At 44.6% G+C, this 238,375-nt stretch overlaps 12 protein-coding genes across 33 annotated transcripts; 3 read left to right on the top strand and 9 right to left on the bottom strand.

Moving 5' to 3' along the window:
* Window positions 1–2,876: 2,876 nt before the first annotated feature.
* Window positions 2,877–4,695, bottom strand: LOC124222961 (protein sister of odd and bowel-like). Its single transcript, XM_046634550.2, has 2 exons — window positions 3,490–4,695; window positions 2,877–3,354 (listed from the first exon to the last, which is right to left on the bottom strand). Exons 1-2 carry the CDS (start codon window positions 4,434–4,436, stop codon window positions 3,009–3,011), a joined length of 1,293 nt encoding a protein of 430 aa, XP_046490506.1. The 5' UTR covers window positions 4,437–4,695; the 3' UTR covers window positions 2,877–3,008.
* A 42,790-nt stretch (window positions 4,696–47,485) lies between these two features.
* Window positions 47,486–50,413, bottom strand: odd (odd skipped). Its single transcript, XM_046631331.2, has 2 exons — window positions 49,400–50,413; window positions 47,486–48,826 (listed from the first exon to the last, which is right to left on the bottom strand). Exons 1-2 carry the CDS (start codon window positions 49,930–49,932, stop codon window positions 48,448–48,450), a joined length of 912 nt encoding a protein of 303 aa, XP_046487287.1. The 5' UTR covers window positions 49,933–50,413; the 3' UTR covers window positions 47,486–48,447.
* A 22,741-nt stretch (window positions 50,414–73,154) lies between these two features.
* On the bottom strand, window positions 73,155–77,426 carry LOC124211613 (protein bowel). The gene is made up of 3 exons (XM_046611296.2): window positions 76,778–77,426; window positions 75,282–76,038; window positions 73,155–74,731 (listed from the first exon to the last, which is right to left on the bottom strand). Exons 2-3 carry the CDS (start codon window positions 76,022–76,024, stop codon window positions 73,840–73,842), a joined length of 1,635 nt encoding a protein of 544 aa, XP_046467252.1. The 5' UTR covers window positions 76,025–76,038; window positions 76,778–77,426; the 3' UTR covers window positions 73,155–73,839.
* A 5,629-nt stretch (window positions 77,427–83,055) lies between these two features.
* Window positions 83,056–91,234, bottom strand: LOC124212238 (uncharacterized). The gene is made up of 5 exons (XM_046612484.2): window positions 90,631–91,234; window positions 87,506–87,936; window positions 86,321–86,506; window positions 84,797–85,143; window positions 83,056–84,029 (listed from the first exon to the last, which is right to left on the bottom strand). Exons 1-5 carry the CDS (start codon window positions 90,782–90,784, stop codon window positions 83,978–83,980), a joined length of 1,170 nt encoding a protein of 389 aa, XP_046468440.1. The 5' UTR covers window positions 90,785–91,234; the 3' UTR covers window positions 83,056–83,977.
* A 305-nt stretch (window positions 91,235–91,539) lies between these two features.
* On the bottom strand, window positions 91,540–102,845 carry LOC124224821 (mucin-2). Its single transcript, XM_046637024.2, has 14 exons — window positions 102,322–102,845; window positions 100,078–100,496; window positions 98,120–98,430; window positions 97,499–97,905; window positions 97,087–97,422; window positions 96,864–97,023; window positions 95,981–96,338; window positions 95,521–95,899; window positions 94,971–95,183; window positions 94,346–94,870; window positions 94,011–94,259; window positions 92,792–93,074; window positions 92,422–92,697; window positions 91,540–91,556 (listed from the first exon to the last, which is right to left on the bottom strand). The coding sequence occupies exons 1-14, from the start codon at window positions 102,544–102,546 to the stop codon at window positions 91,540–91,542; spliced, it is 4,158 nt and encodes a 1,385-aa protein (XP_046492980.2). The 5' UTR covers window positions 102,547–102,845.
* Window positions 102,846–105,119: 2,274 nt separating this feature from the next.
* On the top strand, window positions 105,120–112,096 carry LOC124210618 (potassium voltage-gated channel protein Shaw-like). 2 transcript variants are annotated; one of them, XM_046610027.2, is made up of 7 exons: window positions 105,120–106,281; window positions 108,164–108,592; window positions 108,772–109,059; window positions 110,038–110,247; window positions 110,377–110,568; window positions 111,224–111,515; window positions 111,605–112,096. In XM_046610027.2, the coding sequence occupies exons 1-6, from the start codon at window positions 106,003–106,005 to the stop codon at window positions 111,467–111,469; spliced, it is 1,644 nt and encodes a 547-aa protein (XP_046465983.1). In that variant the 5' UTR covers window positions 105,120–106,002; the 3' UTR covers window positions 111,470–111,515; window positions 111,605–112,096. The 2 variants fall into 2 exon arrangements, with proteins under 2 accessions (XP_046465983.1, XP_046465146.1); XM_046609190.2 differs by having other exon boundaries at window positions 111,224–112,096.
* Window positions 112,097–114,916: 2,820 nt separating this feature from the next.
* LOC124210617 (potassium voltage-gated channel protein Shaw) lies at window positions 114,917–123,838 on the top strand. 4 transcript variants are annotated; one of them, XM_046629654.2, is made up of 5 exons: window positions 114,917–115,230; window positions 116,170–116,528; window positions 118,406–118,600; window positions 119,939–120,938; window positions 122,407–123,838. In XM_046629654.2, the coding sequence occupies exons 2-5, from the start codon at window positions 116,202–116,204 to the stop codon at window positions 122,469–122,471; spliced, it is 1,587 nt and encodes a 528-aa protein (XP_046485610.1). In that variant the 5' UTR covers window positions 114,917–115,230; window positions 116,170–116,201; the 3' UTR covers window positions 122,472–123,838. The 4 variants fall into 4 exon arrangements, with proteins under 4 accessions (XP_046485610.1, XP_046492653.1, XP_046477212.1 ...); XM_046636697.2 differs by lacking the exon at window positions 114,917–115,230 and adding an exon at window positions 115,541–116,089; XM_046621256.2 differs by lacking the exon at window positions 114,917–115,230 and having other exon boundaries at window positions 116,148–116,528; window positions 119,954–120,938.
* Window positions 123,839–143,827: 19,989 nt separating this feature from the next.
* LOC124210690 (uncharacterized) lies at window positions 143,828–148,224 on the bottom strand. Of its 4 annotated transcripts, none has more exons than XM_046608926.2 (7): window positions 147,940–148,021; window positions 147,704–147,859; window positions 147,094–147,243; window positions 146,308–146,468; window positions 146,103–146,205; window positions 144,370–144,812; window positions 143,828–144,167 (listed from the first exon to the last, which is right to left on the bottom strand). In XM_046608926.2, exons 2-7 carry the CDS (start codon window positions 147,852–147,854, stop codon window positions 143,949–143,951), a joined length of 1,227 nt encoding a protein of 408 aa, XP_046464882.1. In that variant the 5' UTR covers window positions 147,855–147,859; window positions 147,940–148,021; the 3' UTR covers window positions 143,828–143,948. The 4 variants fall into 4 exon arrangements, with proteins under 4 accessions (XP_046464882.1, XP_046464884.1, XP_046464883.1 ...); XM_046608928.2 differs by having other exon boundaries at window positions 147,704–147,814; window positions 147,940–148,011; XM_046608927.2 differs by having other exon boundaries at window positions 147,704–147,855; window positions 147,940–148,004.
* An 850-nt stretch (window positions 148,225–149,074) lies between these two features.
* Window positions 149,075–158,317, bottom strand: chico (insulin receptor substrate 1 chico). Of its 5 annotated transcripts, none has more exons than XM_046608912.2 (10): window positions 157,153–158,317; window positions 156,918–157,063; window positions 156,466–156,760; window positions 154,803–154,919; window positions 153,473–153,739; window positions 152,139–152,548; window positions 151,534–151,955; window positions 150,992–151,400; window positions 150,622–150,856; window positions 149,075–150,406 (listed from the first exon to the last, which is right to left on the bottom strand). In XM_046608912.2, the coding sequence occupies exons 1-10, from the start codon at window positions 157,535–157,537 to the stop codon at window positions 149,424–149,426; spliced, it is 3,669 nt and encodes a 1,222-aa protein (XP_046464868.1). In that variant the 5' UTR covers window positions 157,538–158,317; the 3' UTR covers window positions 149,075–149,423. The 5 variants fall into 5 exon arrangements, with proteins under 5 accessions (XP_046464868.1, XP_046464869.1, XP_046464870.1 ...); XM_046608913.2 differs by having other exon boundaries at window positions 149,076–150,406; window positions 151,534–151,952; XM_046608914.2 differs by lacking the exon at window positions 154,803–154,919 and having other exon boundaries at window positions 149,076–150,406; window positions 157,153–158,316.
* Window positions 158,318–158,703: 386 nt separating this feature from the next.
* On the bottom strand, window positions 158,704–165,732 carry AGO3 (Argonaute 3). Of its 4 annotated transcripts, XM_046608917.2 has the most exons (13): window positions 164,530–164,819; window positions 164,273–164,361; window positions 163,805–164,171; window positions 163,503–163,658; window positions 163,162–163,360; window positions 162,769–163,082; window positions 162,389–162,668; window positions 161,883–162,230; window positions 161,332–161,582; window positions 161,056–161,206; window positions 160,743–160,943; window positions 160,369–160,560; window positions 158,704–160,225 (listed from the first exon to the last, which is right to left on the bottom strand). In XM_046608917.2, exons 2-13 carry the CDS (start codon window positions 164,313–164,315, stop codon window positions 159,896–159,898), a joined length of 2,832 nt encoding a protein of 943 aa, XP_046464873.1. In that variant the 5' UTR covers window positions 164,316–164,361; window positions 164,530–164,819; the 3' UTR covers window positions 158,704–159,895. The 4 variants fall into 4 exon arrangements, with proteins under 4 accessions (XP_046464873.1, XP_046464874.1, XP_046464876.1 ...); XM_046608918.2 differs by lacking the exons at window positions 164,273–164,361; window positions 164,530–164,819 and adding an exon at window positions 165,679–165,732; XM_046608920.2 differs by lacking the exons at window positions 164,273–164,361; window positions 164,530–164,819 and adding an exon at window positions 165,282–165,544.
* A 1,996-nt stretch (window positions 165,733–167,728) lies between these two features.
* for (cGMP-dependent protein kinase for) lies at window positions 167,729–200,627 on the bottom strand. 4 transcript variants are annotated; one of them, XM_046608922.2, is made up of 10 exons: window positions 200,138–200,627; window positions 189,198–189,364; window positions 174,800–175,019; window positions 172,996–173,059; window positions 172,606–172,778; window positions 172,280–172,426; window positions 170,993–171,439; window positions 170,578–170,877; window positions 170,329–170,391; window positions 167,729–170,242 (listed from the first exon to the last, which is right to left on the bottom strand). In XM_046608922.2, the coding sequence occupies exons 1-10, from the start codon at window positions 200,593–200,595 to the stop codon at window positions 170,077–170,079; spliced, it is 2,205 nt and encodes a 734-aa protein (XP_046464878.1). In that variant the 5' UTR covers window positions 200,596–200,627; the 3' UTR covers window positions 167,729–170,076. The 4 variants fall into 4 exon arrangements, with proteins under 4 accessions (XP_046464878.1, XP_046464880.1, XP_068992166.1 ...); XM_046608924.2 differs by lacking the exon at window positions 200,138–200,627 and adding an exon at window positions 193,893–194,455; XM_069136065.1 differs by lacking the exon at window positions 189,198–189,364 and having other exon boundaries at window positions 200,138–200,257.
* Drgx (Dorsal root ganglia homeobox) lies at window positions 190,643–238,158 on the top strand. 5 transcript variants are annotated; one of them, XM_069136099.1, is made up of 5 exons: window positions 190,643–190,662; window positions 225,634–225,865; window positions 229,815–230,020; window positions 232,769–233,109; window positions 236,652–238,158. In XM_069136099.1, the coding sequence occupies exons 2-5, from the start codon at window positions 225,763–225,765 to the stop codon at window positions 237,154–237,156; spliced, it is 1,155 nt and encodes a 384-aa protein (XP_068992200.1). In that variant the 5' UTR covers window positions 190,643–190,662; window positions 225,634–225,762; the 3' UTR covers window positions 237,157–238,158. The 5 variants fall into 5 exon arrangements, with proteins under 5 accessions (XP_068992200.1, XP_046474705.1, XP_046474688.1 ...); XM_046618749.1 differs by lacking the exon at window positions 190,643–190,662 and adding an exon at window positions 211,238–212,162 and having other exon boundaries at window positions 236,676–238,158; XM_046618732.1 differs by lacking the exon at window positions 190,643–190,662 and adding an exon at window positions 211,238–212,162.
* Window positions 238,159–238,375: the final 217 nt, after the last annotated feature.

Here is a 238,375-nt window from a genome sequence, read left to right as displayed (position 1 = left end):
GATCAGAGAGAGGCGGATAAAAGCGGCGGCGGTATCGCGTACGCGCCAACAGCCACCCATCAACCCCCTAAATCAGCGCCGGTTGTCCTCCGGTATACACACCGTAGGTATAGGTAAAGGAGTCCGCTGCAGGCGTCCGCGACGCACACCGACGTACATCCGTATCCGTAGGGATTTTTATTCCCCTCTTATTTTCGTTCGGTCATTGTTTTATTCGGTCGGAGTGAAACAGGACGTGCGCATGCAGATCACGTCGTCCTCATACCCGGCTCCGCAGTGATAGCGTATCTGTGGGCGGTACGTACGTGTGGTCCTCCGTGTCCTCTTTGTCCGCCCTCCTGTCCCATCGTTCCACCCGCCACCTTCGACGCTTCGCTCTCTCCTAGTGCGCCCCACGCTACACACGTGCATTCCACTAACATACGGCTAGGCATACACACCGTGCGTATTTTTATGTCGGTGCGTCGCAGCGCCTCGAAGGAGACCCGAAACTCGAAAACTATTCCTGGTAATGGGAACGCTCGGTCCGTGATTCGCGATGCGGGGCGCCGCTTGGAATCCCGCTTCTTCGCCTTAAACTTACATTTTCCTATTTTTTTCACACATTTTTTTAGCCTTATTCCATCGCGCTTTTCATCTGTTTTTTCGATTAACACTGCGGTGTGAATTTTACTCGTTCCGATTCCGTGCACCTTGTACTCGTCTGCTAATCCGAATATCGCGGTAAACCTGCCCAAGAGAGCGAGAGAGAGAGAGAAAGAGGAAAAAAATGAAAATTTTTCAAGAAGAATACGAAGTTCAGGACAATATTTTCGTTCAGTTGGAGAGCAACAATTTTTTTTCCATCGGTAAAGCTACATTTTTCAATCGCTTCCTTTCAAGATTACATCGTAGAGTTTACATTTTCACAGCTGAAACCCTACACGCCGGTTCTCGCATAAATAGCTGCCTCACTGCTGCATGCATATTATAAACGCAAACGTTTTTCCGCCAATAAAAGTCAACAGTTCGTAAAATTGCAATATACCCGAGTATTGCCTTAATATCCCGCGAGATGCGGAGGCATGGGATAATAAATGTCTCGGAATCGGCAAGAAGACCCGTTGCGGGTATAATAATCTGAGTTATATACAGTTGTAGAAAAAAATCTACCACACTTGTATCGCCAGGTAAATTTATACACACCTTACCGAAACGTATGATTAAGCACCGGTTTGACTGTATCACGCGGCACAGGTTAAAATTGAAACTTTAAATTCTAAACACGTCAACAAGTGTATACATTATGTATCAACGCGATGCAAAAATTCATTTCTACCAAATCTCCCGAGGACCAACCGGTTAATCGCAAGCTTTCGACGTGTGCGACCAGGTGAATCGACGCAGGTGATGTTACACCGGATTACCAGAATATTTCAAGCAATTCTTCCACCCTCGACGAGCCTCCGTTTCTCTCCTCTTTTTCACCCAGAACTCCGGGACCGAAAAGTGAAGTGGAATTTTGAGAAAAGGAAGCTCCGACTTTCCTCGCGCTGACGGCACCCCGTCGAGGGCAAAGGGACGAGGTGTTGCAGGGCATGCGAGCCTGCGGGAACGGCCCAGGCGCAAGGTTCAGCTGATGCTCCAGTGATTCGGCGTTTGGTCGGGTGTTTGAGCAGCCGAGAAAGACAAGTAACCCTAGACGTATCAAGACGTGATGTCACGCACGCACCTGGCGCAACTCCGGCGGGTGCGTCTTTGTAACACGATCCAGATTTTTTATTCGGTTATTTATAACCGAGAGCGCGGATAGAAGAGAGCCTAATTAATTAACCAGCCGCAAGATTACCTGCGTTATTGTTCACGGGTGTCGGGCCGAAGGTTTCGTCCCTCCGATAAGCGCCTTTGAATTTTCTTCACTCCCCCCCCCCCCCCCCCCCCCCCTCAATTTTGTCTTTTTTCTTTTCCTTACTTGTATTTCTATTCTCAGTATGCTTTGCTCCTCCTTCTTATTTTAATATTTTTCAGTGTTTCCCTCGAGAGCAGTTGTGGAGGCTTTTTATTTTAGACCGTGACTTTTAACGCTTAGTGTCGCCCCGAAAAAATTACTATCCTCCAGATGCGATGTGTAAAAGAGAGTCCAGAGGTTTGCCCTGCAGGTGAATTTGAATGCCACAGTTGGGCGCGAAGCGAAAGCAGGAGGCGCGCTGTCGCCGAACAAAAGCGAGAAAATAGGAGTAAATAATTCACGCAACTTGCCGTCGAGATTCGCCGACAAGTATTCGAGAGTCTCGAGTTCGCAAATATCATCGTTAGTCAACTCTCAATGCCTCGGTGACGAAATAACCTTTGCACAAGCGATTGCACGGACAAACGTACAACGGAGCTTCGGAGTTTCAAAATCGTTAATATTTCAACGCTCACGGGTTAACGGATGACTTCTTTGTTACTTCACTAGAGAATGCTTCTCTGGCCTGCAGCGTCGATAATCAACGTTTCCATTCAGTTTGAAGCAAAATTATGATACCCAATCTCGAGTCGTTGCTCCAATTTCGAGTGGAAAAAAATTATTACCACAAATGAAGATCGTGTAAACTAGCAATGAAATTTGACTGAACTTTATCAGATTATCATATGAATGTAAAAACGGTATTGAAACTTAGGTTCAAGATTGTTATTTCCCGGTAATCGCAAACGAATTTATGAACTCGGACTGTAATAAGCTTCTAGTTACCGTGAACAGGAGAAATATCTTAAGCTGATGTAATTCTGGGCAAACGGAAGGAATGCGGATAGAAAGAAAGACAGAAAGAAAAAAAGAACGAAAGAAACAGACAAATGATTAGTAAAAAATAATAATAAAAATTTATTTTACACATGCCGCAAAAAATACTAGAGAAAACTCTATATAGTCAGATTTATAATTTCAGTACATACAATCAGTATTATAGACATAATTACAGATCTAATGAGCATGGGCTTAGCTTAATTCTCGCGTAATTATTACACCGTTCGAGTCGACAGAGGGGCTAGGAGGTTTCCTGGAGCACGGCGGTGCTCGTCCCGGGTCCAGGAAGGCTGGGGGGCGGGGGCGAGGAGGCGACCCCCAAATTGTGGGTGAGCGAGTGCCTCCTGAGGTCGCAGTTCCTGCGGAATACCTTGCCGCACGAGGAGCAGTGGTAAGGCTTTATGTCCGTGTGAGTTAGAAGATGAGTCTTGAGGTTGCTCCGCTGGTTGAAGCTACGCGCGCATACGGGGCATTTGTGGGGCGATTCCTCCATGTGGAGAATTTTGTGAACGGCCAACGTCCGACTCTGGCAGAAGCCCTTGCCGCACTCCGCGCACTTGAACGGTTTTTCTTTGCTGTGGATGTACCTGAGGATGTGAGAAGAAAAACAGCGAAGCGTCAGTGAAGAAATTCTTTCGGTGTCTGTTCGCGCGGTCCTCAAGCCGGCGTTCAAGTAACACGTCTCCGAGTTATCGAAGTTAGGAATAGGCGGAAATTCTTACCTGTGATCTCGGAGGTGATCCTGCCTCCTGAACGCCTTCCCGCAAATATCACAGCTGTAGGGACGTTCGTCGGTGTGAGTCCTCTCGTGTATCAGTAGGTTGTAGCTCTTGGTGAACTGTCTGTTGCAGAACTTGCAGATGAACTGTTTCTTAGGTCTCGAGGCTCTGCAGGGCCGGGCTAGGACGGCCTCGACGGAGGTGGAGGTCGCCGTCGTCGATGGGAGCAGAGAGGTGGCCTGGAGCAGGTTAGCGTCGGGAGTTATCGCCGGGGCCGGTGTTTCGTCAGCGGCTATTCTCTGGAGAAGAGCGTCGTGGTTGTGGGTCGAGGAACCTCCCGACGAGTTGTTGTCCCGCATGAGGACTTCCTCCTCCTCGAGCAGGGCGAGGTCCTCCTCGGGATCGGTGACGAAGTCCAGATGCGAGACGTCGTCCTCGTCGAGGGTGGTAGAGCCGGGCAAAACATCGCCGAGTTGACGATGATCAGTCTTTGTTGCGGTTGAGGAGGCGGGGGAGGTGCAGTTGCTCTGGAGGAACGAGGAACTCCTCGCGAAGGTATTGTTGTTGTTGTTGTTGTTGATGCTGTTGTTGTTGTTGTTGCTGCTGGCGGAGGAGGAGGTGGAGGTGGAGACGGAGGTCGTCGTCGAGGAGACGTTCGCCGAGGCGTTGCTGCTCGCGTGGAGACGATGCAGAGTCAGGTACGTCTCGAGGGCCTGGAGATTGAGAGCTGCGGCCGCCGCGTGTCCCGGCGGCAGGAGAGCCGCGCGTTGAAGAGCGGCGAGCAGGGCGCCCTGGAGGCCAAGGGCGACGCTCTGGAGGGTGAGATTGGTGATCCCGTTGGAGGACATCTCATCGTCAACGACATCCGGAAGGGGAGTGAGTTCCTGCACTTCCGCCGAGGATATATTCTCGGGATCGGAATGTTGCTGTTGCTGCTGCTGCTGCTGCATCCTGCCGGTGAAAAAAATCGGCCCGCGACGCCGTGTGTGCGGTCGGATTAGAGGAAGGCGAGGCGAGGCGAGGAGAGGCGGGCGATCACATAAATCTCGAGGTCTCGCGGAACGGTGAAAACGGAGCCCCGCGTTATCTCTCTCCGGCGGGTTTATCGTTATCACTAGCCGGGTGACACACACTGTCAACACATTTGAAAAGGCGCGGGTTTACGAAAGTCCTCGGAATACAAACAAACGGAGATGCTCGCCGGGCAGCGGCGCTCGGGCGACTGCTCGGGCATCGCTCGCATGGGCGGTGCTGGTGGAGCCACCTGGTGGCAGGTATCTTACCTCGTCTTGGGCCGCATGGGCCCATTGCCGCCGCCGATGCGCTCCGGGACCTAACCGGGATGCTGGATGGCTGGATGCCCGCGGTCGGGGCCCCCTGCGACCCGACAGCTGCTGCGGAGCGCGATCCGGGCCCTCTCCCGTTTCACGGCCTGGCAACACGCGCCCGCCTGCTTCTCCGCTTCTCTCGTGGTGGCGGCGGCGGCGGTGGTGTATCCTAAGGATGCGCAGGGCGCACCGCATCGAGGCAGGCCGCATGTACCTACGCACCGCGCGGGGGAGACCCAACTGGCGTATTCATAAGCGGTCGCTGTCACGCGAGCCTCGATGCACGCGCGTGCAGTCTTCGCCGGTGCACAGGCACGGGGTCTTCCTTCCTCGTCGCGTCCGATCTCCGCCACAGCAGTAAGGCCCCACGAATATATCGATGGACCGCCGTTCGTTATTCGCGCATACACTTGCGGGTATCGTCCGGGTGCTGTCTGATTTACGGGGCACTGTAATTGAAGCTTCTCGCTCTGTCTGATGCACCCACTACTATACCTTGTACCTACGACCCGAAAGCGAAACGTTTTCCGCCCCGCGGGCGAATCGGAGAAACCGCAAACTACACGACGTTCCGTCCCCCTTTCACCCCGATCCTTGAAGTAACAAGAACTTGGAGAATGAAACGAGAACGGTCAGGATTTACCCCGAAGCCTCGAGTCGCGGATGAAGACTCGCTTCGCTCGGTCGCGTCCGCGCGTTCTCCAGTCCTCGCGGTTTTAAACTTAAACTCCTTCGCAAAGCCGCAACAATTTACGACGGCAATTAATGCGCTAGAGTACACCGGGTAGGTACCTACGTTCTGTACGGTAAGGTTTCGTCTCGTCCCGGCTTCTCCGACGAGGGAGAAAGAGAGAGCGCGGAGAATGAGGGTGCAACGCGATGCGCAGGTACGGGAGAGAGGCCCCTCTCTCTCTCTCTCTCTCTCTCTCTCTCTCTCTCTCTTTCTCTTTCCTCTCGACTCCTCTCCTCTTCGGCAACGCTGCCCGGCCAGGCCTCGGTCAGACTAAATAATATTATAGTTGGTGTTCTCACGGTCCAAGACGCCCGCGGGCCAAAGCGCGTCCCTCCCGCGACTCGCCCACGCCGCCTGAACGGCGCACGGCGCACGGCGCTCACCGTCGCTGAGTGCGACGCGCTTTGAGATAGCCGCGGGTGCGAGCGAGACCGCCGAGGGTCAAGGGTCACGCTTGCGCTCGCTGACCGTCACCGGGGACGGTTCCTTCTCGTTCCTCTTCTGCGCGCTTAATCACCCACTGACTGGGGCCGGTTGCCGGGGCCCCGCGAGTGTGGGGGAACGATTTATGCCGGGACAGGCGGCCGGCTTCGAACCTACGTCCGTCTATCCGACCCTCCGTCCTTCGGAACTCGGAGTACGTACGCGGATATGTTGCGGGTACTTACGTACGTACCTACGTAACCGCAGCCACCTTTGTGTCGGCAGCTGGGCCTCCTCGCTGCACGCTCAGCTGTCGCAATCCGAATGTGTTTACCGTAAACATGTCCACCGGATACGCGCTTCTACTCGGTTACAGGTATGCGTACCATCGACATTGTACATCGGGAGACGGGCTCCAGCCTAATCTCTGCATCGATATTGTGATATCGGTAAAACACCGTCAGACAGACGGACGCGCGACGCGCCGACCAACTTTCACTATTTCAAGGGATTCTCTTGTTACGCGCCTACAAATTTATGGATACATGTATACTCGAGTAGTCCGTGGTATAAGGTATCAAGTCTGTACCCGTTCCCTACTTCTTCTCTATCTTGTGCTACATAATAATGTGTACGTGGTACTATTCCTTTTTCATCTCCTCAAGTCGTTTTCAATCTACATTGACACGACGCACGTCTCACGAAGACAGGCTTAATCTCGACGAAATTACAATTTCATTCCTATGTATATATGTTTTTTTTTTTTACTCTTCAGAGAAATCTTTTACAGATAAATCGTTGTGGTGGAAGTCTTACTGAAGAGTAATCTTGGGCTATCGAAAATAATCTCCCACATTTCTGAAATTTAAATGCCTCTGAAAGGTTACTGAATTGGTGAACGACTCAATTGGTTAATACTTGAATCTTTTCATTGACACGTCGTGTAGGAATACAGTTCGTGAAACATCTGTCGGAAATTTTAGCCACACGGAAACAGAATCTGTCGGACTTACATGCGTGACGGTAATTATACTTTGATTGGGCTATTTGACAAGTTCAAAGAACATCGACATACAAATAGGTAATTTTCATTGCAATCTTTTCAAGTTCTATTACAATAATTATGTCCGCGTATAATATTTATACCGTCGCGCATGTAAATCCGACAGTTTTTATTCTTTTTTGCAGAATGCAATTTTTATTAGGTTCGATCGTAACGCAGACTTTAAACGGTGAAATTTGTAAATAAAAAATATCAAGAAAAACAAAATGACAAGTGGTCAATTTTCCAAATGAAATCTCCAATGTGATCATCGGTAAAAGGTTATCAATTTTTCTACCCGTTTCTAGAGTAGGTACAATGTATTCAATCAGCTCTCCGCATTTCGGGTAAACTTTTGCACCGATTTTTCTTATCTCAGCTGCAAGCATGTTGGTTATACGTACCTGCGGTTATCGCTCTATTCCAAAAAGCCGTACACCTGTCAACTGTGTTTGCAGGACAGATAAGGATAAGACGATAAAATAAGTCTATAACTGAAACGGGGTGAAGTCAAGAAGTCAATATATTTGTGAGGACAAATTTATTCCGGCGGGATGTACGCCAATGCATATGAAGCGCCGGAGAAGACGCTGATCATCGCGACCCAGACGACGTTTGGACTGGCGTTTAGCGTGGACGTAGGCAATCAGGTGTCAGGATTTTGCGGTGTTAATCCCGTCTGAGGGAAGGCGTGCGGCTTATTTGATATTCGGTTTAAAGTCTTTATTATCGACAGATAAATCGGTGAATTTGGCCCGTGGTCAAGGCGCGGACGAAGGAAATTACCGATCTGGAACTGAGAAAGCTAAATTTATACCTACGGAATAAACAGGTATATAGATTACGTATAATACGCGCGTGTGCGAAAGATTTTCACTCTCTACGAGAAGCTGCAAAACTCGTTTCATTCTTACACTCGCGCGGTAATTACACTCGGCGATTCGTAGACCGATCATCGGTGTAAAAGGCTGACCTTATCTTTGCGATTTCACGTTTTTTCGACACGTACCTGATGCCCTTGAACCTTACTCCCGTTAACGCAGCCGGCGTGAGCGTGGTGAGGGAAATAATTCAATCCTACTGTTTACTGCCTCATTCGAGCGAAAAAAATCTGTACAATTTCTCGTCTCTCCTCTGCGCTGGTTATTGGGACTGGATTGTTTCGGCTACTGCATGCATGACTGGAGAACATTTCCGACGTTAATGAAGTGACAAAGTAATTACGGTATCAAAAATTATCACAATAAGAAAATTTTTTAAATTATGTAAAGCTTAATCTAACTTTACGCGGTTACCTTATATCCCAAAAATTTTGATAAACCGGAATATTCACAAACAGCAATGGAAGTTGGACGGGAAAAATTGCGATTGCTTGGATGAGGATGAGGCGTGGGTTTCGGAGAGTGGTAGATTACCGCTATAGACAATAAGAACCCCTGCACGGGGACGTCACGCCGCGTAGATAATTAGGTCGCTACTAACATCCGCCTAGAAGCGTCCTCGCCTCTGAATCGAGCGCAAGGGCGGTCGGCCGCGCATCTACGAGGCATCTACGAGACACGCGGTGAACGGTTTTTTATACCTACGAACTTACGTGTGGGTGATAAATACAACCAGAGAAGAATGATCAGACCCGCCGAATACTGGGACCCCCGGGGTCAGCGATAGCGAGATTGATTCGTCCAATTACACTAAGCAATCTCAGAGGTAATTCAATCGTCGCTTCTATCATCTCGAGCCTTCCTCCAGGTATGAGCCTACATGTACTTACGCATGTGTCAAAATTTACGCGCTCCCCCGATTTCACCTGCGTTATACTTGTATGTTTGAAAACCGAACAACGACAGTTGTATAATACCTAACAACCTTCGGCGTTTTTTCAATACAAACACTATTTTCATTTCCTAAAACGACGCAAATTACACGTTGATGATAAAAAGCAGGGAATTACAAAACGGCGACCTCGGCAACAGAACTCAGGCAACGTTCGTCACCGTCGTCTAGCTGATACCTATATTGAAAAATGATAAAATTCCCCCCCCTAAAATCATGAAATACAGGGCAAAGCGTGGTACCATGGCTGGTGTAGGTATTCGCACTTCGTTTCACCGTGTATACGTACAACGTATATTATGGTACACGACTGCCGACCGCTGAGTGTTCAGTGACGTGTTAGATTACAACGAGCCCGATAACAAATGACGCGCGCCCGGTTAATCCCATTACAACGCGTTATACGAACGAAGGCTAGGTGTGTACGAGATCCAGGCTTGCCTGACGCCGGGGCCGCAAAGGGCGAGCGATCGCCCCCCGCGGGTTCTCACATTGCCTCCTCTTCGCCCCCTCCCTTCCCCCCGGCTGCTGCCGCTGCTGTTGCTGCTTCATCTGAGGGAGAGAGAAAGAGAGAGAGAGAGAGAGAGCGAGAGGAAGAAGGACGGAGGGACGGCGGGTCAGAGAGGGAGAGAGAGAGAGAGAGAGGGAGAAAAGCGTTTATTCAGAAATTTTCTGGAGCAATGTGCCCCCTAAGGACAGCAAAAATGTGCTGACCGTGTACAGTTCTCGATGAAAAGAGAAAATAAAAAAAATAAAAACATAAAAATATATATAATATTTAAATTAAATCTATGCTTATTAAAGTATAAGTTAAGAATAGACAGTGCTGATGGCCAAATATTTCCTAAGTTTTAGCTCAAAGATATTTAAGGAAGATGATTCCAGAATTGAGGTAGGCAGAGTTCCAGAGGATACAAGCAGATACAAGAAATGATCTCTCGATCGGTGTAGATGAATAAATAGACCCTTTGGGTCACCTCTAGTGACTCGGTGACGTATTGCCGACAAGTCATTTGCCAACTCATCAGAGAGATAGCTGGGTGATCCGAGACACAAAGTATTGTACAGAAAAGTTCCCGACAGGTATTTGTGCCTATCAGCCAAAGCAAGCCATCCAAGCATACGGTAATATGGGATGATGTGCTCGGATTTATGCACATCTAATATGAATCTTACGCAAGAATCGAGGCCACGCTTTAGCTTGAGCTCCAGACCAACTGTTAGATCGCGGTAAACTAATGCACAATAGTCGAAAAGATGTAAAATTAGCGAGTTTACCAACGAGGAGCGCAAGCGAGTTGGTAGAAATTCTTTATTAGATTTTAACTGCCAAAGTGTATTATGCACTCTCCGCGAGATACTCAGCACCTGCTAAGACCGAGTCAAAGTATTATTAGTTATAACACTCAGAAACAAGGAGAGAGAGAGACAGAGCGAGTGAGAGGGAAAGGGATGGACGGAGAAGTCGGAGGGACGACGGGACGGCGGGACGAAAGGACAGAAAGAGAATGTGAGAGAGAGAGAGAGCGACGGAGGGAGTGAGGGACATACGTCCCGTCGAGCCCCATAAAGTCCCGTGAATTCTTTTTTCTCCACTTCTTTTCCATGTCCCGTCAACTCCCGTGAATTCTTTTTTACCATATTTTTCTCCATTTTTGCACCATGTCCCGCGAAGCCCCGTGAAATCCCGTAAAGTCCCGTGAATGCTTGTTCTTCCATTTTTTCATTATTTGTTTCAACCTCGATTCCCGATTCCTTCGACCATTTATAACCCCCGATCATCCGGCACGAATCGATCCTCATAGATTTGAAATCAATAGCGTACCTCCTTCTCTTTCCGTCCACTTCATTGATATGCTACACCTGCGGTAATATTGGACGTCGGAAATTTTTACAAAGTCTGTGCAGTGTAATTTTCAATCGATAAAAACCGCCTCGCGCGTAACTCTTCCCATATACCCAATTCCTAAATGTTCTCGGAAATCTCAATCTTACACTATTTCCAGATTTAAATTGTCGAAGCAGGGGATCGGAATTTCTCTACTAAACCTGCAATGCCTGTTACAAGTATTTCGAAAATGTTTTATCAACAGTTGCCGTCGTTTGAAAGACAATAATAATTCCACTTCTCTTCTGAAAAATCAGCACTATTTTAACACCGCTGTGCCTAACCCCTGACAAAATAACTCACGACGCCTTTTCCTTTCAGCTTCCATCGCCTGCGCTTAGTTTCTCTCCTTATGTTACCGACCAGAAAAAGTGTTTCAAAAGACAAAGAGAGCCGGTGAATTTGGGTGGACGAACCCCCGGGCCCGCTGCCTGCACGATGAACCCTTGTATACTTTTATTCTTCGATAAAATATGGGCCCTTTTTTTCAGCCGACACTATTCCCACTGTTTTTAGGGCGACCTTTCCGATCGTCATAGTCTAACGGCTAACTCGTGCAGGCACAATATAAATGTGATACTTTCAGCACTGCTGCTTGGAGCTCCGTGAAACTGGGACGGAACGGGGGTCTTTATATTAATAATGCATGACCCTCCTCTTGCGAGTCCTCCGGGATGATGACGGTCCTGTTGTGGACCAGTCCTGATATCCTCGGCTGGGTGTTCATCCTTTCGGTAAAAATCTGCTTCCACCGGGAGGCGACGCGTCATTCCATTAGTCAATTACTCACGATTCCCGCGTCATCGCTACAAAACCGGGGTGAAGATTCGTTTACATTTGGTCCGATACCGCAAAAAGCTGCTCAATTATTCACACCGCAACCAAATTTTGTATTGCACAAACGACGTCTATGACTGATCCTGATTCTTGTCAAATTCAATCCCACGGCAGGAATCCTTTCAACATACCTATAGAGCAATTGATATTATTTTCAGTTACACGGGGTAATTTGTTTCCGTATTCGTTGCAAGCTTTCACATTATTTTCTGCTAATGCAGTATAATTGCGGAGCTTCGCCGACTCGGTAGATTTGCTGAGAAAAAATTTTGATGTCTTACTTGGAGCGCAGAGCTGTTTTGCCTGGCTCAACTGCAGGCATAACGGCAACTCGGGGAATACAACTAACCTGAGGTCATGTTCCGGTTGAATTTTTTGTTCGGATATATATATATATATATATATATATATATATATATATATATATATATATACATATAATATGCAGTATATGTATAGACTTGTACATAGCGATATCCAACTGTAGGTATAAGCGTAAAACGATGTGCCAGAATACGCAAAAACCAGTAAGGATAATCAACACCGAAATGATGACCGATAATTCCTGAGATCCGGTCGTAAGGTGTCTACTAGGATCGAGTGATAAATTCAGCGAATTGTTTATCGGGAAAATTGACTATCGAGTGCCTGTAACAAATGGGAGAGAGCCCGGCTGCGGCGTTACAACTGCGCGAGGAAAGAGGCAATTGATCATTTACTTTACGGGTAATTAATTACAGTTTCAAAATTAATTACGCTCGGACAAAATCTGCTGCAAGGCTGTATGATAATGGTGCGCGTGGAAACCGTGTCAAAAATAATATATACCGAATCCTCGCCTTGGGCCTCGCCTTCAGGAAGCAAACAGATTAATCTAAATCTTTTGTATTCCCACAAAAAATCAATATCACTTCAAGGTTCGCATACCGTCTTGATGGGCGAATGTAAAAAAATAAAATAAAATGAAAAATTAAAACAATGAAACACACCTAACGTATCGTCTTTTAGTTTATTCCCGAGGCGTTTTAGACAGCTAAAACCAGCGTACGTAGGAGAACATTGGTCTATGCTGTAACATTGCAAATAATTCTTGGAAGAATCCAGAGAGCCATTCTGACTTCTGGACATTGATAAATGGCGCGTGAGTCCCTGCTATTAACCTGCCGCTTTGTAACTGATTAGTCACGATCTGTTCTAATGACGATAAAAAATTCCGTTTTTAGAGGCAATGTCAATTCGTTGCACAAATCACGGTATTCCTGGTCGTATAACTTTATTTCTGATCTGCAGGCATATTAGCAACTGCAGTGCTTTGACATGTTTGTTTAACAACATGAAAGAAATTGTCAAATTATGCCGTAGGTTTGTTGGAAACAAGTACGTAATTTGGCTGATCTTAACGAGACCAGCCTACGAACATCCCGTTCGGATGCGTTTCGAGCCCATAAAACATTAACGAATTAAGTTTAATGTTTTTTTGTGATTTAAACAAGTCGAAAAATATACAACCGATGAAATACACAATTTAGTCATGTTGGGGTGGTAAAAATTTCAAGCGACGTCGACGGTGGTATAAATAAATCCTCTCGAGCGAATTTGGCCAACCGCAGTAAATAAAGGTGGCGCGGTACTTAACGACGGGCGTCGGGGAAAGCGACGTTATCGAGAAGATCAGGGTGGCGAGGTGCGCCGCAGTGGCGGTTTCCGTGTTTACGGTCGTAAATCGCTGGAAGGCGATCGGAAACGGATGACGGCGAAGGTGTCACCGCAGCAATCGCGGGTGGGGGAAAGGGGGGGAGGGAATGGAAGCCGTGAATATAACACAAGCGGGCGAACCGAGAGGACGGGGCAAAAAGAAGTATAAACCGATCTTTAAGAGGCAGAAGCCTGGCGGGGGGTCCCACCGGGTTCTCCTTCCTCTTTTTAAAGTAAGGACGCCTGTCACCGATAGTGATTTGTGGAGTATATTTGCATTTTAGATTTCGGCTGCCGCGGCCCCGTCTCAAGGCGTCTTCGGGCGTCCGGGGCGTCTCCTCCCCTCGCGCTCCTTCAATTTCTCGTTTTCCGAGGGGACGGGGACGGGGACGGGGGTGGACGGGCCGAGGAATGACATTATTCATATCGCATTCCCAGCTCGCTGATGCCGGTTCACCGTTCCGGTATCCCCGCGGCTCGCCGCGGTGCCAACGGTGATGACGGTGATGGTGCCGGCGGCTCCACAACCACCGTCGGTTCTGGTTCTCCCGGTGATGCCGGCGGTGGGCCGGAGCCTTGTTTATGCGCGTTTAAAGAATGATTAGGCGGCAGCGTCGCGACGGGGGGTGTTTTTCTCCCCCTCCTCGCTCCCTCGCTCTCTCTCTCTCTCTCTCTCTCCCTCCCACCCTCCTTCGCAGCTCCTCTTTCGCCCGACTCCCGACTCCCGGCTCTCCGGCCCTTCGTTCGACCGTCAGCAACGTGGCGCGGTACCCGATGACGCCGTGGCCCCGGGTGGCTCCAGTTAGCAACACCGCTTACCACCGTTCTATACGTCTACTCTTCGAGACCCGCTTCTATACCTCGTCGTTGTCGTCATTATCATCATTACCAGTATCATTAATGTCATTGTCATTGTTGTTATCATTATTATTACTATTAATTTCAGCCGTGCTTTTGTTTTTATATTACCATCCCGGCCGGTAGTTATTCCCAGATTTTACTGCTGTGAGAAACCTGGAAGCGACCCGGGAGAGCGAAATGCTGCAGAAATACTCCGCACTTTGCTCCGGTATGTACAAGGCGTTTATGCATGCAGCGGATAACGTTTTTCGCCCCGGGCACCGAGCTGCTTGTATACGCGCATACGTACGTATCGTACGCCCGTGTATAGAAGGCGAATTGCCTCGACGATGACTTCTTCCGCTTCTTCTTCATCGTCAGAAAACAATTGCCGGTCGTACCGCAACTCCTCGAGTCGCACCTTTTGCCGTCACGGATTTCACGGGGCACAAGAGTTTGTACGTATCGGTATATACTATACGTGTACTACGCACACACACACACACACACACACACACACACACACATATATATATATATATATATATATATATATATTATATACGTACATTTTACACGTATACGTTATAGATATGCAGATACGCCTAGCTGCACGGTTGTCTCGTCGATGGACGCTTCGGTCCCGGTTTAATGCCGCGAGTGAATGAACAGCCGATAAGGTGATGGAGAAAGTGAGATTCGTTGCGATCTATCGTCTATCGTTTATCGTTGATACCACCCGGCCTTTCGACGTGTAATAACGCTGTTGCGCGTACCATCGCCGCGCTAACGAGACAAACCTGACATGTGTGAGGTACCGCCTGCGTGCACTTGCATACCTGTTACAGGTACACGTGACGCCGGGCGTATGTGTTGTACGTTACACGGGTATATCGGGTGCAACCTACAGACCCACGTGTCGTGCGCTGTAAGAGCGCCGGTGGTGAATGTGCCTTGTCATTGGCCGCGGTCGCATGGTTGCTGCTTTGGATTCCGATCAGCTTGCGCCAACTCGAGGGACCGCCGGCTGCTCACGAAGCGACTGTTGACCGTCAAATCTCAATTTGAATATCTTCGGCATTTTTCGGTTGTTCCTGTTCTTTTTTCTTCATTTCCGTTTTTTGCTCGTTTTATTAAAACAGAGAAACGGACGCCGTAGGGTGGGTGCTAATTCCGAACGGGAAAACATCTCGGTCGTATATCACACTCGAGGGGCCGTTCGTTTTGAAGAAACGCGCATATCCTATAATAGTTTAACCGCCGTAAAATCTCGTCTGTGGAAATGGCAATAGGAAATTGGAGCAAATTTTCGTACTGCAAAACCGAGTCCGTGATCCTTGGACGAAGACGAAATTATACGTACCTAGGTATGCGCACGAGGAACGGAGGAGAGTGAGGATAAGATTGTGCAGGTAGGACTGCAGGAGGCAGACCCGAGGAAGACGAAGGAGGAGAAGACGAAGGAGTTCGATTCGTCGTGCATTCCTGGAGCGAGCCTGTTGAATGACAGATCGATAATTGATCATTATTATCGTATGACTGGGCCCATTGTCGTGGAGCTAGGCCCCCGCCTCTCGCCCTGCAAACCCCCCGGTGGAAACGGAGCGCCTTCGTAAACGCGGTACAGGGCCGCACCCTGTCGCGGGAGGACCCGGGGTCGGAGGTCAACCGTGCAGCGCGGACACCCGCTGCGGTGTCGCAGGGTTCCCATCTCTCCGATGGCGCGGAGCGCGACTGCACTGTTCTCCTTACTCCGTATAAAGCCTGTCTCGAGCGGTCATTTAACGGGATCAAATCATCGGGTCAAACAGCGTCTCTCGCTTCCACTCCTTCGTACCTACATCCTCTTTAATCCCGTCCGGTGTAGATAAACCGACGACGAAATATCAGCTCGCGTAGGAGGATCACAGATCGAGGGAGAGATATTACGGCCGGTCATCGCACGGGTCGTATGTATATGTATAGTCGGCTGGCTGGCTGGTCGGTTGGTTGGTTAGTTTTCTTAATTAGTGCGCACGTTCCCTACGCATCTATCGAAATGGCAATATTAGTCACAGGAATATGGCTCCGTCGATACGTCCGGCAAGTTCTCGTTAAGTGGCCCCCGTCACGGTATGCTCGAGCTGCCGTTACCTCCTCCAGAGTTATACTTCGAGGCGCCCGCTGCCGAGAAGACGCACGGTTTTACCTCGCGCTCGATAATTAGGCCCCGGATTACCGGGCTCGGGGATACCTGTGTACGTGATATGGAGGCTCGTTCGGGACGACGGGGACGTAGGATATTTACCGTGGGTGCAGGAAGCGGGGTGTAACTCGTGCGGAGCCGTATAAGACGGTCTTAAGCGGCTGGACAGGTCGACGAGGTCTCGGACCCCTTGGATCCTCCTTCTGCCGTGGTGTAAGTATGCACGGGTATGTATGACGGTCTCGGTCCGGAGAACCGTTTGAACATTGAGGCACGGGACGTATTGCTCTGTCACCCACCGCTCGCCGATCTATTAGTTATGAATATGTTGGAATACCTTGGAAATATGTTTGGGTATAACTTCCTCGCGGCGGTACACGCCCGGTCTTGCCCAAAAAGGTTAATAATATTTATACACAACGCGATGTTTGGATGCTTCGCGTGACCACTTCCACATGCCCGACAAGACACATTGTCGGAATATCGGATCGCGTTTGACTCCGGCCAACGAATATCTCGACACGGTCACCTGCGGATTGCTGACCCATCGTTACCAGTCCGACTATTGCCTTAATCACGATCGCTTGTACCGCGAGGATACCGAGGCTTTCGCCAACACCGATGATGCTCGAGATGATTTGTTTCAAATCCCAGTCCGTCAATTAGCTAACCTCGTACTCGAGTCGGTCGTAAGAGAGTAAAAAGTCGAGTATCCATACTGTCGCAAATCGAGCCGTATTACGCCGCAGTGCTTGATTTGACCTGCAAAACTTCCGCGTGTGATACAGTATCGACTTCCTTGTTGAAGGTTTGAAAAATTACACTACGGTGAACGAATCCAGCGATATTGAGCTTGAATGCCCGTTATAGGTGGGAAGTAGTTCCGTGTAAACTGCTGGGGGCAGGAATCTCTCGCGGAAGAAACGCGTATTCGATCATTCCAACGTGACAAATTCCTCGCCGCTTTATACCGAATGTCTATCGTTTAAAAGTCCGTTTGTGTCTTGTTAATTCTTTGTAAATTTAACTCCACGGACAGGCTTACATTAAATTTAATGTGGATAAGTTCCCGCAGTTTATCACCGGCCCGATATTGGGTTACGTGTATTGGTAGACGTATTAGAGCCGCGATCTCGCGATGGGCCGAAGGAGGACTCCTCCGTATAACCACCTCGGCATATATATATGTATACTTCAGCTTGCCTGACAGACGGCCCCGGGAGGAAATTGAAGAATGGGCAATCAGCGGTTGACACACGGTGGGAAACGATCGAGCTCCTTACGCTCCCGCCTCCGGGATATTGGCTACTAATTCGCCAGTTCGTGAGCCGTGATAACCGGCGTTCCGCGACTCGTTCGCCGCTCTCGTACCTCTGCAGAAATTTCTCATTAAAACGGCACGGATTTTCTGAAATCAACGCAACGTCACGCAACGGGGGATCGGAGACGATCTTACGGCCTTTTTCGCCGATCTAGTCGCGAAATGACCGTTGCAACGGATCGCGATCTGCTACCGAGGTCAACGCGTCGGGCTTATCGGAGTTCAGAGGTTTTCGGAGGGCTTCGGGGGCTCGAAGGGTTCGTAGAGGGCTCTCGGCGTCGGCGTCGGCGGAGAGGAGCGACGGGTACGGGTTGCCATTAAGCAGACCCCCTGCTGTGTCGCCTGCGGCAGCTCTTCACAAAAAACTGTAATTGGAAATACTTTTCCTCCTTTTTTCCTGAAATAATTTATGAATCTTCGGTACCGTGCTGCAGCGGCGGCCCCCGAGCGCCACTCCTCGTACGAAAAGCCTCCGCGGCTCTTTTTTCTCTCGGTATTTTTTGTTTACGTTTTTTTGTTTTTTTATTTATTTATTTTTTTGCTTCTTATTATAGTTGTGATTTTTAACCATCCTTTTTTACTCCTCCACCCTCGACTCGGCGCGACCCCCGCTGGGCCGAGGGTGGAGGTGAACCCCTTCCAGGACCCTGATTCGGGTCCACCGTGACCCTCCGAGGATCCTCGGCTCCGCGCAGCAGCACGCTTCGACGCCGTTATCAATTTGCCTGATTCTCATGATTTATAATGAAGACGCCATGAGTGGCTGCTCGTCAGAAGTCCGCGACGCTCCGGCCAATCATCGGCTCCAGGCTTGTAGTAATTATAACCCCGCCACCCAGGATGCCGCCGATGAAGAAGCGATTCCGGCGATGCGCGCCCTTCCCTTTAATTCCCCCCCTTGTTTCGTCTTCCGTCTTTTTCCACACCACCATCGACAAAGGTGGGTACGTATCAATTGACAGGCCCCGCGCGTTCCGGCGTTCCTTCGCTCCCTCCGAGCTTCGCGCTCCTGATTCGTTCGGACGATAATCACCTTCGACCAGCACGGCCACCGTCCGATTATCCCGCTACCACTCGCCCGATACCTCATCTCGGCTACGAGATATTTTGCGTGTCATGTAATCGATCGCGAGTCGATCCTGCAACCACTTTTCCAACAATTTTCTTACCTACCAAGCTCGCGGCCGGCACGCGGCGGACTCGCGACTGACCCAGATCGAAGAGTTTGAACTCGGTCGTTGATTCGTTGACGGAGCGGCGTCGCGGTCAAGGGTTAAGACCTTAAAATATGAACCGACCGCAAAGCGCTGTTCGCCGTCGAGAACGGTAGTCTACACCGGTCGCACCATCTCGGAGTCTCAACAAAAGTATCCGCCGGACGAAACGGTCAGCGGCTAACCCCGGGTTCACGCGCGGTTCCCTTTCGGCCGGCTCTTGACAAAGCTTACACACCTTGCGCCTCCGACGAGCACCCATGCCGGGCGCAACATATGCCTTTTCAAGTTGTCACTTATTAATTCCCCAAGCTCTCGGTCGGCCCGCGTTATGCCCGACCGAAATACCGAAATGAATAGCAACTCGGGGGCTGAACCGCGGGCCCCGGTATTTTCGGCCCCAGGAATTTTCGGTGAGACAGTAGGGCGGACAGGCGGATCACGGTCGAACCGAGAGCGAGAGAGAGAAAGGGGGAGAAAACCGAGCCGAGGTCAAAGGATCGCGCGCTACCTGAGGAGGAGCGCCGCTCCGCAGCCTCCGACGCTCGTCGTCCTCGGAGGAGACGATTAATAATTTGTAGGGTAGCGCGCCGAGTACCCCGGTAGAAAACCACAAATTTCCTAGTCCCGGTATTCGACCAAGGTATACGGTCGTCAAATTCGATACAGAATGTGGTTCGGCGGTCCCTCCGGGCTGCCCGTATCGGGACCCCCCGCCGACGGGCCCGAAGGATTCCGAGGGGCGGAGCACCCGTAACTGGAGACAAGACAAGACGCTCCTCGTTTAACCGCGGCTCCTTGCTCCAGGAACCGACGCGATCGAACCGAACGCCGCTCTCCCGAATCGCGAAAAATGTCGCAACGTCGATGACTCGGCTATTACAAGTATACACCTACCGTAATATACGTACGACGACGACAAGGATCAGGGTGCGGCTCGGCTGCTCAGCTATCGGCCGAACAAAAGACAGAGGGGCGGAGGGGGCGGCGTGAAATAAGCACCGGGCTTGTGTATTTAATTATTATTTTTGTCAAGGCAAAAAAATGAGGGGGTCCCGCGACATGATTGCAGTGGCTGGACCTAACCTGACCCGAGCTGACCCAAACTGGGCCCAGCCTAGATAAATGATGGTTCCCCTAGTATAATCACTGCACGCGGACCCGGACTCTCGGCCGGCGTTACAGGCAAACTTCTTCTGTGTGCTGGCCGTGCGCGTGTGCTGAAGTATAAAAGCGTTTGCGGTTGGCGGAGGCAAAAGACAATTTTACGCAGCGGGATGTCCACGGTGGCTCAGGCAAGTTTTTTGTCCATCCTTTTCTCCCCGTCTACTTCGTGATTTTTTTACATCCAAATCCCCCCGATCCCCCTTCGTCATCTTCTTCGTTCTTTGTTTCTTTCATTTTTAAATTGACAGCCCGGGCATCCGTCAGACGCGCGTCGTCCGAGAAGATCCATTAACGGACTGATTGTGAGCCGGGTAACGGGGGCCGCTATGTAAATCAGGGACGTAATTGGCACCAAACGAAAAAGCTAATTACTGAATTCTGGAGCCGAGACGAGCCCCTCTTATTCGGGCTCGGCCTAGCCTAGATGAGGCCATCAACGCACAGCGGGGAATCGCGACAGCCTCGTCTCCTACCACGGCCCGAGCCCCAAGGACCCATATTACTCACCTACTTTTGACTCTCTCGGCGCTGCTCGGCCAGGTATCGGTGCGGGCCCACCTTCCTATATTACCATCCTAATTCATAAGCCGTCATGCGTTTTATGGCGCTGGTATTAAATTCAGATTCCTTCGGGACCCGCGACGCTGACGCTTTGTGTTAATTATTGCCGTGACAGTACTCTTAAGTTTCGGTATATGCCCAACCACCCACCTCCTACACCGCTAGGATATTATATTATATGTATACCGTTTATAACAGCCGCCTGTTCAATTCTACCGCGTATAAAATCAGGATTATTTTTCAGTTGGTAAGCATTACGTATATTCTTCGAGAATGTTTTTTCACCAAGCGTACATCGGATCACCTTTCACGTTCATGCTGTTCAAAAACACGTTCGATTCGGGGACTGGATTCGTCTTCTTGGTCTTGCAATAAGAACGCACTGTTACATCGTACCGTTTGCTTATCTCTTTCCCAGTATTTTTGGTTGGAGATTGTTGGAAAATGCTAATCTAACGATTTGATAGGAATTTAACGATCCTAGTCAAAACGGCAGAATGGTTTCCGCGTATAAAATCTTGGTCACTCGCAATCGTCAATTATTCGCACTGTTACCTCGTGCAAGAGAAAAGAAAAAATGAACCGTTCAATGACTTTCGCAACAAAGTCATCTTCGATGCAAGTCCATCGGTGAGAATGTAATTACGGTAATTTGAAACGACTCGTAATCCGATCATCAACGACAAAAGAACACCTTCGTCCGTCAGTGCAAATTCGAAACTATGTATAACCCAGGTCTACGACTAGATAAATTCACCTCTCACAAAGAAGCACGTTGGGATGCAAAGGCCTGCAGACCGACCTATTAATTTCTTCTCTATTTTTCCTCCACGGACAGAAGTTTTTTTCCCTCAAAGTCCTCGACTTCCAGAAGCAATTCCGGGAACGATGCCAGGCTCGGGGCCATTTTCTGAGTTATTATATTGAGCACTCGGATCGGGGCAGTTAAATCGTTAAAGTTCATCTTTCGAGTGGGATGGGAGGGTGAGCAAAGTGCCTCTGTTTAGGAGCGGGCAGCAGCCTCGTCGCGGAGGCAGTAAACCGTAAAAAGGGATTTCCAAAATTTGCGGCACAAGGCGATTCGGAAGGTATAACATAAAATTTTGTCCGAGTTGCTCCGAGTCGGTTATTATCTCCGGCCGGTACACCACGCTGGGAGTGCAGGTGTGCACGTCTGTGCTTGTGCCGCTCCTCCGGATCGGTGCCTCGGACTTGTTCGTGTAAGTTTGGGCCAGCCAAGTAATTCCCGAGGCCCCCGCGAGCCGTTCGTGATTTGTTCTAGCTGGCGGCTGGCTCTTGGGACATGAAAGCCGGGCCCAGAGACAATGTGGAGACAAAACGGACCACTTATAGAACTTTTATGAGGATTCTCCACGCTCTCGCCTTGTCATTATTGTTATTATATTTCGGCGGACGCCGTTCCGCGTCCACGGTTTGGCTCGAAGCTCGTTTCGGGGGAGGCGAGTCAATCCTCCTCAAAGCGTCTCACTACTTATTCCCAGAAACAATCCGTTATACCATTCCCCGGGCCAGCTCGACGCTTTCACGTGAATGGCGAACGTAAAAATGGTTTTCGGTTCCCACGTGGCGGAGTCAATGGGAGGATTCGGGACCCGGACTGCGATGAGGCCGGAGGAATGGGGGCGCGCGATTCCACGTCGCCAGTTTGGCTCCGAAAGAGAAGAGAATAAGAAGAGGAAGGATTCGTCGCGCAGTGCGGTTTTCAACGGAGCCAATTATTAGACGCGACCTGGACGAGGTCCTCATGGAGTCCCCCTCGTGACCCGCGGGGCCTCCGGGTATGCCGAAATACAAAGGACGCAGCAAATGCAAAATAGAACTGCAAGGGACCATTACGAAACGCCATTATTCTTTCTAAACGCCACGCTCTTGAGAGTCGGACTGCATCGCGCCACGCATCGCGTCCCGTACAGGCATCAAACTTCGCTCTTTAATACAATTCCCGAGTAATGACTCTTATTTTACGAGAGTCCGTGATCACGAATGTCCGAACAACCGTGATGCGTAGGACAGTCCTTTTCTTCCTTCTCCATCCAACCTTTTCAGGGTATTTTTACCATTTCAACTCTTTTTATACCCACGGGTTTATTTCGGGCGACGAGAGACGGAGAAATTTTACGAGCAGACGTTAAATATACGACGACCCTGTCTGACGGACTGTTAAAAGTCTCGCCGATCATTAGACAATCAAATTAGAGCGGCACGAGTTAGGAGAGTCGTCGTCTTACTTTTGGTAACAGCATGATCGCAGTGCGACAATTCGAGGAGCGAACGGAGTTTCGGCTAAACTCGTACGGGTTCAACGTTTGTCGACGATTAAAAAACGGTCAGCTTGCAAACGGCGCGTAGACCGAAAGCTGACGGCCTCTTTGCGCAATCGAATTTTACTGTTCGTTATGCCGACCGAAGTGAACAATTGACCGACGGAACGTTCTAAGTCGATTCATGGTGCGGCAGCAGCACCGGTCTTGCATCTTTCCTGTCAGTCGGCCGGAGATGACAGCTTGATCGTAATATTTTGCCACTGAAAGGAACGGCTGTGGAGAATAAAAGCCGTTTCACTGACGTTCTGTCATTCAAAGCCTCCATCGAGACGCGTCAGTCCGTAATCCTGACGCAACTTTCGGCCTGGAAGGCTCATCAAAGCTCGCAACGATTCATCCGTCAGCTGCATACCTGAAAAAATATTTTCCGTCGGTCCCGTCTGTCATTTCTCCCGAAAAGTCCAGCCCTTGTCTCGAATCGATGCTTCCACGGGAAAAAGATGTTCACTCGCTTCGAACCGTTTAGCAAAAATTGTCGGGTATATGCCGTCACGTCGTCGTGAAAGGCGCACGCGCGTCTGCGGCGAAAATTTAAGGCCCGCGGTGTGGCAGTAAGACAGAGAGAAGGACAGCGACGATCACGACGCGGGATATGCATAAGAGAGGATCGTGGCGTTGCCGGTTTGCCCTGTTGTAAGGACATTGTCGATGCATTGTCCAGCGCGTATAAGCGGTGATTCCACGTTGTCTTTGAGGCACCGTTCGAACCGTGATGAGGCCCCAAAGTTAACGATATGCATTCCACCCCGCCCCCCATGGCTCGTCGGATGGGCCCACACCAATAGATTCGAGCAGCCGCAGCCTTCTTTACGCTTTATGCACGCCACTATACAGAGACACTGCAGGGACACTCTCTTGTGCCGGCTGACAATGGGCCATTGGGTCCATTGGGTCCATTGGGCCCATTGGTCCGCCATTGTGTCCGCGGCACATTAATTGTCTCTTTGAAGCCCGATGACCTCCGCGGCACAACACAGCGCTAACCTCTTCTGGTCCCCTTCTCTCCCTCCCTCCCTCCTCCTCCTCCTCCTCCTCCTCCTCTCTTCCCTTCTCTCTCTCTCTGTCGCCGTCTTTCGCTTCCCCCCCGCGCGTTATGAGTCCTGGAACCCCGACTCACCCTCTGCGCTCGGCGTCGTTCCTCCTGACCGAACGAACGGAAAATGAATAACAGGCACAACTCCAAAGATGGACAATAAACCTGTGTGTAAATACGTCCGCCGCACGCGTCTTATCTCTCCTTTTTCATATCACAAACCGCGGCGTGCACAAGATCGGATTCTTAACATAAATCTCGCCGGTTCAACGCGTATTCGCTAAGAAATTACGTCGTCGGTCAATTATTTTGAAACTTGCGGCTTTAGGACTGCCCGTCTCTCCTCGCAGTCTGCGTTATATGTACTCTTTTTAAACCTTCCGAATTTATTACATTACCGGCGAAATTCCGTAGGTGGAAAGCTATCGACGGTGATCGACTTTTAAATCACGCACAAGGTTACCAATATTGCAGCGGGTTAACGTTCTACGATCAGACCCACATCGATCAACGACAATACTTGCCTCCCGTTTCACCTTGCTTTGGGTGAAAGCGAAATACCTACAACGCAAGTATTTTCACCTCGGATCGGTATTTTCCGGTAGTCTACAATTGTTCTAAACGGATCTTTCGTTCGATCAAAAAAAGCGTTCTTCGACATTGCGCGGGACGTTTCGTTTCAACTTGTTTCAAATCCCAATCCATGTTAGAGGAACCTAACATAACGATGACGATGCGGACGCAGGTTAACCGTACGAATATACGTGGACTGGGGATTTTGCTAACCGATCCATGCGACACTGGACGAGGAATATATCACGGTCGACGACAATAATGATTGATCGAGCAATTAAACCCCGTTGTCGTGGACGGGGCAGAGGGAGGATGACGGGTTTGTTGGTCGTGCGGGTGGTTCTGGCGTTCCGGTCCCGGCGGGAGGGCGCCAGCCACAATTGCTGATAATGAGCCTCCTCCTGCCTCTCGGTGTCCTCCGCGTCCTGCCGACAGACGCGGAGCCCCCGCCCTTTGCCCTTGAATTTGCACCCCAGGATACGAACCGACGCAGTGTTTTCACTCTATACGACAGTATTAAATTTCTCTTACGCGTCTTCCACCTTTCCCTTTCTTTCTTTCTTTCTTTCTTTCTTTCTTCTATCCTTTCATTCTTTGTTGGCTTGGGTGCGACTGCGTGACGGGAAACTCGGCGAGTCGTCGTAAATAAACCGCGGATAAAGTCAAAATATTGTCCTCGGTGGAAGGGAGGCGACATTGGAGCAATTTCGGTAATCGAATGCCGTCGCGCGCGGCTCTGACCTGTTGAATCGACGTATTTTTCGACTAGAGCATAAACGTTATCCATCAATTACGGTGACGGAGCCGTCGGAAAACAGTCTCACACGCCGACGACGTGACGGCCACTCGCGTCTCGATTCCCGACCCTTGACCTCGTCTATCGAGAAACCCGCTACTTGCCCGCTACCAGCTTCCGATCTAATCAACGCGGCACGCGGTTAACGTGATTCGGGGGATAAGAGTACGCCGGGCAGCGTCGCGACGCCGGCGGGGAATTCTCTCGTTCGAGAAAATATTTTCGTGACGTTTTATAAGCCGGCAACGCAATGTCTAGCTCAGCACGACATTTTATTCTTGTATATTGGATCTCGCAGCGTGCGCGCGGCGAATAATATATCGATAAGATTAATCGAGCCAAAAGCCGCGTGGATACAAAGTGCGCCGCCCGCCGCGACAGCGGCTATACGGACCGGCCGAACGTTGTCCATGTTCTCTAGCGTGGCCTGTCTCCGGCGTTCCACACCCACGCCCCGCCGACCCGCTCGCTCGCCACGCAAACGATTGCTTTATCGGACCCCTCCAACTCGGGGTCCACCCATAAGAAACCCCCCGACGGGGACTTCGATCAAACCAAATTTGAAAAATGGGGAAAGGAGGAGGAAACAAGCAGCGTCGTAAATCAGGAAGGGATATGCGCGAATATCCGTAACTATACTTTTTTATATCACTGTTAAAAATCATTCTCAATTTACTACGTACCTACTTACTTTACAAGAGAGTTGTCAATTTACGAAATCAGGTTGCTGGTTCACGAATTCGGTACAGCGACGTAAATTATTACGTATTTGTCTTGAATTCAATATGACAATTTTTGATTTTACTAAAATTTATAGGAAAAACACAAAAAAGTCATTTGAAGTTACTAAGTTGTGTGGTAAATTTGTTGTATTTGTAAATCGAACAGACAGTAAATGTGGTGAATTCACTGTTCCGTATCCGAATAAAACTTCCATAGAGAAATTTTTAACAGAATACGATGCGACGTTGCGGTGCACGGGGAAGTGTGAACGATTCGATTTTTCCAATCGACGATGTCTGTCCCTGAGTCGAGTGAAAAAGTGGGTGTAATAGATCTTTTCGCGTACCTACATGCCAGATTATTCTATGATTAGAGATATACCTTAATTGGTTAGGTGGAAAATTTAATCAACCATGGCGGATGAACAAAGTCTTTTATCCAACGAGCTTCACTAGTTCAGATTCTTACAGGCATTGAAATCTCCCATTTTTAAATCTAACGGATTGCAATGCGTCGGATCGCTTGAGTCTCAAATGTTTAGATAAAAATGATCAAACGCTGAACTTGAATACAGAATTCTTGTACCGACAAAACCGGAATTTTTACTTCAACTACGATATCGCAGGAAATTCTTTTGCCGTAAAATTAGTTACGGAAAATAATACCCAAAGTGCACCGTTTCACTGTTTTGTGTTACCAAACGTAAAAATTTGGTTTTGAGAAACGAGTTAAATGTACAAGAAAATTATTCTCATTCATTTTATCTAAAATTCTAAAATGTTTGCGGACGACATTTTTGCATTAGAAAAATGTAATTTGTCCGCGACATAATTTTTTTTCTTCGTGACAATTGACATGTACGATCAGTTTTAAACAACCCGGAAACATAAGTCGAATAATAATTTTATTTTAATAATGTTTTTCTTTTCTTACAGAATTGCATTCCTTGGATGAGAAAAAATGCACGGAAGGAAAAGAAAGGAAGAAGAAACGATGGTTCCAGGGTGAGTTATATATAACACAAGATATAGAATAAGCAATTCAGCGAAAAATTTATGCAACCCATTATTGTAAGTGCAGATTTAAATTGTACGGAAAATTAACCGTACCATCGTGACAATCGGCATTGTCGCGATGTGTCATGCGATTTTTTCTAGTTTTAAAAAGCGGTACAAACATAGGGAAACGCGAATTCTGGATTTCCGATTCGGGCATCAACCAAAGTAATTGATTAAGCGTCGGACAAAAAATCGGCCCACCGTCGACAATATTTTCTCACCGGCAGAAGCGTGAAGACCTTATAAGTTATCCTCAGCCGAAGCTGAGGCACATGCGCGTTTAATACCCGGGGCGGCCTGCAGCTTGTAAAATTCACGTGCCGTCCGCGGCTGCGGAGCGCGCGGTTGAGCTCCACAAATCTTTGCGGCTTTTTCGCCCGTGCATTAATGCCCACCTCTTACGGTAATCTAATATCGGTTGATATATTGGTCAAGGCGATGGGGAGTCAATGGGGAGCCGATGGCGCGAAAGGTCGTAACACCAGGGGTCGCCGAAGATATTTACAATTTTAATCATCGTCTCTGCGTGGGACTTCGCCTCTCGGATACGGCCGACCTCCGCAGTCCTTCCCGTAACGTCCTCCGCTCCTCCAGGATCTTTATCGCGGCGCGATCAGCCGCGATCAGCCCTCTCCGATGCCCGATGAGCCGAAGAATATTTAAGTCGCCTCCTCCCCTTCTTCATCCGTTTCTTATTCTTCGTTCGCCGACCCTGCAACGAGCTGGAGTTGATGGAACGAAACCGCTCCTCGAAGCGACACTTGCGGAGGTTCCACAATTTGAGGGGAAAAAGTATCGTTCATCTATTGCCTTTTTCGTTATTCTATAACTTGACATGGAAACAACGCATGGGCATTAATAGTTTTAATCAAGCAAATCCGAGAAAATACACTTATACCGCGCTGCGGGAGATAACATATTTTCTCTTTTATTTTAACAGCAGAGAAAATAAATAAAATAAAATTACAAAAGTTTAGAGATAGTTGCTAAAAGACTAGAAACATTCGCGTTCTTTTTGCTTTCGCCGTTAATTCGCATTGTCCTTGTACGGTATACGGTTTATTGTTGAAAAGTCAAAATTTTGTCGGTTACCTCAATTACACACTGTATCAACCAATGAGAGGGTACAGTACAAATGGTAGTAAGGAGGGTGCTTTGATCAACGTTAAACACTGTAAATTTTCTGACAATAATAAATGCATAAGCCAAGTATTAAAATCTGTTGTCCAAATGTAATTGCTAAAAATCTGGTCATCGAACAATCGAAACCCTAGTTGAGGATTAAAAACATCAAATTACGCAATAATTACAGAATGTTCCGAAGGTGGCTGCACAAATAGTTATATACGGTGTCCACAAGCTGTGCTTGCTGATCAGCTAATAAAAATAATTGGCAATCAGCTTTTTCAGTACCTACAGGTGTATAATAAATTCAAAGCTAATGCCTCTAGATAAAATGCACGACAAGAAATTTCCGCAGTGTTGTGTAATTTAAAAATTCGGTGCACCCGACTGTTACTAATTTCGATGCGGTACACCCTCCTAGGTATCGACAGTCCCAGCTCTTTCCGTCCCCCGATGAGCGTCGTCTTCCTTCTCCTCTCCCTCGTTCGGCAACATCGAACATCGCATTGCCTGCGGCGTGCGTGTTGAAGTGCATATTCATACAGTTCTTTTCATCCTTCAGGCATGGCCGCGATGCGTCGGCGACGACGCCCTTCGTTGTACGGTGACAATGGATCCTCGCTGCGCGGTAGCTTTGACCACCTGTTGCTTGCTGCCCGTCGTCCCATGGGATGGGTGTGACTTCGTGACGTCCCGAACAGAAGTGGGCCATTGTTCCCGCTCCTTAGCCGGCTCCGGGAATAATATTCCAGCTTTTCGCAAACCGGTGACAGCCGCTTGATGTTCTCCATTGTTGCTGCCTTCTCGCGCCTCGATCCTCCGGCGTTTATTTTCTTTAATGCAGATTCGCAGCTCGCATCTTTTTCCGAAAAATTTACAAACCCGTTGCTGACACACGGTGAACGAAAGGTTGGCGTAAAAATACACTGTGCACACGTGACTCTGCATGCGTCCGCAACGCGATAGACGAAGCGCCGCGAGCACTGAGGAAAATTTCATGTTGCAGTCGACTCGGAGTCTGAATCATTTCCGTTTTTTGCCGTAATCAACATTTATACTTTTGGGTAAGAAATGAACATCGGATTTGTAGCTGTAACTGTTGAAAGTCTAGTACGTGTTGCTGTATTCTTTTTCATTATGGCTATTCGTTTTATATGTTCTTCTATAATTTAATGCTGATGCTGATATAAATTGACGTCAAAGCTTTATTTAACTGTAAAATTCCAGATAACTAAACGAACAGATCTAATGTTGCAATAACCAGAAATTTCAGTAGTATCGACAACTATAATTACACACTCGTACCCTATTTTCTTACTATTTCAACAATGTTTATACCGTTACTGTAACGATACCCATTTTTTATTACAACTTTGCAGTAACTGTACGAAATGAAATTCTTCTGATCGTCGGTGAAATCGCGCGTGTCACAAACGCCGCTATTACCCATCCTGGGCTGATGGGCAGACTCATACGCCGTATTTAGTGATACTTGTTACCACCTTGTAAATTGTCGGCGCCCTCCAACCTCATCCGGTAGTTTTCCTATGGATTAAATAATTTACGATACGTGGCGCCTGCTGTACACGTGCGTCGTAAATTATTCTCGAAAAAATGAATAAAGTGCTGTTAAACATCGCGCACGCGTTGTTCGGATAGTCGAAACGCACGGAATGACTGAAAACAGACGCAAACGATCCGTCTTATGTCCCATTCGATCCGTTTAAATGTACATAGATCCGGCGAAAGAGAATACAACGCATATTTTTGAAGCAGAGCTTCATTTCAAATGCTAAAATGATCTGCATATCGTTTATTTTTTGGAATTCCTTGAGGAATCGTAAACGATTTTAATTAGTGATTTCAAGCCGTTAATAATTCTTAACTTTTTTTTATGCAATACATTTTATTTGATTTCAAGTGTTTTTTTTTATTTTTTTTTTTTATTTATCGTCTCCAGGCTAAGATTGACTTGGTCAATTGTCAATTTTAAGCGATTTCAGATATTTCTGAACACGTTTACGAAAGATATTACGATTCTATAATTAGTTTCACCGATCCCGCGTCATTTCAAGTGCAATTTGCGTAGCGTAAAGAAATAATTGTTCCAAATTTTGATTCCGAAACGTTAGATCATTCCAGCGCTTTCGAAAGCGGATAGCTTCGGGACTTTAGCTTGGAATTTCCCACCCATCGAATCGGGCCATGCCCGTTCATTACAGGCATTTACGTGCCGCTGTACGAATCCGCGCGTTGAAAGCGCGACTTCTGTTTTTGCTCGTTAAACATCGCGTCCTGCATTAGGTAGACCGTGGAATCGGCCGCGGGTCGGCGGAAATCGCGGGCAACCTTGCTAACGAATTATCTTCTCCTTTTTCTCCTCTCGGCTTCTCGGTTTTTTGTTTTTTTTTTTTTTTTTTTACGTTGTCTTTATTTTACCACGACGAGGAGCAAAATTGTTTCTCGAAAACCGGTGCAGGGACGAGTATTGACGTCAACGATCGACCGGCGGTCGTTAAGCTATTTTTGTAACCGTCGTTGACCCGCTGCAGCACTTCCATTATATTACAGCTCGGCTGCGTCGATGCTTCACGGAGCTGGGCAGTGATTAGTCGTAATTAAGAAATACTACGGCATTATCCTATTTAGTCGCTGGCTTACGAGCCATTCCGCGTTTCTCGAAGGAGGCTCCGTAATGCCCTCGTCAAAGCGCGAAACCGAGGGCTCTTAACTCCGCGGGTCGTAAGTAAACTAGTAGCTCCGCCATAGCTGTCTCAATACGCTCGGACGGATGGCGGCATAAATAAGGCGAACCCCCCGCCATTCCGGGGCAGTTTGCCCGCTCGTACTTGTCGCGTTATCCCGGCAGCGCCTTAGTATTTTCATTTTATAATTATTGACTCCCGCCATGCACTCGCGTCCGCGGTGCCGACACTGCTGACATTCTCTCTGTTCCTACGGGACAACGCGCTGGGAATCGGAAAAGTTACGACGTTATGCGGCGTGGTTTCGCGCATCCCACCCATTCGCTGAATCCCACGAAGAGCACCCTCGGAGATAATTATCCCGAAGGTATAAACGTTTATTCCTTTACGGTCCCTGATATATGATTCACTTCTCAACTCTCATACACAGTGCCGCATTTATTCGACGTAAATTTAATTCAGCTGCCGCCCGTGATGCGCGATGATTAAACTGGTCTGCAACAAAAAATATAATCAACTTTCTTTTTCTCCATCTTATTGCTATGTGTAATTATAATAGATTTGATCCTCTTGAATCGAAATCTAGTAATCAAAAATATATACCACGTATAGTTTTCATGTATTGTTTGTTTAAGGGGCTGGAGGTACAGCTTGGACGGTCTAAAACATTACGTGATACCAAAAAATGGAAAGCAGATACCGATTCGGCACATTAAAACCTTCGTATCTATAATATTTTTTTTGAAGGAAGGTTTAGTTGCATACATGTGTTATCGCATGTACATTATCGTTATTCGTTTTTACCCCCGCTGTTATTTACTAATTGCTGGGGATGTGGGTTATTATTGTTATTGTTATTGTTATTATTATTGTTATTGTTATTATTATTTTGAATGTTATTATTGCGAGCTCTGTAAATTATGATTCGCGGGTCATTTCGCTTACGGTATATGTGTGTAAAAAATGTTTAAAAATGAGAACGCGACGATAGCGGTGTATGTACAAAGAATATGTGAAAAACGATTCGGTATCGATGTTCATTAATGCAAATTTGTGTATATTGGGCGAGGCAATTATATGGCGACGCAGCGCGTATATAACTAACAGCGATTGTGGATTGAATTTCCGTTCACGTTTCTCGCGTTCATGTTTAATAACAGGCGTATAGAATTCAGAAAACGTTTAACGAAAATTTATTAAACCTGTTTGACCAAATTGAATTGTAGCTACATTATATGTATGTGTGAAGAAGATCGGTGAACGCTTCTTTCATACGGCACACGAATGATTCTCATTTACTTATGTACGAATGACAGTATCCGATTCACATTACTCGACCCCCGCGTAGCTTAGTGTTTGAAGTTAATTAATTTCGAAACTTTATAACGCTGGGATAACAGAATAACCTTTTCTTTTATACAATTCGCTTTTATCGAGTGAATAAATAAACTGCTATTCAGCAGAAATAAGCAATTAATTGAAACCTTGTTTCTCGTCTTTTCAATCTAAATTCACATCAATATCTTAATTACTTTGATTTTTATTTTTCGGTTATAGGCCGAATCATCGTCGCGCTACACGACTGTTTCGGAATTTATAAATTTATAATACGCGTTATATGGGTACGTGGATGGTGTTATAATAAAAAAATCCCACGATAATTCCTGGGGAAACAAGCGCGCGCAACGGCTGTTGGTTCCGTACCGATACCTCGGTAAAATCACGTTTTTAGTCGACGAGGAAGCCGGGGCGGAGGTTGCGGCGCCCGGGGGCCCTCCCATGAGAAGGAGTGACCTTATAGTTTACTCTTGGCTTTACTCTTGGGAATCGGTGCCCTTGCTCGATCTTCCTGGCACGCGGGTGCCGGCGGGGCCAGTTTTAGCCCGAGGCCCCAACAGCAGGTTCAAAAGGAGGGAGAAGTAACCGTCGGTGATACGTACCGAATTTTACTGTCAGCCTCCTGGAGAAGCTTTGGCTCGAGACTTCCGAATGCTACCCTGGGAACACAAGCTCACAACTCCGAGCCTCTGCGATGTTTGGGGCGTCAATCAGCCGACCGAAACCCTTGGCGTATACCACCGCTGGTTAGCGGATAATTCCGGGCACGTAAAAAATTTCCTCTTTTATCTTTACGAGAGAGTGGGGCGTGTTGCCCGGGCGCGGATACCGCTGCAATCGCGATTCCGCAAGGATTTATGGATTCGGAAAAATGCCTGGTCAAAGGGTGTTGCGTTCGTACGGTAGGCTGCTAATTTTGGAAATGCAAATCAGAGATTAGTAGATGCATGAAACATTTTATCCACACGATCAATCTTTATACACCGTTGACTACGATCGAACGCGTCAATCTGTTGAGTAAGGAAACATTTTGACAATCGTGTTCACGGCAAAAAATCACCAAACTCACTGGTCGAAATGAAGATAAGATAATTATCAAGACTCAGTGACACATCTGCCAAGATTTGGTGTAAAAATGTCGACTATGCATTGCCGGTAGTCCTTACCTAATATCCGCGATAAAATTAAGGGGTGCTTTGTACCGTGATCCGTTTCCCATTCAAATAACGCGTCTAATAGTAAACTCGTTCCAGTTTCTTTGCAGACTCTTGCACGATGATCGTGTAGCCCGGTTTGACAGTTGGACCAGCTTCGTTTTAATGTAATAATAACGTATTTGTTTCCGTTAACTTTGGAACAACAAAAAGTAGATAAAGTTTTGACATTGCAAGTATCTGGTTTCTCGTTCCTCTTAAGTGAAAAAAGGGATCGTCATTTTTTTAAATAACTTAACTATTCGCACGATTACTTCCGTGCATTACGTTCACAGTAAGAACGTGCTCGTGATTATTTTGGAATGAACGTTATTCAACTAGGAAAATGTCAGGCACATAATGTGAGAAGCATTTACGTATATTAATACTTGATCCAAAAGTCGTAGGTACCTATACTTCGGGAGGATTTTTCGATACGGGCGGAGCAAATGTTTCGCGTAGAAAAAAGAAGCAGGCATTACCCTAATTAAGTACGACAGCGTTTCCGCAGGATAATCGCGGCACGCGGAACGGCTAATTGGCCGTCGGCGTTTCCCCCCCTTCGGGTCGCACGCCGTCCGCGAAGGGACCCGGGGTTGAGGATGTTCCGGTCGCGCGGTTCCCGCGTTTTAACCCCCGTCAACTCGCGCCCCTCCTTCCCTCGATCGGAGGAGGAACGGAAACCGTAGGAGGGCACCGGGAGGCGAGCGCGAAAGGGAAGGAGGGCCGACTTGGATCGAACCTGGTGCGGAGGACCCCGATACCCTCGGGGCTCGAGGTCCGCCTGCGCCCACCTGTAGGTACGTACCTACCTATATCCCTGCCGTGCAGAGATGCATACCTGGGCTGGTATACCCGCCGGAGTCAGCGTCAGTCGAGTCCCGGTACCGGGTAATGGGGGGTCAAGGGTCACCGCGCCGCCAACGCTAGAGACGAACCAATACCCATACCCGCCTCCGCCTCTGCCTCTGCCTCTGCCTTTGACTTCGATTCTGCCTCACGGGTCCGTCTCCGCGTGTGCACGGCTCTGCGCGTGCATGTGCGATATACCTGAATACATACACGTGTGTTGCGTCCCGACGTACCTACGCGTGCAAACGCGTGCATACTTGCGCATGTATCGGTATTGCGCTCGGCGCGGGCCTGAGGGGCAAGGGGTGCGGTGGTGAGGGGTGAGGGGCAGGGGGACGGGGGGAGGGGGGGAGGGAAGGAAGGGGCTATAGAAATAAGGCAGTGCGATACTCGTTGAAACCGTGGGAACGCGCGGCGAGAGGAACATGCACGCGCCCGACGGTACGGACCCCGTTCGGTTCCGTCGACGAGGACCTGCAGGAGGGGCTCGGTCGAGTCGAGGAGAAGATGAAGAAGAAGAAGAAGAAGAAGAAGACGAAGCAGAGGTTGAAGAAGAAGAGGAAGAGGGACCCCCGCGCTGCCTCCAACCTCCAGTTCGCGCGAGCGCGCCAGCCTCCAACTTGCTTCCAAGGCTTTTATCAGGCCCCGCATGGGCCCAACCCTCGCGGCAGCGTTAACGCGAGCGCTAACGTATTAATACGATTATGTCTCGCTTATGCGAGACAGGGATTACGCCCGGCTTTCTCTCCCTATGAACTCCGGCAACCATTTTACTACAGGGATCGGGATAACTCCCGCTTGAATAATACGGTCTCGAGGAGGTATGTGCGGATTTTAACTCACTTTTTCTACCGACACTCTTCCGCCGCTGCTAGCCTCACAACACACTTACCACGTTTTAATACCGCGTTTGTGGAATTTTTTCCCGCGGTATGAAGCCTCGAGTCTTCGAAATCGTTTGACGAAATTGTCTGAGAATTGTGTTATTGTTGTTAAAAATTTTTATTTTTGCGACCGAGTATGAAAGAATTGAAAGTACTTCGTTGGTGTTTTTACTACGTTTGAATTGTAGTCATTTTCTTCCCTGGTCCAGGAATTGAAGAAGAGCTGTGCAAGTAATCGATTGATCGTAGATTTCGATTTATTCGAAGGGTTGATTAATCGATTACATTAAAAAATTATTAATGGAGAGGGTGATTAATTGAGTAATAGGAAAACCGATTGATTGAAATTTCGATCATGTAATCGATTAATTGCAAGCACGGTTAAGCGAAGTCTACGATTAATCGATTAAATAGACAGATCTAGTAAAATTAGTAGCCAGCTGAAGATTTTACCACGTCGCTAGACTTTTGGTTCACAGCGGTTTTTAGAAATTCTCCAAATTACCGCATGGCTAATTTTACAAACTTCTAAAAGGAGGGTTGTGCGTAAAATATTTTCGAGTGCCGTTTCACTTCATCGTTCGGACATGTTCCGGCGATATGTTCTAAAACTATAGCAGAGTCAGCGATGTCGAACACCTGTAATATCGTATATAAGACACGAGTAAAACCGTGCAAGTATACCTGCAGTGAGCGATGGAAAAAGAAAATTCATATTGACAAGTATCGCAAGTCATCATTTATTTCGATTTACGTAGAATACAGGTATAAGCTGTCGGATACCTGAATTGCGTCCTAGTCACGTTTTGTATAGGATCGTTAAGCTCGTAGCTGCGGTTAATGTCAGCGTCTCGAGCGACTTTTAAGAATCGTTGCATTATCACCAAGATCGACAGACCGTCGATTTCTCTTCACCTGCAGCAGGTGAACTTCTCGAATATCGTTACACGCGACAATCTATTCCACGCAGTCCGCTGCACCTGTATAATGAAAGACGTCCGTGATATGCCGCGGCTTTAAGAAAGGATAAACGATGGTGATTGCAAATTTGTCGTGACTCGTGGGGAGGAGATTGTACAGAGCAATTATCGTGAAAAACTGCGAAAATCCCTGCTGTAAGCTGCGTTTCTCAAATATATTTTTACAAAGGGTGGAATTTTCTAATGATCTAGTAGTCATCCTAGAAAATAGATAAAATGAATGAGGCTGCTGCGTGAGTAAATGTTATTCTAAAAACAGTTCTGTTTCAGACTTTGAACTGTAAACACGCATTGCTATCAGAGCAGTTTTTCTTATCTTTCAATTTCGCTGCCCGTGTCTCTTCACCTCGTAAGCTCACGAACGTGTTCTTTTTATTCCGCAACGCCTAGTTCGTTACAACAAACACTGCGGGCTCGCAATTCGAACGCGCATGAAAATGCAAACCCACATGCTTGCACAGGAAGGAAACGCCTCGCTCTCATGCATCGCCCCATGTGTTTTAGGTGTATACGTATTACATACACACGTATAATGGTATCTCCGAGGCGAGATGCAGCGTACCCACAAAAAGAGGTGCGGGCCTCGGTTGAAAATGAGTAGAACCCCCGTGGTCAGCGAGCGCGTGCCTTGGGGCATCGGATCCCCGCCGTTGGAGAAGGGGAAGGTGAAAAAAGGCGAGGTTCAAAGGGCTGCAGAAGTCTCTTACATTGTTAGGACGCGCTCACGCGAGATCCGCCAATTTCTCTCTTCGTCCTCCGCTTCTTGTCACTCATCCTCGTCCTCTTCGACCCCCTCGACGAATATTCGTTTTACGACTCACGAAACATTCGCCGATAGAATTGCGGTGCATCCGTTTTCGTCCGTTTTTTGAAACTGTCGGTTTTTTCACCGATCTTCCGCATCTTACAAGCGTTCCACGTTTATTCTTCCGTAATCGACATCGTTTTACACTGTTCTGCATCCACGTGTGAAGAATCCATTGAAGCTACCGGAACTTGGCCGTTCTCAAATGAGACTTTTTGCTTTTTTATTGTTGACAAAATCAATTTGTGGATGCATTTTCAAGGAAATTTTTTCGAAGGGCTAGACTCTAGGCGTAGTTTCTTTTTTTACGACTTTTCGGGCCAAAAAACTTTTCTTCTCATAATCGATTTACAGCCACCTTTTCCGTCTAATTGGCTCCTCAGAAATTTAAAAAATATAACCAGGAAATCGTAAAATCAACCGCTAAGAAAATCTGACGAGATGTCTTCGTTTTTCGTCTGTATCTTTAAAACCATTCATCGCAACGATTCGATATTATTCTAAACGAGCCCAGCATTAACAATGGCGGAATCCTCGTAAATCGTAAATTACAAGGCAACCATTTTTTTCTGTTTTATTTTTCAATCACAACAATTGGAACGTCATTTTGCAATCTTCACTGAATCATTTTACCGCATGCAGTCCTGATTTCGCGATCGGGACGGAATCTTCCGGATTTCCTGTCAAACTTTTCGTAAGAAGGAACTGAAGTTCTTTTGATTTACCTGTAAAACAATCGGAATAATTTTTTTGATCGTGCTGACACAAGTTTTGGCGGGTGATATAATATTGATTCTGAAATTTACTCCCCTTGACGCAATTTTGGTTCTCAATGCCACAAATTTTTTTCAGCGCGATTGCAAATACCGCTTCGCGCCTTGCAGGGTTGACTCGTGGGTCTATATATGTATATATGTATACATACCGGTTGTACAAAACGTTTTGAAAATTGATCATATAACCGTAACCGATCTCTTTAACGATTCATTTTACCAATTGGCAAGTGGTCGGGCGTATAGATAACGACAGACAACTGACAATCACTGTCTTCGTCCGGTTGAATTATGGTCCCGTAATCTTCGGACTCTGGGTGGGTTCTGCAGCGTGGCTGCTAATACGAGAGAATCTCCGGCCCTACGTGTGGGTGCATTCAAGAATTTATCGTGCCGCCGTGCAGTTGTAAAGACGAAAATATCCAGATTATACCTGGCCCATGGAATCGGTTATTATTTCGGAAGGATCAGCCTTGCCGTGTCACACCTCGAAACCACGAAAGAGTCTTTCTGCGAATCGAGTGAATTGATTTGTTGCATTCTTGTCACAGGAAGTTATTAAAGAAGTAAACTTTTTACAATGTTATTAATATCCGATGTGTGGATTTTCAATAGAAGCGCCTCGTCAAGTTACTTATGCCAATATTGCAATACATCGCGGAACGTGTTTCATCGGTCTAATAATCATTAGCATAAACGATATGGTACTTGAATGGGATTAAAATGTTCACTTCTATCGCACAAGCCTATTAACATTTGTATCTCGTCGGTACGATCGTCTCATTATAATACCTACAAACAACTCAACAGACAGACGGTGTGTGCACAGTCTCTAGAATAATTGATAACTTCATCATACGGACAGAAGTATTATAATATGAATACATCGCTACGTCTTCTTCGTCGTCACTCGATTCTAGCATCGATATTTGACAGGAAAAAATCAAGCATCACTTTTGCCCGAGGCAAAATCTCACCATCACAATTATATACATCGAAGTTCGGAACTCCGTAGGACGGTAAATACGAAAGTGGTTTTTACGAGGGAACATTTCACTCAAATAATCAGTTGAAAGTCAGTCTTACAATCTCAGTCGCGCTGAAAAATATTCCGAGATCTATGAGGTTTTGGTACCGTGAACCGTAACGAAACAATGGTTTGTTTTACTATATAATTTCTTTATTTGTCGCAACGAGAGAATATTGTATCGTGTATACAGTAGACCGTATTTTATTTTTATTTTTTGTTCAAGCCACCTTTAAACATTTAAAATGGTACGCGAGTGATTTCGAAGCGAATAAACCTCGCGTGGGGAAATTCATCTCGAGGGGGAAAATCGAGGATGGCGCATTCCCATTGTGAGGTTCGGAGGGAGGAGAAGTCGAAATCGTTCCAAGTCCCGCCTTGTTGTGATATGCTAATTGTAATACGGGGAGGTTCGATGATACGTCGGCAGAGGGCAGCAGGTGGCAGAAGAGAGAGGAACCGGGGTTGCCTAGGCGAGCGTTTCACGGTGACACAGCGAGGAGCGAGAGGCGACATCGGCGAAGCGGTCGAGCGGCGCACCGTCCGTGGGAAAGCGTCCCGTGGAGCCGGTTGGCTGCTCGGTCGGTATTGCCGGACGCGAAACTCCCCCGCAATAGCGGAGCGATAACTAATCAAGAGCGAAGGCACTAATTTAACGCCGAAAAAGGGGAATTACCGCCCGGGGCCCCCGGGGGTGGCCTCCTGGCGCCGCTCGCTCCCGGGTTAACCACGAATTATCGGTGTTTAAAACCCACGACGAACGAAGGAACGAACGAACTCGCGTCTCGGTTTCCATCTCGACTCTGCTCCGCGGTCCCTCCGAGTTTAAACTATACTACTAACTAATAGCAGGTCTAGAATGTGTCTACAATGTGAACAGAGCCAGCAGACGTTTACCTAATTGCTGACCACAAAAAACCGCGCGCCGCCTTAACCACAGGCCATGAGCCGCGGGCCCGCAATCGCTTCGGGGCCCTACACTCCCGGGGCCTTGTGTGCCCCTCAACCCGCCCGACTCGGCTCTCTTGCAGACGTGTTGGAACGTTTCTCTTGTCGTTATGCACGCCCAATTGTACCTACGTATGCAAACGTGGGTTCAATTTTAACGAATCGCGGATTATCCTAATTCGACGATGAGATTTATCGCGTCCATCCGAATATGCCGATCGATTTACGCGGTTCTGGTGCATGTAGGTATAATAATAAAGCCTCGATGCTTCGCGCTCGTACATAAGACGGAATCTCGTTTTGTCCCACGGGCGATGCGATGTGCGCCGAGATTTGAGATTTTAACCCTGCGCTGCAATGATACCCGCTATTATCATTAGGGAGCGGAGAGCTAGTCTTTGGCAATTGGCCCCATGGGAGTTAACCGCAACCGCGAGCCAACCGAAGAATGTGAACCCATTATACAATAATCCCGGCGTAACATCAATCTGCAATATAATTGGTTATCCGTTCGTTCGTACCTGAGCGAGAGTTACCACTTCAAAATATCGCCAACATTTGTAACCGGATAATTAGGGCCCTTTCTCACACACGTTAATCGCCCCCGGCTTCTTTATCGGAAACCACGTAATATGTATAATATTGTGTGTATGTATGTATGCAGGAGATACTTCGCTAAACCCGTAGACGCCAAGTATGCGGTGCTCGTACCTAATACACCTACATGTATATACCTATAATATCGTTGTTTAATGCATACGCAGGCCTAAACGTGATAGTGTTTTATTTTGGCGCACGTTATTGGTGTACGAGCAGCTTGCTTTATAGGTAAAGCTGTGGGAACAGACCGCGGAATAGTTTCCAACGACTGATAATATCAACTAGCTCTTATTTTGTGATTAAAATTCGCAGAACATCCTGATTAATTAACAATCTCATCAGTCGTCGGTAGTTCCTTGATGTGGTTTCATTACCTCTTAAAACAGTCACATTCTCACTATGTTTCTACAAGTTGTCAGATATAATTCGATTGAAATGGCTGATTCAGAAAGGGAGGGTACGAAATCGCCAATTACGTAGTAAGCAAGAAAATTTGACAAACACATCACGTTTTTCCCAAGGTACGGAGAGTTGCATTCCGTATTCCTGACGAGACGATATAAATCGCCTGTCTAACTATCGTCGGGCTAATGCGCTCGTCGCAAATGAAAAATAAATAACCTCGAGTGCAAGTTCGGCGGCTGCGGTAGTAAAAAATGCAAGCTTTCACGAGACGGAGACGGTTGATTAAATAATTAATTAGCGTGATGTCGGGGGTGACTCCCGGCGGCCGGTATCCCCGGGTAATCGCTCGACTTTCCCCGGGGGAACGATCGAGCTACGGGAGAGGAAGTCATGTCAAGTCGGGTGCGCTCGATGCGGCATTGAGCCTGGGAGGAATAGAGGCTCCGGGCTCCTACGGGGGCGGAGGAGGGCGGGGGGGGGGGGGGGGGGGGGGGGGGGGAGCGGTGGGTTTGTTTTAGGGGCGGACAGAAATCTGACGTGGATTGGCGCCGCCACTTCGTTTCCCGAGGATTCGGGGGGTTCCTCTCGAGCGCATGCTTCTGCGGGCTGATGGCCACGAACTCCTGGAATTCGACCTCCTCGTCGGCGTTGGACGCGGAGTCGAGGTCGCCGCGGCCCGGTGACCCTTAGATAAAACGCACGCCCTAATAAGAGGGTAGGACCGCATAGAGCATCGATGCCACGACGCTTTCCCCCCGCTCCCCGAAACCTCCTCGATGCGCCTTTCCTGTGCACTCTCCTCTGTGGTTAACGCTCGGGGATAAGGTTGAGGTGGGCCGAGGATCGACCAAGGGCCACGCCGAAAGGGTTCACGACATTCCACAAACGGCGAACCACAATCGCATCGGTGAAAGGGGCGGGAGAACCGAGTTGCTGGTATCGATGCGGCTCGCCAATAATCGGTTATACTATTTATTTACTTTCCCAGGTGGCACACTTGTCGAAATTTTGACTAATGTTTGACCAATGGAAGCCGACGCTGTGTCGGCAGATGATCAGTTTCGCTTAGAGTTGGCAGAAAGTCGGCAAGAGGGTGACAATACGCCTGAGATGTGGTAGGTAAAGACTGAAGTCAATAAGTCAAAAGTCGAAGCTGGGTTAACCGAACGTCTTTAGAAATGTCGAGATCAAAACAACGCCGAAGCAATAATTGGGTATCGTATAGAATTTGCCAAGCAGTGAATGTAACAGGATTAAAATATTCACGCTGCACTTTGAATCGCTACAGAATAGTTAAAACTCTACATAGTAAATACGTTCGATTTCACTTTACAATGGCTTATTCCATTCGGAAGACTTTTATCGACAAATTTATTGAAATAGTTTCTTTATATTACGTTGGCAGCGTTAAATATTTGATCTTACAACGTATTTGAGCGATATTGATTACGAACAACAAATTACTGTGTTGAATTGACTGCTGGAAATAATCCGTTTAGTGGATTTGTAAAAAATAGTCTTCCGAGTTAGGTGAGCTACCGTCGCGCCGAATCAAATCGAGCCAATCTACCAAATACTCTATTGATAAAGATTTTGAAGCGATTTGAAATTAAGCATTGATTTCGAATATAATAATTTATTACTCAACGCATACGGCTATTTCGTAATAAAATAAATGACAACTGACAGTTGAATTTTAGCTCATCTTAACAACAAAGCAATTTTCGATGTAGCGCTCAAGCTAAGCGAAACGAATATTGAAGATCTGTATCATAGCAGCTCAAAATTAAATTCATATTTATAGTTTGGTATTTGGCGAGACTCTCATGACTTGAATAAATTAATCTATTCATGAGTTTCTTTTCGATGAATTGTCGTTCAAAGACGTTCGATTTGCCTTTCACTACCTCGCGCAATGCGATTCTCCGACTATACACGTACTTTGTTGTACCGTAAAACTTGCAGTAGACTCGTACGGGAGAATCGCATCGCTCGGTCAGGATGAAAAAGATCCTAAAATATGTACAGCAAAGTGCTCTGTCAGCATAAATTCAGCATTCACAATTGAAACACTGTAGTAATTAGCTAACCAAAGCGCAGAATCGAACTAATTGGTTACTAAATTTCAGCTCGAATAAGTTTAACGTGCAAGCTGCGGTGCAGAACTGCATTGGGTTTTAATTTAATCGCACGTATAATACAACCCACACACAAATGATACGGTAGGTGTGACACACTGATATCCAGCGAAGATTTATAATGATTTCAGCCAACACGTCTCAAGGTTTGTACACCGATCATATAAATGCCAAGGTGGGATGCTGACGTCGTAGCCCGAGCTTCTAGCCGAGGATGACTTTAATTGATCGTTCGCTCGAGTACGCTTCCTGGCTTTCGACCGCAATTAGCCGAGAGACCGGTCATTCCGTATTTTTTTGAGCAGCATTTTTCCTTTTCTAATACCTCGCCCTTTTTTCGTCCTAAAATACGCAACCTCTTTCCGCGGCGCATTGTTCTCCATTCGTGGCTCATTAATCCATATTTCACACTCGTCAGCGGGTAGAATGCCGGCGCATTATGACCTGGTCGTTGCCCCAGGGCTGGTATGTGCCCCCGGAGAACACGCACGCGGCGACCCCGCGTCATCGTCCGAGGAACCCGACGACGATCCATCGGCTCCGTGTGAAACTGACGAATTTTTCACCTGGCGAAATGAGCGAACGCCGGCCCATGCCTGCGGATGGATTGTCATTTTGCATTCCAACGGAATTTCCACGAATATATTTTCACCCATCTTCCGTACAGAAGATTACCGAATGCGGGGGTCCACGGAGAAATATCTACCCTCACCTGCGGTCCTTTGTTTTTTTTCATATACACCGTAAAAGGCAAGGAGATAAGGAGGCGACCTCTCCTCCTTCGCACCGTAATTAATGTGCGACCAAACCGTGCGCACTGATCTACCCTTATTACGCATACCTCCTTTATTCCTTCTCACTCGAAGAAGTAATCTCCAGCCCAGGCCTGTTTAAATTATCCCGCCGCAGCGTATGCGTGCATAAAATATGCGAATGATCCGATCCGATCCGATCCAGCGTTGATACAGCTACATTACGTACACTGTATATGTATACAGCGTGTTTTAACTTTCTCCCTCTCTCCTAGTTATTTAGATTTTATTTTCGCGAAATGCACTCAACCGAGTCCCTCGATTTATTCCGGGCCCACTTTCAGGGCCTCAGACTGTCCTCGCTCCCGCGCGCTGATTTAGGAAGCGATTACCTCGGCCTTCCCAATCCCGAAGGGAGTCATCAGCGGAGGGCCTATATACCAGGAACCGAGTCGTGCTGATTATTGTAATTAAACCGTTCCTCGAGGCTTCATGGAAGCGGGAACCCGAAGGAGGCGATACCGGCAGACTCGGCTACCTGGTGCCCAGCGGGGGATCTAGGCCCCCGAAATAGGTATCCTTTCCGTTTGGAAAATAAACTATACGAACGCTTCTTGCGTTCCAATTAACCCTCCGGCTATATTGGCAAAAGTATACGGGACGGGCCTCTCGAGTCGTGGATACCGACACCCCGTCGTCGGTGTCAATAAATTCACGCAATTTACGCGAATTTCATTTAATTCTATCCAAATCGCTTGACAACCATGAATAATAATCAAGGAGCGTATTTAGCGCTAATACTTACCGCCAAGAGCGATCAGCCGACTTTCTAATAGCGGTTGGAAAACTTGAGGATGCAAGAATTGTACAAGTTAATCGAGTTGAGGTAATATCGGATTATGGATAGGTATGCAAATTTATAGATGCCGAACTCTTTGAACCATTCTGGAGCGTTCGATTTGTTTTCTTCATTTTTATTTATTTATTGATTTTTCTTTGCATTTTTCTATAACTAGTCAAACGAGAGTAGCTTGCCGTTAATGTGAGATTTATTTTTTCAAATTGTAAATTGAAAATAAATTGTTACAATATCGTTCCAATTACGGTACACATATGTCTCGAAATAATACGCAACTTTTCTCACCGACGATTGAACAGGGGACGGCCTCAAGTCGTTGTATAATGATCATTAACTTGGGCTGTTTTGAAACTTGCAGTGCCCATCGGTTGAATGCCAATCCAGTTGGATGATCGTTTATCGTTCAAGTCTGTCCGATAGAATATATTGCACCAAAGTCAGTAACTGTTTATAATCGTCATAAAACGTGAAGACATTTGTTCTCGGGATAAAGGATATGACGCACGTTATAGAATAGAAAGCTAATTATTACACTGGTAGACAGTAATTGCAATTGCAAGAGAATGACGAATAATATATAGGTATGTATAAGGTGTAAGGTACAGACAATAAGGATTATACCTGGGAATAATAAATTGTTGGAGCTTCGTCATTCTCTACGTATACATTATTTGCCGTAGTACTAGACAATTGCTGTGAAATATATCTTGCCTGAAATCGATCATAAAAGTGAGACATTAATTATGAAATATTTTTCACGGGTTACGGAAATTATTTGCGAAATGAGCAGATGATTCTCGTAGATTTTTACCCATAGCCAGCGGCGAACATAAACTTCGTTAAACAACGATCACTGGTCAAATATATATCTCGATCGATATGCCGTCCGAATAAGACGCGTGATTAGCTTCCGCCTTGATTACTAATTACACGATTCACCTAATCCCTTTCTCTTTCGTTGCCTTTATTAGGTATTTACATAAGATACCTACCGTACGATAAATAATTGAAAGTAGAGGTACGTGAAATTCTCTATGCTAATGTTTCCAAAGCGGTTTTAAACCAATTGTACGATCCGTGTTTCTTACTTTCTAGTCTGCCGAACGGGGATTAACCATAAGAACTAACTATTCCATCCGTATAACCACCGAACGGATCGCGACCGTATTTATTTCTAGCAGGACTAGAAATAACAGGAACGGTTTCGAGAAAGCTTCGGTTTGCTCAACAATAAAAGCAGAGTGCCGCGCAGCCGATGTTTGTTCGCTTTATTCATTACTCGGGGTTCTTTTATTGTCGGAGTAAGGGTATTAATTAAAGTCAAACAGCGCAAACTGCCCTACAAACAGGTTAACGGCGGGCCATTGTGACCGGCGATACAATAGCCGAAGCTGTACATATCCTAGGAACCGCAGCGAGCCATAGACAGGCTTAGCCGGCGTTAAGAATGTCCGCTGTGTGCACGCTGCAAGTGAGATACCTATAAACGACCGAATTTCTCGGCATGCCGCACCTACGTCAAACCCATTGAACGTCCTTCCCCGCCTTCGAGATGCGCGGGGATGCATCCTGTCCGTGAATGAACACGTTTACATACGTATCCACCTTGGGCCCAGTCAGTCCGCCGCGCTGCATCTCGAGCAGCGGTTACGGGAACAAAATAATGTGGGAAGAAAGATAGCGGATAACGGTACCTGCACTACCTTTTAACGGTAATATATCGAACTTCATGCTCGAATAATTTTTTTTTTTTTTTATTCTTTTCACTTCGTTACTTTTTTCCTTGGAGGGAAAGAACAAGAAAATACGTTCGATAGTCATTCCCCTATCTTCTATTTTCATCCCGAAAGATTAGACCACGAGAATACACGCGTTGGAATCGAATTACAATACAGGATACCGTGGTGGTGTACCTTCGGAGAGAATGGTTGAGTGGAAAACGTAAGAACTTGTGAATGAAGATTATTTAAACGAGAGTATATTATGTACAGGAAAAAGGATGAACAAAATTTTTATTGATTTAATTTCCGTCTATTTCTAGCAATAACAACAAATCTTTATTACAGTCGACTAGGGCGATGTTTTGGTATTTAAGTATATCTATAGGATGGTAACATTAAACTTGTTCCTTTTTTTGTTTTTTTTAATACATAATGCCTATACAATGCAGCAAACGTATCGCACCATAGATTCGGTGACGCAGGTTCGAGAGCCGCACAGAAACTACAGTTGCACATACGCTTTTGTGCACGTATATATCATATATATACATATATCTATACATTTAAGTACTTATAAACTTATAGTTACTATATATATACATGTATACACGTGTGTCTGTGTGTATATACGTATTTGTATATATACATAAAGGCACACGCGCATACATATATATTGCCATATAATATAACACTGAGATAAGGGGTGGGTGAGGAAACAGGTATTAAGGACGATTTATAACTATACGCGGGATAAGGTCTATACTCCCGGGCCGCGTCCATCTTAAATTAGTATGGTAAAAGTTGGAGGGACAGATGACACGACGCAGTGGTGCACGCCAAGGTGAAACGCGCTGGGACTTATGTAGAGATCGGGCGTGCGGGTGGTCCGGGCCCCGAACGGCCCCTCGACTCACCCGTCGCAGTTTGGTACCCGAGAAGACGCGATATTCCGAGGTACATAGGTACGTGCTTCGTACATGCGTACACGCATACACACGTACATATATTCATGCATATACCAACCGGGACGACAAACCCGAGGCGAAGGGACACCGATGAATGTAAGTACGTTGGGCCGCGGGCGACTATTTATAGGATATATGGTAGTGAGGCCCAACGCCGTATAAGAGAACTTGACTGACTTACCGACTGACTTATACCGGCAACAGCTTGTACGGGGTGCGACTCATTTTTCACCCCGTGAAACGATATCTCTCTTTTCTTTCTATTGCATTTCCCCCTCCCCATCGCTGTTCTCCTCGCGCGAGATTCATATGTTATATCCTTTTGCATAACGTTAAACTGTGCAACGCGTGTAACGTATATTTCACACCTTCTCAAAATGGGTGTGTGTTGTTGTGTTTTTTTTTTTTTTGTTTTTAGTTTTAGACACTTCGCCAAAGACAAACGATACGATAAAGGTCAGTTTTCTATGTATATACAATTTGCGGAAAACCAAAGAAAGAAAAAGAAATATGAAAAAGAAAAAAATGGGAAAATAACACACACCGAAAATGAGAAGGAATGAAAAAAAAAAGTTTGCTTTTACGCATTTACTCGAGTCTCCCTCGGTCTGATTTTTATTTTTTCTTCGTAGCTTCACCGGCATCCATCGTTGTCGTTGTTTTTCTTTCGCCCTCATCTCCCTCTATTTCTATCTCACTTTGTACTACACAACAACGTGGTCCCTTGATGTACCCGGTATAACATTATGCGAGGCGGTACCACAATATTTTGCCTCATTAACGTCTACGAAAAAGGTACAAACATGGAATTACCCGGTATACTTGCTAAATGATATATACCCGAACATTGTTTACGAAATCGTTGAGTGCCAAAATTTCCAAACGATCTGTTATTAAATCGGCTATATACGAAATATGTATATTAATACGTATGAGAAAAAGGAAAAAAAGAGAAATAATAAATAAAAGAACTGGATTTGAACTCCGGAAGACGGTATAAAAAAATGTGCCAATTTGTAAACCGTTTTATGAAGCTCGTCCCTTGATTCGTTGCACAAAAACAATGCGAGTTGGAGAAAAAAAAAAAATTATAAAAAATGTTGAAAAATGGAAACACGGACCTGACTGCAGCTAAAATAGCACACGGGTAAATCAATGTCGAAGTATATACGTATGTAATATATATATACATATATATATATATATGTATCCTATATCAGACTTAACAGTAAAACTAAACGTACATAATGATTAGTTAATACTGTGATAGGGAACTTTGCGTGTCCTGTAAAGGACCTAGCGTCTCATGATATCCTCTATACTGAATCCTAGCTTTGGCCTAGTCGGCGACGCCGACGTCGACGTCGTCTGATTGACCTCAAGACCGTTCGTGATCCTCTCGCGTTGAGTGGCGTGCCTGATGACCGGCGCGGTTGCATTTACAGGAAGAACTGGGACGGTTTGGGGCTCGACTCTGAGGTCCTGAGGGACGTCCGTGTGAGTGAGCAGGTGGGTCTTCAGATTGCTCCTCTGGTTAAAGCTGCGAGAGCATACGGGACACTTGTGGGGCGATTCTTCCATGTGAAGGATTTTGTGAACGGCGAGGGTCCTGCTCTGGCAGAATCCCTTTCCGCACTCGCCGCACTTGAACGGCTTCTCCTTGCTGTGGATGTACCTGCGTTTAGAAAATTTTGGGAAAAAGAAGAAAAAAAAAATAAGTACACTACGAAGAATGTTCAACGATTAAAAATGATCGCGGCTTATGGGTTGGTTACACGCCGTGTCGTTAAATCGATCGGCATCGATACAACGCGCACTCTTACGTTTCGGTACGTTTCACGTGCGTTATATCGTTATTACGTGTACGTTGAAAATGAAACGAGATCGGGTGTCATGGGACTCGAACGCTGGCAGCGTGCTCGGCTGTAGTTATAAGGCTCTTTTAGGGTATCGACGATCGATTTTACGACAGTTTTGATCACGCTCTTCTAACACCGTCAACGCAGGATTATACACGCTTATCGATTTTAATTATTGAAGCCTCGGTACTCGCGAACTGCTCTCACGTATCGTACAGATACGAACACTCGCGTACCTATAGCTACGTCAAACCTCGATCATAGACAAAAAAAAAAAAAATAATCGTCGCGATCACGCCTGGCAAGCAAAAAAGGAAAAGTAACCCGCCGTTTCGTCAACGCGACTTCACGAAGATACGAGTGTGAAATGCGAAACATAAAATACCTACCGATGATCTCGGAGATGATCCTGCCTCCTGAACGCTTTCCCGCAAATATCACAGCTGTAGGGACGTTCGTCGGTGTGAGTCCTCTCGTGTATCAGTAGGTTGTAGCTCTTGGTGAATTGTCTGTTGCAAAATTTGCAGATGAATTGTTTCTTGGGCCGCTGTCCGGGCGATCTTCGTGTCATGAAGGACGCCGGGGGCGGAACCGGAAGTCCCGGATGCCTCGCGTGGCCCGACGACTGCACGTGCGGATTCGGATGCTGATGGGGATGCGGGTGAGAATGCGCGTACGGATGGGGGTGTGGGTGCGAAACCGGCTGGGGGCAGCATCCCCTGGCTGCGAGGAGGGCGGCACCCCTGAGCCAGTGGTCGAGGAAGGCCGCGTGGTACCCGGAAGGCTGCTGCGGGTGTTGGTGGAACTGCTGAGGCGAGCGGAACCACTGCGGCGGCGAGCCCCGGTGGTGATCGGCCCCCCCCGAAGACGGGGGCGTGTGGGGTGGCGTTAGCGGCTCCATCTTGGTGTCCGTCAGCTCCATCGGCTGGCGGGACGCGGTCGCAGGAGTGAACGGATTATCCTGACTCTCGTCGCCTCACTGTTAGACACTCTTTCGATATCTCTTTTTTTTTCCCGTTCTTCTTCGAAAATATCCCGACGATCCCGCGAGAAGGGGGTCGCGAAACGTGAAAAACACACTCTGCGCAGAACCTCAGCTGTCACGCTAGATTTTATTCTATAGATCGTCGCTGAAAAATGCCAACACGCAGTCCCGACCTTTTGTAACTACACGCGTTCCACGCTCGAGACTTGGAGCGATACTGAGTCGGTGGTTCGGGGATAGCCGGGTACCTCACTGTCTCCGGTAGGCGGGCCTCCCGGTTGGGAAGTCATACTCCCGTTGGCGCACGGCTTCCACAGGGGCGGGGCTTCCGACCGACGATCGGGGACGCCGCGACGCTACCCCTGACGGTATTAACGTCCATCCGACGCGAAAGACGTCACAGATACACGCTCGTCGTCGATACGCTCTCCCGACGGTACTCGCTGGTCCAGAGGTCGTCGGACGCCTATATATACCTATCGTACGTAAAACCAACATGGCGACCCGCCGGGAACGTCCTGCGTCGCTGAATATATAATATGTACACACATATCATGTACATGTATATGTGTATAATAATATGTGCGGCTGACGACCACGGTATTTACTGATCTTCGCCGATTATTACCGCAGCTATTATCTACCCTGGAGTCAGTATATAATGTCAATCTTTTATGCTGCAGCCTGTGAAGACAGAGATAATCATTGTTTTTTTTTTCTTTTTAAATTCTAAATCATGAATCGCTGCAGTTATCGGTGCGCGGAATACAGTCACTTGGATATTTGTTTGAAGTTAATATCGTACAACCGCGCAGCGGAATCGATTTATTTATTATTTTTCTTTTGGGCCTGAGAGAGGGAAAATTCGAATTTGATTTCACGATTGTGGATTTCTACCTTTATTGACTGGCTACTGCCGACTATTATATTATATTATCTAATCGAACGGACGATGTATGCTGTATCCGTAATTGTATTTAGAGACATGTATATAAAGTAATCCGTTTATCATGTGGAAGCAGTGATAATGGTCGTCGTGTGAGGATACGCTTTACACTCTACTTATAGGTAACGCTATACCCTACAGATGCAGTGGAATCACGCGAGTGCTTCACAATCGGAGCTAGGTGAAGGACGGAAGAAAAGGAAAGCGTATATTTGCTTTTTAAATCAGCTGTATAATAGAAGCTGTACCTATAATTGCACCCGCGGAACAAGAATCTACCAGAGGGATGCAGAAGGTAAGATCGGGGTAGAAAATGGATTAAAAAGCCACCGCTCGGATGGTTGGCAGGGGGGCAGATAGACAGACAGTTAGCCAGATTAGTACCTTGCAGTCGAAAAAACACCACCTCTCGCCCTGTAATTATACCAGCGGCACTTCACAGTACCTACTCTCATTACGAAGCATATACACTCGGTGAATATCCATAAACAATGATAACGACGGCGTGGCAGAAGCGCCAGTGAGTTCTGGTTTCTTGATTTACTTTTTTTCCTCCCTTTCTCCTCTATCAATTATTTCTCCACTCCTTCCCTCCCCCGCGCAGTTCCACTCTTTCTCTCTCATTCTTTTAATTTTTTTTTCTCGAAACTAAAAAGCTCGCCGCTCGCTGCTTCTCCGATAGGTAGGTACATATACATATACATATATATATATATATATATGCCGATAACGCGCATACCTACTCGAGGATGCAGAGGGGTCGGCTGGTAGCACTTCGTAATCAGAGAAACTCCCTCACGGCTCGCTTCAGACTGAATGCTGATTATAATGAGTCTGGTCTGGTTACACATGCCCTAATGTACGTCTATATACCGTATTCATCCCGTTGAGAGTTTTTATTTTATACGCGCGATGAGCTGTAAAAGTCGTGAGCTTCGTGTAAAATAGGTATCGATCCCTAATTTTGTAAGTGAAATTGGTGAGTGTACAGGAAAAATCGATTCTACATTTATTTTCTGGAAATCGAAACTAATATAATATAAACTATACGTATATGAAACAGATAGCGCATTATCCTCGATTTGATTCGTATTTTTTCCAAGAGAACACGATTGTTTTAGAAGATGCAATCTTTTCGATAGCTTGAAAAACAGCATACAATATCAGTCAATCCATAAAACCGTATCGATTCTAAAAACTACAATCATTTTATCGTTGATTGATCAGAGTAATAAGTTGTTGTACAGAATTTCCAACGTCACGATCGATCTACGGAATGAAGGTGAAATTTTCAATCGTTCGTCCTCGTTTTCTGAAGTATTTTCATCAAACTTTGTTATGCGTATAATGTATAACGCAGGTATACGTATAATTATATATCTCAATTGAATAGAAAAAGAAACGAGAAATATAGGGCGCTTCGTTTAAAATTGTTGGAAAACCGAAATAATAACACAACCTTTACATATGTACATCCAATGCTCACATGCTTATTGTAATACCTACCAATGAAAAAATAAAAACACCTCAGTTTTGGAATATACACATTATATGTATAGTACAAAAGTATAAATACGAATATCGTTCGACCGCGTGTCGCGTGGCTTATCTATAAATATTATCGCGAAGAATACTGAGAAAGTCGAAGATTCCAAGGTCCTTTTTCCCCGTCTACTGTCCAGGTACTTATGTACACATTATATTACACATGGGACTTTTGTGTATAGGATGTGTATAGGTACATAAACACGGTGGATCCAGATCCAACGTTCGAGGTGTAATCTATTTACAATTAGAAGCACGGCAGTACGAGTTTTTCACAAAGCTTAATCCAGGGACGTAAATAAAATCAACCACCGATTATCCAGGCCTGCATCGGGTTTCCGCCTAGTCGAACGATACCGATCAATCGATTAACCCTTTGACTGCCAAGCCTCTTTCCCGTTGAAAAAAATCATTTGTCTCAACCGCTTTAAATTTGTCTCGATCAAAATGTCTGAAACATTACACTTTTTAAAAATAGAGTTTTTCAATTTTCATGCCTAAATGTAAAGTTTTTCAAATGAAATTATTCAGTGAAAACTTACTTTAGAGTGCGTTACTATTTTTCAAATTATTTCAGGATTTTTCAAATCGAAATCGAAGAAGATATTTTGAGAAACAGCTGTTTCGTCATTGTAGCAAATATGCTAGAATTGTAGTCAAAGCGTTAATCGCGCACGGTAGCGAGGCGATACGGCGAGAGCGACTCTTCAACCGAGTAACATACAAATTAGCGTCTGCTGGACGCTTGATCGATTTATTAGTTATACATATATCTACAGATCCTAGCGAGAGATCTGTCGAGCTGGCGCGTGTAAATTGTTATTGAACAACCTACGTGCAGAGACCCGGCTCTGCGATACAGCGCCAGCTGTAAAACGATCGTAACTAATTACACAGATCAGCGACAAATTAATGAGGAAAAATACGGGGGAAAACAATCCGATTTCGATCGGTCTAATCGGAGCGTGAGATTGTTTCCTTTTTCTCGGTATCTTTTCCTCTCCTCGCTCCATATTTTTTTCTTGTTATTTTTTCCCCCTCGCTTTACCAACAAGCTCTTTAGACCCCCGCTGCATGACGTCGGGACTCTAATCTTACAATACTCCAACGACCTTGCTCAGCGTGATAGATATTATGCGTGCATCTCATTCTTCTCCTTCGCGCAACACGATCCTTTATAATTTCTCGCCACCTCCGCAACGAGAACTTCAACGCAACCGTCACTTCATCTCCGACCAAGAGCTACCGAAAAACAAAACAATTCGACGAGTCAGACTGTGCGGGAACAATAATAATGTTTGTCCGCGGTTCGCGCGATATTGCACCGCAAGCATAATAATGATTTATCTCTCCCCCGTCACCCCGATCGTTTTTTAGTATATAATTCCGGCGTATAAACGGCAACCGGTAAAATTACAATGTATACCTAATAGACGCCGAATTATCACGGCAGCTAATCGCGCTCGTAAGCCCTTATGGCAGTACGTTTTATGTCCAGTTATATCCAACGAAGCATGAACAGACGTACCTAATATGTAGATGGCAGTCGTGGGTTATACGCTCTGTATGAGCGACCTGCGTGGAGTTGCACGGCGTGATTATCGCTCCGCGTATACTTTGTACGTGTATAAAACGGTAGAGTGGACCTCTTATCAATTTACGACCGAACAGACAGCACGTCACCTTCTCGGCTGTAGCATAGCAGCGTTGCGTGACGTTTAGCTTTCGAAACGTGCTCTACGAGCCGATTCGACGCTCGATGAACTTGTCGGGAAGTTTTGACAAAATGGCAAGTTGCCCGAAATGTCTCCTTGGTTTCTTCGTACTCGAATATTACGCCGTGTTTCGATAGAAAACTGTGTGCCTGTATCGCATGAATAGATTTATGTACCTATAAAGCAATGCTGCAAGCTCATTGCAGGTATTCTTTTCGAATTATACTTACAGTTAGTAATAACAGGTCGATTAACGTAAAGTATAGTTGTTGGTAAAACTTGTTGTCCAAGAAAATCAGCTCGTGCCGAATGATGAAGGATCAGATATCGGGTTCGAATCTGTACAATTGCGACGATTAGCTGACTACAATCTTTTAAAATTTGATCAGATTCCGATTGGCGAAATCGCATGCGGGTTAATTTCTTCAATAAACTCAGATGAAACTGATGAGCCTATTCAGCACGCTTCTGGATGATAGCCGGTTCAATATCGTTGAAAAATTCAAATTTATTTCAGATTATTCATATCTGATTCATCTATGTCTTTGAGAAAGAAAAAAAAAACGTCGAGATGTCGCCGCTAAGCGCCCGATAAAATATCCTATAGATCACCTAATCATCGCGCCTCGACCTCCGAATTGCACTTGAGTCGATCTACGGATAATCATTATATTCATGAATATCGCTGTTTTATTTATCGTTTTGTGAATGAATTTTTTTCGAGTGTTTCTCTTCCGATAATGAGTACATGCATACTTCCTTTGTAAAGTCTGCAGGAGATTCATCTGAACCGTTGCTATTCGTGCCGCCTGGGAAAGGGGGAAAAATAAAAATAATCAGCGTCGAAAATTGTATAAATACAAAGGGTTCGTCCTCGGGTTCCCGGCCCCGGGTTAATACTTTGACGACAATATTTGGCGTTTGAAAGACGAGCGGTGATTACAGATGCTCCGATAAGACGACTCGCGCATCCGGACGAACCCGGATCGCCTCAGGCAGAGGCGGAGGCAGGATAATTCAGTTTCAAGCTCCATCAGCCCTCTACACCCCCTCGCAAAATACGCCCTTACAGATACCGCTCCGTATTTCACCCCTCAAAATCTGCCCTTCGATTTCCCAGCTAGCGGGAAATCCTCGCAAAATTGTAATATTTTAATAGCCCAACTCTAGCTCGGAAGCAAAGAACAAGACTTTGGCTCTAGTGACATAATTGTCGCTGGATAAATGTTTTTTTCTTCGCAATGAAAAAGTTCGTTAAAGGCGAAAAACGGTCTGCGACTGTTCGAATATTCGTTCCAGTGCAAAGGATAGATACACTTACAGTGTTTAGAAAAAAAAAAACAGGCACTTTGTTTCTAAAGAGGGAAAGAGCTTCTCAGTCTCATTTTCGTAGAAGCAATACTTTCTTGAGTGTCGTGTGTCGAATATCTTGCCGTATATAGCCAGGGCTGAAAGGTATATGTATAATATATTGAAGCGTCAGTTATGTACTTGTTTGGAAATTTGTCATGACGTGAAAGTGTTCGCTAGGGTAAATATCAAGACATTTATTGGAAGCTGGTGTGAGACGCTAGCAAAACAGACTACGCACGGATACACGCACACGTATTATACACATGCATATTACAAGCGAGCTACGCAGAGCAACAGCTCAGAGGATGGTATAAACCACTCAAGAATATTCAACTCTTGAAACGTGACGGGGTGGTGCTATGCGACCATCGGCAGTTCGTCTGGCAAGTAACCATTTTGACACTAATCACCCGGGCATCGCGAGAACCTGAGAAGATCAGCATATGTTGGAGAAAACATGGTCAGCTAGACTGGTCGTCTCCGTTATCCACTTGACGAGGTTCGTAAATTACATTCCACTACCCTTCCAAGTGCTTTTCGTGTGGGCGCGAGATTCCGCTGCAGACTTTTTAAAAATCTTTCATTTTCGAAGGGTTCCTGCACACGATCAGGGTGGCCGAGTTTTCTGCGTTCTTGTACGCTTCGCTTCTTGACTCGTGCGAAAATTGGTGATGTTTTTGGAATCGTGAATCTGGGCCGTCGCTGTTGAGTTTTGCAGGCCGGATGCCGGGCGAAGGTCGGGGGTTTCCTGACTTCTAGCTGGGCGAGCGAAAGGTGACGCGATTATTTGCACGTCAAATATTGATGGTTTCAATATTATGACAGTCGTGGCCATGAACGTGCGTGCAGTAAAGTCGGCACGCGAGACCCTCGCAGGAAAGAAATACTTCCCCGGTTTCGAATTTACCTGTACCAAAGTCAAATTTGCTTTACGGGCAAACGCGGACATCCTGACGTTTTGTATCGTGGCGGTGTTTTTTTATTTTTTTTTTTCTCTCTCTCTCTCTTTCTTCTTTCTAATTACGAAAAAAGAGAAAACTGACGTCGGCCAATCGACCCGACTGCGGAAAATCACCTGGCACAAGCCTCGCGCTGGAACTTCAATGCATATTTCTTTACTGCAGTCTCCTCGGCTGCTTCTGCATGCTGATTATACCCTTCCAAAGAGAAGGTGTACGCCGTTGTTGTTCCTCAAGAGGACACAAGGCTAAAAGGGTGTATTTATGCTGTATCCATAAAACTGAAGAGATTTGCACGCGGAGGGATTTTGGAATGTTATTTTTTTTTACAACGCTCAGGTAAGCTTCTTCGAAACTCTTAACTTTTTCTTCTCGCGTTTTTCTCGTAACCGATTTTATAAATATTGGACATTATTAGACATGGCGATCTTCGTTGAAATTGCAAAATATAGAATTGTCGTGGACACGAGCAGAGAAAGTGATTCGTTGAATCTGTCGGTGAAAAAAACCATTCGGTTTGAATATTTTCCATTGGATTCTAGCGAAGATCGTTGAAGCCGGAAAAGTACGGCCCGCGGTCGACTTTTTTTTTCATACTAAGAAAAAACTCGTTCCGTAATATTTGTCCAAGTCAAATAAATATCGGTAATTACTTCGACAAATTTCAAAATCTTCTCTCCGTTCAGCCTTGGCGAAATATCAGGTAACGTACCTCGGTAAAATTAAAGCGAAAGGAAGAAACCTTATGTCTATGACAGCTGCAGCGGAAAATGCAGAAGGAAAGTACCTACAGGGAAGTCAAATTGAGAATTCGAGTTCAGTAGGTACAACCACCTAACGTTTCGCTTCGCGCAGCTACTGCACAATCATAAAAACAATAAACATAAACGCATAAACATAAAGTTGGTACGTACTGTGTGCGGATTAAGATGTAAAAACCCATCCGTTCGACCTGGCAGCCCGTCCATTTTACCCGGTCAGGGTCTCCGGGTCGACTCTGCTTCAAATATTGCTTCAGTATGCCTAGTTATATTATTATTGGGATCCAGTACGGCTTTAAAGGAGTCGTTCACACAGTTTTCTGCCAGCCTTTTCCGCCAGGATAGTCTAGATTAGTTTAGATCGTACACGGAAAGTGTCGATTAGATCCACTTACGCTACAAATTATCCGAAGATGTGAACATAAAAGGTCGGGAAAAATATATCTTCATCCCGATCGAATCCAGTAAACAATTGTTACGGTGTCAATTTGCGGAAGGACACCCAAGCGATAATTATCACGCCACGGTGTGAGGGGACCTTTATAAGATCCACTCCTTCGTATACCTGCAGGTCAAGCGTACCACTGGCACAATTTTTCAATTTGACGAATATTCCTCCCGAAATTTGCAGTATACCTGGAAGAAAAATTGGGTCAACCGTTATGAATTTCTCTCTGTGGGGTTATTAAGCTTTAAACCGTACGTATATAATATCCGAGAGACATTGTGTCAGGGTTTTGAACCGATTCGACACGCGGCGCAGTTACTCGGATTTGCGTTAATCCTCAAATGAATATTGTGTTCGCAGCCGAAAATCGGTTGCTAGCTAAGTTTACAACTAAGTCTTGACACAATATACCTATGAATAAACACAGGTTATCTACGATGAATCAGCAAGTTTAAGGGGTCATACCTAGTCGGGATATTGAAAAAATGTTGACACAGGCTTTATGAATACATTTTTCAGCCCCTGATCGAAGGTTTTTTCTCGCTGATGAATATTTTCCATTTTATAAACTAATTAAGGCGAAAATTTTGATGGAAAATCATATTTTTCTCCGGAAGCCGCCGTTTCGTTGAAAATTAAAATTTTGCTTATTCCCTAGATCAAAGACTAGATAATACCTTACATTAACTAAATCATTTTTGTTTTTTTCGTTTCGGATGATCCGATCCAGAGATATCTTGCTCTCCATAAGGCCCCTTTTTTTAGAGGTGCTTCCGGAGATCGGCTGTAGCAGCTTTAAAAATCAATATTTTTACAAATAAAAAATACCAGAATAAAGTTCAATGTTACCCCAATAGGCATATAAATTTTTATTTCAACAAATTGAAATGTCTTTTTATGAAAAATTCTTGATAAATCGTTTTTTTTCGACCACCTGACTGGGTATAACCCCTTGAAAGAGGCTTGCGGTGCTCCTCGATGCTTGCGCGCAGACGTCGGTCTCTAACGTATATCTCTAGCGTGACTCGGTTGTAAACCTGATAAATTAATTACCGTGTATTTGATTGCTATTTTAAGTGGTACCGTATCATTTGCGTCACATCGGCATAACATTGGTTACAGGTATACAAGCAGTGACAGAAACACCTCACTATATTCTTATCGATTATACCTACTTTTACAAATCTTTCCACGACCAATACGAACACCCGATTATACATCATTAATTACCCCTGTCACGCCAGATTACCCAGGATTAGCTGTGTAATCCGTGAATCAATTGCGGCAACCGCTTTAATTGAGCCAATCCTTTATTATACGGTACGATCGTTTACTCCTACGCGTTCGGCAAAGATCCTTTCGATCCAGCGATCTTCCTTATGCAACGGTGAAAATCGCCGAGGGGACCCAAAAGGCGACACGCCACACAGATGTTCCCAATTCCTCCGCGTCGGAGACCTACAGCGGCGCAGGTTCAGGGTTTTCTAAACATTTAAAAACGGTGAAAGAAGGCACTCGAAGGCTGTCGAGTCGAGATATTGCCCGATTTAAGGAGGCTACCCGAGGGGCGAGGCCGGGTCCATCGGTCCCCGCAGCAGCGCCGCAGGACGCAAGATCTGCTTTGTCTCAACCGGGCAACAGATGCCCGCCGCTTCTGCTGCTGCAGGCCACGATGATCCGCTGGTACCGCTTCTGGTGGAGCAAAGTGCCAGCTTAGAGGGTCCGGAGCCTAGTCGCCACGCATCGGGAGCCTCACTCTCTCACAACAGATAAAGAACTACGCCTCCCTGTGAAGCCTGGAGCTCGACGCGCGGCGTTTTCACCCACGACGCGATCTCGAGATTCCGGAATCCTCGTCTCTGAGTGTCTGCGAGGCGTGTTAAAGAGTCGGCGCTGCGGAGGTTATTTAGATTATTTTAACGCTCCGCGACTCGCCTCTAGGTGACGAATGCCTCGCTCTCGTATCACGCCGTTGCGTTACAGGGCCCACTTTTATATACTCCCGAAGGTCCCTGGTGCGGAGATGCTTTGCCGAGTTTACCACCCGAGATACGCTGGAGCGCCGCATGCGTGTCGAACAATTATCGCTTCCTGCGGGGCAACTGACACTCCGATCCTTTCATCTCGACTTGCCAAAGCTAACCCGACGCGGTATCGTATACGTATAACAAATTATACGATCCCGTCTCGCTCCCCGTGAGTCACGATTTCGAAGATGTTTATATTTCTTCGGCTACTCGCTCAGCACACTCTGGACCCGTTCTAAGTATCCGTGATATTTACTATAGACTCTTTCTCTCCGTGCACACTGCGCTTCGAACGCTCTGCAGCAGCGACGTTTACTAATTAGGGACCCCACTGAGGGAGGAACGAGCGTAAAACGATACACAACACCGCTTCAGGCTTACATACCCTTCGTACACCCTGCGAAGAGATGCAATACCAGATTCCCAAAACAAATCGTCCGATACGATCGACTTCTGCAGTCAATCGATACTGTTGCGTAACGGTCGAGGCCTGGAGTATTATTGTACACGCGGATTCACAGAAAGAATGATATATTTTCGCATTCTGAATAATACAAGAAAAAAGAATCAATCTGTTACTATAAATAAAAAGAGTCTTAACCGTGACGTTTTCTTCTTTCTAAAATCATTCGGAAAAATTTTATGCCAAAACAATCCGTTGTGTAGATAGATATATGTCGCGTTGTCCTTTCCGGCTCTCATTTCCGTCTTCCACGATGCAACGTTTTTACTTGGACCAAAAAGTCGTTCGTACTTTACACATTTTATACGATCCAATATCAAGCAACATTATATATCATGGAACTGGAGCACAGGATGGGACGCGTATATAAAACGGCTTACGTGGCGTGCGATAGCGGCGCTTTTGATCTCGTCTATCCCCCTCCCTTCGATCCCCCTCCGACACCCTGATGGGCACGACCGTCCGAACCGTTCTACTTCCGACGTGCCACCTCGACGTGTGTCATTCGCATCGCGGAAAGCCGCGTAGAAGTCGGAAAAGCTTGTAAAAATTCCGTCCGCACGGGACGAGTTTCCGGAATTTGAAAACGCGGGAGAATTAACGTTTGCCAATTTTCTTCACCGATCTTTGTTCGAATGCCGCATTCGCACGCTCGTGAGACAGAAAAAAACGTCAGAACAAAGATCGATATTTATGCCCCTGCGGATCCGGGGCGATTTTTCTTCGTTTATACTCAACCGGCGACCACCGGGCAGCTCGCGGCCTCAACTCGATGCATGTTGCGCGCGGTGCAGCTGCGGCGGTGTATTAATACATCCAGAGATAGATATGTAGGTACAACTCCTTTGTCCTTTCCGCGAATGCGCGGATCGTTCGTTTTGCAAACTCGCAATCGGTTACACAGCGTTGCGTTCGCCGCAACAGACGTCCGTGTATCACGGCCTGTGTACGGTGTACGTGTTTAACCTGGAGCTCAGGGCCTGGGCAGTAAACGATAGTGAGACCTTAGACTATAACACATCAGTCGGGCCGCCGCTCGGCGAGTCCGGGAAGGCAGCGGCGGGCAACCGGCCGTAGCTACAAGTTAAGCCCTATTGACAAGACGCGGAGACACACGGTGAAATACCGGTGAACATATTAGAAGTATGTACGTTAATGCCGGGACGTAGGTATAAGGCGGGAACGGGTATGCCGCGCCATACACACCCATAACCCGAGGAATCTTATCGCTGTGCAAACCTGCATCGATGCACATATCGTTATACCCGTAACCACCTTACAGCCGTCGCTTTGAAGGCTCGCGAATACCCGGAGTATCTTGGTATTATATATGTCCGTGCAAGTCGCGTTTCTCCGAATCAAGCCGAACGAGTCAGAGTTGACATTAGAGAGGCGTGGGGCGTCTTTCCGCGTGTGTGACGCTACGCCGATCCAGCACACCCACGAATCCGTCACGCACGTCGACAAGTGGTTATCGGAACTACGTCGGGAACCGTAATCAGCTGGCTTCCGTTTTACCATTGAGGTTAGCCGCCCTGATTACGTACTCTCCAATTTCGCAATTACATAGATTTCAGGCACGGGACGCACCTTGGGAAAATTAAATTCTCGAGCATTTTTATCGCACGTGTCAAATTAACGGTATGCAAATGTTTCTTTGAAAGGTGATCCTGCGGTCCGTTGGATATACCTTATGCTGATGTTATTACTTTCATTGCATGAAGAATTTTTTTGAAGCAAGTTCATGAAGGATTCATTCGCAACGATAAGGTTCAAACGACTTTTTCTATAAATTCGAGAATACGTTTCTCTCGTCAACTTTCGACGAGACTGAAAATTAGGACAAGAAACAGCGAGTAGAAAATAGCTAACAAATGCCTGTCGGAAGAGATTTTTATTTTCTACATATTTTGTGAAATCTTTGCTCAGGTGGTCAGTGCACGTATTCCGAATGAATATTCACTTCTTTCATGTACTTTTTGTTCATTGTAATAATATCTCGTAGTATTTCATTATTTAATTGAAATACACCCACACACGCGACGCGGACAAGGTTTAATAACTATGCAACATAGGCATATTGGAAGAATCCACGATTTTTCCCCAGTCTGTAATATTTACCAGACAGGTTATTGAGTTAGAAGAATTATGCTTGGTGAAATCTATGTTTAATTACCACCTCTAGAACACGAGCCCATTATGAAGAGGCTTACCAGCGGATATACGCTTCCACACACGAAGGAGTAATAATTGAGTTGCTGGCGGTCGTTCGGCGGTGTTGATTCGTTGAAAAGAATGTGTGATTTATCGAATACATTAGCGGGAGCACCGAGAGAAGAATCGTCGGTATTTTTTTTCGAACGTTCCGAATCGCATAAAGTTTGTTACTGGTGGCAGGCGTGCCCATTGCCCATGCCATGCGGTTGCGGACACCGACGCATGATCGCATGTGGTCTCGCGGCCAGCCGACGATTGACACACCGCAGACCTCCTCAACCACCCACGCTTGCATCTTCCGATGTTGCCGTGAGTATACGTAGATCCAAGGACCGAAAAACGCTGCACGACATCTCGCCTAATTAACCTCGAACCACGCCAGTTTATTTCACCCTCCGCTTCGTACACGCGGACATTAAAGACCCTTAATGCTAAGCCCTAGCTTTTTGAACGTGCATTTTTTCGTTCACGATTTTCTGTATTCGTCCTATGTAAGTTCGTACCGTTACATATGCCGAGGTGCATATTTCCGGAGGGAAAATCGTTTTTTGGCGTTAGTACGGAAGCTGTAAAAAGGTGCGGGGAGGCAGCGAGCTTCTTGGTCACATGATAGCAGTTGCAGTTGATACGAATAGACGCTGGAAGGAGTAACCGAGGATATCGTAGGCAAACGGCGATCCTCGGATCCTCGGGATTGAATGGAACCGGCGGCACGCTTAAACCGAAGACCTCGGAGCCACCCGCTGCTGGCAGTTTTAATTAAAATAAGTAATTTTGAAAACAGGAATTGTACCATCGTAAACGGTCGCAAAATGCGGTCGTAAATATGAAAGTTGAAGCCTATAGATCACGAGGGCCTCGACATGGAGGAATATGGCAATGGTGAATGCGCCTGCGTACCCTTGGGTATACCTGGTTCCATCCGGATTGGACGGGATAGGCGAGGGTTCGCTATAACCTGAACTAAGCAACGCGTGAGTACGGAGGGACGGCATTGTGGGCCCATTACGGGGCCCATAAAACACCTCCCATTGCTGCGGACGCGTGGCCCCAAGGCCGAGGCGGCCCTCTTGGTCTTTCGCTTCGCGCTGCCGTCCCCACGCCAAGGAATTACGAGCTGATCTCTTCTTTCTCTTCAATTTCTTCTATTTCTTATTTTCCTTTCGTACGTCGTGCAGCCGAGGAAAGGAAAATTTTCGCCAGCAATATTTTTGTTTATCTAATTCGCGATCTTAAGCTCAAGTATCTCTGATGCAAGCCTTTCAATCAGGAATATCCTCCTGAAAATAGAACCGTACATAACCAAACGGAGTATAGACTATTATTCATCGGGTGGTGCGAAAAAATTCACGAAGGAAGTTCCAACTAGAATTCTTCTTCTTCTTTCTCTTCTTCCGTATGACTCTACCCCCGAAGAGGATGTGCCAAGACACGCTTATTAGTTTACTCCTGAGTTGCCTCAAAAGTTGCAAAAACTATGATGCTTCCGTGATATTTGCTATCTTCTTCTTTTTCTTTAATGGCTAATATCACCTTCAGGCGATTTGGCCAATGTACTCTTCGCATTAAATTTTAATTATTTGTTTCAATTCCACTTATTCCCCCTTCAATTGATATTAAATAAAGTATTTTGCACCTGCAATCGTCGTACACGTGGTCTCCAAGTTTTCATTTCAAGTCGCATTTGTCAAACAAAAATTCTAGTTGGCCTAATGGACGTCCCGACTATCAGGACACGTCATTATTAGATCCGCCAATACCTCGGGGTTTCGACCTATACATATAGGCCGAGGATTGAACGGATCTAATAATGGCGTGTCTCGATAGTCGGGACGTTCATTAGGCCAACTAGAATTCTTCTTTGACAAATGCGACTTGAAATGAAAACGTGGAGACCACGTGTACGACGATTGCAGTCGACGTACGACTCGTATCGGTCAAATCAAAATTCTGCGTAAACGTGAAATGAGTAATCGGTTTTACATTGGCAATTGCAGGAGAACATATCTGGTAATGTTAAATTTAATTTTTTTCTCCTACCAAAACGTTTCTTCGCTACTGTCGTATCGGAGTATATGTATTTTTTTTTACTCAGAACTAGATAGATTTAGTCAGCATACGTACGTATCACGTATATGGCTCCTTATACTCATGCGTCACTCACGCGATACAAAGAATTTGAAATAACCTATTGCTCGATCTATCGATGACTGCTCATTACTTATCTTTAAGATTCGGAATAAAAAAAAAGTATCGTCCGAAATCTACGCGTCACCCACACTTCGCCCGATCTGTGAATTGTCTGTATTCTGGAAAACTCGACCAATAATCATGTTACGTGAAAAAGAGAACGGCAAGTTTATAAAATAGTATAGCTACGTTACGGAATGATTGGTGCTGGTAATCGAGCTAGGTATTTTCTCAATCTCCTTTTCTTTTCCAAAAATCTCTGCGAGGCAGAAATCCCCATGAAGCGGCTTGAATTTTTTATCTTCTAAAATTCTTTGTAAATCCCCACGGTCGTTTAGCAAAGAGACGTAATATCGTTGGAATTACGAACTCATAGTACCGGGCTGAGTGATAGTACAAATAGATACGATCTACGTGTATTTACCCGCCGCGCAATGTCTACTGGGAAAAGCAATTAATAGGTGATGCTTATTTTCATGTAGGAAGAAAAAACCGTGAATCATCCGAATAACTTCTACGTACCGCTTCGTACATTATTGACACACGTCGTCAGTTATAAGTATGAAAATTAACCTGATACCGAAGCCTACTGAATATTATGTCATTCATAATGAATTTACTGAATGTCACTTTTCCGTAGCTCACGTATACGATGTACAATTAAATAATCGTGAGCCATCGACCAGATGTCAAACCAATTATCGTTTACCGAAATGGTATTAATCGCGTTGACAATTTGTAAATCGTGGTCGGTGAGTTGTAACTATTATCACTCACAGATCGATCTCGATTGCGATATCTAATACGTGCAAAGATTCCTTCCACGTTTTCACTGATATTTCTGGATCTCAGTGGAATGAGTTAAGAGAGTGCTGGGGAACCCCGATAAGAATTACGTGAGATATTTCGATCAGAATAGATATCACCGGTGGATGCCTTGCTTCTGCTCGAATTAAAATACAAAATCTGGGAATATGGGATAGAAAATTTACGAATCATTGGGAGTAACAGAGGAGTGGAAAATGGCAAATTCCAAGGATTGACGTGGATACACACTGATTTTCCGCGGCTCATCAATCGCGGCACGGAGCAAGTAATTGCAGGAATTGTCGAAGGTCGACCCTGAAGTGAAAACAAGGTCCACCTTCAAGCTGCTCGTAAAACTGTACGCGTGGCGCATGGAAGCCTTGGTGCCTCGTAAACTGGCTTCGAGCCAGTACTAGCAGCGAAGTCTGGAGCAGGCAAGGGGGCATAATAGACGTCCGACTACTTGCCCGGTAGTCTTGAGACCAACGGAAGGAGCCCCAGACTCTGGTCTTCGACTCGGGCGCATGAAGATCTCAAGGGAAGAGATGAATACATCGCGAGGAGCCAAGCTGGAACAAAGATTCCTCCGCGGCAAGGACTCTGCAGGTTCTCTGAAACGCGGCCCTAAAGACATCCGTCACCGCCACGCGCCACTCCGCAGGACCATTCAAGGTCATACGGGATTCCTAAGGTCAAAAATTCTTTCAGCGACGCGTGGCGGTACAGACCTTCGGTGTCTTATAGGTATAAAGACGTTTCAAGGTGCACGCGGAGTTGTTATGGACCGGAGAAAATCGGGTGGTATACACAATGGCAGGAACGTCAAACGCTCGGTCCATCCGCCATTACGTCTCAGCTTGAAATCCTTTTCCTCGCTTTACAAAGAGAGGAGCAAATCGATGCGAGGGTCGCGTTCACGTCGGAAACTTGAAAAGACTTCTCGAAGTCATCGCACACGCTACTGCACTTCCAGTAGATCATGATTTACTTCGAATGGAAGACTTCACGTACTCAATTCGACGTCTGTTTAACCTCGCGGTTCTTAAGTAATCATAATGTTACAAGATGGCGTTCGTTTGGCATTATTATGAGTATTATAACCGAACGACGACGACGACGCCGACGACGACGAAATTTGAGGGAAGAGCAAGGGAGAGAGGAGGATTTGTTATAGAGGGAAAGTGAGGTGGGATCGATCTCCGAAGGCCTGGTCGTTTCATCTCGCTCTGGGCGTCGTCGCGCTCCGTCGTTCTTCTCGCTCCGCCGTCGCCGAGTTCTGTGATCTCGGGGATTTCATCACCAGCAAGGCTGGCAGGGAGGCGAAACGGGACCCGGGAAGCACGAGAGGAACACGAGAAACACGGTACGCCAACGGGGCCGGGACCGGCGGACGGATAAAAGCCAATTGAATTTAAATCATGAATACAAACGAAGCGCGGGCGAGGCGGTGCTGCGAACGCCAAAGGCAATCTGGTGGCAGCTTTGTCCCGGTAATGGCTTCATCGGGGGAGGAGTACTTCGGGAATACCAGCCTTCTGCCTCTGGCCTCCCTCACCTCGTCGTTCTCTGAACCTCCGCGCTTCCATCTTTCGCTCATACCAGGAAGGCGCTTCCACCCTGTAACGGAGGTCGCTTGCCTGCAGTACTGCAACCAACGAACAACAACCTACCAATCAGGATCTACAAAATCCTTTGCCAATTACTTTTGCCCGGAGATTTGTGACTTTGCTGGCTGGCCCTACGCCGTCATTTCAGCGATCACATTCGTGCATTCTTCCAATACAGCAACCGAGTGTAGTGAGGATATCCCCTTCTGATGCTTTTTAATATCATAATATCACGACAGCTAACGATGGATATCCATCACCACCATTGCGCACTATTCTTCTTTACAGACCTGCCTCATGACTCGAGGCGAAAACAATCCGGATTCAGTTGAAGGTCAAACCTCGGTTCTTCACGAGGTGCCAGGGAGTCGAGCGTCGCGACGCCACCCCTCAGGACTCATACGTATCGCACGTCGGTTCTATACATATACGTCGTTACTACGGATGGGCAGAGAGGTGAAGGGGCAACATGTTCGGCAAACACTGTAAACTCGGCGCTTCTTAATCAGCCCTTATTAAGGACCGGCCCATGTTTACTCGGTGTCTACTCCAGGGGCGAAGTCGCAGGTCTTATTTGCCGGGCGACGCTCTCCGACCGGAATAGTACTTTTCATCAACAATTCATCCACATATTCCAGGTCTGTTACTTTGTTGCACAGTATCGTATCGCGGTCATCCACACCAACACCCGTTTCCGCGTACTTTTCTACTTTCAATGCGAATGTTAGATTCACGAAGACAACAGAATCAGCGATAGTTACAGGCCTAGATATAATTCGTTCAGACCGATTGTCGCCGGGTGCCAAGGAATCCTTCGTTCGTCCCTGAACCCCGACGTCCACTTACGTTGTACATGTCAGCCTGCCTACCTATCCTGAAACGGAAATAGGGATGAGCTTCTCGCAATATGCGGCTCAACTTGATTACCACCAGTGATTTATTTTATGTCGCCGATAAAAATCGAACACTTTCATCCGAGCTGCTACGATTTCGAGGATGTGGATGTGGTAGTCACTCTGCAACCTCAAAAAAAAAAACAAACAAAAAAACAAAAGCTGTAATGTTGAGCACAGATGTAAAACTGAATCAGACTCTAAACACGGACATAAACCCCAAAGTAAAGTCGTCCGGATTTAACAACACGAGTAGGTGTCCGGCGGACGGACCGATTTCAATCTATGAATAACGATTTTGTTTGCATTGCCGTATACATGCAGAGCGGAAATTACCGGTTATACCTAGATAACATCTCGTCCGGGCATTCTGCTACCTAACTGTACATCGTCAGTCTTGGGGCCAATATTGAGCCCTGGTAATCTAATAAAACGTGCTTTACTGCGGGTGCACTTCGGAAGTCGAAATTCGTACTGACCCAGAATTGCAAACAAATGGTTTGCAGCAACGCCGACTGAACCGGACAATGGCCATGACGGTGGAGTCTAGCGTCCGCATGATTTAGGGGTTGTTTACCTGGAGTTAAGTACCTTGACGTGTCAGTCACGCACAATATAACCAATTCAAGGCGAATATGAGGCACCCAAGGGACCGTAGCAGGGGAGTCTTTACTAAGAATGCTCAAGTTTAACAACGATCTAAACGAAGTCGTTACACTTTTTGTAAACACTCTTACCTCCTTTTCTTGGGTCGCCGCTCCAGCACGGTGGGCTTGGAATTTCATCGTTTGGTCTAAGTGAAAGTTTCTGATTTAACTGCCTTCTCGGTAAAACGTATTCGCGATAATTTTGTCTACGTCATAAATTTCGCCCTCTTCACCTGCGCGTACGATTTGCAGCATTTGTAAATTCTTAGTCAATTTAGCGTCGTTCTTTATTGCAGGAATCAAACAATCAGTCAGACACTTCGTACCTCATCCCTTTTACTAAATTCTAAAATCTATTTGCTACAATTATTTCTTCATCTCTCCGAATTTTGAAATTGATCCAAAATCCAAGCGTAGGTGTCGTACTGTCTACTATTCATCAAACAGTTATCGGATAACTGAATATTGTGTTAACGTTACAGCCGACGGTGGAACAGAGACTCGGCTGCCCGGCAAGCAGGGCATAGCGTGGATCGTCAGCCGGTATTTGGAAGCAGTGCCAGGTCCGTGCCATCGAGGATCAACAGACTGACCATCCGTCGATAACGAGTACCAACGCGATCGTAGATCACCTGTAAGTAACTCTTCCTTGTAACCAAGTAGAATTTGGATACCAAAATGTTCAACGGTAATCCAACCACTGTTGGTACCGGTAACTCATCATTTACAAAGCTCGTTTTCGAATTACCGTGAACGTGTGATTTTACATGGTCTCAGTTTCGAATGACGGTGATTTTCTATGCAAATTGGAATCAACCTGCTTCAATTTTCATTGGAATCGTACGAGGCAAATAATTTTTGGCAATACCTGAAGTACAGTTGTTGACTTTATATTTTTAAACTGAAATGACAACGTGATATCAGAGGCTTGTACCTTAAAACGACCGTTCCCACCGGCTATTTCAAGACAGATGCAGGTATCTCTCCAATAAATAAAAAATCCTCAAGTCGGTGAGATTAACGACTATGCACAGGTTCATTCTGCAAGAATGCTCAATCACGTGTGAGAGCGCAGGTATATCAAAAATACAATACTGAGAATGACCGAACGTTTCCGTCAGGCGAAGTACATTACAGCGATTGGTGAGTAGGTGGATAGGCAAGACTTTTGGAAATGTGATCGTTGTCACGTTGAACGTTCACCGCCGGCACCTGGGTACGTGACTGACATAAATTTTAACCAGACAGACTCCAGAGACGTGGATTTATTAGAGGTTAAAGGAAATCTTATACAGCACGGCAGCAAAGTCAGTGCCACGGTTTCGAAAGGCGCCATTGGGTCTGATGAGTCTCGTATCGTCTTACTGTTTCAAACCAAAAGCCTCGAACGACGGACGCATGCGGTGTGTGAACGTCAACGACAATCATACATCGAATCGTTAAGTTGACCGTGAAACGGCGATTCTCTTTCCGACGATCAGCTCGCGGAGAACACGCGACGCGTCTACTTTACACCGTCGCTACTCCGTTTGCCCGGTCGTATCGAGCATCAAGCGGCGTGGAATAAGGGGATAGGAGAACACCGTCGGGCTCGACTGTTTTCGAAGACATTCCAAGCGCCGAAGGGTCTTCGGTCCTCCGCCCTGCCGCTGCACCACTCTGCATCGTCAGCTCGACCTGCTCCCTGGAAACGGTGCAGTAGGCTATCGTCGACGGCGTGGACCTCTCGCAAGGCAAATACCGCGGCGTGACTGCAGCCAAAGTCGAAGAGGGGGATCGGCAACGCGGTCCAACGATCTGCCGAATCACTTTTTCTCCCTTGCCCCCTTATCTTGCGTTGTATTTTTTCATTAGCTAGGTATTTCGAGTAGTATTATCGCAGCTGAAGAATCGTTCAACGCGGAGAAACGAGACGGCGGATTTTTCGTCTTATGCAGCGTCGGTGATGCTGCACTCGTGAAACGGGATCGGTTACCTGAATAACGCGCATCGCCGGTAATCTTTATGGGATCGCCCGGAGAAAATGTTGCAGCGATGGACCGTAACTGGTTCTATATATATAATAAAACCTGCATCGATCCTGTTCTTGAAAGATAAACGGAACGGCTGTATGGCAATCTTGGTAAATCATCTGTTTCGGACGAATAGTTATAGACCTTCGATATTGTACACCTAGTGGCACTGGTACCTTTGCCGACCTAGGAGCCCTTGGTAACCGGGAAGAATAACCGGCGGTGCCAAGCCCGTGCGATCCAATAAGATGAAACGGGTTTAAAAAAGAAAGTTCGTATATGCAGCCAGGAGGGCGTCTACGGTCGGCTGAAATTAATTACAGGGGAGAGAAAACGATTTTGTCAATATATACGACGTCGATCTGGTTTCTGTGCACAGAGCTATTGTGCAGCACGGAAAACTTGCGGACGGTGCTGGGTATATAATAGACACATTTAACGTTGCGGCGTTGCGTTACGTGAAAGAATTCGACGGTGCGTTATTTTTTTATTTTCATTTTTTATTTGATTTTTCTTTTCATTTATTCCATCTTTCTTAATATATAATTTACAAATTTTCTTAATCAATTTTATCCTTTATTTTACTTCATTTTTTTTTTTTTTTGTTTTTTTGCTTACTTTGTTTTCATAGGTTTTTATTAATTACTTTTTTGCTCTTTATAATAAATCTAAAAATATAATAATAGTTCATACTTAATCGTATAATAAACTTACACATGTCGTAAGAAATAACAGGAAATCGGGGACTCGGTGACAGAATTTTTAATTATTATAATTCTTTCTTATTTACCATGTAATGTACGCCTCGTCCCCTTGTACGTAGATATCACTATACGTATATGTACGCTTCTGTATCAAACTTTGAGGTCGAATATACGTTCACTTCTAGCTTGGTTTTTTGTCCTTCTTTGTTTCGTTACTTTTGTCTTTCTATTTGTTTTTTTTTTTTTTTAATTTCACTAATATAGTCTGTTGCAGTAGTTTGAAAACTTATATATCCCCCATGTAACTTTATACTTCTATTATAATCGGCGACCAGAGCAGTTCGATTTCGCGGTTCGGCGTACGTTTGTAACGCACGGTTTTTTATACAAGAAAATTCAAGTCCGCATGTCCGTAACTTTTTCACTCCCATCTATACGGAAGACATCGATTTATCGACCACGATATTATATCACACTTACCATTACAATTGTACATCCGCAGGGTGTTCGCAATAGTGCAATCATTCACCTGTGTTGTACATGTTATTTCATGGGTACAATTAACTTTCAATTTCTCTTTAGTCGGAATTTACTTTCTCCTTAGTTCGTTTGAAAACTGCAGATTTCCTTATCAGAATTTTGCATATCTATAAAATTGTAAACTTAATTATATGATATTACGATCTTATTTCATATATTGACTTTGCGTTGTTATAAATTTGTCTTTTAAAACTGGATCACTCATTTGATGATGAAATATCGAAACCTAATAATCAAACTTGAGTGGCTGACATGGTAAAATGGTATGAAAAATTTCTTCGTTTTCTTCGTAGAAATAAAAAACATAAAAAAACACGTGACATATGAAACATCTAAACTATTTTTCCTTACAAATTAGGCAACAAGCAGTTATACGCGAAAAGATGGCCGATTTACGTACCTATAGCCATGTCATGAGTCCCGGTAGCCATCGCGAGGTAAAATACGTATATGGTTGTAATTTTTGAACGTGAGGTATAGCTACATGAAAGCCAGTTTCATACATGGATCTCGTCGCGCGTAGCGCTGCGAACGGACATCAATATGCGGGTGCTTCGCAGAGGCTACAAAGAACGTTAATAGCCCCCCCCCCCCCCCTCTGCCAGCAAGTAACCTGACGTTGAAAAAAAAATTCTGCCATCGTTGAGAAGGGTCGGGCGCATATATATACATATATATATATATATATATATGTATATATTTATTTTTAGACGAAAGGAGGACTCTGCAGGATCTCTGGAAAACGGTGAGCAGGGGAGCAGGGAACGAGAGGACCATGTGGGGAGGCTGGAAGGCGGCAGGTAGGGTAACCTCGAGCCTCCGAAGCGGGGACCTGTATTGCACCTGTTGGTTGCCACCGTAACGGTGGCACAGGTATACCACGTGACCATAAAATTTGCATCAAACACAACACGGAGCCGAGACAAGTCGCTTATACATTCCCAATTCCGGTTAGAGCGTCAAGGCAACAAAGAGTCGAAGGAACTCTTAGCGCGAGCCTGCATCTACGTCATCGACCCGCTTCTTCTTATCCCGGCTTCTCTTTGACCCACAGAGTTGATACCAACTCGGCTGTGTGCATTCGTACAAGGCATAGTGTTATAATATGGTGAAAAACGAGGCTGCGGAACCGAACTGCAATGCGCGTGGTCGTCGTGTACAGCACTTCTCTTATATATATCACTTCGGAAATTAACGTTATTAATATTCTTACTCTTATTAAAATTACTATTATTTTTCTCATTATTATATTTACACGAAAATAGTATAGGCCTGCAAATTATATAGCTATAGTTTATGTTTTATCTTTATGACACAGAAATGGCTGGTTTCTGAGAGGGACGGTTGAAAGAGTTTCAGTTTCCCTCGTTTATTATTATCATAACTCGTCGAAGTTACACTTTTCTTATATATACCCGTTGGACGATTATCCATTGCAGTTGCACGACGAAAGGCACGTTTAAAAACGTATATAGGTACGGATTATAATTATGATACTGCGCACAAACTCTCAATATAATTTTCCTCTTCTTTTGTCGCTAACCAACTGTGTAAACTGCGAGGTTCAAAACACTATACCCACTGCGTTGACGGATTGTCGAGAACTTTTCCTAACGGGTGACGTTGTTCTGTAAATTCTTTTCCTGCCAACAGAATCGCTCCAGGGCTCGCTGAGGCTGACCGTACCGTATTTTCACCACTGACACGGTGCTTTGAACGACTAAACCAAGCTACAGATAGTAGTAAAAACGGTATTCGTCAGCCTCGGTAGTTGTCTCATCGTCAACAATCGGAAGCGCGGGTATTCTTGATTATTTCATATCCGCGCGTTGATTATCCTGAGTCATACCGCTGCGCTCAAGATAAACATTTTTGCAATCAATTCCTTGACTCGAAAAGGGTTCCTTCGTTCGACCGTTCCGACATGGTCCGGCGTCCCGTTTCTCATTATCCTGCTGCAGAGAGTTCCGTCCTCGATGAACCTCCTACCGGACCCCATAAAGGAAAATCCTACCGGCGCATTATGTCGGCGATTGTGAATCCCTGCCTGACTGGCGCTGGTCTCGGAGGCGGCGGTTGCTGCGGGGTCGGTGCCCTGGGGGGTCGGTTCTCCTCTTCGCGTTCCCGTTCCCGTTCCCGTTCCCGTTCCCTCTGCCTCTCCCGTTCCCTTTCCCGTTCCCTCTCGCGCTCCCGTTCCCTCTCGAGTTCCCTCTCGATTCCGCGCTCCCGTTCCCGTTCCCGTTCCTGGAGTTCTAGGAGGACCCGCGACGGTCCCGGAGAGCCTAGCCGCCGTCGGTAAGAGGTCAGGATTAACGGTGGAGGCGGGGGAAGCGGCGGCGGTGGATTTTGCAGCGTTGAGAGGCCCCCGCCGCTCGTCATCGTCGACGGTTTCACCTGGAGCAGGTCCCGCCGTATCTGGAGCTGCGGTCTGCCCTGCATCGGGGGCTGGGGCGATGGCGGGGGGTAGCTAGTGGCGCCGTTGCCCGTCGAAGACGCCGACGCCGAGGAGGATGAGGAGGGACCCGGCAAGGAGGAGCAGCCCGAGGACGAGGGTCCAGGCTCGGGGCCGCAATCCTCCTCGGGGCTGTCGTCGTCCCTCATCGCCTCCTCGAGGGCCTCGGGGGGAACGTCGCCGACGGCGTGGGTCAGGGCGTGTCTCCTGAGGTCGCAGTTCCGCCGGAACACCTTGCCGCAGGACGTGCACTCGTACGGCTTGTGATCCGTGTGCGTAAGTAGGTGAGTCTTGAGATTGCTCCGCTGGTTGAAACTGCGGGCGCATACGGGACACTTGTGCGGCGATTCCTCCATGTGAAGGATCTTGTGGACCGCGAGGGTCCGGCTCTGGCAGAAGCCCTTGCCGCACTCACCGCATTTGAATGGCTTCTCCTTGCTGTGGATGTACCTGCGAATGGGAGAAAAACATGCAAGGTTAATTCGAGTCGGTGCATAGCAACTAAACGGCCGCCAAACAGGTAAAGTAAACTTCGGTAGGCTGTAGATATCGATTTTATTTTCTTTCCCCCGCAACTCCACCGAAAGTAATTGTACACTAGGATAAAAACTAAGCCCCGATAGCCGGTTGTAAAACGACACTTGAAGTGGACCCGGTTATTACTCGCAGCAGGCTGCGCGCAACGTGCGCGTTCACGCGTACATTACGCCTAATTTCTTGCCTGCCAGCGTAAGCCCGGACTATCGACTGATCGGCTTGCGAGCGCGCGCTAACGAGGTTGTAAGGCTTGAAGGGAAAAGCACACTTTTCGTCGAATTTTAAGTCGAAGTAAGCTCTAAAACAGAATCTGATCGTCGAAATTGAACGGAGCGAACTCGCGTGCAATCTTACGATACGAAACCGTTTGTTATCAGATTAACTTGACGGTTGATTTGATCCCCGCGTAATCGAGAGAAGAATTGCGTCACAATCGAGCACCCGCAGCAGCGCTTGAACTCACCGATGATCCCTGAGATGGTCCTGCCGGCGAAACGCCTTGCCGCATATGTCGCAGCTGTAGGGTCTCTCGTCGGTGTGAGTTCTCTCGTGTATCAGTAGATTGTAGGACTTGGTGAACTGCCGATTGCAGAATTTGCATATGAACTGTTTCTTCGGTCTGGAGGCCCTCCCGGGCGCCCTGAGGAGCCGCCTGTCGAGATGCTGATGACCCAGGGGTCCGCCGGGAGGATAGAGAGCCGAGCTCCCCGGAAAGGGGCCCGCGAAGACGGGGTACCCGGGGGGCGGTTCGAGGAGGGGCGGGGGCGGGAGGAGGAGGGCCCTCGCCGCGAGTTCCTTCCGCTTGTCGGCCATCATGGCCATGATTTCGTAGCTCGAGGACGACTTCCTAGCGGTGTTCTCGGCACCGTCGTGCTCGCCGCTCGACGACGTCGACGATGACGGGGGTCCCGACAGGTGGGAGTGCATCTCTCCCGGGTACGGGGCCAGGTGGAGACGCGACGGAACGACCGGGACGAACGCCGAGGACTCGCGGTGGTGCGGATGACCCAGGCCGGCGACCAGGCTGTGGTGGTGATGGTGGTACGCCGCCAGCGCACCGGAGGGGTCGAAGTTCCTCGATGACGAGGGTCCGGCCCCGGACGACGAGCCGGACGAGCCGGGGCCCGACCGGGCCGAAGGTCCCAGGATGTCGCGACCTCGGCCAGCGTCCTCCGACGCCGAGGAGACGACGAGGTCGGTCGGCATTCTGCGGGAGGTACCTGAAACCGACAAGATAAAACTGAGGGTGACATGACGGTGCGATTGGAAGCGGTAGGCGAGGGCGATCGATTTCGGATCGCGAGGATACCCGCACGCGCGGATATAACATTACAACAGGTAATATCGTGCAATTGCGGTGCTGAATTGAGATTCCAGTTAATCGTGCCGCCGATTCGCGTACCGCGGATTACGATCAAGTGTATTATAGCCCCCGTGACGAAAGATTTACGGGCATATTTCGACGGTTTTATTGCCTTTGAAAGTAGGTGTATGTGTATATGTATCGTGGTTCTGGATACTTCTTTGTACGGAATTGCGGTCGTCTTATCATCGCGGCGCGATAATTGTCGTCTGTGAAAATAGATAAATAACAATCAACCGCGTAACGCCTGCGGCGTTGATCGTCGACGATATTATACCTACTCTTCGACCATAACAAAATTGAATCGCGATATTGGTCAGGAAGGCAAAGAATCGAAGCCGCGATCTCCGCATCGGCGTTTCGCCTTGGAAGTCTTAGACGAACAGCAGAAGCGGGTTGACCGGAAACTTCAGTATCTCGAATTTCTCGGAACGTCGGTGTAGCCGCGGTTATCTCAACAAACACACCTGCCAACATGGCTTCCGCAGACATCATGGCTGATTGCGGCAGCCATGTTGGATCGGTTGGATACGAATCCCGCATAACGCGGGGTGCGCGGACCGACCGGATGAAAGGGTTGACCGCGCGGCACTCACCTTCTGGCTATATTTCGTTTGCGAAACTTCCAGGGAGCCGCGCTCGCATTTCCAGGTCTCTGTTTGGGACTCCTCGATCCTCCTGGATGAATTGAGGGCAGGAAGCTGGGCCCGCTGGGGAGCAGGCAGTGGAACGCGGAACACGCACTACCGAAACCACTCTATCAAGATCACTCACACAAGATCGGTTCACTGGTCCAGCCTAGGAGCAATGCACCAAGAGGAGGTTCGGTCTGGCACATTCTACCCACTTCCACTTCGAGTACTCCGAATGGCCAGTCGTCCGACACTCGTTTATCACCGCGGCTTCATGTCGCCGTTTTCGGAATGAAAAATAATATCGTCAAAACAAACAAACTAGAAAAATACTTTGAGAGTCGAAAAAACTATATCCGCGGACCGACGGTATACCGTGCGAGATAGAAGAGCTCGAACTGCGTGTCGGACGCCGTCAGGTAGGCTCATCTACGCACACCCACGCAGGTGGGTCTCACACACGTAATCACGCATGCCACACGAGCCAAGGCACGGGGAGTCGATCAGCGGCCGCTAGTAGCGCTGCTGCTGGATGCTGCGGCGTCGCTCTGGCTCTCTCGGGCCTTTCTCTCTGCCGAGAGAGCGACGAAGACGAGGTTCCTTGCCTGCCTGCCAACCTGCCTGCCCGCCCGCCTTCGTTGTGAGCCAGAAGTACTCGGCAGGGGGAGAGTGGCCAAGGGGTGGCGCGGGGGGGAGGGTGCGGTGCTTCAGGTATAACACAGACGATGCCGCGCAGGTTGAACGCAGGAGGTATACCTTTAAGCTGGTAGGATAGGTATGGGAGCCGCAGGTGCGCACCTGAGCGTCTCCGGGCCCCGTGCACTCCCCCTGCTACTTCCCCCCCCCCCTACCCTCCCTCTCCTACTCTAAATGAACTTGTACCCATTAATTCGCACTCGTCTCGGCTTGGTACAAGACGTAACGTCCAGGCTCAATTACGCCTAATTAAAATCGTTGAATATACATAACGGTCTCGGTTCGCGAGCGAGGAATTATTCACCCGATGCACGTCGCTCGCCTTCGGCCGATCCGCTGAACCCGGCGAAGATGTAGCGTAAAGTCGAGTAATAATTCGTCGAAGCTCTAACGGCAGGCTGTTCTATGCTCCGTAACGGCGGAATTCAATTTTCCGCACGGTGGCTGCAGAGCGCAGATGCGGTGGCTTGACTAATTTTAATGCCGTTCCGCGCCGACGGACAAAGAAAAGAAGAGCCGTAACAGAGGCCCGATGCGATTTACGAAAGACGCATCACCGTGTTTGGAGGAAATTCTTCTCGCCTACAACCCGTCCACGCGGATAAAAAAAAATTACGTCGGTTACCTAAGCGAGCCGACTGGATCGGAAGGATCGGAGAAAGCCCATCCGCGACTGCCGATCAAGGGGCAATGGGCTCCTCGAAACCCCTTCGCAGTTTGCAGCCGCCCCCCGCGGCGCGGTATTAACCGCAGGAGCGGAATAGACCCGGTGGCAAAAATATACAAAGACAGGTTGTAAATGCACCTGCGGTAAGCTTGTTTTGGGCCCGGCACTGGGCCTGGAAAGACTCCGAGGAGGTGGGGGACGGTCGCTGCACCCCGCCGATGGCCACCGGCGCTGAGCGCCCGCGTCTCGACGCCGGTCGTCGACGCCCAGGCCAGACTCGCGCAGGAAAACCCGATCCACCGCGTAAGAAGCCGGTGCACGGGCTGATTCACCTCTGTACTTGCGCTGCCGTGCGGCTCCCAGTTTTTTGCGAACGGTGGGACAAAAAACGGGGAGCCGTTCGGTCGCCCGTCGTCCCCGGCCCTCCGGTCCTCGGAGAAAAGCTTTCCTTCCCCCGATACGAACGGGAAATCGCATCGATAGCGAAGCAGGAAAATTAGAGCTTCGGCTTAAGATGATAGGTACGTGAAAAGGCGGCGGTTTTGCGCCTTGCATTTCTTATCTGTATAAATTCCTTCCGCTGCACTTAGAATTGCCGGGCGTGCTCTGCTGCCGCGGTGCATGCAACCGAGTCTCTGAGGTCGTTTTGCTCACTGAACTAGTTCCCTTTCCTCCTTCCTCTCCGCTCCTCCTCCTCCTCCTCCTCGTCATCCTCCGACAGACGGACGGATGGACGGGCGAGAGGGCAGACGGACGTGCCTCTTATCCCCTGTGTACATACAGATACGTGTTCCTCTGTGTGCAGACTGTTACTTACGGCGTGCAGGGGGAGTAGACGGGAAGAACGAGTCCGGCACGGCACGGCGCATACCGTCCGACGCGTAATGAGAACGTACCGGCTATCTACGGCGTATCAAAGACGCGCGGTGCTCTTCGCAACTGACCGTAGGTATACGTGTACAATATACATACTTGTACCTCTGGTGCCTCGACCGTGCAGGACTTTCAGCCTCAGCCTCTGAAGCCTGAATCGAGCCACCGCGTCCCGTTCTAATGTTCCGTAATCGGTTCGTTTCGTTTCCCCTCCGCTGTTTCTTTTCCTTTCTCTTTTTCTTTTTCTTTCTTTCATCTTCTTTTTATTTCTTCTTACTTTTAGTCTTTCGTCCCACTCGCCCTCAGCGACCGGCAACTGCTCTGAACCGAATATTCCAGGTCGCGGAAATTAACGGCCAATTCCGCTGGGTCGTACTGTTGTTGTACGAATTTTCATCGGGTATCGGTTTGCACTCAGTTTGTATATAGAGTGTGGATAAAAACTTCCAACAGCACGAATCGATCGTTCGATCTTATCGAGGCGGGGACGAAAAAAAATATTGTCCGCCGACTGCGGCGATAAGAGGGCTGGAAACAATTTGTTTACACGCTGAAAACGTCGTGTACGATCCGTGTTATAGGTGCGCACAAATGCGAAGAGTCCGAAACTTATGCTTACCTTGTGACTCATCGCTGAGGTGTACAATCGAATTTTTCTATCTATCGCAATAATCTGTGTTTAGTGATGAACTTGTAAGAAAAATGCTCGGTGAATTTAAATGCGTGGTAACGATAGCCCTCCGAATAATGTATATGTTAATGCGAGTCGAGGGAATTAATTGCGCGACTCTATCTTCGAGGGGGGATCACTTCGAGTTACAAGGGACTCGCGGAAGATTTAATAACGCACAAAACGTTGGAATACCTCTTAAGATTCACGAACATTAGTAGTTTTCATACCCGTGTCGTGTAAACGCGACTCGACGAATCAGTCACCGATTTTTTCCCCTCTTCCAAGGTCTCTGTATTGTAATTATTATAGGCGTGTACAGTAAATGGATTGGCATTAACGAAAACTTTGGTGCATCATTTTATTCTAAACACAGAAGTTTGACGGCTGGCTTGAAGCCTCTTGTCGACGAGAAGATTCTCCTGAAAATAATCGGAGACGAGCAGACGGTCGCGAAGAGGCCGGAACCACTTGGCCGTTTGCTGTATCTCATTACTCCAGTCGGGATCAAAATTGCCTTTAGCTAATTTTATACGAATTACGATACACAGTATAGAATGATTTCTGTTCACACCGAATACAATTAATTCATAATTTCAAATATTGCCAGTTCACCGTAAAGATTCCTTCTTAAAATCTTTACATCTCCGTCCAATAAATTTAAGTGACAAAAAATTTTGATGCAAAAACCGGGGCTGTACTGATTTAGTTTTGAAATATGTTACACACCTTCGGCGGCTTGAAATTCGACGAAGGTATTCTTTGCGGCATATAATATTCATAATACGATAAGTCCGAGCTGAGGATTGTTGTTCTCGCTCATTGCTGACGTCGAATAATTCTTGGAGCGCGAGTAAATTAATATTACAAGTTTCGTACGTACGCCGCTTTTAGCAGCGTCTAAATATATAGGGAAACGGGAATAATTTCTTCCAACACATACTTGGAAAGTTAAATTTTCAAAGCCCGTAGAGCGTGCGTCAAGTGTCCCATTTTCTGAACAGTGCGGTAAAACGACGCTGGCACATGCGCTTCACTGTAATTCTCAATTTTAAGTACCAGGGCTTTCTCGGTGCATGCGCACTTTCCGATAACTTAATTTCACCCACCGCCAATAACATCTTTGGCCTGGGTTTAACCTGAAGTTTGCATTGCCTTTGAATTACTTATATTGAATTATTATATTACATTTGATTCCTTCTCGAATCAAACTTTCCTTCGCAGGTGTTGGAAAAGTCTGCGTGTGTCACACGTGCAGATGGACGATGTCTGACTTGTGTGTTTAGAGCTCTCGCCTTGGTTAATGCTGCAAACTTGACACTTGTCGGAAATCGCCGACTTTCCGCTCTTGTAACACAATATACTATTTTTCTCTGCTCTTGACGACGTCAGTATTTTTCACTTATCATTTCTCGAATACCATCTCCTCGAATGGGAATTTATGTACAATATAATATACCTTTTTTCTATCAGTCGGTGCGTTAAATACGCACAATACATCGGGCTAAAAGTAATCTTTACGGCAAGCAAACAATATATCGACGGGTCCTATGGAAACAGACGTATTTCGGCGGGCCAGATAGATCGACTACGGACGTATTTCACCGGGCAATCTAGAACGGACGTATCTCAAAAGATGCTACAAGTTGTGTATAGAGCTCTGTATACACTTGCTGCAGCATCTTTTGAGACACGTTGGTTCTAAATTGCTCGGCGAAATACGACCGTTTTATCTGGCCCGCCGAAATACGTCTGTTTCCATAGGACCCGTCGATACGAGCCTCGAAAATTGTATTTGACAAATCTAAGAGTATGTTATAGAGGGATTCTAAGGAATGGGAACACCGTGAAGCACATCTGTGTACGTATATAATAATCCGTGCGTGTATAAGTGTAGGAATGCCGTACTGCTACGTGTATATTACGTACATTACTATACCTCAGCCTCGAAACTAAGATGAGTAATTATACATATGCCTATAGACGTCAATATACGTGTACACATGGACGAACCTAACACATACGTACATGCATGATCGTAGATACCTACTACAAATATGTATATATAAGGTGTACAAATTATTAAAGCTCAATATCATTACTTCGTTAAATCGTAACTGCGTTGATACAAACAGCGTGTAAACCGCGAGTAAAATCCGCGTTGTAAATTAATAGTGAATTTTGATTACACGTATGCGTATCGAATTTCGAATTTATGTTATTGTCTGCATTGGTTCTGGCTGCACCTCGGTATGACATATGCCGGTCGTTGTTTGCGCTCGGTTTTTCGTCCCGAGAATCCCCCCCAGCATCCCTCGGCTAGTCTTTCTGCGGGAAGAAAATAGATTTTTAGACCCTCCATCGGTTCCCGCGCCGAAAGAATCGACATGCCGCGGTTAGGGAAAGGGCCCAAAAAACCTCTTAGACACCGATGCAAACAGCGACCGAGGGGATCGGAGATATCCAACAACCGGAGCTCGCCGAACAAATCCGAACATTGAATGGACACGGGCGTTCGCCTAGCTGAACCGGACCCTCCTAGTCTCTCCACACGAACTGACACGAACTGCGCCCGGACAGAGTACAGAGCACAGAGCACATTATAAACGGCTCCAGTAGCAGCATCCCGATTTTTCGAGATCCGATCTCTCGTGCCATTTGGCTTTTCAGTATAACTCTCTCTCTCTCTCTTTCTCTTTCTCTCTCTCTCTCTCTCTTTCTCTCCCTCTGTCAAGCAGCAGCGTGTTTGAATTTGTCTTATGGGTAAACGCGCGAGAGTCCAGGACAAACGCCGATGTCGGTATGTAATGAAAAGGTGGTAATCGAATGGATGGATCGGTGTGTGTGTATGTATCTTTCTATATGCAATGTAAATGCAATGTGCAATTCGACGAAATTAATTGCACCCACATATACACACACACACGCACACACACACGTGTTAGTTGGAGAAGTAAAAATTTTGGGGTGCGTTTCGCGTGTGAGGGTGTAAATATATTAATAGATACGTGTATAATATACCCATAGCTATAGCTAGGTATATGTATAATGTACATGTATAATGTATATGCTTAGCGATGGACGACGAGAGAGCTGCGGGAGATAAGGATAGGTGAAGTGATTTTGGCATATGCCGTTATGTAACTGGTATTAAAGTCTTTATTATTATCTGAATGTTTGAGCGAATGACTTATGTTTCTTTTGGCATTTGCGTCTGGCAAACGGGTTAAGTACCTTTATGGTATACATACACCCGAGCCGTATGGCGCATTCATTCCGTATCGGAACTCCTTGCTATCAACACGTAAATATGTTTATAACTGTTCGTGATTATAGTTTTCTCTTTTATAGGTAAAGTTTTATAAACGTTAGTTTTAAATGCGGCCCTCTGGGTTGTTTTCCTGTTTTTCTTTTTTGTTCCTTTGCTGAAGGGGAGGGAGGGGGCGTGCTCGTTATATATGTATTACAATTATAAATTCTTATATTCAACGTCAATAAGGAGGAAACAAATGACAAAAAAGACGACAAAAAAGCATTCATTATTCAATTACACTCGCGCATACTTCGAACGTCCCACAAAGCATTTGCACCTCTACTTTTTCTCTCTCTCTCTCTCTCTCTCTGTCGCTCTCTCGCTCTTTCTCTCTTTTTCTCTCCCTCTCTCTCTCCCTTTCATGTTCCCATTTACAACATCAACATTACACGCATTCACGCATACGTCGTGAGATATTCGCTCAATGCATGCCACGTTTCAACTACTCACGCATTCTTACACCGCACACGCACGCAAGGCTCTATACAATATCGTATTTATGTTTATACGCCTTCGTAATAACAGCAATAATAATCGTAATGATAATAATAATAATAATAATAATAATAATAATAATAATAATAATAATAATAATAATAATGATAATAACAACGTTAACAGTAATGGCAATGATAATAATAATAATAATAATAATCATTGTGAGAATAATCTCGGATGATGTTGAGGATAATGATAATAATAATGACGAATAATGCATTTTTAAACAAAAATCGATGCATAAGTAAAATAATAACGTCAAGAACACGACAAGAGAACGAAGTAAAAGTGAAAAGAAAGAAAGGTAAATATTATAGTCGCATTTGACGATCGTTGATGAAGTTTTGTGCTGGGTAAATTCGTCGCTGCTGGGACAAAGATATTTCGTTACATCGGGTCGGCTCGCCGCGGAGGAACAAGCCGAGCCAGGCTAGACTAGTTGTCTCGTCAACCTATCTTTATCCACCGGTCAATCGAGTATTCGAGCGCTGCTATCCACCTGCAAGACAAAACACGTAGAAATCACTTCTGGACGCTGGAGTTAGAATTTGCACAGGTATACGTTCGAGTTGCCCACCTTTCCAATGAGATTGGCAAAATGAATATCGCACCTCTTTAAACGTTACCAATGAGTTGTATATTTCTCGGATGACAGTCGGTGCTAAAGATTCTTAATTTTCGTGCAATCTCTGTCGAGAATTATTCAACTTCGTGGCTTCGGGTTAACAAATTAATACAACCGTTATAAGCATGATAGGCACACAATACGCAGGTGCGGTTAAAATTTTTCCGAACTGCAGGCGCGGTCCTTTTGAGCGAGATGAGAATGCAGAGGATTTACTTGCCGAAGGTCTGATTGTTAGTCATGGCCGATTGCAGGGGCTTGGCAATTACAGTCGAGAATGAATTGAATCGGCGATTTGGGAAATAAGGTCTTCACTCATTAGTCACCGAAACCCTTTCGTTTGTTATAGAGTCCGACTCGTGCCGAGGCTATAGACTTATATGTGTACTCGGGCGACCGGAATCTAGGAACGTGATGCGACTGCTTACGGGCAGTGATATCCTTTCAATGCACCTCTAATCAACGGACCCGAATACACCGATACAATTGGTTGAATTTCCAGTGATTTCGGTATTCTCAAACATGAACGGGATGTCGCTTTGAGAGGATCGATTATGGTCTCTAATGGTATGAAAAAGGAAAAGAACACCGGAAACAAATAACTTGAAGCGATTTCTTGTCCTTATCATCTCGGAGCTCACCTCTTTTTGTCCATTTCGGATTCGGTCGCAAAAATGTGACTCTTTTGGGTAGAATCTGGCGGCTGTAGTTCGAAGGCGTGTTTCCTGCCCTCCGCGGAACCGGATGCACCCCAGTGAACGGAAAAGCCGCGAACACAGGCGATGCCGAAGGCGCGTTCGGCGTTGGCGTCGTCGTAGAAGTAGAGGACGGCGTCCTTGAGGACGCAGTATCTGCGAGACCAGCTCGAGCCGAATTCCCTGGTATGAGCGCCCTGCTGCTTACTGAGGTAGCCGAAACAGTCCGGCCTCTGAATCGTGCAGGGAGGCATCTGCTGTAGCCTCAACGATGCGTTCAACCAGGTGTCGCCCTGCCGGATAGACGTCAAACAAAACTTCATTTGACAGCGGTTCGATCCGCCGGCCTCACTCTTGCATCGTATACGGCGAGCGTGTTCTCCGCACGGTCGAGTGACCGCCGCTTCGCCACCGCTGAACGATTAATCTCACCGTAAGATCTACGCGACGCGTCTCGGCGATCAAGACGTTTCCTTACTTTCCTACTTGCACATCGGTGCGTTACAAGTTTTAATCGACTCGATCCGTCACGACGTCGCGTACCGTAGTAGCTTCGATTAAAAGTGTTTTAGTCTTACGCTACCTATTTCATTTTCATTAATCTAACGTGACGTTGAAAAAATTCTGTATCAACTTTTTCTTATATATATATGTACATATAAAATTTAGAAAATTATTACCTTTCGGTTGACTTTAAATGGTTATACCTACACACCTCTGGGGAGACACGCGGGAGTAATATGATATTCAATCGAACGGGGATAGCGTTCAAAAGTCAAAGATCCTCGATCGTTTAGAAGTGTATGGACTGGATTAGCCCGAGTGAGATAAAAACGATGAAAACCCTTGAAAAAATGTTAAATCCTGGCTGATAAACAGAAGTAATAGACAAGCCAGTACGCCTCTTCGATCCGGGGCCATAATCCTGAACTGAGCCAGAGGGCCACACACTAAAAATCCGAGACCCCGGGTAGTCAGATTAGGTTAAAGTCGTCTGGACGGAGTAAAACCTATCTACGAAAGATTGATGCAAGGATATAATCTTGGAATATACGTCGAAGTGGAACCTCGTTATAAATTTGTCCTGGCCACCAGGTTTCGTATCACCTAATAGAAGTAGTAAAATTTACTCCCTAGAGGTAAATCCTCCTTCTCGATCCGCTACGCGGGATATAAGTGTCAGCGAACTACCCGCGTTCCGAAAAAGATATTGAAGAATAAAATTCGTCGTTCATAGTCGGTTTAAAAGCCTCTAATGAATCTTTTAAATTTTGTTTGCTATAACTTGATATCGAACCAGCATCCTCGAGTGGTCGAATGGCGTAAGAATCTGTGCGCGGGGGAAACCGTCGATAAGGCCCAGGGTAACCTGATATAAGGATCCGTATCGAGATTAGAATCACCAATTAAAGCAGAGTCCGCTCGGTCGGTCCGTCGTTCGCCCTGGAACCGTTCCTCGGAGGTACTTACCTGGTTGTTCTTTTCGACAGCTTCTTTTATGACCGTCGCCCAACGGCTGGCCGCTTCCTCGGCGTCGGCTCCTAAGTGCAACGTTGGTGCTCCGGGTTTCGTTATGACGAAGCTGTGGGGTCTGACGTCGGGGGTTGGCGTTACCGCGTACTTTAGGAGCATCACTGCTCCTACCGGCTGTGAATCCTGCGGGAAACAAGGAGCGTGTAAGGGTAATGAGTTTCATACCGTGCCGGGATATCGGTAGGTATAATCGGTAAAGCTGGTTACTGGTGAGCGCCAATTTCGTCAGAGAGACGTCATTCCTCATGTTTAGTTAAAAGCCACCAGCTCAAAGTTTGTCTCTATGTTTAGATATAGAATTCTTTTGATCGTGGACTTTTGCCAGTTCAGTTTATTTCAAGGCCACACATTGACAGTGGACAGCCACCAAAACTACCGAAATGTTTTACGTTTGCGCTAGGCTCGTTAGCGCAGAAAAATACTCGATCATTTAAACAACCTCGCGTTTTTTTTTTCCTTTTTTATTCTCTTTTGTTGATTACGTTGGCTCACTCCAGTCACAAATGAAACTAAAAATATGTTCTGTGAATTAGAAGAACTTTTATCCTTGCACGTATAGTCCGTTACGTTACGAATAACCGTTCTTTCATCGCCGCCTGTGGTATAACGAAAGGCAACGTGTAATCTTTGCGTACAGTCTTGATCAAGATATTGGCTAGTGCTGGTGGTATATCTGTGCAGCTGATAAGTCAACGATCGTTCAAATACCGTGAATTGAATCGATAACGAATAATCGGAAAATTTCTCTCTATACCCTTATTTATTTTATTTTCGCCCGTGTACGCTGTCGTAGGTATTTTCGTCACGCACAAAACGTAAGCGGGCAACTCATCTGACATTCGGTTTCTCATTTTGTTGGGTCGTAAGAAAGGTTTATGATTATAGTCACTTTACACCCCAGTGGGTTAATAAATATTTATATCCTGCAGCACGGGCAGGAGGAGGAGTAGGACCGCGGCGAAACCTCGGCAACTATACGAATGCGAACGGTCTGTTTTTAACTCCGCGGTGCTCTCATGAATTTTTCACCAACGCCTTCGCCGCGGACCCGACAAATCGAGTGTAAAACAACTCGCAACTCTCAGGGACATCCCCTGCTGGTGCAGCAGGCTCTCCGCTCACCGCATCAGTCTTGTAGCAATAAAGGCAGTTGTCGCGGCGTAACGCGAACCATCTCCTGACCCATTTGTCCGACGTCGAAGACGTCGAAGTCGTCGACCTCCTCCACAGGTACCCGGAGCAGAGAGGCGCCTCGGCTGGCCCGTCCTTCGAGCCGCTCCTCGGGACCTGGGGCGCCAGGATGTTGCAGGTTCGCACGACCTCGAGCTCCAGGATGTCGGTTCCCGAATGCGCGAGCCTTACGACTTCCGAGTGAACCGCGTCCATGACGCTTCTTCCGTTTACGGATATGATGATGTCGCCCACCTCGAGGCCGGAGCTCTCAGCCGGCATATCCGGCTCAATTACCGATACCACGACGGGCTTCGAGCCGTGAATCCGGAACCCGAACTCGCCCCCAGGCTCCCTTTTTACGATCACTCTTTTGTCGCTTTCTGAAAATATCGACACACATATTACATCAGTCATAGCTGGCGGTGTTCGACCGCGGCGAATCAATCCGAGCGATTCTTCGAACAGGACCGCGTGAATAAATTTTTGTTACACAAAAGTAAAGCCTCCCCCGCCCCCTCCCCCTTCCTCTTTCGTACACCCTGTACAACGCAGCTGCTTCCGGGGCGCATTCGCACGCCACGGCTCCTGACTGATTGATTTTCCCTCTTGTTTTCTTAACGCGGTTAACGGGGTGAACGGCTCTAACACAAAACGAGGAAACCTTCCAGCAGCTCTGACCCAAATTCAACGAGTCGATCTTATCAAGCGAATTACTTGGCCGGGCAGTCTGCCCATTCATAAGTCACGTTCACCTCTCAGATTGATCTTTAGCCTCCGGTATTCCCTCGGAAGCTTGACGCTCTTCCGGAGGACCGGCTCTCACGCGATTCGATGATGAGGGATGACACGCGACTCCGCGCCGTATTTCGGACCCTGTTTCGCCGTTTACGCGACTTTTCTCGAGTCCCGCGTAGCAGGAATTCGATCGGCGAGCCGTAAACCGTACCTACTTATGCAATCCCTCGGACGCGTACCTTACGCGCCGCCCGTATAATGCCGACGTCAGAAAAAGTTATTTAACAAAATCGTAATGGATGGTAGCGCTTTTGAAACGGCGGGCCGTTTGTTATGTCACATCGTGTATACACGTAAGGTGTACACAGAGACCCCGAGCAAATAGCAAAGCTGTTACGTCACCGTCGCCTGCCAAGCCGGCAAGTGGTGGTCATCATTTACCCCCGCATCGTCTTCGCCGCTGCAGCGCGGTTACTTTGTCAGCTTATTCTTACAAATACCGGTCATTCATCTTCCATTCTGTGAAGCTTGACGATGGAACCATCCGGTAAATTCCAAAAGAATATTACACCTTAAGAACGACGCAATTTAAAGTCTACATCTTTTCCAGGTCCGTTTGAATTTCAAAAAGAATCAATCATGTATAACCCGAGAGAAATATTCTTTCAAATAGTGCTAATGTACTACAGTCTTTCAGTCAAATGAATCACCTAGAAAATCATTACTGTAATAATTATTTCCTTTCTTTAGTTTTCTCAGTCGAGATGGCTCGGTGTCGATCGATTTATCTGAGACGAGTATCAGCCAATCCTGATCGAAACGTAATGCGGTGAGTAAAAGTTATCCGCCTTCATCCGACCAAACGTCGAAGCTTATACACCGTTATTCGCGACAGCAACACCGCAATATCCATTCGGGAAGGTAAGTTTTTCGATCAGAAGGCTGAGACGTAAAAAGTAATACCGTCTTTCATGAGCGGGAAAACATGAGCTTTTCAGAGAGTCGCTTATGACATATCTCTGGCTGTAGGTATACACGTACTTATGTTGTACTATCGCTGAACGCGACACTATATTATAATGTGCAGACGAAGAGGAAAAACGATTTCAGACTTATTTTTATTCACACGTCCGAGGCGTATTCCTCACGATTCGAGCACAAGGACACGCGTGTCTATCACTTCATTTTGAGACGATGGCGACTTTTTTGCCGGCGATCGCGTCGCGTCCATAGATAACAATTTACCGAGGTATTTTTATAAGAATTTACGATAACGGTGGAAGCCGTTCCTCTCTTTCTCCGTCTCTTTTCACTGATTCCATATTTTCAGAACAATATTCACGGTCGCGAGTTTCGCTGACAGTTCAGAAATGTTACGAATCATTAAAATAGAATTTATCTTCGATTAATGATTTTTCAACAGCAAAATATTACTGAGGACTCGACTCCATTAATCATTTTTTTCAACGTCCCGCTCGTTGCAGGAATTTTTTGCGGAATAAATCCACGCTTCCAAATCGTGAAAAATAGATATTTTCTTTTCACGCAGTGTTACGATAGTAAAAAAAAAATGTTCGCAGTCGTACTACGGTTGTGTGGAGCGCTCGTTAAATTATTTTTAGATATATACACATATCCACGGAGTTTTACGCTGGAACGTATATAAAACGTGTTCTGGTCTAAAATTGATAAGACCTTCTGCCTGCCGCGATGGTTTTTCGCCTCGTGGAATTTCTTATTTATTTCATCCCGTGCTATAATTTGACGCAAAGAATCAGGTCATCTTCGCGATAAAATTATGCCGTGGATTGTATTTGACGGCTTCAGTTGCGTGTATCATATCCGTCTCAACATAAAGCATCCAGGAAAAATAAAAACACGATCATTCTCGTGACGAGATATTCAATATACAGAATTTTACAGCCATTGTAATGTACACATCAGAGGATTTTTGAAACTTTTCACGTGCACTGGAGATTAGCTGGAAACAGCAAAATGGAAAATACCATCGAGGGTGGGTAATAATAAAATTTTCTGTTCACACAAATTAACGAACGGGAAATCTTCAAGCAATTGAGAACTAGGAAAATTCAGCTATCGAACAGTACACGGCGATGTAGACACATACGTGAAAGTAAGCAAATAAAATAATGTTATTAGAAAGCCAGCAATTGTAACAGAACGATAAATATCATCACGCGGACTGAATCGGGCAACGTTGTGCAGTTATCGGACGCCGTTATTTGAGGTTATATACTCGAGTCGGATTATGCAGCCAGAGGGATAATTTGTTAGTAATAATGGCGCTTTGTGCAGCGTAACGAAATATGCAAATATACCGGGTGGCGGGACGCCGAGCGTGGTCAATGCTTGGCCTTCCTTGCACCAGACCCTGAGCATACATTTGAAAAGATCTTCAAGGGCGCGCCTCAAGGAGACGTCTTCTTCTCCGATCTCGGGCGGGCACCCGGAACCCGCGGCGTCGCACACCATTTTTTGTTGTACGGGAACCGCTTTGTTCCGTCGCGAAGACACCTCCACTTGTACTTGCAATCACGCACCACTTTTTGGAGGGATCAACGACGGGAGAAGGTAGAAAGAAGAAATGCCGAATCGGTTCGAAGTGACGGAAGGAACGGCGATATCGTTGAAAATACGCGCGGCGAGTTGAAGCGGTCTTTGTCCGATGGAGATTTTAGGTAGTACCCTGGTGGAATGCGACTTGACGCCCTGACCCACTGACTGTAGCCAAAAGTTCTTCTTCTCGGATCTCCCCTACTCTCTCTTTACTCCATCTCTCTTTCTCTCGGTCTCTCCTTTTCTCTCCACTGCCGCAAGCTCATCTCGTGAAGATTTCGCTCAGCGGCAGCGCCGCGACGCCGGGGTTTATATTTAGCCACCGCAGTATTACGCGACGCTTATTTAAAGAATTGTGAAGAACCGGATGACAATCCCATCTGCACGTCATTCCGATCGTAGCCGCACAAGTCCAGCTTGATCAGTCGCCAATTGACACTAATTGTCATCGATCGGAACACACCTCGCAGGCTTCAGCGTCCCGACCATACGAGACTCGGCTGTTGCATGCGCTGCACCGACTATTCCAACCCCCCGATAAATTTCTTAAACGAAGTATTTTTCGAACCGATTATTGGTACCGCGCGTCTCGAGCCAAGACAAATAACCGGACGGCTGTCTATTTTGATCCTGTCTTAAACTGCATCGGTTAACAAATTTCCTGCCGCAGTTTATCGGCCTGCCGGAGCTGTAAACAACCCATTTGAATTTAGAAACACGGGGGACGATTTAAAGCGGACGTCACCGTTGTTCTAGCCACGGCAAAGCAATACCCTGGTCAAGATGCAACGACGTACCCACGTCAGGGAAATGGTCGTGCATTAAGTAGAGTCTGGCGGGAGAAGACGTGGCGCAGTGACCATCTGGTCCGTTCCCTGGAGAGAATGCGGCATCGCGTCGCGTCGGGAGGAACGGCGTAGGACGCTGCAAGCTGCAGTGCGGAGTGCCAAGTAAAAATGGAGCATCAGCGTATGGAGTGTGTGCGTCGCAACAAAGGAGACGGGGGAGAAAAGAAAGAAGAAAATTACGGACAAACGAACGAAACCGAAGGAAAGCGACGGGGAGTGGGAGGGGAAAATGGGAGATAAAAAGAAGCCGAATGGAACGCCGGAATGTCACGTTCTTGGACCATGAGCTATACATAGATGTGCCATCGACACTTTGGTCTTTCGGAGCGACGTCTTCGCGCCCAAGTTTTTGTTATGGCAGTTGGCGCGAACGGTCCGGGGCTTGACGCGTTACGCAACTCCGACGCCTACGATCGTCACTTCAGTCTCGCGAGACGTGCGTCGAGGCGATTACCTCCGAGTGTCGTGGTCAGGACACGCGTGCCGCGGAGCGGGATCCCCAGGCGCCAGCAGATCCATCCAAGCACTAGCCACGTGCAAAAATAGCCGTTCCTAATCTGCGGCGAACGCGACAAAGAACCGAAAGAAAGCTGCGTTCTTCGTATTCAAAAGAGTTTATTTCCCTCGAAACGTCTATTCGTGTATTATAATGAGAAGAAAATAAAACAAGCGTGCCAAGCGGAGGAGCAGATGGAGGAGACTCACTCAAGCTCTTCATGTGGATCCTTTTTTGCATCTCTCCGCTGATCTTGGCGTGAATCATCCTTCGTCTCGCCGCGTGGTACTTTCGAGCAAAACACTTCTCGCTCTCGGTTGAACCCTGCGAATCTCGACGCTCCCTTCCCGCTCCGTCGGTGCCTGCGTCGTCTTCGTCGCCGCGGCTTTCCGGCTTTCGCCAAACGTGACTGCCGCGAAAATCTTCTATGCATATCCAGTCACCGGTTGCGTACGCCTCGAGTTGTCTGGCATCATTTTCTCGACCTGAAATTCAAGAAGATTTCGTTCATTTTCAAGATCGAAACAACGCCGAGCTGTATAACGGAGACGATACTGATGCGCGGAACAAGAAGCTTACCAGTGAGAACCTCCATGCTGGCGTCGGTACTGCGAGCCTGAAGTCTCCTTCGACTGCATTCTTCCCGGGGGCTGTTGGACCTCGCGTTTCTCTCCTCGGATTTTGCCCGGACCTCGGAACGACTCCCGTTGCTCCAGAGATGTCTACGTTCGCTTCTATCCTCGGAGCGGAATCGTTTGTCGAATTTTTTATACAATCGATGTCCGGAGTGCTTGGTAGTCGCCTTGTGGCCCTCGGGGGAATCGGCAAACCCGGCTGGCGGTTGGACGATTTCCTCCTGGACCTTAAACGAGGAATAAAAATGGTTCTAAAGAATAAATTCGGGTGGCGAATTGGACAGAACCAAATCCCGTATCGTGTATTCGAGCCCTAATAATTTTCTCACGTATCTCTTCACCAAATCTCCAAATCCCAGACGCAGTAGTGCATTAAATATACAGCTGTATACGGTTTCTTCCTTACACTTGGAAACGGCGTTCGATAAATTATTTCTCGGCATGGTAAAACCACAGACCGAATAAATTAACCTGTAAATCCTGCAAGAGAGCTAATACCTCGGATACGGAGACCGGCTACTTTTCCCGAAACTCCTCTGTACGTTTCTTTGAATAATGCAATAGCTAGTGGTATACCTTTTTATTAAAACTCTATACAGCACAACCTCTGCCGACTCGGGCCGACTAATTGGCGCTTTCAGTTTATTATTCTAATTGTCGCTGTGTTATACTACTCTGCATATGCTTTTGCCCCGCACAGTCGGAATGAGATACGAGGTAAATACATACTCTTGAAAAAAGTACTCCTTTATTCGCAGCTTTTCTCCGTTCTAGCCATGCTTTCAAATGTAATTCGCTTCTTCCGCCGCTTTTGCACGCGCTGCTCTTACAGTGTTCTCATATCCCCATATACTAGTGATCACTGTAGGCGTACACATACAAAAACACGAAGTATACGTAACGAAAGACGATACGGGGAATATAAAAGCTAGTTCGTGTATACAGAGATGAAGAAGCTTTCATCTGGCGCGAAAAGCCGGAAGTCGATAATGGAGCTGTCGACGTATAACTTGCTCTGCTATGTATGTCTCCGTTAAAAGTTTATTTATTTCGAATATTCAGCTCAAGAGAATCGCAGACCACAAAAGTTCACGCTAAGCCGAGATAGTTTTTATAGGGATACACAATACCTACGTGGCGATATTTAATTTTTGTAGAATTACCTCACGACCACAATGGTGACAATGCGGTGCGTCCAGAGGTTCTAAACTAGCAGTAACACAGGACGAGTGGTCCGCACCTTCGCTGTAAAAGACGCTGTCACTTCCGGGACTAACTGACCTCAGGGACTCGGCTGACAGTGCCTTTAGTCGCGCTTCTGGACTCGGCGACTTCACGATTATCGTCGCGTGTCCGTTGTGCCCAGGACTTCGTTGATAGTGTCCACCAGGACTCAGTCGACTCGAACAAATCTCCTCCACGGGCCTGGATCTTCTTCTGGGAAGACTTCCTGTCAACGCGGCGTTTTTGTCCTGAATTGAAATTGAAAATCAATTGCATGAAGGTGAGTGTTCTCGTGAAAATGATTTACCTCGTTGCTCTTTCGTCGCGACGAAATATAGCCTCCCGTTTTTCTTCTCGGACTCTCCCGCATTCTCCTGTGTCTTCCTCCTTCAATACTTTCCCTATGATGATGGTGATGATGATGATGAAGGTGGTGACGATGGCTACAGCTCGAATCATCCGACGTAGGGACGTGGGTTCCGTCTTCGAGTGGTTCTCGCCAGTCGTCTTTCTGTGGGCTTCTGATGATCTGCTGCTGCTGAGCCGAATCCCTCCTCTTATTGTTCCGGTGAGGACTTCGCGTGTTCAGCGGTTTGCCTCTCAGTCTGTGCCTGTGACTTGGAGTCGGACTCACGTCCCGATTCTCCAAATATCCGTCGACGCGTCCATTTTCCACCTCAGTGCCTGGCTGAAAGTCCAAGGTGAACGTTTTTCGGCGTCTACGTCTCTCCTCTTCCGACCACAGGTGAGTATCTGGTGGTGACTCTGCGTAACCGCCAGAACTGGATCGGTGCTCTTCCTGTACAGATAAAACCATCGTGAAAAAAGTTGGCTAGGTGTGACGACTATAAAAAAGTCAGAAAAAGTGATTTTCGATCATCACGTAGTGCTTCTCTTACATCGTGGTCTGGTTCAGTTTCAGAGGCAGCACCACTGAGAGGTGCAGTTGGGTAAGAATCTTGAAGAGGTTCCGGCATCGCGTCCTCGAGATCGTAGCTACCGGAGCTACTGCTCGACGTCGATCTAGCCGGAGATGGGGGCGGTTCGATTCCGGGAGAAGCTTCGGATTCTTCGATGATAGCCGGTGGACTGCAAGGCTCTTCGACGACGGCCTGAAACAGATATAATGATTCTCACCCGATATACTTTTATCGGAGAAAGCTTATCGAAGCGAAAAAAAGTTTTGTATATTTTTAGCACGCTCGCGGAAAGCGGAGGGTGAGAATTTTATTGGAAAAAAGTTTAGGATCGAGACAAAGTATTGATGAAGAGCCCGCCTTCTGTGTTCGTAAATAAGATTCAAGACTTTACGAGCGAAGTATCTTGCCCCTTCGCTATCTCCTATACACCCGGAATAGAAACTCCTATAAAATGTCCATAAAAGTAGAGGGCCCGCCCGATCGAACCACCCCGACACCTGATCGAATAGCTTATCAGGGTTTCTCTTACCTCACTTCGCGCTAGACTGTAAATGGAACTAGCGCTCTCGAAGGAACTCCCATCGGCCGCAGTGGCCGTAGCTGAGGCTGGTGCTGACGGTGCCGCACCGGAGTGAAGCTGAGGGTGTCGAGACCGGGAACTTGTGGTCCCAGAGTTTCCCGTCGTCGTACCTGTCCCCGTAGAAGTGTTTGCCGTCACATAATCTTCAGTCGTTGACGTCTCCGAGACGTCTGTATTCGTTCGACCCGAGTCCGTCCTGACCAGACTCAGTCCGAATTCACTGGATGACTGGGACTGCGGTTGAGACAAGGGTGGTGGTATCGGACTTCGTCTTCGAAGACCGCTTCGTGGTCTGCCGTTCCGTGTGGACGACGGGAAATTATCGATGCTAACGAACAAAAATAACCTCGTAAGTCTCGTCACCCTTTGGCTCTTACATCTTGTTGCATTGCAGGCTGATGTCACACACCTTGGGACGGGGCTGACTGGGGTGGCTGGTTCTAAACGAATCCTGGGACTTGGTGGGCCCACTTCCATTTCATCTTCGGCGTCCAGCGCCTCGGTGTCCATGGAAGATCGTTGTTGGTGTTGGAGGATCAAAAGGTGTCTTCTTCTGGAGGAAGGCGTAAGAAGGGCCAATGAGTCAGCCTGCAACACTGTAGCCTGAGATTCGTTCCATATACCGTCACTGTGGTCTCTGGTTACATCGTTCGCCAAAGAGTCACTCGACGCAAATGGCGAACCCATTACGCCGACTGGTAGTTTCGCATGAAGGAGGTGTCGGTTCGATGACACGCTACCGGGACTTTGCACCGCCCTCTGAGGTCCTGAAATATTGCGATAAAGCAGTTACAGTTGATTACTCGGATGATTGCACAGAAATTTCTGGGCGTTGATGGAGTATACCGAAGCAAATTGGACCCGAACAACGACTCAAAAACTGTCAGTTACGGTGTTTAGAATGTGCAAAAAGCAATCCGATCAGTTGGTTTATTTCGCAACCATAGAAACGCGTATTTTGAGAGTAATACAAAAATTATGATTTGTTTGGACCCAGATCGAAGATGACTCAGCATCAAGTTTATTTACGACCTGACATTAATCTCCAGCTGTGCTTGAAATGCTATTCATCATCATGCACGGGGAGAGGAGCGGAGTTTATTTACAATTAGTCTAATAATAAATTTTCTCGGATATTAAAGCCTGGCTGAAGCGCTTATTGCTCCACCTAAGAAGCTTATATAATATGGAGACATCACCGTGTCCCCCAAGTCTGGCCTGTCCTCAAAGACAAGCTGCGTCTAATCACAGTCGGATTTTCAAAGTATGAAAACGCAAGTATATTTACAGACCTGATACCAAAGTGGGTGTCGTAGGTGAAGTGGGAAGTGATCTGGGTAGTATGGGCTCACCCGTGACCGTTGGCCCTGTACCTAGATTTTGAACTCCATCCTCAAGAGACACGCTCCTCTTTCGGAAGAGCCCTCGTTTGATTAAATTCTCGTGAAATTCCTGAAACAAAAGCGTTTAACACACTGCGCAACGCTTCGCCGACTTTCTGAGCAACACAAGTACCTCATCGTGATTTTCTTCTCCAGGTGGTGTAGCCCTCAAAAGTGCAAGGTCGTCGGGGGTTGATGAAAACAGGATGGGAGTTCGAGTTGACTTGCTCCAAGGATCGTGATGATTTCTTCTACACGTGTGGGGGTAGCTTGGCTCGCTCGTCTCCCCTATCAGCTCTCGCCGTTCAACCTGGATCTCACCGTCGGAAAGGGTCTTTTGCAGCGGCACTATCCTCCTGCATGGCCGCGGCGTTTGACTGAGGCTGCTCCGGGTGCGAGGGGAAATCGGGGCCGGTTTAAAGTCGATCAAAATTTCCTCGTTGTCGGAGTCAACGAGTCTCTGATCAGCCTAAAGTCCAGAAATCGGAAGATGTTTAGTCTTAGGGTTGGTGGGTCAAAATGAAAACTATCATTCGGTTCCTCACCTGTTCCATCGCGTTGTCCGATTCTCCGTTCACCCGGTCGTCTGTCAAGGGGCGAGGGATCGGCGTCAGAGAAGTCGGTGGAGTGTTGACCAAAAACGGTGACCTCGGAGGTTCCTCCGACTGCGTCCTTTGGAGGGGTTCATGCTCGACATCTGTGTTGCCATTGATGGGAGTACCGCCGGGTGAAGTTGCTCCCAAGGGCGTTCCTAACTGACCGGCCTCCGAGTAGCTCTTTGTCAGTTTACGTCCATTCAGAATTCCGTTCGTCTGAGCACCCTGAGAGACCATCTTCACCCGATGAATCGTCCTTGGGCTAAGTGTTATGGGAGCCACTCGCCCTCGTAGACTTTGAGGAACTTCAGTCTGTGTGGCCTGAGTCTTCATTACTCCACGTTTCGGTGGTTTTTCTTTCAAGGGGCAACAAAAACGGTTAGATTAAGATCACCCCCCGAGCAACACTAACGCCCACCAAACAATGCAGAGTCGCAAAAAAAGTGACTTCTTACGCGGTTCGTGAAAGAACAGGCAAAAAATCGATGAAATTGTGCCACTTTTTTTTTGTACTATTTCTTGTTCCGCTTTTATCGAACTACCAACCAAAGCCATTGGTCCTTGACTTACCGAGTACCAGAACACGAGGGTCTCCAGAGTTAGCGTAGGTGTGCGTCAAGGGTAGCACGGCGGAAAGGGATCCTTGCATAGTCGGCTGAGAGTCAATGAGACGTTCGTGAGACCTCGGGGGGCTTCTGGATCGTGGTACCTCGAAAGACGTCAGAGTATGGGACCTCGCGAAGCTGACGTGCTTCGGTCGTGGTGGCTGCTGGGGTGCGGGGCGAGGGTTGATCGAAGTTGGCGCGGTAAGAGTGGGCGGTAAGACGGGTCGAGGACCCTCCAGTCGCGTCGACTCCTCGTCCTCGGGTACCCACGTGTACCTTCAATAATTGATCGCAATTCATCCCCGTGGATCCGATCCGATACATGGACCTTCTTAAAATTAGTCCCCGGTCACTTGACCCGCGACATCGGTATGTAGGGCACGACTCGCGGACACCGCGGGAAGTGCAGGACTCTCGACTCGCGTAATTAATAATTAAAACTAATTGTGAGCACACGCGTCCAACAGGTAGCTTCACCCTTCGTGGTGTAGCTCAGCCTTCCCAGTGTGGCATTACAGCATCTTTCGGATGTAGAGATGGAGTTACGACCCGTCCTGACCTCCCGACGCTTCGCCCTCATCCGATACTCCAATCACTCGGAGCAATAAGTCTTGGTTAAGTTTATTGGAAGCTAAGGGAGCACTGGGACGTGGTTGGTGCTAGCGTTAAATTCTAGTTAAGAGTAGACGTAGCTTAGGTATACGGTTAACCCGCGTACGTTGCTTGCCGAGAAAATACCCAGCAACCTCACTCAGCTTTTACCCAATTCCTCTTTAGACTCAGGGAATAAAAGCTCCGTGGAAGTAAACATCTTTGCTTGATTCCAAAGCACATACCCAACAGAAGCGGCTCTTCAATCCCACAGATGCTAATGCTGCCTATAATACACATCGACGTGGCGGCTGCTCGTGTGTAAAGAATCGAGCGTGGGTATAAACCTGCATACGAATGTGATTCGGCGAGACCGCGTTATAACCGGGACATTCTCTTCTCTAGCATCACGGCCAAACTCGCGATGAGGTCCGTTTCCGAAACCGCTACGTGACCTCGATCTCACACCAAGACGCAAAGATATCGAGGCCTCACTTTGGACGAAATTTCATATCAAGGTCAACCGTGGACCTTTACCGCCATTCATTGTAAGACAAATTAGAAACGAACACTGGGCAGGGATGTGATCGGCATGCGCGACAGCCAGCGATGCGAGTTGCCAAATAGAGCTACAAGTTGGTGTATAAAACTGGCGATAAAGGGATGCAGGGTGAAAATGTAGAGCACTCGATAAATTTATTGCGGCTGCGAGAATCTGGGCATAAATACGAACGTCGAGTGAGTGCCAACTTTCGCTGTAATTGCAGGCTGTACCCACTCTGCCGATGCACGGCGGTGCTTTTTGAGCTGCGCTGCTGTTGCAGTCTGAATGATCTGTAGGTACGATACTGGCTATGATTTATTGCCCGTTCACAGCGCGGCGTGAGGTTCATGCAAATGTGCTATGAGTGGCTGCAGTGTCCGCCGAATTGTGAAATAATTTTCAGCAAAAACTGGAGCATTCCATTGAGGGAGAGCGTAGCCGCATGCCATCAGGAATGATAAATTCGTCCGGTTAGCAAGCGTCGCGTCTCCGTAGTTGGAAACAATTTTTCGATCGATGAATAGAAAGGGGACTCTCGGGAAAATGCGGGTTGTTTACGAAATCGAGACGCGTCGAGTCTGCAGAGTATAATGACCGTTTCAATCGCCATTTGGTAGCGACTCAACGAACGTTAACTCTTGCGCAGGGGCCTCCTAAACGACCGTATTTCGCGAGGGCGTCGGGAGTCGTTGCAACACATCGTTTTAACCATGGGACACCGGAGGCCTGCCACAGCGTGACGACACTAAGGGAGGCTTAAACTCCTCGGGAAACGCTTCGTCGCTTACCTTTTAGGGTCAGGAGTCGTGCAAAAGGAAGTCGGTCGTCGGCGGAAGTAGGAATTGTCCGGGTAGTCCTCCTCGTCCGTATCGTACCTGCCCTGCTGGCCCCTCGCCTGCCCCGGATGGGGCTGATGGTAAAACGTCCTCGGGTACGGCGCGTCGAAGAGGTTCTCCTCGCTCGGAGCCCCCCGGACGCAAGCCGATAGAAGGGACGTCCTCGCCGAGGCGCAAGGCGACGGGCCCCGCGAAGAGAGGCACCCGAATATCCCGCCCCCGGACCTCTCGACGGCGTCCAACTGCCGATTCGTTATGCAGTACTGCTCCTTGATGTCCTCACGTGAATAAAGCGGCGTCGCCCGACGCTCTCCCCAATCCCCGTGCAGCCCTCCGACGCCGTGGAGGTCGGCCTGCGTCGAGACGTCCACCTACAGGCCCACCGTCGCGATTCAAATTACTATTTTTCTTCATTCATTTGTTGACGGGGAGGGTGGATGTTACATTTACGAAGCAAGTGTCTTGACTATTCTCGCAAACGACTTGTTTGGCTGAAATTAATCTTTTAACGACGCCGTCTTATTGCGCCGGCTTGCTGGTCGTTTAAAGCCTAATCGAGGATAAGGCAGATCTTCGAACCTTGGTTTTTATGATTTCAGGCAGCTGAGATAAAAGCTGTGGTGTCAAGGGGTACTGAATGAAATATGTTGCGTGAATAGTCAGCATAGTTTTTCTCGCAGTCTCTCAATCCTAATCTGTCGTTCGTCTCACCCCAAGTAAGATTTTCCTCTTTCCAACCCTTCGTACTTTCTTTGAGTCGACGAATTACACCGCAAATTGAAAGCATTTCCAAATAACGTACTGATTAGCCCACAGTGCAATATTATATTAGAATTAACATTCTTTACAGAAAAGATTTACCATATTTACCAAAAAGAAATAAGAAATTCATGGTATTTCACTGTGCGTGGGTAAATTTGGACTTCCTGTAAATGATTCGATAGTGTTATCGGAGAATATTTGTATCAGATTTCCAAGAGCTTCGATTTCAAAACAAAATTGGATCTCGTGAAAGTCGCCCGTAGTTACTCGTCCGATCCTTGACAAAATTCACCATTGAAAAAATACACAAATTCCTTCAGCGAAAGTGGAGAAAAAAATAATAGATCGGAGACGAATGTAAAGCTTCAAAGAAATAATGTGGCGAAATGGTTTTCCTTGACAATGTTGCTGAAATTTTTTCAACTACCGTGGTATTAAGTAAGTAGTTGACTCCGTTTGACTAGAAGAAATTGATGTCAATTATTTCCCATTACGACGCGCTTATCTATCTGCAAATTGAAGCTGAAGCTATTTAAGAGGACAAATGTGAACCACGGGTAATAATTGGCGAGAGTTCTATTAATCGAAGCTACATTGGTTCTATTGTCACGCATATCGCGCTCCTCTGCATTCAAGGGGTGATTGTATTTGAACATATGGTAATTAAAGAAGCCTGCAGGCACATAGACTCCACGGGCCGGCGTATAATCGGTTTGAAACTTGCGCATAATACCTATTGCAGAGCGGTGATGCAGCGATCTCACGTAAAGGCATTAAAGCTCTAGGGTGAATGGCGCGGTAGGTATCGGACATGCACGCCGCGTCTGCGGATTAAAGTAATCAGTGAATGCCCGCGGCGATTCTGTCAACCGCATGATAGACGGAGATCAGAAGCTGAGTTGCAGGTAAATGGCTGAATCCAGAGACAAAAGCGCCCGTGGGCTTTGTTATTCGAGGTACGTCAAGTAAATCGTGGTTTTCGTGAAATAAGTATATATCTGCGTATACCCGGTGCATTTAATTTTGTGGTGAAAAAACAAAGAAAAAGAAATACACCATATTAATTTTCCTAAGAACCGCAAGCTCCCGCAGACGCGCGATAATTAAATCGGAGAGCAGCTACATCATACATCTTGAATTTAATTATTAAAGTTAGTACGTGTGCGAAGTGCTCAGAGTCAGATTAACCAGGCAGTAACTTAAGGCGTCGGGTCTTATTAAGCTGCACCCCTTTCGCCCCGTGTAGGTAGATATTTTCTCGCCCACTCTTTGAGAGGGTGCGAGGACACGGGGCCTTAAACTTTGGTGGGCAAATCGCCGAGATGGAAAGGCGCGAGACGTAAAGAGAGACGGATCTGCGGGGTCGAGGAGCGCCTCGGGTAATTGACCGTAATTAAAGTAGGGGGTGGCGGAGGGGGCGGCGGTGTGCCTGACCTGGGGATGAAGGGTGCCGGCGGGACTCGGCCTCGGGAGAGTGGAAGACGGCGGCAGGAGCGTCGTCGTCGTCGTCATCGTCGTCGTCGTCGTCGGCGGCGGCAGGGCGGTGGCGTTGCCGGAAACCGCGAGAGCGCGGGGGTTCATGGCGATTTCCTGGTGCCGCGTGACGGGCCCAGGGTGACCCCGCGTCCCTAAGGGCCCAGGCCTCGGGGTCCCCGACATACCGCGTGGCTGCCTCGCCCGTGGGGCGATATCGATCGAGTGTGTGTGTACGTGAAGCCGATGGCTCGAGGATCCTCGCGTCGTCGGCTCGACGCGACGGCCGTCCGTCGAGAGGCGATCACTACCTGTCCGAACCCGGTGCTATGCCCGTCATCGTCGGCACTCGCGAGCTGCACTCCTTTCCCGGGACAACGAGACGGACTGCACGCGACACGACGCGAGACAACTGCACCAGGAGGTGAGGCACGACGGGCGGCGTCCTCACCGCAGTGTCTGCCTCTCCGGAGGCACTCCGAAGCGCCACCGTCGAGCCGCGTCGCGGCGCTTGCGTCTCTGGTCCAGTGTCGACGGCCGACGGCCGACGGCGTCGTCATGGAAACCCCTCTTCCCTGCAGCCGTCGTCGCCGCTCCCGATAACTCGGCCCGATTCACGGCCCTTCCGACGACGCCGGCAAAGTAGATTCTTACACCGGGGAGGATTAGAGGGTACGTACGCCGCTCTACCCGCACCGAGCGTGGGTACCTAAGGATGGATATACAGCCTAATCGCCCGTACCCAACAGATATCGCTATTTATCTCCCATAAATGCGGCCCGATGTACCAGCCGCATGTACCTGCTCGTCACAAATATTTCCCAATCTCGCTCCTTTCCCCCTATAGATTGTTATTTATCCGCCCTCTCTCGTGTTTACCGAGTGATCAACGAGATTGCGGACTATCCACCCCGCAGCCGACCTTCTCATTTCGCCGGCATGTACATTATTAATATTCTCCGATGAAAATCAATAAAGTTTCCAAATTATATCTATACGTGAATTGTTGTACAAATTCATACCAGTTTTTTCTTTTCTTTTTTTTTTCACCAAAACTTTAGCACCCATTCATATGTCATACCGATCGGAATCGTTTACTACGTTCAAACCGTTCTTATAGATATAAGATAAATTTAAATAAAATTTGCCAAATTTGCTATTATAGCCCCTTCATTCCAATTTAATTTTATACGCGTTTTATATCCTTACTTTAAGGGCTAGGCTGTTAATTCTCCGTTCTCTTTATCGTTATTCAGTTCATAATTTTGATACCAATATTTTCGTTTGAATCGTTAATGCATTTATTATTACAAAACTTAAAATAAACACCAGGTTTTTTTTTTGCGGAATTTATGGTTCAGAGAAACTGTGCCGTTCAAGTTGTAATCACCCGCAACACCTCTTCTCGTTAGCACGAAAAAAGTAAGGAAGAGAAACAAACAGAGAAAAACTCGTTGGCTCACCCGCGTCCTAGAAGGATTGTGAGTAAAATTTTCCTTCACAAATCACGTCCTTCGGCCCTAGGTAAGTTCTAGCTTCTTCAAAATCGTAACGGAGCGATGACTCGTGCAAAGGACACGGTATGCCCACGAGGCTTTATAAATAGAAGAGGCAAATGGAAGAAAGATGAAATTCGAGGAAAGAAAAAAAGTTATAACGGTATTAAAATTGTTTACCCGAGTGAATCTAACGAATGCGATATGCCCAGTGTTGACCTATCGTCTAAATATTATTGCTGTACCAAATTTTCCATTCCAATGGATCTATAAAAATTGTATAACGAATTTTTTTTCAAGCTTTACTGCATAGTGAATTATAAAACCACAGCCGACCTACTTTCAGGACGTTTCTTGCATTGGAAATCTTTCTATCTTGGGAAAAAAGTCTTCGGACTATTCCAAAAGTGCTACAACCACCGCCCAGAATAGGGAAACGCTTTTAAAGTCACTCTGCAACCTAGGTAGGTACATTCTGAGCACGGCTTCCGCATAGGCGAGAAACATTTCGTCCATTCTCCGGATTCATTCGTCAACTTTACACGTTTATCTACCCCTGTAGAAGCTCCAACGCCCACCTCGAGTTGACGAACAAGTATTCTGTGCCATTGTTTCTGCAGATGGCGAACCACGTTGACAGATCTATTCAATTCAGGTACATTTTATAAATATTTGTTCAGCACTGTTTCAACGAACGTGCGCGTCCCACGCAGCATTATAACATGCGGAGATCCTGAGAAAACTCTGCAAGCCTGAGCGTGATGAGCTCTGAAGAAGTTGAAAATTTCGCAATATTGATTCGCGCAATGGCAAGCGGCTGCTGGAGCGCGAGCACTAATTCGTCAAGTGATAACGGCGTTATTCCACCTTGGGTTAAATAGAGTGCAGATTTGATTGAATCGCTGCAGCAACATTTGCACGCCTGATTTCCACCGTGGAAAGTTTAGCGAATTCTCGTCTTAGGCCGGAAACACGGGAAATCGGCTCCGGGGATGACGTAGAGATATCGCGATTGGAATGCCGAGAGACGCGATAAGGACACTTGCCGAACGAGAAAGCGAGAGATGCGCAGACCGAGCAAGAGGAGGAAAAAACTTATTAATCGTAAACCAGTGGCATGCCCACCATCTGCTTTAGCTGGCCAAATAAACATGGTCGAATTTATAGAACTGAAAGGCGGCGAGGGCGAAGCCGGGGGCGGGGGAGGATGGGGACCGACGCTCTTGCGGATCTGCCACCGTTTAGTGCGGTTTTCAAACGCAGCCCATCCAGCATGCGTTCGCAAGACGGTAAAATAACCGCACTTTAGTGATCTTCAGTCGGGTTTTGACAGTCGGTGTCTCGGCGGTGATTTAGAACGAGCTGACGGGTCGCTCGCAGCACCGACGACTACGGTTGAATTGAAGTAAAATGGGAAGGGATAGAGATAAATCTAAATCAATTTTCTAGCACCGCTTGTTCGATAGATATATCCGCTTCTTACACTGCAGCAAAGATATAATCATTCGTTGCCTCAGCGGTGCCCTTTTAGCAGCATAGATATAATAATACTCAAACGGAAACTTGAACCTGAACTTTGTACATACATAGAGATTGCGTAACTTTATAGCCGACTTCTTGTTTTGCGAAACTTCAAGTAGAAGACGAAGAGAGAAGAGAAGAAAAAAAATCGCCGACACTTGATCCTATTCATGCTTTCAACCCATCGCGACTAACTTTCCCCCGAGAGTAATAAAAAAAGTTACTTCAAATTTCTACTGGATTCGCGAAGCTGATATATTATCACCATATAGGATCGTATTGGGCGAGAATCGTGATCGCGTTTCTTCACTCGTTCAACACGGAATAAATTTATTAAATATTATTCCCTTTTTACTTGAAAATTATTTTCCATCCGACAAGTCTGCAGAGATTTTACAACGGTCAAGATATAATCGTACATTGTCAGCTGGACATGAACGCTACCCGTCAACTAATTACGAAGTAAAACAAAAAAATTGACCCGGACAATACAGACTTTTTAACCAACCGTAAAACATAACGAATAAAAATGTGCCACCGCGTTTTATCGGTGTGTCGGAATTGTGAGCAATTTTTTTAAATACGTTGACTGTTCGTTGAATGCTTGGTGAAAACACTTGACGCAATGGATGCGGTGAATCGCGTCGTGCTCAACGTCGGAGGGATTCGTCATGAAACTTATAAAACTACCTTGAAGAAAATCCCGGCGACCCGGCTGTCGCGGCTAACGGAAGCTCTGGCAAACTACGACCCCATCCTCAACGAATACTTCTTCGACCGACACCCAGGCGTCTTTGCTCAGGTCCTGAACTACTATCGTACAGGGAAGCTGCACTATCCTACCGACGTATGCGGTCCCCTTTTCGAGGAGGAATTAGAATTCTGGGGCCTCGACTCTAACCAGGTTCGTCTTCGTTAATCGGCTCAATTTATACCACGCAGCGTTAAATCCTCCAACGTTTATCAGATCTACTTTAATTCGAGTAATCGGAGAAAATGATGGAGAAGTAAGAAAATTGAATTCGCCAATAAACGATCAGGGTTATCTACGGTTAATGCATAGTCGCGTTACATTTTTGTTCGTCTAATTCTCGAGGCAACGAACGTTTGTTTACGGTGACTTTTTGTATATCACGATAGTGTAAATTCAGGGTGTAATAAAACGACCGCACTATTGCGTGCGAAGAACAGAAGCAGGTTTTTTATTATTGAAATAAGATGATCGTCGAGCTATATACACGGTGTACAAAATATTATTATAACGTTGTCTTCTTTTTTCATTCGTTTTACATTTACATTGAAGCTAGCTAACTTTGGCCGTACAATAGCGTGGGGATCATTAAAAACCTTGGTTCAGCTTTTAATGCCGTCATAAAAAGTTGTTGTATCGACGCAGATGTATTTTAAACTGACATAAATTCCGGTGCAGTATATAACCACTGCATGAATCCAACCTCATCCGCGAGCATGTTGCACAGGGTGCAGGCACAGTCTCTGATTACTTGCACGCTGGAGGCTGCTGGCGACTGCGAGAGATGCCTGATTAATGTCAAACAGCGTGAACAGCTTAACAACCTTCGACGGGTCTTCGTTTCATGTCCGTTTTGCCCCGTAAGCGCTAAACGATCGTGTAATAGTCGTTAATGCTACCGCGGCCCGCGCCTTTTTCTCTTCATCTTTCACCTCAGCCACGCAAAACGCAGAACCTTCAAAACCAGTTGCCTTGGCATATAACTGTCCGCTTCGCAGTAGTGGGGCACTTTAACTGGATACAGATAACTTTTCGTTCTGAGTTAAATATAGGTAATCCTCAAATACGAGTAAGCCCATTTAATCTGATCTAGTACTATTTAATCCAGTATCAAAGTTGCATAATAGGTAATGGCGATGGTTGGTAGAAACTTTTCCTCGAGTCGTGTAGAATCCTGTTTTGTTACGCAAATTACCCCGCGACTGCTTTACCCTTGGCTGTACGAACGGGAAAAGGAAAGTCGCTGCTACTACACAACTGACTGAACTTCAGTTCGCCAAAAAAAACCCCGTTACTCATTGTCGCGTCGTCATACGTCATTCGAACCGCGAATAGGCCCCGCAGATTCTGCAGCTTTGGATCGTCTTGAAATGGTCTTCGTCAATCCAGAAATAGATCGATCATAATAGCCTTGAATATGAAAACAAGTGGAATCCCTAGCCACTTCCATAACCCTAGCTATAGAGCTGCCGATTCAGTGTCTTCATATTGAAAATATGCGCGCAATTGTCTGCTTAGTACGTTTGTTCATAATGCTTACGTAATTGACTTTCCGGCTTTTCATTCCACTCTCTTTCTTCTCGTCCGTAAATTGTCCATCCATTAAAATAATGGCGTTCACTTATATCTCAAGTCTCCTGTTACACCACAATATGTGGTCGATAATTGTGACTCAAATATCTTTCGACCATACTCTGTAATTTTCGCCAATTACTTCATGCGGAAATAATACCGAGTTAATAATATTTCGGTACTTGTAAGATTACTCCTTTGAGCTAACGAGGGGCTGGCATCCGTAATTATCAATCAGTGGACGGTTACTTGATTTAGCGTTGTTAAGGGTAACCATTTCCAGTCATATGGTATGTTTCTTTACTATAAATATTATGATAGTGCAACAATTATCATAGCACCAAAAACAGTGTTGTATCATTGTACCACTAGTCGTGATTTACTTACAATCAAATTCCACCTCGTTCAAGTTAATAGAACAGTAATATCTCGTGTTGTTGGGTCGATACCGATCGTCGCACAGGTAGAACCGTGCTGCTGGAGCACATACAGCATCCATAGAGACACGCAGGCGACCCTGGCCATCCTGGACAAGCTGGACATCGACACGGACCGTCCAAGCGAAGAGGAAGTAGCGCGCCTCTTCGGGTACGAGGAAGCTTACTACTCCGGGCGACTAACCAAGTGGCAATGCCTCCGTCCTCGTATCTGGGCCATCTTCGACGAGCCCTATTCCTCGCCGCTAGCCAAGGGGATCGCCTGTGCGTCGATTCTGTTCATCTGCCTTTCCATCATCACGTTTTGCTTGAAAACACACGAAAACATGAGAGTATCACGTGACACGACAAGAACCGACAACCACCGTGACCCGACAGAACCCCATTGGGCTTTCTTCTACCTGGAATTGGCCTGCAACGGCTGGTTTACGGTCGAGCTAGTGCTTCGTTGTCTGGTTCGTATAACCGCCGTCTCCTTACAAATGACCAGATGTTTCTTTTTCCGCGTCATTTTACGAAAACTAATCGAAGATCAGAGTCGCACTCTTTTCTCAAATCATGTCACATGATCGTTCGTCCGTACTGGAACAATCACAGCGGACAAGCGGCGTTAATTCTTATCTTTATTTCTCAGGTCAGTCCAAGCTTGAAACAGTTTGCTATGTCTCCGGTGAACCTTATCGACCTCGCAGCAACCCTGAGCTTCTACACGGAGTTTATGATCGATCAAGTTCAATTTTTGGAAGCCTTCTCAGTCGTACGAGTTCTTAGACTGTTCAAGCTCACTCGGCACTCCCCAGGTCTTCGCATTCTGATTCACACCTTCAAGGCGTCCGCCAGAGAACTCGTCCTCCTGGTCTTTTTTCTGCTGCTAGGCATCGTACTGTTTGCCAGCCTGGTCTACTACGCCGAACGATTTCAGGTACGTATCACCAAATTGAGGACAAGGAAATATCAATTTAGAAGATCTAACTAAAATTACGACATAGTTGTCGAACCAAACACATAGAACAAGTGAATTTTATGACAAGACTAGGACTCTACCGCCCTTCCGGTATAATGTTAGGTACATACAAAGTAGGAAAATACAAGCGATAACTCTTCCGGACATAATGTAGCTTTATGAGTGAAGGTATCCGCAAAATTTGTAAGCTCTTAAAAATTTCCGCAAGATGAACAACCGCATTTTTAGCTTGACCTCGAAGCACTTTCTCAGTGCCGCGAAATGTGAGGAATTCCTTTGTTTACCAAAAACTGTAGTCTCCGTACCGACGCTCGAAGAAATCCCCGAATTTTAAGCTGCTCCGTAACCTGCAACCAGAGTTTGTCGCATGAAACTTTTATCGTGAAATGGAGCTTTTCTTTCGCCACGTACTTCTCTGCGTATCTTCTTCTACTTTAACTGAGAGTAATTCCTCGGAGTCTACTTGTACTAGTTTCCACTTCCAGTCTACCGCGTTATTCTCTTCATTCAACTACCTCTACATTCCGCGTGTGATCCGCACGTTTTACTCGTGGAGTTGATACGCCCTGAATAGTCGGAAAGTTGCGACTCCCCTTCGAGTATAGAGAACCGTTTCACCGCGTACCCCAAGCCATGCGTCTCCGACAACGGTGTTCAACAGTCCGTAAACACCGCACTGCGTCACTTCGTGCTTGAATCTGAAAGTCACAAATCTCTGCGATTCCTCCGAAATTTCGAAATGAACGCACGCGATACTCTGTGCTTTCTGAACCTGACAGCGCGTTACCCCTCAACTGTGTTTGGGTTCCGAAAACGCCTGGCGGCTGAATCGAACCCGAATTCAAACATTTCTATTGACTTCGAGATAAGCCCTTTCTCGATCTATTACCGAGTATCACCCAGATCAAAGTCGAACTCTCGTGCCTCATTTTCCAGCATAATCCAGGAAACAACTTTGAAAGCATTCCCGAGGGTCTCTGGTGGGCTTTGGTAACGATGACCACGGTTGGTTACGGCGACATGGCGCCCAAAACATTTCCTGGAAAATTTGTCGGCGCTCTTTGCGCCCTGGCTGGAGTATTAACCATCGCTTTACCAGTACCGGTAATCGTCAGCAACTTCTCGATGTTCTATTCCCACACGCAGGTGAGCTTCGGTGGCACTGCACTCTATGCCATAATCACGATATATATAACTATCGTTTCGTATGAAATTGCATGCAGTTTCAAAGTTACTTTTATTTTTACGCCGAAAATGCTCATGCTTCCTCCTTAGGCTCGCAGCAAATTACCGAAGCAAAGACGAAGAGTTTTGCCAGCAGAAGCACCGCGCAGAAACAGACATCACAAGCCTCATCAAAATACCACCATTCAAAATCAAGACTTCGTGAACACATTGCCGAGGTTCACGGCTCCCCTAATGCCTCGACCGGCCACCATCGGGATCGATACTTTCCTGCAACTGCAGGTAAATTGTTTTTATACACATTGGTTTATCAGCTCGTTACTCTGTCGCCGTGATGCAAGATTGAAATTGGTGTCAAAATTACTCGGCCAACGTAGTAGCCGTTACGATAAGTGTGGATCGCAACATGACCGACGATGGAAGTACGATTAACGGCAGCAGACGTCTCCTGGAGTGAAATTGACTCGGTCATAAAACGGGTCACTGCGCATACAGCGATGAAATTGTTTAACGACGAATACGCACAAGGGGCGAGGGAATAAGCTGTATAAAACGTTGACGACTATATAGCGATCAGCGCCGCTCGACAACGTCGCATTAATTTGCCCTTACCGGTGCCTTGAACACCCTCTAACATCTTGCGACCCTCGCTGAATTTTCGCAATAAATTTTTCATATGTGAAAAAGATTAGAACGCTAGTGCTCACACAATGAAGAGATAACAGACGGAGGGTTAGTCTAAGAGGATAATAGAAACCTCTAGAAGGATTCGTTCACTCTCGTCTCGACACAGTTTCGATGGCTATTCCATTCGATCGTGTGCGAATAATGACTTTCGTAATTTTACAAGAGATTCTATTGCGAAATATTATAAATTATTTTTCGTGTAATTATCGAATTATGGAAAATCATTCAGTTGTGCTTTTGGAATTTTCAGCCACAGATTTTGGCGAATCTAGCAGAGATTCGGCCAAGAGCTACGACGATGCCATCTGAGCAGAAGGAATTCACAGCGATCCAGATCACGAACAACAATTCCAAGGACTGTTCACCCGAAGAGTTGAATCTAGAAAAGGGGAAGACTGCAGAGACCGTAGAAACATTTGACATTGAACCTCAAAAATCAGCCTCCCATTCATCCGCAGTTCGTTCGGATGCATGCGACCCTACTTTATCATTGTAACCAGCTAGATGACGGCGATTTTGATTCATTAGCACACAAGAGAAATGTTAGTAAGACAGATTTGCTTGTGCGAAACGTGACGTTCGCGTTTCAGGATTCAGATGAATTTTCATCAATGTTTAGTTTTTCTTTCAGTTATTTTCATTGAATGAGTAGACATGTATGCCTGAAGTTACGGATGCGTTGTACTATAAACAGGAGAGATGAGAGCCCAGAGAAGTAACACACGTGGTTTGAAAGTCAAGGATATATGGTGATGAAAAATTGACAAGTAATCCCAAACAGTTCGTGTTATCGTTTAATGTATAAATGAATGTCTTGATGTAATTCAACTTCCCTGACTACCGTGCCAGAGTTTGAATGGTAAAAAAAACATCGCGGACCAACTCGGTGCCACAGGATTGAACGTAAAAGCTGCAGAGACGTCAGAACTCTGGTCACGTGCGTATAATCCGCCAGTATCATTTCACCGACGATCGAGAGTGGTGAAAACGTCGCGACTGAAAGCCACGTAAATGGGCTGTTTTGTCAATTGATACGCAATCATGTGGCTGTAACTCGATTCCCTTCGCTTCTGGCTGCTGTGTAGTCATAAACTCGCTACCAAAGGTAATTATTACGACGAATTTCCATCGCATACATGTTTCGCCTACCAATTTCAACTTATACACATAACTATCCCGATTCCCCGTAGCTCTATATTTACGCCTCTTGTTATGCTTCCTCTTCGTTTCTAGAACCGCGAACGACTAGGTTTCAAAAGCGTTTGTTAAACATCCGCTTTGAAGCGAGTTGACTGTTGGCGTAGTCCCACGTACCGTTCTTACGTAAAATTTAAATTCCAAAATCAGAACAGGTTTTGGGGGAAATATAAAGTTCAATGTTTTGCGTAACCTGCAGAAAAACTAATTCAGTTAATGTATTATGGTAGTGTTTTATTGTTCGGAAAAAATTCCGTCGCTCTGTAAGATCGCATTCTTTTCCGAAAGACTTCGAGCGTGAAATATTAAAAAAGAAATATTTTACTGGACTAGAAACAAACCGAAAAACCGAAGGAATTCGACTGCAGTACGTACGGTCCTAAAAGCAAATGCGACTCCGGAGTACATATGCACCTTTATCAAAATATTAATTAAGCACAACAAATTCTGTTCCACTGCCGAACTTTTGAATGAAAAATGTTGCAATCCTGCCTGATGGTGTTTACCGAACTGTGCTGAGGAAACCGGTGTCGCCTATAGGTATATCAATTTTTAATACGTAGCTTGCAGCCGGTTGTCCAGGTCACTGCACCTGAATGAAGATTGTAGTTTATTAAACAGAGCCTTTTTCACTCTCGCACAGGTAGGTACACCGAGCGCGCATATTATCTCCGTGCCAGAATCAGACGGTAAATAATAACATCTTATGCGCGGGGGTGATTAATGACCTCATTACTGATTAATGCTCTGTCGCTTCTGGCGCGGCCGTGTCACTCGGCAAAGCGGTAATTACACCCACCACGTTTAAGGAAGCCGATAACATTGTCGGAAAATCAATAATAATAATAATTTCAGTCAGCGTACATCCGGTATATAAGTACTGGAATAAAGTGACGATAATTGTTAATAAGATCAAGCTATTTCGGAGTCGAAATCTCGAGGAACGAACTTGACGTTCTGGATTAGTATGATAAAATCGAGCTTGAATAACATTTCGGTTCGGCAATAATCTACAGTGCGGTGCTCCGCGCCCACTCACGGGCGGGATCTCAGCCTATACCGACACTTTTATGTTGCAGCAGCTAGTCTACGGTATATGGTTATAGGTATAGACGGTTAAAAGCTGCGGCATATAGGCAGAGTTTCCTCGCGTGCGAAGGGCGCAAGCGTCCTATCGACCGGCGGAACATTTGCTCGAGGCAACTGTCCCCACCAGGATACCGTGAGCCACCTCACCCTCGGGTATTTTCTTTGAAATTTACCTGACGTCACCGGGGCGCGTGGCTTCTTCGTAGCTGACTTCGCGTCGGGCAAAGGGAAATCCTGAGAGGAAGTCGTCGCAGAGACTCGGGGAATCCGCGTCGAGATGCGAGTTTCCTGCGAGTTCCCCGACTATTCCCTGATGGCCCGACGACGCCGCGTGCCGACACGTCGCCAGGTTGATCACGTATATTCATCGGCTTCACTCGGCGTCGACCGGCCTTAGTTTCACCCGGCAATCGGGCTCCTGCTGCCTGCTTCGTTTCTTCACCAGCTCCCTTCTCGCCGAGCTGCTTTCTTTCTTCCAGCGTAACGGAGGATGTAATTTTCGCCCCCGGTGCAGGTTACGAGCTCCGAACTAATTTTCGCCCTCGCGCAACGCTAATGTGCAGAAATTCATAAAACGCCGGAGCTATAAGCGGCGAGCTCCACATATTCATATTTTATTACCCAGTGAACAAAATCAGGTGCCGCTGTAATATTTAGCGAGGACACTCGGTAGTCGATATACCGCTGCAACCGCACATGTACGAGTCACCTATACTTATCGAGGATAAAACCATCTTATACGGAAAGCTGTGACGAGTCTTGTTCCGTGTCGAAACCTGTAATGTTGGAAAAATGTCCATCGAAAGGGTTGTAAAACGTCAGATAAAACGGGTTATCCCCTACGATCCTACGGCACAAGGGTCAGAGGGTGAACGGTAAGAATAGCAAGCGAAGGGCGAGTGGCCAAGAACGAATCGGAGGAAGTAAAATCTGACCTCTGATCTTATAATTTCGTCAACTTTCCCAACCATGGACGTATAGACTCGTGAAGCACATCGTTATCTCGGCCGTTTGCCTACCCCTTACGGTTACGAGTCATTTATCTCCGCGTTGAAAGCCTGCCCACTTGATGCGTATCGGATAGGTAGGCTATCGACGTATTTTTGATCGTATGCATCGTGCCGGTTGATTGATTACATCGAGGCTAGGGCGCGGGTGACTCGGGGTACCTAATACTCGAAATGAAAATCTCCCTCAGCGAAATTTAACGTATTCCGCAGCCCCGCCAACACTGCGTGCGGCCAGCTCCCACACGTTTCTACATATTATAACTATGCGCCATGTCAGAGAAGAGCACACTCGGGCCGGCTGGCTTTGGTTACAGATATTGCTGTTTTCATAGCGTGCGGGGGTGGCGTAGGCGCGACTTATAGAGGGTACGCCATTTATGGCAGGCACACAGCCCCTCGTGTACATAAAACGCGACGCGGTGCAGGGTGTGTAACACCATGGGGCGGAAGGGTGGGAAGTCGAGGGGGCAGTGGGTCAGCGATGCGGTCGTCGACGGAAGTGGCGGTGGAGTGAGCGGCAACGGCGACGGCGACGTCGGACCACGACGTCGACGTCGAGTTTGCGCGTCGAGACGCCCTCCTTCGTCCCCCGGACCCCGCGGCGCCGTCGCTCACCGTCGGGGTCAGTTTAGTCTGCGCTCGACCGGAGGCCGTTTGGGACTAGACCGACTATGAACCGCGCGTCGTTGTCGTTGCCGAGTAACCAGCGGTGAGCCGCGGAGTTAATATTTCGGCACACGACGAGTTGTTGAAGAGCGGAAGGCTTTGGAAATCCGCGTCCATTCAGTGAAGTGAATCGCGGAATAAATTCGCCGACGGAATCCCTACGTTGGGGACAAACGAGGCTAGCTGCCGTGCCGGTGCCGCACCGGTGCCGTGCCGGCGCCAGGTGCTTGTCATGAGAAGAGGACGGAGCCGCTGAGATGTCGCGGAGGATATGCTGGTCATGAAAGAGCTAAGGGTGCGTAGAGAAAGGTGCCGAGGCGAATCGCTGCGGCAACTTTCCGGATTTCACCGTGCCCTTTTCAGCCTCGTACCGGGTATATTTGCCCGCCATTTCGTCCCTGCGTAGATGGAACTCGAATCGCGCTTTCGCCCGGTAGTACCGAGTCGTGCGCTACGTGCAGGGTGATTAGGGTGACCAAGGCAGATTAGGGTTATCGGTTGGCTCGCGTGCGTGCACGCACGATATCGATTCCGCGCGCGCTGCCTCGGCACGGCGAGAGTGTGACGTCACGGGTGAAGGAGGAGGTTTCGATCGCTCGCTGTCAGGCGCGCTCGCCCTGGAACGGGGGTCACACCGCGCACCGCGGGAACGTGGTGAGCCTTCCACGAGAATTGACCGTCCGTTAAGGCGTCCGACCTGCAGACGCGACGTCGAAGGCCGCGACATCTCTCCCACCCAGCTTCCAAACTCTCTGCATGGCCGTTTTTGTCTGAGATGACACGCGCACGCAACCCTCAATTATGTTTTCAGGTGTGCCCGTTAGCGTGAAATCGTTCGGTTAAGTCTGCTGCAGGCTTAGAAACAAAATCGGGAAAAGCGATCGAAGACGGAGCAAAAAGAGGAGGAGCGTGACATCGCGGACCGAGTTTTATAATCCTTTTATCTCTATTCAGTTCGATTGACGAGTCCCGCCTCGCCGCGTCCCTCGATTTCAATCAGATTTCAAGCCCAATCAACGGGAGGCGCGGACTTCGCTCGGTATGAAAATTATTCAGCGGGTATTTCCGCGTGACCTGTTCGAAGAAGAGCCCGAGCCACGGTGTGGGGAACAATTTATAGACAAAGGGTGGCTAGACTCGTGTGTTATATTTAGGTATGCACGTTATACGCTCGTCAGTGTGATATATGGCTGATGAAATACGTGAGTATAGAGATACGGATTGGTTGTTGCAGGTGGGATCGGCGCTACCAGAGCCGTGATCAGTATGAACCTGATCAACATGGACGCGGAGAACCGCGTGGTTCTCAATGTGGGGGGCATCCGCCACGAGACGTACAAGGCGACCCTTAAGAAGATCCCAGCAACCCGACTCTCCCGGTTGACCGAGGCACTGGCTAACTACGACCCCATCCTGAACGAGTACTTCTTCGATCGACATCCCGGTGTCTTCGCCCAGGTCCTCAACTATTACCGGACCGGGAAGCTGCACTATCCGACCGATGTGTGCGGGCCCCTCTTCGAGGAGGAACTCGAATTCTGGGGCCTCGATTCGAACCAGGTTGAGCCCTGCTGTTGGATGACGTACACGCAGGTATAATCTACGCGGGCCTCTTTCGGAGATCCGTCTTCCTCCTCGTTATCCTTCGTCGCAATTACACATCAAGAGGCATTTGCATGACTCGATTTGACTCCGTTGTGCAAATGAACGTCAAAGGATTGCCCGCCAATTTCAACAGCGATGAATTTTTCATTAACTCTTAGCGAAGAACGGAAGAAAGATAAAAAAAAAATATATCAAATTCCGCACGACAGAGCTTTCGAGAATCGACCGGCCCGTTATTTCGGTGTTCACTTGTTTGCTTAGGGTAGATAGGTTTGATTTTGCACTCACCGACTCAATCGTTATACTTCGAGTCGACGCTCCCTGAAACCCTAAATCCACGAACCCGTAAGGACAATTACATGTTCCTTCTGTGATTTCGCGACTGTCTAAAACCCACACCACTCTATTCTGGGAAGCGTCGATGTCAAACTTGACCCTTGCCGCTCTTCCACGCCAGATAACTTTTGCGGAAATTTCAACACCTTCACCATTACTGCAAGCGACAGCTTTAAAGAGAACTTTTCAAAAACTTTTTACGACCCTCCAGCGTTTTCGATGCAAATTTCATTGTTTGATCATTAGTGAACCGCGTCTGCTATTGTCGATGAAAGTTTACTCATTAATTGACGTTATTATGGTTTCACCAGAGTAAGATGCTATTCGGATTAACTCGTAGACCGAAGCCATGTTTCAAATATGCTAATCTTAGACGGATTTTTTACAGACGTCGATTAAGTGAGTCGAGTAAAAAAAGAGTGAAGAGATAAAATCTTATGTCTGAGAATCGGAACTACATTTCTGCAATATTTATTGCTAGCAGCATAAATAGTTTCAATTACAGTCGGCGTTCTGCGAGTTTACATTCTGATACGGACTTAAGCATGCTCGATTATCTTACTATTGGTTTCGGAAACTTTCCTGGAACTTGGATCCCACAACAGCTGACGTGGCGAACCAAAACGTCAGTTAATTCTGTTTTGGTGAAAACTTTATCTTGTCTAGAGGACTTGCAGATCGTCCAGATTTTTGCATCGTACATACTTGAGCGAGACCCGCAAATTCCGCAATCATGGTCTTGTTGCGTTTCACGGCGGTATTTAACCGTTACACAGCTACTCTCTGGCGTATTTAACGGTTTTCCTCAAACTGAGCTTGATCTAACTCTCGGCTAACGTGCACAGGTGATGTACATACATACACCTGTAGTATATTTCAACGCCAGCGGCGGACTCCGCAACGTTGTACCGTCCCAGGTATCGATTGACCGCGCTAGAAAGAAAATAGATCAGGGACCAGAAAGTTATTCTGTACTGCACGCAAAGCGGTTCTTATTGTTAAAAAAATGTTAGCCGCGTGAGACGGTCTATTTACAACCCATCCGACTCGGTATAACACTTTTTTCTCTCGACACGAGAGATATAGGGGTACGATACGATGCATAACCAGGCCATAAATCAGAACGAATGTTAGATCAGGACTATCTTTAAAGAGCATATTCGTAACAAGGGAATTGCCACCTTACTATGCCAGGAGCATAAAAACAGCGATTACATTGTTCGAGAAATTCGCAAAGACGTTAGCGCAGGTATGCTCCAAGTACTTTTCCCGATAATGCAGTGATTCATGATCTTCGGTTTACTGGTAACGTCAGCTCAAATGGAGCAAAAGAAACTGCTTTCACGCTTAGTGCGGACGATGGTGTACGTATAAAATAAAGTTTACTTTGTAGACGTAAGAAAGCCCGCGAACACCCAATCTGCATTGTATAACAGGTATAAAAATGGCAAAAGAAAGTTATTTGCATCTTTTGCCATCCCCTTGAGATTGTTTAATAGCTTTTTTTGAACAGCTCTTTCCGATTTTAGCATCGGGATACTCAGGAGACACTAGCCGTCCTGGACCGATTGGACCTTGACACAGATAAACCGAGCGACGAAGAACTCGCAAGGAAGTTTGGCTTCGAGGAAGACTACTACGAGGGAACACTTTCATGGTGGCAGAGGCTCAAACCGAAGATGTGGTCCCTCTTTGACGAGCCCTACTCCTCAAACGCTGCGAAGGTAGGTAGGTTGGGCTGAGTTGTATTGATGCGAAGATGCCGGTCTCGCTAAACGGAACTTTGTCAATATACTCTGAAAGCTCTTGAAATTAACATAGTTTGCTGGTCCAATTACACATAATGTCCCGATATTAGCTGTCGTCAACCCAGTAATTACATACAATACGTAATTACGCATTTCCCAAAGTAACCCTTTGCAGCAGCTACTTGACGGTGAAAATTTTTCGTTGTTCTTTCTTTCGTTACAATTTATACCTATCCATACAATCGATCGTTTTTGATCTCTTGAAACTATAGGCTGCATGTAAATCGCAGGTGCAATTAGCTAAGAAAGACTACTGTGAGATTAATATTTGGTGCCTTTGAACGTATTTGTCACTGACATGACGTAAAATTTTGGCAGCTACGTTCGTTTTCATCTTCGGACGGCACGTTCGTAGCCTTCAACTCAATTCGTAAACGAATGTAAACCGTTTGAAACAGCGTTAGTGAAACATCTTGAAGATGATTGCAGTCAGATGATACGAGAATTGTACCCATGGGTTGAAATTTTCGGATCCTCATCGTGGTCTGGTTTTTTAGTAAAAGGTAAAGAACTAGTAACTATTTTGCAAATTGGTGAACAGACGTGATGAAGATACGTGAAAAAAGGTGAACCAAAGAAGGATCGCAGAATTAGAAGCATCAGGTGAATTATAATCTTACTTCTTAGAACTGTCGTAAGGCAATTTTCAAGTAGCTTGTGGTTAAGGGGAACGAGACTCATCAATAAAAAAGTGATACCGATGTTAGTAACTCAGTCTTTATTTATAATATTTGTCTAACCTAGTATAAAATTACAGTTTCTTTCTTCTCGCTTCTGACTTGTTTAACGTTTCTCTCTGTGTGATGTAACGAGTTTTTAACGGGCATTTCTTGCAATAATTTTTTCAATAAGCTGACGCAGCATATTATTAAATGAATACACTGTTTGTAAATTGAGGAGTCAAACATATTCAAGTCCCGGTTCAGTGAAAATCGAGCTCTGCTCCACAAGCCTCCCATTTCCATGATATTCTCGCGTGATTTGAATAACAACCGTCCGCAAATAGATATGCATTTGTCGTCTTTGAGTCGGCGGCATCTCACGGCTCACCGCCCTTGAGGGGTCGTTCATTGCGAATCAAATAACCTTGTCTCCCTAGAGAATCTAACTGGCGACAGGCGCGCACTCTCAGATGTTCAGCTTCAGCTTGGTCTCGATCCACTCAAGGACAATAGCTGATGATGTTAAAAGTTTTCACCCCATTGAGCAGAGTAGGCACTCAACTCTGAAGATACATGAGGAAATACAATTTAGTCTCCCGTGTTGCAGATCATCGGTGTGATTTCCGTATTCTTCATATGCGTGTCGATACTGTCGTTCTGCCTGAAAACTCACCCGGACATGCGGGTGCCAGTGATAGTAAACAATACGGTGTACATCGGGAACAAGACGTCCTGGGCGTTGGAAAAGACGCAAACGAATGCCCACGACGCGTTTTTCTACATCGAGTGCGTATGCAACGCGTGGTTCACCCTAGAGTTCGTGATACGCATTGTGGCGAGCCCCAACAGATGCGAGTTCATAAAAAGTTCGGTGAACCTAATCGACATGATAGCAACTCTGAGCTTCTACATAGACCTCGCCCTCCAGAAGTTCGCCGCGCATCTGGAGAACGCGGACATCCTCGAGTTTTTCAGTATTATCAGAATCATGAGACTGTTCAAATTGACGAGGCACTCCTCGGGGCTCAAGATCCTGATCCAAACCTTCCGGGCGTCCGCGAAGGAGCTGACCCTCCTGGTCTTCTTCCTTGTTCTCGGCATTGTTATATTCGCAAGCCTCGTCTACTACGCTGAGAGGATTCAGTACAACCCGAAGAACGACTTCAAGAGCATACCGCTTGGGTTGTGGTGGGCTCTGGTCACCATGACCACCGTCGGTTACGGAGACATGGTGCCGAAGACGTACGTCGGGATGTTCGTTGGCGCTCTTTGCGCCCTCGCCGGTGTGCTAACGATCGCTCTCCCGGTCCCCGTCATCGTCAGCAACTTCGCAATGTACTACAGCCACACGCAAGCCCGTGCAAAGCTCCCGAAAAAGAGACGCCGTGTGCTTCCCGTCGAGCAGCCGCGGGTCAGAGCGCCCGGCGCCCCGCCGACCGGAGGTCCGGGAGGAGGTGTTCCTGGATGTGGTCAACAGGCTGCCCTGCTTCCCCCGGGGGGCTGCGGCGGCGGGGGGCCACCCGGGGTGCAAAACAGACGGATGAACGCTATCAAGACGAATCATCCAAAGGACCCGTTCGCCACTAAAGCAGGTAAGAGCATGCTGGAGGAGTGAGTGCTCCGTGCGAATTCGCGTTACCTTTTGTCGAACTTTGCGCGAGCCAAAATTCACTTTGTGTTCTACCGGCCACGGAACTGCAGCTTCTATTTAATAGTTACACCGCACAAATGAAAGTTATTGCACGGATTCGTGGCGTTTAGTCAATAGAGCTTGTAACCCTAGAAAGTGAACTAAGTTAGACTTTTCGTCCGTAAAAACTGTTCTACTTACAATTAACGTTAAATATGCAGAGAGGGAATCACACGTGGCGTGATCACATGCGTAACGTTTGTATTCTATAGATAATTATCTTACAGATTGAAGTCGATTTATTACACGTACATTAGACACTCCGGGCTTTATTCACTTGTATACTTTTCCTCAAACTTCACTACCTGACGGGAACGAGAAATACGAAATTACTGTTAAATAGAACTCATCACCAAATCGTTGGCCTTTACACATGAAGTCGTCGGCTGAATTGCAGATATAAAATTCAAGTATAAAATCCCTCAAATGATATGCAATTTGCCCATCTACTTCAATCAGTTTTTGGGTTTTGTAAGCTGGGGCAAATAGACATAAGTAAGTACAATTCACCGAGTCGAATAATCTTTGTATCTCAATTAGTTCGTACTCGTGTACCTTCATTCATATACTACACATGAATGCTTCCGTGTGTGCGGCCTGTTCGAGAATTATTATAAAAAATGTATCATCAGTGGTAAGGCATAAAGCAAAGCTGACTGCGAACGCCACGAGATATTGTGAATTTCGAATAAACTAAATTCCCACATCACTGAAAGTCCGTGGATTATGGATATTTCAGAACCTTCCAACCAATTAGTCGCAGAGCTAAGGGGCTCGCGGTAACAGCATCATCTTCGAAAGATGGCATTTTGTTAATTGGGTTTGACGCGCTTCGTCCGCAAGTTTGCACTCAATTTATACAAAGTGATCTACGACGTTAGCCCTGTGTTTGGAGTTACTTCCAATATTCATAATCGAAGGTCAAGCAGGTAATCGGAGCCACTGCGGGATAACCGCGTTACTTATTGACATCTCCCGCGACTGGCTAATTAATATCGTACTAATAGAGCATCGCCAGGCCGCACACTACAGTGTGCATATAGGTATACCTGGGTAACACGCGGAATTATGGCATGTTGGATACTCTATCCTCATGCGGCAACGGTCAAGGTATACGTGATGTATGTGGATAGGTAGACAGTTACACGTACCGAAGCAATGTCAATAGAATCACAAGATTCCCGGGGCGTTTAAACATAAACACTGTCGAAATATGCAGGTGCAAATTGCAAAAATATACATACATGGATACGTATGATAAAAGGGTAAAGTTGGGCGTTGACGAGGGTGTTTCAAGGGTGCAAGGTGAGCGGGGAAGGTTAAAGGGCTGCTATAGATTGTTTTCTTTTTTTTTCTCTCGTGGGTTCTAGACGAAGGCCGAAGGAACTCGAATCTGCGAACCAACGGGACCAAGACATCCGGAGATTTGGGTTAACGTTGACGAGGAGTCGAGTATCTGCTGCTGAGACCTCGAACGCGAGTCCTCTTCTTGTAGAACTGGGGGCTGGACAGGGCGCAGAATTTGGTATAACAGGGATGGCAAGAGAGATTTCGAGAGTGTGTGTGTGTTTCCGTGCGGGTGAGTGTGCGTCTGTGAAGATGAGAGAAAGAGTGAGAAATGAAGATGGCCTGTATTACACGTATGCGTCTGCGTTGAGAATAGCTAGAATACGAGGGACAGGGTAAGGACGAAATTCCTTCGTCCCGATCAGCCACGACGAGTTTAAAAATAGTTACAATTGTGTATAACGAAAGATTCGATCGGTCAATGCGGAATCTATATCAATCGTCGATCGACCAGTGAATCAATCACGACCACGTAGCGTGTAGCACCCTCTGCCCCTCACCTGCCCCCGCCCCACCACCTTGACCTCGACCACTCTTCGCCCCACGCAATCGACCCTTTTTAACGCCTTTCACGCGGCTGCGTTCGAAAACTCGTCAGAGCGCCGTTTTCAAAACCTTTTGCCGGAAGGTAAACGCCGAAGGAGCGTAAATGCATAACAAGAAATTCCAAGAAAAATATACGCAATGATTTCCGCAACGCAGTCGCGGCTATATCACTTTGCGCACCCTGATGCCGCCGGGACCAATTCAAATGCCCCCCCCCCCCCCAGAACACTCCTTGTATCCGCCCCTGTCCCGCTGCAATTAACATTTTTCATTACGTCTTAATATAATCCTTGAAACCTGCAACCTGCACCATGGAAGAACGGGAATTCCGTTGATCGTTTTGAGTCGAGTTATGACCGGAAGAGAGATAGGCCGTTGCTGTACATAAACACACATATTATACATATAGCTCTGCGCGACAATTAAGGCGTGCACGTAAAGCTAGAGAGAGAAAGAGAAAGAAAGAGAGAGAGAGAGAGAGAGAGAGAGAGAGAGAGAGAGAGAGAGAGAGAGAGAGAGAGAGAGAGAGAGAGAGAGAGAGAGAGAGAGAGAGAGAGAGAGAGAGAGAGAGAGAGAGAGAGAAAGAGAGATGGTACGTAGAAGAATGCGAAGAAAGAAGTACCTATCGTGAAATTGTTATAAGGCGAACAGTCCGATGTTTTTTTATATTTGTATTTATACTGATTGAATGTTAAATTATACATATATAATATTGCTGGTTGGCGAGTGCATTTTAAATAAAGGGAACAATGAATAAAGGGAACAATGGAATATTCGGGTAAGAAATATAACACAGAAAAAACGTCGAAAAAAATGACAAAAAATTAAAAGAAATCAAAAAAAGAAAAAAAAAAAACCAAGCAAACAGTAACATACAAAAAAAAGCAAATAACAAACAAAATGAGAAAATGCACCGATTGGAATTTAGTCAAGTATATAACGTTAAATCTATTCTATAGTAATATACTTCCAATTTTTATCAAATTTTATCAAAATTATACCGAACCGTATAATAGAATCCGGGCTCGATTTATAACAAACATCGTACCCTACACGTGTATGCACGTGTTTATACATCCATATATACGTACATATTATGTATATGACAAAATATCCGCGTAAATTGACGATCGCACCGCGATCATAGACGTCGTTAAATCATATAATAACCATCGTCCGACGTCACGGTCTACGCGGTCAGATCACGTAACGTGTGTAATATATGTATAAAACGCGTGGTTCGCGCGTAACGTAATGATATAAACACATGTAATGTGTAACACGGTATAATAATACATACAATATAGCACCCGATAAAATCGGCGTATGTTAAATTTGTTCATTAAAACTTGCGATCCTGCCGCCCAATTCAACATATCCTCCCCCGTTGCTCGTTTATACATATACCTATTATTATACATATACACATTATACACAGAAATCAACACGTGTAAACATGAAGATACACAAAAATCCCGGACACAGAGACACAGATATCTAGATATTCTAGTTTATAAAATATACATATAAATAAACATTCTGCATAGCACGTATGCTATAACGTAATATGATAGGTACTCGTATACCAAAAATTTATACATTGCGCACACACACCTACGTTTCTATAGGTTATACTACTGTCACACTCACGTTGTATCATAGGTATACGCGTATGTATAAATAATGTCATATGTACGTATATTTATAAATCGCATTAGAAGCGAAAAATCAACCCTTCCACGATTCCCACCTCCTACATACTCACTCACTCACTCACTCACTCACTCACTAACCCCCTTCGCGCCCTCCTAGAAGGGAACAATCGGTGCCAGGACCCCGTTCTTCCATAGGATTTCCTTCCCCTCCCGCCACGACGTTCGCGAGTCACGTAAGTCCTGCCGACTTCATTTAGGTACGTCGATTCATGTATCGCCCCTTCTCCCCCACCCCCCGCCCCGTTCGAAACCCTGACGCTCGCCACCGTCACGTTGCATATAATCACATTATACGCATATACAATGTGTACACATTGTACTTACATAAATATGTATATTAACCGCACAGTTCGCAATCTCTACGAACATACCGACACATATACACTACGCACAAATTGCGAGACCCATTCGCCATCAGTGACGAGTTAAAGCACGCGCGCACCAACGACAACCACTTTGCATCCTTCTGCGACCAGATTAAAAAACACTGCAGAAATGAAGCGTTGGGGGAAAAAAGCTCTGTACCCACTTTCACGGAGTTTATACTGTGTATTTATATAAGTGCTGAAGGTAAATTCAACGTCAAGTCTCGAAAACTTTGTTCAGCCGATTCAATAAGGCACTTGATTTTCCAATGCAATTTATGTCGAATACTGATTTTCAAATATCTATTCGATCACAGTCTTCGCTGAAACCTTGTACTAATTGTATAAGACTATGATTGGAATTTGCTTACCTGGTGTGGTCTTTCCCTCAACGCTACAGTGCTGCTGATTCTTTGTGCGCGGGTAGATAAGACATCAATATCTATTGCGTGAGCACATACGAACAAAATGACATGCAATACATAAAGCACTCTCAGAAATTCACGCAAACTCTTTTAATTCTGACTACGAAGCTATAGATTACTTTCTCACAATGACGCGCTCAGTGATTCTATTATAACATCATATTGTTGTTACTGTTATTATCATTATTATAATTATTAGCGTCGATCAAAAGACTAGAGATGCGATAATTTTTTATTATAGTATTGTTGTTATTATTTATTTACTTAATATTATGATAATGAGTATGATTATTATTATGATTATTACTATTGCCAATTTTCTAAAATAAGAGTTGAAAATAAACAATTATTATTAACGCTTATTATGCGTAATAATGAATGAAATGAATTATATATTGTATCGACAGCACCGTGCTGCGTTTAGTGATAACCAGCTGGTTTGTAAATAAATAGTTTGACTCTTTGAATTCCTGGTGATCATTACAACATGCCTTGCAATCATTTTCCCTCCATAGATAGATTATATCACAGTTCAGATTTGCCAATGCAGTAGCTGCCGAATGCATTGGATTAGTTGCCATTTTGACGACGTGCATTTTAGACCTCGGTAACTACGGAGTCAAGATGCAGAGATCGTAGGATCAACCGTTTCGTGAATAATCGCAGGTGAGTAATGAATACACCGTGCTCTTTAGGTAGGTAACAAATGAGTCTAATATTGTACTCATAGTCATTAATGTGAGGCGGTAAATCTGAGGGGCTTGATGCAGACCAAATTAGTGCCACAAAGAATTTATTCCAGCGCTTTTAAATATTGCAAAAGTTTTCGAAAAAAATGCAAAGGCGTTAGCCCTACTTTTTTCTCATTTTTCGACCAAAAAATTTTTAGGTCTCAGATTCGATTTGTATGACCCTTTCCTGACTAATTGGACCACCAGGAACTCAGAAAACGCAGCGAAAAGAGCGTGAGATCAACAGGTGAGAAAAGGCAAGCGAAAAAGCACCTGCTGAAAAATGTCGAAAACACCGGTTTTCGTTTTTTGGCTGTAACTTTCGATCCGTTGCTCGCATCGTATCCGGACTGCGCCCAATCGATTTTTCTCGCAAAATGTCGTCGGAATAGTGCCACAAAGATCTCATCTCAGCACTTTTCAAAATCGCTTAGATTTTCGAGAAAAATGCAAAGGGGTTAGCCTTACTTTTTTTTCGGCCGAAAAATTTTAGGTCTCAGATTCGATTTGTATGACCCTTACCTGACTAATTGGACCACCAGGAGCTCAGAAAACGCAGCGAAAAGAGCGTGAGATCAACAGGAGAGAAAAGGCAAGCGAAAAAGCACCTGCTGAAAAATGTCGAAAACACTGGTTCTTGTTTTTTGGCTGTAACTTTCGATCCGTTGCTCGCATCGTATCCGGACTGCGCCCAATCGATTTCTCTCGCAAAATAACGTCGGAATAGTGCCACGAAGATCTCATCTCGACACTTTTCAAAAACGCTTGAATTTTCGAGAAAAATGCAAAGGGGTTAGCCTTACTTTTTTTTTGGCCGAAAAATTTTAGGTCTCAGATTCGATTTGTATGACCCTTTCCTGACTCATTGGACCACCAGGAACTCAGCAAACGCAGCGGAAAGAGCGTGAGATCAACAGGAGAGAAAAGGCAAGCGAAAAAGCACCTGCTGAAAAATGTCGAAAACACAGGTTTTCGTTTTTTAGCTGTAACTTTCGATCCGTTGCTCGCATCGTATCCGGACTGCGCACAATCGATTTCTCTCGCAAAATATCGTCGGAATAGTGCCACAAAGATTTCATTTTAGCACTTTTCAAAATCACTCAAATTTTCGAGAAAAATGCAAAGGGGTTAGCCTCACTTTTTTTTCGGCCGAAAAATTTTAGGTTTCAGATTCGATTTGTATAACCCTTTTCTGACTAATTGGATCACCAGGAACACAGAAAACGCAGCGAAAAGAGCGTAAGATCAACAGGAGAGAAAAGGCAAGCGAAAAAGCACCTGCTGAAAAATGTCGAAAACACGGGTTTTCGTTTTTTGGCTGTAACTTTCGATCCGTTGCTCGCATCGTATCCGGACTGCGCCCAATCTATTTTTCTCGCAAAATATCGTCGCAATAGTGCCACAAAGATCTCATCTCAGCACTTTTCAAAATCGCTCAAATTTTCGAGAAAAATGCAAAGGGGTTAGCCTTACTTTTTTTTCGGCCGAAAAATTTTAGGTCTTAGATTCGATTTGTATGACCCTTTCCTGACTCATTGGACCACCAGGAACTCAGAAAACGCAGCGAAAAGAGCGTGAGATCAACAGGAGAGAAAAGGCAAGCGAAAAAGCACCTGCTGAAAAATGTCGAAAACACCGGTTTTCATTTTTTGGCTGTAACTTTCGATCCGTTGCTCGCATCGTATCCGGACTGCGCCCAATCGATTTTTCTCGCAAAATATCGTCGGAATAGTGCCACAAAGATCTCATCTCAGCACTTTTCAAAATCGCTTAGATTTTCGAGAAAAATGCAAAGGGGTTAGCCTTACTTTTTTTTCGGCCGAAAAATTTTAGGTCTCAGATTCGATTTGTATGACCCTTACCTGACTAATTGGACCACCAGGAGCTCAGAAAACGCAGCGAAAAGAGCGTAAGATCAACAGGAGAGAAAAGGCAAGCGAAAAAGCACCTGCTGAAAAATGTCGAAAACACTGGTTCTTGTTTTTTGGCTGTAACTTTCGATCCGTTGCTCGCATCGTATCCGGACTGCGCCCGATCGATTTTTCTCGCAAAATAACGTCGGAATAGTGCCACGAAGATCTCATTTCAGCACTTTTCAAAATCGCTCAAATTTTCGAGAAAAATGCAAAGGGGTTAGCCTTACTTTTTTTTCGGCCGAAAAATTTTAGGTCTCAGATTCGATTTTTATGACCCTTTTCTGACTAATTGGACGACCAGGAACTCAGAAAACGCAGCGAAAAGAGCGTGAGATCAACAGGAGAGAAAAGGCAAGCGAAAAAGCACCTGCTGAAAAATGTCGAAAACACAGGTTTTCGTTTTTTGGCTGTAACTTTCGATCCGTTGCTCGCATCGTATCCGCACTGCGCCCAATCGATTTCTCTCGCAAAATATCGTCGGGATAGTGCCACAAAGATCTCATTTCAGCACTTTTCCAAATCGCTTAAATTTTCGAGAAAAATGCAAAGGGGTTAGCCTTACTTTTTTTTCGGCCGAAAAATTTTAGGTCTCGGATTCGATTTGTATGACCCTTTCCTGACTAATTGGACCACCGAGAACTCAGAAAACGCAGCGAAAAGAGCGTGAGATCAACAGGAGAGAAAAGGCTAGCGAAAAAGCACCTGCTGAAAAATGTCGAAAACACAGGTTTTCGTATTTTTGGCTGTAACTTTCGATCCGTTGCTCGCATCGTATCTGGACTGCGCCCAATCGATTTCTCTCGCAAAATATCGTCGGAATAGTGCCACAAAGATCTCATCTCAGCACTTTTCAAAATCGCTTAAATTCTCGAGTAAAATGCAAAGGGGTTAGCCTTACTTTTTTTTCGGCCGAAAAATTTTAGGTCTCAGATTCGATTTGTATGACCCTTTCCTGACTCATTGGACCACCAGGAACTCAGAAAACGCAGCAAAAAGAGCGTGAGATCAACAGGAGAGGAAAGGCAAGCGAAAAAGCACCTGCTGAAAAATGTCGAAAACACAGGTTTTCGTTTTTTGGCTGTAACTTTCGATCCGTTGCTCGCATCGTATCCGCACTGCGCCCAATCGATTTTTCTCGCAAAATAACGTCGGAATAGTGCCACGAAGATCTCATTTCAGCACTTTTCAAAATCGCTCAAATTTTCGAGAAAAATGCAAAGGGGTTAGCCTTACTTTTTTTTCAGCCGAAAAATTTTAGGTCTCAGATTCGATTTGTATGACCCTTTTCTGACTAATTGGACGACCAGGAACTCAGCAAACGCAGCAAAAAGAGCGTGAGATCAACAGGAGAGAAAAGGCAAGCGAAAAAGCCCCTGCTGAAAAATGTCGAAAACACTGGTTCTTGTTTTTTGGCTGTAACTTTCGATCCGTTGCTCGCATCGTATCCGCGCTGCGCCCAATCGATTTCTCTCGCAAAATAACGTCGGAATAGTGCCACGAAGATCTCATTTCAGCACTTTTCAAAATCGCTTAAATTTTCGAGAAAAATGCAAAGGGGTTAGCCTTACTTTTTTTTCGGCCGAAAAATTTTAGGTCTCAGATTCGATTTGTATGACCCTTTCCTGACTAATTCGACCACCTGGAACTCAGAAAACGCAGCAAAAAGAGCGTGAGATCAACAGGAGAGAAAAGGCAAGCGAAAAAGCACCTGCTGAAAAATGTCGAAAACACGGGTTTTCGTTTTTTGGCTGTAACTTTCGATCCGTTGCTCGCATCGTATCCGCGCTGCGCCCAATCGATTTCTCTCGCAAAATAACGTCGGAATAGTGCCACGAAGATCTCATCTCGGCACTTTTCAAAAACGCTTGAATTTTCGAGAAAAATGCAAAGGGGTTAGCCTTACTTTTTTTTCGGCCGAAAAATTTTAGGTTTCAGATTCGATTTGTATAACCCTTTTCTGACTAATTGGATCACCAGGAACACAGAAAACGCAGCGAAAAGAGCGTAAGATCAACAGGAGAGAAAAGGCAAGCGAAAAAGCACCTGCTGAAAAATGTCGAAAACACGGGTTTTCGTTTTTTGGCTGTAACTTTCGATCCGTTGCTCGCATCGTATCCGGACTGCGCCCAATCGATTTTTCTCGCAAAATATCGTCGGAATAGTGCCACAAAGATCTCATCTCAGCACTTTTCAAAATCGCTCAAATTTTCGAGAAAAATGCAAAGGGGTTAGCCTTACTTTTTTTTCGGCCGAAAAATTTTAGGTCTTAGATTCGATTTGTATGACCCTTTCCTGACTCATTGGACCACCAGGAACTCAGAAAACGCAGCGAAAAGAGCGTGAGATCAACAGGAGAGAAAAGGCAAGCGAAAAAGCACCTGCTGAAAAATGTCGAAAACACAGGTTTTCGTTTTTTGGCTGTAACTTTCGATCCGTTGCTTGCATCGTATCCGCACTGCGCCCGATCGATTTTTCTCGCAAAATAACGTCGGAATAGTGCCACGAAGATCTCATTTCAGCACTTTTCAAAATCGCTCAAATTTTCGAGAAAAATGCAAAGGGGTTAGCCTTACTTTTTTTTCGGCCGAAAAATTTTAGGTCTCAGATTCGATTTTTATGACCCTTTTCTGACTAATTGGACGACCAGGAACTCAGAAAACGCAGCGAAAAGAGCGTGAGATCAACAGGAGAGAAAAGGCTAGCGAAAAAGCACCTGCTGAAAAATGTCGAAAACACAGGTTTTCGTATTTTTGGCTGTAACTTTCGATCCGTTGCTCGCATCGTATCTGGACTGCGCCCAATCGATTTCTCTCGCAAAATATCGTCGGAATAGTGCCACAAAGATCTCATCTCAGCACTTTTCAAAATCGCTCAAATTTTCGAGAAAAATGCAAAGGGGTTAGCCTTACTTTTTTTTCGGCCGAAAAATTTTAGGTCTTAGATTCGATTTGTATGACCCTTTCCTGACTCATTGGACCACCAGGAACTCAGAAAACGCAGCGAAAAGAGCGTGAGATCAACAGGAGAGAAAAGGCAAGCGAAAAAAAAACCTGCTGAAAAATGTCGAAAACACAGGTTTTCGTTTTTTGGCTGTAACTTTCGATCCGTTGCTTGCATCGTATCCGCACTGCGCCCGATCGATTTTTCTCGCAAAATAACGTCGGAATAGTGCCACGAAGATCTCATTTCAGCACTTTTCAAAATCGCTCAAATTTTCGAGAAAAATGCAAAGGGGTTAGCCTTACTTTTTTTTCGGCCGAAAAATTTTAGGTCTCAGATTCGATTTTTATGACCCTTTTCTGACTAATTGGACGACCAGGAACTCAGAAAACGCAGCGAAAAGAGCGTGAGATCAACAGGAGAGAAAAGGCTAGCGAAAAAGCACCTGCTGAAAAATGTCGAAAACACAGGTTTTCGTATTTTTGGCTGTAACTTTCGATCCGTTGCTCGCATCGTATCTGGACTGCGCCCAATCGATTTCTCTCGCAAAATATCGTCGGAATAGTGCCACAAAGATCTCATCTTAGCACTTTTCAAAATCGCTTAAATTCTCGAGTAAAATGCAAAGGGGTTAGCCTTACTTTTTTTTCGGCCGAAAAATTTCAGGTCTCAGATTCGATTTGTATGACCCTTACCTGACTAATTGGACCACCAGGAACTCAGAAAACGCAGCGAAAAGAGCGTGAGATCAACAGGAGAGAACAGGCAAGCGAAAAAGCACCAGCTGAAAAATGTCGAAAACACAGGTTTTCGTTTTTTGGCTGTGACTTTCGATCCGTTGCTCGCATCGTATCCGGACTGCGCACAATCGATTTCTCTCGCAAAATATTGTCGGAATAGTGCCACAAAGATCTCATCTCGGCACTCTTCAAAAACGCTTAAATTTTAGAGAAAAATGCAAAGGGGTTAGCCTTACTTTTTTTTCGGCCGAAAAATTTCAGGTCTCAGATTCGATTTGTATGACCCTTACCTGACTAATTGGACCACCAGGAACTCAGAAAACGCAGCGAAAAGAGCGTGAGATCAACAGGAGAGAAAAGGCAAGCGAAAAAGCACCTGCTGAAAAATGTCGAAAACACAGGTTTTCGTTTTTTGGCTGTAACTTTCGATCCGTTGCTCGCATCGTATCCGCACTGCGCCCAATCGATTTTTCTCGCAAAATCACGTCGGAATAGTGCCACGAAGATCTCATTTCAGCACTTTTCAAAATCGCTTAAATTTTCGTGAAAAATGCAAAGGGGTTAGCCTTACTTTTTTTTCGGCCGAAAAATTTTAGGTCTCAGATTCGATCTGTATAACCCTTTTCTGACTAATTGGACCACCAGGAACTCAGAAAACGCAGCGAAAAGAGCGTGAGATCAACAGGAGAGAAAAGGCAAGCGAAAAAGCACCTGCTGAAAAATGTCGAAAACACAGGTTTTCGTTTTTTGGCTGTAACTTTCGATCCGTTGCTTGCATCGTATCCGCACTGCGCCCAATCGATTTTTCTCGCAAAATATCGTCGGAATAGTGCCACAAAGATCTCATCTCAGCACTTTTCAAAATCGCTCAAATTTTCGAGAAAAATGCAAAGGGGTTAGCCTTACTTTTTTTTCGGCCGAAAAATTTTAGGTCTTAGATTCGATTTGTATGACCCTTTCCTGACTCATTGGACCACCAGGAACTCAGAAAACGCAGCGAAAAGAGCGTGAGATCAACAGGAGAGAAAAGGCAAGCGAAAAAGCACCTGCTGAAAAATGTCGAAAACACAGGTTTTCGTTTTTTGGCTGTAACTTTCGATCCGTTGCTTGCATCGTATCCGCACTGCGCCCGATCGATTTTTCTCGCAAAATAACGTCGGAATAGTGCCACGAAGATCTCATTTCAGCACTTTTCAAAATCGCTCAAATTTTCGAGAAAAATGCAAAGGGGTTAGCCTTACTTTTTTTTCGGCCGAAAAATTTTAGGTCTCAGATTCGATTTTTATGACCCTTTTCTGACTAATTGGACGACCAGGAACTCAGAAAACGCAGCGAAAAGAGCGTGAGATCAACAGGAGAGAAAAGGCTAGCGAAAAAGCACCTGCTGAAAAATGTCGAAAACACAGGTTTTCGTATTTTTGGCTGTAACTTTCGATCCGTTGCTCGCATCGTATCTGGACTGCGCCCAATCGATTTCTCTCGCAAAATATCGTCGGAATAGTGCCACAAAGATCTCATCTCAGCACTTTTCAAAATCGCTCAAATTTTCGAGAAAAATGCAAAGGGGTTAGCCTTACTTTTTTTTCGGCCGAAAAATTTTAGGTCTCAGATTCGATTTGTATGACCCTTTCCTGACTCATTGGACCACCAGGAACTCAGAAAACGCAGCGAAAAGAGCGTGAGATCAACAGGAGAGAAAAGGCTAGCGAAAAAGCACCTGCTGAAAAATGTCGAAAACACAGGTTTTCGTATTTTTGGCTGTAACTTTCGATCCGTTGCTCGCATCGTATCTGGACTGCGCCCAATCGATTTCTCTCGCAAAATATCGTCGGAATAGTGCCACAAAGATCTCATCTTAGCACTTTTCAAAATCGCTTAAATTCTCGAGTAAAATGCAAAGGGGTTAGCCTTACTTTTTTTTCGGCCGAAAAATTTTAGGTCTCAGATTCGATTTGTATGACCCTATCCTGACTCATTGGACCACCAGGAACTCAGAAAACGCAGCGAAAAGAGCGTGAGATCAACAGGAGAGGAAAGGCAAGCGAAAAAGCACCTGCTGAAAAATGTCGAAAACACAGGTTTTCGTTTTTTGGCTGTAACTTTCGATCCGTTGCTCGCATCGTATCCGGACTGCGCACAATCGATTTCTCTCGCAAAATATTGTCGGAATAGTGCCACAAAGATTTCATTTTAGCACTTTTCAAAATCGCTCAAATTTTCGAGAAAAATGCAAAGGGGTTAGCCTTACTTTTTTTTCGGCCGAAAAATTTTAGGTCTCAGATTCGATTTGTATAACCCTTTTCTGACTAATTGGACCACCAGGAACTCAGAAAACGCAGCGAAAAGAGCGTGAGATCAACAGGAGAGAACAGGCAAGCGAAAAAGCACCAGCTGAAAAATGTCGAAAACACAGGTTTTCGTTTTTTGGCTGTGACTTTCGATCCGTTGCTCGCATCGTATCCGGACTGCGCACAATCGATTTCTCTCGCAAAATATTGTCGGAATAGTGCCACAAAGATCTCATCTCGGCACTCTTCAAAAACGCTTAAATTTTAGAGAAAAATGCAAAGGGGTTAGCCTTACTTTTTTTTCGGCCGAAAAATTTCAGGTCTCAGATTCGATTTGTATGACCCTTACCTGACTAATTGGACCACCAGGAACTCAGAAAACGCAGCGAAAAGAGCGTGAGATAAACAGGAGAGAAAAGGCAAGCGAAAAAGCACCTGCTGAAAAATGTCGAAAACACAGGTTTTCGTTTTTTGGCTGTAACTTTCGATCCGTTGCTCGCATCGTATCCGCACTGCGCCCAATCGATTTTTCTCGCAAAATCACGTCGGAATAGTGCCACGAAGATCTCATTTCAGCACTTTTCAAAATCGCTTAAATTTTCGTGAAAAATGCAAAGGGGTTAGCCTTACTTTTTTTTCGGCCGAAAAATTTTAGGTCTCAGATTCGATCTGTATAACCCTTTTCTGACTAATTGGACCACCAGGAACTCAGAAAACGCAGCGAAAAGAGCGTGAGATCAACAGGAGAGAAAAGGCAAGCGAAAAAGCACCTGCTGAAAAATGTCGAAAACACAGGTTTTCGTTTTTTGGCTGTGACTTTCGATCCGTTGCTCGCATCGTATCCGGACTGCGCACAATCGATTTCTCTCGCAAAATATTGTCGGAATAGTGCCACAAAGATCTCATCTCGGCACTCTTCAAAAACGCTTAAATTTTAGAGAAAAATGCAAAGGGGTTAGCCTTACTTTTTTTTCGGCCGAAAAATTTTAGGTCTCAGATTCAATTTGTATGACCCTTTCCAGACTAATTGGACCACCAGGAACTCAGAAAACGCAGCGAAACGAGCGTGAGATCAACAGGAGAGAAAAGGCAAGCGAAAAAGCACCTGCTGAAAAATGTCGAAAACACAGGTTTTCGTTTTTTGGCTGTAACTTTCGATCCGTTGCTCGCATCGTATCCGGACTGCGCACAATCGATTTCCCTCGCAAAATATCGTCGGAATAGTGCTACAAAGATCTCATTACAGCACTTTTCAAAATCGCTCAAATTTTCGAGAAAAATGCAAAGGGGTTAGCCTTACTTTTTTTTCGGCCGAAAAATTTTAGGTCTTAGATTCGATTTGTATGACCCTTTCCTGACTCATTGGACCACCAGGAACTCAGAAAACGCAGCGAAAAGAGCGTGAGATCAACAGGAGAGAAAAGGCAAGCGAAAAAGCACCTGCTGAAAAATGTCGAAAACACAGGTTTTCGTTTTTTGGCTGTAACTTTCGATCCGTTGCTCGCATCGTATCCGCACTGCGCCCAATCGATTTTTCTCGCAAAATAACTTCGGAATAGTGCCACGAAGATCTCATCTCAGCACTTTTCAAAATCGCCCAAATTTTCGAGAAAAATGCAAAGGCGTTAGCCTTACTTTTTTTTCGGCCGAAAAATTTTAGGTCTCAGATTCGATTTGTATAACCCTTTCCTGACTAATTGGACCACCAGGAACTCAGAAAACGCAGCGAAAAGAGCGTGAGATCAACAGGAGAGAAAAGGCAAGCGAAAAAGCACCTGCTGAAAAATGTCGAAAACACTGGTTCTCGTTTTTTGGCTGTAACTTTCGATCCGTTGCTCGCATCGTATCCGCACTGCGCCTAATCGATTTCTCTCGCAAAATAACGTCGGAATAGTGCCACGAAGATCTCATTTCAGCACTTTTCAAAATCGCTTAAATTTTCGAGAAAAATGCAAAGAGGTTAGCCTTACTTTTTTTTCGGCCGAAAAATTTTAGGTCTCAGATTCGATCTGTATAACCCTTTTCTGACTAATTGGACCACCAGGAACTCAGAAAACGCAGCGAAAAGAGCGTGAGATCAACAGGAGAGAAAAGGCAAGCGAAAAAGCACCTGCTGAAAAATGTCGAAAACACAGGTTTTCGTTTTTTGGCTGTGACTTTCGATCCGTTGCTCGCATCGTATCCGGACTGCGCACAATCGATTTCTCTCGCAAAATATTGTCGGAATAGTGCCACAAAGATCTCATCTCGGCACTCTTCAAAAACGCTTAAATTTTAGAGAAAAATGCAAAGGGGTTAGCCTTACTTTTTTTTCGGCCGAAAAATTTTAGGTCTCAGATTCGATTTGTATAACCCTTTTCTGACTAATTGGACCACCAGGAACTCAGAAAACGCAGCGAAAAGAGCGTGAGATCAACAGGAGAGAAAAGGCAAGCGAAAAAGCACCTGCTGAAAAATGTCGAAAACACGGGTTTTCGTTTTTTGGCTGTAACTTTCGATCCGTTGCTCGCATCGTATCCGGACTGCGCCCAATCGATTTTTCTCGCAAAATATCGTCGGAATAGTGCCACAAAGATCTCATCTCAGCACTTTTCAAAATCGCTTAAATTTTCGAGAAAAATGCAAAGGGGTTAGCCTTGCTTTTTTTTCGGCCGAAAAATTTTAGGTCTCAGATTCGATTTGTATGACCCTTACCTGACTAATTGGACCACCAAGAACTCAGAAAACGCAGCGAAAAGAGCGTGAGATCAACAGGAGAGAAAAGGCAAGCGAAAAAGCACCTGCTGAAAAATGTCGAAAACACAGGTTTTCGTTTTTTGGCTGTAACTTTCGATCCGTTGCTCGCATCGTATCCGCACTGCGCCCAATCGATTTTTCTCGCAAAATCACGTCGGAATAGTGCCACGAAGATCTCATTTCAGCACTTTTCAAAATCGCTTAAATTTTCGAGAAAAATGCAAAGGGGTTAGCCTTACTTTTTTTTCGGCCGAAAAATTTTAGGTCTCAGATTCGATTTGTATGACCCTTACCTGACTAATTGGACCACCAGGAACTCAGAAAACGCAGCGAAAAGAGCGTGAGATCAACAGGAGAGAAAAGGCAAGCGAAAAAGCACCTGCTGAAAAATGTCGAAAACACAGGTTTTCGTTTTTTGGCTGTAACTTCCGATCCGTTGCTCGCATCGTATCCGCACTGCGCCCAATCGATTTTTCTCGCAAAATAACTTCGGAATAGTGCCACGAAGATCTCATTTCAGCACTTTTCAAAATCGCCCAAATTTTCGAGAAAAATGCAAAGGGGTTAGCCTTACTTTTTTTTCGGCCGAAAAATTTTAGGTCTCAGATTCGATTTGTATAACCCTTTCCTGACTAATTGGACCACCAGGAACTCAGAAAACGCAGCGAAAAGAGCGTGAGATCAACAGGAGAGAAAAGGCAAGCGAAAAAGCACCTGCTGAAAAATGTCGAAAACACTGGTTCTCGTTTTTTGGCTGTAACTTTCGATCCGTTGCTCGCATCGTATCCGCACTGCGCCTAATCGATTTCTCTCGCAAAATAACGTCGGAATAGTGCCACGAAGATCTCATTTCAGCACTTTTCAAAATCGCTTAAATTTTCGAGAAAAATGCAAAGGGGTTAGCCTTACTTTTTTTTCGGCCGAAAAATTTTAGGTCTTAGATTCGATTTGTATGACCCTTTCCTGACTCATTGGACCACCAGGAACTCAGAAAACGCAGCGAAAAGAGCGTGAGATCAACAGGAGAGAAAAGGCAAGCGAAAAAGCACCTGCTGAAAAATGTCGAAAACACAGGTTTTCGTTTTTTGGCTGTAACTTTCGATCCGTTGCTTGCATCGTATCCGCACTGCGCCCGATCGATTTTTCTCGCCAAATAACGTCGGAATAGTGCCACGAAGATCTCATTTCAGCACTTTTCAAAATCGCTCAAATTTTCGAGAAAAATGCAAAGGGGTTAGCCTTACTTTTTTTTCGGCCGAAAAATTTTAGGTCTCAGATTCGATTTTTATGACCCTTTTCTGACTAATTGGACGACCAGGAACTCAGAAAACGCAGCGAAAAGAGCGTGAGATCAACAGGAGAGAAAAGGCTAGCGAAAAAGCACCTGCTGAAAAATGTCGAAAACACAGGTTTTCGTATTTTTGGCTGTAACTTTCGATCCGTTGCTCGCATCGTATCTGGACTGCGCCCAATCGATTTCTCTCGCAAAATATCGTCGGAATAGTGCCACAAAGATCTCATCTCAGCACTTTTCAAAATCGCTCAAATTTTCGAGAAAAATGCAAAGGGGTTAGCCTTACTTTTTTTTCGGCCGAAAAATTTTAGGTCTTAGATTCGATTTGTATGACCCTTTCCTGACTCATTGGACCACCAGGAACTCAGAAAACGCAGCGAAAAGAGCGTGAGATCAACAGGAGAGAAAAGGCAAGCGAAAAAGCACCTGCTGAAAAATGTCGAAAACACAGGTTTTCGTTTTTTGGCTGTAACTTTCGATCCGTTGCTTGCATCGTATCCGCACTGCGCCCGATCGATTTTTCTCGCAAAATAACGTCGGAATAGTGCCACGAAGATCTCATTTCAGCACTTTTCAAAATCGCTCAAATTTTCGAGAAAAATGCAAAGGGGTTAGCCTTACTTTTTTTTCGGCCGAAAAATTTTAGGTCTCAGATTCGATTTTTATGACCCTTTTCTGACTAATTGGACGACCAGGAACTCAGAAAACGCAGCGAAAAGAGCGTGAGATCAACAGGAGAGAAAAGGCTAGCGAAAAAGCACCTGCTGAAAAATGTCGAAAACACAGGTTTTCGTATTTTTGGCTGTAACTTTCGATCCGTTGCTCGCATCGTATCTGGACTGCGCCCAATCGATTTCTCTCGCAAAATATCGTCGGAATAGTGCCACAAAGATCTCATCTTAGCACTTTTCAAAATCGCTTAAATTCTCGAGTAAAATGCAAAGGGGTTAGCCTTACTTTTTTTTCGGCCGAAAAATTTTAGGTCTCAGATTCGATTTGTATGACCCTATCCTGACTCATTGGACCACCAGGAACTCAGAAAACGCAGCGAAAAGAGCGTGAGATCAACAGGAGAGGAAAGGCAAGCGAAAAAGCACCTGCTGAAAAATGTCGAAAACACAGGTTTTCGTTTTTTGGCTGTAACTTTCGATCCGTTGCTCGCATCGTATCCGGACTGCGCACAATCGATTTCTCTCGCAAAATATTGTCGGAATAGTGCCACAAAGATTTCATTTTAGCACTTTTCAAAATCGCTCAAATTTTCGAGAAAAATGCAAAGGGGTTAGCCTTACTTTTTTTTCGGCCGAAAAATTTTAGGTCTCAGATTCGATTTGTATAACCCTTTTCTGACTAATTGGACCACCAGGAACTCAGAAAACGCAGCGAAAAGAGCGTGAGATCAACAGGAGAGAACAGGCAAGCGAAAAAGCACCAGCTGAAAAATGTCGAAAACACAGGTTTTCGTTTTTTGGCTGTGACTTTCGATCCGTTGCTCGCATCGTATCCGGACTGCGCACAATCGATTTCTCTCGCAAAATATTGTCGGAATAGTGCCACAAAGATCTCATCTCGGCACTCTTCAAAAACGCTTAAATTTTAGAGAAAAATGCAAAGGGGTTAGCCTTACTTTTTTTTCGGCCGAAAAATTTCAGGTCTCAGATTCGATTTGTATGACCCTTACCTGACTAATTGGACCACCAGGAACTCAGAAAACGCAGCGAAAAGAGCGTGAGATCAACAGGAGAGAAAAGGCAAGCGAAAAAGCACCTGCTGAAAAATGTCGAAAACACAGGTTTTCGTTTTTTGGCTGTAACTTTCGATCCGTTGCTCGCATCGTATCCGCACTGCGCCCAATCGATTTTTCTCGCAAAATCACGTCGGAATAGTGCCACGAAGATCTCATTTCAGCACTTTTCAAAATCGCTTAAATTTTCGTGAAAAATGCAAAGGGGTTAGCCTTACTTTTTTTTCGGCCGAAAAATTTTAGGTCTCAGATTCGATCTGTATAACCCTTTTCTGACTAATTGGACCACCAGGAACTCAGAAAACGCAGCGAAAAGAGCGTGAGATCAACAGGAGAGAAAAGGCAAGCGAAAAAGCACCTGCTGAAAAATGTCGAAAACACAGGTTTTCGTTTTTTGGCTGTAACTTTCGATCCGTTGCTCGCATCGTATCCGGACTGCGCACAATCGATTTCCCTCGCAAAATATCGTCGGAATAGTGCTACAAAGATCTCATTACAGCACTTTTCAAAATCGCTCAAATTTTCGAGAAAAATGCAAAGGGGTTAGCCTTACTTTTTTTTCGGCCGAAAAATTTTAGGTCTTAGATTCGATTTGTATGACCCTTTCCTGACTCATTGGACCACCAGGAACTCAGAAAACGCAGCGAAAAGAGCGTGAGATCAACAGGAGAGAAAAGGCAAGCGAAAAAGCACCTGCTGAAAAATGTCGAAAACACAGGTTTTCGTTTTTTGGCTGTAACTTTCGATCCGTTGCTCGCATCGTATCCGCACTGCGCCCAATCGATTTTTCTCGCAAAATAACTTCGGAATAGTGCCACGAAGATCTCATCTCAGCACTTTTCAAAATCGCCCAAATTTTCGAGAAAAATGCAAAGGCGTTAGCCTTACTTTTTTTTCGGCCGAAAAATTTTAGGTCTCAGATTCGATTTGTATAACCCTTTCCTGACTAATTGGACCACCAGGAACTCAGAAAACGCAGCGAAAAGAGCGTGAGATCAACAGGAGAGAAAAGGCAAGCGAAAAAGCACCTGCTGAAAAATGTCGAAAACACTGGTTCTCGTTTTTTGGCTGTAACTTTCGATCCGTTGCTCGCATCGTATCCGCACTGCGCCTAATCGATTTCTCTCGCAAAATAACGTCGGAATAGTGCCACGAAGATCTCATTTCAGCACTTTTCAAAATCGCTTAAATTTTCGAGAAAAATGCAAAGAGGTTAGCCTTACTTTTTTTTCGGCCGAAAAATTTTAGGTCTCAGATTCGATCTGTATAACCCTTTTCTGACTAATTGGACCACCAGGAACTCAGAAAACGCAGCGAAAAGAGCGTGAGATCAACAGGAGAGAAAAGGCAAGCAAAAAAGCACCTGCTGAAAAATGTCGAAAACACAGGTTTTCGTTTTTTGGCTGTGACTTTCGATCCGTTGCTCGCATCGTATCCGGACTGCGCACAATCGATTTCTCTCGCAAAATATTGTCGGAATAGTGCCACAAAGATCTCATCTCGGCACTCTTCAAAAACGCTTAAATTTTAGAGAAAAATGCAAAGGGGTTAGCCTTACTTTTTTTTCGGCCGAAAAATTTTAGGTCTCAGATTCGATTTGTATAACCCTTTTCTGACTAATTGGACCACCAGGAACTCAGAAAACGCAGCGAAAAGAGCGTGAGATCAACAGGAGAGAAAAGGCAAGCGAAAAAGCACCTGCTGAAAAATGTCGAAAACACGGGTTTTCGTTTTTTGGCTGTAACTTTCGATCCGTTGCTCGCATCGTATCCGGACTGCGCCCAATCGATTTTTCTCGCAAAATATCGTCGGAATAGTGCCACAAAGATCTCATCTCAGCACTTTTCAAAATCGCTTAAATTTTCGAGAAAAATGCAAAGGGGTTAGCGTTGCTTTTTTTTCGGCCGAAAAATTTTAGGTCTCAGATTCGATTTGTATGACCCTTACCTGACTAATTGGACCACCAAGAACTCAGAAAACGCAGCGAAAAGAGCGTGAGATCAACAGGAGAGAAAAGGCAAGCGAAAAAGCACCTGCTGAAAAATGTCGAAAACACAGGTTTTCGTTTTTTGGCTGTAACTTTCGATCCGTTGCTCGCATCGTATCCGCACTGCGCCCAATCGATTTTTCTCGCAAAATCACGTCGGAATAGTGCCACGAAGATCTCATTTCAGCACTTTTCAAAATCGCTTAAATTTTCGAGAAAAATGCAAAGGGGTTAGCCTTACTTTTTTTTCGGCCGAAAAATTTTAGGTCTCAGATTCGATTTGTATGACCCTTACCTGACTAATTGGACCACCAGGAACTCAGAAAACGCAGCGAAAAGAGCGTGAGATCAACAGGAGAGAAAAGGCAAGCGAAAAAGCACCTGCTGAAAAATGTCGAAAACACAGGTTTTCGTTTTTAGGCTGTAACTTCCGATCCGTTGCTCGCATCGTATCCGCACTGCGCCCAATCGATTTTTCTCGCAAAATAACTTCGGAATAGTGCCACGAAGATCTCATTTCAGCACTTTTCAAAATCGCCCAAATTTTCGAGAAAAATGCAAAGGGGTTAGCCTTACTTTTTTTTCGGCCGAAAAATTTTAGGTCTCAGATTCGATTTGTATAACCCTTTCCTGACTAATTGGACCACCAGGAACTCAGAAAACGCAGCGAAAAGAGCGTGAGATCAACAGGAGAGAAAAGGCAAGCGAAAAAGCACCTGCTGAAAAATGTCGAAAACACTGGTTCTCGTTTTTTGGCTGTAACTTTCGATCCGTTGCTCGCATCGTATCCGCACTGCGTCTAATCGATTTCTCTCGCAAAATAACGTCGGAATAGTGCCACGAAGATCTCATTTCAGCACTTTTCAAAATCGCTTAAATTTTCGAGAAAAATGCAAAGGGGTTAGCCTTACTTTTTTTTCGGCCGAAAAATTTTAGGTCTCAGATTCGATCTGTATAACCCCTTTCTGACTAATTGGACCACCAGGAACTCAGAAAACGCAGCGAAAAGAGCGTGAGATCAACAGGAGAGAAAAGGCAAGCGAAAAAGCACCTGCTGAAAAATGTCGAAAACACAGGTTTTCGTTTTTTGGCTGTGACTTTCGATCCGTTGCTCGCATCGTATCCGGACTGCGCACAATCGATTTCTCTCGCAAAATATTGTCGGAATAGTGCCACAAAGATCTCATCTCGGCACTCTTCAAAAACGCTTAAATTTTAGAGAAAAATGCAAAGGGGTTAGCCTTACTTTTTTTTCGGCCGAAAAATTTTAGGTCTCAGATTCGATTTGTATGACCCTTTCCTGACTAATTGGACCACCAGGAACTCAGAAAACGCAGCGAAAAGAGCGTGAGATCAACAGGAGAGAAAAGGCAAGCGAAAAAGCACCTGCTGAAAAATGTCGAAAACACAGGTTTTCGTTTTTTGGCTGTAACTTTCGATCCGTTGCTCGCATCGTATCCGGACTGCGCACAATCGATTTCTCTCGCAAAATATCGTCGGAATAGTGCCACAAAGATTTCATTTTAGCACTTTTCAAAATCGCTCAAATTTTCGAGAAAAATGCAAAGGGGTTAGCCTTACTTTTTTTTCGGCCGAAAAATTTTAGGTCTCAGATTCGATTTGTATGACCCTTACCTGACTAATTGGACCACCAGGAGCTCAGAAAACGCAGCGAAAAGAGCGTGAGATCAACAGGAGAGAAAAGGCAAGCGAAAAAGCACCTGCTGAAAAATGTCGAAAACACAGGTTTTCGTTCTTTGGCTGTAACTTTCGATCCGTTGCTCGCATCGTATTCGGACAGCGCCCAATAGATTTCTCTTCCAAAATTACGTCGGAATAGTGCGCTAATAAATCCACTCACTGCTAGAGACTCTAACGTTTCCCTCAGAAATCTGTCAATGCGATTTTGTATAGATATTGTCGTGCCTAAAATTATCGACAATCGAATACTCGTTTCCAATTCGAACGCTGTGGATGTCGCGAGAAATCAAAGTATGTATCTTCAAGAATCAGTAAATTAATAAATAAATAAATATTTTTATTTATACATAGAAAGTACGCGATTATCAGTCAATAGCGTCGAATTTAGATGCCTCCACACGTTGCGATGTGCATCTCTTCTGACTTCATTTGGTTTATCAAGGCCCACATGGCAGCTGCTCGTAACTTAGACACATGCCCACGTTGTTTTCGGATGAGAGACCGTTGTCCTCGCCGGGACCAAAAGCTACTCGAATGTGAAATGGTGTCGCTGATGTTTCCACTCGACAGTTTCCCTCGTCGTCCAACTCGCTCTGGTTGCACAACGAATTTCCACAGTGTTCCAGATCACAAATACCGGCACCGTCGTTTCCAGGCTGAAAAATGAAACAAGCTGAACGTACGAACGTAGAAGTCATCTTCAGCTTCTACCGAAAAGAGTAGAAGACAAGATATGTTCCTCCTTAGGAGGTGATAAGTGTAAGGTAATTGTCGCAGCCATAATATCGAATTCACTAATTCCATTCAGAAAGTTCAATTCAGATCTTGACTAAAAGATGATTGCTCAATGGAGCTCACCGTGATGAATTCTTCGAAGTCGCAAGGAATCAATACGCGATCTCTGCATCGCGATGCGCTTTCAAAAACGGGAGCACCAGTTCCGGAGCCTTCGCCTTGCACCACCTGACCCTCCAGTCCCCCCATATTTGATGCTGGTCCGGTTGATCGGGGAGGACCGATGCGGAAAGAGTCCGTTGCGCAGGGAGCATAGGAAATGCTGCACATGCCTCGCTCCTGACGGACACACAGAAGATGATCTTGGCTAGCCAGGTACCGCCCGTTAGGTAGGTAGTTTAGGGTGCGTAACGTCCCTCTGGGAGTAACGTGGTACTGGAGACATCCGGCGGGAGCCCTTTGCTCGAAACCGACCTGCGTGATCCGCATCTCCCACATCCTTGACTCCAACGAAGATGGTAGCCGGAAGTTCAACGTTATCGGACCATCGTCGACGTCGACGTAAACTTAGAAGGGTGAATAATTGTTAGGAGAGAGCTGTACACATGTTCGCACTACGGGTATTCGAATAGCATAGTTGAAAGTCATTGCAGCAAGGTTCTGACCTCTTCAAATCCAGTCAAGTAAAAATCGTCGCTGCTCAAACGGCCATTCGGAAATGTCAGGCTTATGGCTTTTTTCTTTGGTCTAACCAGCAGTTAACTTTTTTCCAAAACACTCAATTCTCCGATGCTGGAATCGTATTCAATCTCCTCAACACGATTTTTCAACTAAGTGACAAGAAATATCAAACTAATGACTTTTTCCCTGGGGAATGAGACGGTTACTTGGTGTCGACTAGCTTGTATATATATTATAGGTCACGGAGAGCACGCGAAACGTTGAATGTGAAATATTGAATGTTAAATCTGACACGGTTACGGCTCGTCAATGGAACACGGCACCATACCGTCTAAAAATAATTTTCTTTACAGCGGTGAATTCGATGCACACCAAAGTTAACCAATTTCAATTGGCCATTGCAGTGTGCAGCGTTACAAGTTCGTTAATTATTATTTCGTGAATTTAGTCGGATATTTTCACGGGAAGACGGCTAAGCAATCTAAACGGTGAATAAAAATCTCGAAGCACTGGATATTGTTTCTACATTACAAAATCTGATGACTTTTAATTGCAAAATAAATCTTAAGTACGAGGAGGCCGTACTACACGTAGTGTAATCAGTAAGACTTTAAATAAAAAAATCTGCCGACTTATGTAATCAAGATGCAGCAGGTTTTGTTGGTTTGACAAAGAAGTGAAAAAAATTGTCCAGAACATTAGAAAACGGGTCGATTAAGTTTCAATTGTTTGCGATATTATCACATGCATCTGGTAATATAACCAAGGAATATACCAATGTCCCGATTGAATTTCATTCACGTCGAGTTTTACATGTAGGATTGAGAGGGGAGGACAACCGAATAAATTCCCGATGGGCTGGTTTTCGGAACGGTGACATCTGTGCCCCTTTTTTATTCGTCGAACCAGTGAAACGTTGGCTGCTACAGCACATCCTTTGTGGAATAAAAAAAAATTGTGCTCGTTCTTGAAACCGCGCTGACGTTGTTTATGTGGGTAAAAAAATCTGTGTAATTATATTTGCATACGATAGATTCTCAATCCAATTGTACCCATACACCGACCTACTATCAAAACGACGCACTTCTTCAACACATATCTTTATATCTGGATGGAATTTATGCGTATATGTCGGTATCCACGCCTACATAAATGGAATAATAAAAGCTTCTCACTGTGTTGACCGCTGTTCCAACCGCAGAGATTCAGGCTTCCGATGCCGGTCCGGATCTCCATTATGTCTGCGTCACAGATACCGGTTCTCCGGTTGGGCTGGCCCTGAGAACCATCAAGTATGTATGCCATCAAGGGTTTGCTTTAGTTTCATAAACAAGAAGAAAATTTTTGTCGTAGGTTAGTAATTGTAATATAGTTTCTTACGATATTAAAGTGTAAAAAATCGATCCGTAGCTGGCTGACTTGAGGATCTATCTTTTTAACGGTCAACGAACAGTTCATTGACTGGTTAATCAAGTTCGGGAATCCCGGGCTCGTGACGTAGGTTAAATTATTTTGAACCTCTTCGCCACAGCTTGTTGTAACTATAACATAAAAGAGTTGTTGAGGAAAGAAGGTTTACATTGTAAAATACCAAACGAACGTATATAAATCGGTGACACCGTTAAAGCAGCGATAGTTTATACCAAAGAAATGTCCTTTGCTACCCATCTTTATTACGGAAAGATAGCGAGCTTCAGCAAGCCTTAAGTGTTCGGAAGAACTGTGTAAAAATTCAAGCTCTCTCGTGAACTTGTATGGTAACACAAGATACCGTTCGCGACAGGGCAGCAAGACGAATTCGACAGATAAAACTGTTTCAATTAATAGAGCCAAAAAGGTGATCCAAACTAAATACTCATTTATTGTATACTTTATTTTCATATTATCCATTGTAAGAATAGTGCAACTGTATTTGTAACAGTCGATAAGGCCAAGTGTTGATTGACTAGTCTATAATATCTTGATATTTATCCTAGAAACAAGTTTGGCAACTTTCAGTCTCATTGTCAGTTATTTACCGCTATTCATTTGTCTGTTGCTTGTTTTTCGATTTTCCAATAATTCCAGAGCTGGATATTGGCTTGAACGGGATCTGAACACGTCGATATACATACCTATGTATATTGTAGGTATTTACGTGATATCAAATAACTTTTGGTTACTTACAAATACAGCAAACCCCAAAACCAAGGGCACATGGGCCATGGGATTTTCCCTGCTGAATGCGACACTCGTAGGTGTTCATGCAGATGCCGACCCTGCGCTTGTCTTCGGACAAACATTCCTCTTCGACAGGTATAGGAAAAAAATTCAATACTAAAAAAAAAAGAACATTTTGACGTTATGATTACGAATTTACTGTCATTCAGACTTCCACTTACTTAAAAGTTAAGACTGTCAAGTAATAAGAATATTGAAAAATTACTTTCACAACATTCTGCTTACTCTACACAGTTGACCCTCATATTCTCAGCTGATTCACATTGACATACTAAGAGAAATACTTTTGGGATTTAAACGCATCAGCAGTCTGTACAGTAATTATGTGAGTAATTATGTGATAGAATAAATTTGTAATAATCGTCGATCAATCCCTACTTACTACTGAATACATTTACATCATTCTCTTGCAAAGTAATGGACCTTCAAGCTTTAGAACTGCTCTTTCCGAGAAGCGATTTCAAAAACCCTCTAGGATATTAAAATACTACCAGAACCAATAAACACAATATTCGCATGTTCCAAATGTTTATTAGACAAAAAGATAGCTACTCACCACGTGCGTCTCGACCACCGCCGTCGTAGAGATCAAATGTGTTGAGAGGTAGACTTGGAGTGAGAGGCCAAAAGTCAAAAATCGGCCACGCGAACGTAGATGCGAAAAGTTCTAACATCAAAAATACCCCGGTACCGGAAATGTTACTCATACTTCCTTAACAATAAAAAGTAACTGACGTAAAATATATTAGGTATTTAATTATATTAAGTTGCGGAATAATCAATGTAAAACACCTGTCGCGTTGCAAAAGTCAGTCAAACGGCTCTTCGCTCACTTTGCCCACGCTCGAAGCGATTCAGCGACGTTCAAGGTCTCCCGCGAACCCGGAAGACGATCCGCAAACTAGGTGAACATTCCCCCCCATTTCTCCATTCCCTCTCCTTCGGCAGTATTGCATACATAGAAGCGTTGTAACGCGATGATATATCATTTCCCGAAGTAATCAGACTCGCAAGATTGAAGAAAAGGCCTTCTACGGGAGGTGCAGCCCAGCGGCTGGGCAATCGAGGGATTTCTCAGAATTCTATAATTTTTCAGAGTGAAGAATCGTATCTCCAATACAATGTAAGACAATAATTAAATACATATAATTCTTTGGTGAACAAGAGGTATCCAATCGTTGCAGAGGATCATTTCCACATAACTACAGATGATAGGCATTACTTTCAGAATTTTGGAAACTTTTGATGCCAGTACAAAATGTATACTTGGTGTAAGGGCATATGTTTCTAGACAAGAATGCTGATGGGCAGTGAACAATTCCAACATATTTCCAAAATATCATGGTTAAAAATTAAATAATTTACAGATAACCAGGATCTCCATAACATTCAGTGGTTTTTCTGGTTGTTTTTAATTGTCAATGAAAATTACGTGAGCAAAGTACAGTGTTTATTTCTCCTGGATTAGCTGTGCGCGGTACTTGTTATTTTCAAAGTGGATTTGAAATTAGATCACATCTTCAGTATGGGTGATTTTAATCACGAGTGGTTGTAGACGGTCGTTACTACCGGCCGCATGCATTCACTTTCTTTTGTAGACGGATTTTCATTCGCCCTAAGACCAACTGCTGAGAACCAAAGTAAATATCTCATGAGTCGCCATCCCGTAAAAGTTAACCAAAACAACATTTTTAGATCGGAGCATATTCCATCAAACTGATAAAACTAGTCCAACAAACGATACTTATCGTTATAGATATAATCGCGAACGCGTGGCTTAACGACCAAAATAAGATAAGGAAATCGATTAGGTGGTATATACATATGTATAGCATACATCTTAATATTACATATGTGTATTCTGTTGCGCGTGGTTGGCACATTACAACAGACGCGAGGATTGATAACGATGTAATAAATACTTTTATTAATTTATATTATACGTTTATTAATTGTTAATATTATTATATATACTGTATATAATAATATGTATATTATATATATTCATATTTATATATTTACTTATGTATAGATGCTTCGTATGTATATATGTATATGTATAATGATGCTTACTTCAAAGTATTCAGGCGTTTCATAATTTATACGAAAAAGCGCAATAATATATCCACGATAATATGGTGGTTTTGTGTTATTTTCCATCATCTGCCCATGCTTTGGTTGCATACAATCAGTAACAAATCATCAAAACACGAATCACGTAACTCAGTAGTGTGTAGTATCTACAAACAGCGTGTATTTGCCATTCAAGCTATCTCTCAGTTGTGTTTCAGCTTTGCAAAGTCAATTTCTGCATAGCTGAAACCCTCCTGGGGTGGTATAGGGGAAACTGGTGGCACCCCGTCCACTTCCGGGAGGTCCAACCTAGCGTAGTGCAGAATACTAGCACCTGGTTGTAATTTTTCATATCCTTCACTGTCGAGAGGAGAAGGGGTGGGTGTAGGAGTTGGAGTTGGTGTGGGGGTTGGAGTTGGTGTGGGTGTCGGGGTAGGAGTATCGTCAAATAACTTAGGAGACGACGGTTTAGTTTGCACTGGTTTGAACACAGAGGTATTAGGACTTGTAGCAGTCGGAGAGGCAGTAACTAGTCGTGGTTTACAGATCGTAAACTCAGCGAACCGTGTTATTACAGGGACCACCGATTGGTCTTGAGAAACTTTTGAAGATGATGATAAGTGGCCAGTATCTTTGACCGTTGAATTGGGTGGATTCACATCTTTGCCTTTTCTAGGCAACGAACTATCCACAAGTGAAACAGAGTTTGTTACAGAGAGCTTGCTAGTGGGTCGCATTACCGCGTATTCACCACTCGTATCGATCATTGAAGATTTCCCGATCTCGGATTGGGGAGTGAACGGTTTTATCGGCGACTGCGGGCTGTTTAAAGAAAATGGAAATATCGTCGCAGAAGAACCGGTAGGAGTAGCCCGAGGCGGCGAGGCAGGAGTGCTTGCCAAGCTTTCGGTTGTCGGACTCCCATTTAGGGGTAAAAAACTTGGTGCTTTTACTGGCTTACTTCCGGCCTGAATCGCAATCGGTTGAGAACGAGACTTCTCCTTCCGACTACCGCCTCTTGCCCTGCGATTATTACGACCAGTTCCACCGATATTCATATTGATATTAATATAGTCTTGCTCAGGTGTAGCGACGGGGCTCGGTCTCGGTTTAAACGTCATCTCTACATAGCCTTCCGGTGGGCGTCTAGGTTGCGGCAAATCGACAGGTGCCGTTCTCGTTACCCCTGAAGTAAATAAGTAATCGTTTCAAACTTCAATTCGATGGATTCTTAAAGAGAATTTAAATTCATTGAAGCGAGACTAAACAATTGTACAGTGAATATTTTAAGTGCAGTGAAAACATCTTAGGCATTTTGAATTTGATTAATCAAATCAAAAAATAGCATTCTCAGATATATTCGAATTGTTCAAACTTTTTGCGTTTTAAAACAAATTGTACCTGGAGGTCCGTTCATTTGCATGTAGTCATCGTTGACAGGAGATGGAACTTGTTTAGGACTTGAATCAGGTCTGTGCCAGCTTTCACTCACACCTCCCATCTCTAGATAAGGCCCTTCAGCCTCTTCTACTGGCTTGAGTGTTGTTATCACTGGTTTGGGGGTGCAAGAGGATGCTGGTGTATGACTGTGATTGTGATTGGCAGTGATGGTATTGTTATTATTGTTTCTGTTCGCCTGCAATAGATAAGTTCAAAATGTAATACAGTATATCGATGAAAAAATAAATAAAACTTGTTACTATGAATCAAGAAAATTTTCTAGCGCTCAACATAGTGAGAAAATGCACTGATATTTACATTGATTACTAACCTTGTTTAGACCACTCATATCTACGTAGGAGGCAGTAGTAGATACAGGTGGTTGTCCAGGCGACATGTCGACATAGGAACTGGTGTCAGTGGCAGTGGAATATGAATGCGTTTGGGACTGGGTATACGAGGAGAGAGGAGAAGATAGAGGTGACAGAGCATTAGGCCTTGTAAAATCCAATTCCATAAGGTCCTCCATGCGCTCTGATGCCCCTGAGCAACCAGAGTTGTGACCCCAGGAACTGGACAACAGTGGGGCGGAGTTAGACTTGCTTGAAGTAGAGTGATCCGAACCAACAGGCAAAGGAGTAGCAATCACGTTTGCTAACCTCCCAATCTCAGGTCTCTTTGAGCGACTTCCTACCGAAAATGCTCGAACCCTAATGGACTCTTGTTGCGCTATTTCCAGTCTAAAGGCAAAGTATTTTTTTACTTGTAGCATCTGAATTTGTTCGGTTCAATTTTAGACTACACAAACCATGTGCGAGTACAATGAAAACAATAAAGAAAAGTTGCTTAATAGGACAAATATAAGCCAATTACCGATTCTTGCGTTGTCTGTTGGCAGGTTCTGGTCGAGACCCCACAGAGTACGCTCTGGTGGGCCTGGACTGTAAGTCCTCACCAGGTGCAAGATAGCTGGTCACCTTGTCCAAGTGATACTCAGAGAACCTTAAATCTGTACTGGGAGTCCCAGATGTGACTGAACAACTGCTGCCTCCATGTTGAGACATATCATCAGGAAAATGACCATTGTTTGGATTGGCAGGATCCATATCAACATAACCATCGTCGCCAACAGGTGCCATAGGTACATAGCCATCAGGTATTGTAGTAACTTCCTCTACGAGGGATGAGGCTCGAGAATGTGAGTGTGCATTGGTCGCAGGACTCATAGGCATATAAGCTCCCCCCCTGCCAGGACTCGAGCCACAAGGACTATACATCTCCATGTAAGAACTCTGCTGTCAACAAAAGAGGTGATTAGTAATCTGGAAATATTTCTGTGTCAAGTGAACTAGAGTACTTTCCAAACACTACAAACAAAATATATATGTTGCAAAACAACGGTTAAAATCTAATCAAAAATTGTCAACTTGGGAGTTTTTTTTTTTTATTTTCCCATTAAAATAATGTAACATACTTACCTGAGAAGGTGACTGAGACTTGAACAGAGGTGAATATTTATGTTGAGGATTTCCAGACGACCAGATAGTATAGTCATCACCATTTTCCTCCATAATAACCGGTTCATCAGGCGTCAGTGAATGACCATATCTTGAGGCTGGCCCTTCCTCCAAAATGCTTTCTCCTCCGTCATCCATAGAAAGTGAAGAGCCCGCAGAATCAGTGGAACAAGCCCCAGATGCAGGGCTTATTGGCATAGAAGAAACTGGTGGAGAATAGGACAATCCTTTACCACACATAGAATGAGGTCGTGGTATATTGGGTGCAAGGTGAGCTGCTCTTGGATGACCCATTATAACTGTAGGATGACCCTCGCTTGACGTACGTGCTCTTGACGGAAGACTGTCACATCGTTCACGCCCTGTTGTACCTGTAATGAATATTACTAGTATTATAGTTGGATAGCAGAAGAATATAAGGTCTCAAAAAGCACACTGCCCCAGCATTAGCTCAGTATAATTTACTTGCATTTATAAATATACACAGTATTAAATGTTTATAACAAGCATTAGATCAGATGATTGAATAAAAGGAATAAAGCTACTTTGAAGAAGTAGAAACAGTTATTGGACAAAGAAAATATATCAAAAAATGCCTGGTGATTAGCAATAAAGAGAGAAGCGCCACTGTAAGAAAATATTAAATAGCATGACAATTTAATTAATTTCATGTACTTTATTAAATTTCATCATATTTTTTTATACAATCTTGGGTAGCAAAATTTGCTTAACTTCAATGTTTATAATTAAAATTGCATAAACTGAAAAAGAAAAATTTTCATTAGAATGTGAGTGACTTTGGAAACTTTCACCCTCACTGTATACTTTAAAAACGAATACCACAATTATTTACATGTTATGGATACATGTCAGCCATAAATAATTTTTGTGCAAATTTCTCAGGTTGTGCCACATGCAGAGGTTATATGACGTAAACACTGAAATACATGTTTGGTTATTCGGGTTCTTTACCTAGAAATAATCACTAACAATACCACAATGCGAACAATACAAACAATATTACATAATGCAAAACAAAAAACATTTATAATTATTATTGTGATGAATTTGCTGAACAATTTTGACAAACCAAACAATTTATGATCAGTGTTAAATATCCCTAACAAGTTTCACAACTGTTGGAACTACCAAACATCCAATCATGTAGATAAATGCTATCATCCAATTAAACATGGAATAAAAATTTTTTCTAATATAATCAGCAACTTCGACCGTTATTGCACTATACCTTAAGAAAAAGTGAAACTGATTTACATTGAAACTAAAATACATACAGCGTAAAACGGATCTTTTAGATGGTTGCGATTGATTGACAACAGCAGCGGCTAGGGGCAGCGACAAGGTTCTCTGATGGGATAATGTGGTGGTAGCTGTTGTAGATGTGGTCGAGGCAGTGGTGATTGTGATTTGATTAGATTGAGAGGAGGTAGGGTGAGGATGACTGGCAACTGAGTGACGACGTCTATTCGCGGTGCTGTTGGCGTTAGTCAAGGTACTCCCGGTATGTCCTGCAGCAACCCCAGTCCCAGCAGCAGCAAGCGCTGTAAACCATACAGCTAACTGTCTCGAGACTCTCGATTGCAGAGCAGTTCGATCCACCGTCACTCACAATGACATTAACATTCATTGCCACAATGAGACAACACTCAACGTTGATACTTCACATTACAGATAAGCAATAATATATTTTCGATAATGATATAACATAAACCAACGATCTTTGTGTTTAAAAATATACTTCAGCCTATCTTTATTAAGTTTCTACCATTTGTCACCTGTTGAAAACTTTTTATTTCACATTTCGCAAGACTAATACAATTATTAGCACATGTTTCGTTGACTGACGGAAAATATATTGTCTCATTGTAGGCAAAATTTCTGCATTAACCCCTGGCAATCGATTATGAATTGATAAAATACAAAATATCAAAGGAAAGCTTAGATCATTTAATGTAGTAATACAGAATTGTATTAATCAAATGTTTTGCAGTAGCCGTCTTTCAAACGTTGTAAAATTTCATATAAATTCAGCATAAGCTTAAAAAACCACAAATTGAGTGAAATTGCATGAGTTTCAAAAAATATCTTCGGTTAATTATGAATAATTAATTTAGGGTTACACATAAATGGTTAAGTAAACTTAAATGGTGATGATTGATTGTGATGACACATTAAATTCATTAAATCATTTTGGATAACCAAGACCAAAACCACCAGATACCATTTTTGTGTAAAAATCAACATAAGAGAACATATAACCCTGTGAATAATATCAAACATCAATAAATACGATTATAATTCTGTAGGAATCTGTTCATGCTCTAAGCAACGACTGCCAAGCATGGAAATAATCACACTCCAGCAAAATATTACTATTCAAAAGTGAAAAATTCCCGTACTCAGCGATGTTACCAAAAGCAAAAACTAGTTAGATCAATATATGTATAGTCTATTCAAGATCCATATACGCTGGTGGTAAACAAGCATCGAGCAACGAACTATTGAATAAGTCCATAATCACCACCAGCATCAGCAGATTGGATCTCAAATGAACTCGACATTTTAGAAGAGAGGATTGTACAACTACTGTGAGAGAAAACAGACCCGTGAGTGTATTGGAAGAGGAGATACTCTGTGAATGACTACTCTGTGAAGGAGCAGATGCAGGGTTGTTCAGCTCCCTCAACGGATCCACTTGTTCCTTGCAAGTCTTCTGTTCCTCTGTAAAGCCCGTAACCCAGGTGTGTTACTCTAAAGCTAAGTTGTGCTGTGCCTCGTCCCAATAAATTGAGACAACGCCTGATGCATGGCATAGGCAATACAAAAGTGTGTGCGCTTCATAATTTGATCATGGTCCACCGCAAAGCTAAATTTTAGATTTACACCAATGAGAAATAAAACACTTCAAAAAGCCATGTCTGTATTACCTACATTAATTAGTGTCCAGTGAACTAAATTTACGTTTGATTCAAACTCGAAAAATTAGATTGTCTAAATTTTAAAGATCAGTATGATCCGATATGCTTGGTAATATCATTAGCTCAAAAAGTTGAGTGTAATCACTTTTGTCTTTTACATCCTATAAACATTTACTGGTTGCCACTCAAATGGAATTGAAAACACACGGTGAAAATGTGATTGAGGCATCACTAGTTGGGGTCAAGTCATCGCTAGCAGTAAAAAAAGTAACATTTGGAAAGTGACTAAGTTACCTCAGAATTGTTACATGAAGAAATACTAGTTCACAGATGATTATTGTCGAATTTACTGTTACCAATTTAGTGTTTCGACAGGGTTTCGATAACTTTAATTTGGAGAATCTGTGGTATAAGTTTTCATTGCCAACTGTAATCATACTGTAGATTATAGGAAACTGTCTCGGGTCTTACTTTCTTTCTTCTCCAACAAAGTTATCAATTTATAAATAAATTAAAACTTTAAATGCAATTCTCTGACCTGTCCTACCTTTCTCGATCAGTAACGAGCATATACCATCTTATAAAAAAAATGGTGTATTAGGATTCAAATTGGAATTCACATTCAAATAATTTCTTTGCTCATTCGAATTATTTGCTGTACCTCAGTAAAATCGAAAAACATTTGTCCTAATTACCGCAATTATACATAAAATACATTCAGTATCCTGTTTTTGCACTAATATAAGACAAGGCTCTAACCAACTATATAAAAATGCAGAAAAAAGTGTCTCATATATATATATAATTATCATACAATTGAGAAACGTGAATGAAGTGACAAATTCTTGAAAAATGAAACAAAAACTGATCGCGATTTGCTATTAATCTTTTTTCAAGTATGATGGTGACAAATCCTATTGTTTAACACCCAAAAACAAAATAATGCAACTGTTAATCTATAAGGTATGTACTCAGCATAAATAACGTATAGGAAGGTTTAATGTGTTTATCATTACTATTGCAGCAGAGTCCGTCATGGTTATCATGGTTATCATCGTCATCATCATTGTCATATCATCATCGCCATCATCATCATCATCATCATCATAATAATAAAAATAATGATGGTAACATTGAATGTTACCAAAAATTCAATACATCTAGACTAGAACAGTTAATCATAATCTCTAACATGTTGCACACAAATAAGCACGTCATTAGAAAACTATTCACACCAATAAAACTATAAAGTGGCATCCTGCGATGAACTGTAAAAAAAACTTTCATAAACACTATACTATGGTTTCCTATGAATAAAAAGTCAAAAAATTCTGAAATTCCAAACTCACCTGATGGAGAAAAGCCATGCAGTTTTTGCCCAGTGTGAGTTTGGCGACGTTGAAGTACAGATATTGGCTTGCTAGCTTCATTCGCAGAGGAACTGCGTGTTCTCGGTCGTGGCCCAACTTCCTCTTTACTACTACTAGTGTTGCTCATAGAGTTTAAAATAGCTGCATGCATATTATGCGCAATGTTGCTATCTTCCGTTTCCATCCAAAATTCTCCTACCCCTGTGACCGCTGACCTGCCCACCTCCATGTAAAAAATGCGATCCATGTAGCCACATCGCCTGATGCACATCAGCTGCATGAAAGAAATAAATAAGAATATGAGAAAAATAAGAGATTTGTATTTGATGAAATATTTTCATGTTAAATATCATCAATGTCAGATAATCTCAAGAGGGAGATACAAAGATATTTGTGATAAACGATGATCATATCAAGACCGGTTGACTTACAGAAAATACAATAGAGTCTGAGTTGTTCTTAGCTCCGATTTTAACCAAGCTTAATGTTCGATCGGTTAGACATAGTCTATATGGTCCTTGAATGTTTTTGCGTTCTCCAAGTCCCTTTTTCTGCATCGTGACCTGCCAAACGTGTTCTGAAAATTGATGCAAACAGAGATCATTGTACATAAGTTAATTAATTTTGCCGAATGAAATTGGGAAAGAAAAAAGTAACGAATCTCACCAAAGGTAGGACGAGGTTGTTCGCCATCAGGAACATCTCCTCCTTGGAGTAGAAGCATAGAGTTTAACCAATCGTCGAGTTCTTTCTCGCTGTCGAGAATCAAGCAGAAGCATTCGTCTTTGGTATAAAGAGCAATGACGTTACGATATTTGGTGTCAACGCGCTTATTGATGTTGAAACAGCTGTGCAATGATATACTTCGTTTTGGAAGCTGCTTGTTCTCAAATTTCTTCTTGCTGTCATAATACTCCAAACACGCGCTAAATCCGGGAGCTTCGCCGCGAAGTACGAAATATTTCTTCTTGGTAGTTTTGAGCTTCCGTAGGTGACCGGATTTAATGACCGGACCGCCCGAGGGGGAAACTGGGCTCCTGCCCGAAGACATCCCGCCCGAGGATCGAGGATAGCGAATTGAGGTTAGGAATTGCGTTCTTCGTGATGGATTATGAACGCGGGGGCGATTACGAGGAGCACCATTTACATTCCACGCCGCCGTTCCACATGCACGAAGGTGTTGGTTTACATGCTCCCAATCATAAGCCGCGCCCGAATCAAAAATTCGTACAATTTTGAATAAAGCAGGTTGTACCGAGGAACAGCAATAGCAGGACGATACGCGCAGGTGGGTGGGTGGTTGAACTCACAATCGCGACTTGCGTAAAATGCTTGCCGAGTAAATAGGCTACTGCCAAGGGCAGGGTAATTTTTCATGCGCAATACGAGGCAATACCAAAACACGTTGTGTCTAAGGTAAATGAGAGACATGTGAGGCAAATACCTAAATATATTTAAATTGATATAATTTTCCACACATGTAACATCCACCCGCGAATAAAAACACTCGTAAAGGTATATTCGAGAAATATGCATAGAGTGGTCACATCTGCCGCGAGGTGAAAATTTGACGAGTGCAGAAATTCCTTATTTGGAGCGAATTTGAATCCGCAAACCCTCGTGCATTATCAATGACAATCAAGAAACTAGACACGACGTTCCACTGCTTACGACGGGTACAAAACAGCGCGTCACAGATCCGCGGTACGCACAGATTTTCTAATTACACGCTAGGCAATAAAATAGGCGTTCGTATCCATCTTGGAAAGGTCATGTGTATGGTTAAGCTCCGCAGTTGTAAACAAGCTGTACGCAGGCGCCAGTCGCTCAACCGAAGGCAGCGACTGGATACGCGATACTAGCTATACGCCACATGGGCCCATCGTGTTCCAGTGTATTCGGGCGGAATTGTTCACCCGGAATTAAGAATGTTGATAATGTATTCGGGAAATCGACCGTCCGTGTAAAATTATTCCCAGTACCGTCTGCCCGTCTTTTTCGCACGGCTAAATTGAAGATCCTTTTTCCCGGACGAGGTGAATCTTCAATCGCTCTGATCACACTTTTTGATTCTACTTAATAAATCTCGCACTCTGATTCTCCAAGTCATGCAACGGAAACAATTCCACTTCACGATTCAGATCAGAAGTTACGTGGGAAAATGAACGCATTACAATTTTGTTGAAAAATTCTTTTAACATCTAGAAATTCTGTGACTTTCAGGCTCAGTCAAACCCATTTATTTTCTTGTTTTTGAAAATGCTTGCTACCCTTTGAAACATTACACGCATGTGAACAGCATTGCATAGAATAAAATTATTATGCATTTATTTATTTGTATAAAAGTTAGATGGTCTACATAAAATATATTTTAAACTTTTTCGCGAGCAGGGAAAATTGGATTATCACTTCATACCGAAAATTAGCTTTCTTAGACCTTTAATAATGGAGATTCTGTGTTTCTACATTATTATACAAGTTTTGAAGTAATAAAACTCTTCGATAACAATTAATTCAAACGAGGAAATAGTAATTACGTTCACGGTTAATTCGTAATACTAACATTGTATCTTTATCCTAACTCCGAAAACATGTCAAGATAAGTAAGGCCTTATCAACGATTTTAGTCGAAGCTTTAGCATTGGGTAACAACAATTATATATATCCATAATATTTAGTATAGCGTTTTGGCGTTATCTGGGTCTATCCGACACGTGTAGAGGTTGGAGAAATAAAATTAATTTATCAATACAACAGAACTTTTTTCAAGTTATCCCAATTTAGATACTCTAACGAAATTGATTTAAATTAATTTTTTTTATAACCTAAAAGTATTACATATGGATTAGAAATACTAGATTTTCGCCTCGAAGCTTTATCATGGCTCGATTTTTTTTTAAGAAGAATCGATAGTAGAAGGAATCAGTAAGTGGCATACATTACACTTACGCATTGTATGCCATAATAACATGATCATAATTTTTAAATAATAGTAAAATTATGAATAACAAAAACGGAAAAGAAAAACGAATCACTTGTAATTTGGCTTTACGTATTTATGCAACACGTAATGGTCTGGTCTACCTGACAAAAAGGCTGTGTGACATATCGTAGACATGAGTTTGTAACGAAGTACCTCTATTTAAACTGAAACATAGATTGTTTTCAGATAATACTGCATTAAGATTCATTACTGAACGAATTCGTAGTCAACTAAATGAAGACGCGGATTATCTGAAGAGAAAAGCCGATGCTTCAAAGATGTTTAGATGTACGATACACGTATGTACGATACACGTATGTGCGCTAACCTGAAAAAAACGTCTTAAAAAATCTAATGAACTTTGTATCCACGTGTATCATGGGCAACTGCGCCAATTTCTCTGTGCTCGTGAAAAGGCGCGAGTTTCTACAGATAATAAAGTTTCTCCCATAACGATTGGTGAGGCTCCATCTGTATACTCTGACCGACTAGGAATGCAAGTTTATGCGCATATTGACAAGGGGCAGGTACTCTAACAGTACCTGGCCAGTTGTAGTACATGTGGCAGAGTTTAAAGCTCAGTCTTTGCACATGATCAGTCTTCATTTCACTTGTGTCATGAATAACCAAGTAGTGAGTCGGTGAAACGGTACCTTGACGAACGTTTTGACTAACTAAGAAAAAGTCGTAATAGTTACGACGTGTTATTGTGTGGTCCACCACTGTTCCAGGAGGAGGATTAGCTAAACGTTTTCCCTGTAATACAAAAATTAGAACATTTAGGTTATTAGTCTTCATTGTGTTTGCCAATGAATCAAAGACAGATATTCTGTACTACACGAACTTCACGGATACCTAAATTGTAACAATTTACAAATTTACACATGGTATATTCTCACCTCTTTCAAGAAAATTTTTGTGTTGATCCTCTTTTGTACAATGATGACAGTAAGCGTGGGCTTATAGTCTGGAGCAATCAATGCAAAGGATTCTTCTAATTGCTTCACTTCAAAATTTTTGATAACCTCTAATTGACCATCACCCACACCATCACGATATATTATTATTCGAGTAGGAAAACGCTGATTAACCTGAGAATGGGTACGTGAGTAAGTAATGTACGTAAGAGTAGTAAGTATTACAGTCTTCCAAAAAGAGAGTATTGACTAATCTTTTGCTTGGAAAAGTAGGTAAGAAGCAATTATGGAAAGTTAGTAACTGCACAGTAGTTAAATTTCATAATTAATGCATGTTACGATGATTCATTAGATACCTTGAAGTAAGCCTTCAACGCTGAAATCAGGCACACTTTTAGAGCGTCAATTAACTCTTGATTAGGTCTGTGCAGACAAACTTTACTAAACCATCGTGTGAAAGGTTTGTCAAGACTGGCCACAAAACCAGCAACACTTCCGTGTTTGCTCTGACCTGCACCTGCATGATGTATATCGATCCCACAGACCATAACATTATCCTGTATAATAGTATAAAACCACAATTTTTAACTTGCCAACGATGAAAATTGTCATGTACAAAGGGTGAATAGAATAAATGTAATAAATATTATATGTTTCAAGTGAACATACCATGGGTGATTTTAAGGCCCATAGAGTGCCACCAAGCTTGCAATTTATTTGCAACGCAATTTTCTGGGTAACACTTTTGAGCTTGTCTGGACGATTTATTGTTCTAGAAATTATCACTTGAGATGCAATCGGCATTTCAACACAGCAAAGTCTGGGAAAAATTTATTAACAATAAATAAGTAGTGATAACGAACAACAGTAATATCAACAAATTTCAGCTCAGTTATGAACATTCAGTTATCTACTATGATAGCCTTGATCAAAATTTCTACTCACTTTTTGACAGCTGCATATCTATCATTGCGATTTGTAGGAAACACAATGACCATTATTTCCATTGTCGGGGATATATTTTGTCTTAACTCTCTTAAAAAAGTTTCGGTTCGGTCATCTTTTAGCTTAATTAGATGGCCAACCGAAACTTGCATTCCCATGGCCTCACCGACCTTTGGGAACATCTGGCTGAAATCTTCTGCCGATTTGGAATCCCTTTGGCAGTAAATGAGACACCAATTTTTCAGACCAGGCTAAAACGGAAGAGACTAAATCAGGTCTCGCTGATAGTAAGCAGGTAATGACGAGAAATCAATCATGAAATATTAAGCTAGTCAAACAATTATATATTAGTGACTAATTGATTGAACAGAATAAAATTATTTACTTGCGTAAAATTTTTTTTCATCAAGTTGAAAGAATTGAGAATAAAAAATAAAAAAATTTAACTAACTCTGAACCCATTAAATTGTTATATTGTTGTTGTATGTATACACGATACTATGACACACACGCGCGCGCAATGTCACATGTATTATTAACATAGAACTTACAGTACTCAGCATTGGTAAACGACATGCAGCACTATTCCAATCAGCATTAGCCTGACCTTGGACTTGTTTGTTATTTCCAAAGAAAATTGTCTCTGTTGGTACGACTCTTCCAGGAAGGGCAACGACATGGTCAGCCAAGTTCAATCCCCAGCTGGCCAACAATTTGCGAGCAATTTCATTTTTCTTTACTTCTTGAATGAACCGGTGAGCCACATCAACACGATGCTCAGGCGATATTCTTGTCACTTCTGATAAATCTTTCATCACTTTAAAATCTTGTCGCATAGACTCAGTGAGGCCGGACAGGTAGCACAACTCCGGAATCAAGTCAAGACTTTCCTCAATTTGCTTTTGATTTATGTAACGAAACGAAATAGATTTTTATTTACGAATACCAAACAATTTCATCGCAAAGTATATATAAAATATATTGAATAAAAAATATTAAAGGCGATTAATTTCACAAACAAACAATCTTAAGTATATCGGACTTAAGTCTGTCTTACCTCGCCAGAGGGAAGTCTTTTTTTGGCTCTATGTATCAGAAGAGGTTGTTTTTGGTCTCTGATTTCAATATTCCAGTGATTCTTGTAGTACTGGTAAAGGCTCATTTTGCTTTGTGGATCTTTGCTCAAAGTGAACTCTTTAAGAGGATTTTCATCCCAATTTATATCATCAATACGATAAACTTTGTTGTTATAACGAGTTAATACTGATACACCCATTAATTCTTTCATAACTGCATCTCGAAAGTGACCAGACGAGTGTTTGGTATACACTTGGTTGCTAGCAATAAAATACATAAAATTATTCAAAGATGACAGTTTAACAAAATATTCCCCACAGATCTTAAATATCGCATATAACACTCTCAAATTTCACTTACATGAGATCACGCACAGTTTCTGTGCGCAAGACTCTATGAGTGCTCTCTAGGCAAAGTTGAAGGCCGCCTTCATATTCATCAATGGCCGTAACATATCCTGGCCACAATTCCAACCTATGTTGGGGCACAGAATGAGCTGCTCTAGAATTGAAATGCTTTTGCCCAATTTGTACTAAATCCAAGGCATGCATTACACGCTTGAATAAAACATTGAAAAGCCCGGGGAGTTCACCAAGTCGACGCTGTCTCTTGAAAATTATCGTTAGCTTGACGATCGAACCATCCATCGGATGTTCTGATTGAAGCTCTGTCCTCTACATAAGTCTACATTAGTATCATACTCAATTAAAAATATGACATAAGTTACCATACAATGAAGTATGGAATGCTTACATTTTCTGGTAATGGCTGGGCGAGGTGTAAAGTCACTCCATTGAATATTTTTGCTTCACCAAGGGTCACTGAATGTTGGTACAGCAATTTACTTCGTAAAGGACGTGAATCCAGGTCGGGAGAGTACTTGACTTCGTACTCATGTACGCCTCGACCTTGGTCCACGTTCAGGCGTATATAATTGGCATTCAAATCAATTCTACAAGTATATGAAGGCACCAGTTTTGATCATGAATATAATATTAACTGTATAATTTTATACTTAAAACTTCAAATCCATAACCATAGATGAAAATTTCAACAAATGCTCGGCATATTTAGAGTCAAAGGTTTGTACTCACGTTGTGCCAGCAAGACCTTGACGTGATATCACTTCAGATTCAACAACAGACTCAGTAATTGTCAGACTAGCCATTGCACTGATTGCTTGATTTGGTAAGTCACCCGAAGGTCCTGGAGGGGTGAATTGCATTGAAGTTTGAGACGTCACTGGAAACCTGTTTCATTAATTAGAGCCCAATTAACTGTTATTCAACTTCTGGAGATATCAAAGTTTGAAGAAATCAGTATTATTTATCATCATGAATTTCTTCAATATCAATTGATTGATTTGGCGTAATGGATAAGTCAATGTTGGACTTACGGGGTTTGCTTTTTCATTAAACTAAGAAGTGAAGCTCTGCCACGAGCTTGTGGAGGTTGCTCAGAAATTGGTAATGCTTGAGCTGATACGGGTTGCTGAGAAATTGTCGATATTGGGGCTGGTTCCGAACTTGGAATAATTTGAGCTGGCCCTTCTGTTGATTTTTTAATAAGTCCTAACAGCGCAGCACGACCACGACCCAAACTTGGGGCCAGAGTCCCCGGATTAGGAATGGCAACTGGGGTGAAACTTGGTGGTGGGGTTGGAGTATCTCCTCTGCCGGTCTGTTTTTTCAACATATCCAAAAGTGATCCCCGGCCCATCGGAACACCACGTCCGATCGGCCTTAATCGTTCATCCGCCATATCTATGTGATAAAAATCAAATTGAAGCATGATAATTTGATCTGAATAAAGTCTAAATTAAAAGTTGTTCACTTCATTTATCATCCTAATAAAGCATGTTTACCCAATTGAATAATTCTAATAGTATTAGGAAACAAAATTTCCATTAGATTTGTACAAAAAATCTATGATCCATTTTCCTCATTTTATAACCTATAATCGAAAATGAAGGTTAACAACTGAAAGATGAAAACAGATTCAAATAATCGTTCCTGACGTCATATTCCCACGCCGCAAATATTTAAGGCATAACACGTGGTTTACAAGAAAACATCCTTCTTTCGATTGCTTGAAAGTCCTGATTAAACTTAATACACTTACTTTTCAAAGCTTTGCTACAATCAGACACAACTAAATGATACTGTTCCTATTTTCACTGTGGTGTAATTCTTTATAGCGTTCCCCACCTTCGTGGTTCCAGTTATCAGACACAAATACACCGATATAAATATTTAGGCAGGCTTAACAGATCAGGGCTCGCGGGAATTTTGTTCGACAGGCCTTTGCGCACTTCTCGTACGCAGAATCGACCGAGAAGTGAAGACTAGATACAGACACTGTGACGCGGTTTTTTTATACCTAATATTATATTTATGTATGAAGTATAAAATTACTGTGTTCAATATTTATTCCGTTTAATATGAATTAAATGCATTTCATGTGAAAAATGTTATTTTCCAGCTTAATCCAACTGTATCACGTAACCGCCTGAAAGTATTTAACGCCTAAGTTAACGGACGTGAATTATTCGCCTCGAAAGTCATTTGAAAACATACGTAGAACCTGTAGTGTGTGCTCTTACACTGTGGAAAAAAGAAAAACTGGAAAAGTTAAGTCTTATGGATTTGTCCATAATAACAATTAAGTATATGTATATTTCTACCAACGCAGCCTGCCGGTGGAGTCGGCGGCTTGTGGTAACTGGCAACTCTGCATGCCGATTTCGCACTGCATGGAACCGACGCTTTTTCGACGTGCATCACACATTTGCAACTGCATGCGATGCCTACACGACGCCATCGTACCGATTACGCAGTTCTGATTACTGAAGATATTATCGTGAGAATACTGACCAGTTCTTGGTGATGCTGAGTACAATTCTGTCGTACTCGAAGAGATCTGGCAAGCAGATGACAGCTAGAAGCCGTGAGTTCCTTTTGCTGATTGTACGGTACTCGACTCAGTGTATCAAAGGACTGAAGATATATATCAAATTGAAGAGAAAGAAGTTCTGAACTCGCTCTTACGATCGCGACGGTCTAGACCTGTTGACGGTCCGTCATCTACTGAACGTGAACGTCGTAAACCGTCGAACGTCCAACATGAGTTTGCTCGCCTCTTGTTGCGAGCGTCGGAAGAACGCACTGATGTATATGAAGAGCGGCTGCGGAATGACCGCGTGAGAAGGTGTGGAGTGATATCAAGTACCGGAGAAAAAAGAGTATAGGAATTACCATTGGAATTACATACCGTCCATGATCTTCTACTGCCAGCCTTCAATTGTGCATGCGTCGTATAATGTACCGTTGCTGAAGTAAACAAACTGAAAGACGACATGGTCGAATGATAATACGACCTTTCCAAAAGGAGCGAAACCTGAATAAGATGTTCGGTTGTGAGGAAGAAAAAAGAACATGTAAATCAGCAATCACGTGAAAAAAAAAAATTAAATTTATAGGCCCATACTCGTGAGCAATATTGCATCCTTTTACTTTTACCAAAGTTTTCTTCAAACTTGTTGCACGTGTAGTGAAGCTTATTGGCTAATCATTTAAACCGCCCAAATAAATCCTTCAGCTTACTTGCATCAAGAGTCGAACCCAATGTTTTCATGAAGATGAAATTGGCAACGTTATCGTAACGATTCACGTTTCGGAAAAAATCGTTATTTCGCAATTTTAGGAATTCCTGACGATGCGATAAATTGTAATAAAGAACAATATATTCGTATTTTGGGAACTTAATTACTTCAGTTACTATAAATTTGCGAAACAGTGCCCCCCCCCCACATTTCGCTACGTTCACGTTACTAACTCTAGCTCTCTAACTCTTATGTTTTCAGCATGATATTGTGAACTTACTACCTAGCTAGGAACCCTTGCAACGAGTGCAATCAGGACTGCCATGGGCTGCAGGACTACCGTTTTAACGGTAGATCTGCTATTTTCGCCTCTGTATACCGCTCAACCGTTTTTACATGAATCCGGCCGCATTTTTAAATTAGGGTTACAAGTTTTACTATTAATTGTTAACTCTACCTACTGCTTTACACTATTATCAACCTCATCTTGATATTTTTTTTTTGATTTCCAATCACGTTGACTGAAGACTATGGTATACCTATATGTAAAATAGATAATATTCCTTTGATAAAAAAGGAAATTGTCATTTGATTTTGTGTCTAAATTTTACTTTTTCTTACTTTTGATTAGAAAAAAATTTGATTTTAGTTCACACTTTGTAAAATAGATATTATCATTGATATTATACATCAAATCACTTTCAAATGAAAGAGTATTTTGTCACGAGTCAAAGTGCCAATTTTTTTTTTTGTGCTTCAACTGCTTTTTCTTAGAGCTCGCTACTGCTTCCTGTAGAGGGCACCTCGTAGCCCTGGGTACAAACAGACCAAATAGACAAACTGTACTGTACAAACATAAGTTTTCAAATATATGTAATGAAAATTGATAAGTCAGTGTGAATTTATTTCAACGCGAAGATTATTATCGATCTATTGATGCTATCCCAGCCTCTCGAAAGATTCAAACTTGGATAAATATCATACTAGCTGACTAGCTGACTAGAACAAAAATTTCCTCAAAGACGAGCAACATAATTTTTAAGAGGCGTAATTTTATCCAACCAAAAGTGGGCTGTTAATTACCTCTGGGTTGTATGATTGGTCTTCTATGTTTCATATATTGCTAACATTCACTGTGGTGGTCCGACATCTCCCTTACCAATGGCCACTGTATTCTTTTGCTTGCTTGTCTGCAAGTATTGTGTGCTTTCATATTTTTATATCGAGTTACACAAGAATATTATTCATAGTATTTATAGGTAAAGCTGCCCGAATCTGATTCACCAATTTTCTTTCAACTAGTTTAGAGGATTGTTGAACACAAAACTTTTCAGCAAAAATCTATGTTATACAAAAGTTGCAAGGCTTCACAAAATACATCAAGTCGTGGTATTCGATTGACCTTAGTCAAAGCTGCCAATGTCATATTAAAATCGACATGGGATGGTTTTTACCCTTAAAACTGAACCACTGCCTATCAGTATACCAAAATATGTATTAAATATTTTCGACTGGTCTAAAAGTATGCCAGGTTTTAACAAAATTGCTATGTCACGCTAGGGTAACTTTGATTGTTCGACCCCTGACTAACAATAAGCAATAACAGATTGTTTAGCGTATTTTGTAAAATCTAATGCTAATCTTTAAGCGATAAATTAGACATTATGATACGTTATACATAGATACTGATTTCGAATGAAATATTATGTGCCAAAACAGTGGATGGTCGTATTATGAAAACTTTATTTTGTATACATGCGTAATTATTTATAATATATATTTATTCATTTATATTCTCATAGTATTTATAATATGTATTTACATGGTTTTTACTTCAAATAATTATTTAGAATGAAATTACAATAATAAACTATAAAATGATTCAAACAACAAATAATTTAATTTACCTGTGCGTGAGACTTGATGGTATTTTGAAATGATTGTGTGTTTTAATTTCTTAACGGCAGCTCGCGGTACAGATGGCAAGAGAACATTTTAACTTGAGCTAATTTTACGCTTTTCCGTATTTATGTCCGCGCGCGTACATAGTTTTTACAAGTAATCATGGCACTTAGCACACTGGCATGTTTCTGATTTCTATCTTTAGGCAATGAAATGTGGGCGATCGAATTCCAACAATTGTTTTAAATCCTGTTTGCATTGTAAGGAATTATACATAGTTTAAAAAAAAAAAAAAGATCAATTTACAACTTGGGGCATGATTTAAGACTTGATTACAGAAGTGTAGTAATGCACCAATTTTCCGAGTATAGTTAATGAATATTTAAAAAAAAAAAAAAAGACAATTATAGAATTCTAAATTAGCTGCAGTCTGGTCGTATTTAAACTTAGTAAAATTATTCAATTTATTTACAAGAATAAACGATATTAGCATTAACGATGTCATAAAATAACTTTCCATATCTCTCCATCCTGTAACCACTTTTCTTCAAAATATGAATTTTGCAGAAAAGTATATGATTTTAACATGAATTTTTACTACTAAACGAAATGAGTGAAATGAAGAAAAGAAGTGCAAAGTGGAGGGTTCAAGGAAGCAAGTTTACGCATATTTCCAAATCCCACTATCAAACCCAACCTTGTAGCTCAGCCAATAAAGAAATTTGGTAATATTCGAAGATAATTATTATGTTTACATAAACAATAACAATTAAACCCAACAGATTAATGAAACTCTGCACAGCATAGGGCGTATGGACAAATACGCGCAGAAGATTATGACTGTATATATGGCCTCAAATTTATCACTATAGGCCCACTTGTTGATTCCCTGATTAGAGTTACTTTGTAGATATGTTACACATTTTATATACTAATCTATTGAAGTTGGATACCTATTACATTATGAATAATCGCTCAGAACCGAATACTATATTTTTGGGATTCATACATGCGCTAATCTGTAGTTGCTACCCACGATTCTTTCATAATTACTCACAAGTCTTACATATTTATGAATGTAATTTTTTTAAAACAATGACAACAATCCTGATTATTTGTTGAGCGTATCAACGTTTTCCTACTTTCTGGGTGGTAGTCATGAATACGATAAATAAGGAACTGGTTCTTTTCTTAATGACCTTCTTTCTCTAATTCCTTATTGCCGCCTATTTTATGAAGGAACTAATTTGTATATTACAATACAGAAGCAAGCTTCCTAGATATTCATCAGACCGCATAGCTAATTTTTGGCATTTCACCCTGGACTTGTGCTGATATCAAAGTCTTTTCCGCAATCTATCCTTTACTAATATTCAATTGTGTTCTGACTCACTCTCATCCCTGATTGGACACTAGCTGATGACCTACAATCGGGTCTTTGCATGAAAAAATGTTGAAGGCGAATTGAGCAGCGATACCAAAAATGATTGGGTCATTTTTTTTCTTTTTCGATTAAACAATAATTGACGAAAGTACAGCATATATTAAAACTACAACAATATGACATCATCTGTGTTGAAGTATATCTATATATTACGAAATCAGTGAAATTCTATTGCTTTTAACATCCGTAATTACGTTTTTTCGACGAAAAAGAAAAAATACTCATAATACTAAACTTAGACGCATATAAGAATACGACTTTTTTCGAATGCAAATACGCAATTCTCGTAAATATTTATGGACTCTGGTACGGTAGAACTCTTCATAAAAGCTGCCGCCGCAGAGATGTCGCATCAAGTGTGATTGGCATTCAAAATCGATCAATTACGCCATCATCTGCACTTAGTTTAAAAAAAAAAGATACCTAGATCCTTTAGCGTTCTTCAGGAGTTGGCCGCCAAGGAATGGCTATGAGAGAAGTGACTGTGGCAAGTTTTATTCTACCTGATATAGCATTTACGCCAAAGCGATCGAAGTTAATCCGTCCAATTAATTGCTGTTCTTTAGTGTCGAACCCGCCATGAGATATTTGAAAAAATACTCGCGGCAAGTAATCAATAGTTATAATTAATTATAAAAATATACTCTGCCAATCACGCGGTCATCCGAGTGATGGGTAAACAACTGTATAGAGAGCCTTCTGGCTAATAACGGAGTTTGGGTTAGAAATCATTGTCCCATCCAGAAGTGTCATCAAGAGGTGGTGGATCCGAATCTGGTGGATACACATCAAAGTTTGCGGTGTCTATTGCACTGCGAATTCGAGGCATGATTGGTGGCTCCAGTGTTCTTGCTCGCAATCCTTCCCAATTGAAGCCATCGAACCACCTAGTTGATGCGAAAAGTGAATGAAAATTAAAAGAGCAGTGAAAATGGTGATAATTAATTTCGATCTCCATCTTAGAATGACTTACTTATGCTTTTGTATTTCGCTAATGCCACCCTTTTGATATCCAAGGCGTTCCGCAGGATTATCCCTACAAATTGAATCAGTAAGTATATTAATAGCTCTTAGTTTATCTATCATTTTGAATACTCAATTATAATTCAATACGTGAATCACGGCCACAGTTTTCATCGCCGACTCATTACGGAATACGATTTTTTCAACCAACACTAAATATAGTGTGTGCATAATTTATAATATAATTAAAAACTCGTACCTGCACAGTTTTTTTATCAGGGCAGTTGCATTCCGTGTAATAGACCTTGGGAATTCTATGGCATCTATTCCTTTTAATATTATGTTGTAGGTCTTCATGGGATCGGCTCCCGTGAACGGTGGTGTGCCTGTTAAGAGTTCATACATCAGAACTCCAAGGGACCAATAATCTGCACTGATGTCATGTCCTTTGTTGAGAATTACTTCTGGCGCAACATATTCTGGAGTGCCACAGAACGTCCAGGTTTTTTTTCCGTTTTCCAAATGTTTGGCAAAACCGAAGTCTACTAATTTGACATATCTGAAAGAGAAATTGATTCAAGTTAGAAAATTCGGCATAGATAAGCTCACAGCAATTGGACTATGATGTACATACTTTAATGTTCATAAATTGGAAAGAGAGAATATTAATTTACCCCTGGCTATCCAATAAAAGATTTTCAGGCTTGAGATCTCTGTAGATAATATTTCGCGAATGAAGATAATCGAAAGCTTCCACGACACATGCAGTGTAGAATCTGGTAGTGCTATCATCAAAATGTCCTTTGTCCCTTAGTATCGTCCACAATTCTCCTCCAAGACAAGCTTCCATCAGCATGTACAAGTATTTCTTATCTTTGAAGGTTTTGAACAATTTGACGACAAAGTCGCAGTCGGCCTCTCCCATAATTTTTTTTTCAGACATAATGTGCTGTTGCTGACGAGTTTCTACTATTTGTGACTTTTTCATTTGCTTCAAGGCGAACGACCGGCTGTTGTCGCCGGCAATTTGTACCAGTTCTACTCTGCCAAAACCACCAACACCAAGTGTCGCCAACGGACGTAAATCTTGTAACCGCAATTCTCTGAATTCCTCGTTGAGCCTATTTCCACAGGAAAAGAAAAATCGTGTGAAAATATTGAGCACGTTGATCACATTCACGAAAATGGTTACACTTTCATTGCAGACTTTACTTTTACTCAAGTATGCCATTCTCATCTGTACTAGCTCATATAATTATTTCACTATGCAGTACTCTGAACTAGAAATCTCACAAACTAAAGCAAAGGCGTTTACTGAAATCGAGACTCCAGGAAAACTGTAGTAAAAAGTGTCAGTTTCAAGTGTAAAAATTATTAAGAAAAAGAATTCACAACAAACATGCTCCGAGATAACAGCTATCCTGTAAAATAAATTGAGGATATCTTCGTACTGCACAAATTTGTACTAGCCTTTCGTGGTGTAACACGTACCGCGAATGCAAATTTGTACAGAGTAGATGAGAGTTTTTATATTTAGCGATATTATTAGGCCCTATATCCGCATATTCACCATTTTTATAGGATATGATATTGTTAGTCACGACTCTGTTAGCCTAGACTTGGCATCACTGGCAAGAACTAAGGCTAGGAAATAAGCAAAGGTTGGTAGCAGTAGGTTGGAAGATGCTGGACAACAAACAAGTCAAGACACAAGTGCACACAGAGAATAAATTCATCATATTTACCCATTTCACAATCCTTAGAATTAATAGAAAGAAAATATAACACACTTCTTGAGTTAAGCATGAAACAAGGTTTTAATATTGGTTTTTTTATTAATTAGTCATTAAATTGTTTGGTAATTGGTGTAAGGCGTTAACTTTGGCAAGATAATTGCATTTTGAGATGATCATAAACCCATGATTGAATATTATAAATTTTCAAATTTCCGTGATATTTACCTTGTGCGTACTACTTGCTCATCCCTGTATCTAGTTTTAATTTCATCTAAAGAGGAAATCAGTTGCCTGAATGTTTCCTGATCTATAACTAAGCAGCTCACACCATCTGGGTCATCAGCTATAATATTGGCAGTCCTAAGATCATCCCTGGAAAGTAAAACTATCGATCAGTTCCGCATCACGAAACATAGGCCGTGGCGTATTTTTCAGAGAAGAGAACATTTACTTTGGGTAATTTCCAAAAGCCAATCAATTCTGAGGCATAATATTTTTGGAAAAATTCCGTGATCCAGCGGGCATGAAATGATTAAACGGTAACAACTTACCCCTGCAAAGCTTTTTCTCCAAAGAAATCACCCTTGCTCAAGGTTCGAATAAACTTTTCCTCAGTGGTATCAGGTTGTTTAATCGTGACGCGCACCTGTCCCCTACTTATGATAAAGAACGTATCGCCTCTCGCACCCTGTCTGATTATGTAATCTCCGTTATTGTAGAAAGTCTGCAATAAATAACAATTCATATTGTTAAAAAAAACACGGCGTTATCGACGGCCTGGTTATAAAATATGTCTTCAGTTACGTCCAAAACGTGATAATATAACTATATGACGACACAAGGCAAAAGCCATTCCGCTGATTCTACTTCAACTCTGGCAGAGATTGTTATTACTCCCTCATCTTGACCTACAGTTCCAAAATATTGTTCACGATGCTCACCTCTTCTAAAACGTCGGAGATTTTTATGAGGGTTTCTTCGGGCAGGTTTTTGAAGATGGGAACGCTGAAATCAAACAACCATCAATCATTCATTGTTTTAATGATATGTATGCTTATAAAAGTTCTACGTAGGTACATTTACACTTTACATGCTCGCTCACATATGCAAATATACAAAAGAACACACTTTCTTTTCCACATACCGAAAAAATCCCGCTAACTAAGTCGATATGCTATACGATACGCGAGAATCATTATTTTTCATCGCATACAAAGCATTGCATTGAATATCTAGCAAACAACTATTTTGCCCTATTACGTGAAAACGCAGTGACACAAGTTGTTAAGAAAATTTTAAAACGAATGATCAAATCTATAAATCATCTCGTGTATTTTTCGCGTATATGTTATAAACATATTAAAGTGTCTCACGAATATAACCATCATATTTTTTTTCGACCGTTCCATTGCTTCACTAATGACCGTCTAATTATGGATCTGAGTATTTTTATTTCTGTTGGGAATTTAGGTACAAAACGTTCTTGAATTGAATTAAGAAAATTGAGACGTTAAAAAAGAAATAAGTAGCCATATCAAATAATACTTATATTATTCCCGTCCTTTTCAGATTCTGCAGTCTATACGTATTACTGAGACTTGAATAATTTATATATTCGATGCTATTTTGCCCAAGTATGGCACTTTTGAGATTTCACATTAATTCCCTTACACATTTTCGTAATAAAAATATCGCGCAACTAGCACCGTATCGTGGTCATACCTTATTAAAATCGCTAAATAAGAAAAATAAAAAAAATAAAAATCGATGTTTATTCACAAGAAGCTCAATCTATACAATATAGATTCGCAAAGTGACACGTGTGTGTAGACTAAGGAATGATATAAAACACGAAAAGGAAATTAAAAAGAGGCTTCAATGTCGGCAAGATAAAAGATAGAAGTAAAAATAACAAAAAGATTTCCGAGTATTTCAGGAGTGCGTTGACTCTCAATCGAAGTTGGCCGTCTGACAAAGCAGTCAGGTGAAAAGGTAAAATTTGTAAACGGCAGAGTGATGAGGCTGCAGATCATTTGCGCTATTTATACAGCTGGCTCACCCTATCTATATAACATACACGTATCCGTACTATCTCAAAGAGCTTGCCCGTCCCCAATTTATTATTTTCAGCATGTCAAATCGCCGATCCAGACCCCGTGACTCTGCCATTTTTTGAGTAGCAGTGTGTATGTGTGTTGGGGGGGTAATGTTTGTATGTGGGTATACCAAATTTGCGGGTGGTGTTCTATTTTAAAATCCATTCAATCGTTTTGGTATCCTTTCAACGGATTGCGCAATCGAAAAATAACCTGAATTTCAGTAAACATTCCTGCGTTTATACAGGGGTGCAAAGCTTCTCGCGTTTTCTGGCTGCCGCGTAAATCTGTCAACTCAATCCAAGTTATAATCTAATCCATCTAATGGATGTTATTTATATAGTATACGTAAATACTTTTTGCCATTTTCGTATTTACTATTATTCTCATGGGAAGAATAAGCCATATATAATATATACATTAGACTCGAATGTAAATTCAACAACGTTTTGCACTATCAACTTGAGGACAATAATTGTTCATTGTAACACAAGTGTATCTATTTAGGCCAATAAATTAACCGATGAAAGAATCACCGCTTTGATAACAACTGGTTTTATTAAGTAAATTTACCGATGTCACGGTGCTTCACTTGATTCTAATTCAACAAAGTCTGAGACGGGAACGTGTGTATATAATAAGAAATTACCTCTTGAGGAAGTCGGTGTATTCGGTTTGACGAGAAAGTCCAGTCCTCATCATGATAGTCTGGAAGCATTGACGATCAATGGCCCACAATTGGCAGTCCGTCGCGGCTGTTATGGTGGCTGTTCTTTTACAATTGTATAAAATTGCCAATTCACCGAGAACTTTAACCGGCGCCAGCGTACTGAGGTATTTCCCATCTCTTGACACCTCGACCTTACCCTCTGGAAAAAAACAAAATTTCAATCCGAAATTAAAAGGTAATAAATAAATCATACACAGTTTAACTATAGTCAGGCAAGGATTTATGAAAATTTCCAAATCCGTGTCACTTTCCTTTGTCAATTTCGTTTTATCCGCCTGCAAGTACAACGTGATACAAAACATACCACTTCATTAATTATTCAATTGTATTATACAGTCAAGTTTTCTCATTTTTTATCGTTAGCGCAGGAACTCAATTTCACTATCCTTTTCAATTCTTTATATACGTACCTAGTATAGCGATAAATCCGTTATAAAATAGTATACACCGATTGTTATTACAGGATATGTTTGCCGTGAAGAAAACGTTTCAAAGTGTTCCGAGAAATAGATAACTGCTTACGTTTGAAGCCAATCGTGTGTCAACAAATAAGCGTGTGTGTATGTGTGTGTGTGTGTGTGTAATTATAGTTGCAGCCCGAGCATGATATACAAAGCTGGATACGTATATAATTTATATACCTTCCACGTATAATAAAACATTGGCAGCCGCTGCCGCGATGAAAGTAAGACCAAACTCTATTCTTTTTTTCACTCCTTCCTTCATTGCACGCACGTGTTCTGTGAACTAACTCGTAGTCGCAAGAACTACCACTCGCGGTAGATAGATTATACGTACCTGTATACATGCGCGCTGTATTAGGTAACGCGAAATTGGGTAACTCGAAATCGCGGCGAATGCCGGCTCAACGATTTAACAGAGATTTCTTATCGTGCCACTTTCAAATTGCTCGCCTCAATTTTATAAGCAAATTTCGTAAACTGGAACGAGGATAACAACAAAAAAAAATGTATTATACATTTGACAAATTTGTGCAACGTGCACCTCTCGTGAAGGCAATTTCATGAGCAGATCGCTGTAATCGTTAGTAATTCAACAAATGGAACAAAATGGACCAATTCTCGCATATTCGAGGATTTCAAAAAAGAAGTTGACCTATTCACTGTAGTTCACCAGGCGAAGAAGAAGACCTGATACGGAGAGTTTACAGTTGACAAAATCACTGTACTTGGTGATTCAAGGCTTGTCACTGTTCTGAAACATCTACAAGATAAACTTGTTGCAACAAATCATTGTATGCATTCGATTGATGTGTCATTTACTAATTATCTCCGAATTTGCGCCGATGTGTGATGGAATAAAATTCAAATACAGTGCCGCGGTATTAGTCCTACTATACGACGTAAGCCTGGTTTAATTTTTCTAAAAGTATCCACAAATCGCCAAGCAACAATTAACAGCCTATGAATAGGACCTATCGAAACCATTCGAGAACCGCGAAGATAAGCGGCAGAGTGGATGTACAGCAATAAGGCGCACCGTGAGGTAGGTCTGGGATTTGAAAGCCGGGCTGGTTGGAAGTGAAGGCAATAACCGCGGTAAGAAGAAGAAGGACCAGCTATTTAGACGCGAGGAGGAAGAAAACAGGGTACGGGGGGAGAGGAGGGGAAAAGGAAGAGAGAGAAAAAGAGAGAGAATGTTATCAAAAGAACCGGAGCTGTAATATGAAGTTTTCCCTATACGTGGTTACCGGCCAACGAAAGGAAAGTAGGTATAAAAAGAAGAAAACAAAAATGAAGACGCGGTTGTTAAGCGGTGAAGAAGCCGGAGATAAAGGGTCGGCTAAATGGAACCCTTTATACGTGTGATGCCTTTCAAGCTGTGCAAACACGCAGCGAAGTTACGATGCCTGTGGAAAATAAACAACCTATAACCAACGTTTTATAATGCTCGTTGGTACACATAGGATATAAGTTTTTGGAGCGGTCGAGCAGTTTTAAGCAAGTATAGCTACTTTTTACTCGCCTCGCGTAAAATATGATACGTTTGCACCGCCGGTGACGACGACGCCTGTTATATCGTATTATGGTGGTTAACGAGTAACAATTTCAAGTTGAACAGTTGTAAATTTTGCGATATTAATTATTACGTCTACCGACTGCGTGTCGATGTACGCCCATAGAAGCTGGCGAACGGAAGCGATGAAGTAAATTTATGCGGTCTTTTCCTGACTTTCCCGACTTTCTAAGTTTGTGACATCCGTGAGTTGATTCTCAAATGGACGAACTATAGAAATTCAACAACGATGTCTTTCAGTTCTGTATAATAATCTGCATAATTTACCGACGAGATATTACTAGATTCTACCTATAAATTATAAGGAAACACGCGCTCTTTCGATTGAACAATACCCATCGAGGAATTGTACGCATATTTATATATATCTATATATAAGTCAGCAGTGTCATGAACGTTTATCGAATATGACAAGAGAATATACGACGCACGTTGACCACTATCGTTAAACTATGAACCATCCCTCGTCTGGCGTTGATACGAAATTTATTGAATACACGCACGACAGCCGTCCGAAACAATTTCGTCAAGACCCCCCTGCTACATATAATAAAGATGGAGAGCAAGATCGAGGGCAATACAATTGTTACTAAGTGAAGTTATATTATGCAATAGAAATCAACGCTACAAGTTTGGTTATTTATTTATTCATTTTTTATCTGTACAAATTTCTCGATTATTTGCGACGCGTATTAGTAACATTTATGCATATACCTATATCCCAAGTGATTAATATACTTTCGCGGCATGTAAGAAGTATGTATGGTACGTTACTTACACGGAAAAAACGTGTTGACACATGTACAAGGATTAAGAAAAAGTTATTACGGACTCCAGCTTGCCAGCGATACCGTCTACGATACTATGTACTATGTACTATATACGAGTATGCATGCAAATAAGATAGTTAGATTCAAGCGATGTCATTCCCAAATATTGTTTCAACTTTATTTGATACCTCAGGCTGTTCAGTTTCGTTCGTTTCGTGTACACAAATGTTAATGATAATAATAATAACACGGGCTCACAAATAAAAGTGTGTTGTGCCGGTGTCGAGATCCATCATTCCTTATGTATTTCGACCTTTTTGGTTATTGTGAGATTTATTGTTATATACGACATACATGTGCAAATATAGATGAGGTTGTATGAAAAAAAAATGTTCTCCTTTTTTAAAGTGGAGTAATCGCGATAACGACGATGACAACAAAAATAATAACGAACCGAAGGTCGTTTATCAGAATCAACTATAAATCCAATTCTTTTCCCAGTTTTATAAACAAAGATGGAAGTTTGCTGTGATCTGGACACAAGTCTATCAAATCTATTGGTTATCATTTATCAAACGTTATACTTTATTTCATAGGATTTTATTCATTCCCTACTTTCAACTATCGGATTTTAATTATATGGTGTCGATCAATCTTTAGAGTTTAAACTCAGTCTCCGCGAATAGAATAACTTCAATTTAAGTAATTTTCATCTGCTCTTGAACCGACGAATAAATCACGTTTGCAATATTCTGTAACTAAACGTATACGTAATTTCAGGTTATGTTTGAGGAATTTTTATTACATCCTGACCAAATATATTCTTATACATGTCAAGCTGCGATGACTAACAAAACGTTTTCCTCTTTATGACAGCTGTATAATAAGCGTCGTATACGTCATAAAATTCTTACAAACTTTATCGACTCATTGCTCGATATGGCTTTTGGACGTAATAAGTTCTGGCACTCGAGTCAAGCGGCTTCCGCCCAGTTTCCCGGACCGGAACAATTCTCGGAAGTTGAACAACTCCTTGACTAGAATCGCGTTTATAATTATCAGTGATCCAGCGCGAAGCTTTCGCAATGATAAAGTCAATTAATTTACTCGTTAATTGGCATTTGCGAATATTTATCAACCGAATTCACCGTCCGGGGTGATATACACATATTTTACATATATGTATAGTAAGTCAAGTAAACATTTCGAATATCATGAACGGGGAATATGGGTTATATACATCCATATATGTAGTATACCTACATTCGACCTGACACGCATTTCTAAACACATACATTACCAGAGAATGACCTCCTATTCGAGGTCCATCGTCAAAGTCATAAGCTGCGAGTAAAATAAAAAAAAAAAAAAAGAAAATGTAAAGATACGACGACTTTGCTAAACGAATCTATAAAACGGTGACCGAGATGCGTTGAAACGTTGAATGCGACCGGCGTGATGCGGAGGCTTGTTAATTTTATCCCGTGGTCAGTTTAATCATCCAATTGAAACGGACTTGGATTGCCGTAGCAGATTATTTTCAAGAATCTGTATTATACCTATAGAAGTGCGACGAAGAATCTCAAAAGGAGGATTTGCGTAGGTGTCGTATTACGGTCTCAATTTTATTCAACCGGATTACGAGATGAGCTCTCAAGATTGCATACTATGCGTTATATGCATAGTGCAAGTTCTCGGATCTTGCGGATTCACCGTACATGTACGAAGAGAGAGAGAGAGAGAGAGAGAGAGAGAGAGAGAGAGAGAGAGAGAGAGAGAGAGAGAGAGAGAGAGAGAGAGAGGAGGGAGGGAGGGAGGGAGGGAGGGAGGGAGGGAGGGAGGGAGGGAGGGAGGGAGGGAGGGAGGGAGGGAGGGAGGGAGGGAGGGAGGGAGGGAGGGAGGGAGGGAGGGAGGGAGGGAGGGAGGGAGGGAGGGAGGGAGGGAGGGAGGGAGGGAGGGAGGGAGGGAGGGAGAGAGAGAGAGAGAGAGAGAGAGAGAGAGAGAGAGAGAGAGAGAGAGAGAGAGAGAGAGAGAGAGAGAGTTGCCATCTTCGATGACATCACGGGAAGAAAACTAGGCCAAGATAACCGAGCTCCAGTTTCTTTCTAGCGGTTCACTTCCATAGCACAGCTACAGCAACTTACAATATAGAATAGAATTACAAATACACAGCACATACCCAGCGAAGGATCTCGCGTACTTACATATGTAGGTTGGCATTTATCTATAACATTGGCGCTCATCGCTGCATAACGCCTGCCAGTTTATATATTAATAAAAACATTGCAAGAACGTTCTATTGAATAGATATTACGAAAACCGAGACGACGAATTTTAAGCATGAAATTAACTGTCTACTGGACTTGACCTGTGATGAAGAATTGTATCGCGTAACGCAATTGTTAACCAAACCTTTGTTCCCCAAACTGCGACTGCACGATTGAGTGAGTCAGAAGGTTTTTCGCGCTTCCTGAACGGATTCCAAAATGAGGTTTTGCCAATATTATACGGGAGAGGGGATTACATGCGGACGTAACCTTTGGGAGAAAATTTTTGCGCCAGTGAGGGGAAGTCCGAGGTCTCATTCCTTATAGGTGGTGCTCTGTTACATAGGTGCCTAACTATTTATCATCGGTTAACGTGTATTGTTCGCAAGGACTGCTTTCACTTCCTTGCGTTCTTCGGGGGCCGATCGGCACGTCGAGAGCCCGTTTCGTGCGATTCATCGTCTCCTCATATTTCGCAAATGTGTTCAGACCGCGGTGAACGCTAAAAATATAATCTACTTGGACGGTATGACTTTTCGTATAATTTTCATCGGGTTATTTATCGATTTAATTTCTTATTCGGTGTCTCTGGTGAATATTAAGATGATTTTCATCGGTTAGATATCTATTTTCATGCAGCAAATATATATAATCCATGCATGCACGATGTCCCAATTCTTTGGAATTTGTTGATCTTCTTTTAGGTTATATACAGCATATCGTAGAGCGAGGTATTATAACTTTTTTTGTACAGGCAAACATCGACTTTCGCTGTGTCATCGTATATATAATACGATAAATTCCGAGGAGAGACGGAAGGGTTCGTTGCGCACACGACGCGGTGTAACGCGTTGAATGAAAAAATTATCACACTGTGGCTAGTGTGCTTAATAAAAACCTCGAATTACGTCATATTACACATATACACATATTGCGCCTTATTAAAATTATTTAATTTTATAGCGTGGCAATCGATTTGTACCGTTCTTTTTTTCATTACAACTGCATATTTCATAATCTTGCTGTACCATCTCGTACATCTACGTAAAGGTTTAAATATATACGTGCGTGTGTGTATATAAACGTTACAAGTTTCATCAATCAAGTAGGTATATTTATAGAACAACAAACACAATTGACAATCGTGTAAAACGGCGGGATGGTAAAATAATTCGCAATTAATACGTCGACGTGTATAAACGTCGCGGCTGGCAAGTGTATCGACATTCAAGATAGATTTTAGTAGGTCGTAAACGTCAACGGCTGATTCACAATCGCGCGGGGATAAATTTTGTAGCATTAAAATAGATATATATATATATATATATATATATATATATATAAATATATATATAACGGAAAAGATTCGAGAGAAGATGAATGAATAGTAAATAGTATTTATAGTATTAATAGAAAAATCTTTTTCCTATCCCGCGTTATTTATCGTACCGTCGCTAATTAAGGGTATATTTTAACGGTGGCACGGTAAAACGGTTCAAGTGCCAGCATTAAGATTTTTCAGAAGAGCATGAAAATTGTTCCAAAATTTGATTAATTAATAAAAATAATAATAAAGTACTTCTTAGAGATTTTCATGCTCTTTCAAGTGGCCTAAGCCCCGATTCAGTCTAGCAATCGACTTCAAAGAAAATGACTGCTGAAAATCGATTTTCTTCGTACCAGTGTAAGTGCAGGGGTTCGTGCCAACGTTTTTCTTTTTTTTTACTTTAGATGCGGATTAAAATGATTGGATGCCAAATAATAAACTCTATCACGCCAATTAGCTCAAAGATCAACCGTAACGGTTACAATTGATACTTATTTATTTTTCTACCCCAAATTAGTTTTCTACCCCAAATTAGTTGCGAGAACTTTGAACTAGCTGCTCATACCGATAAGGCGGAAAGTTTATCAATCACACAATATATAGTCGTGTGTAAAGACAGAAGGTGCATTCAATTATTCTTTAATAAAATTCATAAAACCCAATGTATGGTGGTCACAGTATAAAATACACTGCTGCTGGATTTCGTCGAAATAAACGATCAGAGCCGTTACAAGGCAAGAGCGATATAAAGAAAAAAAACGTGCATAATTGCAATGTACGGATGCGCGTTGTAGGTATAACTATAAATTATATAAACTGCTGCTGCAGGGTTATGAGTGGGTAAAAATTACCCATAACACCTCTATCCATACACAATATTTGCACATAGGTATATATATGTGTAGTGAAATCGCGCAACCTTGGTGAAAGGTTACCAGAACCGCGATGATTCTCAGCCTAGCTATTGCCACCTACATTTGCGTAGACTCGACGATTAGCCGATGCCGCGTCAAGATTTTCTGCAGGATCGTTGAAACCTGATTTGTTTTTAATGGCGAATCGATGCACGCGACTTCGCGGTGTTCAAACCACGTGTATAACGCAGGCTTCTCTTCTCCGCCACGTCGAGAGGTGTATAAATGTGTACGTGCATACAGATTATAACCGAACTGAAATTAACTCGTAATTTAATACCGTTCGAGAGCTGGAGCTCCCTGAGATATAATAAGACACTTCACGCGTTCTCCTTGCTCCGTTGCAGAGAGTCAAGCTGGCCATTGTCTGTCCGGCTTGTATCGTGTTTCATAATAACTTTAGCTGTGCAATGCCCAAGAGCTGTAATGCGACTATATTATCGCGTCACGATTCGATTGTGCTGGGATAATTTTATTTTATTTATTTATTTATTTTTTCAATCTTTTTTTCCTTTGGCAGAAAGTAGTTATTTCTGTTCTACAGGTAACAAGCCGCGAAAAGAAAGAAAATATATTTCTTTCACAGCTATCCTGCAATGTTAAAATGCGGTGCTGAAGCGGTAGCTGTATATAATTATACGTCATCGTTCGAAGTATATTGCAAAACACGAGAGTGTGATGCACGGAAAGTTTATGTGTAAGGTAGGTACGTCCGTATTGCAGCGGTGGCAAAAACTAAGCAACAGCAATTCTGCCTGCTGCGAAAATCGATTAGTTTTTTTTTTTTCCAACTCTTACACGAATACAGAATGTGTTAAGAACCGCGTTGCTTTTTTGTTCCCCGAGAGAGGTGAGCAACATTCTTTCGAAGACTGAATCGACGAAAAAGTCACGCTTCGGTTTGGTTAGACGGAAATTTGACTATCGCATATATCACTAAAACTGGCCTCGCGATTAGAGGCGATAATCAATCGTGATGAATATTGGACACATCGATCCGTTGCCTGTAAGATGTGCGTGCATACTTTATACCGCAGCAGAAAATCAGAATATTATAAGGATGAATAAATTTACTGTAAATTTAACCGCAACACGACCGAATTTACTTATACACGTATGTCGTATATGATAGTTTATTATTTACATACACGCGACGAGTATGTATAATCACATTGACGCAAATATATACAACATTCGTGAACATAAATAATACAACCGGTCTGAATAAAAAAAAAAAAAAAAGGAAGAAGAAAAAACAAATGGCAAACGTTTAACCGCTAATTTCGGCAATCGTTAATGAATTTTTTTTTACTCCCGCGCACAGACGAAAACAGCTAATAATAAATACGTGACTGCGTTCACCTGCAGCGATTCTGGTGGGACAAATCAGCGGTTCAAGGTTTTTAATAGCGACTGGTTTCGACGCTGCATGGCGCGATTCTACCAAGGATATACTTTACAGACATATACGCCCATTCGTAAGAGACGGATTTAGTTGCAATCAGTCACATCTGGTTATCTTCTCGATCTCACACTCTACCGGAAGATATGTTTTCCCGAGTTAAGCGTGTCGGCGAGCTAAACGCCTGCACTAGGTACCAACTATAAAACCACTAATTGTAAGTAAGTGTATACGATGAATGTACGTAACGTGTACGGTGTATTACGGAGCAACGTAACGCGAACGATGACGAATAAAGACAGTCGGTTGATCATACCATGTAACTATTAGTCGAACCCCCCGTTGAAAAAAAACTAATCGATTTGTTTCTTCATGCCTAGCCTCTTTCTCTCGATATTTTTTTCCTCTCTCCGATATCACGTGCATAACGTAACGGTCAGATACCAACGGCCTGCAAATCATTCGATTTTTCGCACTCCGACTATCGTACTTATATATTACACGAACGATATGCCATGCATCGTTCTCTTTCGGCTCGCTCGCTTCGTTTCAAAGCCGGAGGCGACACGCCTGACGAATATAAACGCGGTGGTAGACCCGTTGTCCGGCAAATTCAATTGTTCTCTGGAGCCGTCGAACTGGTTACCAGAGAGAGAGAGGGAGAGAGAGAGAGAAAGAGAGAGCTGGAGAAGGAAAAAGCGACAGAGAAAGAAAGAAGCGAAGTCCAGATTGGAGATTGGAGAGCAAGGGCTCGTATCCATACCTCAGCGTTTATCCTACAAGCTCCTCCATGCGACAAAGTCGGGAGTAATCTGACCCGTCTAGATCTCGAGTGACGCCTGCGCCTCATCGTCGTCGACGATATAAGTTAACTTGATATCTGACGTTTTTTTTTTTTTTTTGTCAATATTATTTTTATTCTTATTTTCAGATCGGTTCAGAACGCTGACAGCTCCGCAAGTTTGCAGGGATATTATTATATATGAGTTACGGGCGCCGGTTTGAAAGATTTATCGAATAACCTCGTGGGTACAGGATCTGGATATATATCGCCCTAGATATTGTGCAATTTATCGATAGCCGTGATCTAGGGAACATATAACGTTGTTTCGTTTTCTTTTTTTTTTTTACAATTTTTTTCTCATTTTATTCGTGGTTTTTCATCCAACCGAATACTCTAATCATGCATTCTGATACGGAGTGTTTTTAAAAAGAGTAGCTGAAATGTCTGATCATTAAAAAAATAGATACGACGTCTGAATGATAGGAATTTTGCTAGCTTCGGTCCCAAATACTTTGTTAGAATTGCGTCTATACGATGGACTGTACATCGTACAATCCGGCAAGTCAGATTCGTATTGTACAGAAATAACTGAGGCGGGAAAAAAAAGCAAGACATCGAATTTACAAAGTAGAGTTATCTTCTTGCGACACCGAGTATAATTATCACGCTTATCTCTAACCCAAAGAACTTTTCTAAAGACCAGAATAAAACTCGAGCAACGCTGAACCTGATTTCTTTCCGAGAATGCATATAATTATAATCTCTAACTAGACTGGTGGAATTACGTCATTGCTTCATTTTTTCCATGCAGGAAATACGTGATCTGCGACGCCGTATCATTTTAGGTAGAACGATCTTTCTTTATCCGACAAAACAACGTGGAACGAGTATACAAAAAAAAACCCTAAGAAGCTTGCGAAACTGGTAAAACTGTATGGTATAAAAGAAAACAAAAAAAAAAAATATAAAAATATGGAACGTATCTTACTCGACAGATAACGTAGATGCGGTGCAGAAACAAAAAGTCTGGAACGATCTTGTCTAACATATGACGTAGATTCTGTGTTACATGAAAGTTTTGGCTACGGTCGTTTTGCGTATATGTGAGAACGATTACAAAGTCGTGACCCTGCGGCGAAAGAGGGTTACGAGAAAAGGAAGATGAAAATTTTTCAAGTACGCTCCAATTATCCGGGTACGCCTTGGCTCTGCAGGATGTTGAAGAACCGTAGACAGCCTGGCATGACGACGAAGTAACGTATATAATACGTGTAACCGAACAAAGAGTTCGCCGCTTGCATGTAACACACGGCTTGTGACCGACTTTATGATACCGTTGAACCCGCGTTGTTACGGTTCGTACAAAGAGTTGAAAACTTTAAAAGACAAGGTATCGGGGTATAAAAGTTGAGGTTGAGTGCCTCTTAATACTCGGGATGAAAAGGAAAAAGCAAAAACAGTGAGAAGACGAAGGAGGGGGGAAAGATGAAGACCCAGTTTGAGTCGGGTCATGGGCCGGAAGTGGCTACACGTTTCGAAAGAAACTTCATCAAATTTCCATTTCCTGTTTTCGAAACATAATTGACGCGCTTCTGACGATATGAATTATTTTGACCACACGTCGCGTCCTTCTCCCGCAACTGCAATTTCGATGTATTTTGTAACCCGCAGCGTTTTCCGCGTACGTGATGCCAAGAACATCTCAGTCACGTTTTGAGTACGTCGATATCGTGAGAATCACATTCGCGGGAGGCGAATTCATCGTTATTTGAAATCGATTATACTTGAATAAATAATAAACAGAGGAATTGATAAAGTATACCTGCACAGGATGTCAACTTTCGATTTCAAAACTTTCATACACCTTTCTACATATGCAAGACCGAAAGTTAAGAATGACCAATGCATATAACAAGTCATCTCTAAACAAGCGAAAATCTGCAAATGATCGTAAAATTCGAACGACTACACGAATTCTGAGACTTTAAAACGAGTTGGTATAGTTGAAAAAAAAAAACCGTCAACCGGTTTCAAGGTATGAATTTTTCTCGCGAGGAAGGCGATTTATTGAAAGATGATCCGTGAACTTTGGTCTTTAGGTGAGTCGATTTTTTTTGTATCTCTTCCAAGTTTCTTCTGGAAGACGACAGATATTTCACGAATCTTTTTGGACTACACAAAAATGTATGTTCCATACGTATTGCACTTGCGAATAAGAAGCGAGTATATTTTTCTACATACTGTTTCACACTTATTATACTTAATATTGGGGAATTCTTCCTACTTTCACCGCCAGTAATATTATTTTAGGTACCAACGACCTTGCCTAAACGGTAAGACAGATATATGTAGTATACCCGCAGTTTGGAATAAACTTGACTATTCATCGACTATAATATAGAAATTTTCACAAATCAACCTATAAAATCGTCGAGTTGCTTTCCGATTTCACCTTGTACAATATTTCCCGCTCTCTACCGATCGACTGATAGATTTATATCCGCGTAGATTTATCGAGTGAAAATCATTGATCCCAAGATCGAAAAACTCTCCGTGTCTTCTCCGAAGTTTTTTCCTTAAAATTCTTCGCTCATGTTCTATTTGACAAACACGTAATCGGAGGATCTTAAACTCGACGCGGGATGATAAAATTGAAATTGGCACTAGGCCAGCCCGTCTCCCATCCCGTCATCGTCGCCGTCGTATAACGTGTATCCCCGTCCAAGCAAACTTCATCGTGATCCACGATTATTACTACTACCATTAAAGATTACGGCCCGTCCCGTTCCCCGATACCTTCGCGTTCCTGATGGGGTCGTCTTCTCGCAGGAGGAGCACCGGTCCGTCTTCTCCTTGCGTAGGTGTGAACAGGCACGATAAGTCTGGGCCTAGGAATCAAGAATCCGCCCTGACCGTTCCCGTTCCCGTTCCCGCTCCCATTCGTCCTGGTCCCCTTGCCCTGACCATTGTCCGAAGCGTCGCTGTCGGTGGTGAGCTCGCTGCTCGACTTGGGCGAACGATGCTGTTCAGGAGATGCGGAATCGCCGTCAAGAACGCCTTCGAGCTGGGATATCACCTTGGCGTACGGTTGCCTAATATCCCCCTCGGAATTGCGTGTCACCGACGAATTCCTCGAGGTGTTAGTCCAGTTAACACCGCACTCTCGCCAGCTGGCTTCGTACAGCAATTCCATGGCGCGGCCTCGAGTCGCATCCGGGTCCAGAAGCAGCTCCGGGTCCTCGAGGACGGCGCGACCCGGGTAATTTCGGACCTTCATGTTCGGCGTGGGTTGCGCCAACCTCTCTTCCAAAAGCTCGTATCACGGTGTCGGATGGTACCCGAATCACCAGCGACTCGTGCCGGGCGGTGAAATCCGGTTGCGTCCCGACAGCCGCCTTACACCAGTATCGTCCAAGTTCCTTTGTTATTCGCGAGGTCCACTGTCGTGCAAGCTGCAAGAGCGCGAACGGCCGAAGCAAGGCTCGTTGGCTCCGGAGGTCGTAGGCGGTTACAGTCAAGCAGTCAGGCAGGCGAAAAGGAGCGAACAAACCACCGACTAGCGGTACATCAAGATGTGGGAGGAATACGCGGTGCACAAAAGACGGTCATTCAAAATTCAGCTGTGATATACCGTTCTACCTGCAGTGATCGGTCGACGAGTAAACGTCATCCGCACGACCTTTGACGCCCGAGCAGCGCGAACGCGATTACGAACCTGCGGACGACCCAGAGATCACACGATTTACACACGATCGACGACCAAGGATGATTTCACTTTCGATTTACTCGGTAACAACTAGGAAAGAAACGTATCTCGTCTCACCACGCGGTGTTTACGCGACCTCGGAACTCGATTTCACTGAAAATCGTCGACGACGACGACGACGACGATGCCGACGTTGACTTACACTCCGCGTCAGCCGTCACCCGTCGGTCTGGCAAGGACAACGAGCTGCAAGTTGTGCCATGCCGGACATGGTGTAGGCCCTCTCGGCACGTATAGACTTCACTGACAGAGGGACCCGGGGCTGGTGAAAACTACGCCCGCGAAGACCCACTCTGCCCCGCGTACCCTCTCCAGCCACCACTGGGCCGGCTATTCACCAGCTCCCACTGCTGCTCTACTCGCCGCTCGCTAACGCGAGAGAAAGGACAGCGGTTCTCATTCAGCGAGTTGGATTTACTTCGACATCCGCTGGTAACCACATGTTCGCGTCTATGTACGTACAAATCCGTTGCTCCGCCCGCAGTCTTCGGTCTCACGGTCGTTTTCCGCATCGATACGAGAGCTTCGCCTGTTATTCCCGCAGGTAAGCTCCGTCGCATTGTGCCTGCGCATTTCTCGCGCTGCCCAGGTATATAATAGTGATAACAACAACAATAATAATAACGAAACCAGCGAGCGAATCCTTAATTTGCCTGCACACGCGGTATCGTGTATAAGCATACACCCGCATCTTTGTACGATTAAGAAGTGCTCAACCCTTCGAAGGGTCACTCTGTTTGTTCGTTATTTTGAATACGACAGATTCATTTTCAAAATCGAGATCACCGAACGTGCATAAACGAAAGATGCGAGTATACATGTTTGTACGTATAATGTAGGTAGCGTGAATTTACTTGGCGAGAGGAGAAAAGATTGTGATAACCTATACTGCACTGCAGCGATGGTTTCAAGGTTTCCGAATAAATGTAGGTATTGCGAGAACCGTGCGACGACTGCACTTACAGTTCCTTTCTCTTTCCATGACGTTGAAAGTGACACTGATCGTATAGATATGGATTTTACAGTTAGCGTCACGACTTGATAACTCACCTTCCATGACGAAGACGATGGAACCGACATCACCTTCGCGTATGATTACCGATCCAGCCGGAAATGTAACGGGGTACATGCAGTCAACGATCTCCCGGATCTGGGTGAGCTCCAAATTCTTCATGAAGTCATTGTCTAAAATCGCAGCCTTGATCAGCTCGCGTGACCTTGATGGTAAAAAGAATGGAAAAACATCAAGATATTACTTGTGATAATTAAATTATATTCTATGGATATTATACTTGTACAGGTATTACCGTTGGTATATCTCGTCTCTTGATAATCTTTACAATACGATCTGTATACGCCGTATCAGATTCATCGTTCCATATCATTTCATAGTGAGCAATTAAAGAATACGATAATGTGTGGTAATATGTACAGGTAAAGGTGTAACTAATATCATCCCGAAACTCCGGTATTGTATGGACAATTTTTTTTAAACAAGTGCGGTTGTAAAACTCCAGTTTACTACTAACAATCACGAATGATTGCCACTGCGGGAGAAACGGCATCACGTTTAATCACTACCTAATTCTCAAAGTTTTTAGGAACTCCGTACAGACGGCACGCTTGGCTAGAGATTATTTAACAGTGTGTGCGTGGCTTACATCTAACCACGATGAGTTACAATATGTATGTCCTTTACATAACACTGTTCATCCACGAAAGACGAAACAAATTGATCGAGTGAAAGAATTGAGGTTACATTTCGATAATTTAAAACATGAAACCTCCAGTCGGTTTTCATCATATTCGAGAAAAACTTTCAAAGCTTGAACTTATTGAAATCCATAAAACTTTTCATCAATTCTTGACGCATTGTAATTTGGAGGTTTATAATTACGTACGTGATTCCACATATCATCAGCTACACAAAGATTGGGAATATAAAAAGCACTTTCTATGCTCAACGAAGTCGGAACTAGACAGTCCTCAAAATTTTGTTCACATATTTCTGTACTATCGTATCTTCCAGCAGCAAGACAGGGTTTCTAAAGCTTTTGATAATTGAACTTGGCGATTTGATAAAAATAACTTCAACAACTTCAATAATTTCAATACCATACTTTGATAACTGGAATGAAAAAATGTGTAAACATAATGCAACAAAGATTGCAGAACGTGTTCTAACATCGTCTTACACCTGCTTCACGGAAGACCTGTTAATACAGCGAGTCCTTTTTTATTCTCCGTTCGTTTCCTTTTCTCCCCACCATTAAGGTACCTGTAGTAAGCCCCCCGGTTACCGGCAACCTTCAACTCCCTACAGACACCGAAATTGAGAGGATTGAGAGCCATAAAAAGCCGGCGTATCACCGGCATTGCTAGTCGCGCAACGCGCTCTGCGCACCAGCTGTAACGCACCAGGTAGTGGGGCCCACGGATTTCAGTCGAACGTGGCGTAAGGGGGGCCCGACGATACGGACTCGGTTGAATAGACGCTGCCGAGCTTTTGCCGTAAGTAAGTAAGTGAGTAAGTAAATAAATATACAGGTAAGTAAGTAAATCTATAATCAATCGCACCGTTACCAAAGAATCGGCGTCCTTGCAAGGACGCTTTGTGACCACCTGTTCGAACAATCTTGTTGAAACGAAGCAAACGAAACTGTTTAATTCGCGACGATCGATGCGTGATGCAAATGCATTACACGCCTGCATTGTCGTGTGATGATCGTGCTCACCGAATCGAACGAATTATCCTGCTCTAGCAGTGAAAGTCGAAGAGTGAAAATCAAAGTATAATGCACGCCATGCAGTCTGTTTATATACAGCTTGCAGCCTATTGACGCGAATTTATTATGCGAATATAATTGGTTAATGTACGGGGTGGAGGTACCTACATGTCGTTAGCGATCTCGATACCTCGGACCGATTTTCAAGACTCTCATCGTTACAGTAAAGTAGCGTCTCTTTAATTATCGCGATCCGCATAATTAATTGGCAAGGATTAAAGTAGCGAACTCGCATACATCCCGATCTGCGTATGATAAGCGGCGATGAATTCGCAACATCTAACGAAAGTTGCGGGGTTTATTCATGACTCAAGCGGCGCTAATCGGTATCTTACCTAATTACTTTCTCTTTTCTAGTACAAGGAATTGGAGATATTTTTATGAAAACTGTATTATTTTCTACAGTTTTGTCATTTCTTTTTTTCCGTCAACACTTTATTTAGAAAACCAAATCGAACTACCGTTTGCAGAGTTCCTTGCAGTCTGTTTCAGGGACATAATGCGAGGCGTTGATACTGTAAGATACCCGACACGCTTTATCGAGAACAATAAACTCGTTTCTGGAGATTTCAGATAGTTGAAAAATTTTCACACCACGTCCTTGAATCTCTTGCCTGACCTGAACTCTCTATAATATTATACGCAAAGCGGAGAGAAATTAATATTGTAATTATGAGAGCCCTATGCATGCACAGTACGCTATAAACCGAATCAGGGTATACGTGAGAATTGTTTCGAAACTCGAGTCCTGCGTATACATATATCATTGCATTTTTCATGAACCTACGGACATATATAATAATACAAGTACGCGGTCATTCGCGATGTTGAGAAACTGGATGACGATGGATATATACGGATACGTAATTTATGTTTCTGCGGTTATCGCTCAACGATCTCTTGCGCGGCAATTTTGCGTTTCTCTAGCATACTCTGGTTAATTTTAGACGCTTATCATTGCCCGGAAAGAATAAACCACTATACGTTATGTGAGTGTGTTCACGTATGTATAAAACTACGGATATATGCCAGGAATAAACACAGCGATCTCTCCAGATTAAATGAATAAACAAGCAGTTTCAATATTTTTTTTCACCGTATCAAATTTCGCGCGGAGCTGCAATTTAGACGGAACACCGACCACGAAGAGTTTCGATGATCGGCGTACAATCTACATATAATACCGGGCGATTGTAATCTAGCTTGATACAGGAAAAAAGAAAAAAAAAAAGAAAAATAACGAAGAAAAGAAATGAGAGGATCCCAGCCGCAATATAATTTTACGTGATTTTAAACAAAGACCTGCGCATAAATCTACACGAGTCCAACGGGAATGTATTAATCCAGCAAGCCAACACCTAACGGAAGGTTTCTAAAAAAAATAAAAAAATAATCTGAGTTTCTTCTAGACACGCCACTCGTAGGTATTATTGCATTGCGAGTATCTCATATTTGTCGTATACGCGCCACCGTGTGAACGCAATAAGTTGCGGTTATTATACCCTTGGTAGTACAGCCGAATTAATTAGCATCACAATTAAAAAAGTTGCGTAATCTGCACTTCGAAGTGTTTTATTTTTTATAAATTTCGATTATTTCCCATTACGCGATTAAGTTTCGAGAACAGTAAAAACGAAATTCCATCATCGCCATCGTTCTAACAATTTCTGATCTGTAACGGCTTTTTTATACAGATATTATCATGGAATAAGTGAGCATTTCTCCATAGACAAAAGTACGATCCGGAGATTACTTCTTGCGCAAGTCTACGATGTTCTGTGAAAATGTCGATCAAGAAAGCTTTTGTCATACAGCCTTTAAGATTTTAATGATTTGGATTTTCATTAATCACCAAATAATTGCTAGTAAAAAATTTCCAATTTGTTGGCAAAAATGTAGACCCTACATGAGATCTCCCCCTTCTCTCCGTTACATCCACCTGTACATAAAATACATTCGCTTATAATAAAAACGATAGAGCGCGATGGCGTCACAGATCATTCGCGAAATCCATGTGCGTTGAGTTGACGTGATTTTCACATTTAATAGTCCTTAAATGGACTCCGCACAGATACACTTGCTCGTTAATATATTACGCCATCGGAGATACTCGGAATAGCTATATATATATATATATTCATGCCTGTATACTTGTAGAGATACTCGTGTTAGCAGCCTTGAAGAGCCTGCGGTGAAGTGTCTACGAGCGAATAGAACCGCTTAAGATGAAGAAAGAATAAGACGAAAAAAAAGAAATCACATATAAATAGGTATGTTATTATGCCCGCGAAACGCTCGGTTGGTTGGTCGCATGCTTCAAGTATTATTTACGAATTTTTGAATTTCATTTTTGCTTTTAAATGTAGCTATGCAAGTGTTCCTGGCTCTCAGTATCGTCATCGTTATACTATCGTCATTGCATACCAGACATTTGTAAAAAAAAAATTGTTAGATCTCATGAATATGAAGAAAAAATGTATTATACATATAAATATTTACACATAATTCATTATAACCAAATATCGGCGAGAGTATGGGTACTGTGCGGATAATATTCGCGTTTAGTATTCGCATTGTGCGGTGTATACGTCAACGGAAGCGCCGCAAAAACGGATATGTTAGGGGCACAGAGACGTCGTCTGCGTCAGCAGGCCGCGTTATCCCGTTTCGAAAGAGTTTCCGCAGGGTCGCATTTGTATGCAACTCCGATAACCTCGAGCATAACGAGCAAAATACGCGATTGTGTGAATTTCCGAGAAGAAAGGCCGCCGTCCGCGGCATCGAAGCGATTTGATAAAGGGCCAAGGAATACATACGTAGATAAACGATAGACACGGTTTGAACAGAGCGACAAATTGCAGGGATCTCGTATACCGGCTGCCGGCATTGTCACTGCGACGATTTGAAAACGTGATCGGTCAAAAACCGGCGCTTTCGGGCTTTTACTCATCGATTATACCTTTGGGGTTTGCTGAACTTGGCAACGGGCCTGGAGTCTTTCCTTATGGGTTCGGCGGAGATGGCCTGCCTTTTGGGCCTCTGTCCAGGACCGAGGGGCCCGGTGGACATGCTGTACTCGACGATCTGCCGAAACTTGTCGATCTCATTTTGCAGATACCGAATAGTTTCGTCCCGCTCATCAAGCGCTTTCTCAAGGGCCTCGACGGCCTCGTCTCTCCGTCGAAGGGTCTCCGTTCTCTCGTACAGGATCCTCTTCAAGTCCCTGACCGACTCCATGACACTCGTTGACGCTGACCGTCCACGCTTCACGTTAACACAAGTCTTTTCCAGTTTGTCGCCGATTTCTTCCCGATCCTCCGTAGCGAGGAATGAATGATAGAGACACGTGGTGCCTCGTCTCGAACGGTGAAATAACTCCGGGACACTGACTGGGCGTCGAGAGCCGGGCCAAAAATCCTCGTCCTTGTTCCGCCCGTTACTGGGGCACGAAACGTTGGCCGGAGGCCGCAGCGGCGGTGGCGGCCGCGTTTCTGTGAAAGGCGCGCATCCCGACTTCGGTGCTCGCTCCCCGAAGGATTCAATTGGTAAGTACCAAGCGTTTTAGGTCCCGGTATGTACGACGATCGTCGGCTAGGTGTAGAGTCACGAGTAGGAAGAGCGCCGAGCGTCGGGACGAGCGGGCGTCGATGACTGAGGTGGCGGGCAGGAAGAGGTGTAGCGGCAGCCAGCGTAGGGCCGAACGAACGGCGTTCTATTTTTAAAATAATTTTCAATATCTATATGTATGTACGTCGTACGAAAAAGAGTGTCCTGACTCTATCCAGCCTCTCTCGTTCGCGAGTTCAACAACGGCCGCCGCGGGTGATCTTTCTTTCGTTCTTTCTTTCCTGCTTCCTTTCACCTCGACGACGACGACGCTTCGGGACAATGACGGCCGTTTTTCGTATTTCGTTTCTTTTCTTTTCTTCTATCTCGTCGGTGTATCTAACGCACGAACTCCTCTCAAGTACGCGGCACGAGTCCGCGGGATTTGCTTGGCCCCCGGCTCTCTCGTCACACGCCGCAACGCCCTAGATTCGCGGCCGCGACGGCCATGGTGAACGCCTCACGATTGCCCACCGAGGACCGTTTGACATGCGCGGCGACGAAGACGAAGGCGGCAGCGGTCGTTCCGTCGACGAATTGCGTTCACCCGATGTGCAGCGATTTTACTCGCGGGACGAATGACGGACTTATTGTAAGCGACCGACAATGTGACGAGAGTGGTTAACTTTGACGCGATGGAAACATTGCGGGAGAAGAAAATCTGCTCTCTTTGACCGTGACTCGCACAGAATCCTTGAAACGAAATTTAGTTGTTTAGTTATTTCTCTTTTCTTTTTTCTACAAGAAAAAAGGGGGTACGGGAAAATTTCTTTCCGAGAGAATAAATGATTCGAACAATTCAATTCAACTCTCTTCGTGGCACGGCCACTATCAGTTTCTGTAATTTTATTTTCGAAGCTCACTTTTCCGCGGGATAATTTCAGAGATTTTGATTTATTGTCAGTGACGCGACTCACTCTTGTATCTGACACGCGGTGCGTATGCTGCTCGGATTTACAACATGTGTATTATTTAGAAGGAGGCGGGTGCGGTACCGAATAACTGCCAGCCAGACACGTACTGGGTCGCAATATTAGCTCGGCTCCGACTTTTGCCTCAAGGAACAGAATCAGCCGGCCGGCCGGCGTTGTCCTCTCCCCGCTTTCCTTCCCCTTCCTGATTTTCCGGTTTGCGGTTTTTCCATACCGGGCAAAGACCGCAACCTGCGTTGGACGTCGTCGTTTGCGCTGCTGCTTATACACACCGTAGCTGGCATAATACGTACCTATGTATTACATAGTAATACGGTGATTGCAAGCTTGTGTTGCGCAACTTGCATTTCTTCGCTTGTTTACCTCTTTTTTCTATCATATGTTTATGCACTTATTCCTTCAAAGTGCGGCCCGCAAACTGCAACATAACGCCGTGTATGCGGAACGATAATTCCCGAAGGAATTCTATTGGGCCGCGAGAACTTTGGGCGATTAATACAAACATCTCGCGGGACGGTCCAGCAACGGGATTTTTGGTCGCCCCGTGTTCTTTCAGCGTTAGCTTAACAATAAGCGATGATGACAGCGCGCAGTTGCTTGCTGTAGTCTCATCGTCGGTTATTAATTGTATCGGATTTATTTTAACGATTCATTAATGAAACTATGCGCCATGCACGACTCTCTGAGCGATGATTTAAAGTAATGATTCAAACCGCCGCCACCTCGTTTACCGCGTATTTAATCAGCCTTTTTCCTCTATCGTCTAACGTCTCGCGATGAATATAAAAATAAAAAATGAAGTGATTATGAACGTTAAACAGGAAAACCACGCTGATAGGAGCATTGAATTCTACCTTTAAAACAAACTTTCATATCCATTTATATGCTCGAAGTGTCTAATTTCAATAGTCGTATTTTTTATTGACTCATTGTCAGTTTCCGGCGGGGTTCAACCGAAAGCATATGTTTGATAAATCAAGTGGGAAGAAGATAATAACATGTAAAAATAATCAAGACAATAGCGAAATTTGATGGACATTTCTCAGTATTATTACTGCATAAATTAAACCAGAAGTTTAGCCGACGAATTTCGTCACATGGATAATTATAATTATTAACCTTCAGTGTGGTTACCTGCAGGCCTTATTTCCACAATTGGAGGTCGTAATAAAACCACAATACATAGTCAATCGGATTAAGATTTGATCCGAAATTATTTCAGGTAGAATTTACATAGTAACCGCGGATTGTAGAGGTTTGATTTCGTGTGCGATGGCTTCGGTCTAATGTATGCATAATTATATTGGATATCATATTAGAAATAAAAATCAATCGTAGGAAAGACAAAAATCAGAAAATATTAGTCTGTTTATAAAAACGTAGAAAATTTATGATCAGATCATCTTATTTTTTCTGTTGTACCAGTTGGTAAGCGCGAGCAAAATATTTGATATCATTCGAATGTCAAACAAGATTTTGATCATTTCGTTGCCTGAATATATAAAAAAATGATACAGATTTAGTTCGTCATCGATTGGTGGACACTTGGTTGGGAGCACGAATTTTCTTACCGACGGCGACTTTGTTGTATTAGTTTGCGTGTGTAATAAATCTGCTCTGTCAATCCGTTGACGGGACAGTGTGACTTTTTTCCATCAAGGAAAATCAGTATCATTACCAGTAGAGTTTTATTGCGATTAGAAAAAACCGTGCAGTTTTTCCCCACTGTTTGTTTCATGTACCGAGTAAGAATGGAAAAAAATACTCGTGATTACAAAGACAGATTTTTCTCCACAATTCCGATAATCATCGTGTATAAGATACTTGTAGTGCAGAGTGATATCCAACATACTTTAAAATTCTTCTACCAGAAACGTTCAAGATAACCAATTAAATGTTTTCCATTTCATTGGACAATTATACTAACAACGACGGACCTTTACCCTGCTCTTTCTCTTTTCACGAATAGCAAATATATCGCAAAGCCGATATCGTTACGGTAAGTGCTGAATTACCGCACGAGTGAAGCAGAGGTAGTAAAAATGAATTGATATTACAACAGAGCAGAGCGACTAATACGCGTGTGCGTTGATATATAAGTAATGGTAATTATTAATAAAACTGACTGTACACACGGTACCAGAAGAACTAGATGTTAAAGAGCGTTGACACCGCGTCTGTTGCCATTGGAATGTAAAACGAGGTTTCAGTCCGATAACAATAATAAACGACTATTAGTATCAACGGCGTCGCTGCAATAGTCAGAGATCGTATCCGTATCGAAGCGAACATAAAAAAAAAAAAATATATATATATATATATATATATATATATAACAAATAGGTTTCGTAACGGAGAAACAACAAGGAACTGTGCGAGCTTTGTTTAGAGTAAGAACCAATTTCTTTACCGACCGAACCGAGGGGCAAGCAATGTAAGCGTACCAACTACTAGCAAGGCACGCCGAAAAGAAGACCAAGAAATAAGCCGACAGGATTGACCTCGAGAAGGCGCCACCGCTCGGGGAATCCATCTCGAAGCGATTACCGCCGATAGGTATCCACGCATGTGTGTAAGATAAAAAAGACGAATAGGAAAAAAAATCATACGGCATACACACAGAGGTGAGAATCCGAGCTCTGCGTACGTGGGCGACGGCGTGGAGTCAGCAGCACCGGCTGGTCCTCGGCCGTGTGTGCGAGTGGTTTTAACTTTTAAAATGTCGCCAGTGGCCGTGACAGGATCTATTTTTAGCTCTTGGCGAGATAAGCGCGGGCGGCTGGAGGGGGGAATTCGGAGACGGCGCGAGCCGGGGAATCGGTAGTCGGAGAGAGATGGGAAATAAGGGAATCAAAGAACTAATTATACGTGACGTCACTCGACTGGTTTCGACACCGACACAAGTGCAGCGCGTACAAATGCGGCAACGGCAGCGCCGGCAAGTGGGCCAGAAGAACCTCCCTTGATATAAACGAACGACGAGGACGTCGCCTCGGGCAATACAAATGCCGCGATCTACAGGCTTCGTGTCCTTAACGTACGTTACATCCGTAAGAAACGTACGAAAATGATACGAAGCGTGCACGTGACGTAAGACTGACCCACGCGTCGCGTCTCCTGCACAGGGCTTGGTAAAAGTTGTTAGATACGCGTAAAAAACAAATTTTGACATAATCTCCTGAGAACGCATGGCGTGAATACCGAGCGATTCTCGCCGTAGCCAGAAAAACCTCCTTCGCCGCTGCCGGTTACCGCCGACTTACCGATTCGCGAGTTTTAATCTCATTTATAAATATTACTTACGTGTGCGGTTTATTATCTTTTTAGAAAGCGCACAAGGACGTCTGGCGCATGCGTTCTCGTTTGTAAAGGAGCGGGTATCCGTGTGCTCCGTGCTTATACCACGTATTACGTGCATACGCGCATATCTGGGCATAAGTGCAAGTGCAAAACAAGCACTTGACGCAGCCGACTGAGCGGGGCGCCGAGGGGGGAGGAACAGAGGGGGTGAGAGGGTCCGGCAGGTGTTATAATACGCGTAGCTATTTGTCATACCTATCCTCCTCCATCTACCTTCGCCCGGCTGTCTGCCTACCGCCTAGATGTGTAGGCACACACGTTGTTACAAGAGAGCGTTTCAAAACAATTTGCCAACGGTGAAAAGGTGGGTGACCTTTAACCCCCTGACAGGGAAATCGCAGGGGCATCACCGCCACCTCGCCGCGTTCGCGTTGACGGCGTCAACGTATACATATGTGCATTATGCCTTGAACGGACTCTAAACGTCGGAGCCGTGAGTAGCGACCAATTATTTTGATTACTCGGATTATTTATACATGTTTTTTGCATAATTAAACGACTCGGAGAGTAGACGCTATTTCGGACAACTCGCTGCAACAAGTAGTAGTGGTAGTAGCAGTAGTAGCAAGTGAGTAACTTGGGCATGTCAGGATCGAGATAGACGAGGTGCTAATCAAAGTCAGGCGGCGAACCGGGCACACCCACACATGTGTTGGCATTACCCTGGTGAAAATGACGGATGGACAAACACGGTCCTGTTAAAACTTTGTCTAGTTTTTGTTTGCGTATTGTGTAGCGACCTAATCGAAATGTGTCCGTTAAAATACATTTCAAATACAATCGGGGAAAAAAGTCTAACGTAAATTTGAATAAAACCCTGTTCATCTACATGAATTATTTCGAGGGGCAGCCGTGGCAATAGGCGGACATCCGTAAGTCGGCTGTTTTGCAAAACGATCAATCTCTTGGTTTAGTCTGACAAATTTTTCAAAACCGAATAAATCGACACCACGCGCTGCGTTTTATACGTCGAATCCTCGTTACGTCCCCGTCGTTGCTGGTCTCCGGTGGCGCTTGGCGCCTGTTTCATATTTCCTCAGATATACGCACGCATCTCATTCCGTTCTCCTTGTCTCTCATGCGCGCACAGGCGCACGCACACAAACACTTTCTCTCTCTCTCTCTATCTCTCTCGCTGTCTATATCTGCACCTCTGTCTGTCGCGCGGCGAGAAACAACGTCTGGATGTAATGCAGTCGTGATAATAACAAGACAATAATTAATAACAGGGTGGAGGGGGGGCGGAGAGTTTTCGGGTTTAGAAGGGCGACGCGCCGCTGGGATGTATCTGCGATGATTTACCAACCTGTCGCTCTTGTCGATGACCACCAGCGGGGCCAGGACCTGCAGAGGAGGCTCAGCCGATATTCCCTGGGCCCGTTGCTTCCTCGGTTGAGGTTTCCCGGGCGTCAGAGGCGACTTAAAGGGCAGCACGCTCAGGAATTTGTCGAGGTGACTCCGTAGCTCCAAAATCTCGACATCCCGACGGTTAACCTCGGCCTCGAGCTCGGCGATTCGCTCATCCTTAACGCGCAGCAACTCCTGGAGTTCCCGTAGGGTGCTCATCGTTAAATCTCCGGGGCTCGGAACCCCGGTCGGTGGAGGTGCGGAGCCGTCGGTCACCGGGACGACGGACGCGGCCAGCTGCGAGGGGTCCTCCTCGTCGGCCAGCCGCTGCTGCGTCGACGAGAAGCACAAGGAGTCGAAGCACACGCGCATAGACACACAGGCGTCGCCGATACGACCACACTCGCCTCCGTTCATTCACTCAATCGCCAGTTTACTCCCGCGACGGATGACCTGTTGCGTTGGTACAAGTCCAGCCCGCGGACGGCGGCCACTGTCCACGGCGCATGCGTTTCGGTAGGCCTCTGGCGGTGTCCAGCCGGAAGCGTTTCCACCTTGGTCGGTAAGGTAGTTTCGCTCCGTCAGTCATCGCGGGATCTTTAAGCGCGAGCGGCGACAACGGGCTGATCTAACGTTAGAAACAACGCTGCGTCGACCGTGGGTGCCTGCCTAGCTTAATAAAATTTTCTCCGACTACCGACTAGGAACGAGAAAGATCGTTTTTCCAGCTGATACCTCCTCGTTAAGGAAACTTTAGATACAGTTTGAAGACATCAGCCGTTCGGCTGAATTCATGACGTAATACAACGAGTTACGTTGATAGGGTTTACAGGATGGAGGATTGATGGTTTGTTTGCATATGATTCGACCACCCACTTTCGCTCACTTTTGTGCAGATGCTGTACCAGTTTATGGCTGTACAGGAATTCGTATAGAGATATGCAAGTTTTGGTATTAATGTAACGAATGATGAACGTTTTGCTAGTGGATTTGAAAAAACTTCTGCGGAATAAAAGTGTTCTTATTTTTTATCTCTGTTAATCTTTATTACTTTATAATGCCCACTTGAATTATCCTTCGGAATACCGATCCAATCCCGTTGCCGCCGATTACTATAGAAATAATGTACATATAATAAAGAAAGAGAATTTCGTCGATACCAGACCGAAAGTTTTCAATGAAGCAATAATAAACGACGGAATGCAGGAAACAGCACGGTCGATTGTTTGGGATGAAGGAGTTATTTCTGTGGGGATTGCCGCTCGTGACGAGTTCGAAGATCAAGCAATCGAAGAAATGCTGCGTAGATCGTGGAAAAACCGATCGCTTCCAGAAAAGAACAAATTCGAATATATCAAATCCGGAGACATTTTATCGATAGGTGATTATACATAGATTACTCATCGCTATTTACTTTTAGAGATGCTATAATTGTACAAAAATTGCAAAAATCATTCTTATCTCCACGTTTGTGTTTCACTGCATTGTACACAAGACACCAGCGTATTCTGATAATAATTAGTGATTTATAGATATTAGAATTTAATCAGCTATTTGGATCACGGTAAACCTTTCCTCAAACGCCAAATGGTTTTGCGGCATTATATCGGAACTGCCATGAGCAGCCCGATGAGCAGTCTTTATCGTTGGATTGAGATTAAGAATGTAACTAGTTTTCAAATTAATCTAATCAAACGCCTCTTCGAAACACACCAACCAAACCCCGTTAATGTACATGCAATCACATCTCGACATCGCATTCCAACGACATAATATGTAATTAACTCAGCGATCGATAACGATTTATACAAACGTCATGAAGTAGCTCTATCGAGTGTATTTACGGCGCCATAACGTAGATGCGTACACGCGCTGAGTCACGGTAGTTCATAAACTTATAAATATCCATGGACAGAACTTTCACTTCGCGGTCACAATTAACTCGGCGAAATGTTATGGAATATATCCACGCCACATTTGGGTCGATTTGAATTTTCATAAGGGATATATATATGTTGATTTTCAAGTTTCAAGAGATTGTCCCGGTATATATATTATTCGTAGCTGCAATGCATGAATCAGTAATTTTCATAATACTATGCTTCCAGACGTTGCTTATATGACCGAAAACCATAAGTATCGATTTGTCATATATTTATACACGGATGTAGATAGTAAATGAATAGACAATAACGTCATAGTTCAATTAAATCCAATTATATTTTATGGCTGAAAAACGTTTTCCAATTTTCGCTACGTGCTTTTGACGTTGATAATCAACCCACGGTCATATGGAAGTTTTCATGGCTGATCGCGAGCAATATGGCGATAGTAAAACTAATCAGCTGATCACTTCGAAATCATGATAAAAATATTAATGTAAACTGTAAAAAATTGTCAGTGTTAAAATCATCTAAAAATGGCCGATTTGGAATACTATAGAACAATTGTTATTCGTCAGATTCTCAACGACGCTTTTATTCTCCTGCAGGTGTTTGCGTGGATGTATAAGGTAGCTACATAACTAGGTGAATAAGACGCGTAAGTAATCCTGGAAGCTGAAGCAGAAGGCCCGGGAGCGTGCTTCGTTGTAAAGTTGAAGCATTGTCTCCGGCGTCGCATCTTGTCTAGTGACGAAGTTAGCTGATTGAACGCCCGGAGCGAAAGGGCGTGTAATGGATATACATAAGCCAGGGTAGCTGGTGGTGCTTCACGGTTATAGAGAGCGCGGATCGCGCGGAGCTACCGTCGTAATTTCATAATAGCATACCGACGTTAATAACACCATCGCGAATGAGCGAGCGAGCAAGTCGACCAATTTGCATCGCATTGTTAGCTCGTTACTGGAATCCATCTGTCCCGTCTATCCAGCACGGTAGGCATCCAGCCGACCAATCAGGCGTTGCGATAGCTACGCGAACCCCAACAATCAGCGTTGAAGCCGCCAAGCTCAAATTCGATTATCGTTTCTGGCATTGTTATCGTCGTTACCCGCGCTGTCTCACCCGACGCACCCACGATACGACCGCTAAAGAACCTCGAATGAAACCTTGTTGCCGCATCGTCACTTCTCCCCGTTTCGGAAATTCAATTTTTTTTCCACATCGATTCGTCAAAGCCCCAAATATCACCGAACTGGATATCTTCCGAACCGTTTCAGTTACCCGACACACGCGGCCGCAACAACAAGGTCAAAGCTTTATACGAATTCTCTTATAATTTCACAAATTAACGAATCCCTAAGAACATGTTTCCCCAACACCCAGAGCTATCCTGGTCCTCTTTGCAATTCAGAATTCCGTGTCAAAAGTCATCGTACGAGCAACAAAATCTAGCAAAGAGGACCTCAAAGCTCGACGTTTCATGCTTATGCTTTTGTGTCACGTGACTTGGAAGCGATGATTGTTAAAGAAATCTGGAGAAAGCTTCTGGTTCAATTTTTGTGATGAGATGTTTTTTATGGTTTTTTTTTTACAAGGCTCTAAGTGATCCACTGATTCCTTTCCTGCAGAGTATATCAAGCAATACATAATACGTAGATGCATAGGTCTACAAAGCGATGACTAAATTGCTCTGAAATGGGTTACCATTTTTCAAAGATTTCACGGTCCATTAGACGCGCCGAATCGTAGAACGTATGGTCGTATACCACATATGGCGTATCCCCGGAGCTATAAATTGCTCGTTCATTTTTCACCGTTTCTCCAATTCTGCAGTCTGAACAAAATTCATGAGAAGCATCAAATACCACAGGAGCGATCAGCTCTGAACCGAGCGATAAGCTGCGACTCCACATACCTACGTGGTGGTCGTACGAAACTTCTGAAATCCCACGACATTAGCGTGTCACATCCGAAGTTTTGTCGACGCCATTAAACAACTCGTTACAGTCGATGGGTAATTGCCGCAGTACTAATCAACGGTATAAAACAAGCCTTGAACCGAATTGCGTTGATTCTCGGATGCCCTCCAAATGTGTATACATCAGGTGATAAAGGGACGATTCCGCATGCTACCGAAATCGTCGAGTTTCGTAGCGAATTTCGTTTGAAAATTCGATCAGTGGTACCGGCGCCCCGGACGATCCGGGAGGCCGAAGCGACGCGGGAACGCGAAAACTCGGACGTGACGAAGAATGGAGAACGGAAAGAGACGGCCTGAAGGCCCCCGGGGCTGAGGCTTTGATCTCAATCCCCCTTCACCCCGCCGCCGCCCCTGAAAATATCAACTAAACGATAACCGTATTTATTATTCATTCAGCAGCCCCGCCTGCCCTCCCCAGCTCCAATTTGCAAAGTAGTTTTTCAAAGAATTCCGTCGGCGCATGGCGTTAGAACGGCGTCGAACGAATACGAAATAGTATAGCTGGGGGTTGGAAAATCACCGGGAGTTTCATTTTCCACGGACCGATGTGTTCGGACGAATGGTTTTGGACACGCTTCTGATTTTTTTTTATTACTTTCAAACGGATTTTGATCCCTACACGTATCGCTTATTGGAGTTGACGGTAATTTTTTTGTATGTACTTATTTTTTTTTCTTTCGCTTATTTTTTGTAGAAAAAAAAAAAAAACAAACTATGCATTCTGAATACAGCGGTTGCGCAAGGTGTTTCGGAAACGTTTCGGGTAATCCGGTATAACGCGTACAGTGCATCGTTGCGGAGCTTGCGGAACACCGGCTTGTCTACGGGATCGGATTACGAGTATATTAGCCGGGATATGGGATCTCTTGGGATTTTAGAAGGGGGTACGAAACGGGTGGCGCGATATCAATTACCCCCGCACCGAGGTCAGCCAGACACGAGTTAATTGGACGCAAGACCCGAGATTCAACACTTTCTTTGCGCCTGTAATATACTTTGAAAATATTTATACGTACATGCGTGGGGGTGTGCCGTGTTTGATGTTAAAAATGGACGAAGGTAAAAGGAAATTCAGGGTCGCACACTCGCCTTTGTGCATAATTGGATAAAAGTGGTATTTGCACGATATTGCCAGGGCAACCTGGCGTGGAAATCCAAATTTAAAAAGGAAGAAGCAGAAAATTGTTTCACGTATTAGGCTCGCGGTATCTTATCTTCTAAATTGCAACACAACGACGCCAAAGTTTTGGGAAGGGCGGCGACGATTCTCGTAGAACAAATAAAGTGACAATTTGTATTTCGTCGCGGGTTTGGGGATCGAATCTGAGATTCTGTTGGTCCGCAGGCTCCAACCTCTCCTGCATTCAACCTCCACCCTCGCGTTCCTCCCACTTCCACTCTCATCGTCCTCCGGGAGGAACCCATCCCCTCAAGGCGGCAGAGGAAAGCGAGGGATCGCATCCCGAGCCACGGTTATGGATTGACAGGGAGGACAGAGAGGGCGAGAGGGGGGAAGGGAGGTGAGGCGGAGGGCCAGAAAATTCACTCGAAGGTCACCCATAACGTCAGACTGATTTTTCCCACTGGGATCGAACGGAGACTGGCAGAATGATTCGAGAGATTTCAGAACGTCGGGATAAAGCACGAAGAAAATTTAACCTTCACTCGCGTTTCGAACGGCATTGCGTTATAACGATCACCTTCGACACTTCGAAGACGGGATCAGTTTGTTTTTTGTGTCAAACCCGAAGTACTCGTCAAAAAACTCTATATACCTACCGATTGCCTTGGTAAACTAAATCCGATGAAACGACGTTCCAAACATTCGCCATCCAGTGTTCTACGATCTTCGAGCTTTTCATTCCTCCGAAAAATATATCCGTCGCAATTTTGTCCGAAACGTGATTTTGAAAGACCGACATCCAGAAAAGTGGTGCCGACTGCTGATGGGTTATATCTATATAATAAAAGCTATGAATTTGAAATTGTTCAATCCGGGCGCTGAGAACTTTGCTCTTGTTTTTGCTTTCTCGTTGATCCCGTCTTGGCGCGCAGCCGCGTCATTGCAGTTACAGCGATGCAACGGGGGTAAGGCAACATCGCGAGGCAAGAGTACGAGAAGCTCAGAACGATCTGGGAGAAAGGAGGAAAAGAATGAAAACGAAGACGAGATTGGCTCGCGTCTGCCCTCCGCCAAGCTCGCAGCTTTCGAACTTTGAGAGACACGTACGTTTACTACACGGCGCGCATCGACACCGTCAAGTGTTGGCGCGATGGCTTTGAGCCGGTTCCGTACGTCGGCCTCTCCGTCAGAACGACTGTCTGTCTGATCGTTCATCCGTCCGTCTGTCTCCTGTCATTCTTCCCGTCACATTAGTGCCGACCCTACGTTCCGCAAAATGGAATGTTTGCAGCGTCTAATCAGATTTCGAGGGTTCAACGTGTATTAAAAAGACAGCTGTTCGAGTAGGGAATTGAGGCGGTCTGTAAAATATAGATATTGCCGAGCGCTGCGCGCTAGCTGCGAGACAACTTAGGAAAACGATCTCGGCAATGCGACGATCTAAGGAGAGTAATTGCCAAGAATGTACTATATGTACGTACGGGGTGTCTGATGAAATCGAGAATTTATTACAGATTCCAGGGCTATTCCAGGAGTTTCCGGGATATTTAATTGAAAAATTCCAGGACCTTAAGTTCGTTTTCTTATCAATTTTTAAGGATAGGATAAGTTGGTTAAGTGTTGAATAAAACAATTTATACAGTAGTTTGTATACAGAGTGAATTACTAAAATTTATTATTACTATAAATGTAATCTAACGCGTGCTAGAAATGAAATGTCGCAGTTTTCGATCAAAAATTAATCATGTCGAATTTCCCACAATAAATAAAAACATTTCAATACTTTTCCAGGACTTGAGGAATTATTTTTGTTTTCCAGGAGAGTTCCAGGATTTAACGATATTTAAGGAGCAGTAGACATCCCGTACGTAGTAGGCATACAAACGTATCGCTCTAGACGCGGTCGGGAAAAAGGTTCAATGTAATTTCTTAATTCCCCCGAAATCCTTTGAACTTCGAGGATCTTGGATCCCGCGGCCTGATTTCAATTAGCAAACAATCGGGTAATCGCCAGATACCTTGTGTCTTATACACGGCGTTGTGCGGAACACGAAAATTAGCGGAATAAGACCAATGCCACTTTGCGCAAGGTCCTTGGTTAACTTACCGACTCTAACGGCTCTTCGAAGGCGTGGAAGAGACGTGGATGCGGGAAGCAGGACCCACGGGACCGTCTAAGTGGCGCCCAATCAGGAATTGTGCGCGATTACGAAGCGCCGACTCGCGGCTTGGCGCAGCACGCAGCGTTCAGATGCGCGATCATCATCAGAGACTTTCTCGGAGCGAGATAAACTCATCGCGAGCCGAGACTTAACACTTCGAGCCTCTGGGAATCCCCGGATTGTTGAGCGTCAAATTAGCAGCCGTATACCGGCAGCGTTTTGTATCCGCGAGCCGCTCTCAACCTCCGTATTTATTCATTTATTCGTTTATTTACTTATTTGGCAATTTGCGACGCCGAATTATTCACTGCTCTCTTCTCCTCTACAGCAGCAGGAACGGCGCAGCTTCTCAGGTTCTGCGGATTTATGAAACTCGCGTGCGAAGAAGCAAACGCGATTTGGCCACTGCTCCGAATGCTCTCGCTGCATGCTTTTGTCACTGCAGCGCAATGGACGCGAGGCTTCGAGCCAGCTTTTCCTGAAAACGAAATTAAAGCCCGATGAACGGGCAGCCAAAAAATTGTCACTTTAAATTCTGGTCCTCATGGATTTGTGAAGAATATAAAAATAGACGATTGTTGCGTTACTTCGTTGTTTATACGTACATCTTCTATCGGTTAATCTCAAATTAAAACTCATATTCTCTCATAAATATGTAACGGAACCTCGCCGGAAGTTGTATCGTTTCTGACAACAGTGCTGCAAGCTCATTAACTGGTATTTAAATCGCGGACAGGCAAAAAGGTCTGTTACATTTCTACGATAAGTATACTAATGTAAAACGACGATTAAATTCTGCCTTTTGTATTCATCGGTGTGGTAGGTAGGTACATCTAGTCGGTCTATATACCTCCTCTAATTTCTCCACCAATTTCCCATTTCCCACTTCCCCGGCTTTCTCTTTCTTCCCCCCTCCCATTCTTCGTCGTAACGTGGACCCCTACAGCCTAACTACCCTCCGGAGTTCCTCCCACGCCCCGAACAGTCAACCCTCGCCCCACCGTCAGGAACGGAGGAGCAACATGGCTCCGCGAACGCCGGGATCTACCCTTACCCGCCTGCGTTGCATTTTAAATCAAAGCCCGGGGTAACGCAATCACCAGGCATCACGGCGCTTCCACAATTTTCTACTTTAAGCTACTTTATATATTAGCGGCCCACCCCCGCTTTCCACCACCGCCGCGGCGCCGACGGACGGACGGACCGACGCCCTCGTATCTTCCTCTTTCACATATACTCTCTCCTTATTCTTCGTCATCTTCGGTTTTCTCGTTCCCCTGTCACCTACTTGTATAATATACTTGCGTGCAAGTACCGTGATATGTAAACCGGTGCTCTCGGTACATCATCGGTTCCTGGCTAATCTGAGGTGACACGCTGAGTTTATTTGTTGCACAGTCAACTTCGTCGCAGTCACCGGCAGCAGCGAACATCACACTAATTTCTCAATCACGAGTATGATATTATTATAAATAAGGGTGACGAAATCATGGAGCTTGCAGAGTAATATTTCACGCCCACTTGCAGCGCAGCGCGATGAAAACACGAGGGATCTAGGAGGATCGAGTCAGACTGACGTTGTATGTATATATATATATACGTATAGTTTTAGCAGTTGGTACTGCAGTTGGCAGTTGGCGTGGACCGCGTCTAATGCGTGTCACAGTGCGTAAATCGTATTAGGCGGTAATTTGGTGCGGTCTAACGGAGTTAACGTTTGGCGGATACTCGTATAGTACAGTCGAACGCGAAAGTTTTCAAAGGGTAGCCCGTGTAGGTAGGTACACGGATCAAAGTGACAGCACTGTACCGCCGAAACCCGAATCCTCTGATGGCTGTGCTTCTGAAAAATATACACGAAGTGAACGACTCAAATTAGCTCGAGTTTTCACTTGACGTCCCCGAGAATCACGATTCGGCGTGACTGACAACGAATGAAATCTTTCGAACAGTGGATTCAATTTCTAGAACTAGGTGTTCATCTTCCGGCAAGTACGTGCTTTTCAAGATTGAGTAAATCCAAATCGTGGTGAGATGATGGGTATGATCGTTCGGAGCGGTGAAATAGAATATCCTCTCGAGTGGTGAAATAGCAGCGATGTTAAAAAGGGCGCCAAACGAAGTTTGGTAAACTTGTGCGTTGTAACTTGAAGTAAAAGAGGCGCACTCAATTTTTTCAATTTCCGAAGATAGTTCAAACTCGGTGTTGCGTTTAATCTTTCACACAAAACAGTACCTACATACTTTTCCTGGGAGATTGTTCGGGACGAATCAGTTTTTCCAGCACCGTTCATTCTTCCTTTCCCCTTCTTCATTACGATCGACGATCCAGTTAAGATGCACAAATTTGCACACATCCATATTGAAAAGAGAACGGAGAACGCGATGGTCCGAACGTCTGACCAGTCAACGTCTTTCACTACTGCAAAGACAGCGTTGGAAATTGCCTGAGCAATACATTGCTCAAGCACTTCTGTACGACGAGTGACAAAAGTTGATTCGGAGATGGTGGAAGCTGGGTATAAGAAAAGCGACCTGCGACGATGTACCTCTGATATTTTCGATTAATTTTGGCACAAGGTTCTATCACGACCCACGCGGTGGAGACAGGTAGAAATTGGTAATTGGGCGAATACCACGGCGGGCGGAAGATGCGGCTCCACCAGCAGGTACAGGGCGATGTAGTTAGGGACGACGTTGACGCTGTTACCAACACACTCGCGGCTCGCAAGCGCGGCGTGGTGTAATCCAGTCACCGCGTAACCCGATTATCCTCGTAACTCGGCCGTACTCTCTCCTCTCTCCTCTCTCCTCACCCCCGGCACACTCTTTCTCTCTCACTCTCTCACTCTTTCATTCTCTCTCTTTCACTCCCGTCCATTCCAGCTACCGCTGAAACCCGACTCTGTCTCCCATGAGACAACGAGCGAGATGCGCGCCCCGACTAGACTTTATATCAAAAGCTCTCGAACGATAGCTGGGTGTAATAGCTGCTTGTTCTGAAATCCGAATACTCCTGCATCGCTGCATCGGCCAAACACCCTTCGCCCGTGATTAATCAGTTGCACTTTTAATGATTCTATCATTTTCGATCAACGGGCGATGCGGCAAAGGGTTTTTTTCATTCATCGAATTTCTGTGAATTCACAGCCACGCTGGTTTTCGTCTTGTTGGAAATCACTCGACGCGAATCCTGCTGCACCTTTCGTACGGTTAGAGATTTCTTCAAACTTCGTGATCCAGGATCCAGTACAAGAACGTATGAATCGTAATATCGACGGCATCTCTCATCCCCTTGTATAACACCACTTCAAAGAATCAAAAGTGTTTGAAAATGTAACTATATAACCCGGGATGTAACCCGAGCCTGCGGGAGAGAGATCGGGGATTTATTAATTTCTTCCCAAGTGACAATCACCGCGGGTGTGTAGGTGGGTTATTGAATCTGAAACAGCGTCGGGTACCGGGTGAGTCTGCAGGGAGGGTGGGCGACGGAGGGCGTCGGGTTGGGCAGGGATGTCGGGTGGCGCACGGCGATACACGGAATCACTCTGGATATCCCGGTAAATACAATTTACACGGGGACGACTATCACTCGGTTGCGCGGCGAGGATCGCGAGGTGAGGAAGAAGGCGAAGGGAGGGGGAGGGAGGGGGGTTAGGACCACCAGCGGAGGTGTAGAGGAAGAGAGAGAGAGAGAGAGAGAGAAGTTGACGCGTGGAAAAAGAGAGGGAAGCTGGCAATCGAGAGGGGTGTTTGTCGCTGACGTTATTTGCCCAATAAAACCACGTGGGTCCACCCCCGCTTATGAGGGCCAGGGCTCCGCCCTGAGTTCCTCCTGGACGAAGAGGCGCTTGCGCGTTCCGCCTATCGCGTGCTGCCAGCCTCATCTGCGACGCAAGAGTCAGCCGGCAACGCGGCGATAGAATACGGCGAACCGTAGAATTCACGGATCAACTATCCTCCTCGGGTCGGCGGGGAACGGGTCCTCAAAACTCAGTCACTCGCAGACTCAGTTGCTGTGACAACGCCGTTTAACGCGACCGTAAACGGTGCTTTTGTTTTGCGCGATACTAACGTTACTTCGCTAACGCCACCTCGAGGCTCGTCTCTGCAGAGGTCGAACCACAACCACCCCCTGGTTGGCAAAACAAGAAGAGGAACGAGGTAAACGAGAGAAATCGGGGGTGGAGCGGATGACGGTTCGAGGAAGAGGATTAACGCACTATCGTCCAACCAATGATGAACTCGACTCGTAATCACGGCTGAATCACATTTTTCTCGAGGACAATTATCACTTATGACTTTAGACAATTCAACTTCTCACGTATAAGAGGCCAGGTTAGAGCCAGTGTTTCATTAATGTGCCTGTAACATTTCAACGTCCAGGGACTCGATCAGCGGCTAATCAGTGACAAGTGCTGCGACTCCGACTACAGTGCAGTAGCTGGATATCGTCGCATCGTTTCGGATTAATCGGTCGCAAAAATCTATAAGCACCGTAACGCCCCTTGCCCGCGGGAGAGTTGAAACGCGTTGAACTTTTCAGTGCAGGAATAAACCAAGACCGGCTTTATCCTGCGGTCGACTCACGGTCTATCTTTTTTCACTCGCAAGGATCGAGTAGCGGACGAATATAATAGCGGTCCAAAGACGCGGCGGTTCGGGTCCTCGTCTCCTGGCCCGAGGGGAAGATCGCAAAGGTGTTGTTCAGCCACGAATCCAGAATTCTCACCCCCGGCGGCGGCACACTCTCGCCCGGGGGCGCTGGGCCTCCTGCGAGCCCTCCCTCAGGACTCTACCATCCTCCGACGCACAGTCCGCCACTGGTCAAGGTAGGCCGTCAAACCCAGCCTCTGATTTCTTTCTCTCAAAACGATTTACCGAAAGGAAGAAAGACGAAGAAGGAATTTCGAGATGTAGGAAGGAGAGACGAGAGTATGTGTGTAAAGCGAATGGCGACTGTTAAGAGGAGGTGGGAGCGATTTTCATAATGCTGAATCAGCGCCGAACCCCTCAATTAACGCGCAAACTTTTGCGGAGTTTAAATCACCCTGCGGGGCGTTCTCCGCGAGCTCTTTGCAACGGCTGTTGATCACGTATAATCTAATTACCGTTACGATGCTAATTATATTCTCGTTAGCTGAAAATCAGACAGACGATATATTTGTATCCTCCAACCTGATCTGGGGAACGATACCAAGGACACACGCTGCATAATTGATACCATTTGGAATTTTTCGAGTTTGATACAATTTTTTACGGACGAAGTTTGAATCCGGTAAAATACGGCGTTGGTCACCAAAAGCGTACCTGTATCGCGTATTATTTGAGCGACGGCAACGAAACGATTCCCGCCGGGTCGCTTTCAAACCGAATTACGATTCCACGGGACAGGCGCAACGCGATACCCGCTCGAGGCAGGCCTATTTACGGCCTATGTAATAACGCGAGGAAAGAGGGTCGACGATGATGGGTATAAGGGCGGCTGTCAGAACGGGTTCTCGTCAGCTCCGGAAGAATCTCTCTGGGGACCGAGGAAGCTGTCTACGGTTAAGCTTGCCAGAAAGCTTGTCAAAAGTTCCGCGTCGCGTTTCTTCCAGGGTAGAAACGGCTCAGCCTCCGTCTCTACAGTTTTAGTTCACCGACGACAGTCAGGGACGAAAAAGCCAATGACCGATTGGAAAACCTGCAAACTTTTGCATCGGTAACATAAAACTTGCCGTCATGTTCCATCGTACTATACGAAAAACCCGTTCGATTAATAATATTTCATTCGGATACACGGTCGCCTCATCATTTTTACTGCACTACAATGCAAATTTGTAAGAATGATTTGGTGTTCGTTGTATATGCTGTATCGATATAGACGTAGCATTTCAATAATTTGGCTAGACCAATTAATCCGAAGACTTCTTCTTCCCACATTAGAATAGCCTGGATCAAGAAGGGTGACAAAAATTGCGAAAAGAGCTCGTGTCAATCATCGCAGCGGTGACAATAACGGATATCTTCGAAAAGTTGAGCGCCACCGTCAAGCTTTGCGATTGGTTCGACGTTCGTGACGTCAGCCGATACGATACGCTGTAACAATATATTAATAATGTCAACTGAAAGGTTGACGGTATAAATCATCTGCCAAGAAGAACCGCGATGGAGAAATTCTCAAATTCAATAAACCTTCTTTTTTTTTTTTTTTTTATACCGAAAATGATGCAACGACCCTCGTAGAGATAAAAATCGTTTTCAAGATGCAGGGCCCGCAGCGAGGCGTGAATAGGAACGCGAGGACTAGGGGAATGCCAGGAATTAAGGTCGGCTGGGTGTAGCGTTCGAGCAGCGTTAAAAAGGGCCCTGCGGCCCTGTCGACGCTCAGCACTCGACTCTACACGCGCCCGACACTTTCGCTCTGATTAAACTTAATTCGGTCCAACAAGAATAAGGAGCATAAGACGGTACTGAACTGCCAACGGTGAAGCTGGCGGCTCGCGCTGTCTGCCGTCCAATCCTGCCAAGTTAACCTCATTAATACATTAATTAGATATTATTGCGTTGGCAGCCAGGGCGGCAGCTGCGGGCGTCTTGCCCTCCCGCCCCTTCTCAACCCGCACACACATGACCGCGATCGGGGGTCGCGACCCGTGACGTCATCCGGTCCGCGTACCCGTTCCAGAGGACGCAGCAGCCGACGTCTTTTCGAACGAATATCCGCATCCCCCTCTTCTGCGTGCCTTAAATATATCTGGCCATGTACGTACCCAGTTTGTCGTTAGAAGATGGGGTGCAGTTCGAGGAAAAATTACGCAAAGAGCAAAGGACGACCATCGGGCACATGATCGAGGAATCGGCGCGGACTGAAACGTCGGGCGGTTTAACACCGGCCTAACAGAACCGGGAAGCTCATTACACGGGATATAGCACTGGTAATGACGAAAAGCACATGCAGTAATATTATCACCGTGCAGGTCTTCGGTAGGCATGTATACCGTCAAGTTGTAGGGGGCTAGGATTAGGATGTCGGCCATTACAGCGCGTCACTGACCGTTTATTCTGCGCGGTGCGCTGACTTCCTCTAGGCGTACGTATGTAACCCATATAGCATGCGTGTGCGTACGACCGAGGCAAGTGTGCCCGGCACCGCCGATCCCTTCGCCCTGGAGGACGGTGCCCTTAACTTGCGCCGAGGCGCTGGTCCAACGCTTTGCGTCTTCGGGACGCTCGGAGGAACGACGCATCTGAATATTGAATTAGGAACGATGAAATTGTATCAAGATTGATTCTAATAAACTGTCAGCTACGGTGACCCTCGCGGTCGTGTCCAGCCACCGGGAATCGTGCGAACGAAGACGAAGACGGGGACGAAGACGAGGATCGTCTTGAATTACGTCGACGCGTCGTCCAATCGCGAAACAACGCGAATTATCTTCGCGATTCGATCGTGTACTGGGCGTGTCAACGCCTCGCGGACGCTCTTTATTATTTAAACTATCCCGAGACCAATTACACGCTGTAAAGATGTCGTTTTCATTGCCGATCAAAGATGTACGACCACTCGCCGTTTCTCGTAGCAAGTATATAAAATCTATCCGGCACTGTGAGGCAAAGTGCTTTTGTTTATTCATCGTATGTATGAAGAAATCACTTTGGGCATTGACGATTCTCGTAAAGTTTACCGTGCCTCTCTCTCTCTTTCTCTCCCTCCTATCTCGTACCGTATGTCAACAACAATTATACCATGTTTGTACAATTTTACGCGATTTTGTAAAGCGCGATTCGAGCTTCCAATATACATAATATGTTGTAGAACGTATTCGTTTGAAATGCTCCGTGCAGAAGTATGATATTCAGTAAATTCTGGAATAATAATTTCTACTGACAGTGAAATAACTTCGCTTTGTTTATCGCGGCGACGATGCGAGTGTAATTTATATGAATTTGTAGACACATGGATGGAGAATTGCGGCATGGACGAAGATTTCGGCATGGATGCAGAATGTACAGTCATCCCTGTGAATTAGCAACGACGTGAATACGCTAGAACAACATTTCCACGAAATTACGTGTATTGTGGCCGCGCCAAAAACAGACATAAAATCAATTCGGGTGGTCGTCAATTAGTCATTCATATACCAAGAGCGATCAAATTTGTTTTACTTCCACGCGGTGTTGCAGGCTGACAGGCAGTAAATTTCACGGAATATATCTGTAGTTCCGAGAGGCGAGATTGTCCATTCAAACTCCGCAGCATTCCGCTGAAAACCTTCTACCGTGATCTCCATCTTCTCATCTTTTACGAGACCCTCTATTTCGTCCATCACGCCAGATGTACTGATTCACTACTTGACTATAATACACGTCTAAAAATCCTTTGGGTCAAGTATAATTTATCGACGAGAGTGATACGCGTCGCTCTGCCGACGAATTCAGCGGTTGCGTCATCATTATACATTGAATTAAGCGGTAACTTGGTCAGCACCGTTACAATTAAAGGGTTGATTTGTTCTCACAAATGTAGTTACTGTAAGTGGGCAAGATGTCCAGGCGTGGACTTGAATAAACATGGATAATATTAGCAGAGACACGCCGTAAGCCCGACCGTAAGATATTACAGCATACAATGATGTGCTCTTTGTGTGGTCTGATGGAAATTTATTCGCTCGACGTTTTTCGTAGCAAAAGCTTCATTTTATTAACGTTGTATTGCTGTGGCAACGCGATATCATAGTAGCAGGGCATTGGGAAAAACTAACGAAATAAAAAGTATTAACGTAACATACGTTTTCATAAGAAAAAAAAGGACAGAACAGTAATCGAACACCTCGGGCAACTAACAATAATGCAGGTAACGAGAGTAAGAAAATATAATAGGCAGGGTGAATTATGCGGTTGGACAAAGATCGAAGACAGGAATTGAATAAGGCGTTCGGATCAGCGATTGATTGACAGCGAAGCCAGCTAGTCTATAGTCCCAAGGGTACGAAATTTTATTTCCTTTCTCTTCATTATTGAGAAATCGATTTTATACACTCGTGTTATCTGATCTGGAAATACGGACGACTTTTTAAGCGCTAAGGATAAACGGTTGAACAAACAAAAGAAAAAGAAAAATTTTAAATAATCCAAGTAAAAAACCAAAAAGCTGATAACATTAGTTCGCTGCGGACTGCTTTTAGGTACATTATACGCAGACCCTCGTACGGACGATATGGAATAAATCCTTATGATAGGGCAACGGAGCGAAACGGTAGGAAATTTAGGCGATGGGGTAGCGCGTAAGAATGTAAGTTCACCTCAACGAGACTACCTGCCTGCTAAGCGAACACATATCCACCCCTAACAGGGTGGATAGTGCGGCGTACACTTCGGGGAATCCCGGCACGCCTCCAACCCCGAGGAGGATCCCCCACCAGGTCCCCGTCGGCCTGCCTAGCTGGCTGTTTTACGCTTTTCGACTTGTCCAAGATTTATCGTACCCGCTTCCTCGCTAAATCGCTTTCCGGGTGAAATTTACGGGCGTGCAATAACATAGCGGGCAGCCAGCCACCCTGACGGCCCGCGAGAAGACTCTCACGAATGGACGCCCCATTCATTCCCGGCACGTTCTCGGGCTTCCACCTGACCGCCTGCTTCACCTTTTGCAAGAAATTCGACGTTACATTACCCGCCCTTTACATCTCACGTATTACGCGCGAGAAACTTAAGCCGAACGGGGATCGACCGTCTCCCATACGTGCGACACGTCCTCCACTTTCCGTGAATTTATCCTTGAAATTCCCTTTGAACGCGAGTTCTTTTTCAGTCGGTAGTTTGTATGACATTTTACAGGGTTTGAAGAATTAAATTATGTCCTAATTTTTATCAAACATGACGCGTAGCTGAAATTTCTTTCACGTTTTACAACGACTTGAACTCGTTGCATGGAAAAATTGTTTCCCGAATTTGAAACAGCGGATCACGATGATACTCCACGCAATGTACATCGCAGTTCTCTTTATAGAAAAAGTTAAACCATTGCAAGACCAGCTAAAGACTACGAACATTGATTCGCATTTCGGAAATCAAGATACTTCGTACGTCTGCAGTTGCTGCGCACTGACGAGCCACGTTATCCTTATACCGTACACATCACACACACCAGTTTCAGTATTTGCTGGAATTTCAGTCTCCCTGGACCAAATCCATCAAGGTATATGCGTATATGTCAGAGTTTAATGAAAGTATATTCCGTTAATCGGCAGAGGTGAAGCGTCGATGAAAAAATGTACATTTTCAATTAGCATCGTTTGACTTAACGCTGGGGCGTTTGCATTTCTGCATTTCTACATTTCGAGAGACCTAGGACGGAGAATGTATCGGCCACGGATTGCACCGAGAATTCGGTCGGCGGGTAGAGTGGCATCCTCGATACCGCGGCACATGTATGCGTGTAGGAGAAGGCGACATATTGGTCGGAATTGGCGCATATCAAACAGTAGGCAGAGGCAGCGGCGGACTGGCAATTGGAATATAGCGATCGGCGCAGTGCGCTCGAGGCTTCGATGGATGATACCCTCGGGGCAAAGGCGTCCGGGTCCTCTCGCCCCCGTAGCTGCTGCCGTGCTCTCACCCGTCAACCCTCGATCCAAATATATTCATCTCTGTGTGTTCTCGCCACACCTGGTAATACTATCATATGCATAGAACCGAGTCAATATCTCGGTATATCGGATAGCCCCGCGCCTCCGGAAGACCGGGACGAGAAAACGCGAGGAGGATCTCGAGCACTTTCAACTTTAAACAACCCATTGATCGGGGTCGAATCAGCCGGTTCGAAGACACGGAACGTCAGGAACTTGCGCTTTGGTGCCGGCGGAGCTTTTGTTCGTAGGTAGACGCTACTGATTCACGCTGTTGCAGTCTACGTAGGTTGTTTCCTATACTCGTGATCGGCGGTAATCAGGTCCGGACTTTGGTGGTCCGAACTAGGCTTGTCCGGAATAATCGCCGGCGATTCTCGATCGGTCGCGAAAAGTTCGCGGCATGAAGAGAACGATCCTGCCTCCACTCGTAACTCAATCATCGCGACCGAGCGCGTAATCATCGAACCGATACGATCAGCGTGCCCATCAGCTCGCTGCGTCAATTGAGCTCATTGAATCTCTGCCTCAAGCCATTCGCGTTTGACAAGCCCAGTTCTCTCTCTGTCTCTCTCTCTCTCTCTCTCTCTCTATGTATATAGGTATATGTATTATATACGTAGAGTAATGCTGGAGAGAAGAGGCTGCGCGATCCACCGGTGTGCAACACCATTCGGACGTATCTTCTCGTGGAATTTAAAAAGATCGGGAGGTTATTTTGCACGGAGCAGAGTGCAGTTTTGTTGGCGGTCCACCAAACAAACTCATCTCTACAAATTGGTAAATTGACAGACTAATCCGATCAATAGCCCGCGTTCAAGTAGATAAACATATCACATGTATACGAACCTGCACTTATATCGGGCGTTGGTGTGACTGGTAAAGTAAAGGTTGGCGTTGGAATCGGTATCTTGGCTCTCGAAGCCCTCCTCTCCTCTCCTCTCCTCTTCTCTTCTCTCCTATCCTATACTTTCCCGTAGTCGAAGCACAATCCGATGAAAAAAGCCACACGAATTTTACCGCGAGCGAGATTTAATGGAGCGGGAGTCAAGTGTTCGAACGTCATATTACAGGCTGCGTGTCCCCCACGAAGCGTCAGGGCCACCCCATGGATGCCCGATCATTCGAGCTCGAGTGTCCATTGACGTATGGGCAACGGACGTAATGCAGTGGAACGAAGTGGCGGCAATTGTCGAAGGGTAGCTTTGACTGGTATCAACTCGCGGAGGCGAGGACGACACATCGAGGAACGTTGCGTTTGATGGGGTGCGCTGGATAGAGATCTTGTTCCGGTTCCGCTTCCGGTTCCGTCCCTGCGAACTCGCCCATACATTTATAGCGCCCTAATGCGATGCACCCTCCTCCTAATGACGCGAAACTTAACTCTCGTACGCATAGCGGATGGTCACGTGTCGTCGTTCGCTGTTTTTCCAAATAGGATTCTGCCCGATTTAACAATAGATGAATATCTCGCGAATGCTGGAGTGGCCATTCATCCCCTTCCGTTTTCACTTATGGTCGCTGGCATTGAATAAATACATTCGTGCACACTTACGTGTGCATGCATCGTACAAGAAACCGGCTAGTAATGCCGTTTGGCAAACAATCGGGGCGTGAGTGAATGATACAGACTCTCAATTTCACATCTATTATACATCCGCGTCGGTTCGTGCGTATTACCTTATCGCTCGAACCAGAATACAACGTCTGTAGAGATAAGATAAAGAAGTTAAGCCCTCTATACGACTTTACATAATGTCGACTTTGAGCCAAATGATTAAAGGATCGTAAATAACGTACCTACTCGTGACGATTGACGAATGTCACGGCATAGCGCCGGCATTACGTACGCGTTGTTATCGACAATTTGTGTCCCAGGAAGTACTGCTAATCTCAATTCTTCTCGTTGTCGAGATATTTATATACAACCGTCTTTGGAGAATGACTAGCCTCGATTCCATATCCGAAGAAAGAAATCCCCAATCTTTAAATTAGATAGAAAAATAATGAAGAGTTATCTAAACGCTGTTTCGGATTCGGAGAATCGGAGCTCATGAAGAAACACGCGTTGTATCGCCGACTTGCATTTAGTTGGTCGAAAACTATGTTGCAGAAAAAAACAAAAATACCGGTTTGCGTTGTGTTATCCGCGTGGGCAATCAGAATGAATTGTAAAATCTGCAACGCGTAGCGGAGATTCCGTTATAAACCATCACGCGTAATCCTGTAAATTTAGAAATTGTAATTCCTGTGCGAAACTGTCTGTAGCTTTAGCTTACAACGTCTAGTCATACGGGACGATATGATTTTATGCACGAATTGAGGGCTGCGCACGGAGTGCGGGTAATTTCATATGCGGTATGTTACGGCAGGAGATGTAGTATGTCAAGCGACTGACGAGAACGACGTGTATCAGTTTAGATTCCGCGTCGCGTGAATTAGCACCGTTTTAATTGAATAATTGGCGTCGGCTCGGAGCAAAGCAACGCCCGATGACGTAAGCATTCAATAATTTGGCACGCGATGGCAAATGCGACGGGCGCGTTCGCCACGTTCATCTCTGTAGCGGTGCTCACCGCAGGTTTAAACAAACAGGGCGTGTTGCGTAAACGTCTCGGATATTAATTAAAACTATAATTCCGTGTAATTGTTTGACGGGTCCGCGCGTCGGGCGTTAAGAAGGAGGGGGAGGTGGAGGAGAAAAAGTTGAACGGTGAAAAGAACGGCGAGAGAGAGGCTCGGGAGAAAGTTTTCGCCCGAGTTGCCAATTTCGCAAAATCAACTTTACCGCGACTGATGATATAATATATAATATGTACAACGTCGATATGTATCCGCGAACGCGACCGTGCCGAAAGTTTTAAATCAATTTCTATATATTCATTGTACGAAATTCTCGACGAGATTAACCAAGATTTCATTAGAGCCAATATTGTTGTAACAACGTAGCTTCGAGTTAATTAAGGCCCGTCTTTTTATTAACCAGGAACCACCCGGCCCCACGTTCAGTGGAATTAATTGAGTTGGATGGATGAATGGATGGAATTGGATGCAGCATGTTAGCCCCAGCGAGTAGCGCACGCTTGGCGCGCGCTCTGATGACACAATTTAATAAAAATGACCGCAGCACGATCTTAACACGACTCGCCGGCTCTCACAGTCATCCGCGAAAGGAGTTCACTTTCGCTTCTTAAATCCCGAAACCAGGGAAATTACCGCGCAAGCCGATCACTTTTTTGCAACTGAGAAAAAACGGGGACCTGTAGGTTATACTCATCGCGACGCAATGCCGCGACAACTGCGGTACACGAATAAGACAATTCCGATGTGTCGAGACGATCCAATTTAACTGAAGTAATTACACAATAAAACAAATAAACTGATAACTCAAAGACCGTCGAGAACAAAAAATTATTTTTTGTTACGTGTTTGTATCCAGTAAAAAACTTGCAAATTAATCGACATCGGTTTTAACTACACATACAAAGTTATTTGTTAGCAATATTATATTCGTTTACTTTTACTCCACCCCGTATCATCCTTAGCTTTATCTACAAATGTCGGCTTGCCGCGTGGGGTGAATGAAAATTGGCAAATGAATGTATAAAGGTTTCAGCAGCAGGTAGGTACATATATGTACGTTATACACCGGATCAAGCGCAGCCGCAAACCGCTACGAATTAACAAATCTCTGGGAGCATACATTTGCTTTAGCGGGACCTGCAGAGTAAACAGTGAAACAAAATGGAAACCTACCCTTCCGCCTGATCTCTGACAACAATCGGATGATCGCGCAATAAAACACTGGCATAATGATTCGCTCGAGTGGTTGAAAACCGCAAACACAAGAGGAACACATGCCGAGCCTATTATATTCTTGTGCACTTAGAAGTTGCGTTGGGGTTGCGAGGGGCCCCGAAGGGATTCAGTCGGGGGGGACCCCGGGTGCCCGGGGTGCCCGGGGTGCTCGGATTAGTTTCGCTACATTTCCCCCTTCTGGTCGCGCGTATGTTCGACGTTTCTCTCTCCGGTGTAAAGCGTTGGCTGTACATACATGCCCCGAACGGCCACCCTGAGGGGCTCCGCGTGATCCGGAAAGATTCGATTGGCAACTTGTTCCTGCACTCGTTACATGTTTTTACAGGGTAAGCCTGACGAGGGGTGAAAAACTCGCGATGATCGAAGCAGAGAAATCGTTTTACTGCAAGATCTGTACGAACGGTCTGGGGAATGTTTAATACACATGACGATATTATCCTCACTTGTAAAGCATTGCGTGCTTTTGAATTTATTCTGATCTATGCCGCGGGGTTTCATACCGTAGCATCGAGTCTAAACGTTATATTCTGTAAGGAATCGATTCCCTGAAATAATCGCGAAAATTGAATCGTGATACGTGTATCTGCAACGCTATCGACCTTATTGGCACAATGTTAGTTCGATAGACTTTGCAGCGCCGTAAAAGTTCTAGAGAACGATTTTTCTGCATGTCACTCGGTTTTGGAATTTGTTTATTAATTAATTTTTTTTTCCCGGACGAAGCATTCGAAGCGAATAATCATTCTACATCGCGCGGTACGAAGGCCGTTATACTTCTGAATGAAATATAAGTTTTTTAAATTTGGGATTCGAGAGTGCTTAGAATGGCCGGGGTGATAATTAAGGGATTGTGCGTATAATGGTAATGCCGGTGGAGTAATGGAGCTAATATAAACCCCCTTTATGCATAGGGGCATGAGCCGAGTGTCTCGTCCCTCTATTTTTTGGTCTTTTGAAACCTCGTTGACGCGACAAGCTCTTACACTTCCTTTCCGGCTGCGAAATAAACTGAGCGTACCGGAGTTCCGCGACGATTAATTCCTTCTTCTAAAGAAACTTTAGCAGCACCGTAATAAACGCTTGAATTTTCTACTGCGAGCAGCATAAAGATCACCGCCTAACCGTATCCAGAATCCGCAAAATTATGCCGTTCAAGTGCCGTGCGTCCCACACACCGTGTTTAAAGTCTCCTATTTTTTCTTCCTCACAAACCGAAATTGATATAGAAATCGTAGTTAGATTTCGTTAAGTTTAGGAGCAATTACTTTTGATATCCGACACGCCGACCTAATTGCGTTGCGCAAGAGGGAGGCAATAATTCGCTAATGTCAATTTCAAATTTCAATTAGTATCATCTCAGCGCGGCTCCCTCGCCCTGCCGGAGCATGCTGCGATCTGAAATTCAATTTGTCCCTTCGTACCGCCGCCACAGCCACCAACACCGCTACTGCCGCTGCCACACGGGATGAGAGCTCAGCCTGGCATTAGTCGTGTCTAAGTGTGTGTAAGTGTGCAAGTGTGCTGTACGGATGCTCGACAGGAGCTGTACACAAGCGGAGGATGCAGGGCATCTCCGAATTTCCGCGGCTCCTCGCACTTGCGCAGGTTGCCTGCACCGTGAACCATCATGTGTCCGCTCGACGTTAGGCCAACTTACGCTAGGTTACGTTGCGTTACGTTACTTTGGATGTATGCGTGTACGGCGAAGCTCCCGTCCTCGTCCTCATCCTCATCCTCATCCTCCTCCTCCTCTCCCGCAGCAGCAGCAGCAGCACTAGCAGCTTGAAAACGTTTGCGTGTGGCTTCAACAATAAGCTCGTCGCGTTGCTCCGCACGCCCCTGCCTGCCAAGAGCGAACCGCCTGCCCATTATAAATTGATAACTCGTCGTTTATTAAGTTTCATAACTGATGCCTGCTTAGGCAAAGAGCTTGGATATCCATTATTCAGGCGGGTGCTTCGCTTTACAATCCTCTAACGGAGATTGCCACTATCTTGTTGGGCTGATGGATTTTTACCGAAGCACGATCCCTGGAACGTCGTCATCTTTGTCGAGTTCGCAATTTTTTACCATCGCCACATGTGTCCTGGGATTATACGTATAACGACGGTTTCCTTACTTCGCCTGAATATACCGACACGGTATCGTTTTTCGCGAACGTTATTAGGTACAAACAATACATCGGTCGCATGTTTTCATTCGCAGTCATCTAGGCAGATTTGAAAATTGGAAACTTTAGCGTAGAAGGTAAGCTCCAACAAATTGTGTTAGCGCAAATAATCAAACGTCAATTTTTGGTCGTTTGTCTAAAATTATAACCATTCCAGCTGGACCAGTTAGTTGTGCCCAGCCTTACGCGTAGCAAATCTCACAAGCAATAATTGAATACCTGAACGATGCAAAATTTGTCTCAGTCATAAAGGATCTCTGATGCAGTAATTTACTGCACAGGGAAAGTTGACATGTAAAAAAATGTTTTCAACTGGTGGAACTCGATTCCTCATAAAAAGTAAACATGGGAATGAATAAGGATACAATATTGATGGATTACCTGGTCCACATTTTTCGCATCTCAGAGGATTTTCTTGCAATGACAATGACGCGGATAATCACGGAGGAATTCTTGGTGAACCGCAGCGTCGTGAATTCACGTGCCGATTATTACGCTTGCGATCATCGCAGTAAAGATGGGCGAGGTTATCGAACCTCGCGATACGCTCTATTATCCTTTTCCAGTACCTTCGAGTGATCCAAACAAAGGATAATTATTAAACCCACGACCACTCGAGTTTTTTCACTGTATATTTTACTCTGCACTAGGCCACTTAAAATTTTACCATCTAGGAACCCTTTTCACTTCGCTAATTTCACGTTGAATTTCATCCGCGAAATGTAATTGCACGATTTCAGACAACCGTCACTCACTAGCGATGCTCCTTGACGATATTATAATCTACCGCGATGTTTCACAAACCGCAACTGTTTCACACCACCCGCGATAATGTATTTAGTATTTATGATATTTCATTGCCACCGTGGATTCCACTTCCTCTTTCTTCTCCGCCTATGGCTCTCTTCGTTCTGAATAACGAGACTTGCGGTTATGACGAGATGATAAAAAGAAAAGAAGGAGATATAGTTTGTGATTGTGAGTATCATGGTAAATAGATTTGTTGAATGAAAGAATGAATTATCGCGAATCCAAAAATTTTCTATACCAGTTCACATAGTAGTCAAGTCGTTTCAAAAAAGTGAGAAAAGTGACTCAAAACTTACTGATCAGAATTAATTATTGCACAGTAACTAAACGAAGAATGCTACTACAGTATTATTTATCTTATCAAAAATAGCCCTATTTTCAATTACGGCACTGCATACGGGGTTTCTTTATGTTTCACGTCTTTTTCTGTATTACAAAAATGTATTTAGTAACCAAGTGAACAATAACTCTGATTTATGAATTCATTGTCCTTTCGAGCGAAACATTTCTGTACAGGAACAATGAACAATGCGATCACAGTTTATATTATCCCAAATCAATCCAAAGTTGATTTTTTCATAAAAAAAAAAGAAAAAAAAAATACTACAAAATTTAAGAAACAAAATCTTGTCTATCGGATATCACATGGAAAAAAAGTTGCGCGACCAAGTTTTTTATGCACGAAAATTCCCTGCAAGTTTGGCAAACGAATGTCGCGATAATTCTTAAACGAAGGCAAAGCGCTTATCGTTAGTTTTCCGCATAACCGAACCGCGCGTGCCCGGCGTTCCTCGCCGATTTCGTGTACATGACGTATTTAACCTGATAAATAACAATGACGCGAGAATTTGTATCAATGATAACCGGATGCTATTTCCTCCGCTGTTTCAGATTGGCTCAGTTCAAGCTCATCAGCCTGTCAGCCACCAGCAACAGCAGCAACAACAGCCGTCACCCCAGCCGCAGCCGCAGGTGGCCGTGGCGGGGGCGGGGACGGGGGCCGGGGCGACGGGGGTGGCGATGGCCAGGGCCGGCGGGATGTTCTGCTACCACTGCCCGTCGGGTCTTCAGGCCCCCCGTTTGCCGCCGTCCCTCGAATACCCCTTCGCCCCGACGCATCCTTGTAAGTATCTCAGACCCCCCGGTTGGACTGCATTACCATCCCGTTGGTTGCTTTTTTTTTTGTTGTTTTTTTTTTTCTCGGTGTAAGGCGAAGCTGTAAACGCGTGTTGTTATACGCGTGTGTAATCTGTGCATCTAATCTCCCGTGCTTATATGTGTGTATGTACATCGTACGTTGTACATTGTGTACATAACTACGATACTCGGGTTCAAATTTTTCCAATTCTATAATCGATAATTGGACGAGGGTGAGCCTGACTCGGTGATGCTGCGGGGGTTCGTAAGATTATAACGAAAAAGGCGAGAGTCAAACCACTTTTCAATTTTTATCACTCACGGAATAAAAAGTCTGCAGGGGATGGAGAATATTATTCGTGTGCCGAAGGTGGGCGTATAACGTGGTGTATGTATAGCGGAATGGCAACCGGTTGCTGCCCGCGAAACACATCGGGCAAGTCACATTACTGGTCGAGTGAGTTACTCAAAGTGGCTGGTGCAAACTGGACGATCGCAAACTTAGTTTTACACTTGAAACTAACTTCTTCCCAAACTAGGTAGGTATGTGTGTACGTCCTGGGCGCAGCCACGGTTCTCAGGACTGAAATGCCGGTTAGCTCGGGCCACCGCCATCCGTTCAAGGAGCGATCATTTACAAGTCTATTTGCCCCGGGTCAAAGGTACCACGCTGTTTGAACTTCAAATTACCTTAATTCGAATCCGCAACGCGTAGGTAAACGGTCCCATTTATGGTCCCAAAAGGTACTTTTGGCTATTCGCGACTTACTCGTTCTGCAACAATAAGATTATGCGTTCCCAGTGCAGAAGGATTGTAGGTAGGCGTTAAAAAAGTGTAGCGAAGCAGGGCTTTCCGCTATTTTCGAACAGTGAATTGAATTACAGAATTTGCGCGGTGGTGTTGTCTCTACGATCAACGTTGTGAAGTAGGAACGGTTTGATCCGCTTGATGCTTGGACGGATTACGTTGAACGAGCTATACAGGCTCTTTAGCCTGTAGGCTAATTGGCGGTATAACGCAAGATTGATCACCAAACGACTGATACAACTTGAGCTTCGAGCACCTTGCAGACTGTGTAATTACAGTTTACTTAAGAGCCGAAGTTGCTCGAGTGACTTAACACTCGTCAAGTTCCCACCGACATACAAGCCTATCGTACGTAGTGTCTAGGTCTGATTCGCCGTAATCCAACTGTCCTGTTCGTCACGAAAATCCCGTTCCTACATCACCCTTGAAAACCAACCGCACAGGAGCGACAAGAGTAAATAAGGACAAATTTTCCCCGGGTTACCCAACGTCATCGGCACCCGGCTGCCGATAAAAAATGGCATCCTTTACCGATGGACGGGCGAAAACGCGGTGGACGTGGTGGCCAGGACGTCAGCCACCGGGCGACGATTGCAGAGGGGCCCCTCAGGGACGTCGAGGCACCCTCGGGCCGCGTAGTGGACCCCCCGTCGGGATAAACAGATTAGGTAACTACGTGATAAGTCGGTAAGTGGGTTCGTTCGGTGCGCCCTCCTGCCCCCCGGCCCCGAGTTCGCTTGTTCGCTCGTCCGTCCGTCCGACGTACACACCGACGCCTAACTACATCGTTAGTGCTATTAGTACCCCTGGAGCGTCGGGGTATCATTAGATTTGCTCCTGCATGGTGCCCGCACAGTTACCTTTCGATTCGGGACCCGCTGTTTGCATTGTTCAGGTTTTCACTTTCAAGTTTGGTCGTGAAGAAGACTTGGCCTCTTCGACGAATGCCGTCACAAGTACTACCATGCCGGAAGGCAATTACGAGGCGTTGCGAAGTTCGGCGGAATCCAGACCAGCGACGACGCGGCGTATGCACTAAATCAACCGAAAGTCTGCAGACGTCGAGGAAGACGAGCTGGAGTTCTACCGCGACGTGAAGGAGGACCTCTTGACGAACGACGTCATCCTCATACCACCCGTATATCCTCCTCCGGGCAAATCGAGACAGACACGTATGATCCGCGTCGAGGATCTCGCTACTCGGGACTCGGGTATGGGGCCGGAGTAACCCCAAATGTTACCCTAGCCTCCGGTTGGTTCAGCCTACCGGTTCTTCCAAACGCGGCGCGACCTTTCTCGCCGTATTCACAGGGGGAAAAATGGATAGAACTGGTTACGATTTACAAGGTATTTACCCGCAAGGACCAGATTGCGGTGGGTGACGTCTGGGTAATGATCGCCAAATGTACCCTTTCTTCGATTGAAACGTTCCATGATAAATCCGTGAGTCGACATTAGCGAGGCCAGTTGTTGTTGAACATGCTGTAAAGATGCGTGCAGGATGGCAGATAACGGTCGGGACGCACCACCCTGTCGGTTAATAAATTGGATCAAACCGACTCTTGATGAGTACCACGAGCTGTCCGTATCCCGGTGGAGCTTTACTCTCGAAACTCTAATCTAACATCTATCACTCGGGGCATGGATGCAACCTTGTTTTGCTTCTGTAGTATATTAGATTTTCAGGATGCTGGCTACATCTGTCGGTATCGCCGAGTCTTAGAAAAACACTTCTTATCGAGTAATCTGAAACGATAATTGTCTATACCTGATTTGTTTACTATTCTTAGTCACGTTCGTTATGATTCTACATTCTGTCGATCGTTAAACCAACCTGCGATATGTCTGGGAGAATAATTTTTAAAGCTCGATACGGAGTGGAAAACAGCAACGCCACTCAACGTTTGAAAATAAAGCTAATTAATTCGTTAGGCAATTAATTAGAAGGTTAGTTATACCAAGAACGTCGTCAAAAGGAGAACGACGCGAGTGTCAGGGTAGAGGACAATATTTGCGGAAAATTATATATGTATATATCCATACACCCACAAACGTCCGTGTATCCATACATAAGAGTACTCCGGGGAAGATTCATTTATAACGACACCGAAATATCTACTTGTATATACCAAAGCTGCTTAATTTTATTTCTGTTTACTCGTTGCCTAATTGAGTAAACAGATCCTAATTAATTGAAGCCCAAACGCTACTGAGTGTAGATATTTAGCAAACACCGGTAATCGTATCCACCGTGTTCGGTACTCACCGCTTCTATGTAGAAATGAAGGTATACCTATATCTACCACAATACATACGCACGCTGTAAACTTCGCGAATTCCGTTTCCGGTATCAGCTCGACGGATGGCTAATAAGCTTTGGAAATCAACGCCCCTAAATACTTTATCAAATCACTCCAAGAACCTGTTTGAATCTAAAATTTTCGATTACGGAAGGGGGAAAAAACATCGTATTTAAAAAATAAACACGCGGGTAGATTATAATTCAAGCGTAGTGATGTGCAAATTTAACGCCACGGAGAATCGCAGGCTAGTTAAAAACTCTGGCTTTTCAAATTGCTGATGAACTTGGTTTGTGAAAAACAGAAGTGCGCGTTATGTGTATAATTTTACCGTGACACGCTGTGCGATGACAGAAAAAATAGGCACGGGGATGAAGATCAGAGATTGAGGGTTGCACAGAGAGAACTGGTCGGGAAAGAGTCATGAATTTTTATGAGTTTAGGAAATTAATTTGTGTTTTTTGCTAAGCTGGGCTTAGCGGGGCGGTAATTAATTGCGCTGATTGCCTTGCATCATTGATGAACGCGGCCGCGTCCGCCCTTCTCTCGCGTTTGCGTTTGCGTTTGCTGCGGCCTCTCGAATCCGGCGATTGGCCAATCCCGCGGTGTGTGTTTGGCTTTGCAGATTCGCCTTTTCTACCATGTAAATTTTTTCTTCATTCCTTTCACACGCGTTTTCATTGCCCGTTAAAACCCCCCATCGACGCATCCCGCGGCTGTCGACGGGCGAATACGCGACTCTTCCGCCTCTTGACAAGAATGAAAGCCCAGTTTATGCAGGAGCCATTATTCCACGCTTTATGACTATTTCTAAACCTCTGTTGCAGACACCAGCTACTCGGCGTATCATCCGGCGCTTCACGGTGTCGGGGATGATTCTTTTGTGCGGAGAAAGCAGCGGAGAAACAGGACGACGTTCACTCTGCAACAGCTGGAGGAGCTGGAGTCGGCCTTTGCCCAGACGCATTATCCGGACGTCTTCACACGCGAGGATCTCGCGATGAAGATTAACCTGACGGAAGCCAGGGTCCAGGTGAGTCGAGCATCCTCGAAAGGTTAACTTCTGAAAAACAAGGAAACTCCGAGGCCGCTCGCAGTCCTCGACATCTGTAATTAGAGCAGCTTATTCAAGTTGGTTAAATTCAGACGCCGATATCGGCGTCGCGACGCGCGACGTCTCGAGCGTATAACGCACGAATCGACTGAGGTACAGTCGGGGACGTGGCACCCCCGGGGGTACGTCGCTGACACCCTCGACCCGACGTAATCTCTTGACGAGGTAAGCCGCGGTAATCTTCCGGATTACTTTATACGCTGGGCTTCGCACTCTAGGAGATGACGTCCCTCGCTATCCCCACACTCAGGATCCAAATACCGTCTGCCGACTCGGGAATGAACTAAAGTCATTACGTCTACGCTCTGAAAATTTCCACCACTAGTTTGGAACGAGTTCTTCGCAACGATAAAACGGATATGAATTTTGCGATAAGTCCAGTAAACGTTTGTTGAATAGCTTATTTACCGCGGCGTTGATTTTCACCTTTTTGCCAACAGCTCGCGTGCTGCGAGCTGTTTCGTAAAGCGTACACGTTCGCCGGCGAATCCACCGCGATTAACCAACCAACGCAATATTATCATTCCTGGGGCAGGCCGTTTATTTATATTGCAGCGAATTTATATACTGATTCGATCGGCGGTTGGCAACAGGCGTACAATTGCCAATTATGTCGGAGTATCATGCGGCGGGTTGTAAATAGAATGAAAATCGCGATATGCTTCTCGCGTGTTCCGTACACACGCGGAATCCCGCACGGCCGCATGACGGCGGCAGCCTCGCGGCTCCAGCCTGGGGCCCCTGCAGGTTTATAGGCTGGCGGGGAAGGGCGGCCTCATTGTTTCATTAGCCGAGACAAAGGGAATCTCGAATAATGGGCAAACAGTGGCGTGCACCGCCAGCGTTGTCGGGTTTGCGCGGCTCCTGCATTCGCGACGCGGACTCTCCCGCTCCAATTAGAACCTCCTGAGGGCCGACGAGGCACGTTCCTCGCGTCAGGAGTGACGCAAACTCGAATCCGTCCAAAGCGCCTCTCACGACCTCATCCACTCGTTTATATCCCTAGTTTTTTAAAATAATTACTTCATCCAGCCGCTTCGCGACGAAGAAAAGTATATTTTCAACTCGTCTATACGTATACGAGCCAACGAGTCGATTCGTCGTTAGTCGAATTGCAGGTGTAGTTCTTTTTTCTTTTTTCTTTGTTTGTTGTTTCAAATATCTTTTCGTTTCTTTTGCCACTGCAAACTGACGGGAAGAAATCTTCTTAGGAGACTGCTTCGGGGATGGTGTCTGCGCGTGGATAGACTCGGCGGCAAGCCAAGCCGTTATTGACATATTTAGGATTAAATTCGTATTGAAAAAAATGGAGCTAGGGGTTCTCGAAGATCCCAGGGGAACCGCGGCTTTGTTCCCGGGTATTACTCTTCTGCCCCGTAACCCTTAGGATATTATTATAACCCCCACCCCTCTTCCCAGTCTGCGATGCTGCCTGCGGAGAGTCCGACCACCCGACCCCCGCTTCTCGTGTTTATTTTATTAAACCATTTCGAGGCTGCACGGGTTTAAGAGAAAGAAGAAAACAAAATAAGAATTTGAGAAGACATTACGTTTGAAACATTCGATTCGGCCGGGTGAACACCCGTCCGATAAATTTTCCAAGCTGGAGAGAGACGGACGTTCACGATCAGACAGAGGTCTTATACGTACCTACATTATAGTTATATACTTATACGGGATCGCATGCGAGTTTCTCGGAATAATATAGTACCTCTTCGTAAAGTAAAAAAGCTCTCGCATTTACTGCAATTCAACTTGGCCTAACTTTTTTTCCTTACATTTTTTTTCACCTCCCTGCCCCATTTACTCTCTTTCTTACTTTCAAGCGCAATTTTCTTCGGCACAGACCGAACGCCGCAAGAGGGTTCAGCTGCCTGCAGGTTGTAAAAGTAACTTTACTCTTCCTAAATTTGAAATTTATTTTAGAGGCATTGAAGAGTAAACAATAAACAAAAACTAGTAAATTTTGATTTTTCACAACTCATCAAAGCGTGTCGTAAACGAATTCGCAATATGTGGGATTTCAAATATAGTACAACGCCTTGAATTTGTGTAAAGTTTTCGAGACTGCGGTTTATGGGGGTAACTTTCAAAACTTATTCCGTATTATTTTTTTAGATACTTCTTAGAGGGAAGACGAATTAGTTGAAACAAACATCAATGTCTCTTCCAAGATAGCATGCAACGCGGCCGTATAGATTGTCCGAATATACCGTCGATGCGGAGAAGAAGCCTATTGCCGTGGCGTCTAACAGCACCTGAATAACAATTCTTTTTGTCATTCTCCGCGTGTAAAGTGGAGGATCCTGACTCGTATAATAAAAAGTCTATTTCAGTTGATATTACGTCAAGTTAGCCTCGTTAAAAAGACTCGGGAATCTAAAGGAAGACTCACGAGTGAAGAGCGAGCGGTGGGTTTCAGCTCGTTGAGCATGTGCGGCTCGTATTATATACCGAAAGGCGTGCAATTAAACCATGCAGTCGACGTCAGGTGAGCCTTGCTCCGGCTTCGCCCGACGAAGAGAGCCGCACACGTCCAACTATTTAGTCATACGTACAGAGAGAAAGAGAGAGAGATAGAGAGAGAGTCAGGAGATCGGCAAATTCTTACAATTGGATAAGGAGGATGCGGATTAAACGGTTCTCATAATTGTCCCGTGTCCCCAGGTCTGGTTCCAGAACCGACGGGCAAAATGGCGGAAGAGCGAGCGGCTGAAGGAAGAGCAGAGAAAGCGGGAAGGCGGCTCGGATCCCGGGCTACCACCACGGCCCACCAGCCACGAGCCCGACGCGGCGAGCGCCGAGGGCGAGGACGTCGGTCCGGACGGAGGCTCGAGGAGTCCGAGCACCACCTCGGCGTCGGTCAGCCCGAGGCCCCAGCAGCCCCAGAGTCAGTCGTCCGTAGGGGGCGCCGCGACGCCGCCGCCGACGCCGACGTCGATCAGGGCGCAGCCCGCGCCTCCCAGCACCGTCGGCACCGTCGGGGTCCTCGGACCCCCGACCGAGAGGTGAGCCTTTATCCCCGTCCGTATACGTCTTTAGGAAATATCACCGGCCTTAAACCATCTCCGTTTTCGCCGAGACCGGAAACGCGCTCCGAGCCATTAACCACGTCGTCTCCTGGCGTTCCACCCCCCCGCCAAACGGATCCAAGAACCGATGTTGATACGCTGTATGGATATCAGTGTAATCCGCACCGCCACCTCTTATTCTTCATACTCCTCGCACTTCTGCCCTTGCCAGGCAATCGTAATTGACGCCTCGTTAGTCTCCCTCTGCCTGGTTTATGTGTATTATATGTACCAATGTACGGATCTTTTCATTTCTGGAAGAACGGTCAGAGCCCTGTATCGTGTTTCATCGCCTACAGACGGCCGCGCGGTTGACCTTCTAAATCTGTCATCATCACGGCTCGATGGGGTGGATAATACTGGAAATATTTTCCACGATTTTTAACTCTGATATAAATCATAGAACCTATAAATATTACCGTTTATACTTTGTGAGAATGCAGTATGCATAAAACATATCGATTCTGTATAAATTTCATTTCTTTTACGCCAAAAAGTCACGGAATAATGAAATAATGTTTCTCATTTTTAATCTAAAACGATAATTGCAGATGTTACAATACCAATTGAATTTCACTGATTTTTAGAATACACAACACATTGATACACCTTGGCACGTGTAACGTCATATTGCTGCGATTTTCAACCTCCCATATTTGTCCCATTTAACGTTTAGCTTAAAAAAAAAACAACATACGATCCAATTATTTTTGGTGTCTCTTTTATTTGATTCACGTATTAAATTTTTTTACGCGTGCACCCAATTCTGCTGTACCGTGGCATTAATCGGAACTTTATAAACCTGGCGATGCCAAGTCCTAATTTCATTTGTTCACACAATATTTTTACAATTTTTTTACTTCGCAGCTCGCGGCAATGATTCAAAAAATTCGTTTAAAGTTTTGAAAGAATTGGCACGTATACCTCTGTACCAATAGGATACGGTTGACTCTATCGATTCGACGTCGAGATCGCATGAATAGTGTAAGGAAAAAAGTCAATCGAAGAAAGGCCATAAGTCGTTGTCTCGAACTTCCGAAGGTGGTTTGTCTCCCGTCTGAACCGGGGTGAAATACGAATCGAGCGAGATACGAAAACGTAATGGCATCCCGACGTCATGTAAATCGGTGTCGGAGACGAAGGAGGGCGTCGGATGGCGCGCGAGAACTGAGGGGCCGTGTGTAAGCGGCGGAAATTTTCCTGACGCTCGGAGCGAAAGTCTTTGTCAAATTTACATCGCGATGTTTAAATCTTGCAATTTCACCTCGTCGAGACCTCCGCATCTACCGATTACGTTAACGTGTGAAAACAATTTTCACAAAAGTCGAGTAAAATATATATAATATGAATATATGTATATGCATATGTATGTATATATATATATATATATACATACATATATATTGTTTTAATTTACCCTGATTTTATTTTCTAATTTTCTTTTCTTATTTTTCCCCCTATTTAATTTTACCGGGACAAGGTACGTACGAATTTAATTTACGTACTTGCGAATAAATGCAATCAAGGTGGTTTACTTGGTTTTCTCTATGAAATTAAAAAATCTCCAATATCAATTCTGATTCAAATTTTAATTTCCCTGGAATTTGAAGCTAACGGAATTTGGTGAAAAATTTTAGGAATATTCCTATCCCAAATAAGTTTCACATTGGAGCCTGTAGGTAAACCGCGAGGGATGCGGTCGCTGGTAGCATAGCTCGAGGTGCAGGGAGAGGATGAAAAGAAGAAGGGGAGGGAGGTTGAGGTTGAAGAAGAGGCCGGTCCGTCGTCTCCACGGGTGTAATTTATTTAAAACCACCCGCCGTAAATATATCCTCGTCATTTATTCAGGCGCCCGGAGCTTGCGGACTGGGGGTACTTTTCCTCTCCTTTTCTCCCCCCCCCCCCCCCTCTCTCTCGCTCTCTCTCTCTCTCTCTCCTTTACTCGGTCTCTCGCCACTTTTCTCGTACGCATCACCACCACAACGAAATTCGAGTAAATATTCCCGTACACCTATAACACATCTGTGCATCTTCGCGTACACGTGTATACGCTCTCCCCTAAGCAGACCCTTCGTAACTTGCCCCCTGGTGGAGCACGCGGCGAGGCACCACCAACCCACCCGGCGCCGACTCGTGGTGGTTTAATATCATTGAATTTTAAATAAAGATTTTAATGGATTGTCATTACATCGGTTCTCTCGTCTCTCAAATATACTTTTCTCCCCCGCTCTTCTCCTCCCTTCTCCCTACGATCTCCACTCGCCGTACGACTTTTAATACACCGCTTGTACTCGTAAATCTCGATGCCGGTACCAAATTTTCCGTTTCAAAGATAAATCCTGATAATCCAACGACGACGTGCTTTCGAGTATATTCCGCAATCCTGAGAGGATGAAATCTTCCGTGTAAAATTAATTTTTATAGGCTTCTGAAAGGAATAATTATCTTCAACCGATACAAATAACGTCTCGAAACCTTAGCTTCATCTTTGAACCCAATTTCAAATACAACAACAACAACAATAATAATGATAATAATAATAATAATAACAATAATAATGATTTCCTTGTATCCCTTTTAAAACGATGGAATTACGGACTGTGCTGATTTTCTTACAATTAGAAACCAATACAAGGTGTCGGTTACAAATGATAACGAAAATTATGTGTCCGCAAAGTTTGGAACTTACGCAAGCGAGGTCTTCGTACCTTTTCCATGCCTAATTACAAGAGGGTTGATTGGGCCCCGCGAGTCTACGGTAACAAACACACGTATACTCGCGAGGTGAAAATGGGCACAAGCTCACGAACGGAACGCGGCTAATTGCCTGTAATTATCGCGCTTACCACGGCTCAGAGTCCCAGCCTCCCTTATCCTCCCGTCTACTCATCCTCGCATCCCTCGAGCCTCGGAGCTCCGCCGACTCTGGAATTCCACCTTCCGCCCGTTTCCCGTTCCTAGGCGACCACTTGGGCGCCACGAGCCTCGCCTCCTCGGTCTTAGCCCGTCCCTCTGTGTACAGGAACCGCGATTCGGGTCGCCGTTAGCTGCCACCTACCTGCCTCGTTACATTAATTAAACAATATTTGCGATTAATATTTGAGAAAATCACCCTCGCTTCAAAGCGGCCTCGGTTGGAAACCGTTCCGCGGAACCAACGAGCCGCGTATCGCTGTTATATCTGCGCACGTACATCTATATATGCGAAGCAGACCTCGTTGCGAGTATAAATTTCACCCAGCTACTCGGCGAGTGACGAGCCGAAGGACGAGGACCATCCCCGGGTAGACGAGCCCACCGCAGCGCACCCTGAAAAGCTTTTCAAGCAACGCGACACCCGCCACGTGACGCTGTATGATAAACGACAAAAAAAGTTATATAAAAAATATTTGCACAACGGTGGAAAATACTTTTCATACAATAATCCGAATGCCTCAACAATATCGGAAGCAGACATAATTTAATTTGGCTAAAAAAAGTTTCCCCTTGTCTCTGTTTTTCAGTAACCTAGGATCAGCCGCCGGTTTCAGGCCGGTCGAACCACCCCCGTCATTATTTTTCCCACCACACTTGGCGGCCCAATTTTCCCCGCCGTTGTTCGGTACGAAAATCGGCAGCACTCCGACCTCCTTGTCATCCGGTACCCCGTCTTTGTGGAGTAGCGGCGATCACCGGCCAGGCAGCCTTCAGGACATGCTATCTTGGTCCCCGGCCGGGTGGCCGGCCTCTTTGTGCGGATGCTGCAAGCCCGGAAGCAACGATCTCCACAGGAGCAGCAGCCTGGCCGAGCTGAGAAGGAAGGCCCAGGAACACTCGACCGCCTCCGCGCTTTTGGGGGGCCTCGCCGGGTTCCCGGGCGGACTCCCCTTACCGTTGCCTTTGCCCCTCCTGCCCCCGTTGCTGGGTCTCTCAAGACGACCGGAACACCATCACCTACCCTCGGTCGTTCACCAAATACAACCGTCGACCAAAGAAGATCCGTAGATCGTAGATCCCACCGCCGAATCCCACGATTTCCCACGATTTGTACGCGGGATGCACTGTACAGTGATAACTTTCTCCGTAAACCAATTATGAATCGCGTGAGAACGAAAGAATTTAACATCCCGTCGCGAAAAATGATCGCGTTCACGATTTTATAATATTTTGAAAGAGAAAAAAACGTCTCGATTTTCGTAAAGAAATTTCAATGTGATTTTTATATATTATCATGTACAATTTCAGAGACGGACAATATTGTATATATTGATTTGTTTTTCAACGATGTTTCTCTCTTTCAACGAAAATTCAACGCAATTAGAAGGTTTGCATTAACCGATCGACTATATGTACTATATGTATATATATATATATATATATAGCGAAGAAATAATTCCAATTTGGCAAATATGAATCATTCGGTGATACTTGCCAACCTTTTTTGTCGATGATCGTGCGTACAGTACCTATCCGATCAAAAATTGCAAAGTTACAAACAATACGATTGAAACCTCGCATAGGTTCGTATAACGAATAGAAACGTGATAGTAACATGTAGAGATACATAAGAAATATTAATATAATAGTTATAATAATAATAATAAAAATAATAACACTAATAGAAACGATTATGATAGTATATCGATGTTGACAACGGAGTCGATCGCCGTTCGAAATTGTATTAATTTCTCCGCAAGAACGAAGTGAGATTAATCGAAATGAGATTCAATATAATCAAAGTTAAATATATAATACTATACTTCACTGCCCGGAGGCACGGCGCACGTATCGTAAACAACCAATATAGCATAGCCGCCAAAGATTGTAGGAAATCTACACACGTATAAACCTGTATATTGTATTACTGTATTCGTAAATGCATAAAGTTAAGAATAACTCAATAATATATATTTAAAACAAAATATATTAAAATATATGAATATAGGCAGTGATATTATAGCTGATTATTAAGGTAGTTGTGTTGAATAAACTTGTTCTCGTGATAAACGATTTTAATTTCATTACTTATTAATATTATGTACCCGAGTCACAAATCATTTCCATTCCACTACACGTTTTTTTTTCATTTTTTTTTTTTGGTTCTCAGAGTTGATTTCTGAATCAAGGTTACCGTTTCTGAAATTACGTAATTTACCTTACCGATTGTGAGTGGTTGATTCTAATTATGCTGAGATAAATGAATCAACAGTTTAATTCGGTTGTT

This window comes from Neodiprion pinetum, chromosome 1, assembly GCF_021155775.2.
Source record: "Neodiprion pinetum isolate iyNeoPine1 chromosome 1, iyNeoPine1.2, whole genome shotgun sequence".
NCBI lineage: Eukaryota > Metazoa > Arthropoda > Insecta > Hymenoptera > Diprionidae > Neodiprion > Neodiprion pinetum.
This window is presented reverse-complemented; position numbering and strand designations above follow the sequence as displayed.

What these genes read in the sequence shown, in the direction of transcription:
- Drgx (XM_069136099.1), top strand. Translation starts at nt 225,763, where the DNA reads ATGGCCAGGGCCGGCGGGATGTTCTGCTACCACTGCCCGTCGGGTCTT. An exon ending in CTTCGCCCCGACGCATCCTT is followed by an intron (nt 225,866 to 229,814) that starts GTAAGTATCTCA and finishes CCTCTGTTGCAG; the next exon opens with ACACCAGCTACTCGGCGTAT. An exon ending in CTCGGACCCCCGACCGAGAG is followed by an intron (nt 233,110 to 236,651) that starts GTGAGCCTTTAT and finishes GGCTAAAAAAAG; the next exon opens with TTTCCCCTTGTCTCTGTTTT.
- LOC124212238 (XM_046612484.2), bottom strand. Translation starts at nt 90,784, where the DNA reads ATGGTGTGCGACGCCGCGGGTTCCGGGTGCCCGCCCGAGATCGGAGAA. An exon ending in ATTGCTACAAGACTGATGCG is followed by an intron (nt 86,507 to 87,505) that starts GTGAGCGGAGAG and finishes TGTTTCCCGCAG; the next exon opens with GATTCACAGCCGGTAGGAGC. An exon ending in CTGTCGAAAAGAACAACCAG is followed by an intron (nt 85,144 to 86,320) that starts GTAAGTACCTCC and finishes TCTATCCGGCAG; the next exon opens with GGCGACACCTGGTTGAACGC.
- for (XM_046608922.2), bottom strand. Translation starts at nt 200,595, where the DNA reads ATGAACGGAGGCGAGTGTGGTCGTATCGGCGACGCCTGTGTGTCTATG. An exon ending in CATCGTCTTCGTCATGGAAG is followed by an intron (nt 175,020 to 189,197) that starts GTGAGTTATCAA and finishes GTTTTTTTCCAG; the next exon opens with AGGGTAAGGTCGAGGTGTCA. An exon ending in GAGCAAGTAGTACGCACAAG is followed by an intron (nt 171,440 to 172,279) that starts GTAAATATCACG and finishes CTGTGGAAATAG; the next exon opens with GCTCAACGAGGAATTCAGAG.
- odd (XM_046631331.2), bottom strand. Translation starts at nt 49,932, where the DNA reads ATGGAGCTGACGGACACCAAGATGGAGCCGCTAACGCCACCCCACACG. An exon ending in GATCATCTCCGAGATCATCG is followed by an intron (nt 48,827 to 49,399) that starts GTAGGTATTTTA and finishes TTCTAAACGCAG; the next exon opens with GTACATCCACAGCAAGGAGA.
- LOC124211613 (XM_046611296.2), bottom strand. Translation starts at nt 76,024, where the DNA reads ATGCCGACCGACCTCGTCGTCTCCTCGGCGTCGGAGGACGCTGGCCGA. An exon ending in GACCATCTCAGGGATCATCG is followed by an intron (nt 74,732 to 75,281) that starts GTGAGTTCAAGC and finishes TCCCATTCGCAG; the next exon opens with GTACATCCACAGCAAGGAGA.
- chico (XM_046608912.2), bottom strand. Translation starts at nt 157,537, where the DNA reads ATGTCTTCGGGCAGGAGCCCAGTTTCCCCCTCGGGCGGTCCGGTCATT. An exon ending in ACAACCTCGTCCTACCTTTG is followed by an intron (nt 157,064 to 157,152) that starts GTGAGATTCGTT and finishes ATCAATTTTCAG; the next exon opens with AACACGTTTGGCAGGTCACG. An exon ending in AGTCTCAGTCACCTTCTCAG is followed by an intron (nt 151,956 to 152,138) that starts GTAAGTATGTTA and finishes TTTTGTTGACAG; the next exon opens with CAGAGTTCTTACATGGAGAT.
- AGO3 (XM_046608917.2), bottom strand. Translation starts at nt 164,315, where the DNA reads ATGGAAATTTTGTTTCCTAATACTATTAGAATTATTCAATTGG. An exon ending in GGGCCTTAAAATCACCCATG is followed by an intron (nt 160,944 to 161,055) that starts GTATGTTCACTT and finishes ACTATTATACAG; the next exon opens with GATAATGTTATGGTCTGTGG. An exon ending in CAAAAATTTTCTTGAAAGAG is followed by an intron (nt 160,226 to 160,368) that starts GTGAGAATATAC and finishes TTTGTATTACAG; the next exon opens with GGAAAACGTTTAGCTAATCC.
- LOC124224821 (XM_046637024.2), bottom strand. Translation starts at nt 102,546, where the DNA reads ATGTCGGGGACCCCGAGGCCTGGGCCCTTAGGGACGCGGGGTCACCCT. An exon ending in AAACTGAACCAGACCACGAT is followed by an intron (nt 94,871 to 94,970) that starts GTAAGAGAAGCA and finishes TTATCTGTACAG; the next exon opens with GAAGAGCACCGATCCAGTTC. An exon ending in CAGCATGGAGGTTCTCACTG is followed by an intron (nt 92,698 to 92,791) that starts GTAAGCTTCTTG and finishes CTTGAATTTCAG; the next exon opens with GTCGAGAAAATGATGCCAGA.
- LOC124222961 (XM_046634550.2), bottom strand. Translation starts at nt 4,436, where the DNA reads ATGCAGCAGCAGCAGCAGCAACAGCAACATTCCGATCCCGAGAATATA. An exon ending in GATCACCTCCGAGATCACAG is followed by an intron (nt 3,355 to 3,489) that starts GTAAGAATTTCC and finishes TCACATCCTCAG; the next exon opens with GTACATCCACAGCAAAGAAA.
- LOC124210690 (XM_046608925.1), bottom strand. Translation starts at nt 147,854, where the DNA reads ATGAGTAACATTTCCGGTACCGGGGTATTTTTGATGTTAGAACTTTTC. An exon ending in CGGTGGTCGAGACGCACGTG is followed by an intron (nt 147,244 to 147,703) that starts GTGAGTAGCTAT and finishes TTTTTTTTTTAG; the next exon opens with TATTGAATTTTTTTCCTATA. An exon ending in TTTTGGGGTTTGCTGTATTT is followed by an intron (nt 146,469 to 147,093) that starts GTAAGTAACCAA and finishes TTTATGTTATAG; the next exon opens with TTACAACAAGCTGTGGCGAA.
- LOC124210618 (XM_046610027.2), top strand. Translation starts at nt 106,003, where the DNA reads ATGGATGCGGTGAATCGCGTCGTGCTCAACGTCGGAGGGATTCGTCAT. An exon ending in ACTACGCCGAACGATTTCAG is followed by an intron (nt 109,060 to 110,037) that starts GTACGTATCACC and finishes CTCATTTTCCAG; the next exon opens with CATAATCCAGGAAACAACTT. An exon ending in TGTTCTATTCCCACACGCAG is followed by an intron (nt 110,248 to 110,376) that starts GTGAGCTTCGGT and finishes CTTCCTCCTTAG; the next exon opens with GCTCGCAGCAAATTACCGAA.
- LOC124210617 (XM_046629654.2), top strand. Translation starts at nt 116,202, where the DNA reads ATGAACCTGATCAACATGGACGCGGAGAACCGCGTGGTTCTCAATGTG. An exon ending in GTTGGATGACGTACACGCAG is followed by an intron (nt 116,529 to 118,405) that starts GTATAATCTACG and finishes TTCCGATTTTAG; the next exon opens with CATCGGGATACTCAGGAGAC. An exon ending in ACTCCTCAAACGCTGCGAAG is followed by an intron (nt 118,601 to 119,938) that starts GTAGGTAGGTTG and finishes AATACAATTTAG; the next exon opens with TCTCCCGTGTTGCAGATCAT.